The following is a 230250-nucleotide window of genomic DNA, read 5'->3' as shown; positions in this document are numbered from 1 at the left end:
CGAGCCATTCGGTCCCTAGTCTGCAGCGGTGCATTGGATTCTTCTGTCCTAAGTGCAGGACTCTGCACTTGTCCTTGTTGAACATCAGATTTCTTTTGGCCCAATCCTCCAATTTGTCTAAGTCCCTCTGTATCCTATCCCTACCCTCCAGCGTATCTATCACTCCTCCCAGTTTAGTGTTGTCTGCAAACTTGCTGAGGGTGCAATCCACACCATCCTCCAGATCATTTATGAAGATATTGAACAAAACCGGCCCCAGGACCGACCCTTGGGGCACTCCGCTTGATACCGGCTGCCACCTAGACATGGAGCCATTGATCACTACCCGTTGAGCCCGACAATCTAGCCAACTTTCTACCCACCTTACGGTGCATTCATCCAGCCCATACTTCTTTAACTTGCTGACAAGAATACTGTGGGAGACAGTGCCAAAAGCTTTGCTAAAGTCAAGGAACAACACGTCCACTGCTTTCCCTTCATCCACAGAACCAGTTATCTCGTCATAGAAGGCAATTAGATTAGTCAGGCTTGACTTGCCCTTGGTGAATCCATGCTGACTGTTCCTGATCACTTTCCTCTCATCTAAGTGCTTCAGAATTGATTCCTTGAGGTCCTGTTCCATGATTTTTCCGGGGACTGAAAATATCCAATAACAGATCTTACATAAACCATACACTGGAAATCACCTCTGTCCCTACACTATATTATCAGACCCATCTCCATTTTTAGTCATCCTTGGGGAATTTCTCTTTTTGACGACTTACTAACCAAAAAGACTTTTCCTTGGTATTGTACTTTTCCACGGCTGGATTATCCAGGAGAAGTATTGCAGTTTGAACAAATAATTCTTCTCTTCTACTTTAGAGTAGACAGAAGGTTGAGATTTGTGCCATCACCCATACAAAGGAAAACACTTCCTAGATACCAATGTATAGCCTTTAGATCTTAAATATACTTAATTACTGGGTGATATTTAGCATGCTCCAAAACTTAATTTATTCAGAGAAGACCTCTGGACTTTTTCCCCCTCAAATCACCAAGTATACTCAGGATTCTAATTTCTCTGTCCCACCAAAACATGCTTCTCTTCATTCGGTAAGTAAACTGGGGTAGGTCTAGCCTGCAGCTTTAGCTGTAGGCCAAAATAAAACTGACGTTTTAATTCTGGTTTTCCTCCCAGATCGTATAAATGTGGAAATACCTCACAAACTCATAAATACGTTGGGTTACTATGTGAACTGGGGAAGTATCGGAAAAAGATACATCAGCCCAACAACGGCACTGTTTCATTTAAGGCTAATCTTAGTTCCTCTCTGCAAAAGATACAGAAATGTTAATTTTCTGCAGATCTCTATGCTCAGGCATTTTGTATATTTGTCCAGTGTATATTTGTGCAGTTTATATTTTTTTAATTTTGCAAGAAAATGTAATGATGGTTAGCCTTCATGTTAATCCAGCCTCACTTCCTAACTGTCCATACACTCACACCAAGTTATGTCCCCTGCTCCCCTTTTATTTTTTTGTTTCCACATACTTAACCCATATTTGTAAACTTAATATTTGTTCAACAATATGTTGTATTGCCACGTTATGTGATCTTGATAGGGCATGAGGCACAGGCTGGAGGAATTAGCACTGGAATGGGAGACAGGAATGGAGTTCCAGACACAGGTCTGCCACTGACTTGCTGTGTGACGTTAGGGAAGTCACTTCATCTATCTCAGTTTTCCTATCTGTACAATGGGGATAACTTGCCAACCACCTGCAAGTGTTGTGAGGTTTAGTTTGTAGAGCACTTTGAAAATGTAAAGTGCTAAGTATTATTAATATATCATACTTGCAGATGGTTACGGTTAAAACTGCAGTATAAACCTTAAATCTTGTTTTCCTGGCATTCATAACTGTAATATCCCAGCCTTAAATTTAGGAAATTTAAAGCAAGAAAAATCTATTTAAAGTCTGAGGAACGTGGGAATTAGAGATCAAAGGGAGGGGAAAGCTGATTTTTACATGAGAGACTCAATTTCTTTGACTGACATTTTTCTCAAAAAAGGTCATCTTGCCATTGGGGCATTGTCTCTGCTTTTCCAAGATTTGTGCAACTTGTACCTTTAAGCAAAAATGTTCTTGACCATACATTCAGCCTTTACATCATCGTTGTTGCTGCTTTTTTTTTTACATGTGCCTGTAAATCTGTAAAGGAGAATACAAAGGTTTCATAAACATAAAATATGGGTAAGTGCGTTACCACAAGAACAAATTAGATGAGTGGAAAAATCAGGATTGTTCCACTTCATGTTTTTGGAAGGTAAAATGAAAGTCTGAGGATTACTGTCATCTGATATCTTCCCTTTTATGAAGAATCCTTTCCAGATGAAGTCTGAACCTAGAACCTTTAATTCCCCAAGTGGTAGCTCTACTTATTGAAGTAAAGCAGAGTAGTTAATATCACTGACATCTGCTGCTAGGCTGCTAGCTACGATGAAAGAAATAGTTAAATCATACCCTCCAATCCTGAAATGGAGTTACCCTGCACTCAATTTGATTCTAGATTACATTTCTGCATCTATTCGGTTTTGGGTTTACTACTAAGTGTAACCAGTGGTTAGTTGAGAATTCATGTGGCTGGCCAAAAATATTGAGCACTGTTCAAGTATAGTTAAGTGTTCAGGTTCTACAATGGATATTATAAATGTGCTTTATACCTGAGGTTTTATCCCTCGTCTGACCATGGGATAGCCTTGAAATGCATTTAAAATCTTTCAAAACATACAGTAGGAAACCTTTTCACCATTATTCATATTAGTCTAAAATTGTGGTAGAAGATATTTCTTCTCTTTCAGTTTGAAATATTTGTATTAACCTGATAACTGATGGAATGTTGGGTATCGAAATTCACGTGGCTTATTTGAACTATATTGACAATGGATGGACATATGCACAATATGTAATTTTTTAATACGGATATTGCCAAATGTGTTTTTTTTAAATTAACAATCAGATTTTTTCTCTGTAAGGACTATTGGTAAAACAGAGTTTGAAGTCTAAACATCTTTTTGAAAATAGAGATTGACAGTTTCTTTCATCAGTTAACCATATTTTACCAAATTTAGCTAATTCTTTTTTCACTGGAAGCTTCAGTGAGGAAATATCTTCTGTCTCTAAAATTAACACGGAATGAAAAACGTTCTTCTTGGCCTTAACTACTATAACATGTCTGGGAATAGGACTTTAGTAGATTGCTAACAGAGAAATTGGGGTGAGATTTAGATACTAAGGATCAGATTCTTATTTCAGTTACATTGGTATAAATTTGGAGAAATTCCATTGAACCCAGCAAGTTGTCCTGGGTTTACACGAGTGTAATTGAATTCAGAATCTGCCCCATGACCTTATTTTTGGCTACTGGACTACACACTGTTAAAATATTCTGTTACTTGGAAGACAATACAAAGGAAAAGGCTTTTTTTTTAAATGTATGTTGTGATTGTTCCAAAATTTGTCTTAAAATAGTTAACATAGTTCTCCTATGATGAAAAGAAAAACAGGAAGTTGGAGTATAGCAAACGCCTTTTTCAAAGTAGACTGAATTGTAGTAAAAGCACTGTTCTAGCACATTCAACAGATAAAATCGATAGCCAACTCCCCTAAGCAGACTCATAAGTTGTGTAAGTTGCCTCTGTCTTGTGTTTTGGCAGCCCAAATTGAAATACACTAAACTTAACAGAAATGCGACTTCACTTGGCATAAAGTTGGAGAAGTTAAAATGGACATGATTTCAGGGAGGGACCATGGAAAGGTACGTTACAGCTACTGATCAACAGAATTAAAATGCAGAACCATCATTTAATAAGCCTATCAATCAATTGCTCAGCAAATTTACATTGCTACAGCCCAGTGTCTCCCAGAACTCTAGCTGTCTGGTCCGCTGTCCTCTGGCTGCAGCTCAGGAAGGTGGATCAGTGTTTGGGCACCACACCGTCTGGCCCTGTTGTTAGGGGGCTTATTCCTTCACCCACTTACTTCCCTGGTCCTTCTCGCATGAACAGAGAGCAACAATACCCGAAGTCCAAAGGTGCAAACAATTTGATGTTTATTGGGGTGAACTTCCAGCAAGCATGATTCCAGTTTCCTTCCTTAGTATCCTCCTTCCCCGCTCTGACATCACAGAGCCTTACACCTGTGTCCCTGTTCCCATTCGTGCCCTTAGCAAAACATTATTCCAATTTCCTTACCCCCATTCCCTGTTCCCATTTTCCCCCTTTAGCAAAACATGATTGCAATTTCCTTACCCCTGTTCCCATTTCCCTCACCCCCTCCCCCTCCCACTTCCTGATTGACTGCAGACTATATAGTAAAACCTGAGTTCTGCTTTGCTATACCTTAACCAATCATTTTCCTGAAATTTAACTAACCAATCCTAACATATTGTAACATGATTATTTAACCAATTATATCCCACCACCTTAATTAGTTTACACCCAGCAAAATTAATTATACAGCAGACAGGAACAATCACAGAACCAGACAGAGATTATACAGACAAACAATAGCAAAGTGGGAACTATAATGACAAAACAATACTGAAGTGAGGATTTCACATCCCAGCTATTGATAAGTGAGTTCTTGCCAGACAGGATGCTATCAAACTAAGTTTCCTTTTACATTTTCTAGGCACTTCCCTTTCTCTGGAGGTGATAGGCACTATCAGGACAGGATTGTATTCCTAACAGCCCAATAGCACCTTATTTCAGTGTGACTAGTTTGGAATGTGAGGATGTGACTGTTCACTTCCTAGCTTATGGCTGCCTCTGCTGCTTAGCCAAAGGCCTTAGCCTAAGCACAGGGCCACAAACTGTCACAGTAAGACAAGGACCTTACACTGGCAGACAGTGATTTTGATTCTTTCTTTTATACCTCTATAACTAGTCAAGTGATCAGAATACACCTAAATTCTTACAGTACAGGCCTTTGCAGACAGGCCTGAATATCTATATCCTAACACCTGTCCTCTCTGCTCCGGCTTGCTGCCAGATTCCTTGCCTCCACAGCAGCACACAATGGTATTTTCTTTTGCTCCTGCTCTCATTCCTATTTTAACTTTTCTGCCCGTTTTCTGGGCAGTGGAGAGCATTGGCATTCCTTCTCATCCCAGGCTTGGTTAACCCCTCAGGGGTTTAATCTTCTCTCCACTGCAGTGTCTGCCTGCTGCCTCCTCTGCCCCATACAGGCATAGGCAGTGAGTTATAAGGGCCCGTGTGTCCCGTGCTCCACCAATATTTAGGAACGTGGGCCTGGCTCCACCAGTGTTTAGGCTTACCACACTTTGGGGGGGGCCTCGCTTCAGAGGGATGCAGGGTCCAGGGTGGTCTGGGGGGTTTACGGGGGGGCCTGGCAGCAGCAGCAGTAAGCAACCCAGACCCAGCCCACCCCTGCTCTGCCCATTCCACCCTTCCCCCAAGTCCCCACCCCTTTCCAGCTTCCGCCCCCTCCCCCGAGCGACATGGGGAGCCAGTGCGGCAGGCTGGGGCCGGGTTGCTGGCTGCTGCCAGCACCAAGCCCTCTGCTAACCCCCCAGCCTGCCCTGTACCCCATGTCCCCCTGAAGCGCAGGGCCTCCCAAAGCACGGGGCCTGGGTTGCCCCAGTCCGTCCAAAGGATAGGACAGCTCTGATTGGACGCATTCTGGCCACCACCAAAAATTATACAAACCAGGCGTCCATGCTTACAGGTATGGCAGAGCTAACAAGAAAGCATCAGGTCAAATCCAAGTGGTGCTCTATGTGTGAGGCAGCATTCCCAGACTTAGCAGATGGCAAGTCGTGCCCAGCCTACACCCAACCTTCCATCCCTAACTAGGTCCCGGTGCTTTGAGCTGGACAGGCAGGTGGGGTGCCTCATCCGGTGAGAAAGCTGTATCCCCAACGAATGAAAAATGGACCAGGAACCCCAGTGCTGAGCAGGGAGAGGTTGCAAAAGCAGGGAGAACCTTGACCACTCAATTCAGGGATCAGTCCCAGGGGGACTGTTCAGTGCTGAACAAAGAAGGGAAGCTTGCAGGGTCACAAGTCTGACCCCCTCACCCAGTCCTAAAATGGGTTCTGAGTGTCCTGGGGAAAGAAGCAGGGCATCTAATCAGCCTCTCTATCCCAGGGCAATCAGCAGGGCTCTAACAGTGACACTCTGTACCTCGGGGGAACACCCTGCACCCCCATGTTCATCCTTATAATATGACTGTGTGGTGATCCAATGCAAAGTTTGTCATGTCGGGTGTCTTCGCAGAAAAACCTGAGAGTCTTTGGATTAACTTTAGAAGTGTGAACAACAAGGGTGACGTCGTGGTGGTAGTCTTGTCATAAATATAAAGGGAAGGGTAAACCCCTTTGAAATCCCTCCTGGCCAAGGGAAAGCTCCTCTCACCTGTAAAGGGTTAAGAAGCTAAAGGTAACCTCGCTGTCACCTGACCAAAATGACCAATGAGGAGACAAGATACTTTCAAAAGCTGGGAGGAGGGAGAGAAACAAAGGGTCTGTGTGTCTGTCTATATTCTGTATTTGCCGGGGATAGACCAGGAATGGAGTCTTAGAACTTTTAGTAAGTAATCTAGCTAGGTACGTGTTAGATTATGATTTCTTTAAATGGCTGAGAAAAGAACTGTGCTGAATAGAATAACTATTTCTGTCTGTGTATCTTTTTTGTAACTTAAGGTTTTGCCTAGAGGGGTTCTCTATGTTTTGAATCTAATTACCCTGTAAGGTATCTACCATCCTGATTTTACAGGGGGGATTTCTTTATTTCTATTTACTTCTATTTTTATTAAAAGTCTTCTTGTAAGAAAACTGAATGCTTTTTCATTGTTCTCAGATCCAAGGGTTTGGGTCTGTGGTCACCTATGCAAATTGGTGAGGCTTTTTATCCAACATTTCCCAGGAAAGGGGGGGTGCAAGTGTTGGGAGGATTGTTCATTGTTCTTAAGATCCAAGGGTCTGGGTCTGTAGTCACCTAGGCAAATTGGTGAAGCTTTTTACCAAACCTTGTCCAGGAAGTGGGGTGCAAGGTTTTGGGAAGTATTTTGGGGGGAAAGACGCGTCCAAACAGCTCTTCCCCAGTAACCAGTATTAATTTGGTGGTGATAGCGGCCAATCCAAGGACAAAGGGTGGAATATTTTGTACCTTGGGGAAGTTTTGACCTAAGCTGGTAAAGATAAGCTTAGGAGGTTTTTCATGCAGGTCCCCACATCTGTACCCTAGAGTTCAGCGTGGGGGAGGAACCTTGACAAGTCTACTATAGACCACCGGACCAGGGGGATGAGGTGGACGAGGCTTTCTTCCGGCAACTCACAGAAGTTACAAGATCGCACGCCCTGGTTCTCATGGGAGACTTCAATCACCCTGATATCTGCTGGGAGAGCAATACACTGGTGCATAGACAATCCAGGAAGTTTTTGGAAAATGTAGGGGACAATTTCCTGGTGCAAGTGCTGGAGAAACCAACTAGGGACAGAGCTCTTCTTGACCTGCTGCTCACAAACCGGGAAGAATTAGTAGGGGAAGCAAAAGTGGATGGGAACCTGGGAGACAGTGACCATGAGATGGTCGAGTTCAGGATCCTGACACAAGGAAGAAAGGAAAGCAGCAGAATACGGACCCTGGACTTCAGAAAAGCATACTTTGACTCCCTCAGGAAACTGATGGACAAGATCCCCTGGGAGAATAACATGAGGGGGAAAGGAGTCCAGGAGAACTGGCTGTATTTTAAAGAATCCTTATTGAGGTTACAGGGACAAACCATCCCGAAAGAATAGTAAATATGGCAGGCGACCAGCTTGGCTTAACAGTGAAATCCTTGCTGATCTTAAATACAAAGAAGAAGCTTACAAGAAGTGGAAGATTGGACAAATGACCAGGGATGAGTATAAAAATATTGCTCGGGCATGCAGGAGTGAAATCAGGAAGGCCAAATCACACCTGGAGTTGCAGCTAGCAAGAGATGTTAAGAGTAATAAGAGGGGTTTCTTCAGGTATGTTAGCAACAAGAAAGTCAAGGAAAGTGTGGGCCCCTTACTGAATGAGGGAGGCAACCTAGTGACAGAGGATGTGGAAAAAGCTAATGTACTCAATGTTTTTTTTGCCTCTGTCTTCACAAACAAGGTCAGCTCCCAGACTGCTGCACTGGGCAGCATAGCATGGGGAGGAGGTGACCAGCCCTCTGTGGAGAAAGAAGTGGTTCGGGACTATTTAGAAAAGCTGGACGAGCACAAGTCCATGGGGCCGGATGCGTTGCATCCGAGAGTGCTAAAGGAGTTGGCGAATGTGATTGCAGAGCCATTGGCCACTATCTTTGAAAACTCATGGCGATCGGGAGAAGTCCCAGACGACTGGGAAAAGGCTAATGTAGTGCCCATCTTTAAAAAAGGGAAGAAGGAGGATCCTGGGAACTACAGGCCAGTCAGCCTCACCTCAGTCCCTGGAAAAATCATGGAGCAGGTCCTGAAGGAATCAATCCTGAAGCACTTAGATGAGAGGAACGTGATCAGGAACAGTCAGCATGGATTCACCAAGGGCAAGTCATGCCTGACTAATCTAATTGCCTTCTATGATAAGATAACTGGCTCTGTGGATGAAGGGAAAGCAGTGGACGTGTTGTTCCTTGACTTTAGCAAAGCTTTTGACACTGTCTCCCAGAGTATTTGTGCCAGCAAGTTAAAGAAGTATGGGCTGGATGAATGGACTATAATGTGGATAGAAAGCTGGCCAGATTGTCAAGCTCAACAGGTAGTGATCAATGGCTCCATGTCTAGTTGGCAACCGGTATCGAGTGGAGTGCCCCAAGGGTCAGTCCTCGGGCTGGTTTTGTTCAATATCTTCATAAATGATCCGGAGGATGGTGTGGATTGCACCCTCAGCAAGTTTGCAGATGACACTAAACTGGGAGGAGTGGTAGATACACTGGAGGGTAGGGATAGGATACAGAGGGACCTAGACAAATTGGAGGATTGGGCCAAAAGAAATCTGATGAGGTTCAACAAGGACAAGTACAGAGTCCTGCACTTAGGACAGAAGAATCCAATGCACCGCTGCAGACTAGGGACCGAATGGCTAGGTAGCAGTTCCGCAGAAAAGGACCTAGGGGTTACAGTGGACGAGAAGCTGGATATGAGTCAACAGTGTGCCCTTGTTGCCAAGAAGGCCAATGGCATTTTGGGCTGCATAGGTAGGGGCATTGCCAGCAGATCGAGGGACGTGATCGTTCCCCTCTATTCGACACTGGTGAGGCCTCATCTGGAGTACTGTGTCCAGTTTTGGGCCCCACACTACAAGAAGGATGTGGAAAAATTGGACAGAGTCCAGCAGAGGGCAACAAAAATGATTAGGGGACTGAAACACATGAGTTATGAGGAGAGGCTGAGGGAACTGGGATTGTTTAGTCTATGGAAGAGAAGAATGAGGGGGGATTTGATAGCTGCTTTCAACTACCTGAAAGGGGGTTCCAAAGAGGATGGCTCTAGACTGTTCTCAGTGGTAGCAGATGACAGAACAAGGAGTAATGGTCTCAAGTTGCAGTGGAGGAGATTTAGGTTGGATATTAAGAAAAACTTTTTCACTAGGAGGGTGGTGAAAACACTGGAATGCGTTACCTAGGGAGGTGGTGGAATCTCCTTCCTTAGAAGTTTTTAAGATCAGGCTTGACAAAGCCCTGGCTGGGATGATTTAATTGGGGATCGGTCCTGCTTTGAGCAGGGGGTTGGGCTAGATGACCTCCTGAGGTCCCTTCCCACCCTGATATTCTATGATTAGGCTCATGATGCACTGAGCATCGTTGTTATAGTAATGCTATAGGTTGTAATTTCATGTATATAGTTATGAGGCTGAAAATGTGTCCTCATGGCTTAAAACAAGCCCAGACAAAACTCTCCAGGAGCAGAACATGTATGGGACAAACCCAACCCAGCCTCACAGGAACAAAGGATACTGGCCTAGATAGCGACAAAGGATCTGTTGGACTCTTAAGTGAGTCACCCCCCTTCCCTTGATTAATTTGGGACTACGATGAGGTAATGCTCACCTGACTCTGAAGCGGGGGGGGGGGGCAAAGCCCAGGGAGAAGAAAGAACATGATAAAAGGGAGAGATGTTTGCCATGCTCTCTCTCTTCCACCTCCATCTACAAACACCACCACCAAGAGACTGAATCGCTGATCAAAGGGGAGAGCCTGGCTGAAGGACAACCAGCCAGCCTGTGGTGAGAAGCATCTAAGTCTGTAAGGGCACTGAAAGTGTTAAGATCAGCTTAGAATGCGTTTTGCTTTTATTTCATTTGACCAAATCTGACTTGTTGTGCTTTAACTTATAATCACTTAAAACAGGGGTTCTCAAACTGGGGTTCGGGAGCTCTCAGACTCCACTCCAAACCCCGTTTTGCCTCATGTATTTATAATGGTGTTAAATATATTTAAAAGTGTTTTTAATTTATAAGGGGGGGTCACACTCAGAAGCTTGCTACGTAAAAGGGGACATCAGTACAAAAGTTTGAGAATCACTGACTTAAAATCTATCTTTTGTAGTTAATACATTTGTTTGTCTGTTCTACCTGAAGCAGTGTGTTTGGTTTGAAGTGTGTCAGAGACTCCCTTTGGGACAGGAAGCCTGGTACATATCAATGTCTTTGTTAAATTGATGAACTGATATAAGCTTGCAGCATCCAGCGGGCATAACTGGACACTGCAAGACAGAGGTTCCTAGGGTTGTGTCTGGGACTGGAGATATTGGCTAGTGTCAGTTGGTTGCACAGTCCAAGCAGTGGCTGCCCAAAAGTGCTCACTCACATAGCTTGGAGCAGCTTACATGCTAGAGGCTGTGCGTGAAGAGCCCGGGAGTGGGAGTTGTCACAGCAGGGCAGGGTAAGGCTGGCTTCCAGAGTCGAGGATTGGAGTGACCTACCAGATCACCGGTCCAGATAATACAAAGGGAATGTCACACCTACCCATCTCCCAGGGGGAATAGGACCCAGTGAGGAAGATTCTGAGGCAGAACTCTTGAGATGGCTCCAGGCCCTAAGGAAGGCTAGCCACAAAAAGTCTCACCAAAGACAGAGCACAGCTTCTATGCCCCCAAAGCGTGCAAAAAAGTTTTATATATAAAAAGGCTAAAAAAAGGAAAGAAAAGGCACAAAAAAATCTAGGAGAGATGACTCCTCTTCCTTCTTCTCCTCTCTCTCTTCTACTAAGGAAGGTGAGCTGTCTGGCTCCGAAACCTGAGCAGGTTCCTGAGAGTAAGCCCCAGAGTAAATTTCTCTCCACAAAATCCTCCCAAGGCTGCAATACCCTTCACTCCTTCTTGGAGGAAGTAATCAGGGATGAATGGAACAAGCCTGATAAGGACAAGTATATTAACAAGAGTGACCTCAAGATCTATAACATTCAAGAACCAAAGGGTTCTTGATGCAACTGTAGCATCCTTTGCCAGTGATATGGTTATTCCCTTAGAAGGGGAGTTCTATAAATATTTTTGTTCTGCATTTGGGGATAAATCAGATGATATAGTCTCTTTCCACTCCACTATTATTTTGGGAGAATGTTAAATGGAAGATACTGAAATGAGACATTTTAAAATCAGCAGGTCCAGATAACTTGCATCCAAGTTGTTTTTGAAGAGCTGGCTGAGGAGTTTACTGGATCATTGTTAATTTTCAATAAGTCTTGAAGCACTGGGTAAGTTCCCAAAGACTGGAAGAAAACTAATGTTGTGCCAATTTTTAGAAAGGGTAAATGGGGTGACCCAGCTAACTATAAGCCTGTAAACCTGTTATTAATCCTGGGTGAAATAATAAAACAGCTGATACTGGACTAACAAAGAATTAAAGAAGGCAAATGTCATTAATGTAAATCAACATGGATTTATGGAAAATGGATCCTGTCAAACTAGGTTGATATATTTTTTGATTAAATTACAAGTTTGATTGATAAAGGTAAATAGTGTTGATGTAATATACTTAGATTTCTGTAACACTTTTGACCTATTACTGTACAACATGTTAATTATAAAATTATGTAAGCAGAATCTGAATGAACTCTCCCCTGACAGCTATTTGGGGAATGGGAGAGACTTCAGTAGCAAACTATATTTACATGAATACACTTACTCTGCATATATATCTAGCAAATAGGAGCTGTGTAACTCCAAGTGATCAACTTTGGCTTGAGTTGGGTTACAAATCACTTTAGTACTGAATTCAGGGGTAGTGAAATGTTATCAGTGTTGTTGTCTTTATTGTCTAAGTAAAGGAGAGCAACTGTGCTTAACTTGTCCCAAATAAGGGGGTCACCCTCAATTGAACGGACCTCATTAAGCCAGGGGCTCAAATGCCAAGTGTCCCGGCCAGGAGGTATGAACTCTCCCTAAGGGTCTCTGGTCTGGTTTGACCTGTTCTTCCCCACTATTCAAAGATAGAGATAAATAGGCTTCATTAGGAGCCTTTTGCTGTTTTAAGTGCTGAAATCACTTGTGGTGGGACAGTGTTTCTGCCCAGCCTGGTGAGAGCTAAAAAGTCACTAAGAGCTGACAATCACTAAGGGACTGACCTACAGAGGTCACAGCAGAGAGGCAGGTGGTAGCAGAAGGTAACTGGCGGGAGCAGCTGGCGAAAGTGGCGAGCAGTAGGCCAGAAGGAGGAGCAGGCGTCGAGCAGGAAGTCAGCAGGAGCGTGGCCAAGTGGTGAGGTACAGAAAAGCAGCAAAATGAGTGAAAGTGAAACTATCATGAAGTTGGAAGTGTGCAGATTTCAGACAGAAGAGAAGGAGAAACAACATAAGACTTTTGGAGTTAAAACTATTACAGATAAAAGAAAGGGAAGCAGAAGAGGCCAGGCAAGCAGCTGCATACCATAGACTTCTGAAACTGAAACAAATAGAGGCTAACAAAGAAACTGAGATCCAGAAACTAGCCATGGAACAAGCCAAGGAAATGGAGTAGAAAGAAAGAGAGAAGAAGTACCAACTGGACTTGTTAGAGAAGCAGAACCAGAACCCCCATGCTCCAGTGAGTCCCTCTTCTCCAAAAATCCACAAATAGGAATGGTTATGTCCTGCATACAGTGAGACAGGGAATACTGCTGAATACTTTATCACCTTTGAGAGGCTGTGTGTGCTCCATAAAATCCCTGGGGACCAGAAGATGCCCACTTTGGTTGCAAAGTTGACTGGTACAGCTCTGGATGTATTCAATAAGATGCCAATTGGAGATGCTGCAGATTATGATAAATTCAAGGAAATGGTTTTAAAACAGTTTCAGATTACTCCTGAAACATATAGAGTAAAATTTAGAAGCTTTAAAAGAGGTGCCGGGATGAGTAATGTGGCATATGTAAACCAGACGAAAGATTTAATGGGAAAGTGGGTAAAGGGAAAAGGTGTTACAAGCTTTGAGGGAATGTGTAACCTTGTTGCTCAAGAACGTTTCCTGAGTATATGTAAAGATGATGTAAAACAGTGCTTATGGGACAAAAAGGTGAAAACTGTGGAGGAAATGGCCACTCTAGCTGATGAATTTGAGCAAACTCAAGCATCTATTGTAAACAAATCACAGACAGAGGTTTAAACCTGGTGAAAAGCAGGATCCCTATTTTATCCCTGGGAAAAAGGAGGGTGGATGGGATGCTGGGCACTCACCTCCCCAGAACCATTCCTCTATTCCCCATCCCAAATCCTCTGTAAAAAAAAAAAAGAGGACCCCAGAAGGTGCTATCACTGTAATTCCACTGAGCACCTGAGGAATGAATGACCTGAACTGGGAGTGAACAGGCAGCAAGCAACTCATGGGAATGCTGCTACCCTGAGCACAGAGGCATCTCAGGTAATTGCAACTTATCATACATAGTTTGTAAAAGGAGCCTCTGCCCAGCCAGGCATGAAGCACATAAAGGCTGTCAAAATTAATGGCAGAGAACACTTTGGGTAGGAATACACAGAGGCAGAAATTTCTATGGTTAGAAGAAGTGTTGTACAGGAAAGTGACATACTGCCGGGACAGATAGCAGAGTTTTTATTAATAGGAGGTTACAAAATCCTTGTGCCTTTGGATAAAGTGCACATAGAAACTGAGGGTTTGGAAGCTGTCTTATTTGCAGCAGCAGTAGATAATAACCCGATAGCTTTATTTCTGGAAAATGACATTTTTCCTTGTAGCTCGGGCTGTCAAGGGGTCTGCCTGCAGGAAGGAGGAATATCATGCTGAAACCCCAGAGAAGGGTAAAGTCTCAGAAACTGCTGAGGGAATGGGAGAGAGTATCTTTAATTCCTCTGCAGCAGTGGGAAACTGTATGCTTCTAGGTGTGGGTGTGGCTGAGACCAGCTCCCATCCTGTAGCTAAAGGCAGCATTTCCCCAGGAAGGGAGTGGGGGGTGTAAGGTGAGAAAACTGTCCAGATTGCTGGCTACCAACAGGTTGCAGATGAGTAAGGGACAGACCTCACAGCCTCACTCTAGGGTGCAAAGGGAGATGTGTCCTAGAGGGAAGCCCAGAGAAGGGTGATGGAATCGTAGAGACCATTGAGGTGGGTAAGGATTTATAGAATCATAGAAGAATAGAGTTGGAAGAGACCTCAGGAGGTCATCTAGTCCAATCCCCTGCTCAAAGCAATATCAACCCCAACTAAATCATCTTAGCCAGGGCTTTGTCAAGCCGGGCTTTAAAAACCTCTAAGGATGGAGATTCCACCAGCTCCCTAGGTAACCCATTCCAGGGCTTCATCACCTTCCTAGTGAAATAGTTGTTCCTAATATCCAACCTAAAACTCCCCCACTCCAACCTGAGACCATTGTTCCTTGTTCTGTCATCTGCCACCACTGAGATCAGCCTAGATCCATTCTCTTTGGAAACACCCTTCAGGTAAAAGTTGAAGGCTGCTATTAAATCCCCCCTCATTCTTCTCTTCTGCAGACTAAGTAAGCCCAGTTCCCTCAGCCTCTCCTCATAAGTCATGTGCCCCAGCCCCCTGATCATTTTCACTGGACTCTCTCTAATATGTCCACATCCTTTCTGCAGGGGGGGGGGGCCCAAAACTGGACACAATACTCCAGATGTGGCCTCACCAGTGCTGATTAGAAGGGAATAATCACTTCCCTCGATCTGCTGGCAATGCTCCTACTAATGCAGCCCAATATGCCGTTAGCCTTCTTGGCAACAAGGGCACACTGTTGACTAATATCCAGCTTCTCATCCACTGTAATCTCCAGGTCCTTTTCTGCAGAACTGCTGCTTAGCCAGTCGGTCCCCAGCCTGTAGCAGTGCATGGGATTCTTCTGTCTTAAGTGCGGGACTCTGCACTTGTCCTTGTTGAACCTCATCAGATTTCTTTTGGCCCAATCCTCCAATTTGTCTAAGTCACTCTGGACCCTATCCCTACCCTCCAGTGTATCAACCTCTCCCCACTGCTTAGTGTCATCTGTGAACTTGCTGGGGGTGCAATCCATCCCTGCATCCAGATCATTTAATGAAGATGTTGAACAAAACCAGCCCCAGGACTGACCCTTAGGGCACTCCGCTTGATACCAGCTGCCAACTAGACATCGAGCCCTTGATCACTACCCCTTGAACATGACGATATAGCCAGTTTTCTATCCACATTATAGTCCATTCATCCAATCCATACTTTTTAAACTTGTTGTGAAGAATACTGTGGGAGAACATATCAAAAGCTTTGCTAAAGTAAAGATATATCACATCTGCTGCTTTCCCCATATTCACAGTGTGATGTTGCACTCCATAATGTTTTATGAAAATATGCTTTGACTGTGAATATAAAGTAACTGGAATATGCTTTATGCAAAAGATCTCTTGTAAGGTATCATTAATCATTAATCATCAAAGGTCATAATCTACTAAATTGTTCATCCTATTTGTTTACATGTATTATTTCTAGGTCTTGAGTTAGGAGAATAAGATATAAACTTCTATTACTGATGTAAACACATTAAGTGGAAGCCATTAAGGGTGCTTCAGAATCAATGAACTGTGAATGGGTTTGTTTACCTGCAAGCCTTCCTGTGTACGTGTCGACTACCTCCTAGGTAATGAAGAAGGAGATCTTATAGTGACATGTGATCATGTCACCTGAACTGGAATCCATCTTAAACCTGGTGCTTTTCCATTTAGAAGAAAGGGTGGGGACCAGAAAGACAAAAGATTCCTGCCTTGTGCCAAAACTATAAAAGGGTATGGAACAAAACAAAGAGGGTCCCAGTCATGAGACAGCCCCAGCTTTTCACCTAAGATGCCTGCTGGAACTAACAAGGACTGTACCAGGGGAAAGGATTGGGCCCAGACTAGGAAGGAGTCTAGTCTGTGAAAGAAGCTTATTGGAACATCTCTGAGGGTGAGATTTACCTGTAAACAGTTTCTTAATGTATTAGGCTTAAACTTGTGTGTTTTGTTTTATTTTGCTTGGTAACTTATTTTGTTCTGTCAGTTATTACTTGAAACCACTTAAATCCTACTTTTTATACTTAATAAAATCACTTTTGTTTATTATTAACCCAGAGTAAGTGATTAATACCTCGGGGAGCAAACAGCTGTGCATATCTCTCTATCAGTATTATAGAGGGTGGAAAATTTATGAGTTTACCTTGTATAAGCTTTATACAGAGTAAAACAGATTTATTGGGGGTTTGGATCCCATTGGGAACTGAGTGTCTCGGTGCTGGAGTCAGGTAACCTGCAGAGCAGTTGTTTGTTAAATTTCTGCAGTTTTGGGGGCTTGGACCAGACCTGGGTCTGTGTTGCAGCAGGCTAGCATGTCTGGCTCAACAAGGCAGGGTTCTGGAGGCCCAAGCTGGCAGGGAAAATGGGCTCAGAGGTAATTCCAGCACGTCAGGTGACAGTTCCAAGGGGGTCTCTGTGACCAAACCCATCACAGTGGCGTTGTCGAGCAGAATCTGTGCACAGCTGATTGCTTTGAGACACTGGTAGTGATTTTAAGTGAGTTTTAAGTGTGGTGGCTAGAGAATAGACAAAGTGGTTACTGGTTTGTTATTTTCTGTTTGCTTATTTTGCATAAGGGAAATAGAGGCAGGAAAATCAGCAAAATGAGTGAAAGTGACGCTCAAAAGAAGCTAGAACTGCACAGGTTGCAGATTATTGAGAAGGAAAATGAACATAAAAGACAGATGATATTAAGACAAATGGAGATTAATGCGCAATTTGCCAGGGAAAAAGCCACGGAAGCCCAGAGTTTAGCTCAACAAGCTGCTCAAGAGGGGAAGGAAAGAGAGAGGCAGCTAGCCTGGGAGTTAAAAGACAAAGAAATTGAGGCCCAGACTGCGACCCAGAAGCATGAACAATATCTTAGTGGTGGTAGACTTTGCCACTTGGTATCCTGAGGCAATTGCGCTGTCTAACATAGAAATTAAAACAGTGGCAAGAGCCCTGCTCACCATCTTCAGCAGAGTGGGCTTCCCTAAGGAGATTTTGTCTGATTGGGGGGCAAATTTTATGTCGCAGTTGTTCAATGAGCTATAGAAGGCGTGTGGAGTGAAACAGCTTAAGATGGCCCCTTACCACCTTCACACCAATGGACTGGTTGAAAGATTCAAAGGAACCCTAAAATCTATGCTGGGGATATATGCCAAGAAAAGGGCCAAGAGTTGGGACGAGGTTGCCCTTGGTGAATCCATGCTGACTGTTCCTAATCACCTTCCTCTCCTACAAGCGCTTCAAAATGGATTCCTTGAAGACCTGCTCCATGATTTTTCCAGGGACTGAGGTAAGGCTGACTGGTCTGTAGTTCCCAAGATTCTCCTTCTTCCCTTTTAAAAAGATGGGCACTATATTTTCCTTTTTTCAATCATTCGGAATCTCCCCCGATCGCCACGAGTTTTCAAAGATAATGGCCAGTGGCTCTGCAATTATATCAGCCAATTCCCTCAGCACCCTCGGATGCATTAGATCCAGACCCGTGGACTTGTGCACTTCCAGCTTTTCTAAATAGTCTTTAATCTGTTCTTTCACTATTGAGGGCTGCTCACCTCCTCCCTATACTGTGCTGCAGCAATCTGGGAATTGACCTTGTCTGTGAAGACCTGAGGCAAAAAAAAGCATTGAGTACTTCAGCTTTTTCCACATCACCTGTCACTAAATTGCCTCCCCCATTCAGTAAGGGTCCCACACTTTCCCTGATCTCCTTCTTGTTGCTAACAAACCTGTAGAAATCCTTCTTGTTACCCTTCACATCCCTTGCTCGCTGCAACTTCAATATGCTGCATATGAGTTTCCTTCTCTTATCTAAAGTATAGTATGTCATAATATTTAATCATCTGTAGCTGAGACATTATACAAAAAGGAAAATGCAGACTGTGGGTAGCTTACTACATTGTTAGATATTATCCTGTTATACTATTGATTATAACTTCAAAAATATAGCTTGTAACCAAAACATGAAAACAACTGGCTGAATGTTTTTTCTTTCAAACCTTCTCCTTCAGACTCAAACCAAAACGCTTGCAGACAGGCTAGGGTAAAAGAAGTCTGCTGTTGCAAATACACCAGCCCATCGATGCTGGAATTAGAGGTGCTCGGGGTGCAGCAGAACCTCCTGATTTGAAGTAGTTTCCATCTTATCCATGGTTTACAGTTTTGTTCAATATAATAGCTCTCAACACCCCCCACGGTATGCATTGTTCCAGCAGCTCTGCACCAGCCAATGTCAATCGATGAAAAGCAGGGGAGGGGTTGCTGCAAGGTTTGTATTTGATGAGCTAGCAGTTGTGCGGCGCGTCTGTTTAGATGGCTGTTTAACGTTCAGCTGAGGGGAAGGACGCTGGGGCGTGGTCAGCGCTACGCTCCGTGCCTGCTCCCGCGGACATGAGCCGCTCGTACTAGTCCTCGGCGGGCCCCGATTTCTCAGCACAGCCCCCTGAGGGAGCGCATCCAGCTTCGGGTTGCGGTGGGCAGCAGCCTCGGCCGGGCTGCTCTGACGGGACCCAACGCGCGCCAAAGCCAAAGGAGGGGTTCGGACGGAGCCTCTCCCCCGTTGCTCATTCCCCGCCTCGCGCGCCCGCAGCTGCGCACTCCAGGCCACTCAGCTCTCGCTCTGGACGCGGCCGGCAATTGGGCGGACGCCGCTGAAGCCGGCCCGTAGGGCAGCCGCTGTGCGGGGCAGAAGCGCGGTGAGTGTGGGGCGGGCAGCCTCTGCTCGTTCCGTGGTGACGGGCCGCGGTGGGGACATGGGCCGAGGGGGGCCGGCTCGCTCTGTGCTCCCAGGGCCCGGACAGCCCGCCCCAGGGGCCCCGCGACCGTTACCGCTCCGGGACCACAGGACGTCTCCGCGCGCTGCGCCCGCGTCTCTGAGGCACGTCGCGAGGCGTTTGAGCTGGGTGAGGGGCCCGGGGTGAGGGGTCCTCCGTGCAGGGAGGGACGGGACCTTGCGTCCCCTCATATTCAGCACCCCCATCAGCACGGAGGTAACAGTGCCAGCATGCGACAGATCCTTTCCCCCAGTACTTTTGAGGTTGAGGCAACAGGGCCTGGCATATAACATACCCCTTTCTCTACTTCAACATGGAGGTAGGTGTGATCTGCACCAATGCGAAGGTATCTTGACCCAGTTTGTGTCATGCCCTTATCCTTGATGTAGTATGTGGGGTGCTACCTTGAACAGTGCATCCTCTTCTGCCTTTAGTATGAGAGTATTGTGGTAATGGGACTTAGCACATAATTCACCATTTGTTGGAATTATTAATAATTAGAATTATGAATATTAATATTGGAGACCATCAAACATTAATTTAAGCATACATTCCTTTAAATCCAAAGGCCAAATGGTATTTTATACAATAGCTTTAAAATCCTAAAGGCTGAGCAGTTACCATATCCAGTACCACAGTAGTTCACAAACTGTGGGGCATGCCCCCTTTGGGGTGGGGCGTGCACGGCAGGGCCTGGGCCAGACCCCATGGAGGGCGGGGAGGGAGCACTAACCAGCCCAGCTCTGCCCTTAGCCCAGCCCCAGCTCCACTTCACCCCGGCTCTGTGACCAGCCCAGCTCTGGCCCCAGCGACACCTCTTCCCTGCCTCCAGCCCATTTTTGCCTTCATTCCCTCTCTGCCCCTAGGCCAGCTCTATGTTTAACCCCAGCTCATTCCCCATCTCCAGTTCTGCCCCCAGCTCTGCCTTCAGCCCAAGCTTCTTTGCTGAGTCAACTATGCGGGCAGGGGGCATGGACAGATTCCATTAATCGTAAGGGGGAGCATGACAGGAAAAGTTTGGCCATCACTGCAATACAGTAACAAAATATTCATAAGCATGTGATTAATATATTACAAATAGGCTGAACCTAGCCAAACTGTTTCATCCTGGTATGCTCAAGCATGATCAGATAGAGTCTGGCAAAGAACTCTAAATTCATTCTTTTTTGTACCCATCAACAAATAAATGAAGACATTCCCAATTAATAACAAGCTAAATACCAATTTGGGCAGTTAGCCTTTATTTCTGGTCTTAATCCAGATAAAATTTACCATCTCCTTTTTCACCAAGGTCTTTCCTCTTAACTCCTCCCATCCTTCTTGCAGACCAACAGTTTTTCTGTTGCGTATGTCCCAATTGTGAGGTAACACTGATATGTGGGGTGGGAAAGTCCATGTTGGCTGCTTCAAGACAGAGTCTTTGTCTTATTTAAAACCATCTGCAGTCACCCCTATTGGTCATAGGTCGTCTTTTAGAAACTTCCCTTTGTCGTTAGTTACTCTTTGAACCAGGCATCCTCCCTACTTCATTCCTTCTGGGCTTATAGCTCATTATTCTGAATGCCTTCCTTTAAAATACTTATATTTCCTAACCAAACTTAAACTAACTCTAATTCTTTACTTTCATATATATTCTACACCACCTTGATTTAAGTCATGTGCATGCCCTTCAGTGCATAGATTTTTAAAGCAAGAAAGGACCATGCTGATCATCTAGTATGACCTATGTAACAGAGGCCAAAGAACCTTACACAATAATTTTTGTATCAACGTAGCGGTGCAGAGACCCTGAGTATTATGGTGTGATGTGCTGTCTTGAACGGAGGAGGCCCTTGCTTGATGTGTTCTGGTATATAGTGTGTTATCTTGAACTGTATTTTTCTCTCCTGCCTTCAGTATATCAGCACACAATAGGTCCCAGTGTGCGACATCTCAAAGCATACAAACACACGTTCAATATGACAGAATAAAGAGACAGGGTCCCAGCATCCAGTATATTGTTTGAAACTATATCCAGTACTGATTCAGCTAGCTGTCAACTGTAGTAAACACTTATCCTCTTATGTTAAACTATCAACAAAGACTTGCGCTCTGTTGGTGTGAGTTACATATTTCCCTTGTCTGAAGATGCTCATCCAAGGCTTCTGAGTTCTGTTGGAGTTCAAGCCCCATATTGATGTGCCACTGTTTTAATGGATCATTCTCAGATTTTTGAATCATTTGAATTCTCCATTTGAATCATTCTCAGAGTTTGATTTTGGGGCCTTTAGTGCTCAAACCATAATTCTGTACTGCTTGAGCTAGAAGAATAACTCCATTAGCTGTAGCTATTAGAGGGGGATAAAGATACAACTAATTATTGATTGGAGATCTGGCCCCACACAGACATATATTGTCTTGATGTGAGAAGCCTATAGAAAGATAGGCTTCTGCATGTAATACTTCATCTGAGCAGCTCCCTTGGTAATACAGATCAAAGCATTATATAGTGGGATATGTTGTTTCAGAGGGTCATGTCACTGTATTAAAGGTGGGGCTACATTGTGGAATGTGGTATGCCTCACTCTGGATACTTTGCTAGATGAATAATTAGGGACCTACCAAATTCATGGCTGTGAAAAATGTCACAGACCATGAAATTTGATTTCCCCCATGAAATCTGACTGGGGTGGGGGTGCCCTAGCCAGGGATTCCTACCATGAGCTGGGTACCATCTGCTAGTCCCGGCTCAGGCTGGGGAGGGACGGGACTTGCTCTTCCCTTGCAGGGGCTTCTCCCAGAGCTCTGTCAGACCCACTTCTTGGAACCTCCCTCAGCTGCAGGAAGCTGCACTGCTGCTGGCCAGGACACTCCCAACCTAAGTGGGAGGCTGCAGGTCCTGACCCAGGCGGGAGGCTGTTGGGAAAGCCTGCAGGTATGGTAAACACCCTCCCCCCCGCCCAGACCCTGCGACCCTCACTTCTGTGCTGCTGCTGGCGCTGGCTTTAGAGCTTGGTGGCTGGCCAGCAGTCACTGCTCTCTGGCTGCCCGGCTCTGAAGGCAGTACCCCTGTGACCAGCAACACAGAAGTAAGGGTGGCAATTCCCTGATCCCCTTTTGGTCAGGACCCCGATGGTTACAAGACTGTGAAATTTCATGTGTAAACATCTAAAACTGTGAAATTGACTATTTAAAAAATCCTATGACTGGGAAATTGACCAAAATGGACCTTGAATTTGGTAGGGTCCTGTTAATAATTAACTGTGCTAGAGGTGCATTTGTACCGAGAAGCAGACATCTATGATTGAGTTGTTTGGATTCACTCCTATGATGTTTAGTTTTATACAGTGCTGTTGCTTATCTTGATATTGTTTACCTATCTATGTGCCTTTCTTCACAGCTTCCACCTTTACTTACATGTGCTGCGTTCGTTTCTTTACATTACTTAGGTTACTTCAGTTCAATGTGTATTATGTGGAACCATAAAATGTCATAGAGTTTAAGCAATCCTATTGTACTATCATGGTAATTTTGGTTCAGATGAGTTCTGTGCTGAAACGTACTAACGTTGCTTGGTATTTAAACATAGGGCTAGAACAGCCAAGGTTTAGCTAAGCATATTTAGCCTACATTGATTATATACTTTGTCAACCAAAAACCATGTTGCATGTTAATACTATAAAATGGGCCCAAAAGTTAAAATGTATTTCACAAATGCAAATAATCCACAATTCAAGTTTATTTTGATAATAAAAATGCTTGGGAATTATGTTTGTGTTTTATGTAGTATGTGGAAATTAGAAATTGTGTTCTGAATTTATATCTTTCAAAAACTAAAATGAAAACCAACATTTTTTTTCAATCTTTTACAGGTATGTTTGCAGACAACCCTCTAGTCTTTTTTAAACTGTTGTGATTACTGGGAGTGTGAATAAGCATGGAGATTAAGTTAGACGTTTTAATCTCTACATGTATCAAACATAGGAAACCTTGGCCTCAAATCTCCTGGCTGGGACAGGTGAGAGTCTGTAGATTTTTATTTAAACCTAACTGTACATTAAACATAGTTTTGATTGTGGCAGTTATTTAGCAACTCAGTTTACAGAAAACTCAGGGAATGGTTTAGAAGTGCCATACTGGTTATTAAGTTAGGAAGCACCAAGACAAATCACTGGATTTATTGCTGCCATTTTGACTTCATTCCAAAGTTTCAGTATTGCTCACAATACCTGATGGAGAACATCTTTTGATAGCTGTATGCTTCACAAGAGTTAACAATTTTTTTAATTCCTATTAGTGATGTTTGGTTATATGCACTGAAAAATATACAGTGTTTGAGATTTTATTCCTCCCATGGGACAAACATAGCAGAACTCAACTATTCTGACCTATGTTCAGTATCTGACGTTTTTGTAATAATGTGCTATGGGGGATAGCAAGGGCCTGGAGCCAGGAGTGGAAGCTGCTTATTTTACTTTAAAGATTTCTTTAGTTATACATTTATAAGAGTATATACGTGCACAGATATGGGAATGTATACTTAACCTGCTATAGTGACAGACACTATTGCCTTTTAGCCAGCTAGCACCTGCACAACAAATACGCAGTATATTAATGACTTTTTTTGATGGGCACAAGTTTACTGTATCCTTTTCTTTTACAACAACTTAAGAAATTATGTAAAAAACTAAGTTAAAGCAGTATAAATATTGCATGGTTAAGCATTTAGTAGCCAGGAAATGCTGTACGCAAAATTAAATATATAGCATTAGCTCTCCTTTCTTGCATATATACATTACAATACAGTTTTTACACATATGTTCAAATGTTATCTAACATAGTAGAATTTTTCTTTCTTTCATTTGAAGTGAGCTGTAGCTCACGAAAGCTTATGCTCAGATAAATTGGTTAGTCTCTAAGGTGCCACAAGTACTCCTTTTCTTTTTGCAAATACAGACTAACACAGCTGCTACTCTGAAATTTGAGAGATAGTATGTAATCATTTAGGGCCTAATTCTTCTTCGATTGAGCGATATAGCAAAACTCCCATTGAATTCAGAAACATAGGATCAGATCTTTAGGGCCTAATCCTGCATTTTCTAGGCACATAGTCTTATTTGGGTAAGTGGGAATAAGGATTGTGGGATCAGGCTAATTAAAAATGATGGGCCAAATTCAACCCTGGCATGAGTGAGTGCTGAATTTGGCCCTGTATTGTAATGGATATGTGCAAAAAGGCAGAGTTAAAGTTTCAGTTTCAGCACTACATGATTTTTGAATGCTTAACTGTGAATTTCAGTTTAGCCTTTTGTATTTACTTAATAGTTTCCCCCCCCCCCACCTTTTCTGGTCTTAACACTGTTATCTATATCTGCATCAATTTTCAGGCAAAAATAGAAAATAAGTATTTTTGAAAACTGAAATATTCCTTTTTCCTTTTAATAGGAAAAAGAAGCTATTTATCTTTTAGGTGATAAATGTATAAGTGAAATTAACCTGTTATCAGGAAAGACAAAGAAGAAAATTCCTCGACTTCAATCACTGTTGAAAAATGTTGTCGTCTTAGCAACATCAAGAAATGGTTAAGTATTTTCTCAAGTTCCAATTCAAATTTTTGTTTTCATTTAAGATTGCAACAATTTGGAAACATACAATACTGTAAAAAGCTCTGATACTGTAGCTGTCTCCACACAAGCACAGGATCTGCTAGTTCAGAGACACTTGAAGGATTGGGGACAAAATGGGGGAAGATAATTTTAAATACTTTATAGTAAAACAATTTAATAAGTCTTTCCCCTATGAAAACAGGTGCTTGGTTGGCAGGAATACTTACAACAGGAGAACTATTTCTTTGGAATAAAGACCAGGACTATCTGAAAATTGTACCAGCAGTTGAAGAAACTAGTAAGGTGGTTACAGCAGCACAAGGTAGGACTCTCCAGTTTGTCTTTTTTATTACAATTGAAAGTAGAAAACAAATGTTGACAAGAAAGATCTTCCTCTTAATGATTAAATTTTATTTAATAAATAATGACTAACTTTTATTTGGCAGAAGAGAGTTGTAAATCTAATTAGTATTTTGGGTATGCCAAGCTAACCCTTAGCAAACCTTAATTTTTTATTAACAGAAATGTTAATTACATTTTGGATTTCCAAACTCTTAAGATTCTGTCTTAAACAGAATAATTTTTTTTTTTTGATGGTTGGATGGTGGGGATGAAGGTAAGATAGATGTGCATATAGATCCTTTAATGTTTTAAAGTGCTTTGTTCCTGCTGTTAAAATTAAACAACACTTTGGTTTGAGAGAGCTGTCTAGTCACCTGTGTTAACCACTGGTCACATGCTCCAGAAGGGGAGACTGGCTGAATAATGAAGGTTGATACACAGCCCAAGGCCTGATTTAAGAGTGGATGAATTGTGGGATTCCACCCTAGGAGAGGTGAAGACATGAGCCTTAACATCTGGGGTTGTGCATTCAGTGAGACCAGAAGAGGGGACAGAGTTGCCTCTAGCCCTGTAACCATGACAAATGTAATAAGTGTTTCCAGGGGACTGCATCCTGAAGGGTGAACTTGAAGAAAAATGCCCATTTTGAGGAATTGTGGGTGAACTCAGAGGCAACCATGGGGGTAATGGTAAAGGTCAAGGTAAGGTAGTAAGGGAGACATCTGTGCTTCCACTGAACCCACCACTTGATCTCCTGTCACCATGAAATGCCCCTTTGGAATCTTCCCCATTCATCCCCATCCTATGGATGGCCACGAGGAAGGGGTTCCACTTCCCAGCAGTAATGTTGTGCCAATATGCCTAAGGGATCTGCCAGTGCAATATCTCTCTTCTGCTGACAACAGGATCTTTGACAGATGGCATATCTTAGTCTGAGATGGGGCTGCTATCTCTCTTTTTCTGCCTGCATCAGGAGCAGCTTTCTGGCTGTCCCTGCCTCTTCACAACAGGGATCAGACAAGACTCAATGTTGCTGAAGTTGGCTTAGTTACACAGATACTTCTGTTCCTGAGCCAACAGCTCTCTAACAAAATGCAACATCTTTTCCAAAGATATCTAGATCTCAAAGTTCTTCTCTTCACCTCTCTGTAGCAGCCACTCCCATGTCTCGCAGCCAGTTCTCTCCTTTAAAGGCAAAAGAGAGAGGGAAATATTCTTTCTTCAATTAAAACTAAAGATTTCTTGGTGTCATTAGGGTTCATTTTTGTATAACATTTACGAATAAAGTTGTTGACTTTGATTTTGATAGTTTCCTCAGTATTTGGAAAGCTCCTACCACATTTTGGGTGCTATCATTCAGGCAAGATGATCAAGCAGAAAATTGACAGAATGCATTGTTGTTTTTTAAAAGTTAAACACATTAAATTCTCTGTACACAGTTCAACCTCCTCTTCCCCACATCCCAGTTTTTAGCTTCAATTCTCGTATCCTTACATCTCTCTCCCAGCATTCAGGCCTGTCTTTCCATATAAAGGAGCAGTTCATTCATGAGATAAGTGAAATAGGGAAGTAGAGGACTTAGTCCTCATAAAAGTGGGTCTTCAGGAGGAATTTAAATAGTGAGAAACCAGTTCAGGTAGGGCATTCCATGCATTGGGGGTGGCATGTAAAATTAAAAAGGTTGTAGCGGAGTTTTTAAACTAAGGGTTGGTGGAAAGCTGACAGGTGTGGAGGAACACATGGTTATGAAAGACACATCCCTTAGGGAAAGATTTCTTAAAGGGGCTACTCTATCATCTTCTATCCTCTCCTCTTTACTATAAAGTTACAAGTAAGAGCTGAAGAGAAACAGTCAAAGGAAAAACAGTACCATTCAATTACCTTCACATGAAGGTAGACAACTAAATATTGACAAATTTTATAAGTGCTTGTGTACAAATCCAAGAAGTCTAAATATAAAGATGGGTGAACTTGAATGCCTGGTATTAAATGAGGATATTGATATAATTGGCATCTTAAAAATTTGATGGAAGGATGGTAATTAATGGGACATAGTAATATCAGAATACAAAATATATAGGAATGACAGAGTAGGTCACACTGGCTGGGGCATGGCATAATATGTGAAAGAAAGCATAGAGTCAAAAATAGTGAAAAAAACTTAAATGACTTAAACAGTATCACAAAATCTCTATGGACAGAAATTCCATGCTTGAATAATAAGAGTATAGCAGTAGGAACATACAACCAGTCACCTTATCAGGATGGTGATGGCTATTGTGAAATGGTAAGGAGATTAGAGAGGCTACAAAAACAGAAAACCCAGTAATGAGGGATTTCAACTATCCCTGTATTGACTGGGAATATGTCACCTCAGGATGGGATGCAGAGAGAAAATTTCTAAACACCGTTAATGATAGCTTCTTGGAGCAGCTAGTCTCGCGTAAGGGGAGGGATAGTTCTTGATTTAGTTCTAAGTGGCACACAGGATCTGGTCCAACAGGTAAATATAACTGATCCACTTGGTAATAGTGACCATAGCACAATTAAATTTTAACATTTTTGTAGGGGGATAAATGCCAAAGAAGCCTACCACAATAGCATTTAACTTCAAAAGGGGAACTACACAAAAATGAGGAAGCTAGTTAAATGGAAATTAAAAGGAACAGTCATAAGGGTGACATGCCTGCAAGCTGCACAGAAACTTTTTAAAATCACCATAATAGAAGCTCAAATTCAATGTATATTCCTAATTTAAAAAAAATAAATAAATGCCACCATGGCTAAACAGAGTAAAAGAGGTGCTTAGAGGCAAAAAGGCATCCTTTAAAAATTAGAAGTCAAATCCTACCAAGGACAAAAGTTTGCATAAACTCTGGCAAATCAAGTGTAAAAGTATAATTAGGCAGGCCAAAAGAGAATTTGAAGATCAACTAGCAAAAGACACACAAACTAACATCCTTTTTTTTTTTTTTTTTTTTTTTTTTTTAAGTACATCAGAAGCAAGCAGCCTGCAAAACAATCAACTAGGCCAGTGGGCAATTGAGGTGCAAAAGGATCACTGAAGGAAGACAGGGCTGTTGTAGAGAAGCTAAATGAATTATTTTTCTGTCTTCACTGCAGATGATGAAGGTTCCAGCTGTTCTTTTTAGGTTCCAGACTGAGGTGTTGGTAGAGGAGGTTTTGGAAGAAACAGATAAATTAAACAGTAATAAGTCACCAGGACCAGGTGATGTTCACCCAAGAGTTCTGAAGGAACTCAAATATGAAATTGCCAGACTAACAACTGTGCTTAACTTATTACTTAAATCAACCTCTGTACCAAATGACTGGTGAATAGCTAATGTAACTCTGATTTTTCAAAAAGACTCCTAAGGCGATCCTGCTAATTCGCAGACTGGTAAGCCTAACTTCAGTACCAGGCAAATTGGTTGAAACTGTAGTAAAGAACAGAATTATCAGATGCATAGATGAACCTGATTCGTTGGGAAAGAGTCAACCTGGCTTTTATAAAGGGAAATCATGCCTCACCAATCTGTTAGAATTCTTTGAGGGGATCAACAAACATGGACAAAGGTGATATAGTGTATTTGGACTTTCAGAAAGCCTTTGATAAGGTTCCTCACCAAAGGTTCTTAGGCAAAGTAAGGCATCATGAGATAAGAAGGAAAGTTTTTTTTCGTGGACTAGTAACTGGTTAAAAGATAAGAAACAACGTATAAGAATATATGGCCAGTTTTCACAGTGGAGAGTGGTAAATAATGAGGTAATCCCGCAAGGATCTGTATCGGGAGCAGTGCTGTTCAACATATTAATAAAAAGTCTGGAAAAAGGGGTGAACAGTAAGGTGGCAAAGCAGATGATACAAAATTACTCAAGATAATGAAGTCCAAAGCTGCATGCAAAGAGTTAAAAGGGATCTCACTAAACTGGATGACTGGGCAACAAAATGGCAGATGAAATTCAGTGTCGATAAATGCAAAGTACTGCACATTGGAAAACACAATACAGTGCTAGATAGCAATTGGTCTGACTCACTATAGCCATTATTCTGTTCTTATGGCATGAAGGTTAATGCAGAGATGGTCATAGAGGAAGCAGATAAATGGGACATCAGGTCTGCCATCAGTGGCAGAATGGAGGGACCCACAGTTATGAAGATGGAAATTTAGAGTCTTTAGAACCGTCACTATAAGGTTGACATTGTGATGGTGGAGAAGAGGGTAGCCAGTGGACGGGTTTACATGGTCACTTGAGGCAAAGTAGACTTAAAAGCTGTGTGTTGCATGGATTTTGGAAGGGGTGATAAGTGAAGGGAGAAGGGTGAAGACGAGATTACACTAATCAAGATGAAGACTCTCAAATGTAGCCCAATCACGATAAAGCAATTCCAAAAGAAATTTTAAAACAGGTTTTTCTCTTGCCCCATGTTTACACAGGACATTACTGTATGGATTGATGCTACTGTGAAGCTTTTTGTGTCTGCAGTTTACACTGAGATGTAATGTATGCTGCCTCCTTTGTCTTTGGAGGCTTACTTCAACAACAAAGATTGTTTCAATTATACCACCACTCTTACTTATGCCTCACATACACTAGAGTTACACTTGGTACATATTGTCACAGTTTTAGGTTCTTTGAGGGCACCAACCTAGGGTTTTTGGCTCCTAGCCATCACCTCTCTTGTGTGAAGTGGACCATGGAGGGAGAGAGACCCATGCCCTGTTACGTTTAACACTGCTTGCTGTTCGTGTGTGTCTTCCTTGTATGAAACTCACTAAATGTTCTTTAAAATATTTTTTTAAAAACTGGTTTGATTTCAGTTAGTACTCATACCTTTTTTTAGTAAAATCTCTTCATGCACATCTGTGGACAGTGGAAAAACCGTCACTTTTCTGACACGTTATTTTTCCAGAGTGCTCCATGAGATTGTACCTGTATGTCTCAGGAGATGGGAACAAGGTGCTACTCATTACTCCTACTGCGTGTGTCTTTCTGTGGGAGAGCACAGAATGTGAAAATATATCCTCTCCTAAAAATACTTCACTGGCTGGGCGTTGGTCACAAATTGTTCCTGAGGAATCAGTTATATTGCCCTCCTCTGAAGATAAAGAAACTGGAATGAGCGCTGATTTCATCAAAAATGAGGTAAAAAAAGTATAAAATAGCACTGCATGCTGTGTGCTTTTTGAAAATCTAAAAACAATTAGAATACTTACATGTATTAATATGAAATAGTAACTTTCCTATGTGTGCTTTACAAAGCAAACTGAGTTAGATACTGATTGTGGAAAGTCTTAGCAAACATGGCAATGATTTTGAAAGGTTTCAGAGTAACAGCCGTGTTAGTCTGTATTCGCAAAAAGAAAAGGAGGACTTGTGGCACCTTAGAGACTAACCAATTTATTAGAGCATAAGCTTTCGTGAGCTACAGCTCACTTATAGCTGTTCACAGCCATGAACTTTAGAGTCTGCTTTACGTAGGGCATTTTGGAGTGGACCCTGAGATTCTCTTCTGGCCTTTCAAAAAAGGTGCTGAGGGATATTTTAATTCTTCGTCCCTGTGAGTATTCCACTGTGGGTGTGCACGCTCTCCATGCTCCTAAACTGGAAGATTTTTCACTAGCGGCATTCGTTGGTCCATGCCTGTGCCGCCTCGTTGTGCCAAACCAAGGGCATAAAGGTAGACACAGACTGTCTACCTTTCCAATTCCTTTCTACATTTCATGACCTGAGAGAGAACCCTGAAGTGTTGGCAGCTTCACTATAATTACTGCTTCAAATCAGGTTTTTCTGTAAATAGTTCTACCTTCTGGATAGTTTTAGTAGTTAGTTAACATTTTGGAATCCCAGAGTTTCCCCTTCCATTCTCCCATGCTTAGTATGTCTAAGATCCCCAGTTCAAGTCTTCCATGGTCTGCCCCCTGTCTTCCTGATGAGTGATTCCCCACGACTTATTTGTGTATTGGCTTGGAGAATCCCACATTCCCTCCATATGCAATATTTGTAATTCTTTTCCACCCTGAACCCAGCAATACTGAAAATTCCAGTTCTAAAGACACCTGATGGAGCAGTCGTTGAGAGCGCAGTCCAAACCTGGGTCATCTGCTTCCCGTGTATGCTGGCCAGATGTACTTAGTAGCACCCCTCCTCCTGGATCTTCCATAACTCTGAACCATCAGAAACCAGGCCCAAATACTTTAACCTGCAATGGGAGGAGGGTAAGGACAAATACCCTCATAAGAAGTGGGAGAAATCCCCTCCTGAGGCCTCTATGAAGAGGACTGCATCCCCTCTTCTTTCCAAATCTAATAAGACTCTGTGTCCCATTGTGGATGTGTCAGGAATTCATGGGGTGCATGGATCCCAACCACCAGCACTGAGGTCCAAGAGTGCCCCAAAACCGATAGAGAGAGAGAGGAGCGATTGCCTGCTGCACCAAAGATACCGCGCCACAGCAGGAGGAAGGAGGTTTTGGTGGTACCAACATTCACCACCCAACCTAAACTGGCACTGTCTGCTTCATCAAGGGGTAGAAGCCCTTCATGTCCCCCACTGTTAGATCCTGGTATATTATCTTTTACTACAGCCTGGATCTGTACTCTGACCTGGAGTCGCGGATAATCCTGGAACTGGTAGTCTCTAGGGGAGATATCCACATCATCAGTGCACCATATGCCATTACTGTATTGCAAGGGATACCGTACCAATGGCTCAGCTGGCAGAATTGAATATTTTTACTTATCTGGTGAGCTAGAAGTTGAGACAGCAACTCCTTTGCCTCTCCAAGGCATGCAGTTAGCCCCAGCAGGGATTCCAGAGTCTCCTGGGCACTCTTGCACTCCAGCAGGGCACACTACTGTGCTCAGGACCAATGAGGAAAGCTATGCTGGAGCCAGCCAGGATGGCCTGGCATACCCTAGCTATTTGTGACCCCATTCTTCCCCCCCCCCCCCAAAAAAGAGGAAAAAGTAAGGGGGCAGAATATTTGTGTTCACACCATGCCCCAGATTCTTTGATGGTTCAGACCATCACTGAATGTAACAGACTGCACCAGCCTAGGTCTGTTCCCTCTGAAAAATACACCAAATGATTAGATGAAATAAAGCGTTCTTCCTCTCCCAGTCTTCAGTTTTGCATTGTAAATATCATATATTGATTTCTAAGTATGACTCTAACTACTGCACATTGTCTGCATTCATCAAAAAACTTCCACAGGAACTCAAATAACAATTTCAGGCCATCATTGACAAAGGTAAATTGACAGCTAGGTCATCCCTTCAAGCTTCAATTAACACTTGTGACACTACTTCACATGCCAGGTCAACTGCGGTTGTCATGAGGCGGGCTTCATAGCATTGCTCCTCTGGGTATCCCAAGGAGGTTCAAGATACTGTGGAGGACCTCCCCTCTGAGGGCACCAATTTTCATGGAAGAAAAATTGATGAGTCTGTACCCCTTAAGGACTCATGTGCAATCTCTGCATTCCTTGGATATTTATACTCCAGCCTATTGGAGGAAGTACTCCAAACCATCTCCTTATAAGCAGCATTCTGCTCCTGAGCCTTTTTACTATCAGAATGTCAGCCTTTTTACTGTCATATGAGCCTCTCAGGAGGAACTAGAGCAGTGGTGAGCAAATGTTTTGGCTCGAGGGCCACATCTGGGTATGTAAATTGTATGGCGGGCCATGAATGCTCATAAAATTGGGGTTTGGGGTGTGGGGTGAGGTGTGAGGGCTCCGGCTGGGGTGCAGGGTCTGGGGTGGGGCTGTGTATGAGGGGTTGGGGGTGCAGGAGGGTGCTCCAGGCTTGGAGGGTGGGACCGAGAGGTTTCGAGGGTGGAAGGGGGATCAGGGCAGGGGGTTGGGGGTTGGGGTGCAAATTCTGGGCGGTACTTACCTCAGTTAGCTCCTGGAAGCAGCAGCATATCTCCCCCACACTTACCACACTCCAGCTCCTATGTGTAGGCATGGCCAAGCGGCTCTGCGCACTGCACCGTCCACAGGCACCGTCTCTGCAGCTCCAATTGGCCTTCATTCCCAGCCAGTGGGAGCTGTGGGGGCATCGCTTGGGGCAGGGGAAGGGTGTGGAGCCCCCTGGCTGCCCCTACCTGTAGGAGCCCGAGAGGGGACGTGCCTCTGCTTCCGGGAGCCGCGTGGAGCCCTGGCATGAACAGAACAGGGCAAGCTGCTGACCCTGCTTCATGGCTGGAGCCGGGCAAGCCCTGGACCTTGCTCCCCAGCTGGAGCTCGAGGGCCAGATTAAAACATCTGAAGGGCCGGATGTGGTCCCCACGCTGTAGTTTGCCCACCCCTGTACTAGAGGGTGCAGCACAGCAGACAAACTGCCTCATCGTTGTCCTCTTCCCAATCCCAGCCTCCTGCCAGGAGACCATTTTGATGGGACTCCCCTGGAGTTGCCAAGGCTACACAGCAGAATTTCCTTTCATTCTTCCCACAAAACCCCCTTCCCTGTCCCTCTTCAGGGATCCAACTCATGAGAGGATCCTCAGACAGGAGGTAGACTCCCTAAAGTGGAAACTAGGTCAAATTATGAAGGATGAATATAAACAAACATAAGCATGTAGGGACAAAATTAGAAAGGCGAAGGCCCTTAAAAAGATCACACTATCTAGAGACCTAAAGGGTAATAAGAAGCCTGTGTTGCATGATCTGCTAATGGTTTAAGAAACGGACTCAGTGACTTGGCTCCTTAGTCTGCAGCAATACCTACTCGAACAGGTCATGTGGTCGGCTTTGGAACTGAGGCCATCATCAGGTCGGAGATTGCCCTCAGGTTCTGAGAGTGCTGCCACTTCATGCTGTGGAGCAGGCGCTCCTCTCTCGAAACAGAGGAGCCATTCCCCATCAACTTTACCAAGGAAAAGGTCACATGAGCCCAGTTGACACCACTCCAGGTTTTGGGGTGATTCTTCTGCCTCTCCCAGGAAATACATGGATTGGCATTGAACTGGTGCTGGTACAGCCGCAGACTTCCCCTCTGCCCCATGGGTGCTCGACCCCGCCGCCCCGACCCCGCGTCTTTACTGCCTCCTCTCCCGAGTGGGCCGTGTCCACACTCCTCCCCCTCCCTCCTGGAAAGTCCTAAGCACGACCAAACACCTGTTAGGTGGCCGGGGGTGGTGGTGTGTGTGTGTTTGGGAAGGGGAGGAGTGGGGATGCAGCAGGCTCAGGGGAGGGGGGGGGGGAGCTTGGCCGCCGGTGGGTGCGGAACACCCGCTAATTTTTCCCTGTGGGTGCTGCAGCCCCGCAGGTAACATTTCCCTGGTAACATAAGAATGACCACACTGGGTCAGATCAAAGGTCCATCTAGCCAAGTATCCTGTCTTCCAACAGGGGCCAATGCCAGGGGCCCCAGAGGGAATGAAAAGAACAAGTGATCCATCTCCTGTTGCCCATTCCCAGCTTCTGGCAAACGGAGACTAGGGACCCCATCCCCGCCCATCCTAGCTAATAGCTATTGATGGGTCAATCCCCATGAACTTATCTCATTCTTTTTTGAACCCCGTTATAGTCTTGGCCTTCACTACATCCTCTGGCAAGGAGTTCCACAGGTTGACTGTGTGTTGTGTGAAAAAATACTACTTTTTGTTTGTTTTAAATGTGTTGCCTATTAATTTAATTCTTGTGTTATGAGAAGGAGTAAATAACACTTCCTTATTTACTTTCTCCTTACCAGTCATGATTTTATAGACCTGTATCATATCCCTCCTCAGTCATCTCTTTTCCAAGCTGAAAAGTCCCAGTCTTATTAATTTCTCCTCATATGGCAGCCATTCCATACCCCTAATTATTTTTGTTGCCCTTTTCTGAACCTTTTCCAATTCCAATATGTTTTTTGAGGTGGGGCTAGTACTTACTGAGTCTTTGTCTCGCTGTTCTTTTTTGACTTTCTTAATTATATTTTTACACTTCATTTGCCAGAGTTTATGCTCCTTTCTGTTTTCCTCACTAGGATTTAACTTCCACTTTTTAAAGGATGTCTTTTTGTCTATCACTGCTTCTTTTAGTTTGTTTAGCCACGGTGGCACACTTTTTTGGTTCTCTTGCCTTTTTTAATTTGGGGTATACGTTTAAGTTGAGCCTCTATTATGGTGTCTTTGAAAAGTTTCAATGCAGCTTGCAGGGATTTCACTTTTGGCACTATATCTTCTTAAATTGCTCATTTTTGTGTAGTCCCCCTTTCTGAAATTAAATGCTACAGTGTTGGGCTGCTGTCGTGTTTTCCCCACCACAGGGATGTTAAATTTCATTATGGTCACTGTTATTGCCTAGCGGTACAGCTATATTCACCTCTTGGACCAGATCCTGTGCTTCACTTAGGAGTAAATCAAGAATTGCCTCTCCACTTGTGGGTTCCAGGACTAGCTGCTCCAAGAAGCTGTCATTGAAGGTGTCAAACTTTATTTCTGCATCCCATCCTGAGGTGACATGTACCCAGTCAAGATGGGGATAGTTGAAATCCCCCATTATTATTGTTTTTTATTTTTATAGCCTCTAATCTCCCTAAGCATTTCACAGTCAGTGTCACCATCCTTTCTGTATAGGCTCCCCCTTTCCCAAAAGTTTCCCCAATTTCTAATAAATCTAAACCCCTCCTCCCTATACTGTCATCTACTCTACACATTGAGACCCTGCAGTTCTGCCTTTCTAACTGGCCCTGCGCGTGTAACTGGAAGCATTTCAGAGAACACTACCATCTCTTACTTAACAGCCTAAATATGGTCTCTAGAATCTTTCTCCTATCCTTCCCTTCATCATTGGTACCTACATGTACCATGACCACCTGCTCTTTCCCAGCACAATACATAAGTCTACCTAGATGTCTCGAGAGATCTGCAACCTTCTCACCAGGCAGGCAAGTCACCAGGCAGTTCTCCTGGTCATCGCAAACCCAGCCATCTATGTTTCTAATGATCGAATCCCCCATAACTGTTACCTGTCTCTTCCTAATAACTGGTACGCAGTAGGGAGTTTAGAAACCCTACACTGTTGATGCCAGCTCTGGCCTCCAGGAGTCCGGTACTGACGGGGGAGACGCTGGTACTGATTGCTTCCATGTTGGTGGCATACCAGGCAGCTACAGACCTCCTCTGCCTTTCGGTCCCAACCTCTCCTTAGTTTCCAGGATTTTGCCAGGGCTGCGTCAGCTATAACCCCTTTGATTGAACAAACTGCTGAATGCTGGGATCTATCTGGACCACACCCCAATTTTTCAGTTCCAGAGGTTGTGGAAGTAGGTTTGGTACACGGGACCTCAGTACTGGGAACCTCCTTGGCACTGATGGAATTGGCACTGCAAATGCTTCTGTGGCAGCTTTCACCGTCCTCAACATTGGTACCATTGGACACTGGTACTGCTGTTCGCTTCAGGACTGATACCGCTTCTGGGACCAATACTGTTTCCAACGGCAGTGCCTCGTTCTGGTGATGGATGAGTCAGACCTCCTATTTGCTCCCTCTACTCTCATTCTGCTCTTATCTCTGGGATCTTGAGGTTCCTCTGCCTCACTTGGTATGTAAGTGGAACTCTTACAAGAGAACACCCACAAATTGATGGACATTTTACAGCTGTCTTCTCCTGGGAATGTTGCCCTCCCTATCAATGCACTCCTTGAACCGGCTAAGACCCTCTGGAGCACGCTGGCTTCAATAGTGCCTGTGGCTAAGTGCCTGGAAAAGTGCTGTTTTGTTCTTGTGCAGGGATTTGAGGGGTTTTACTCCCATCCTTCTCCAGATTCCTTAGCTGTAACTGTGGTGAACAGCAGTCCACTCCTGAGGATAGGGACTCTAAATGATTGGACCTTATGGGCAAGAAGACTTGCATCTCCTTACAGATGCAAATAGCTAGCTAGCAAACCTTGCCTCCAAGTATGATTTTGTTAACTGGACAGCGATGTAAGTTTGCAGAACAGCTGTCCAAGGCCTTGTGGAGAAATTTTGGCATTTGTCACTGAGGGCTGCTTGGCGGCTAAGATGTCCTTGCAGTCCACACTTGATGTCGTGGACAACTTGGCCAGGGTGATAGCCTCTGCAGTCACCATGAAGAGGGCTTCCTGGCTGTAGAATTTGAGCATTGCCCCCGATGTCCAGCAAGCCATTGAAGATTTGCCTTTCCAGGGCAAAAGCTCTTCTTGAACACAGCTGACAAGATGCTGCACTCCTTCAGGAACTCCAGGGCTCCTTGGGGGCGCCACTACAGAGTCCAAAAGCAGCAGTATCTTCTGTAGTGTATGTTGGGCCAGACTTTCCCTCCTCCAAGGCAATGGGACTATCCCAGAAAGAGAGGTAAGTCCCACCAGAGAAAGTAGCCGTGGTTGGGTTTTGGCCAGTCCACACCCTCTTCCCTGATGCCTTCCAAGTGCCCATTTTGACTCCTGGGTCCAGAGCACTGTTCCAGTTGCCGCTCCTCATCTCCCCCCTTTGGGGACAAGCTAGCCTGCTTTCACAATGCTTGGGACTCTGTCATTACTGACAGTTGGGTCCTAAGCATGGTCAGATCCTCTCCATCCCTCCTCAGGGACTTCTCTCAGGAGTTGCTGCTCCTCAAACAAGTCCACTCTGCTGGCTTTGAGAGTGGTGGAGAGGGTTCCACCGAAACACCAGGGTCACAGCTTCTACCTCTGTTACTTCCTGATGCCCAAATCCAAGGGAGGGAAAAGACTCATCTGTCGTGCTGTTTAGACTACCTCAGGGCAACCTGTCAAAAGTAGGGCAAACACGCCAAACTGAGGGTGTGTTCTGTAATTAGATTTCACCAAGCCAGTAACAAATGTGAACTCCTGGATCATTGTAACAGTCTTACCATGGAGTCACAGACAATCCCCTTAGACCAGTGGTCCCCAAACTTTGTACCTCACGCCCTTCTTTACCCCGTCTGTCCCTCCCATGGAGCCAGGAGCAGAGTAGCAGCTCCGGGGAGGGTGGGGCGGGGACGCAGGTAAGAGGGTCGAGGCTGGGGCTACAGCTGGGGGTGGGAGCGGACCCTCGGCCAGGGGCCGAGGCCTGCAACCGCAGTTGGGCATAGAGTCCCGGCTGTGGGATGGGCAGCTGGGGTGTGGGGCGGGAAGCCTCTTAGACCAGCATCTGAGCCTGAAGCCAAGACCCCACCTAGACAAACCTTGCCACCGCACTCTGCTCCACCTCTTTCGAGCGAGAAGGCTAAGGAAGGGCAAATAGTCTCTCCTCCACAATCTCCTTCCCACCGAGAGCCGCTCAAAACAGGACCCCCTCAGGGGGCATATTATACTGATCCCAGAAATCCTGGGGCCCAGCGATGCCCTTGCCACCCCATTGTGTATACTGGAATCCGTGGGCAACATACTCACCCCCCCCCCCCCCAACAAGGACTGCCTACCATATCTAAACTGAGCACACAGGAATCGCCTTTACCCCTCAGTACAGCACCCTCGGTACCAGCAGGGGAAGGGGATGAAGAGGAAGAAGAATCCTCAGACCAGGAAGGGACACCACCTACGCACCTGTCATTATCCTCCCCAGATGATGCTGTCATGCCTCCTCCCCCCAGTATGGGGAATGATTTTAAACAATTTCAGGACCTATTTAAAAGGGTGGTGAGTTTTCTAGACATCTCTCTGGAAGAGGTCCTGGTGGCACAGCACAAACTTGTGGACATTCTGAACATATCCTCCTCTTCCAAAATCGCTCTTCGCATGAACGATGTGATAATGTAACCTGTCAAGTCCATTTGGCAGACCCCTGCAACTGTTCCACCAATATGTAAGAGGTCTGACAAAAAATATTATGTGCCAGTTAAGGACACAGAGTTGCTCTTCTCCTATCCAGCACCCAATTCTCTGGTAGTCGATTCAGTCCATGAATGGGGCAGACAACAGCAACTTAAGAATACAGTTGTTATGATAAGGACTGGAAGAGGCTCCACCTTTTCCGCTGCAAGGCTTAATCCACAGCTACACTGCACCTGTGGATAGCCAACTATGAAGCCTTGCTGATTAAATATGATTATAACTACACAATATTTTGAATTAGTTGACTTTTTATTTCTGATGAGAAAAAAGAACAATTTACAGTACTTGTATCAGAGGGTCAACTAATATCTAGAACAGCCCTCCAAGTCGCCCTGGACTCTGTGGATACAACAGGAAGATGAGTGGTGATGAGAAGGGTTTCATGGCTCCATCTTTCTGGCTTCTCTGGGGAAGAGCAATCCACAGTTGAAGATTTACAATTCAAGGGGTCCAAACTCTTCTCTGCAAAGATTGAAGATTCTCTCCATATGCTCAAACACTCAAGGGTGATGCTGCGATTCCTGGGTATTTATATACTGTGACGGGGCAAGGCCAGATGGCTATAGACAAGTAGTGGGAGATAGCTATATTAGCTCCAGGCTAAACAAATCCCTGGTACCAGGATAAGTTAAATGGCAGCTGCTCCAGGTCAATTAAAACACCTGGGGCCAATTTAGAACTTTCCAGAAAGCAAGGAGAATGCTAGGTTGATTGGGACACCTGAAGCCAATCAGGGGCTGGCTGAAACTAGTTAAAAGCCTCCCAGTTAGTCAGGTGGGTGCCGATGTCAGGAGCTGTGAGAAGAAGTTGTGTTGTTGGAGAGACTGAGCTGTACACACCGTATCAGGCACAAGGAAGGAGCCCTGAGGTAAGGGTGAAGTGGAGCATGAGGAAGTGGGGGCTGCTGTGGGGAAGTAGCCCAGGGAATTGTACGTGTCCTGTTTCTAAAAGGTTAGCTATCATAGCTGATACTACTAGGGTCCCTAGGCTGGAGCCCAGAGTAGAGGGCGGGCCCGGGCTCCCCCTTTTGCCCCCACCCCCAGATTAATCGCGGAGACTGGGAGACAACAGAGACTGTGCAAGGAAGGATGGCTTCTCCTCCCCTCCCTCGCTGGCTTATGATGAAAATGGCTCAGTAGACTGTGACCCTTGTCTCTAGAGAGAGAAGGGTTATGTGGAGGGTTACAGTTATCCTCTGAGGCTGGCGAAATCTGCCAGATAACGCGGGACTCATGGAGACAAGGACAGAGCTCTGTCACAATACCGAAGTTCAAGAAGTGACAGAGGAGTTACTATGTCCCGCAATGCTACCGCCACACACTGTATTCACAACAACAACGGCAGTATGAACCACAGTGTTGAAAACAGAGACCAGTGAGGAGACAATAGCCTACTCCTGGTGCTGCTGCATCACAATCATTGATGTCATAGAAGATTACCGTTGGAAGAGACCCCAGGAGATCATCTAGTCCAACCCCATGCTCAAAGCAGGACCCAACTGCAACTAAAGCATACTAGCTAGGGCTTGGTCAAGCCAGGCCTTAAAAACCTTTTAAGGATGGAGATTCCACCCCCTCCCTGGGTAAGCCATTGTAGTGCTTCACTTCCCTCCTAGTGAAATAGTTGTTCCTAATATCTCTCCTAGACCTCCCCCACTGCAACTTGAGACCATTGCTCCTTGTTCCGTCATCTGCCACCACCGAGAACAGCCTAGCTCCATTCTCTTTGGAACCACCCTTCAGGTAGTTACAGGCTGCTATCAAATCCCCCCTCACTCTTCTCTTCTGCAGACTAAATAAGCCCAGTTGCCTCAGCCTCTTCTTGTAAGTCATGTGCCTCAGCCCCCTAATCATTTTCGTTGCTCTCTGCTGGACTCTCTCCAATTTGTCCACATCCTTTCTGTAGTGGGGGACTCAAAATTGGATGCAGTACTCCAGATGTGGTCTCACCAGTGCTGAATAAAGGGGAATAATCACTTCCCTCATTCTGCTGGCAATGCTCCTACTAATGCAGCCCAATATGCCATTAGCCTTCTTGGCAACAAGGGCACACTGTTGACTAATATCCAGCTTCTCGTCCACTGTAATCCCCATCTTCAAAAATGCCGCTTAGCTAGTCGGTTCCCAGCCTGTGGCAGTGCATGGGATTCTTCCGTCCTAAGTGCAGGACTCTGCACTTGTCCTTGTTGAACCTCATTAGATTTCTTTTGGCCAATCCTCCAATTTGTCTAGATCATTCTGGACCCTATCTCTAGCCTCCAGCGTATCTACCTCTCCCCACAGCTTAGTGTCATCCGTGAACTTGCCGCGGATGAAATCCATCCCACCATCCAGATGATTAATGAAGATGTTGAACAAAACCAGCCCCAGGACTGACCCCTGGGGCACTCTGCTTGGTACTAGCTGCCAACTAGACATTGAGCTGTTGATCACTACCCCTTGAGCTTGACGATATAGCCAGCTTTCTATTCACCTTCATCCATTCATCCAACCCATACTTTTTTAACTTGCTAGCAAGAATACTGTGGGAGACGGTATCAAAAGCTTTGCTAAAGTCAAGGTATATCACGTCCACTGCTTTCCCCATATCTATAGAGAAAGCCATCTCATCATAGAAGGCAATTAAATTGGTCAGGAACGACTTGCCTTTGGCGAATCCATGTTGACTGTTCCTGATCACATTCCTCTCTTCCAAGTGCTTCAAAATGGATTATTTGAGCACCTGCTCCATGATTTTTTCAGGGACTGAGGTGAGGCTGACTGGTCTGTAGTTACTTGGATTCTCCTCCTTCCCTTTTTTAAAGATGGGCACTATATTGGCCTTTTTCCAGTCGTCCGGGATCTTCCCCCCGAGTGCCACGAGTTTTCAAAGATAATGGCCAATGGCTGTGCAATCACATCAGGCAACTCCCTCAGCACCCTTGGATGCATTGCATTGGACTTGCGCATGTCCAGCTTTTCTAAATAGTCCTTAACCTGTTTTCATCACTGAAGGCTGCTCACCTCCTCCCCATACTGTGCTGCCCAGTGCAGCAGTCTGGGAGCTGCCCTTGTCTGTGAGGAATAAGGCAAAAAAAGCACTGAGTACTTCAGCTTTTTCCACATCATCTGTCACTAGGTTGCCTCTCCCATTGAGTAAGGGTCCCACACTTCCCCTGACCACCACCTTTCTCCTAACATACCTGTAGAAACCCTTTTTGTTACCCTTCATATTACTTGCTAACTGCAGCTCCAATTGTGGTTTGGCTTTCCTGGTTACACCTCTGCATGCTCAAGCAATATTTTTAAACTGTATTTTTATAGTCTTCTGTCCAAGTTTCCACTTCTTCTAAGCTTCCTTTTTGTGTTTAAGGTCACCAAAGATTTCTCTGTGAAGCCAAGCTGGTTGCCTGTCATATTTGCTATTCTTTCTGCACATCAGGATGAGATACCTCCAGAGTACTCAGAGATCCTTACTATCTTGGACTACCTTCTTTCCTTAAAGAAGTCAGGTCTGTGTCTCAGCTCACTGCCTGTGCAATTGTCAGCAATCAACACCTGCCTGTATTCTAGCCAAGGCCTCACATTGCCAGGGAAGACAGAAAATTCCGTTCTCTGGGTGTCTGTTGAGCCTTAGCTTTCTGCCTGCAAAGGACAAAGCCCTTCAAGCAATCTCCAAGTTCCTTCATTTCTATTTCTGGGTGGATAAAGGGAAAGCACTCTCCTCACAGACATTCTAAATGGATCTCAAGTTGCATCCTGCTTTGCTATGAGCTCCTCAAAATATGAGGGCTCATTCAACCAGAGCCCAGGCTGCCTCATGGCTTCTCTTCAGGGTGTTGTCCTGGAGATGGGTAGAGTGGCTACATGAGGCTCTGTGCATATCTTTACTAGACATTACGATATGGTACAAGCTTCTTCAGCAGATGCATCTTTCAATACAGCAGTCCTGCATGGTTCCTTGCATCCTTCTTGTCAATGAATATTGCTTGCAAGTTACCCACAGTGGAATAGCCATAGGGATCACCACTCAAAAAAGAAAAGAAAAGGAGTACTTGTGGCACCTTAGAGACTAACCAATTTATTTGAGCATGAGCTTTCGTGAGAGTGAGCTGTAGCTCACGAAAGCTCATGCTCAAATAAATTGGTTAGTCTCTAAGGTGCCACAAGTACTCCTTTTCTTTTTGCGAATACAGACTAACACGGCTGTTCCTCTGAAACCTGTCAAAAAAGAAAGGAAAGCTATTTATCTCACAGTGACTGAAATTCTTTGAAATATGTGGTCTCTCCTACACCACTTCTTTGGATCCTTTTCTAAGTTATTTGTGGTAGAAAAGGAACCGGGAAACAGGTCGGTCCCTATCTCCCTTTATGCCTTGAGTTAAGAGCACAAGGAGACACAGGGTGCAGGTGTAGACCAGTGGACAGTGCTAGTGAAAAATCTTTTGGTCTCAGGGAGACACAACGTGTAGGCACCTGTCTGACAGTGGGGGTTACATGTTGCCTCACTCACTTAGTGTAGGTCTACGCTTACATTGGCATGTAGAGTACAGACACCACTGGTATTTATGCACATGCTAGCTGGGCATGCGAAGATGAGAGGGTACTGCTTAGGCAAGTAGAGTATAGACAAGCTAAAATCTTAAAGTATCCTTGTGTGGCTCTCTACGTGCCAAAGCAGTACCTCCCACGCCCACGCTGCTGTTTTTAGCAGTGTAGCGTCCCTCTGCAAGCGTCTTTCCCTGTTGCAATGAAAGGCTCTCGGGTGCGTGGTGGGGGGGGCTGGCAGGGGAGAGGCAGCAGGGAAAGGATCTGTCGGCTCCCTGTTGCTGGAGTCTTTCTGCACTGCCTCCCCCTTGCCGGAGCCTTTCACCGCCACATGTTGCGGCACACCTCACTGTGGGCGCAACCTACCTTTCACTCCCTCTGTAGCTACATGTCGCTGCAAGTGTAGACAAAGCCTTAGTAAATTCTGTTAGATGCCTATCTTTATCTTTAGGCACCTAAATATCTTTATAAATCTGACCCCTCGTTTGTGAGACTAATTGCTGGCTGCTTAAAAACACAATGCTAAAGGGTGCTGCAGTATGTCAACATTTTCTAGAGGCTGGATGAAGTGTTAATTATGTGTTTGGATTTCAAAGTTTGTCTCTAGGCCATGGGTTCAAAGCAGGCCTACATCAGCAATGACTGAACATTCTGTGTTTAGTAGCTATGTGAAATTACTAGTTGTCTGACACAAGTAGAAGACAGTTTTCCACATCACAGGCACCAAACTGGTACTAAATATTAGTTAGGCAAAAATAGATACTTAGCAGTAGACTGTTGAAAAATAGCAAAATGATTTTAAAAATAGTTCTGAAGTTGTTTCCATTTCACAAGGTTCTAAAGGGACCCATTTTTTTGCAAACACATTTTTTTGCAATTTGTCTCAATTTTTTAAATTACTGAAGTTTTTTTTCTTTTCTTTCTGTGAAAACTGGGTTTGTGGTAAATGAGACACTTTAAAATAAATAAATTCAATCCAGGGGAAAAAACCTCTCAAAAATGGAAAATGTTGATGTCCTCAATTTCTCATGATGACACTTGCAGCACTGTTTATTTAATCTAATTTTCATTAATCAACACTAGTGTAACTATATCAGTGGTACAGAATGTGCTTACATATGAAAGATTAAACAATTGGAGGTAAAACAGGTCATGGCAATCCAGCGCTAAGCATTCCCACAACTTGCAGAAGGCACATAGTCCGCAAAACTGACAGATACAAATCTCCCTTTTTTATTTTTTTAATCAACTGGAAAAAAAGGTCTGCAAGCCATAGACTCTCTAGCATATAATCCTAAAATTTAGAGGTAGTTGTTTTGCTGTGTTTAGTGTGACGTTACACTCCATATTCTTCATACAAATATTGTTATGATGTGAATATGGCATAACTAAGATGTTTTTATGCAAGACGAGTCATGTGAGATCCTTGGGAAGGTTATGGTTTACTGAATATCCATAGGGACCACATATATCAAAGAACTCCAGTTTCTATAAAGTAAGTAACCTTCCTTTCGACTAGAGACCAAGAAGAGAGACCTTACTTTAAAGTATTATCAAAATGATAAGACATTGCTGCAACATACTGTTAATATTTTGCTGTCTCAACTTTTGTTATGAGAACCCAGTTTTGGGCCTCAGTCCTGCAATCTCATCTGCACTGGTGATTTCTTGTACCTGCTGATAACTCCAGTTATTTCAATATGGCTCTGTGCAGGCATGGGGAACTGATTCGGCAGATCTGATTGTAGGATCAGAAACCTGGAAGGCCTTTCCTTCTGGAATCCAGCCATGTATTTATTTATTCTTGATTGAACTGGAAGGGGTGATTACTTCTGTGTGTCTCAAAAAGCTCTGAAGATCTCCCCACTACCCTTCTTCCTGTTTTTAAAAGCGTCAGTTTAAGGCTCTGCATTATACATCCTTCTGGCTAAGGGAGACTAGATGGGATTCCAGTATCTGTGGAAAAACTGTGTTCTAATTGTCCTCTCTCAGTTCATGCATCATATATGTATTTTTCCAACCAATTCTTTTTTTGTCTCTACAAATGTAATCTGTAGGATTTATTGTCAAATTAATAATAATTCAAACCAGTCACCTGCACTGTCCTGCTAAAGTGCTTACATACGTGTTGTTATATTGTACTACATGCATAGAATTTTGCCATTTTTTGTTTTAATTTGTTTACTATTTTTCTAGTAAGACAGCAGAATAGGTGTAGGTGTGGTGGACTTGCTCCTATGTAAGGATATGTACGTAAGGATTCATGGAATTTTATCATGTTACCTGCAGCCACCATTTTTAGTTCACTTTTCTGAGAAAGAGCCCCCCGCAATTCCTTTTTAATAAGTATGGAAAGTTTTGGTAGCAAATGAAGATTTGAGTATAGGCAACTCTCAAATACGCTTTTTTAACAGCTAAAACCCATAGCTTTTTAAAGTTTCGGAAGTCTACTGTGGAAAATTACATCTCAAAGTAGTAAACCTACGAGGGGGAAGTATGGGACCCTCTAGAGGCCTGTAGTGCTTTCTAATTTAATTGTACAAACAAAAAATGAGTAATTTGAACTATAACCTCAACTGAATACTAATTCAGTGTGACAAGGTAAATTGCCTAGTAAGATTGATTTATGTAATCTATTACCTACTCAGGCTAGTCTCATATTCAGTTCTTAGGCAACCAAAATGTTGTATCTCGTAAGATACTGGGATAGTTTAAGCGAGGTTACAGCGTGGTTGGCAAATTGCTTTTATTGGTTTGTCCTAAGTTCTAAATCCAAGTGAAAAATATTTGTATTACATTTAATTTTAATTGTAGTAATAGGATTGCACTGATCAAGTAAGTTTGAGAGAAAAAAAAACATTTCTTTTGCAGATACTAGGTGACTGCTGCTTGTGCTCTTTTGTGTTTTGTTCTGGGGAATGCTTGATGCTGACATTTTTGGCACTGCGGTGGCATGAAAACAGTTTCAAATTCATTAGGTGAGTTCAAAGTTATTTGAAATTTTGCCAGTTTTACAAGGAATATTTGATTTATTTTTGATCAAGCATTTTGAAGTCAAGTTTTCAGAGTAATGAATGGACAACCTTGGACACTTTTATGTCAAACTAGTTTATGAATACCAATACTTAAGGTGAATGAACAAATCAGGTATTTGCAAGCACGCATGGCTAGCCTGCATTGCTTATATATACACATAAGCTAGTCATGCACAGAGATATAAACAACAAATGTACCTCCCTAACTTGCAATACAGAGCCCGTAATGTTTAATTTAAAAAAACAAGCAATTTTATTTCAGAGCAAATTATAACTATATACGTTGATCTGTTTTTACTGTTGATTTTTGGCAAGAAGCTGCTCAGAGGCAATGTCAGCTAATTTGCATAAAGCATAGGAGTTCTGAGCTGAGGTTTTCTGCTCCAATCTTATCTTTTGTGAAAGAGCAACAGCATACTCTTAACGAGAGATTGAGTTGGGGGGGAATTTCTATTTAGAGCCTAATGATTTGGATGTGTGCCATAAACTTTTACTCGTGCATCTCCTGACCTGGAAATGAATGCTGTTAACATGCCTCTGTGCAGAAAAAAGTCAAGGAAAGTGTGGGCCCCTTACTGAATTAGGGAGGCAACCTAGTGACAGAGGATGTGGAAAAAGCTAATGTACTCAATGCTTTTTTTGCCTCTGCCTTCACGATCAAGGTCAGCTCCCAGACTACCGCACTGGGCAGCACAGCATGGGGAGGAGGTGACCAGCCCTCTGTGGAGAAAGAAGTGGTTCGGGACTATTTAGAAAAGCTGGACGAGCACAAGTCCCTGGGGCCGGATGCGCTGCATCAGAGAGTGCTAAAGGAGTTGGCGGATGTGATTGCAGAGCTGTTGGCCATTATCTTTGAAAACTCATGGTGATTGGGGGAGGTCCCGGACGACTGGAAAAAGGCTAAGTAGTGCCCATCTTTAAAAAAGAGAAGGAGGAGGATCCGGGGAACTACAGGCTAGTCAGCCTCACCTCAGTCCCTGGAAAAATCATGGAGCAGGTCCTTAAGGAATCAGTTCTGAAGCACTTAGACGAGAGGAAAGTGATCAGGAACAATCAGCATGGATTCACCAAGAGCAAGTCATGCCTGACTAATCTAATTGCCTTCTGTGACAAGATAACTGGCTCTGTGGATGAGGGGAAAGCAGTGGACATGTTAGTCCTTGACTTCAGCAAAGCTTTTGATAAGGTCTCCTACAGTATTCTTGCCAACAAGTTAAAGAAGTATGGACTGGATGAATGGACTATAAGGTGGATAGAAAGCTGGCTAGATCGTTGGGCTCAACGGGTAGTGATCAATGGCTCCATGTCTAGTTGGCAGCCGGTATGAAGTGGAGTGCCCCAAGGGTCGGTCCTGGGGCCTTTTTTGTTCAATATCTTCATTAATGATCTGGAGGATGTTGTGGATTGCACCCTCAGCAAGTCTGCAGATGACACTAAACTGGGAGGAGAGGTAGATACGCTGGAGGGTAGGGATCGGATACAGAGGGACCTAGACAAATTGGAAGATTGGGCCAAAAGAAATCTGATGAGGTTCAACCAGGACAAGTGCGGAGTCCTGCACTTAGGACAGAAGAATCTCATGCACCGCTACAGACGAGGGACCGAATGGCTAGGCAGCAGTTCTACAGAGAAGGACCTAGGGGTTACAATGGACGAGAAGCTGGATATGAGTCAACAGTGTGCCCTTGTTGCCAAGAAGGCCAATGGCATTTTGGGCTGTATAAGTAGGAGGATTGCCAGCAGATCGAGGGACGTGATCGTTCCCCTCTATTCGACATTGGTGAGGCCTCATCTGGAGTACTGTGTCCAGTTTTGGGCCCCACCCTACAAGAAGGATGTGAAAAAATTGGAAAGCGTCCGGCGGAGGGCAACAAGAATGATTAGGGGACTGGAACACATGACTTATGAGGAGAGGCTGAGGGAACTGGGATTGTTTAGTCTGCGGAAGAGAAGAATGAGGGGGGATTTGATAGGTGCTTTCAATTACCTGAAAGGGGGTTCCAAAGAGGATGGATCTAGACTGTTTTCAGTGGTAGCAGATGACAGAACAAGGAGGAATGGTCTCAAGCTGCAGTGGGGGAGATTTAGTTGGAGAGTAGGAAAAACTTTTTCACTAGGAGGGTGGTGAAGCACCGGAATGTGTTATCTAGGGAGGTGGTGGAATCTCCTTTCTTAGAAGTTTTTAAGGTCAGGCTTGACAAAATCCTGGCTGGGATGATTTAGTTGGGGATTGGTTCTGCTTTGAGCAAGGGGTTGGACTAGATGACCTCCTGAGGTCCCTTCCAATCCTGATATTCTGTGATTCTACGATCAGAAAAGTTTGAGATATTAGACATATTAGATCTTCCAGTCCATTCCCAGCCAAAATTATATTGTTTCCTACAGTATATTGTTCAGTGTTTGGCTAGTGTTTTGTGCAAATCTCAAGAGATGAAGTTTCTATCACTTTTTTTGGGAGATTAGCCTAGAATATAGTGTAACTCACTGTCAGGAAGTATTCCTGACAGTTTTCCTATATTTTCCCGGTCTTAGTTTCTTCCTATTAGTCTGTGATACACCCCCATACACACCTTCGGTAACTCGTCCTCCTCTCTTGCTTCCTTCAAATATTTATAAATTGTGTTTTTACTGTACCCCTGTTTGTCATTTCTAGGCCTGGTCTACACACAGGTTGTATATTAGAATAACTGTGGTGGTTGCTGGAACGGAGACTTTTTACTGATATATTTCAGAGTGACAGCCGTGTTAGTCTGTATTCGCAAAAAGAAAAGGAGTACTTGTGGCACCTTAGAGACTAACCAATTTATTTGAGCATAAGCTTTCGTGAGCTACAGCTCACTTCATCAGATGCATACTGTGGAAAATACAGAAGAGGTTTTTATACACATAAATCATGAAAAAATGGGTGTTTTATCACTACAAAAGGTTTTCTCTCCCACCACCCCACTCTCCTGCTAGTACCCGCATGGCCCCACAGTACGCTGACGTTTTTATGGCTGACTTAGGGGACGAGAGCTGAGGAAACGTTGTTCTAACGCCCCTACTCGCGCTATATTGATGACATCTTTATCATCTGGACCCATGGAAAAGAAGCTCTTGAGGAATTCCACCATGATTTCAACAATTTCCATCCCACCATCAACCTTAGCCTGGTCCAGTCCAAGGTAACTTATTTCCCCTTGTCTTCCTAACCAAACCCCCCCCCCCCAACACACACACACACACACACACAAACCCACTCTCCTGTTGGTAATAGCTTATCTAAAGTGATCACTCTCCTTACAATGTGTATGATAATCAAGGTGGGCCATTTCCAGCACAAATCCAGGGTTTAACAAGAACGTCGGGAGGGGGGTAGGAAAAAACAAGGCAAAATAGGCTTGAATAGAGACTGGGAGTGGCTAAGTCATTATGCAAGGTAACCTAAGTTAACTGTATCCAATTTTCAAATAAATTCCAATTCAGCAGTCTCTCACTGGAGTCTGGATTTGAAGTTTTTTTTTGTTGTAATATCGCAACTTTCATGTCTGTGATTGCGTGACCAAAGAGATTGAAGTGTTCTCCGACTGGTTTATGAATGTTATAATTCTTGACATCTGATTTGTGTCCATTTATTCTTTTACGTAGAGACTGTCCAGTTTGACCAATGTACATGGCAGAGGGGCATTGCTGGCACATGATGGCATATATCACGTTGGTGGATGTGCAGGTGAACGAGCCTCTGATAGCGTGGCTGATGTTATTAGGCCCTATGATGGTGTCCCCTGAATAGATATGTGGGCACAGTTGGCAACGGGCTTTGTTGCAAGGATAGGTCCCTGGGTTAGGGGTTCTGTTGTGTGGTATGCGGTTGCTGGTGAGTATTCGCTTCAGGTTGTGGGGCTGTCTGCAGGCAAGGACTGGCCTGTCTCCCAAGATTTGTGAGAGTGTTGGGTCATCCTTCAGTATAGGGTGTAGATCCTTGATAATGCGTTGGAGGGGTTTTAGTTGGGGGCTGAAGGTGACGGCTAGTGGCGTTCTGTTATTTTCTTTGTTAGGTCTGTCCTGTAGTAGGTGACTTCTGGGAACTCTTCTGGCTCTATCGATCTGTTTCTTCACTTCTGCAGGTGGGTATTGTAGTTGTAAGAATGCTTGATAGAGATCTTGTAGGTGTTTGTCTCTGTCTGAGGGGTTGGAGCAAATGTGGTTGTATCGCAGAGCTTGGCTGTAGACAGTGGATCGTGTGGTGTGGTCAGGGTGAAAGCTGGAGACATGTAGGTAGGAATAGCGGTCAGTAGGTTTTCGGTATAGGGTGGTGTTTGTGACCATCGTTTATTAGCACTGTAGTGTCCAGGAAGTGGCTCTCTTGTGTGGACTGGACCAGGCTGAGGTTGATGGTGGGATGGAAATTGTTGAAATCATGGTGGAATTCCTCAAGAGCTTCTTTTCCATGGGTCCAGATGATGAAGATGTCATCAATATAGCGCAAGTAGAGTAGGGGCGTTAGGGGACGAGAGCTGAGGAAGCATTGTTCTAAGTCAGCCATAAAAACGTCAGCGTACTGTGGGGCCATGCGGGTACTAGCAGGAGAGTGGGGTGGGGGGAGAGAAAACCTTTTGTACTGATAAAGCACCCATTTTTTTCATGATTTGTGTGTATAAAAACCTCTTCTCTATTTTCCACAGTATGCATCCGATGAAGTGAGCTGTAGCTCACAAAAGCTTATGCTCAAATAAATTGGTTAGTCTCTAAGGTGCCACAAGTACTCCTTTTCTTTTTACTGATATAGTTATACTGGTACAGTCCTTTGTGAATGCAGTAGAACTGGTATAAAGATGCTGTATATTGGTATAGCTTATTCCTCTTCCCATGTGGGAAGCACATTAATAGGGGTATAACTGCATCCACACTATGAGGGTTGTACTCTCATGTTAACTATGGGAATTAAAGTGGTACAACTTTTATGTGTAGACAAAGCTTTGCCTATTTAGCCCTTCTTCAGAAATCAATCCCTCCCATCACCTAATCATGAGTATTGCTTTTCTCTGACCTTGCTTCCATTTGTTAATACTATTTCTTCAAGTGATTGTTCATGTTGATTCCAATCAGGTGTGCGCGTGCCACATGAATGGTCGTTGGAAACTTTTTCCCTGAGTAGCTCCTGCTGGGTTGGCTAGGGAGCTCCCTGGAGTGCTGCCCTGATAGCGCTCAATATATAACCCTGCCAACCCGACCCCCTTTCAGTTCCTTCTTACCATCTGTGGCGGCACTGGAACTGCATTTCACTTGTTTGCAAGTGTTCCCTTAGCTGTTCCTTAGTCCTACCCAGTTCTTGTTTTGTAGTTAGTTTATTATTATTTGTAGTTCTTCCCTCATCCCATGTTGGGCTTCGGGGCATGTCTCAACCGCAAGAATTTAAATCTTGCAGTATATGCAAGAAGCCTATGTCCAATAGCGGCCCCACGACTTGTGCCTGTGGTGTCTATGGGAGGCACAACAGTGTGAGCCCTGCAAGATTTGTCGGGCTTTCAAGCCCAGTGCTAGGAAGAAATGTGACTTCCGTTTGAAGCAGCTATTAATGGAAGCCACACTCCATCCAGCAGCACCTGACCGCCAAGTCCCAGGCCCGAGGTCGGTGCGGAGCACCCCCGGCGTTGGTCCATGAATCGGTACCAAGGAAGGACTCTGGTGCTAGATACTCTCGGTACTGGAGATCCCTGGCACTGCAGTGTGGAGCGGCCCCCTGGCACTGGTCAACATCACCGGTGCCCCACAAACACCATAAGAAGGTAGACAGAGGATGCTCTCCTCAGAGAGCAAGACCATCCGAGAAGACTTTGCTCCTCAGAGGAAGGACTCTACTTCCAAGTAGTAAGAGCTCGTGCCGTCGACTCCGGCACCCCAGTTGGCACCGTTGAGCCCAGCACTCAGTGACTCTCTCTGGCGGGGCAGTGGTTGGTGGAGGAATTGGAACCCCCCCCCGCCACCCCAAACACTTTTGAGGCTGCAAAGGAACTTATAGAAAGTACTGTGCCTCAGCCCCTTACTGTTAGAGAGAAGTATCCAGCACTGTCCAGACAGGTGCCATCTAGAGGCAAGCCCACGATGATGCTCTCCATCGCCAGACCGGCACTGTTCCCGGTCTCCATCGCCGCAACACCCCCCAGCACCGGCCCCAGTACAAGATCGCCCAGTGTAGGGAGCGTGATGATCTGTGTCTCCAGCACTGAGGGGTCGGTACTGATCACGGTCACCCTCTCTCGACTGGCACCGAGACACGGCACAGGAACACAGGAGCTGTTCTCGATCATGGGACAGCCGGCACTGATCCTCTACATGATCATTGCAGCAATGATCCCTGACTTCCTCTTCCTGGCACCTTCCGCCAGCTCAGGAATCATCGACACCGCCCTGGTCGTCGTCCTCGGACTCTGAGGCAGACTTCTACTACCTGCGGCGCAGTAGGCACAGGTTGGATAAACGTCAGACACGCACAGTCGACCTGGCAGCCACAGGGGCCACCTGCTGTGCAGTGGCCCTTCTGAACCCCCAGGGCTTAGTATCAGTCCCTGGCTATCTCTTCCAGGGTTTCTAGGTCTGTAGCATCGGGGCATCCTCCTGCACGGTCACTGGCAGACAGACCTGCCCTTTGTGCTACAGAGGTGACCCGATCCAGACCTCCCCATCGTACTACAGAGTGGGCAGCAGAACCGGCTCCAGACCCACCCATAGCCCGGTCACATCTGACTGTGCTGAACCACTGGACGCCAATGCTACCCAGAGCAACCTGAGCACATAGTGGGTCTTGAGGACCCTGTACCCCCACTGGCTTTCTTGTAATCTTCGCCTGATGAGGCAGTGGCAGGAGCGTCCGCTTCAGGTTCTCCGCCCATTGACTACAGGGTGCACCAGGATCTGCTTCGCCGCATTGCCCATAACGTGGGCCTACAGGCAGAGGAAGTAATCAAGTCTAAGGACTTGATGGTGGACATTCTCACCCTGGAAGTTCCTTCCAGAATGGTGGTGCTAGTCATTAAAACTATTTACAACTATTATAATACCCTGTGGCAGACTCCAGCCTCCATTCTGCCCACCGCCAAGGGTATGGAGAGAGAATACTTTGTTCTTTCCAAGGGATATGAATTCTTGCTCCCCGGTAGTCTCGGCCATAAATGAGAAGGAGTGCCAGGGGCAGCAGGCGCTGGCTCCCAAGGCTGAAGAGACCAAATGTATGGACCTCTCTGACAGGAAAGTTTATGCCGTTGGGGGCTACACCTGAGGATGGCTAACCAACAAGCTATCCTCAGCAGGTATAATTTTAACTCATGGGACTCTATGTCCAAAAAGGAGGAGTTGCTCCCCACTGAGTCGAAGGCTGAGTTCTCAGCCACTGCTTTCCCCTCCTTGACCAGAGCCGAGACATCACTGCAGGTTTCCCTTGACTTGGCTGACTCTGCGGCACATACCATCTCCTCTGGTGTGGTCATGAGAAGAACCGCATGATTCCAAGCTTCCGGGCTTCCCCCGGAAGTTCAGCAGACCCTACAGGACCTTCCCTTTGGCGGTGCAGGGGCTGTTTTCAGACCAGACGGACTCGAGGCTTCACAGTCTAAAAGACTTGAGGGCAATTATGAAATCTCTGGGGATGAACACTCCTGCTACCCAGAGAAAACCCTTCAAGTCTCAACCCCAACAGCAGCAGAGGCAATACCAGCCCCTCCTGAGGCAGGATTCATACCGCTGTAGGGGCAGGAATAATAGGCGTAGACCTTCCAACCCTTCCTCAGCCAAGGGCAGGGCCCGACCAAGCCATCGTCAGGGTCCAAGAAAGGATTTTCAAGGGACGTCTGAGGATGGCGTACCAGTCACTATCCCAGATCCTTCCTCCCGCTTCTGAACCATCTACCCCTCTTCTACTGTGTGTGGTCCCATATAACATTGGACCACTGGGTTCTTCGCATGGTAGAAGTGGGATATTCTCTCCAATTCTGCTGCTCCTCCCCGCTGTCCCACCCCCCTTCCCCATCTCTTCTCTCAACCTTTCCAGGCTACTATACCCCTTTCAAGAGTCTGATTTGTCTTGTCTACCCCCAGGTTTCACCTAACTTAAAAACTACTTGCTTAGAAAATCAGAATACAAAAGTAGCACAGCACACTATTACTGAAAATTGCTTATTTTCTCATTTTTACAATATTACTATAAAATGACTGGAATATAAATATTGTACTTACATTTCAATGTATAGTATATAGAGCAGTATAAACAAGTCATTGTATGTATGGAATTTTAGTTTTGTACTGACTTTGCTGGTGCTTTTTACGTTGCCTGTTGTAAAACTAAGAAAATATCTAGATGAGTTGATGTATGCCCTGGAAGACCTCTGTGTACCCCCAGATGTACAAGTTCCCCTGGTTGAGAACCACTGATCTAGACAACCCCTGGCAGGTGTTTGTCTAACCTGCTATTAAAAATCTCCAATGATAGAGATTCCACAATACCCGAGGCAATTTATTACAGTGCTTAACCACCCTGACAGTCAGGAAGTTTTTCCTACTGTCCAACCTAAACCACCCCTGCTGCAATTTAAGCCTATTGTTTCTTGTCCTATCCTCAGAGGTTAAGGAGACCCCCCCCCCCGCTCCCCAGACTAAACAAACCCAATTTCCTCATAGGTCACGTTAGTTTTCGTTGATCTTCGCTGGACTTTCTCCAGTTTGTCCCCCAAATCCTTTTCCACAGTACTCTTTCATAAGCAGTCATTGTCCATTTTGTAGATGTACAACTGACTGTTCCTTCCTAAATGGAGTACTTTGCGTTTGTCCTTATTGAATTTCAACCTGTTTACCTCAGACTATTTCTCCAGTTTGTCCAGATCATTTTGAATTTTAATCCTATCTCCAAAGCACTTGTAACCCCTCCCAGCTTGGTATCGTCCATAAACGTTATAAGTGTACTTTCTATGCCATTGTGTAAATAACTGATGAAGATATTGAACAGAACCGTACCCAGAACTGATCCCTTTTGGGACCCTACTCGATATGCCCTTCCAGCTTGAGTACAAACCACTGATAATGGCTCTCTGGAAACAGTTTTCCAACCAGTTGTGCACCCACCTTCTAGTAGTTTCATTTGGTTGTATTTCCCTAGTTTGTTTATGCACCATTATTTATCATTTAATATAATTTTTTTTAACAGTTCTTTACCTTATCATATTCACTGGGCACAGCAAGCATGTTCTCTGCCCACTCTGGTTCCAGTGTGTGAGTCCGTAAAGTCGAGAGGAGCTTTGCTTACTGCATTTTCAAGGGATGGACTTTTACTGGCAGTAGCCGTTAATCAAAATGATCCAAAGGTATGACTGGTAGAAAGTAGAGCACTAAAGCTAATCTTGCAAATAGAATACAGTTTGGCAAAAGTGACCTTTATTAAATTGTTTTAGAATTGCCTCTCAGATAGGCTTTCTATTTAATCATAACCGTATTTATAGCTAGGAAGTTCTTCAGAAAAGCATGGCTCTCAGGAAGATGGATCATCTGTTTGATTCTCAAAACACCAAAACTTTATATAGAAATTCTCTCCGACTACCACACTATATCTGACCTCCCATTTCTAGGCAAAGTTATTGAGAAAGCAGTGACAACTAAGCTGAAGCAACATGTTGCATCTGCCATTATCCTGAATGCTTAACAGTCAGGCTACAGCCTGAAGCACAGAATGAACACAGCCCTGGCATGAACTGTTCTTTGAGTAATGGTCCCTATTGTATTCCACTGTGGGAGGTTATGCATGTGCACCATGTGCCCGCAGCTGGTGAATTTGAAAAGTGTCTGTTGGTCTGTGCGTGTGACCTGGCTCACCTCATGCCTCCATCTGACAGGATAAAGGGCGGGGCAGACCACCTCTGCATTTCCTTCTCACCACTACATACTCCTTTTCGTAACGACCAGCGTCCGTAGCTTCAGCTTTGTCCTGCAAAATAAGAATTAGTTTTGTAAATAGTTTTAACAGTTATACAGTTTTTATAGTCTACAGTTTAGTGTTTTATAGATGTATTATAGATTTATTCTCTTGGACATATTGCTCAGTAGCTTTTCCATCATAGACCCTATGAACCACCTCACAAGAGACAGAAGGTTCAAATGACGTGCTTCCCCATAGCAACAGGCTATGTATCTCCATCTCAGCCCCTACCTTGATGTTGTTTTTAATGGGCGCTTGAGAGCTGCGCGTCACTAAGCCAAACACTTCCTGACCCCTACACACTGTTTGGGGGTTGTTTAGCACTCTTTTCAACACCTGAAGTGCAATAACAATGGACAAGTGGGTGGTGAACATCATCCAATCTGGCTAAATCATAGAGTTTGCATCCCTATCTCCCCCCAAAAACCCTCTCCACCCCTGTTCAGGAACCACTTTCACAAGAGTATTCTCAAACAAGATGAACTCCCTATTGTAGTGAGGATTGATAGAATTCTTCCCTATGCAATACAAAGGGAGTGGGTTTTTCCTCTCCTTACTTCCTGTTACTCAAAAAGAAGGGCAGTTGGAGACCTATCCTCAACCTCTGCCATCTCAACCGCTTCATTCACAAATTCAGATTTCTCATGGTCACGTTGGAATATGTATCGTCCCCAGAGTCTTGATCAAGATCTTCTCAGTAGTAATAGTAGCTCACATCAGAAGTCGTGGTCTCATTGTCTTCCACTGTCTCGCTGACTTTCTCCTTGTCACCAGGAAGCCTATGCATCAACTTTTATGATGCTGCACCTCTTCTCTTCACTGGGAGTCAGAGTAAACGCTGAAAACTCCAGTTCCATGTGGCAAACTCCAGTTGCATGTGGCAAACTACCAAGCCCTGTTGGTGAAGTATGACTCTAACCATATTCTGAATTCACTCATTTTGTTGAACATCTGCCACAGGACCAGAGGGAACAATTTCATGCTCTCATTTTGGAGAGGAAATTGCTAGCTAAAACCTCCCTCCAAGGTACCCTAGATTCTACGGACATGGCTTCTAGATCCCTAGCCAAAGCCTTCACAGATCTTTGGACTGTTAGAGGAGATCTAGACCCCAGAAAAGGGAACCCCACCCCCTTCTACAGCTACTTTATCTACACCTCCCTGGAAGAAACTGTTTTTATGTCCTGGACAAGGACCTCAACCTACCTACCTTCCCAGATCATGTGCTGAACAATTCCATCCAACCCCCTTTTGGACATCAGGTATCCCACTTCCTCACTGTCTTGGAATAGATTACCTCAGACAGATGGATTTTGGAGGTGATCAATGTGGGGTATTCCATCTTCTTTCACTGACTGAGATCTCTTGAAACAAGAGGTCCGGTCTCTTGTACTCTTGGGGGCAATGAAGTCATTTCCCCCAGAGTTTGTCAGAAGGGAATTCTGTTCCAACTATTTCCATGTTTCCAAAAGGGATGGAGGTTGGAGACTGATCCTCAACCTAAGAAACCTGAATCCTTTTCCAGGACTACAGGATGGTGACACTAGCCACTATAATTCCATCCTGAGATTGGTTCGTCATCCTCGACCTCAAGGATGCCTAATTTCATATAGCTATCCACGCTTTCAGAAACACAGCCTGCAAACAATTGCAAGGACCTGCCTACAACTTGTGGTCCACATGACAGACTCCACATTCATCACACTTTAGGCGAGGCTGCACCTTAGGTGCTTTCAGATATGGCTAAGGTCTGTGTTCACTCCAAACAGATACAGTTTTTCCAAACATGTCACAGTACCTCAGAAAGTTCTAAACTCTCTCAGGTGGTGGTGTTGGAAGGTCTGTGTTGGAACCCCATTCTCACATTCCCCACTCTGAGATCCTTATAACAGATGTTTCTCTTCTGGGATGGGGAACTCGCCTCACAACCCAGAGCAAGTGGTCTGCACAAGAGGTCACAGTCCACATCACATCCACATTCTGGAGCTGAGAGCAGTTCATTATGCTTGTCAACGCTTCCTTCACCCCTCAGTCACTTTAATGCTGGACAACAGAGCAGCAATATATTCTATCAACCAACAGGGCAGAGCAAGATCCCTATCCTTATGCATATAGTTAGTAAGGATATGGTACTGATGCATCACCCGTCAGACAGACTGCTGAGATTTCTATCTCCCAGGCCTCCAGAATACAGTTGCAGACTCCCTAAGCACATGTTTTCTTTAGGACCATAAACAGTAGCTCAACAATTCAATCTTCCACAGCATTTGTCAAATCTGTGGTCTCATAAAAGCAGACCTCTGCCAGTCCAAACATTAAATGTCACCTTTTCTGTTCCAATGGAAGATACGGTGTCAACTCATTGTGAGATGTTCTGATAATACCATGGCCTATTGTTTGCTTATCTGTCTCTACCTCAAGACCTTATTCAAACTTCATCAGGAAAGAGTGAAGGTTATTCTCCTAGTGCTATCCTGGCCAAGACAAGTGTGTACTTGAATCTCCTCTACCTGTCTGTGTCAACACCTCCCTGACTTCCTCTCAGGAATCATCTCTTATTACGGAACTCTGGGACCCTGATCCATCCCAACCCTTCCTCCTTGAACCTGAGATCGCGGTTCTGAAATGGTTCTCATGCATGGCACTAACCTGTTTGGGTAAGGTCCAATCAGTTCTCTTATCTATCAGGAAACTTAGTACTTGCAAAACTTATCTTCAAAAGTGGAAATGTTTCCACTACTACTGTTCTGTTCACTCTTCCCAAGCCTCAGAGGTTCTGCTTTCCAAAATCTTGGATTATTTGTTGGATTCAAAGTTGCAAGGCCTTTCAGTTGAACTCAGAGTACATTTGACCATTATCACAACCTTCCATTCACCCCTCAGTGATTTCTCAGTCTTTGTCCATCCAACAACAGTTAGATTCCTCAAGGACTCACACATCTTGTTTCTGCCTGTATGGAAGCCAGCCCATAGTGGGACCTAAATTTGGTTCTCAGTGCCCTCAGGAAACCTCCCTTTGAACCAATGGCCACCTGTTCTCTCTTTCACTTCTCACCCAAGACTTTGTTCCTCATAGTCATCACTTCAGTTAGACAAAGGGAGAGCTCAGTGCTTTTATGGCTGACCTGCTATGTACTACCGTCTATAAGTAAAGGTTGTACTGCATCCTCATCCTCGCTTTCTCCAAAAGGTTTCTTTGGAACACCACGTTAATCAAAAGATTCGCCTGACAGTGTTCTACCCAAAACCTCATCTCTTTAGAGAGACCAGCCTGCATACACTAGACATCGGAAGGGCCCTCACCTATGTTGAAAGGAAAAGCCTGGAAAATCTGCTACCTTCTCGTTGAGTTACTGGTTGGGAGTCTTGTGCGGTGGAGCATCCAGAGTCCTACTTGAAGAAGGAGTAGAGATTACTTACCTTACAGTAACTTGAGTTCTTTGAGATGTTTTGTTTCTGTGGGTGCTTCTACCCTCCTTCCCTTTGGCTGTGGAGGCTCTGCTCCATGGTTGAGAAGGAACTGAGTGGTGGTAGGCCGTGGCTCCCTATATGTTGTTCTTTGGAGGCATGAGGTGCTGTTCTGCGTAGCCATGAGCCCGTGGCCACCTCTTTGCATTCTCCATTTGAGAGCACACACATGTGCATACGTCCTACAGTGGAGCACCGAAAGGGACAAACCATTTCGAAGAACTGAATTATTCTAAGATAAGGAACCACTCCTTCCATTCCAAATTCTTCAGGGGAGTGTGCTGTATTGGTCACAGACTCTTCTGTCCCTGTTCCCTTTCAAGCCTCATCCATTATGCCTCTATCCCTTCCAGCCTGTTCCTGTTTCAGTCCTGTCTTTTCCCTCCTCCTTGGCTCCTTGTTTCAGTCCCAGCCTCCCAGCATCCATTCTGCGTGGGACTGTTGTTCCCTGTCTATTCAAGTCAGTCGTCTTCCTTTTTCGTGCCACATGGGAGCCAGTTTTGGTGTGTGAAACCAGAGAGGACTGCAGCACCTGGGAGCAGCAATTAGAGGGAAGTCCAGCTCAGCCCCTATAACTGTGGGATGGAACATGCTCAATTCAGATGGAATCTTTGGAGAACTTTGCTGCCAAACTCTAACAAGTCAATGCTGAGAATATAATGAGATTTTGAAAGGTTTCCAATTTGGCCAAATTTAAGTACTTTTGCATGGGAATAGCAAAAGGCGCATCCCTGACACACAGGCAAGCTGATGCCAAATTTCAAATCCTTGCTACAAAAGTTGGAGGTTCTAGAGCTTTTGAATGTGAGAATTTTTTTATTGTGGGCAAAAGATTCTCAGATATTTTTCCTGGATGTGGTTGTATTGTTTTATCTGAAACTTTCCAGAAAAATTCAGTCTGCGGCAGACACCAGATAATTTCAACCCAAGTGATTAAAGTTTGCCAGACTTTCAAGCAACTGAAAACAAGGTCTTGTAATGGAAAATTTGGGCAGCCTAAGTATAGGCTGCACTGCCAGCTCTGCCTATGATTAACCTCTCTGTTTAACGAATATTGATATTATATGCCTAAATAAAGACATTACAAATCACAAGTTGATTTAATTTAAGTTACAAAGGTAAAAACGTACTTGTGTATTAATAAGCATGACTTATTATTTCTGCATATAGTAATGCAGACAAGATTTCAGTATGTAGTAATGTTTTCAGTACAACAAATCTAAGGCATAACTTGGTATTAAAAGTCTTATGGTCAATTATTTAATTTTTTTTGTGCTTTATTTTTTTCTTCCCAGGCAACTCAGATTTTGTTTATAAATACACTGAATTTTGTTACTGTTTCTGGTAGCCTTAAAGGTTGTAGTAGCAAGAATCATGTGGTTCCATCCAAGTTTGTCAGGTCAGTATCTGAAGAGTAGAATTTAAGTTATTCTAAGAAGTAAAATCATTGTTACCTTGATTTGATAGGAAAGTAGACTTGTAAAGCTATTAATTTTTTCTATCTTTGTTAGGTCATACTGGGTAGGTGACATGAGCTGGACTCCCGACAGCCTTTTTCTGGCTTGCATGTTAAAACGTGGCTCCTTGATCTTACTGACTTGTATGGGTGAATTGCTGACCTTGGTTACTTCTGGTTGCTCTATAGAATTTGGACCAGCAGAGTTTATTCCCTTTCATCCACTAATAACATACAGGTGAGACAACCTGAAAGTTCAGATTTTTTTCTTTATCATTTGATCATATCTTCCTTTCTTACATGTTTTCTACTATTTAAAATAAATTTCATCTTTCAAATTAAGTCTTTTGGTTTCTCTCTTTTTCTCAATATCTGTTTCTCATTCATAGTTCTCTTCTAATTCTTATAATGGCTTTTGTCCTGATGAAAAATTGGCATTGTGGCAATGTAAGTATAAATTATTTGTGGCTTTTAGGGCTGGTTAAGTTTTTAGATATTTCAGAGATTAACATTACCTAAAACCTGCATGTTGTTTTGTGATGGAAGAAATTCACTTTTTGTAAATGTTAACTTGGATTAATTTTTAATGCAAGGATAACTTTGGTGGCTCAAGAATTAATTTACTGGAATTTTCTAATTGTGAGAGTTCCAAGATGGAACACGAAATTATAGCAATTGTATGTGAAAGTAGGGTGTCTAAACAAAGCAGCTAGTTATATTTAAATAGCCTTTTGCAAGCCCAGAACCTTATTTTTCACATGCAATTTCTCACTCACATAAGAAGTACAGTTGTGCATGCATTTTTGTTCAGTAGTGTGTATCGCTATTGAAAATTGCTTCTTGAAAATGAACAAAAGGCACTTCTAATATGTTATAACAAGAAATCACACGTACAATAGAAAATTTTATTTAACCTTAATTATAAGTTGCAGGTAGTTACAAAATGTCAATACATACAAGAATCTTTAAAATACTTTTTCTGTGAATCTGATTCATTTAATTAAAGATCGTGACTGTTAGCACTGATGGATTATCGCCAGGTATCGTCTCAGACTACTCTGCCAGTGCATTTAAATCCTTTTCTACATTAATCTATGTATAGTGTTTCAAAATGCCTGCCATCATCATACGTAAGACAGATCAACTGTGTTGTTCCAGTTTTTGTCGTTATTTAAGCAGTGTGTCTGTTGTGGCAGGATGTGAAGCATTTTTAGTGATTCGTTTGAAACCAACAAACTCCTTTTCTCTTGTGACCTTAACTTTGAACCCACAGATCTCCAGAGATGAAAAGATAGCACATTAATTCACCACATTACCGAGCTCCCTAATGCTAAGTCCTCTAGTATCTTACTACTGGCTTTAAAAACCTCTATACTAACCATTAAGTTTCAGGCATTCTTGTAACTTTGTACATAGAGACGGAGAAAAAAAATTGCTGGCCAATAACTTAAAAGAATTTGAAGTTACATGCTTGCAAATGGTATTGCAGTGCACACTTTCGTTGGCTGATTTAAAAATCAGAATTTTATTTTTTATATAGGGGAGGCAGAGTGGCCTACTGAGTAGAGTACACCTGGGTTCTATTCCAGACTCTGCTACTAGACTACTGAATGACCTTGCGCAAGTCACTTCGTATCTCTGCCTCAGTTTTTCCATCTGTAGTATGGGAATAGTGATATTGATCTCCTTTGTTGAAGCACTTTAAGATCAGCTGATGAAGACCTATATAGGAGCTAGGTGGTATTATGATATGTGAAAGACTATTTGTAATCGTAATACAACTGTTTGTTCACACATTCAGCTATTTAAATTTTAGAGAACTTCTTAACATTTTAACTGTCAAGAAATGGAAATAACCAAATGTTTCACTGATAATTTGGAAATGCCATGGATCCAATCTTACAATGCATGTGCAAATACAGGGCCCATGGACTTCAATGGGAATCTTTTCTGTGTAAGGACTACAGGACTAGGTTCTGTGCGTTGTATTTAAAAATTGTTGTAGAATGGCCAAGGAGTTTATTTTTAAAATAGACACAAAATACTAGTGTTCTTTATTACTTAACATACATGATTTTTATTAGTAGTCATTTAGAGCCCCATCCTGCAAAGATTTATCATGGACTTAACTTCTGATTAGTCTCCATGGGTCTACTGATAATGCATAAAGTTAAGTATTTGCGTAAATCTTTGCAGAATTGGGGCCATATAGAGGACCATAAATTGATATGTTACTATATGATAGGTCTACATAACAAAATTCAAGATGTCAATATTTTGCTGTAGTAATTAGCAAGTAGTTAATTAAGGTTAAAAAAAGGCCCGTTAGTATTTGCACATTTTTCTGTTAAGCTTAACTTCTGTATTATGTCACGTTATATTATAACTTCCAACTTGGTGTTAAATTGCTTACACTATTACTTTGCCATCTTGCATTTGTGCACTTTTTGCTTAAATTTTCCCCTTGGAGAAAAATTGCATAAATTGCAAAAATTATTTTTTAAAACAAAATATGTATGTTTGATATTTTTATTTAATAGTTTTGCATATATTTGCTTTATTTTTTCTGATATATTTTTATTTTATTTGCTAGACCGCAACAGTCTGTGCAAGATTCTAGTCATTCTCTTGGTTCATCTGCCTCTGAAAGTGATCTTATGAGACAGAGATTTTCTGTAACATCACACTCAAGATTACCCTACCTCATTGTCTCTGATGGGTATATGGTTACAGTACTTAGGTTTTCTGATAATCTTTTACCGTCTGGAGTTATGAGGTCACTTCTACTTGATTCAGCCCAAAGGCTTGAAAAGATACATCAGAGTCTGATGACACCTAAGGTACTGTTGGGTTGAGTGGTGGTGGTGGTTTTTTTGTTTGTTTGTGTGTGTGTGTGTGTGGGTTTTTTTACATTAGAGGTTTTTTTTTTAATGATGAAATTTTAGTCAAAAGGAGCAAATAGTAAACACTATAATCTCAGAGTATTACAAAATGCTTTCAAAGGCAACTGTGGAGTCATGTGCCTGTTTAGTCTTCGAAAGAACAATCATGATATATTCCTTTTAGTGCTCTGTGGAGGAAGGTTTTGAGGCAGACTTAGAATGGCAGTGATTTGAAAATCAGGCTCTGAATTTAAGTGAAACTGGATTTTCTTATATGCCCATGGAGAACAAAAAATGGTAGTACAGCGACTTGTTATACCTCAACCCTGTTCTGCATAGGCCACCTCTAGTGAGTAAGAAGGTAATTTTGCTTCCTTGTCATTTTAAGTCTTTGGTTTCTGTCGAGACAGTCCACGAAGTTTCTGGTTGTACTGTGGACATCATCACTCCATTGAACTCCAAAGCAACTGGATTGAAACCAGCAACTCATTTCACATAGATCAACAGCTATTGGAGGGTAACAGTTTTCAGTCACTAGCAACTGGGGCGAAGTTTGAACAAAAAACTTAGAGCTGACAGACCTTTCAGCTCTATTTCCAACCCCCCACAGAGACTCATTCAATGTTAAGCGTAAAATGGGATTTCCATATATCCCAATGGAAGCTGAAACCAGTTTGCATCACCATCACTTTGCAGGTGCCAGCAAGTATACTTAGTTTATGGAGATGATCTGTTTACTGGGATAAATTGGAACAGTGGGAGAGGATGTGAGAATTTAGGGGTGAAATTCTCTTAAGAGCCTAAGAAGGGATGGAATTGTAAGTATCAGTAAAATTATCTATGGGATCAACTGAGAGATCAAGAGGAGAAGGATTCTTTGAACGGGGATTAAAGGCACCATGTATGTTAGCAAACGAAGAAGACCGTTTTGGAAGAACAAAATCAAATAGGATGAGAGAATGATTGCTGATAGATTTGGGGTGGGAAGAGAAGATGAGTTTGATATGAATTATGTTGAATATGTGGCGATATAGGTCCATTGCAGTTTGATAAATTGAGAGTATCCAGCAGGGAGATGAAGTTATAGGCAAGCTAATTGAAAGGCAGTCAGCCTGGATGTAAAATTTCCCAGTGCTAATGAACAAGAACATATCTGTCAGGGTATAGATATGTCCAGATTTATTAACACACTGCACCCAAAACCATAGAGGCATAGAAAGCGAAGTATTACGTTACTGTGACCTTGTAATTGATCATGATTTTTTTTTTTTAGTATTTCAGTTTACATTTGTTGAATAGGAAAACATATTAAAAGAAGTGAATCAGAAGTAGAGCCCTTATTTGAGATCTTAAAAACTTAATGCAGGGTAACACAATGAATCTGAAGATCATCTTTGACTACTTATTCTCCATTTTCCCACTTACGCAAGCTGTACAGAAATCCTGCCAGTTATTCTTCAAAATATCTATCTGTTCCAGGGTTCTGATCTCTTCCTTCTATCCCTACAGCTAAAACATTTGTTCAGGCTATCTGATGATCTTCCCTCTTGATTATTGTAACATCTTCCTCCCCTCGGAATACTGATACCTCCAGTATTTAGAAAATACAATTACCAGATTGGTTTCTTTGCTTGTTATTCTAACCATGTTATCCATCTCTTTAAATTCCTCCACTGGCAGCTTCTCCTATATTACATGAAATTCAAGCTCTTTTCCCTATTCCATCCAGGTGCCTACATAACCTTGTCCTTCCCAACATACTAGTCCTTGTCTCTTTTTTTCATTGCCCCCATCTTATCTGAACTGCCAGGGATGGCAGCCTTAACACACTACTTCTCCCACAGGTGTTTGTCTATGTGGAGAATGTGGGAGATTTCTGTATTATTTCTATGAATATTACATGTGTCTCAATTTATCTATCTGATATTAGTCTGTATGACTGCATGGATTTAATCAAAACGGGAAATGAAACAATGACAGAGATGAGATCCCTCCAGAGGGAATGCCAAGGGTCTTCAACAGAACTGTGGGGGAGCTCTTCAGTGGGAAATCTTCACCTGCCTGACCCAAGGCGGATGGCCAGGTTTATTTTCCCAGGCTTGAGCCTAGGATCAAAGAGACTCTAATCCATTAAAGACCCCTGCCTAGAGAGGAAGCGATGGACAGGGGAGCAGTGGCTGAAGGTTAGTCTCTGACAGAGAGAGACTGAGAGAATGCTGCAGTGGTTGATTGTCTGTCTCAGCCCAGGAGTAGGAATGTCCAAAGATGTAAAATTTCACAACTTACTCTGAAACCTGTCATTCTTTCCTTGTAACAGCCATGTTAGTCTGTATTCGCAAAAAGAAAAGGAGTACTTGGGGCACCTTAGAGACTAACCAATTTATTTGAGCATAAGCTTTTGTGAGCTACAGCTCACTTCATCGGATGCATACTGTGGAAAGTGTAGAAGATCTTTTTATACTTGGTATGTGGTTGCTGGTGTTGTGTTGCATACCACACAACAGAACCATTAACCCAAGAACCTATCCTTGCAACAAAGCCCATTGCCAACTGTGCCCACATATCTATTCAGGGGACACCATCACAGGGCCTAATAACATCAGCCACACTATCAGAGGCGCATTCACCTGCACATCCACCAATGTGATATATGCCATCATGTGCCAGCAATGCCCCTCTGCCATGTACATTGGTCAAACTGGACAGTCTCTATGTAAAAGAATAAATGGACACAATTCAGATGTCGAGAATTATAACGTTCATAAACCAGTCAGAGAACACTTCAATCTCTCTGGTCACGCGATTACAGACATGAAAGTTGCGATATTACAACAAAAAAAACTTGAAATCCAGACTCCAGCGAGAGACTGCTGAATTGGAATTCATTTGCAAATTGGATACAATTAACTTAGGTTACCTTGCATAATGACTTAGCCACTCCCAGTCTCTATTCAAGCCTATTTCCCCTTGTTTTTTCCTACCTCCCCCCCCCCCCAGACGTTCTTGTTAAACCCTGGATTTGTGCTGGAAATGGCCCACCTTGATTATCATACATCTTGTAAGGAGAGTGATCACTTTAGATAAGCTATTACCAGCAGGAGAGTGGGGTGGGGGGAGGTATTTTTTCATGCTTTGTGTGTATAAAAAGATCTTCTGCACTTTCCACGGTATGCATCCGATGAAGTGAGCTGTAGCTCATAAAAGCTTATGCTCAAATAAATTGGTTAGTCTCTAAGGTGCCACAAGTACTCCTTTTCTTTTTAAGGAAAGAATGAAGTTTGGTTAATAGTTATGTTTAAACCTTCTTGGTTATTGTAACCCATTTCTCTGAATACTGTGTTCTTGTTGGCTAATAAATAATACTTCATTTTGAAGAGGCTGAGCTGTGTCATTGCATATATTTTCTTGTTAGAGCTCCTGACAGAAGACTTGTACAAGAAGCCAAGCAAAATAGGCCCTTCTGAAGCCTAGTATGCAGTCTGAGTGACAGAATTGCAGGACTCTTTTGAGGGAAGTGGAGCCCCAATCCTATTACTAGGAATGATGCACTCACAAGGAACTGTGAAGGGGTACAAGGCATAGCACACACTGTGATCTGTGGTGATCCACTTCTCCCACAAGCATTTCTGCACCTTCTTCCCCACTGCCTTGTATACAAAGAATATCCATACTATGTCTGTCAGTCTGTTATTTCCATGCATTTAAATCCCTCCTGAAGACCCGCTTCTGCCATGATATGTAGGGGAAAAAAACAATTGACTGGTGGTGTTGCCCCTTTCCCATAGCCCTTTGTGTATTTGCCTGTTTGGCTCTCATATTGTAAGTTCTTTAGGTCAGGAATAATTTTTTATGTTTGGAAAGTATCTAGCATGTTGTGGGTGTTACCAGAGACAGACAAATATGTAATAATATTAAGGTAGTTTCTCTTACTTTTTGTCTCCTACAGTTGAAAGGGAAAAGGCTGCAGTTGCGATCATTGTCTTCTTTAAAAGCTAGCCTACTGAAACAGCATCGAAACCAAAATTCTACCCTTTCTACCATTCCAAAATTCCTGCAAGAAGAAGAAACAGCAGAACTGAGTGAGAAAGCAGCAGATTTACAGGTATTTAACAGCACTTTTGTATTTACTGTATAATTAATGCATCTGATCTAATTTCTGAATATGGAAAAAAAATCTAATTAACCTGAGCTCTTTTTTAAGTCATATTCTGAATATTCTACTCTTACTAAATTTGCTTAAATGATTTTACATTAAACAAATTCTTAGGAAGAATTTTAATTTTATTTTGGCTTATAGGGTCTAGAAAATGCACTGATTTTCTTATCAGTCATTTTAGCAGGATGTTAATGGTTTTCAAACATCTTCTTAAAACAAATGATTTTTTTCAGAAATTAATTTACTTTTCCAAAAATGCATGCTAATCAAATGCATATTGTTTAGTCCCTTTCTGTTGCTGTTCAAAATCTAGTTCAATTGGGAATTGCACCTTGAACTGTAACAAAGAAATCTATTCTGAGTGTTAAGCTTTGACATGTATTGCTACTTGTGTACTTCATAGATCTTAACATCTCTTTAGGAAAAATGGCTGTATGTCAAACTCACCATGCAGCCTTTTAAATCTGCTGGGTACTTTTTTTGAGGATCTCTTCTGTAGAAGCAAATTCCTCTTTACCCGCATTCTGAGCCACCATATCTTGTGCTTTGCAGAATGGTTCTTGGACCATTGGGTCAGAGAGATTATATAGCTCCATCCTTATTATTTGGGGCAGCAAATGGAGTGGGGAGTAGAGTCCACAGGCAGAGACACAGACACACACTCTGTGCTAATTGCTTTTTGAATGTTAGGTTATTTAGAATGCATAGAGGTTTCGTATATAAGGCCTGTTAATCTTCACTGTGCCCCTTCATTAGCCTTGCTTTCAAGAAAATAGACACAAATCAGATTACATGTGTGTTTTTTCCCTTTAATTTAGGATTATGAAGAGGAATCTGATGATGACAAGCAGTTTCAAAATAACTCTTCTACTTTCTGCAGCCAGGGACCAAATTCATTTTTCAGTAGAGCTGATCAAGGCCGGTTGGAATTTGCATCAATGTTCGACACTGTTCATGCGAAAGATGATACTGATGCAAAAGATGATTTATCTATGGAACTAAATTCAATTCAGAAAAACCTTCTTGCAGCCTGGGGGATAGGGATTTCAAAAAATGTGCAAGAAAAAGATATGCTGTTGAATTACACAGTAGGCTGCATTACCCACCTTTTCAGCATTCTCCAGTTCAGTAAAAGCTCTTTACTAAACCATGATGCATTTTTAAACCAGTCTGAAAAATATAATCTGTGGATGCATTGCATCTTAAAACATTTTCAGCAGTGTTTAACTGTCCTGTACTGGGATGTGAGAGACAGACAGACAGTTGGGCATTTGGTAAAGCTGACATCACAGACTGTAAAACTGATGCTTATTCAGCTCCAAGATCAGTTGTTCTCAGAATACCTTTTGGGGTGCTTCTGTTTGCTGAAGATGGTTGCACATAGTCTAAATGGGAAATTCACACCTTGTTATGAGATAATGTCTGCATCCTCCGATGTTAACACTACTATAGAGCTTGACTCCCTGATTGTGCCTATTTTTCAAGTTCTTGATGGGAGCAGTGCTCAGAAATTTCGCTCACTGAATTCTCTGCTTAAGATACCTCCTCAGACAGTAAAACTCAATGAAAAGCCAGAAAACAGGTATGATTGTTAATGTGCATTAAAACTTTTTAAAAATGGGATTTAATTAGTTTCTCATTGTTCTATTAGAGAAGAATTACAGCAGCATTTTATCTCATCACCACTCTATACTCTGAAAAGATTGTGGTAATTTATTCAAGCAGGCATAGTAATTCCATGCTATTAGAGTGAAATACAGTGTCATATATTTGTTTATTTGACAAAGGTACTGTTATGTTTGTACTAAGTTCAATAAAACAAATAACAGTGTAGGAGCAACACCTGGGTGCATGAGTTAGTATGATTCTTCTGAACACTAAAAGCTGTAAATTATTAATCAACATTCTGCACAATAAGTTTAGTAAACAAAAGGAAAACAATACATAAAATATGGTTCTTAAGAATATCCAAGAAAATATATGAACATGTTAATGAAAAAATTATAATTGGGAAATATAGAGCTGAAAATCAAATTATGGTGGAAACATTCAAGAAAATATTACTTTAGCTGTAATATAATATACAAAATAACAAGTAAGTTTGAGGAATAAGACAGAATTATCCCTCTGTTTCAACTAACCTGTATTTTTTGTTAGTGATAGTGTACTACTTTTTGATCTACAGGTTGATGATATTGTGGCGGTTATTATATAAACAAGTGCTTTGGTATCGGACTCAACTAAACAGAAAAATATCTAAGGATGGCAAACCATTAACTGAAATGAAGATTGCACATGAAGAATCCATTGTTGCACAACTTCTAGGTCATATACAGGCAGTCCTGCAGTCTTCAGGAGAGACCTTGGAACAAACCCAGAAGCTCAATTCTGTGATTGGTTAGTACATTGGAAGGAACTGTAATCAGATGACAATTGTATGGACTGAATTTTAGATTAGGTACAACTTATTTGTAATTAATAACTGACTTGATCTGTAATTTATTTGCTGAGATAATTATAGTTGGAATTCATCAAACTTCTGAGGACTCACAACTGAAGAATCGTAATATTTTATGGCTAACAATATTTCTACGTATAGTTTAGTGGCTTAATCCAAAACCTGCTGAACTCAATGGAAAAACTCCACTGACTTCAGTTTGCTGAATCAATTTGAAATACTTAGGCATCCTGGTACCACAAATCTGAATCCTGACAAGGTTGAGACAGTTTTGTCTCTTCTGAAGTAGATAAAGGGAGTTCCGGGCACTTCACTGTATGTTTGTTTTTCAGCTGAGATCTTACAAACAGAGATTCTATTCAAAGTTCCATGCCACTTTCCTCTGGCGTAGGAGTTTGCTGATAATGGTGTCTTTGGCAAAAAGGTTCCATCCTCCCATTGTTATGCTGGTTGTTCACCTGGCTTTCACCCATTACCTCACAACATTTCATTTATGTGTAGATAAGGCGCTATAGTTCTCATGTAGGCAAAATCCAGTTTACTTCAGTGGGAGATTTGCCTTTTGGAATGAAAGGGAATATTATATAAAATTTGAGCTGCTATTATTTATTACTAAAACAACAAAGCAGGTGATGTGAAAGTTGGAAAAAGTAACGGGAAATGCTTATCACCATGAATAAGATATTATATGTTTTTGAACCATAAAGTTTTTAATTACATATACCACAGGGGCGGCCAACCTGAGCCTGAGAAGGAGCCAGAATTTACCAATGTATATTGCAAAAGAACCACACTAACATGTCAGCAGCCCCCCATCAGCTCCCTCCACTCCAACCTGCAGCGTCTCCTGCCCGCCGACAGCCCTACCAATCAGTGCCTCCCGCTCCCTCCCCACACCTCCCTCCCACCCAATGCGATTAGCTGTTACGCGGTGCACAGGAGGCTGTGGTGGGGAGGGGGAAGAGCGAGGGCATGGCAGGCTCGGGGGAAAGGGTGGAGTGGGAGCAGGGCCTGGGGCAGAGCAGGGGGTTGAGAACTCCCCAGCACATTTGAAAGTTAGCATCTATAGTTCCAGCCCCGGAGTCAGTGCCTATGCAAGGACCCGTATATTAACCTATGAAGAGCTGCATGCAGCTCTGGAGTCACAGGTTGGCCTCCCCTGACTTAGCATTTCTGAATTTACTGTTAGTATGCTAAAAAGTTAGTTTATGAAAGCTTTGTGGAAAGAGGTTGTAACCAATTTTAATTCCACTTTAATAGTGATTTAGCAGTCAAAAATGTTTAACCCAAAAAAGTCTGTAATTCAGAATTATTATTTTCACCCCCCTTCTCCCAAATAGTCACTTGTCTGGAATAAGAGTGGTTTTCCAGCCACTGAGAAATTTGCACATGTAGTAGCTGCTGTGGAATTGTGCTACCATTTATGACAGCTTCTCTGATATACTGTTTAAAAATCATATATTTAATAACAGGCAAAGATTTGAACTGAAATAGAAACAGATATATATTTGTGTGTTTGTATGTGTGAAAAGATGTGAATACTTCACATACTTTGTTGACTATATTGTATTTTTTTTAAAGGTGAGGAACAGTTTCTTCTAGGCTCATATGAAGAATCTGTGAATCTGTGGAAGAGGGCTCTTCAAGAAACCAAAGCAAAAGGCAAGGGAAAAATGGTGTCGTGTTCATCTTTTCAGTTTTCAGATGTTTGCACAATATTCTGACAAGGCTGTTCATACTTCTCTGCTGTAGTTAACACGCTGCTAGCACTTTTGTAAAAGATACCTATTTTCCAGAGTTATCCTGAAATCAAAATTTGCTCAGGAATAAAAATTGAGTCCAAAAGACTTTTAAGTACTTTTGAAAAACCAAAGGACAATTACTACAGAAGTTGTAAAGTTAAAGGGGGAATTTGTTTTAAATAAAAAATTCTGCTGAAAATCCATTTGGTGAGCGAGTAGACTATCTGGAATGGACTTCCTGGTTCATTGAGTCCCGTTCCCAGAATTGCAGACAACCCCATTGGATAATACTGTTCATAAGGTTATCAAGCTCTATCTTAAAACTAGCTAGGTTGACCCCACTATTCCTATTGGAAGGCTGTTCCAGAACCTCAAACCTCTGATGGTTGGAAACCTCCTTCTGATTTCCAGCCTAAACTTATGTATGGCCCATTTATATCCATTTGTTCTTGTAGCAGCACTGTCCTCTAGATTAAATAGCTCTTCTCTTCCCCTGCTGTTTACCCCTGTTGTATTTATAGAGCGTAGAAAGGAGTAAAGAAGTGCTCCAGAATCTTTACATGGCTATCTTTTGAGGACAGCCACTCGTATCTTAGGAGAGGAATAGTTCTCAGGTATGCCGAGTGGACAGCGGTTATATAGGAGGTTTTATGATTTTTTAAAATTAATTTTCCTAAAGAAACAATAAAAATGCAAAAAGGTAAATTACTTGCAGCTTGTATTTGTCACCAAATACTGCACATTTCACAGGATATCCAATAAAATTATGCAGTTACACAACTTTACACTTGTCAAAGCTTCAAGACCAGCTAATACAAAGTCAGACAGTATTACAGAGATGTAACTTGTTAGAGTAGGGGTAAATATAAAAATAAAAATAATAATAGCAAAAAACCATATACAAATATGCAAAAATGGAAAGGAGAGGGCAGGGCTGGAAGAGGGAAGGAAAAAGCAGAGGGGTCAGGTGGAATGGAAGTCTGACATGATTTGAGCTATGATAGAATCATATAAAGGTAGAACTGGAAGGGATCTCAATAGGTCAACTAGTCCAGTCCTCTGCACTGAGGCAGCACTAAGTATTATCTAAACCATCCCTAATAGGTATTTGTCTAACCTGTTCTTAAAAACCTCCAATGATGGAGATGCCTCAATTTCCTTAGCTAATTTGTTCCAGTGCTTAATTACCTTTATAGTTAGGAATTTTTTTCTTGATGTTTAATCTAAATCTCCCTTGCTGCAATTTAACCTCATTACTTCATGTCCTGTCCTTGGTGGATAAGGAGAACAATTTGTCACTCCTCTTCTTGATACAAACCTTTTACACTCTTTAAGACTGTTATGTCCCCCTTCCGTCTTATCTTCTCCAGGCCAAACAAACCAATTTTTTTCATTCTTTCTTTGTAGGTCATGTTTTCTAGATCTTTAATCATTTTTGTTGCTCCCCTCTGGGCTTTCTCCAATTTGCCCACATATTTCCCAAAGTGTGGTGCCCAGAACTGGGCACACTACTCTAACTGATGCTTTGTCAGTGCTGAGTAGAATGGAAGAATTACTTGTCAAGTCTTGTTTACAACACTCCTGCTAATATACCCCAGAATGATGTTCACTTTTTTTGGCAACAGTATTACATTTTACTTCAAGGAGGAGAATTAACTCCCATGCAAATTTCTGACTGATAATGCACTGGTTTGCAATAGGATCTCATCTTCTAGAATGTCTGCCCTCCAGTTCTGCTCCCTCTATAACTTATGGATCCTTAGGTGTATCATGTTTACACAGAGGCAATTTCAGGTGAGGGGCATCTGCTATGTTGAGCCTTTCTGCATCTTTTTTTATGCTCATTTGTTTTTCTGCATACTGGATTACAGCTGCAACTCCCTCTCTGGGAGGGTGTGTGTGTGTGTGTGACTGACTCTTTGAACCTATATTTATCTTCCTTTGCTTTTGAATATACAATTCTGCATTTGTTTCCTTTTATAATGTAGGAGAAAAGAGGACACAGTTTCTTCAAACTAGGTATTATCTTGCTATATTATATTGCCACCTGTATCACTATAACTTAAGTGAGGCTCAGGGGCTGAGCGATCATCTTGTGAGAGAGATACTAAGACGATCTCGGCTGTCTGTAAGGCAGAGAGAAGATTTTTCTGGTATGTTTATCACGTTTTTAAAAAAAATCTGATCCGTTTACTAATGTATGTTTATATTCTTTAGATAACCTGGTGTCTAACTTGTATGCCCCTGTAAGAACTTGACTCCATGATTCCCTTCAAAAAATTCTAAGAGCTCCCTGCAGACAGAATACATCTTTTTTTCTTCAGGGATGGAAAATGGGTTTTCTGTGTAATTCTGACAGAAGCTGAGAGTTTCTTAATTATTTCCATTCTTCAGCCTCTAATTCCTTAATGCCCCACTTCTGAATCAGTATTTCTGTCTCTTAAAAATATTTGACTGCAGAACGTCTGTCTAATCTGTAATAATTAGAGTGAGTGTTTGGAAGACAGCTTTAATTGTATAATTTTATAGTTTGTGTGTGAGATGATTAAGTTCCTTTTTTTTTTAGAGCCTGATCCAAAGTCACAGAAGTTTGTGGGAAGACTTCTTTTGACTTTAATGGACTGTGTGTGTATGTGTATGTATGTATAGTGTGTGTGTGTAAGATCAGAGTTGGTCACAATCCTAAATCCAAACACACAGACTTTGGAAACATTTTGTATTCTTATATGGATAAAAATTTTGTGACTAAGCCCCTTGCTTTATAAAGGGCTGAATCAGAGTCCTAGATCTGAATAACCAAAACTTTGGGAAAGTTCAGAGTCAGTCCCGGATCTAAACTTAGTGGTTTGGGCCCATCTATAGTTGTAAGAAATCTTCAAAGGGAATTGTTACTAACTAGTCATTAGTAGTAAGAGGCTTCTATGTTTTCTGTTTTAAAAGGCTCAGGAATACTGTCAGGGGAAATGAGTAGGGCCACAGTTTGTTTATTCAATACAAACAGTTGTGTTGGCTATAATTAAACAGTTCTAGCGCTACATTTTTATAGCAATTTTTTTGTTATTGTCAAAAACATTTTAATTAGATCTCTCTCTCTTAGATGCTGAACATTCTCAATATGAACTGTGGATGATAAGGAATGTTCATCCTGAAGCTGCAGTGGCAGTAATACGGTCCATGGCACGATTCATGGCTGCCTACTTCACTAATCAGCTGCTTTATATACTTCCCCCACATAAAGTTGATATTCTACCTCCACTTCACATCAACCAAGGTATTCTGTTAAACAAAAAATATTTTAACTGGCTCTGATTCAGTGTTATGATTTATGTTTTTATTTATGTGTTAATGTTGCCTAACTTTAAAAGGGTAAGTATTTTTAGATATGTGATTTTTATTTTTTATAATTACTAGTATTCAGGATAAAATTATACTTTGTTTTAAGATATTTTTGCAAATATTTTTTCTGCCAGCAAAACAAATATTTTGTAGCTGTGGTAATTGCTGAGAATATTTTCATGTTTAAATATTTAAGCTTTCATGTCATAGTTAAAAACTATAGTACAGAGTATTCTCAGTTTATTCTATAATCCATATACTTACTTGGATTGTTTTGCAAATTGCTGTGCCTCATGGGTATCCAGAGTAGTTAGTGATCCAAATTTGAGGTTGTTTGAACAAGGGATTCCCAAGATACAGCCCTCCCTAAAAACTATAATAATGTGACATCAAAATTTTACAGTTCTTGCAATGCCTTTTTTTACACACATCTGGGGCTCAAACTCTGGTTCTGCCCCTCCTCAATTTGATATCCCCCAATCAGGATAAATCTCAGCTATTGTCTGATACACACTACCCTTTTGGGGAAAGAAGCAGTATATTAAAGTTTATTCAGGATATAAATTGAATCTACAGTGTGGCTTGAGAAAATAATTTGTGCATGTGCAAAAGGACTGGGGCTCTGTTGCAAGCTGTGGTGTTCCAAGCAGCCTGACATTAGACTAACTGGCTGACTCAAGCTGACATGCTGTGGCCATTAAATCCAAGCAGCACCTTCTAGGGTGAGTTTTAGTCCTGCCCTTGGCAGCTTTCTGGGAATGTGTGTTTGCACTTTAGGTACTCTCTGCCTGCATTCTGCAAGGGTTTTTTTGGGAAGTTTTGCCCTGAGAGCAGAGTTTCTGGTTTAAGACCTGATATTTCAAAGTGCTCTAACATCCACATGCATTCTCTGTTTTCACTTTGGAAGTATTGTCAAGGAAAATAGTTTTAATTAACTAAAGGGAAGATGTAGTAAGCAACATTAGGGTAATGTAATCATACCATGTGCTCCTGATGTTATGAGCTTGTAATTTTAAAAATACTCTAACAGTCATGTGCATAGTGATATTATTTAAAGTATTGGTTTGCCATGACATTTGCAGGGGTATGCTTCTTGGTGCTACTTTTGGGGTTAGTTCCTCAGACGCATCCCTCACAATAAGGAGCTGATTTTTATATTCACATTGCTGTAAAGCTCACATGCCTTGTCTCGAAAATAGGTACTCCACAACAGAGGATGGGGTAGACTTTGGGAGAGTGGAGAGAAGAGCACCCCCACAGGGTGAATGGATCACTTCACACCTGTCAGGTTGAGTCAGTCTGTATTCAACTCCATATGGTGTTCTGAACACCTTGACTGGAAACACCCAATTAAGATTAATGGGCAACTTTCTACTTCTGCAATCTTCCCCTGATGCTGTGGGTTGTGCGGAGCCCCTTTCTCTTATGCTACAAATCTCCATGGCAAGACTAGACTTGTGGCTTGCACAATCCACTTAACTCAGCACAGAAATAAGCAGTGCATGATACCTTTTGGGTGCAGATATACCTCTCTTCATCTCACAGAGTGAGCTATGGCAACCTACGGCAAGTAATCCCTGCACCAGTCAATACAGCTGTCTCTCACACAGTGAAGAGCAGTTGGAATCTATGGAAATGAATGAGAGAATACAATTCGATGGGACACTTTGCACCAAATAAAATAACTTATTAACATAGTCATTCCTTATGCCTGCTCATTATAGGGCACCCCTTGCTGAAATGTACTTTCCGTATATCCCCAATGGCTCTTGTTTATTGTAGGGAGTAGAGTAAAAGTTGCAGGGGTAGGGGTGGTGTGTATCTTAAGTTATTTTCTTGTTTTTAGAGGCTTAAGTATACGTGCATTCCACATTCTGGAAGGGTATAAGACACGGTTAGTCAACCTGAACTCTCTGTTACAATGACTTGGGGCACTGAATTTAGCTCAGCAAAGAGAAGGTTAAGAGGCAACTTGTTCTGTCCGTCTGTAAGTGCTAGACAGGGAGAGGATAGTTGATAATAGAGGAAAGCCTATGGGGCAGATCCTCAGCTTGTGAAAATTGTCATAGTTCTGAGTTTAATGGAGCTATGACAACTTTCCCCAGCTGAGGATCTTCCCCATATTATTCTTTTAAAAATCATATACCATGTTATAAAGGTAATAAAAGATCAGTTACACAACAAGGTGGTGTGATCAAATGCCACACTATAAACTAAAAACTCTGAATTTATTTTAACTAACCTGCAGGGTATGTAATTAACATTATTAAAAACATATTTTTCTTTCATAGACCGGTTCCCTCGAGTTGTTCCACTACAGCACTCTGTGGTCGCCAGTGCTGTTAGAGACCAGAAACTTTCTTCTGTATGGACTGCTGAATATGCTCTTGATTTGCTCTTTGTTGGTGGACTGATTCCAGAGGCTGTGTGGCTAGCACACAAACTTGGAGACTGGAAAATGTCCGTTTCAATAGGTGTGGCCTATAATCTGTACTGTCAAAGTGGTGGTGACTTCTTAAGGTGAGTTATGCTTTTTCAAATAAGGGAACTCAGAATTATCATCATGCATTATTATATAGTATCATGTATTATCAAGTATTTTACTTAGCAGAGAAGGTAGTGTCCTTCCCCTAAGACACTTCCAGGTTAATAGATACAAGATTTAAATAGATGTGCATTTTAGCCAGTGTGCCTCAGTTTAATAATTTTATCTATGGAAGGTTTTGGGTTTTTTTTCAGAAAAAGGAAAGATGTTTCCACAGAATTTCCTTAGTTTCTCCACAGATTTTTTGTTTTGTTTTGTTTTTACTTTGTCATTAATTAATAGTTTCTTGATATGCTTTCAGGTCAGAGAAAACGGAATTCCATCTGCCTTTGAACTTGACTCCAACACAAATTTTTCAGGAAAAATTACAGTCTTTCTTGGGACAGCCAGTCAGTTTTGAAACATCAAATGAAGGAAGTACTAAATATAAACAGTTTACAGGTACATTTAAAATATAGTTTCATCCTATTTACTATCAACTTTATTCCAGTTGATTCCACAAATCCTAGGTGTTCACTTTAAAAATAAATGTCTTTAGCATTATGAAGATACAGTTATTATCACCACATACGCAGATAGCTACTGTAAGTGCCTAGAATCCTATAGAGAGACGGGGTGTATGAGGTAGTATCTTTTATTGGACCAATATCTGTTGGTGAGAGAGACAAGCTTTCGAGCTTACACAGAGTTCTTTTTCAGGTCTCTGTAAGCTCTCAAAAGTTTCTCTCACCAACAGATGCTGGTCCAATAAAAGATACTGCCTCACCCATTTGTGTCTCTAATATCCTGGGACCAACAAGGCTACAACAACACTGCATAGTATCCTGTTGCTCTTTTGGCTTTTCCCATGCCCAAGATGGCCCATATCTTCCTTCTTGTTTGGGGAGGAAGATCTAGACATATCAGATAGTCACTTCAGTTTGGTTTGACTATAAAATACTTTATTGGCAAATGTACATATTTAGAGCATAATAAAAATAAGACACATTGAAATAAATGTGAATGTATGAACAGTATAGAAAACATCATTGCAATGGCACTAGAGTTACAGAACACGCAAGTATTACTTTGGCCTATAGCAAGACAAAAAATGTCATCTTTTTGCACTACGCCAAAGTTGGCTCCCATAGCCAGATCAGACTGCCCTTGGTTCAACGTCCCAGAAAATCTCGTAGTAAAATTATCCGTATCCCTTATTCTGCTCTGCTCTTTGAAGTCCATATTTCAAGGCGTTGTTTGCATTTGTGATTTATGGTATTCTTTGTCTTAGCCATTATCACGCTGTTTGGAGTGATTCACGACCGTGAGTGCCAACCTTAGGGCAGACTGTTGAAAAGTAGGGCGGACATCTCAAACTGGTGCTATGTTCTGTCATTAGATTTCATCAGCCCAGTTACAAATGTGAACTCCTGAAGTACTAGAATAGTCTTAACATGAAGTCACAGACTGTCCCCTTGGACACTCCAGTCTTTCTTGCCACCCCAGGCAAGCTTAATGATAAATGGTCATTTACAGCAAAATGACACAATATTCAGATTGCTCCCAGTCCCAAGAGACCAGTCACTTACCCCATGTCAGTTTGTACCCCAGATCTCACAACAAAGACAACACTTGTAGCCAGTTCTGTAGTAAATTAAGTATTAATTAGGAAAAAGAAATGAGAGTTTGAATAAAGGTTACATCAGGCAACATATACACACACGAGTTATAGTCTATGTTCAAAAAGGTGACAGAGCTGTAGTAAATTGTCAGCACTGAATGTCTTTTAAGGCTAACCTAGGTTGACCCTGGGGATCTCTGGTTTTGGTTCCTAGCTCCAGCCCTGTGAGAGTCCAAACAGCAAAGAGATGAAAAGTTTTCATGTCACTTATAGTCATAAATATAAAGGGAAGGGTAAACCCCTTTAAAATCCCTCCTGGCCAGAGGAAAAATCCTCTCACCTGTAAAGGGTTAAAAAGCTAAAGGTAACCTCGCTGGCACCTGACCAAAATGACCAATGAGGAGACAAGATACTTTCAAAAGCTGGGAGGAGGGAGAGAAACAAAGGGTCTGTGTCTGTCTATATGCTGCTTTTGCCGGGGATAGACGAGGAATGGAGTCTTAGAACTTTTAGTAAGTAATCTAGCTAGGTATGTGTTAGATTATAATTTCTTTAAATGGCTGAGAAAAGATTTGTGCTGAATAGAATGACTATTTCTGTCTGTGTGTCTTTTTTGTAACTTAAGGTTTTGCCTACAGGGATTCTCTATGTTTTGAATCTAATTACCCTGTAAGGTATCTACCATCCTGATTTTACAGGAGTGATTCCTTTATTTCTATTTACTTCTACTTCTATTAAAAGTCTTCTTGTAAGAAAACTGAATGCTTTTTCATTGTTCTCAGATCCAAGGGTTTGGGTCTGTGGTCACCTATGCAAATTAGTGAGGATTTTTACCAAACCTTTCCCAGGAAGTGGGGTGCAAGGGTTGGGAGGATTTTGGGGGGAAAGATGTGTCCAAACTACATTTCCCAGTAAACCCAGTTAGTTTGATGGTGGCAGTGGATATTCCAAGGACAAAGGATAAAATTAATTTGTACCTTGGGGACGTTTTAACCTAAGCTGGTAAAAGTAAGCTTAAGAGGTTTTCATGCAGGTCCCCACATCTGTACCCTAGAGTTCAGAGTGGGGGAGGAACCTTGATACCTATCTATATTTTCCTCTTCCAGAATTCAAGTTGATATAGGACAAGCTTCCTCGCACCTTTATGGGTGTGAAAGGGCTATTAACCTATTTTTTAAATCTTGTTGCTTCACAATGGCTCACTTAGTTTTGATAGTCCTCCTTGGTGGGCAGGGGGTACCACTCTTCCTGACAATTCAGAAGTTCAGAGCAGGCATTTTTATAATTGTAAAGCGAAATTTACATGTTACCTTACAATATGGGATACGGACATTGCAAGTTAAGATTAATGCATGCAGTAAGTGACAAGCATCCGATGAAGTGAGCTGTAGCTCATGCAAGCTTATGGTCTAATAAATTTGTTAGTCTCTAAGGTGCCACAAGTACTCCTTTTCTTTTTGCGGATAGACTAACACGGCTGCTACTCTGAAACCAAGCATCTTATAGAGTCTAAACACATCCTTACAAGTCTAACATCTATCTTAAACACTACTAGCATACAGATGAGCTGGTCTGATTTCCAGCTATGAATTTGTCAGTGTTCAGCTGATGCCTCCAGCTGTGGCAAGACCTGGCACCTGGTCTGCCAGCATCTCGGCACTAAAACACTGATCCACCTCCATGAGCTGCAGAGAAAGGAGAGCAGTCCAGACATCCAGATTTGTGGGAGACGTTGAATAGCAAAAAACAACCAGAGTTAATTATTAAGCATTAGAAGCAATTTTTTTAACACTACATTTATTCACTTTTTCAAATCTTATATTAAAGAAAGTAAATAGAGTTATTCATAAATTCTGGAAAAATGAATGTAAAATACAGTAATGCTACTTATTAATTTCAGAAGAAAGCATTGCATGAATTGATGCATTTACCATATCGGTTTAAATTCTTGGTATTTTTTAGATCCCATTGAAGAGGAAAATGCAAATGTTCTTTTTGGTTCAGTGCAAGAAATACTGAAAGCAGCTGTTATGGCAGATGCAGACATTCTCTCAGACACATTTCAGCTTTTGATAGACTCTGCCAAGGACCTCAGCAGAAAATTGTGTGGTTTAGTGCCTGATGGGCTATATCTTCCTGCACCACCATTATACTGTCCTCAACCAGCTTCTCTCAGTGAAGTAAGCGTATTTAGTAGAAGTTGCATGAATGTTAGTTTGAACCTTCTAATTCAGTTTTTCTTCCAAAAAAATCTTCAGCCAATTACTTGTGTGGCACCCTAACAGCAAGAAACCTCTTTGAAAAGCTCCTTTCAGTTTTTCCTTCTACTTAGTGAAATCTCTGCTCTTAAGACTAAGAGAAATGTTCTGAAGAGTAGATATTTCATGTGTAGCTCAATTTCTTAATTCTTTATGTCCTCCCAAACTATTTGGCTTATTGTCTTGTACTTAAACTTTGTATTTCTCAGAAAGACTTCAATGACTCTCCTTTAAAAATTGAGAGAGATTATCGTCAGAAGGTGTCTGGGGTCCTTCAGCGAATTATGCTGCTCTTCCGGGCTGCTCGTTGTTCCTGCCCTGTGGCACAGTGGTATATTGTACAACTGAAATGGGCAAGAAAAGTAATGCAAAAGGTAAATAATAAACTTGTTTACTTTTAACTCCATTATCTGTAGTAAATATTAGAGGGTGACTCTTTTGAGGGAGATACCCATATCACTTTAATTCCTTCCTAGTCTGATAAAAGTCTCAGTCTCAGCTGCTGTCTATATTCTTCTCATAGTTTATTGCAGAGGAAACTGGAGCCTAAACAAGTGGGGGGTCCAATGTTTTGGCCTCACAAATAACTAGTGCTATTACTGGAGGTGGGAAAGAAGTGACCATTCAGTTCCAGACCACTCGGGGCTTTAGAAATAATTATTAACACCTTATGGATTCATATAGTTTCCAGGGCCAGAAAGGACCTTTATGATAATCTAATCTGATTTCCAGAATAACAGGCCGTAGAAGTTCCCCACAATAATTGACTGGCAACTGGCTGCAAATTTTCAGCCATCTAGAGCACAAAGTACACATGTAATAAGACTTTTAATCTCAACTATTTAGATTTCATTGACTTAAAATTAAGCCTTATAATATAATGATAAAGATTTTGAAACAGAGCAACTCAGGTTTTTCTTAGCTGTTTTATACAGTAGTTATACTAAAGTTCTATCACCCTGGTAATTCACTCTATCATATTAAATAGAGCATTGTAGTTGTCATAGCTTGTACATGTATTAGATGAAAATTAAAAAAAAATAAATTTAAAAATTCCTTAAAAAAAATTAACCTGGGTTTCAGGTCCATTGCATTACAGGAAATAGAAAGCAGGCCTTTGGAAATATAGTTGATTGTGGCAATATTCTGTCAGTAAGTTAAAGGGGCCATTCAATTCTGATACGAAAAACTTCAGGTGATTTCATTAGGATTTTCACCTACAGATGAACTGAATAATAAAATTTTTAACTAGTAAGCGCTTACAAAGGTAATTTGCTAATTTCTAAATTGTCACAAATAAAATTGCTCTCAGTTTATAACATTTTTGCTTTCTTTTCCTGCCTATAGATTCGAATGAAAGGCACTCTTCCTTCATTAAGTTCATTTCCTAAAACTTTGCTTCATTATTCCAAATTTAGTACAATATTCTTTAGACCTGCATCTTCTGGGGACCATTGCTTTGATGATATTTCTTGTAAAACAATAGGTATGTGTATAATAAAATTGAATAAGTAACTTATGGTTGGAAAATAGAACAAGGGATGAGAAGTTGCATGTGAAAGGGCACTATCTAGGTAGGCTTTATTTATTTACTTTTGCATTTGGTTGAAAGTATATCAAGATACAGTGTCTTCTGCAGTGCTGTCTGTTATAAATCTTTCAAAATTTGTGCAGTTTTTGATAACTCAGAAGGATATTTATATTTTTGTATAATTTTAAAATATTAGTATATTAAAATATAGGTTGTAATTATATATTTACAATTTTTTAGAAAATGAGTTAATCATGCTTGTTTTTTAAAGACTACAAATGAATTAGTAATGTCGGTCCATTTATTTTAATTTTTTTAACTAAAATTCTAGAGACTGATATGTATACTGGGCTATACTGCTTTGCAGCTCTTATTCCAATTTCTGTGTGTAGTTGTGATTATTTTGAGGGGGGCGGGAGAGATGGCCTTTTTCTCATATTATTCAGAGAATGTACTAACTTGAAGATTAAAAAATTTCATAATGTCAAATTACTAGAACAGATCTTATGTTAGAGACTTCTTTAAGTGTATAAAAATGTGAGAAAACTTTGTCAAGGGCGATCTGTGCTGCTGAAAACCAAACTGTAGTGTAGTATAAAGAAATCCATAGACAATAAATTGGGGCAAATTAATGTGAAAATAATCAGAATTGGTGGTGATGACATTAATTCCTTCGAAGCAAGCTGATCTATGTTAGAGCTCTCCCAATTCTTTAACGCTTACAATCTCTCTCCTCAAAGATTCCAACTGATTAAGAAATTTTACTATGTGAATACAAAGATGCCAAGATCTCTGTTTTCCTTGATCTACGTTTTGCTACGAGACAAGTGAAATGAGAATCTGACCCTATAAAGAAGAATCTATATTAACTTGTGAATAATTGTTGACAAATTCTGCAAGCTCTGCTTGAACTAGCATGCTAAAAATAGCAGTGTGGCTGCAGCGGCTCAGGGTAGCCATCTGAGTACACACCTAGGACCTCAGACAGGGTTATACTCGGGTGACTAACCCATGCTGCTACCTATGCCACTGCAACTACACTGCTATTTTAGAGCACTGGCTTGAGAAGAGCTAGCACATGTACATCTACCTGAGCTGGGAATCACATCTCCCATCTGCTGTGTAGACATAATCCTAAGAGACTGAGACTAGTAAAACCAAGAGAGTTAGCAAGAAGAAAGTGGTCCTAGTGTGAAAAGGCAGCAATCTCATCCTGCCTCTTTAAAAGGTAGTTCAAGGCCCAGAATGGGTCCCACTGACACCCTCAGAAGCACCAGTCATCGTGCTTGCACAATACCATTCCCTTGGTACTGAAGTTCTAATTACCAGTACTGATAGCCTCAGTTAGTCCTCCCACAGTACCATCATTTCTGGTACTGAAAACTTCTATGGTTCTGAGCAATCTTATGATTTCAACTCAGCCCAAATCATCGCTGTGGTGAAATTATCCTCCGTCATACTGATAGCAGATAATGTTATAGTACTCAGCATTTCATTGGTGCTGGTCAGGGCAGAGACTGTGACTCTTCCTGAAACTCCAGTTAACATAGCTCCACATCTAGAAGAGGAATACTCATGCTCTTCTTCCGCCTTGGAGCATTACCTAGCTGCTCTCCAAGGTCCCGATCTCATGATCCTTTATGTTTCAGATAATGATTCTAGTACTCATAATTTTCTTCGATCCAAAGAACTGCTGTAACTGTCTAAATCTAAATAACATGGTGGGGCGAGGCTGGCACCGGTTTTAGACTTGAAGCTGCTAAATGCCTTCATCTACCACTTCAAGTTCAGGATGATAAAGCACTGGCCTCTCTAGGCCTCTCCTTGGCTTCCCATGACTAATTTACGGCTCTCAAACTCTAAGTTTTTTATTTTCACATAACAATCCATCCATCTCACAGGACATACCTGAGATTTCTTCCAGTACTGAGAGGACTGACAGTTTAGAATTGTCAAAACGTAATAGACTATACCCCATCTGCCCAAGAGAGAGGAGAAATGCAGGCCCTTCAGGCTGATCCACTGCATGCTGTATTTCATAAGGACAAGGTGCTCCTTAGGCCTTGCCCTAAATTCTTGCCAAAAATAATCTTGGACTTCCATCTAAATCAAGTAATCTTCCTTTTTCCTAAACCCAACTCCAACTAAGGGAAAGCCAGGCTGCACACCTTGGATATGCTTAGGGTATCATTCTATCTATAGAGGACTAAAATGTTCAGGAATTTCCCAAGATTATTTGGAACTTTTGCAGATATGATGATGAGTCAGGCAGTATCAACCGAGAAGTTAGATAACTTGATTTGCAATTGCATCAGAATATGCTACGAATTAGCAATGTAGATCCACTCGTAAAGATTAGAGCCAGCACCATCAGTACCCAGCCAGCTACTGTGGTTTCTTTAAGAAACGTGTAAGTTTCTGAGATCCGTAGGGCAACTATGTGGGGTTCAGCACATAAGTTTACACAACATTACTCCCTTGTAGAGGCATCAAGGTCTGATTTGGCAGACCTGTCCTAAAGTCACTGTTGAAATAAACACCAACCACCCACCCCTTATGCTCCAGGTCACCAGAAGTGGATTACATATGGACAATCACTCAAACTAATTTACTCTGCAGGAACTGTGGTTCTTTGAAATGCATTGTTTGTATGTATTCTGCAACCCATCCTCCTTCCCTGCTACTGCAGAGTCCTATAACTCCTGCATTTTGTATTGGTAAAGGAACCGAGGGACACTTGGGCCTGTTCTTCCCTTTATGCCCTCATTTGTGGGTGTGTGAGGACACTTAGGGCATAGGCACGTACCCAGCAGATGCTGCTAGCCAAAAAAAATCTGAGCTTAAGCACATGGGGCACATTCATGCTAGCAGTAAATCTCCTGTGTCAACTTCCCAACATAGAGGACTTACTGAGGAAAAAGTGGGGCATTAAGAGGGAGTGGAGAGGGCTGGGAAGGGGAGCAGAGTGACCATATACAACTAATGTGTTCCATTAGTGACTGACTATAACCAGCAGTTTTAAATTAGAGCATCCACTAGGCTGCCTTAACCTGAATCAGGGTCAGGGCTGTGATTGTAATAGCTTGAGGATCAGGGAAATGTACATGTAATTGCACCCTGATGGTCCTCCTCATGCTCACCTGTCCTGAATCTGTTTTAGTATAGAAGAAAATCTGGCCGAAAGTTCTATTCCAAGATGTTGAACATATGTTTTTATAGATCTAACTGAGATATTAAAACTCATTGCTATAAAGGGTACAAAAATTGCCTACAAAAATCTGACTACTGGTCATTCTTGAAAAATCAAGAATTAAAACCTTTCCTCTAAGTTACTGTTACCTGTAGTTGAACATTTTAATTAACAAGTTGTTCCTTTTTTTCACCTTTAAGTAACAAGTTATATTGTGTTATTTCTCTTGTAGGTTGCTTCAGAGAATTATGTGCATTGTGTTGGATGCTTCATGTTCGTGAAAGGTTGTCTGACAGTTGCAGATGCTACCAAACTGCAAGAGAAAGTGTGGGTAGTCAAAAGGTAATAGAGGCATTACAGTAAAGGTTTACTGCAAGAGGATACAGTTCTTTGAGAAATGGTCCCTGTGTGTATTCCACCTTTGGTGCACATGTTCTCCATGTGCCAGAGACCAGAAGCAGTGTCCATTGGTCTATGCCTGCAACCCTTTTCCTCATCACGATCTGAACCGGGAGCACAGGGGGTGGTGCAGACCAACTGCCTCTCCACTAACCATGGTCTGAGATGGAGCCTCTTCAGTATCCGCAGCATTATCTAGATTCTTCTAGATCTGACTGTAATTTTATGTAACTAGTTTTTATAGAATAGTTTTAGGCCATTTTTATACTTGTGTAGTTTTTAGTAGTTAGGAGCTGGGTGTGGGGGGGGTCTTCTCCTACCCCCACCATTGGTCCAGAGTTCATAAGAAAGGGGAGTTGCTCACCTGTATCCCATACCAGCCAGGGAATAACAAGGCCCCCACATATTGACAGCATTTTTCATGGAATTTGAAGCCGCCACCTCCTCTGAGTCAGATGTTAGTGGGAAAGTGTCACCACGCGCATCAAGACAAGGGGTCAGCCCAGACAGAACATCCAGAGTCTCTTGGGTATTGTCCAAATCCGCTAAAAGAGATTATGCATCTTTGGATCAAGAGTAGCTTACTACTCCGTGAAGACTGCCTTAATTTCCATTAGGGCCTTACTGGGGGTCCAGGGGACCCATACAGACAATATCCTGAATCTACACAGTCAATCCAGACAAGCCTACCCTTGCAAAGAGGATTTTGAACTTCCTTAAGAACTAATGGAGGAATCGGAAGAACTGGATCAGGCAGAACCACCAGCTCCAATGGTCCATCATTATCCCCAGATGAAGTGATCGCACCAGCCTCATCTTTACTTCCTGATGACTATGGGCAGTTTCAAGACCTGCACAGGAGGAGCGCTGACGCACTCTCTGAAGGAGGTAAAGGACACCTCATAAACCTCTGGACATTCTCCAGAGCATTGGTCCCAGTAAGGTGGCACTTCCCATTAATGAAGCTATCTTAGAACTGGCCGAGACCGTCTGGCAGACTCCAGTCACTTATGCCCCCATTCCGAAAAGAATGGAGAAGAAATACTTCATGCCAACTAAAGGAGCAGAATGTTTGTTTTATTTACGCATCCTGCTCTTAATTCATTAGTAGTTCAGACTGTCACTGAAAGAAGGAGACAGCCTAGATCCGCTACCTCCAATAAGAAAACTAAATGTTTAGATCTCTTCAGGAGAGAAAAAATGTGACAGCTAACCATTCTGCATTACAAACTATCAAGTATTATTGTCAAAATATGATTTTATTAATTCTACTAAGTTAGCAGAATTCACACTCAAACTCCCACAAGAGGATAGGCTCCAATTCAAAGCACTCATTGAGGAGGGTAAATTGCTAGCCAGATTGTCCCTCCAGGCCTTAGTCAATGCAGTGGATCCAGCCTCCCACTTGGTGATGACTTCTATGATTGTATGTTTGGCGTTCTGGCTCCAGTCCTCTGGATTTCCCAGAGAAGTGTAATCCATGGCGAAAGATTTGCACTTTGAAGGAAACAATTCTTTTAGTGAAAAGACAGGAGTCATTACGTTCCTTAAAGGACTCAAGGGCAGCTCTCTGCTCACTGGGCATCTACACTCCAGTGCCAATGATGAAACAGCACAGATCTCAGCCCCACAAGCAATGATCAGCTCCTCAATCCTTTTATCATTAGAGGGGTTATGAGCCACCCAGCAAGCAGCAGAGCGTGCAGCGTAGCAAGCATAACATCCCCCACAACCCCTGCCCCATCATCCTTCCAACCCCAGCATCCCACAAGAAAACATGTTTGATAGGAGCTTAGAGAACTGCGAATCAGTCCCTCTACCATATCCATCTGGTACCCAATTTGGTGGCCGCCTAGCCTACTTTTCACAAGCCTGACATCTTAACAGATAAATGGGTTCTGGAAATTAGCACTAGTGGTTACACCATTATTTTCTCTGCCCCTTCAAGAGCCGCCTCTCCCCACCCCCCCCGCTGTCCCTCTTCAGGGTCCCCTCTCACAAAAGAATGCTCTATCAGGAGGTAGATTCATTGTTGCATCTGCGGGCAATAGAACCCATACCTCCTCAACAGAAGGGAAAATGACTTTACTTGAAAAGCTTCCTCACTCTCCCCAAAAAGAAGGATGAAGACCCACTCTGGATCTCAGATGGATGAACATCTTCATCCTAAACTTAATGTTCAGGATGATTACCCTGACCTCCATAATTCCCTCATTTTTGAACAAAGGCAATTGGTACACATCTCTCCATTTGAAGGACACTTATTTGCATGTAGCTGTGCATCCTGCACACAGAAGAGTCTTCTTTGAGTGCTTGCTCATGTCCATTCCATATTAGGTGCATGTCCTCGCCACATGAACTGATGCCAGAAGTTTTTCCCTGAGAAGTATCCATAGGGGACTGGCTCTGGTGCCCCCTGGAGTAGCACCCATATGGCATGGTATAAGGGGCACTGCCAGCTCCTCACACCCTCAGTTCCTTCTTGCCACCAGTGACTGTGGTGGAATGTCTGCTGCTTCGGCAAACGTTGTTTTGTTTTCTGTTCTTGTGAACTTTGAAAACCTGAAATATAGTTGCATATAGTTAGTAGTTTCTTAATTATGAAATCATCCCCAGCCTTAGTAGTTTTCAACTTTTACTTAATCCCAAACAGGACTCATTTGGGGGGATGGGGCATCCCCCCGTCCCCAGGCTCTAACCTCTGCGATGGCTGCAAATGGCTTATGCCTGTCAGCGATCCACATACCAGATGCTTAAGCTGCTTAGGCGAAGGGCACGTAAGTGCCATATCTGCAAGTTCTTTAAACCTAGGATGAAGAAGGAGCGCAATATCCATCTGAAAGTGCTGCTGATGGAGTTGGCACTCACTCCAGTACCATAGCAGCGGTCCGACTTGGCACCGAGCACCGTGCCCTCTGCGCAAGCCGGCACCAGTCCCTCTCCACAGTTCCGGGGAAGAAGTTGAAAAAGACCAGGAGAGGAATGGAGAGGGCTGGGGATGAGCCACAACTTGTGCCAGGCAGCTCAACACCCTCTTTGGGAGGTCGGGCCCCAGCTCAAGTCGAGTGGTGCAGCCCATCCCAGGCTTTGCCTGCGACCCCAGATAGTGGTGCAGGCCCTAGCCAGCTTCAGGTGCCATCGATGCCCGAAGCTCTTTGAGCAGCTCAAGCAATCTTGATACTCCCGGTGCTGCCCACGCTGGCTCTCATGGTACCCCGGTCTCTGGGAAAACCCATGTTGGGACCTATGCATGTGTCCCCATCGAGAGGGACGTCCCACCACTGTTCGCCCGCCCAAAGCCATCACGCCTCAGGACTCGAGAGGCAAGCTCGGCGGAGCCCTCTTCGGTCTCCGCACCAGGGGCACCGATTGTGGGACTCGAGGCGTACCTTGATGGTAGATTGGCGCAGACCCTCTAAGGTATGCACCACCCTGCATGAACTCCGGGACTGGCTCCGACCGTCTTCAAGAGCCCGGGATCGGTCCTGGGACTGATCAGACACCAGAGACTGCTGATCATTGGGTCATCATCGCTTGTCTCCAAGAAAGAGGTCGTCCTGCTCAGGACAATCCTCCTGGCAACCAGCCTGTAGTAGCTCCCAGTCCCGTTCGATGTCCTGGAATTGGTTGAGTAGTGTGAGGTGTGGATTGCTGGGTATCCGATGCAGATCGCTGGGTAGCCACTGAATGCTGTCAGTCTCCAAGAGCCCAACCAAGACAGTTTTGCTCAGAAAGGTCGGCCTCAGGATGCAGTGACCAGCACCAGTTGGACAAGAGCCACTGTTCAGCCCGATGCTGGTTGCCCGGGACCGACTGACTGTTCCGCTGGTAGCTCCTGCTTGGAGTGAGGTTCCCTGACTGCAGGACAGGTCCCAGTATCAGCAGTAGCGACTACATTATCGGCACCGAAACCTGTCCCATGGCCCTAAGCGCAGTGGCTTGCACCATGGTATCTGGGGAACCCTTGGGGATTCACCTGCCCTTCTCAGGCTGCCTGATCAGTGTTGGGAGCCTTGAAGAAGCCAGTGGCCTTGGTATCCCATCCCTCTCCCATACTCGAGGCTTGGGAGGGTAAGACCCCGCGGGTCCAGGAGGACCCGGGGAGGAAGCTGCTAGACCACCAGTGGACATGGAGGTTCCCATGGCACCGGCATCGTCCTCATTGTCACTGGATGAGGCTATTGTGGGGGCCCCCTCACCCAATTCCTTAGGATGATGCCAAAGCGCACCAGGAACTTTTGAAGAGGGTTGATTCTAACCTGGGGCTTCAGGCAGAGCAATCGGAGGAGCCTTTGACTCTGTTTGACGTCCTCTGTTCCTCGACTCCTGCCCAGGTGGGTCTACCCCTTCATGAAGGGGTATCCAAGATCACTAAGGCCCTGTGGCAGACCCCCTTTTCCCTGGCCCCATCTCTAAAAGGGCCAAACATGAGTACTTTGTGCCAACCAAAGGGCATGAGTACTTATACTCACTCAGCCCCCAATTCCCTTGTGGTTGAGGTGGTTAACCACAAGGAGAGGCAAGGTCAACTTGGGGTCACCCCCAAAAATAAGGATTTGAGGAGGCTGGATCTCTTTGGATGTAAGGTTTATTAGTCTTCCAGCCTTCAGCTGCGTGGCCAACCACCAAGCCCTCCTTGGCCAATATGACTTTAGTATGTGGCAAGCCATGGCCAAGTTTGAAGGGTTGCTCCCCGGGGCTTCCAAGAAGTTGTTACGAGCGATCCTTGATAAGGGTACGACTACAGCCAGGATGGCCCTCCAGGTAATGTCAGATGCTGCTGCTCGCACCATGGCTTCCGCTATTTCCATGCGTTACCCGGGGTTCTTTCAACCCAAAGCTCTTGGTAACTTTTACTCTGTGCGAGGTGGTGTCAGGAAATAAATTGGGGAGACATGGCCATCCGACCAATAGATGGCTGGCACAAACAGGACAACGCAAGAGTGCTTTCACTTAAAGCTAAACTTTACTTAGTCTCAAGCACTAACACATGTTCGCAAAAGGTTAGTAAAACACCCCCAACCCTTGATAATTACCAAAGCTCAGTGTGGCTCTCGAGTAGCACAGCGGCAGGCTTCCGGTGGCCAAATCTTACATCTGCCGGTGGCGACTGCAAGATCTATCCAGAGGGAGAGTCCAAAAAGAGTCCAACTACCTCAAACTTTTCCCCCTTATTTATACATTAGTAATAGAATGACATGTCCCTTAAAAAGAAAAGGAGTACTTGTGGCACCTTAGAGACTAACCAATTCATTTGAGCATAAGCTTTCATGAGCTACAGCTCACTTCATCGGATGCATACTGTGGAAAGTGTAGAAGATCTTTTTATATACACACAAAGCATGAAAAAATACCTCTTTCCACCCCACTCTGTTGCTGTTAATAGCTTATCTAAAGTGACCACTCTCCTAACAAGGTGTATGATAATCAAGGTGGGCCATTTCCAGCACAAATCCAGGGTTTAACAAGAACGTCGGGGGGGGGGGGGGGGGGGAGGAAAAAACAAGGCGAAATAGGCTTGAATAGAGACTGGGAGTGGCTAAGTCATTATGCAAGGTAACCTAAGTTAACTGTATCCAATTTTCAAATGAATTCCAATTCAACAGTTTCTCGCTGGAGTCTGGATTTGAAGTTTTTTTGTTGTAATATAGCAACTTTCATGTCTGTAAACCCGTGACCAGAGAGATTGAACTAAAACCCCTCCAACGCATTATCAAGGATCTACAACCTATCCTGAAGGATGACCCAACACTCTCACAAATCTTGGGAGACAGGCCAGTCCTTGCCTACAGACAGCCCCCCAACCTGAAGCAAATATTCACCAGCAACCACATACCACACAACAGAACCACTAATCCAGGAACCTATCCTTGCAACAAAGCCCGTTGCCAACTGTGCCCACATATCTATTCAGGGGACACCATCACAGGGCCTAATAACATCAGCCACACTATCAGAGGCTCGTTCACCTGCACATCCACCAACGTGATATATGCCATCATGTGCCAGCAATGCCCCTCTGCCATGTACATTGGTCAAACTGGACAGTCTCTACGTAAAAGAATAAATGGACACAAGTCAGATGTCAAGAATTATAACATTCATAAACCAGTCGGAGAACACTTCAATCTCTCTGGTCACGCGATTACAGACATGAAAGTTGCTATATTACAACAAAAAAACTTCAAATCCAGACTCCAGCGAGAAACTGTTGAATTGGAATTCATTTGAAAATTGGATACAGTTAACTTAGGTTACCTTGACTAATTTATAGCCTGCTGACTTGGCTGCTTTTAGCAATAAGCCATAGTGGTTTCAGGCACTTTCCTGGTTTGCCAAAATCTCCCCGTACACATGTGGCAAGTCTCTGGGCTGCTCCTCTCTGGGTTGTCCACGGAGGCCAACCGTCATTGCAGGTCCTGCCCTTCGACGGCAGGGCCCTATTTGTGGAGCAGACAGCAAGTTGCATGGCCTCAAGGACTCCCGCTCCACCCTGAAAACCTTGGGTCTCTACGTCCTAGCCTTGGTGCATAAGTGGTTCAAACCGCAGCAGCCTCAAGGCCAGGGGAGCCAGCCTCGGCAGGACCAGCCCCATACACGAGCCAAGGGTTACAAGCGCCACCCACCTCCACCCTCTGCCCAGTCGGGCTCGACCCGTAATAAACAGGGGGCCAAACAGTCATTTTGAGGGTGTGCCCGAGAGTGATCTATCAGACTATTCCCCAGATCCATCTTTCCCAGTATTCTCTGACTGCCTTTCCTTCCAACATGAACTGCTATAACTTCGGATTGCTGAGTCCTCAACACAGTGGAACGGGGTTACACCCTCCAGTTTCTTTCTACCCCCCCTTCATAGAATCCTAGAATATCAGGTTTGGAAGGGACTTCAGGAGGTCATCTAGTCCAAACCTCTGCTCGAAGCAGGACCAATCCCCCACTAAATCATCCCAGCCAAGGCTTTGTCAAGCCTGACCTTAAAAACCTCTAAAACCTTAAAAACTTCCCACCTGCCTTCCCTTCCCTCTTCAGGAACCCCCTCACGAGATTCTCCTTGCGCAGGAGGTAAAGGGGTTACTACAGCTGGGTGCGGTGGAAGAAGTTCCTCTGGAGTACAGGGACAAGTGGTTCTATTCCTGGTACTTTTTAAACCCAAAACCAAGGGCAGTCTACGGCCCATCCTGGACCTGCGAGACCTCAACAAGTACCTACAGAAGCTAAAGTTCCACATGGTCTCTGGCTTCTGTTATCCCCTCCCTGGATCCAGGAGACTGGTATGCTGCCTTCAACTCGAAGGACGTGTACTTCCACATAGCGATATTTCAAGGGCATAGACGCTTCCTCCGGTTTACGGTGGGACTCCACCACTGCCAGTTTATGGTCCTCCCGTTCGGCCTGGCAACAGCACCGAGGGTGTTTACCAAGTGCATGTCAGTGGCAGCAGCTTACCTCAGGCGCTAGCATATCCAGATCTACCTGTACCTCGAGGACTGGCTCATCAAGGGCGGCTCCTGGTCTCAAGTCTGAAGGGATGTTGCGGTGCTTCAAGCCATGTGCTGCTCTCTGGGCCTACCGGTGAATGACAAAAAGTTGACATTGGTGTCAGTGCAGGGGATAGAGTTCATCGGAGCAGTCCTTGACTCTACCTGCTACAGAGTGTTCTTGCTGCTGGAAAGGTTCCACATGATGGTGAACCTCATTGCAGATGTCTCCGCGTTCCGTCTGTCTATGCCTTCTGGGCCACGTGGCAGCATGCACTTATGTGGTCTGCCAGGCTCTGGATGCAGCCCCTGCAACAATGGCTGGCGACAGTTTATTCCCAGTCCAGAGACCCCCTGGAAAAGATCGTTACCATTCATCAGGTGATACGTACCTCGCTGAGATGATGGACCTACTGCAGGACAGTCCCGGAAGGAATTCCATTTGACAGCCCTCCTCACTCCATCTAGTTGGTGTTGGACACTTTGGACCTCAGCGGGGGGGCACATCTCAGCAACCTCCAGACATAGGGGATGTGGTCCCCGGAGGAGGAGCGGTTAGACATAAACGTCAAAGAGCTTGGAGCAGTCCGGCTGGCATGTAGAGTCTTGCTCCACCAGTCGGGCAAGGTGATACGAGTCATGACGGACAATACAGCCTCGATGTTCTACATCAGTAGGCAAGGGGGCGCATGCTCGTCGGCTCTCTGTAAGGAAGTCCTCCATCTTGGGACTTCTGCATCAGCTACGAAATATACCTGGAAGATTGTCACCTTCCCGGCATCAGGAATACGCTGGCAGACCAGCTCAGCAGGGACTTCTCCTCTCACCATAAGTGGTCGCTTCATGCAGAGGTAGCCTGCATGATCTTCCAAAGATAGGGAACTCCCTAAGTGGACCTGGTCGCTGCAAGACAGAACAGGAAATGCCACCAGTTTTTTTTCTCTAACAGGGTCTGAGCAAAGACTCCCTCTCCAATCCCGTCCTCCTGTTGTGGTCAGGGAGCCTGATGTACGCATTCCCTCTGATTCCACTCATTGGCAGGGCGCTGGCAAAGATCAAGAGGGACCAGGCACAGGTTATGATCACTCTGGCGTGGCCTCGCCAGCATTGATTTGGCACGCTCGTGAGCCTGTCAGCGGCCCCTCTCTGGACTCTGCCCAACCAACCAGACCGGCTATTGCAGGACCATGGTTGGCTCTTACACCCTAATCTTGGGTCCCTCCACCTCTCGGCATGGATGCTGCGTGGCTGAACCTGGAGGAGTGGATCTGTTTGGAAGGAGTTCAAAGGTTCTCCTGGAAAGTAGGAAGCCCTCAACTAGACTGACTTACCTGGCCAAGTAGACAAGGTTTTCCCGCTGGGCATCCAAATGGGGCATCTGTCTCTTGCGTTTCTCCTTACAGGAGCTGGACTGCCTGCTCCATTTGAGGAACCAGTGCCGGGCACACACTCTTCCATTACAGTGCATCTTGCTGCCATCTCTGCTTTTCACTCGCTGATCCATGGACAGACGGTGTTTTCCCATTACATAACGGTCAGATTCTTGAGAGGGCTGGAGAGACTCTTCCCACAAGAGAACAAGAAATGAACAAATGACTGTTCCGGGGGACTCAAGGTCAGGGCTCCAGAGGGGCCGCATTTCTAGTTCTATGATTGGGGCAAATGACATATGCCTTCCCACGCATTCTGCTTTTAGCTGAGGTTCTGAGGAAAATCAAGCAAGAGGGAGGGAATGTTGGTGATCCTGATTGCTCCTGGATGGTGCAGACAGTTGTGGTTTCCAAGCGTTTTATAAATATCACCATGCCTGGGCATCCATATCCTGCTCTTCCTGGACCTGTTGACCACAGGACAGAGACAAGATCAGATATCCCAATCTGGCATCTCTCCACATCGCAGTCTATTTTGGTGGATGACCAACCTAGAAAAGACATTCTGGGAAGCAGCACAATCCATTCTTAACAATAATTGAGTCACAGAGTATAAGGCCAGAAGGGAGTACCAGATCTAGTCTGACCTCTTGTATATCACAGGCCACCAACACCACCTGGGATCCACACATGAAAAACTCAACCCAGTAGGAAGAATTCCATAAAGAAGTGCCACACAGTAAAATGAAAAAGGTTTTCTGTCTGATTCCAACAGCGTCAGATGTCATCAGGATATTGGCATCCCTGTCATTTTGGACTTTTTCCTTAAAGATTTCACAACTATCTTTTTGTTCCCTATGGGTGGATTTAGCAGTTATCAGTGCCTGTAACCAACCACTTGATCTTCACCCATTCTGTGTACAGTACATTTTCTAGAAGGTGTCTGTGATGCCGGCAGACCAGGTGCCAGCTCATGCCAAGGCCTCAGGCCTGACTGAACACTTACAAATGCATAGCTGGAAACCAGTCTTGCTTAGCTGTGTGCATTATTGAAATAGATATTAGATGTTAAGTTGATAAGAATGTGTTTAGTCTGTATGAAATGCTTGTAGGATGCTGCATGCATTGGCCTTATAACCTCTAAAGCCTAATGTATAAAGTTATTGAGTATTTGCATTGTATACTTCTGTAATTGCATAACTCACCAAACAGGAAAATAAGCATTAATTAAGATAAAGTGCTTGTCCTGAATACAAGATAGCCTGTTGAAGGCAAATAAAGAATTGTATAGCATCAAAGGACAGAGGCCCTGTTGAATGCATTTCTAACTCCCTCCGGGAAGGAGAGACCTACTCCTGAGCTTATCCCATCAGTTTGGACTCTGGGGTGGAGGGAATAAAAATACCTGACAAGGAGAAACTTTGCTCTTTGGCTGTTTGGACTCTCACAGGGCTGGAACTACAAAACAGAAGCAGAGATCACTAGGGTCAACCTGGGTTAGCCCTAAAAGATATTCAGTGCTGATGATTTATTACAGCTCTGTCACCTTTTGGAACCGTAGGCTGTAACTCATTTGTGTATATGTTGCCTTCTTTAACCTGTAAATAACTCTGTCTTTTCCCCTAGTTAATAAATCCTTAGTTGGTTTACTGTAGGATTTGGGTATAAGCATTGTCTTTGGTGTGAGATCTGGATTACATATTGACTTGGTATAAGTCTCTTGGGACTGGGAACAATCTGAATATTTTGTGATCTTTGGTGCAAGTAAGTGTTTATCACTTAGTCCAGTTTGCCTCGGTGGCAAGATAGATTGGAATGTCCAAGAGGGCTGTCTGTGACTCCACGGTAACATTGTTATAGTGCTTCAGGAGTTCACATTTGTTACTGGGTTGATGAGATCTAATTATAGAACATACAACCAGTTTGGGATATGTGCCCTGCTTTTTGACAGTCTGTCCTGAGGTTGGCACTCATGGCTGAGTCATTTGGGGTAGCGTGACAGTAATAGTAGAACCTTTCCTCTGATGATGAAGTCTACCCCAACATGGGACCTCAGTCAAGTCCTATCAGCATACATAGACACTTAACTTTGTTTCTTAGGCAATCTTCATTAGAGGTGGACTTTCTGGTTACCATCCCATCAGCTAGAGGAGTAGATAGCTGGGGGCCTCCATGGCCAATTCATTTTACACTATCTTCCACAAAAGCAAAGTTTTCCTGAGATTACATTCAAAATTCACCCCTAAAGTAGTCTCAGAATTCCACCTAAAAAAGGCCATTCACTTACCTGTCTTCTTCCCAAAGCCATATGCCACCACTGAGATAGGCAGCTGCACACTCTAGTTGTTTGTCGAGCCTACAAAGGACTAAAGCTTTTATGAAATTATCTAAATTTGTATCCTTTATGGAACATAAGTGAGGGAAAGTGATTTCTTCTGAGCGACTTTCCAAATTTTGGGCTGCATCTTGCTCTGTTATGAATTAATGGTGACTCCTACCAGACAAAATGTTGGGGGCCAATTGACGAGAGCCCAGTCTGCATTGGTCGCCTTGCTATGAGATGTTCCTCTCCTGGAAATCCGTAAAGTGGGGCTCTGTTCAGACTTTCACCAGACATTATGCTCTGATGCAAGCTTCTTCAGCTGATGTATAGTTTGGCAGAGCAGTCCTTCAGTCAGTGATACAGCCAGGGTTCTTGCGTCAACCTTTTCAATGAATCCTGCTTGTGAGTCACTCACAGTGGAATACTCATAGGAACCATCATTCGAAGAAAGAAAGGTTACTTACCTTACAGTAACTGGAGTTCTTTGAGATGTGTGGTCCCGAACTATGACCTTCTACCCACCCTCTCTTCTTCCCCTATGCGGTGGAGTCTTATCCTAGGGCTGTTCATGGTAGAAAAGTAACTGGAGAAGCAATCGGTTCATAACGTCCCTTATGCCCTTTCTTTGGAGTATGAGGAGGAGAGGGGCACAGACCAACAGACCTTGCTACTAAAAATCTTTCAATGTCAGGTGCATGAAGCGCACGTGCATCCACCGTGGGCTACAGACAAGGACCACTCATCTGAAAAAACTCCAGTTACTCTAAGATATGTAACCTTTCTCCTATAAAATGATCTCTGGAGATTTGTTATACACTTTTTATGACCTCTTGAAAGAACTCCATTTCACTCAGTAGTACAAAATGTTACTCTAGGATACTGTAATCTCATGAGACATCTTGCTGTAATTATACTAGTAATATATGTTACCAAGAAAAAATGCTGTCCATGTCTATTATGCTGTACATCTTTAAAAATGTTAGTAATGTTATTTTTCCTGGGACCTTAGTTTATTTTTAATTTGAATTAGAGACATACATCACAAGAAATATAGCATTTTCTGCATTTTTGTAGCAATTACAATAATACATTCCATGCTTTTTTATTACCTATATTTAATGAACTCATTAAACATGTATATCACAGATGGGTTGAAAAATATCCAAAATTCCTTGTTTTACCAGTCCATGAAGCTAATCTGGTACATGAAATTAATATAGGATAGGTCTTAATGCTCAAAGAAACTAGGATGGGGTGGGCAAACTTTTTGGCCTGAGGGCCACATTGGGGTATGGAAATTGCATTGCAGGCCATAAATTCTCACGAAATTGGGGGTGGGGGTGAGTGCTCCGGCTGGGGGTGCAGGCTCTGGGGTGGGGCCAGAAATGAGGTTGTGGGGTGCCGGGGGGATGAGGGCTCTGGGGCGGGGCTGGGGATAAGGGGTTTGGAGGGCGGGAGGGGAATCAGGGCTGTGGCAGGGGATTGGGGTGGGGTGGGGGGGCTCTGGGTGGCTCTTACTGCAAGCAGCTCCCAGAAGCATGGCCAGGGGGCTCTGCCCACTGCCCCATCCTCAGGTGCCTCCCCTGCAGCTCCCGTTGGCCAGGAACTACAGCCAGTGGGAGCTCGGGGGTGACACCTGTGGACGGGGCAGTGCGCAGAGCTGTCTGGCCACGCCTCTGTGTACTACGTAGGAGCCAGAGGGAGGGTCATGCGGGCTGCTCTCTGGGAGTTGCGTGGAGCGGGGCAAGCCCCAACCCCGCTCCCTCACTGGAGCTGAGGACCAGATTAAATCATGAAAATTGCCAATAAGTATATAGTCTAGCTGGAATTTTTCATGTATATCAATTAATATATATCTGACCATTTATTTTTTAGGACTGCAAGAAGGCTGAATATGATGCCTCTATAGTTGAGCATTGTCTCAATGCAGTGGAATGGGCTTGTCGAATGCTCCCTTTTGCTAGGTTTATGAATGTTGAAGAACTTGTTCAAGATATAATTCTGAGCCTTGTTGGAGAATTACCACCAATCAGAAAGGTAAATGAAGCTAAAACCACAAAAGATATTGAGAATGACAAAGTTTTAGCTTTCTTGCAAATGTTATTTTTAGAGCTATGAATAATACAAGTTTTGCTGGGAGTTTTGCTATAACTTTTTTCCATCAAAATTAACCCTGAAACTGATATATTTTGTACAGGTGGCAGAAATTTTGGTGAAAGCATTTCCTAATTCTGAAGATGTAAGAGTTCCATTAAGGGATAAATATCATGCTCTTCAGCAGCGACTTAGACACTGTACTGTCAGAGGTAATGTACATTCTTCCTCAGGGAATATAAAACAGGCTTAGTGACTTCATTGCTTTTTGGGTTTTCTTATGAACAATAATACTGCTAACATTTCTTTAGATGAGACATTGAATTATTGGCTTTTGTCTAGGTAGAAGCTATGGATATCATGGTGCTTTTGAAATGAGAACTGTAGTGTTCTTGCCAACAAATCAAGTTCAAGGCTGGAATTTTCAAAAGAGCTCAGTGTTGGTTTGACTTTTCTTCCACTGAAGTCAATGGTAAAACTCCTATCAACTTCAGTGGGAGCAGTGTTAGCCAAACACTGAACTCTTTTGAAAATTCTACCAAGGTTTGAGCTATCATTGAGTTAATGGCTGCTCATTTTGTGTACGTGATCGTTGGGCTATCAGTATTCATCTCCTTATTTTATATTTATAAACACTTTCAGATATCATGAATTGAAAGGTGCTGCATAAGAACAGTAGAAAGAAAGTACTATTCCATTATTCTGTAATGTTTAAAACAAAAAAAAAAACTTTTTTGGTATGATGGCAGAATAATTAAATCAATTTTTACAGTACTGCATATAAACACTAACACTTTCAAATTTTTTTGTTGGTGGTTTTTAAGAATTATCCTTACAAATAATGGCAAAAGATATTACTCCAGATGAAGGACTACAAGCTTGCCTTATTTCATATTTAGAACTCAAGTTCAATATCCATCCTTTAAAAGCACCTAATTTAAACTTAGTGTTTTTCTTTGAGTGATGGTCCGTACGTGTATTCCACACATAGGTACACATGTGAAGCATGCACCTTAGTTCAGAGATTTTTAGTAAGCAGTGTTCATTGCTCTGCACATATGCAGTTTTATTCCTCATGCTCTGAAATTAGAGTACAAGTATAAGTAGTGCAGGCCGATGCCTCTCCAGTTCCTTCTTGGTGCCTCATGGCCTAAGTTGGACTCTTTTGTCCACAACTTCTATCATTGCTTCAATCTTTAAATATATAAATTTTAAATAGTTATTAATATTTTAGCATTTCACTCTTAGATTTATAGCCTTTAGAACTTAGTTAGTTCTCTTCCCGTCTTGGGGAAGCTCTAACCAAGGACAGGGTCTGTGCTCAGAGTCTTGGGTATTAAGAATTGCGTTTTATGCCCCTACTCCTTTTGACTGAGCAACGAACACCAACGTTGCCTTTACTGCCTTGGTGAAGCTTATGTCTCTGTGCTGTGCGTGGGTAGTATAAATAGCACTGTGCAGTCTGACTGCCCTCAGTTCCTTCTCTGCTGCAGAGCCCAAATGTTACACTCCGAAGCAGAGGGGGGTAGTTGAGCACATCTCAAAGAACCTCAGTTACTGCATAAGGTTAGTAACCCTCTCTTCTTCTTTGAGTGATGTCCCTATAGGTGCTTCATTGTAGGTGATTATAAAGCACTGCCCCTAGCTGGAGGGTTGGGGCTTCAGAGCGGCTGTTATCGCCGAGGATAGGATCATATGTCCAAGGATGGTGTCCGTCGAAGAATCCTGCAAGATGGCATAATGTTGGGCTAATTTATCAGAGGACGCGCACGTGGCAGCCCTGCATACATCTATTATGGGAACATTATTGAGGAATGCAATGGAGGTTGAGAGCGCACATGTGGAGTGTGTCCTGATAGAGGCAGGTGGTTGCTTATTGTGAAGTTCGTAAGACGTGTCACACCTGCTGCTCTGAAGTCTCATTTTGGTGTGGGAGAATTTATCCCCACAACCAGTGCGGTGTTGGGAAGCTGGGAAGCACTCTTATGAGTATGAGACTCAGTCTTTCTCAAAGTCCACATCAAAGAAGTTGGACTCACTTGTAAGCAAGCCTTCCAGCTTGGCTTATGAGGACTTGGTATGTTCTAAGCCCCAGAGGCATGAGAAGAAAGCCCATAAGCATTGGGCTCTGTTGGTACCAGACCATGTTCCATTGGTACCGTCATCCCTAGCTCCTCCCAAACCCTGGGAACCATCAGCACCAAGAAAGTCTGATCATCACTGACTTCAGATACTATCGTCCTCACCAGCTCCAATGACGCAGACAGGCTGAACTCCTCTCACACTAGGGAGATATGAACCTATTAGAACCCGACAGGACATTTTTGCTCTTCTGGCTGTGGGATCCCTTCCTCGATTGGGCCCCTCTCTTTCCAGGGAGATATCACCTCTGAGAGAATTGATTGCTGGAAGGAGCTTATCACCCCTCTCATATACAAAATACACATCCAGTCCAATTGTAGTGCCCTACATATCCTTCGCTGCCCAAAAGACCCACACAAGTTTGAAACCAGCCTCCACCTCATCTAACTTAGAGCTGCTGATACCCCTTGACATCGGGGCCTCTGCAACCACCTGTCAGCCTCTGCTATGGAATATATTGGGGGACTTGGGACCCCTGCAGTAACAATCCAATCTGCCAGGAAGTCACCCCTTGCCTCCCCTCTATGGGGATGCTTAGATCTGCTCCCAGAGCTGACAGAGGAAAAGGAATATTATGCTCCAGATCCGGCAGCTCTATCAGAACCAGCAAGACTGCTATTGTCATAACTGGATCAAGTGGTGACTTCTAAATCCCCTTCTCCTGCCAGTGACTTCAGGCAGTTCTGGAACCTTCTCCACAGAGTTGCTGCAGAGCTTCAGATCCCCTTGAGAAGATCCAAGACTCCCAGCACAAACTTCTAGACATCCTGCATGCTTTTGGACCCAACAGAACAGCTCTCCCCATTAATGAAGGCATACTGGAACCAAGTAGAACAGTTTGGCACACCCCTGTCTCTACCCGCAAAAGGCCGGAGAAGCATTATTATGTGCCAGCCAAGGATGTGGAATTTTTGTTTTCTTATCCCAATCCCAATTCACCCGTGGTCCATGCTGCTTCTGAAAGAGCTAGAGAGCAACATCTCTGGTCTGCTCCTGCTGGCAAAGAGGACAAACACCTAGATGTGCTGGGAAGAAAGGTCTTATCATCCAGCCTCCAGCTCAGGATAGGCAATTACCAGGTGCTACTGGCTAAATAAGATTTCCTGACCTATGCCAAGTTTGTGTCATTTACTGACAGCCTTCCGCAATGGGACAGAAGGTTTTTTTTTTCAAGTTCTGATTGGCGAGGGCAAACTGATAGTGAGGATTGCCCTCCAATCTGCAGCTGATGCCGCTGATGCCTTCTCTAGAGCTATGGATACTGACATCATCATGCGCAAGGAGTCATGGCTCCATGCATCAAGGTTCCATAGGGAGATCCAGAATACTATCGAGGACCTTCCCCCACCTTCAATGAATTGCACTTTTCAATCAGAAGACTGAGTCCCTCCATATCCTGAAGGATACCAGGGCTACCCTACATTTGCTGAGGATATCCATGCCTGCCCCTAAGAGGAAGTTTCATTGCCCATGGGCCAAATCTAAATATACAGCTCAGTAGTTCTTCCATCAGAGGCCTTATGAACCACCATGTAAGAGACAGGGGGTTCAAAAGTCCTGATTCCTTATGCCGTCTGCAACAGTCTCGGCATCTCAATCCCCAAGAGCTTATTTTTCATGGGAGTTTGAGAGCTAAGAAGCACTAAGCCCAACACCTCCCGACTCCCACACACTATTTGGGGGTCATCTAGCAGTCTTTTTCAACACCTGGAGTGCGATAACAATGGTCAAGTGGTTGCTGAACATAATCTACTCTGGCTAGATGATAGACTGCATCCCTACCTCCTCCAAAACCCTCCTCCTCACCACTCTCATGAGACCATTCTTATGAGAGTATTCTCACGTGAGGTGAACTCCTTACTGCAGCAAGGATAGAACATGTCCCTCTGTACTACCAAGAAAGAGGGTTTTACTCAACTTGCTTTCTTATGCCCAAAAAGAAAGGTGGTTGGAGACCAATCCTCAACCTCTGCCATCTCAACTGCTTCATTCACAAACTCAGATTTTGAATGGTCACATTGGCAGTGATAATTCCATCTTTAGAAATGGGCATGTGGTTCACAGCTCTCAATATGAAGGACACCTACTTTCATAGACATTCATCCCGCCCACAATGCTTTCTCAGATTCATGGTAGGCTCTGGCCATTTTCAGTGCAGAGTACTCCCCTTCATAATAGTGACTGCCTCCAGAATCTTTATCAAGATATTCTCAGTAGAAGCAGCCCACATCAGACGTTGTGGTCTTATTGTCTTCCCCTACCTCTAGGGTGCGAAATCCCACCAGGAAGCTTGTGTGTCAACTTCCAGGATGCTACACCTCGTCTGTTCAGTGACAGTCAGCATAAACATAGAAAAATCTGTTCTCACCTCCACGTTATCTCTGGATTTCATTGGGGCCACCTTAATGCTATCACTGGAAGAGTTTACCTGCCCAAGGACAGGTTCCAGACCATAAACAAAATTATAGCTCATGTCACAAGCAACCCTTGAGTGCCAGTCAAGACATATCTGTCTCCCCTAGGCAGGGGTGAAAGTAATTTAAGGGACTTACTAATACACAGGGCTGGGGTTCTGAGCAAGAGGGAGGGGTGTCTGTGTGTGTGTGTGTGTGTGTGTGTGCGCGCGCGCTAAACCAGAAGGGGCAGGGCCTTTAAATCTCCGGGCCCTTTATATCACTGCCAGAGCTGTGTGGTAGTGGCGTCGGGAGCCTTGGGCCCTTTAAATCACTGCCAGAGCCTCATGGTAGAGGTAGCTGTGGCCAGAAGCCCTGAGGCTCTGGCGGCCATTTAAAGGACCAGAGGCTCTGGCCGCTGCCGGGAGCCCAGGGCCCTCTGAAATTGGCAGCCTGGAGAAACTCCCCCTGCCGGTGTGGTTGGCTCTGAACCGGCTCTTGCCAGTACGCTGTACCAGACTGGACTGGCTTACTTTTACCTCAGCTCCTAAGTCATATGGTCTTGTGCACCTATGTCATCCCATTTTCAGGACTCCATTTTTGTTGCCTTCAAGCTTGGCTGCAATTGGTATATTCCCCAAGCTGTCATTCCATAAACCTCCTGGTGACAATTCTAGCCAAGTTACTAACTTCCCTACTGTGCTGTACAAATCCTTGTCAGGTATATCCCTTTCTCATTCCCTCTCTGGACAGTACCATCATTATGGATGCATCCCTATTAGGTTGGGGAGCCCACATGAACTGCCACACAGCACAAGGTGCCTGGACATCTTGGAGGCCAAGATGCGCATCAATATCCTGGAGTTGCAAGCAGTATGGTAGGTACGTGAGTACTTTCTCCCGTTCATCTGCGCTCACCATGTCCTTATAATGTCTGACAATGTTATGACTGTTATAGATCAACAAACAAGAGGAAGTGAGAATCTGCCTCTGTGTGTGTGCAGAAGCAGTCAGCCTGTGGAACTGGTATATCAGCAATCAGATCACTGTATTGGCACCTACTTCCCAGGGAAGCAAATCACATTAGCAGATTCCCTCGGCAGACAGTTCAGTCAACCACAAGTGGGAGCTACACGGCTCCGTACTGCACAATATGTGAAAGTTCCTCACATTAGTCTTTTGGAAAGACCATTATCAATTCATAGTCCTCCCATTTGGACTAGCTACAGCACTAGGGTCTTTACAAAAATCCTTTAAGTGGCAGTGGTTTAGATTAGAAGAAATGGCTTCCTATCTTTCCATGTCTCGACGACTGGCTCCTGATGGGCAGATCCAGCAGGGAAGTCCAGTAGCAACCCTGTTCCTACTCCACCTACTGTCTTCCCTGGAAATCTGCGTCAACCATAAAACGTCCACTTTCAGTCCCACAAAGACTATGATTGTGTAGGGGGGACCCTGGATTCAACTACTGCAAGAGCCTGTCTCCCAATGGAGAGATTCTTTGCTATGAACTAATTGATAAAACAGATCACCCTCCGACCTTGGACTACAGTCGGGATCTATCTGTCCGTTCTAGGGCATGTGGCCTTATGCACCTATATAACACCATTCGCCAGGATCCATCTCCACTGCATAAACCTGGTTTCAGTCTGTCTACTCACCATATAAAGATAACATCAGTGCCAGAGTAACATTTCCGGCCAAGATTACAGTTTGTCTCCTGGTGAGCAAACCCGGAGAAGGTTCAGGTTGGAGTTCCTTTCCTAACACCCAAAGTGTCTATCATTACAGATGCTTCCCTCTTAAGTTGGGGAGCCCATATGGACAATCACACTGCACAAGGCACTTGGATCCATTGGGAGGCCAGGAAGTATATCAACTTTGTGGAATTAAGGACAGTGTGTTGGGCCTGCAATCTGTTCCTTTCTCTCATCTGTTCCAACATGTCCAGGTAATGACAGACAATATAATGACTGTCGTTTACATGAACAAAAGGAGGGAGCAAGATCTTTTCCCCTGTGTGTTAAGACAGTCAATCTGTGGAATTGGTGTATCAGAAACCACATAATCTTTTTGCTGGCATACCTGCCAGTGTGTAGAACTCCCTAGCAGAGCGTCTTAGCAGACATTTTTCCACACACACCATGAATGGGAGATTCACAGTTCTGTCTTGAACAACATCTTCACCCAGTGGGGAATGCCATCATGGGACCTCTTCACCTCACAAGTGAATAAGAAACTACCTCTGTACTGCTCCAGAGCAGTTCTGGGACAAGGCTCAAGGGGTGATGCCCTTTTGCTAGCCTGGATGGACCACCTCAGATATGGCAACCCTCCCATTCTATTAACAGAACAAGTCCTGTGAAATATTTGAGACAACAAGGTTTGGATCATCCTCATTGCACCCAACTGGCCAAAATGGTTTTGGTTCTCAGACTTCAACATCTGACCATTTCTGGATCTACTGATGTAACACAACAGTATAACCAGGTACTCCAAATGGGGACCACTACAATTCAATGCCTGGTATTTGGAAGGGCATTGGCCATAGGGTGCTCATGCTCAGCAGTGATCCAATTTGTCCTAACCTAAAGCGGGAAGAATTCTACTAGGAGATGCTTTTTGGCTAAATGGAAGCCTTTCTCCCCTTGGTCACAACAGCACCAGTTATTTCTATAGTCTGCTGAAATTCCTATTATTTTAGATTAATTACTTACCCTTAAGATGTTAGATTTCTCTGAGTTCCCTACACGTCTAGTTCACAGCAATCAATGCTTTTTATTCTCCAGATGAGGGCCATCACGTCTTTCCTCCAATGATAGTGGATAGTTATCCAGTGACAGGTAGATTCCTGAAGGGATATATTAGAACTTTCCAACCAGTGGTATATCCAATACCACACTGAAATCTCAATCTTGACCTTTCAGTTCTCACCAGACCGCCCTTCAAACCATTAGCTACCTGTTCTATGTCCCATCTGTGGATGAAGGTTGCCTTCTGAGTTGCCATCACATCAGCCAGAAGGGTAAGCGAACTGAGAGCTTCCATGGCAGATCCATCATATACCATTTTTCATAAAGCGTCTCTCTGTGCCTCCAAATGGAATTTATCACTAAAGTAATTTTGGAGTTTCACATGAATCACTTACCAGTTTTCCCCCTAAAATCACATGCTTCTGATGAGGAGAGAAGACATCACTCCCTAAATGTCTGGGTGGCACTGCCATTCTATCTAGAGAATGAAAGCAACTAGAAAGACTCCTAGACTATTTATCACCCTGAAGAGCGATCAGTGGGTCAACCACTGTCCACGCAGTGACTCTCCAAGTGGATGTCAGGCTGCATCATCCTTTATTACCAACTAGTACACATCCCACCCCCAGAGGGAGTGGGAGCCCGTTACATCGGAGCACAAGTGATCTCTCTGACATCTCTGTGAGACTATCTTTAATAGATATATGCAGGGTGGCTAGCGTGAATTCCGTCCACACCTTTACATATTGCAGACTACTACTGCAAAAACAGCTGTGGGGACGGCAGTATTAGAGATATCCATAGCACCCATCTCCTCATGTCCCCTCCTGATTGACTTCTGCTCACTAATCTCCCATGTGTGGAATATATATAGGGACCCTCACTCGAAGAAGAAATGAAGGTTACTCATCTGTAACTGGAGGTTATTTGAGATGTGAGGTCATTATCTGCATTCCACTCCCCATAAGTAGAGGGTATAATAGGCATGGGGAAGTTAAATCTCTCCTGATGCAGCCGCTGCCGCCCCACTGCTGGACGCTTGGGTTGTGGTGGCCTCGGCTGTGCTTTGCGTCTTCCTGTCCCTATTCTGCCCCTTTCCTGATGCCCCGCTGCTGCCTGGTGAGTCCCTCTTTTTGTCCACTCCACCTCCACCTCCCCCGCCCAGGCCTCGTGTGTGGCAGGGTGTGTGGGTGGAGAAGAGGAGGGATGTGGGGAGTGATGGGAGCCTCGCGGGGGGCAGGGGGTGGAGGAGAGGAGGAACGTGGAGAGTGGCGGCATGGGGCACGGAGTGGTGGGTAAAATGTGGGCAGGGCTGCAGGCAGAAGAGGCAGGACAGGGAGCTAGTCTCTCCAGAAAAAGCTTCACCTGCTGCCCATGCCACTACCCACACTCTATTCCTATTGCTGTGGATCATGACTGCATTCATAAGAGAAGGAACTGAAGAGGCATTGATCCACATTGCCCCTTACACCATCAGTTCAGAGCATGAGGAGAACAACAGCGCATGCACAGACCAATGGATGCTGCTTACTAAATATTTCCGAACTCTCATGCATGGTGCTCATGCATACCCACTATGGCCGAAACATTAAATAAATATGATTATTTGAGACTTGGTCTCTATAGTTGAGACTACTCAACTTTTTGTTTTTGGTGTGGATCCAGTGTACAAGGAACTGGACTGAGATCTGTTAATTTTGTATAAGTTAACAGGTGATAATATCTTTTGGTGTCTATTCTAGTCCCCTGAGTCTTCCAGAGCCATATTCCATCCCTAAAATTTGATGATTCAGTGATTTTTAGGGCAGCATACTAAATAAATTTATTACAAAGCTGTAAAAGGTTCCTTTGATGGCACTTAACTATTGCTTTACATTTTTAAATGTACAGCCATTAACTAATGTCCCTAAGAGATGGTAGGTAAAATATTATTATTAATTTTATTTCTGTTTTACAGAAATTCAGAAATGTTAAGTGACTTTCTCATTTAAAGCTGCACAGTGAGTCAACATCAGAATTGGGACTAGAATTGGTTCCTTGTGGGATGCTTAACCTCTAATTCACTGCATCATTGACCGCTAATATTCATTAGATTTTACAAAAATTGTAAATTCATTAGCTTTTCAAGAATGAATGGGAGTTCAAAGGCAATTACTCATTTTTGGTATGCATTGTATATTTTGTATGCATTTGTCATTTTGAATATTACCTGTTTTGCATAAACAGTTACCTGTTTGTGTCTGCCACTCATATTTTGCATGTACAATTTTGGGTTCTGTGTTGAAAACTTGTTCTTGAGAGTGTATTTTTCTCAAATATATGAAACGTAACCAGGGAAACAGTCTGATGGACTACTTCTATAGAGGAAATAAACTGATTGTCCACAGAGTGCTGTCATAGTGTAAGCAAACTTGACAATGGGGAAGAATAGAGATTTTTCTTCTAATCTCTTTAGGTTCTAGTAATCTTAATTGTGATTTGAACCAAAAGTAGATAGAAGTGTTTCTGGCAGACATGCAATTTTGAAAGTGATGGTGTTTCTTCAGTTAGAAAATAAATAGTAACTACATGAATCAAAACAGCCTACATTTCTTTATAGCTATATAAATTTACAAGTTGTAATTAAGTAAAAATTATTCTAAAGACCTACTGCATAAGTAGAGTCCCAAATACTAAATAACTTCATCTTTGTTCTGGATATAAGTTGGAATATACTTTATGATTGATTTATGTCCTGCTAATCTTAGAGAATGTGAAATGTATGGACTCCACACTCAAAATCCCATCTCTTTGTCCCCTCTCTCTTTTTTTCCCTTTGGTTAGGATCCAAAAGTGAAGAAATGATGTCTGTTGTTATCCAGGCCACCCACAAAGTGAGGCTGAAAGCACTGAAACGTGTAATAAGGAACATAGGTCCCATTGAAATGAGTATCTGGGAGCCATCGGAAGAGGAGACACCAGATGATGAGGCACATTGCTATGATAGATTCTCATTAGGGACCAGTCTAAGCAGAAGTACGCTCTCTGATTGTGGAAATCCTCAAGTATATAGTGATGCTGAAGCAGCAGATACACTCTCTGAAGCTTTGCTTACAGAAGAAACAAGAAATCAAGCACCTTCACCTCAGAGGTATTAAAAAAGTAACGAATTGAGTTCAGTCAAACAAAACATAAAGCTACTGTCAGATTGTTTTTCAGTACAGTTTCACCACACCTTTCACCTGCCTCCCAGCTACTTAATACTCAACTGAAACCATTTATTACCTTTTTTTCTTGTCTTTATTATTGCATTTGTTACAGTCAACAAATATAGACTGAAGGAAAGGGAAAACTTGCAGAGCCAGGCAGTCGGTGTGCTGGCAGGGAGTGATGGTGGGCCTGTGCAAGGAACTCTGGAATGGGAAAGAACTTTTTTAAAAAGTGAAGAGGATTTGTCTGACTACTACTTTTGAACCTGAACCTTTCTTGTCTCTTACACGTACACAATTGTTTTGTGTGATAATTAGATTAAGCTGTTAATCCATTTTATTTATGCATACATGCATACCGCTCCAGTCAGCAGCCAGTTTTATTGGTAGCAGGGAATCACAGATGAATATTGGTTTATTATCTTCTCTTGGTCATCCACCAGACCCACTGGCAGCTGTTCAAGGGCACTAGGCCCCAGTAGCTCCCACTGTCTTCCCAGCCCCCTGGCTTAAAACTCAACTGATAGCAGATTCCAGGTAGCCTACATATTGCCCTGTCCCCTGACATTCCTACAGACAGGAGCTGCTGTCTTCCTAATGTCAGTGAAAATCAACAATATTGGACTTCTTTTCAAGTATATGTCCCTATGGGTGCTCCACTGTAGTGTGTACGCATCCCCGTGTGCACTCAACCAAAAAGCAGCATTTGTGGGCCCATACTTGTGCAGAGCAGCTCCTTGTGCTCCCAAATGAGGGCATATAGGGAGGTCCTTGTTGTATCCCACAGCTGTACAGAGCAGCTCCTTGTGCTCCCAAACGAGGGCATATAGGGAGGCATGGACCCATTGCCACTCAGTTCCTGTGGCTCACGTCTGAGCATTTGTGTGTCTGCTCTTCTCAGCTTCCCACTCTTCTTATCTAGCTAATTTTATTAGTCCTTTTCTTTATGTAGTTTGGTTATTTTTATTTTATTTCTCTTTAGTTCCAGGACGGTTGTGCTTCAAAGAGGGTTCCTGCCGTCCCTCTGAATTTTGGTGCTTTAGCACTCTGAATTATGCCAAAGACCCTAGGCTTAAAGCCCTGCCAGACCTTCCACAGGTCTTTTCCCCATAGTTCTGAGTCATCAGTACTGCACACAAAGCAGCGTGCAGAAATGTCCTCCAGTAGACAGCACAGAGATGCGTACAGGGCTTCTACTCACTCTATGGTACCATTGCCGCCCTCTTTGAGTGATGGTCCTTGTTGTATTCCGCCTGAACCAGAGCTTTTCAAAGTAGTAGTGTCTATCGGTCCATCTATCTATTTGTGCTTCCTGCCCTCACTCGTTTTTGCTCAGCAGCAAGCACCAAAGCTGTCTGTACTGCTTGGGGGAAGTCCATGTTGCATCCAGGTGCAGTGTCTGCCTCTTCTTCCCTGCCCATACCTGGGAAGGCTGGGCCCTGTGCCTTAAGCAACCCTCCTGGAGGTCACCATGGGACCATGGTTGAATCCTAGCTGGGGAGCCTTTCTGTACATCAGCCTGAGCAGTCCAGGAGTGTGCCTCCTACTGTGAAGTTCCAGTCTGTTTCTGCCAGTACCAGGGCTCAGTACCCCTCACTGCACCTGGCTATGAACCACGGAAGCATGCGCATAAGCGTGGTAGTGAGTCTTCCTCCGGATCCAAGAAAGACATTGCACCATCCATGAGTTCTTGTCCACAAGAGCAAGAAGAAATCATTGTTAACTGGATCTGCCAGTCCCTGTTCCTGAACCACGCATCACTCCTCCATCAGCTCTACCGGCACAGCATGAATAGTTGATCCCAAGGCAGGCCCTCTTACCAGCTCCGGTTCAGTTCATGGACCAGTGCCAGACACCGAGGAGAATCGGATGTGCTCCTAGTCCTTATGAACTCTGTGCCCTGGAACAGACGAGGTCTCCCCATGTTCCGGTCCATTCACCTGCAAAGAGGGCTCCTTCTACATTGGATCTGCCATCCTCTGGTTGTGTTCCTACAGCACACTCCTTTCTGTTGGCGCTCCCATTCGTATAGGACTCCAGTTCCTCTGAGGATTTGGATACTATGCATGACTACCAGAGGTTTCTGACAGTAACGTGGCAGTACCCTTCTTTGCCTAAGCCCATGAGCCACTGGTACCTGGCTCCATGGACACCACCACAGCATCAGCAGGATCAACCAGGTTACCTATATTGGAGCCCAAGGGTTTCTGTACTCCCATCTTCCACCTGATTCCCTGGTTATCCTGGCCGCTATGGAGCGGGCCAAGCAACAGCACCCACGCTCCACCCCCCTGACAAGAAGGGCAAGAGGTTAGATCTTATGGGTAGAATGGTCTTTTCCTCAGCCAGCCTCTAGTTCCTTATTTCAAACTACCTAGCACTGATGGCCAAATATGATTTTCTGAACTGTGGGCAGATGGCAGATTTTGGAGATAAACTACCTCTTCAGGATCATGCCCACTTCCTGAATCTGGTTCTGAGTCATTGGTACTGCACACGAAGCAGCATGTGGAAAAATCCTCCAATAGACAGCATAGAGATTCATAGGATTGCCTTCCTTGAACTAGAGCTCTGAGGTCAGAGAAGTTCTTCATCAGACTTCTCTGGTACCATGCACATCTCCATTGGACTGACCTATGTTCCAGGCCCTGATACCGACCCAGACTTCTGGCTACTAGAGTCTTCGAACACTATCCAGATTTTTTTCTCCAGAGAACTTTTCATGCTGGAATAACTGGAGTCTCCCCTCCTACAGTAATAGTAATGCTAAGGTTGTTGGGAATTTACGTCCCTGCAACAAAGGGATGGTTTAGCAGATCCCAAATGGGACAGTACCACCCACAACAGACCTTTCCCAGACCTTCAGAACTTCCGAGGAAGAGCGGCAGACCTCAGAAAATGGAATTGCCTCCTTTTACAACTGCACCATTGGCATCTCCCTGTAAGAAACAGTTTTGACATCTTGGTCCAGGACCTAAAGCAACCTATTTCTCCAGATCCTTTGCTGCACGATTCTACCATCCCCACCCCCTTTGGAGACCATTGTCTCACTTCCTCCGAGCCTGGGAACACGTTACTTCAGACAAACGGAACTTGGAGGTGATCATCATCCACTTCCACTTTATCTCCACTTCCCTTCACCATCCCTCTTCAGGGATCCTTTTTATAAGGAGCTGTGGACCTCTTGCTTTAAATCTCTCCTGCTCTTGGGGGAGATTGAACTGGTTCCCCAAGAGTTCATTGGAAGGGGATTCTATTCCAACTATTTTCTAGTTCCCAAGAGGATGGAGATCGATCCTCAACCTCAGAAACTTGAACCCCTGTGTACTTTTGCTGCACTTCAGAATTTTTACACTAGCTACCATAATACCAGCCCTAAATCTAAGGGAGTGGTTCGTTGCCCTTGACCTCTGGGATGCCTACTACTATCATGTAGGTATCCATCCTTCTCACAGGCATTTCCTATGTTTTGTAATAAGCTCAAAACATTACCAATATCAAGTCCTATCCTTTGGGCTCTCCATAGCCCCAAGGGTCTTTACAAAGGTCTTCTCAGTGGTGGTGGCCCACCTGTATCAGTCAGGCATCACAGTAATTCCATATCTGGATGACTGGCTCCTCAGAGGTCACTTGGCTCTAGAGGTCCAATCAGCAACCTCCAGAGTGCTAGCCCTATTTCAGTCTCTGGTCCTTTGCGTCAACCTGAAGAAGTCTACATTAACCTTTGTCTAACTTCACTGGAGCCATTGTAGACTCCATAACTATCAGAGTCTACGTGCCCAGGGAAAAATTTTCCACTTTGTCCAATCTCATATCTACTCTACAGCATGGTCTGCAAACAACTGAAAGGACCTGTCTGGAACTCCTCAACCATAAGTCAGCCTCTATGTGCATTGCACTATGTGCGAGACTGCACCTCAGTACCTTCAGTGCCCCAGACAGACACAGTCTCTCCAAACAAATATTACCTCTGGAAGTTGTAGACTTGCTAATGTGGTGGACAGACCCATTGAAGGTCTGCGTGGGAAACCCATTCTCACATCCTGTACTATCAATAATCCTAACAATGGATGCCTCTTGGATTGGGGGGCAAGCAGTTCCCACAAGAGATTATGCTCCACATTAATGTCCTGGAGTTGAGAGCAGTCTATCAACACTTTCTTCATGACATGCAGGGCTGCTCTGTCAGGTAATGCTGGATAACAGGGCAGCAATGTTATATAAACTGCCAAGTGGGAGCAAGATCCCAGTCCTTATGTATACTATCACCAAAATTGTGGAACTGATTCATCTCCTACCAGATAAAAATCTTGGTGGTTTATCTACCAGGCCTCCAGAATACAGTTGTGGACTCCATGAGCAGAAACTTCTGTCAGGACCATGAATGGGAGCAAAATCATTCTTTAACATCATCTGTCAAAGCTTGTCTGACATCAGTGGACCTCTTTGCTACCCCGCCCTCCCCACCGCCCCCCAACAAATGTGAAGTTGTCACCATTTCTACTCCAAGGGACAATGTGGTCACAACTTCTTAGGAGATGCTCTGATAGCGCCACAACCCCATCTCTTGCTGTATGCTTAACCACCTCTACCTCTCATTCTCACGACCTCTCAGATTGAGACAGGAGAAAACACAGGTCATTCTCCTAGCACCATCATGGCTAAGACACGTTTTGTATTTGAACCTTCTTCACCTCTCAGTGGTGACACCGTCCTCTCTGCCTTCCTCTCAAGAAGGATATCCTTTCTCAGAACTTAGGCACCCTGAACCATCTCAACACCTCCGAACTTCAGGGCATGGCTTCCAGGTGCCTCTTGGGCATAGAGATAACCTGTTCAGATAGGGTCCAGTCAGCCCTCTTACGTAGCAGGAAAGTTACTACTTGCAAAACTTATCTGCAAAAGTGAAAACGCTGGAGTTCCTGGTGTTCTCTTCACTCCCTCAATACTCAGAAGTTCTGTTTACCAAAATGCTAGACTACCTGTTGTACTTAAAGACACAAGATCTGTCAATAAGCTAACTCAGAGTTCAACTGGCTGCTGTCACAGCCGTCCACTCACCCTTTGAAAGCTTCTCCATTTTTTCGCCCATTCTACTGTGGTCAGATTCCTTAAGGGGTTTACGCAATTTGTTTCCCCCACTATGGAATCCTGCTCCGCTGTGGAACTTTATTTTGGAGCTCAATGCCTTAAAGCAGTGGTCTCCAAAATGGGGTGCGCAAGACCATCCCTGGGGGTGTGCGGCAGGAGGAGCACTCCTGGACCTTTGATTCTTCGATGGCACACCGGAGGCAGCTCTTCTCTCCCCACTCTCTTTGATGGCACACTGGCGGCAGCTCTTCTTCTTCTCTTTTTGCCTCCCTAGAACTGGCCCCGGGGGGTGTGCGATCCAAAAAGTTTGGAGACCACTGCCTTAAAGAAACACCCTTTGAACCAACAGCTACCTGTTTTCTTCTCCACGTCTCCCTCAAGACATCATTCCTTATCGCTATCACTTTGGCTAGGCAAATGAGAGAACTAAGTGAACTCATGGCAGACCCATCATTCGTGACCTTCTCTAGAGACAAAGTCACACTATGTTCCCATCCTCGCTTCCTCCTTAAGGTGTCTTAAGAAGGAATACCATATTAACCAGGAAATTCATCTACCATTGTTCTACTGAAAGCTTCGTACTTCTAGAGAGGAGGCTAGCCTGCACACACTAGATGTCAGAAGAGCTCTTGCCTTCTTCATAGACAGAACCAAGATCTTTAGGACCTTTGCCAGATTGTATCCTGTACTGGAAGGATGATAGGTCACCCTATTTCCACACAAAGACTGTCCAAGTGGGTTTCGGGTTGTATTTTAACATGCTATGAGACGGAGGGAAAACAACCACCTCAGAGAGTGTCAGCACACTCCACTAGGGCTCAGTCTACATCTATAGCCCTACGTTGAGGTCCATGGGTTTCAGACCGTGGTCCAATGGGCTTTTAGGAGCCAGTATGTTCCAACCCACCACTCAAGTGACCTAAGTCACTATAATTTGAAGCTTAACTTCAGTTGAGTATTTCAGTCCTGGGATCTGATTTGGCAAAACTCCAAGGGTTCTTATTGGTTCTCTGTTTCTATTTAAACCAATCAGAGGAACAGGAAGTTGTCTGTGCAGCTGGGTTTTTCTCTGCTTAAGACTGCCTCTGCTGCACTACCTTCTGCCTGACTCTGACCTGGCCTGCTTCTTGACCCTGACTCCCAGTCTCTGCCCTCTGATCTCCTGGTTACCTTACTCTGCCTGACTTCTGACTCTTGGTTTCCCCCTTGGGCTCTCAGATTCCCTTCTCCTGTTATCCACACCTGGCCTGCCTCCTGATTCCCGACCCCCGCTCCAACCACTATGTCAGACTGCCCACAACCCGGTCACGACACTTTATTGAAAAATATGCCCATCTGCAGGACTGCAGCTTGTCCTCTGTTCACGTGTTCATCAAGCATTACACCATCTTACCTACTTCCAGTGTTTGCCAATGTGTTTGCGGCTCAAGGATTGGACCCTTCAGTTACCATACAAAAATAAAAACCTGTGGAAGAGATCATCTTCGACCCTGAGGGATCACTGCCGCTGGGTGATTCATCTGCTGTCCTCCTTCCCCTCTGTGTGGCGGTGGGTTCATGTGTCCCTGTATGCCCTCACAGAGGAGCATAAGGAGCTGCTTTGCGCAGTCATGGGCCTGTGAACACTGCTTTGTAGTCTCTGGTCAAGTGTGCATGAGCACAGGCATGTCCTACAGTGGAGTACCCATAGCTACAAAATATCTCAAAGAACTCAAGTTACTGTACAGGTATGTAACCTCTGCTTTTTGGACTCCCACATCAGTTTCTGTCACTATTCATGATCCCTGTCATCTAACTGTTCATCATCCATCAGTCCCTCATCCCCGCTGTATCCTCCCTCCATAAATACTTAATCCTCTATTATGTCCTTTGTTATTCCTGTGACCTTATCCCCTCTGCACAATGTCTTATTTCCCCTTATACTCCCATTCTCTCACCCTAAAAATGTAATAATTATTCTGTATAATTTACCAAAGTAACCATACATTCTTAAAGTTACTCCGATCCTCCTACCCTACCATTTATTTTTTCATGTTTTCTGTTCTTAGATTGTAAATTATTATTAGCAATAAAAGTTACTGTGATACTTCTAAGTTAATATTGGTTTGTGAATTATGACTACTACATTTTGTCTATTTTGCCACCTTTACATTGCATTAATGTGAATTTTTGCAATTAATTTCCTATTTTTATTTAACAAAAGAGAGAAGAAATTAAGAGAACTGTTGCATTAACATACTTTATTGAATTTAATTTTTTTTTTTAAAGAAAGTATTAGAGTTAGCCTTCTGATTTTTTTCTGTTTTCATGTTTTGCTGTATTGTAGGGAGACACGGCCTCACACAGAAGAACAAACTGGTAGTAAGAAAACTGCATATAAGATAAAATATCTTAACTGGAAAGCAAAACATAAAGAACAAAGTAAAGTTTTGCCAAATCAACATACTTTGCCTGTGGTAGGTGCATGGGAATTTGAACGTGATGATGATGAATATGTTAAGTTCTTAGATCTCTTTTTGAGTTACATGCTTGAAAGAGACTTTAACTGCAGTGATCCTGGGATTCCTTTTCTGACCAGCTTTTCTGAACTCCTTAGAGAACATGAACTACACTCTCTCCTTTTTGATGTGCATACAACACTGAAACGTCGACAGGGCAGAACTAGTAGCCAGAATGTGTTTAGAGCTGGTTGCTGCTATGCTGTTACTCTTGCATCTTGTGATTCCAAACCAGCTTCCTTGTGTAATGAAAAGAAAAAATATTTGGAAAACCAAATGTCTGTTTCAGTTCTACAACCAGCAGACTCCTTGCTGTGTGACTCAGTGAATGGAGTAAAAAAATACATGGGAAAGAAAGGTTTATTTGGTCTAAACCACCTGTCAGTTTACAGAGCACAAGAAAACAAGCAAGAAATAACTATTACACCCATAACCCAGACCTTGTCTGACCATGCTTGCTCTAGTCTACAAACTTCAGTGACCTGTAAATATACGTACAAAACAATTCATGTGAATGATGTTATACCAAGAGAGGAACTTTGTCTAGAACTGAAGAATAAATTTAGCAATATTGCAAGACTGCTTGAATGGATGATCAGATGGTCTGATAGGAGATTGCTATATGACACCAACAAAATAGAGTCATTTCAAGAGAGCCGCCCAATGATGCATGTGAAAACATCAGCAGCTGCTATACTTACATCATTATGGCTTCTAGGACGACCCTATTGTGATGAATCACAAGCTAGGATCACTAGTTTTAAGGTAAGGGGATTGAATAAGTATTTAATAGAGAGAGCTAGGATTGTAATTAATTAAACTTAAAATATTATGCATTTGTGTATTTTAATTCCTTTTTACATGCATGAATTTAAAAGTAGATATTTTAAAATGCAGTATATAATTTAACTTTTTCCCATGCCTTTTAAAAAAATATTCATCTAATATAGACACTAATCCTGCAAGTTGTTCCATACACATGGACCCCAGGCATCTGTGCAGAACCCTATTTAAATAAGTGGAGCTCCAAGTAGCAGCAGTGGTTTGCAGGATCATGGGCTTAATTTTGACTGGGTATTTATTTATTTGGTTGGTTTTTTTGGCTGTTGAAAAATAATTCTCTACAGACATAGGAAAAAAGGACATTAAAATATTCAAATGTTGCACACCATTCTGTCACCTAAACACAGGTTTTTTGTTTTGGTTTGGTTTTTTTGCTTAAGAGTATTTTAAACATGCTCAAAATATTAAGGATGTTAATTCATGTTCAGTGTCACATAAGTAGTCAGCACCTTGCAAAAATGGGTGCACAATGAGCAGAGCTGTGAATATCGTAAAACAAATAGGAAAAAAGTGTGAGTAATTTCCATTACTTGGGAAGATTGACAGCAATTTTAGATAACTGAAATCCATGTTAAAGATTTCATATGTGTGTTTCTGTAATTTCCTAAATTACAGCAGGAATGCCTGTAACTTGTACATATTACCTTCTAAAACCATAACAAGACAGAGGGGACCAGAATCCTAGGGGATAGCGAATTGACTCATAGGAAAGCACTAAATACCATATGTTCGACACCTTGTTGAGGAACACATTTTAGATAAATGTTGACAACCAGGTTATATTTTATCTCAGTGAAAAGATTTGCCATGTCAAAGTGACTAGTAATAGCAAAAAACAGCATCGCATAGTCTTTAAAGCAACAGAATTACTGAACACAATGTAAATGCTTGAGACTTTTACCTTCTAGCTGCATTCCAGGTAAAGATTAGAATACTGAGTATCAACCTCTCTATAAGGAGTTGCTAGGAAGAGATAAACATTCCAAGAGTGCTGGAGTTCTTTCTGTGAGGTATTTTTATGGGTGAGAGGACTTGCGTTGTAGATATAGCTCTATCGTCTGTTGTGAGATCTATGTAATTTATCTAGATACTATTGTATTTGAGTAGACGCTTGAAAATTTTGGCTTTAAGTGTCCAGTTTTGGTCGTGTTTGAAGAAATGTATAAGGTTGAAAAGAGTACAGCAGAGAGCAACAAGAGAAAAGGCTCATATGAGGAGAGACTTGAAATTAGGCTTATTTAGCTTTGAAAGAGAGGATTAAGATTTGACATATTTAAACTGGCTAAGTGCTATTATAAAGTTAATTTTGCATTTCTGCATGATGTTACTGGATAGGTGAGAACCAGACATTCTAGGTTTAAAATAAAAGGAAATATATATAAGAATAATTTGATGTAATTGTAAATGGTAAATAGGTACAGTGAACTCTTGTTCCCAAACTCTTTCACAGTGAGTCAAGTGTGAACATTTTTAAGCAAAGTTGAATGTCTGTGGAATTTAACAAATAACAAGATTAAGGGTGAATTAGTTGTTTTTGAAGTTAGGAGTAACTAGGGTGACCAGATGTCCCATTTTTAAAGGGACTTTTTCTTATAAAGGCGCCTATTACCCCTCACCCCCTCTCCCATTTTTTCACAGTTGCTATCTGGTAACCCTGGGAATAACTGAATCACATTTTGGATTTATGAGGATTTTTTTTCTTTTTGTTGAGCTTTCTTTCCCCTTCTAGATAAAGTAGATTGTTTTGTTTGTGTAGTCTCTTCTCCTCTGACACAAATGGTGTATAATGCACAGATGACTAAGGTATCACCAGAATGTTCCAGACACCAGAGATGTTTCTGAATGCTTCTGGTTATACACAATATTGAAACTGTTTTTTCTACCTCTGACATTATTTCTAGTAATAACTAACCATTTGAATTTAGCACTGATTTTATTTCTGATGCACAAAACCAAATGTATTTTTCTGCCCATTCAGTTGTATGTAGTATGAAACAATTTTTAATTATTACATACTATTAATGATAGTGACTATATAATAACTATAGTGACCATATATTGACTATTTAATGGTCCCATACTGTTTTGCACAGAATTCTTTGCCTCATTCAGTGCACAGGTTGGATGTGAAAGGATGCAAAACTCAGATTGCACAGGCAACCATAAATCGGGCTTTTTTTTAACTGTGTGAAATCCGTAATACCTTCAGCCTGTAAAATTTACATCTGGAGAAAAGGATGTGTAGTTAAGCAGAAATGCAATACATACATCTGAAGTAGGAGAGAGATTCTTACAATTCAGGTGTTGTTTTTAACTAGAAAGACTTCTGAATGTGTGTTTTGGGTTTTGTTTTATTAGAGTCCAGATTATCAATACCTAATGAACTCTGCATCCCTACCAGAAACTAGATCCAAGATACAGAAAGAAAGCAGTATGGATACAGGCTGTTCTCCATCAACAGAAACGCTACACGCTGTCCAGGATGTAAATGCTTACGATGAAGTTTGTGAAAATGTTTTAGGGTAATATTTTAACTAGAACACTCAAGTTGATGTAATTGCTCAGCTAAGCGGGAAACATTGGCATGCTACATACAAATCGTATCTTCTTGATTTACAGCCAAATTCTGCTTTTTTTCTGCAAATTCTGCTCATATATATTCATAATTGTTTAAGGCAATTGGAGTTGTAGGCAGGTTGCAAGGGAGTGTAGTGGGAGATGCTCTTATGGAGCAAAATTTCATCCTTATTTGTTAATTATAGTCTTTACTCAGCAGAGATTTCTATGCAGATATAAATAAATAATTCCACTGAAATATAACTGAACTTGTTCTTTTTTATAATGTTCTAATATGTATCAGTTTTGTAACCAGATCCTTTCACATTCCATTGTGCAGTTTACACATTACTATTTGTTTTTGCTGTCTATATCTATTATTTGTGTTGATGTACTTCTGTCTGGACATATTCCATTTGACAGGCTGTACCATATAATTAATTTTGAGGAAGCTCAAAACTACCTCAAAATATATACAGAACAATGAATATTCCTCATTTTTTGTTTATAAAAAATCCAAACAAAAAATATTAGACTTGAACATTTGTTCTCATCAGAGATATGGGCAGGAATTTAAATTTGACCGCTTTTGGAGGGGCACATTAAAAACATCATATGAGGACACCCTCGCTATAACAAACCTCTGGGGATCAGAGCCATTTGGCTGTTATAGCCAAGGTTTTGTTATAGCAAAAGAGAGGGGGCCACAGCTTCTCTGGGCCCAGGGCTGTTGGGGGTGGGGACACACAGCTCCTCTGAGACTAGAGGAGTTCTGTGCCGTGGCCCCGGGTGCGGAAGGCGCTGTTAGCTCCCACCACCACTCTAGGCTCACAGGAGCTCTGTGACCTTGCTGATTATTGGGTGGGCCCATGCCCATGCTTGGGCTCCCCCCTACCTTGTGCATGTCCTTGGTTTGCATGACTGGAGCCAAGGTTGTGTCGTACTTTTGTTATAAACCTTGATTTTCAGAGATTTAGAACTTGACTGTGTAAATTTACACCAATCTGGAATTTGGCATTTATGATCATAGCAAAACTGCATACTTTTACTAAATTATAAAAAGAATAGTTCATGTAAAAATCTCACCAATGTATAGGAAATATCAGATAGTTTTAATGATTTGTGTGCACTTCAATACACAAACTCAAAGATAGAAAAAAATGGATGATACTTACTGGTCAAACTAACAAAAAAACCCAATTGTTATAGGTAAAATAAGCACAACTTATTAAATAATGAATGCATACAGCATATAGCCTCCCTATATACTTATGTCATACATAAATGCATTATTCACTTATTTTTTGTAATTTGATCTGTTATACTAATTTACAGAATATCTACAAAAACAAAACATTCTGAAAAGAATGAAATGAATGAGAGTTATTCTGTAACTCACAGTACTGAAGAAGGAGTAATAGGTTTTGATGAAGAAGAAGTGGGAGCATTCCTGAAGAAGGAAATAGATGCAACTTCAGAAACTGAAGGTTTGCTCCTTTAGCAAAAATATTCTTTTTTTTATACCATATCCCTTTATCTTAATAAAGTTGTCAGCCATGTAGTTTACTGATTGTATGTACTTTATTTTCTTTATGAATTACATCCCTTTATTTCATAGAGCTCTTTGAAGAACCATTTGGAGTTCCAAAAAGCCCCAGTATTTCTGTCAGCATTAAACCTGTACAACAACAAAAAGAGGAGGCAAGTTACTCTCTCAGATGAATGAAACAATTACTTTTAAATATTATATTCAAAATGCATTATTCCCTGTTATATATAATGGGGGGGGCCTTAAAGTACTCAGTGTTCACCAGACTGCTCCCCTTAAGTCAATGGTACAATGCCCATTGATTTTAACAATAGTAAAGTTAGGCCAACACTGCACTTTTGAAAATCTTACCCAATGCTTATAAAAAGAACTATGGGGGGGAGGGGTGGGGGGTGATTCTGGTTTAACATGCTGCTTGTACTGAATACTGTCTATTTTTACATTTAGCTCTTTGACTAACAGTAATCTAGTATTTCTCTTCATTATAATGCAAAGTAATGCACATTGGAAAACATAATCTCAACTACACATCTAAATTATGGGGTCTAAAGTAGCTGTTACCACTCAAGAAAGAGATCCTAGAGTCATCATGGATAGTTCTCTGAAAACATCTGCTCAAGTGCAGTGACAATCAAAAAAGCTGAGAAAGTTAGGAACCATTAGGAAAGGGATAAAAAATAAAGCAGAAATTATCATAATGCCACTGTGTAAATCCATGTTATGCCCATACTTTAAATACTGCGTACAATTCTGATGGCCCCATCTCAGAAAAGATGAATTGGAAAAAGTACAGAGAAAAGCAACAAAAATTATTAGGGGTATGGAGCAGCTTCCTTATGAGAAGAGATTAAAAAAAATTGGGAGTATTCATTTTAGAAGAGACAACTAAAGGGGACTATGGTAGAGGCCTATAAAAGCATGACTGATGTGGAGAAAGTAAATAAGGAAATGTTATTTACCCCTCCATATAACACGAGAACCAGGCGTCACCCAATGAAATTAATAGGCAGCAGGTTTAAAACAAAAATAATGAACTACTACTTCTCTCAATGCACAGTCACCTCAAACTCATTTCCAGGAGATGTGAAAGCCAAAGGTGCAACTGGATTCAAAAACTAATTGGATAAATTCATGGAGGATAGGTCTATCAATGGCTATTAGTCAGGATGGCTAGGGGCACATGCTCTGAGTGTCCCTAAGCCTCTGACTGCCAGAAACCAGGACTGGACAACAGAGGATGAATTACTCAATAATTGCCCTGTTGTTTTCATTTCCTCTGAAGCATCTGGCACCAGTCACTGTTGGAAGACAGATTACTGGTTTAGACAGACTATTGGTCTGACCCAGTATGACCATTCTTATGTTCTTATAATACATGATGTTGTCTTTTAAGTAGCCAGAGCGATTATGTAATGACTTCAAATCAGTTTTATTCAGTTTACAAGTACACAGATATGTTTCTTACTTCCACTTTGAAAATTTAACGTGGGATCTGTAAATAAGCTCTATTTTTTTTCTGGCTCATGTATCACCTAAATTCGCTGTAAGCTGCATGGCTGCACAGCAGCCTATTTTGCGCCACGCAGGTGTTTAGGGAACCCGTCCCAACCTAGCCCAGTCCCCAACCTGCCGCGGCTGGGGTGGCGTGGCCTTCTGCTGGCCCCAACTCCGCTGCAGCCCGGCTCTGCTGTGGCAGCCAGGGTGTGGCCCAGCTGAGTGTGGCCCCAGTTGCGGTCCAGCCTGGTTGCAGATGCGGCCAGGGCGGTGGAGCACAGACCTAGGTGCGGCGCGGGCGCAGACCCAGACCCAGCCTTGGCTTGGGCACCCCTCAGGGACCAGGGAAGGGGCACCTATCCTGCAGCCCCAGCCCTGGAGCTGCCGTGGGGGGAGAGAGCTGAGGGGTGGAGGGGGGGTGAAGTCCTCTCTCCCTGCCATAGCCCCGGAGCACCCTCCTGCCCCCAGATCGCTCATACCCAGAGCCCACACCCCCAGCTGGAGCCCTCAAACCTCTGCACCCCAAATCTCTGCCCCAGCCCTGAGCCCGCTCCCACACTCCAAACCCCTCAGCCCCACCCCCACCACATTAATTTTGTTATGTGCACCAATATGAAACTGATGTGTCACATATCACCTCCATATTGGTGCATATAACAAAATTCATTCCGCGCATGGGTGGGAAAAATTAGAGGGAACACTGATCACCACCAGTATCAAAGATTCAGTACTAGGAAATTGGTCAAGAATTCTTTTGCTGATGTGTGAATCAGAATAGAATCTGGTTGACCTTCATGTAGCACTTTAGAACCAATGCAACGAACAGGATTAAAAATATGTACTATTGTCCTCAATTCTGCCATGTGGCTTACTAGGGTTGGACCCTTGTGCCTGGTGCAAAATCCTGGGCTTTGCTACTCCTGGAAATAATTATTCATAGGGTCAGTCCTTTTAACTTGTAATCATTTTGTTGGTTTATTTTTTGTTTTTTTGCTTGTTTGTAATTGTTTTGTTTCCATGCTACCAAGGGGAATAGTAATAGGTGGATGCCTGATTAGCAAGGTGATACTGCTGCACAGGCCTGATTCTATGGCAATCTAGTGAACTGAATTTTAGAAATGGTTGAAAACTCATGATAGGTATGATTAAATTTAGTTAAAGAAGTCATTAGGACACCACCTTGCATTTTCTATAGTTCTGTAGCTATGCAAAAACTAGGATGTTTGGATTATTACAAAAAATAATCTGAATTTGACCACATGGATGATTAATCAGAAACCGTCTAGGATTTTCATAATAATCTATTTAGGCAGAAGTATGCTGAAGCAAATATATACATATTCATATGCATCTTTTTAAATTGCAGCATATCTCCACTCTAGATATAGAATTTCCATGGGAAGAACCCATGATGGAAAAGTTAGAAGAAAAAAAAGCCAAACAAAATGGGTAAGAGAAATTGATATCATTAGCATTTCAAAAGAATTAGTTTATTACTACCTTGTTAAATTTATAAAGAGAGAGTATTATTCTTAATTAAAAAAAGATTTGTTCTTGGTCATAACAACATACTTATAGTTTGAAGCTAAATTCCAGCCTCCCTTCCATTTCTGGTGCGTGCTAGTGTATTATTGCAGGGTTGGCCATGAGAAGCTTGGTATCTACAACTGAGTGTTTATCTTAAGAACAAAGCAAATGTGTTCTTCAGTAATTGAAGAATACAATCAAGTCGCTTCAATACATTATTTCAGGATTTTTACAGAGAACCCCCATTTCCTTATATTAATTAAAAACATTTTTAAAGTTGTTGAAGCATTTGTCTTTTCAATGAAAAACCATATAAAGAATTACAGGAACTCTGCATAGACCATCTCTTGAGTGTCTCTCGTGGTCTTATGTTTGAATTGATAACTTATGTGGCTTACTTGTGTGATTCAATTGTGAGTTTCTCAAAGAAAGATATTTGTATTTTTCTGCATGTTTTTTTTTTTAAATGTCACGTTCGCTGTCTGGAATCTGGATCCCCAACTGCTGGTCTGATATTTTTCTTGATGATTGGAGGAGAGCAGCTCAACTCCTTTCAAACTGGCAAACTTGTACCAGTCACTCCCTCCAATCTGTTTCCCTGTTTGAGACTACTTCCTTTATCATTAATTATTTAAAATCTTCACCTGGATTTCAAGAAATCCAGACAATGTCTTACCAGTTACGATGGCATGTGAACTGAATCAAACTAGCTAGGGACATAAAGAGTAACAAGCACATTCTACAAACACATTAGAAGCCAGAGGAAGGCCAAGAACAGAGTAGGCCCATTACGCAATGATGGGAGAAAGAAAATAAGAGAAAATGTGGAAATGGCAGAGGTGCTGAATGACTTCTTTGTTTCGATTTTCACCAAGAAGGTTGGTGGCGATTGGACACCTAACATAGTGAATGCTAGCGAAAATGAGGTAGGATCAGAGTCTAAAATAGGGAAAAAGAAGTAAAAAATTACTTAGACAAAGTTAGATGTCTTCAAATCACCAGGGCCTGATAAAATGCATCCTAGAATACTCAAGGAGCTGACTGAGGAGATACCCAAGCCATTAGCAATTATCTTTGAAAAGTCATGGAAGACTGAAGACGTTCCAGAAGACTGGAAAAGGGAAAATATAGTTCCCATCTATAAAAAGAGAAATAAGGACAACCTGGGAAATGACAGACCAGTCAGCTTAACTTCTGTACCCAGAAAGATAATGGAGCAAATAATTAAGCAATCAATTTGCAAACACTGAGAAGATAATGAGGTGATAAGTAACCGTCAGCGTGGATTTGTCAAGAACAAATTGTGTCAAACCAACCTGATAGCTTTCTTTGACAGGGTAACAAGCTTTGTCGATGGGGGGAAGCAGTAGATGTGGTATATCTTGACTTTAGTAACGCTTTTGATACTGTCTCGCATGACCTTCTCATAAACAAACTAGGGAAATACAACCTAGATGGAGATACTATAAGGTGGGTGCATAACTGGTTGGAAAATTGTTCCCAGAGAGTAATCATCAGTGGTTCACAGGCATGCTGGAAGGGCATAACGCGTGGGGTCCCGCAGAGATTGGTTCTGGGTCTGGTTCTGGTTCTGTTCAATACCTTCATTAATAATAGAATCATAGAAGATTAGGTTGGAAGAGACCTCAGGAGGTCATCTAGTCCAACCCCCTGCTCAAAGCTGGACCACTCCAACTAAATCATCCCAGACAGGACTTTGTCAAGCCGGGCCTTAAAAACCTTTTAAGGGTGGAGATTCCACCCCCTCCCTGGGTAAGCCATTGTAGTGCTTCACCACTCTCCTAGTGAAATAGTTGTTCCTAATATCCACCCTAGACCTCCCCCACTGCAACTTGAGACCTTTCCTCTTTGTTCTATCATCTGTCACCTCTGAGAACAGCCAAGCTCCATCCTCTTTGGAACCCCCCTTCAGGTAATTGAAGGCTGCTATCAAATCTCCTCTCACTCTTCTCTTCTGCAGACTAAATAAGCCCAGTTCCCTCAGCCTCTCCTCGTAAATCATGTGCCCCAACTGCCTGATCATTTTTGTTGCCCTCCACTGGACTCTCTCCAATTAGTCTACATCTTTTCTGTAGTGGGGACCCAAAACTGGATGCACCAGTGCCGAATAAAGGGGAATAATCACTTCCCTTGATCTGCTGGCAATGCTGCTACTAATGCAGCCCAGTATGCCTTTAGCCTTCTTGGCAACAAGGGTAGACTGCTGACTCATATCCAGCTTCTCATCCACTGTAATCCCCAGGTCCTTTTCTACAGAACTGCTGCTTAGCCAGTCAGCCCCCAGCTTGTGGCAGTGCATGGGATTCTTCCATCCTAAGTGCAGAACTCTGGACTTGTCCTTGTTGAACCTCATCAGATTTCTTTAGGCCCAATCCTCCAATTTGTCTAGGTCACTCTGGACCCTATCCTTACCCTCCAGCGTATCTACCTCTCCCCCCAGTTCAGTGTCATCTGCGAACTTGCGGAGGGTGCAATTCGTCCCATCCTCCAGATCATTAATGAAGATGTTAAACAAAACCGGACCCAGGTCTGACCCCTGGGGTACTCTGCTTGATACCGGCTGCCAACTAGACATTGAGCCGTTGATCACTACCCATTGAGCCCAACAATCTAGCCAGCTTTCTATCCACCTTATAGTCCATTCATCCAATCCATACTTTTTTAACTTGCTGTGATGAATATTGTGGGAGACCGTATCAAAAGCTTTGCTAAAGTCAAGATATATCATGTCCACCGCTTTCCCCATATCCACAGAGCTAGTTATCTCATCATAGAAGGCAATCAGGTTGGTCAGGCATGAATTGCCCTTGGTGAATCCATGTTGACTGTTCCTGATCACCTTGCTGTCTTCCAAGTGTTTCAAAATGGTTTCTTTGAGGACCTGCTCCATGATTTTTCCAGGGACTGAGGTGAGACTGACGGGTCTGTAGTTCTCTGGGTTCTCCTTCTTCCCTTTTTTAAAGATGGGCACTATATTTGCCTTTTTCCAATCACTCGGGACCTTCCCCCGAGCGCCATAAGTTTTCAAAGATAATGGCCAATGGCTCTGCTATCACATCAGCCAACTCCCTCAGCACCCTTGGATGCATTAGATCTGGACCCATGGACTTGTGCATGTCCAGCTTTTCTAAATAGTCTTTAACCTGTTCTTTCACCACTGAGGGCTGCTCACCTCCTCCCCATACTGTGCTGCCCAGGACAGCAGTGTGGGAGCTGCCCTTGTCTGTGAAGACTGAGGCAAAAAAATCATTGAGTACTTCAGCTTTTTCCACATCATCTGTCACTAGGTTGCCTCCCCCATTCATTAAGGGTCCCACATTTTCCCTGACCTTTTTCTTGTTGCTAACAAACCTATAGAAGCCCTTCTTGTTACCCTTCACATCCCTTGCTAGCTGCAACTCCAGTTGTGTTTTGGCCTTCCTGATTACACCCCGCATGCTCGAACCATATTTTTGTACTCCTTCCTAGTCATCTGTCCAAGTTTCCACTTCTTGTAAGCTTCCTTTTTGTGTTTAAGCTCACCGAAGATTTCACTGTTAAGCCAAGCTGGTTGCCTGCTATATTTGTTGATCTTTCTCCACATCGGGATGGCTTGTTCCTGCACCCTCAATAAGGCTTCTTTAAAATACAGCCAGCTTTCCTGGACTCCTTTTCCCCTCATATTAGCCTCCCAGAGGATCCTGCCCATCAGTTCCCTGAGAGAGTCAAAATCTGCTTTTCTGAAGTCCAGGGTCTGTATTTTGCTACTCTCCTTTCTTCGTTTTGTGAGGATCCTGAACTCAACCATTTCGTGGTCACTGCTGCCTTGGTTGCGACCCACTTGCTACTTCCCCTACCAATTCTTCCCTGTTTGTAAGCAGGAGGTCAAGAGGAGACTGGCCCCTGGTTGGTTCCTCCAGTAGTTGCACCAGGAAGTTGTCCCCAACACTCTCCAAAAACTTCCTGGATTGTCTGTGCACTACTGTATTGCTCTTCCAGCAGATGTCAGGGTGATTGAAGTCCCCCATTAGAACCAGGGCCTGTGCTCTGGAAACTTCAGTTAATTGTCTGAAGAAATCCTCGTTTACCTCATCCTCCTGGTCCGGTGGTCTATAGCACACGTCCACCTTGACATCACCCTTGTTGCTCTCCCTTATAAACATAACCCAAAGACTCTCAACAGGCTTTTCTCCAGTTTCATACTGGAGCTCTGAGCAATCATACCACTCTCTTACATCAATGATTTAGATAATGGCATAGAGAGTATACTTATAAAGTTTGTGGATGATACCAAGCTGGGAGGGGTTGCAAGTGCTTTGGAGGATAGGATTAAAAATAAAAATGATCTGGACAAACTGAAGAAATGGTCTGAAGTAAATAGGATGAAATTTAAAGACAAATGCAAAGTTCTCCACTTAGGAAGGAATAATCAATTGCACACATATAAAGTGGGAATGGACTGCCTAGAAAGGAGTACTGCAGAAAGGGATCTGGGGGTCATAGTGGATCACAAGCTAATTATGTGTCAACAGAGTCACACTCTTGCAAAAGAAGGCAAACATCATTCTGGGATCTATTAGCAGGAGTATTGTAAGCAAGACATGAGAAGTAATTCTTCCACTCTACTCCGCACTGATTAGCCTCAGCTGGAGTATTGTGTTCAGTTCTGGTTGCCACATTTCAGGAAAGATGTGGACAAATTGGAGACAGTCCAGAGTAGAGCAACAAAAATGATTAAAGGTGTAGAAAACATGACCTATGAGGGAAGATTGAAAAAATTGGGTTTGTTTAGTTTTGAGAAGAGAAGACTGAGAGGGGACTTAAGTTTTCAAGTACATAAAAGATTGTTTCAAGGAGGAGAGAGAGAAATTACTGTTCTTAACTTCTGAGGATAGGACAAGAAGTTATGGGCTTAAATTGCAGCAAGGGCAGTTTAGGTTGGACAGTAGGAAGAACTTCCTAACTGTCAGAGTGGCTAAGCACTGGAATAAATTTCCTAGGGAGGTTGTGGAATCTCCATCATTGGAGATTTTTAAGAGCAGTTTGGACAAACATCTGTCAGGGATGGTCTAGATCAGTGGTTCTTCCCTGGGGGTGCGAGACATGCCAGGTTTTTTTAGAAGGTAAATCATCGGAAACACAAATTAAGCACAGGGACGTAAGTACAACTTCTTTGTTTCATCAAACCTATGTATTTATTAACATTATAGACTTTTTTAATGATTACCATAATATACAAACAAAAATATATCTCGGTTTAAAGAACTGACCTACTTCAACAATTTTTGATAAGAACATATTTTGAGAACCAAAGGGGTGCCAGCTGCAGTAAAGGTTAAGAACCACTGGTCAAGATAATACTTAGTCCTGCCTTGAGTGCAGGGGACTGGACTAGATGACCTCTTGAGTTCCCTTCCAGTTCTATGATTCTATGTAATTATATTGTAATAATACTAGATTATATATATATATAGATAGATAGATAAAACGTCCTCAATATGTGTACAGTTTGTTGTAGTCTTTAAAATCTACATAGCTTTATAAAGTCTTCATTAGTATTTCATTACCATTTTAAGGCAGTATAATTTTTCCTTTTTGTAAAATAGGGCATATAAAAACTATCCTCAGGAGTTGCTGCGTGACATTAACTTTTCCTTTTAGAAATGCACATTTCAATCATGTTCACAGTGTCCCTTAAATGTGGGATTTTAAGGATTTTCACATTTAAGGATTTTCCTTTGTTTTGCCAAGTCAAATCAGTCCTCAGCCTTTCTGTTGCCTAGTATTTTGTGTGAATAATCAAAATCTATTCAACCATGTTGTTTGTCAGTTACTGATTGCTATGGAGACCAAGCATAAACAATCAACAATTGTGTACTCAGCTGCAGTGTTATACAGTGATAGAAGGTACTCAATTCAGTATGTCTTGGATTAAATTTACATGCATATTAGGTAAACAAGCTTGTATTTTACATACAAAATCTTTCAAAAATGTTCCATATAACTAAAAAAACAATATGCAACATATTAAAGGTTGAAACATTTATAATAAACTTATATTTTTGTCTTTCTTTACAGTATGGCTGAGGCTGTTTCCAGCACCATTCCTCATTCATTCTGTTTAGAAATGAATGCAGATGCTCCTACGTAAGAGAAACTGTAATGCATTATGTAGTAAATTATGGATTATTCCTATTAAATCTGCAGTCTTAATATTCTGTTCAGTGTTTCTTTGCAGTAAATGTATAATGTTTGCGTTTACTGTACATTGTGGTATAAGACCTACAGCCACACCACTTTGTGCTGCGATCCTGTGAGATCACAGAATCTAAGCAGGTCTGGCCAGAAATCTACTACCCATTAGAGAGGGGAAAAAATGGTTCTAATTTTAAAAAATGTGTCTTTTTTACTTTTTTCCTCCAGAAAATTGATTTTGTTTTAAAAAAAAAAAAAAAAATTCAAATTTCCAGAGGGGATGAATGCACACTGAAAACCTAAAACAAAGTGTCTCTTATTTTTGCTAATGGGTATCATTTTTCATTTTAACGTACCAGTTGTAAAGTTTTGATACATTTACTTCACTCTGATTCTCATCATCAGGTTCAGTGTTCAGAATCCATATCTTTTGGAAAGTGTCTAAAAATTACTATTTTTATTCCCAATACTTCAAGTAACATAGAGATTTGTGCATGTGATGATCAACCTTCTTTCACTGGTGTATCAAGTGTTCCCTATAATCGTCCGGTGTGTTCAAAGAAGCAAGAGGTCCAGGATGGAGAGCAGATATCAGAGCCATTGAACGTTTCAGAAGCTGTCAGACAGATGCTCCAAGATGAAATGTTTAAATTAGTTCAGGTAAGAATCTCTCATTATTAAAAATAATGAAACACAGATTAAACTGTTCAATTTTAAAAAAACAAGCAATATGAAAAATGATTGCTTTCAAGGTTATTCTATGATGCTTTTATGCAAATTTCTGGGTTAAAGGTAACTGAAGGTAGAAACCAATTATTTTAGGCATAATTCATGACCTTTTGACTTCTTAATCAGAAGGTTTGTGAATTTGAGGAGCAGTACAGTTTGAACAATTATATTTTTAGGAGGACTAACTGTTAACATTCTCTTAATGTCCTTTATTCATATAAATTAGGGGACATTATGAACAAACAGTAACTGTATAGTTAAAATGTTAATGAGTTAATGCTGGTACATTTGAAACTATTCCATCCTGGTATTATTCAGGTTTAGATTTCTTTGCTTTGAAATAAAGAATGCAAAGGACTATACGTTGTTGTAGGATAACATTATTATTTCACATAGCGTATTGTATCACGAAAGAAATATCGATTTAGTGTACTTGTTGTTGAGACATTGGGATGTTGTTTCTGTTGCTATCTATTTTAATAGGATTATCTATAAATTTTAGGATAATCTATAGGTCTGTAAAAAGTTTTAACTAAGGATTTTGGCCAAGACCCATTTAAGCAACTTTTATAATGTTAGCTTTATTTTTGTTTACATTCTAGCTGCAGCAAGTCAACTTTCTGAACTTAATGCAAATGGTGGGATCATCCTTTGCCAGCTTGCCAAATATGCAGCATCTTCTGCAGCAGTCTCAGGCTATTCAGTTGGGAGGAAGCCAGGCTTCACACACTGTAAGAGGCAGTGGTGCTGACACATCCCTGCCTGTACAGTCTGCAGACATTTCTCCTGAGACTCAGCTGCCCACTAAAGAAAATGCTGGAAAGTCTAATAAGAAGAGCAGCTCTCCTTCTCAGGAAAGAAATATCCTAAATGATCAAAGCAGCAAAGAAAGTATACATGTAGGTAAAACCAAGCATTACTTTTTAAGAAAAAGCATATCAGATGTTATTCCATTTGAAAAATTAGAGAACTTTCTTGTAGTAATTGCATTAGACAGAATTACCAAGTAATAGAGACTACATTTAGTAACGATTTATTGTGATCTTATACATAATTTAAAGTACTATTGTGTGTTCTTTTTTCATTTAGAATCATCCTGATGTGAATATTTCTTTAAGCCTATCAGAGAGCCAGTCCAATGGAACAGAATTTATTCCAGCATCTCAGGACTTGCTTCCTTCAGCTCCAGCCACAGCACTTCATCTGTTATCTCATTCCCTAGATATCCAGAAGACACCCAAACTTATCCCAGTTGCAAAAACCTTAAATTATGAAAATGGCTTTCCTTTGCTTAAACTTGAATCTGATCATTTAAAACCACTCAATTTATATCCATTAAAAGTTTCACAAGCTTTCATCGGGTCACTCCCCCAACCAAGGGTAGTTTGGGATCCATCTAATTCTTTACAGAACCCTCCGCTGTCATGTATGCTAGGAGACAAGACTATTTCAATGACACACTTGAATTTGAATAAATACGATCCTGAAATGATGAGGCAAGTATATGAGGAAAAGAAGAGGTGGGCAGAAGCTGAAAGCAAGAGGCCTCCTAAACTACTTAATCTGGATCAATATGAAGGAGAGCAAAATTTTGCACCTCTGCAGCACCTTCCTACAAATGTGAGTGCAGAGAAGCCACGGAGTGCTCAGCATGCTTCCTTCTATGGAACTTACCAGCATTCAGCTGGAATTCCTTTACTGCACCTGCAGCTTGACCCAGTACCTAGATTTCCACCAATTATAAGACCACCAGTCCCTGGTTCTTTAATACCCGTTAGACCTATAACTGAGGAGACCAACTGCAGAGACACATTACAGCACACAGGAATACCGATTCTTCACACTAATTTACCTCCAAAAAACAAGGTAATGGATTTTAGGAATATATTTTTCTATGTTGCAATTAAATAAGCATATTTCCTGTTGCATAGCTTCAGTCCTCATTAATGGGATAATGCCCTCACCTGTGTAATTTGGAGGAGGTCCAGCATTGTTGCTTGAGGCACCAGCACTAAGCCATGCCTTCAGGTCAGGCCACCAGATTTTCTGTCTCCAGCAGAGGAACAAGTTGGTGGTTTGGTTTCTCCCCATCATTTTGTTTTATAACTTTAATTTTTATTCATTTTCATATGGTAAAGACTTATAATCTTTCCTCCTCCTCCCCGCAAACCCCCCCGTCCCCGTCCCCGGATCAGGTTATTTGATAGCATGTTTGTTTCAACCACTTGGACCCGCCACTGCAGTGCCTCCTCTCCAGGATTTCTCTGCCCCCACTCTGGGATGGTGGAGCTGTTCTGCAAACAGTGAGCTAAAGTGTTGCCTGTGTGAGGCAGTATTTACAGGCTCTACAGAGGGTGAATTACAGCCAGCTCTCACAGTGAAGGGACAGAGTGTTGGACCGGCATGTTGAATCCCTTCTTCCCCAAAGAGCCTTAACTCCATTACAGAAAAGCTCAGGAGCATCTGAACATTTCAGGGAGAAAGTATAAGGATGAGAAGGATCCTATCCAGTCAGCTTGGGGTAAGACACACAACAGACTCAGGTTGGAGGGGGAAGATTTTCTGACTACTCTCTGGATACTGAAGGGGGTCCTCAGCTCCATAGGGGAAAAAAAGTAGGGCTTCTAAAGACCTCTGCTTCCTCTCACTGTAAATTTGGAGGTTGTCATGATGCTCAGGAGTGAGTTATGCAAACCCCAGAGACTTGGTCCCAAAAATGCAAAAGCAAGCATCATATTTGCAAGGCAGCAGTTCATAACACCTCCATATAAGGGAGCGTTTGCTAGAGCCATTCTCCTATGCAGAGGCTCTCACAGTGCTCTGTAACACTGTGCTCTGCCCCTTGCCCTATGATGTGTCACTCCAGGCATGTAGAGAACCTGTCTATTCTGTGAAGCACTTCCTCAGGCTACAGTTAATGGGAATTGGGTCTATCTGGCATACAGCCCAAGGACCCTGACTCTAAGGAAAGGGGCTCAGATTTCAAGCACCAACAGAATGTGATTTGTGCCTTCTACATGTCAGCAATAAATCCTTGCCCTGTCAAAGAAAAGGGCTCAGGATTATGAAAGAGTCTCTCTCCACTCCACTCTTGCTCCACAGACTGGCTCTATATTAAAGCATAAGGAGCACTTCAGGCAGTCTGTGACCAGATCAGAGTCACATGAGGATTCCACTCCCCATGAATGGTACCAAGCTGGGAGAGGAAGTGCTTGGAGAACAGTATTAGAATTGAAAATGATCTTGACAAACTAGAGAAATTGTCAGAAATAAATAGGACAAAATTCAATAAGGACAAATGCAAAGTACTTAGGAAGGAATACTCAATTGCACAAATACAAAAATGGGGAAATGTCTGCCTAGGAAGGAGTATTGCAGAAAAGGATCTCAGGGTTATAGTGGATCACAAAACTAAATATGAGTCAACAATGTAATAGTTTTGCAAAAAAAAATCTAATTCCAGAATGTGTTACCAGAGTGTTGTAAGCAAGACACGAGAAGTAATCACTCTACTCAGCACTGATAAAGCCTCAGTTAGAGTACTGTGTCCAGTTCTGGGCACCACACTTTGGGAAAGATGTGAACAAATTGGAGAAAATCCAGAGTGCAACAAAAATTATTCAAGATCTAGAAAACACGACCTATGAGGAAGTATTGATTACAGCACACTATGGAATGTTAGTGTGTGGTAGCAGGGTCCACATAGCCTGTTAGTCCAAAGCAGGCTAGAGCACTGCAGATTTACACCCTAGTTTACTGCACAGTTACTCTTGTTGTTGACATATCCTTATAAAAAAGCCAGTCGGTGCCCTATCCAGAGAAACAGATCTATTTATACATGGACAAATGCAGGAAAGAATTCATATCCACCAGTTCAAAATCAATAATATTTTTCGAACTTAATGCGGAGACTTGCTCACCCAGGGGTCAAAACAAGCATGGCTTTGGTTACCGTTTTATTATGGTAAAGATTTGCCAAGAGCCAAAAATTCATTGCATCAGTAATTTCCTGGCAATGATCATCTATAGGTCTCTATCTCCAGTGGTTTGCTGGTGCCTTGTTTGGATTGCTGGTGCCATGACCGGCTTAATTTCCTGGATAGGTTTATTAAAATGCACCTGCAGAAATGTCTTCTGAGGATACAGAATCATGAACCCAATACAATGCAAAATGATTTGTTATTCTCAGGTTATATCTGAATGTGCCTTTGTTGGCAGTTATGTACAAACAACATGCAGAAAGCTGACCCAATTTTCACTCCAGATCCTTGTATACACACTATGAATGCAAGCCTCACAGGGTGGTAGAGTTTGCGGACAATACAAAATTACTCAAGACAGTTAGGTCCAAAGCTGACTGCAACAAGTTACAAAGGGATCTCACAAGACTGTGTGACTGGGCAACAAAATGTCAGATGAAATTCAGTGTTGATAACTGCAAAGTAATGCACATTGGAAAACATAATCCCAACTATATATATATAAAATGATGAGTGGTAACAGATAATTTGGAACCCAAGAAGGAGATTTTGGAGTCACCGTGAATAGTTCTCTAAAAATCTGGTTAGTCTGCAGCGGCAGCCAAAATGCTAGCATTGTTAGGAACCATTAGGAAAGGGATAGACAATAAGACAGAAAATATTGCTTCTATATAAATCCATGGTACACCCACATCTTGAATACTACATGTAGTTCCGGTGGCCCCATCTCAGAAAAGATGTATTATAATTGGAAAAAGTACACAGAAAGGCAAACTAATGTGTTGGGATATGGATCAGTTTGCGTAGGATGAGAGATTAAGAAGACTGGGATTGTTCATCTAAGAAAAAAAAACAGTTAAGAGGGGATATGATGGAGGCAACCTAGTGACAGAGGATGTGGAAAAAGCTAATGTACTCAATGCTTTTTTTGCCTCTGTCTTCACAAACAAGGTCAGCTCCCAGACTACTGCACTGGGCAGCACAGCATGGGGAGGAGGTGACCAGCCCTCTGTGGAGAAAGAAGTGGTTCGGGACTATTTAGAAAAGCTGGACGAGCACAAGTCCATGGGGCCGGATGCGCTGCATCAGAGAGTGCTAAAGGAGTTGGCGGATGTGATTGCAGAGCTATTGGCCATTATCTTTGAAAACTCATGGTGATCAGGGGAGGTCCTGGACGACTGGAAAAAGGCTAATGTAATGCCCATCTTTAAAAAAGGGAAGGAGGAGGATCCAGGGAACTATAGGCTAGTCAGCCTCACCTCAGTCCCTGGAAAAATCATGGAGCAGGTTCTCAAGCAATCAGTTCTGAAGCACTTAGACGAGAGGAAAGTGATCAGGAACAATCAGCATGGATTCACCAAGTGCAAGTCATGCCTGACTAATCTAATTGCCTTCTGTGACAAGATAACTGGCTCTGTGGATGAGGGGAAAGCAGTGGACGTGTTAGTCCTTGACTTCAGCAAAGCTTTTGATAAGGTCTCCTACAGTATTCTTGCCAGCAAGTTAAAGAAGTATGGACTGGATGAATGGACTATAAGGTGGATAGAAAGCTGGCTAGATCGTTGGGCTCAACGGGTAGTGATCAATGGCTCCATGTCTAGTTGGCAGCTGGTATCAAGTGGAGTGCTCCAAGGGTCAGTCCTCGGGCCGGTTTTGTTCAGTATCTTCATTAATGATCTGGAGGATGGTGTGGATTACACCCTCAGTAAGTTTGCAGATGACACTAAACTGGGAGGAGAGGTAGATACGCTGGAGGGTAGGGATAGGATACAGAGGGCCCTAGACAAATTAGAGGATTGGTCCAAAAGAAATCTGATGAGGTTCAACAAGGACAAGTGTGGAGTCCTGCACTTAGGACGGAAGAATCCCATGCATTGCTATAGACGAGGGACCAAATGGCTAGGCAGCAGTTCTGCAGAAAAGGACCTAGGGGTTACAGTGGACGAGAAGCTGGATATGAGTCAGCAGTGTGCCCTTGTTGCCAAGAAGGCCAATGCTATTTTGGGATGTATAAGTAGGGGCATTGCCAGCAGATAGAGGGACGTAATCGTTCCCCTCTATTCAACATTGGCGAGGCCTCATTTGGAGTACTGTGTCCGGTTTTGGGCACCACACTACAAGAAGGATATGGAAAAATTGGAAAACATCCAGCGGAGGGCAACAAAAATTATTAGGGGGCTGGAGCACATGACTTATGAGGAGAGGGTTAGGGAACTGGGATTGTTTAGTCTGTGGAAGAGAAGAATGGGTGGGGATTTGATAGCTGCTTTCAACTACCTGAAAGGGGGTTCCAAAGAGGATGGATCTAGACTGTTTTCAGTGGTAGCAGATGACAGAACGAGGAGTATTGGTCTCATGTTGCAGTGGGGGAGGTTTAGGTTGGATATTAGGAAAAACTTTTTCACTAGGCGGGTGGTGAAGCACCGGAATGCGTTACCTAGGGAGGTGGTGGAATCTCCTTCCTTAGAAGTTTTTAAGGTCAGGCTTGACACAGCCCTGGCTGGGATGATTTAGTTGGGGATTGGTCCTGCTTTGAACAGGTGGATGGACTAGGTGACCTCCAGAGGTCCCTTCCAACCCTGATATTCTATGATTCTATGATAGAGTTCTATAAAATCATGAATGGTGTGGAGGAAGTGAATAAGGAAGTGTTGTTTACCCCTTGTAATGACATTGGCACCTACCTCTCACAAGCACCCCCCTCTCTGGCTGATAGTGCCTGCAATCATTCATTTTTGAATGGGGTAGCACCCACCTCTCATGGGTGCTCCCTTTCTGGTCGAGTGTGAATCTGCTTTTTTTCAATTTTTACAACAGAGTAGGACCCACCTCTTGTGAGGCCCCTTCTCCCCCGATAGTTCTTTCAGTGGGTCTTCAGTGACTCAGACCTCTGGCTGAGTCACACACACTGTCCCCCCTTCCGGGGTATACAGTTTCTACTTCTCTCTCATGGCCTTGGGATGGGGCCATAGCACCAAGGCTTCCTTCCTGGAGAGACTATCTTCTTTAACAGCCCAACGGGCCCATCTTGGTACCCTCAGTTGGTGTCCTTTTGCCAGCACTCACCTTGGCTCAGCCTTCAGTTAGACCAGCAGGGCCCATCACGGTACTCTCGCCTGATCTGGCTAGGTCCAGGGCTCAGCCTCCCTGCATTGACCTGTCCATAATCCTACTGCTCTTCCAGCCAGTCAGGCATCTCATTCTTCCTCTTCAAGTTCCAGATAGTAACTGACTACATTTCCTCTGCTGGTCCCTTTATATATGGCCTTTCTAGCGCTGATTGGTTGCTCCCATGCAGCTCCTCTAGGTTGCCTGGAGGACTTTCTCCTCTTCTCTTTTCTGGGGTGGGGTGAGGCAGTGCTGCGAGGCCTCCAGACCTAGTCCACCCTGTCACACCCCTTCAGACTAGAACCAGGGGTCACCCAATGAAATTAATAGGCAGCACTTTTAAAACAATATAAGGAAGTACTTCTTCACACAGTGCACAGTCTATCAGTGGAACACGTTGCCAAAGGATGCTGTGATAGCCAAAAGTATAACTGGGTTAAAAAAAAAGAATTGAACTTTCCCTTTTCTTCTTTTCTATAAATGATGGACCTAACATCCATGAATTTATTCAAGTCCTCCTCCGGCTTTGCTAGATTGCCCAGGAACCCACATTGCACATGCAGAAAAGACAAGATCTCTTGAAGCAGGATGCCTTCATCTGGACTTGGAAAACTCTCAGTTAACGTAGGCACTGGAAGAAAAGTGTAGTTCAGTATGGATTCTCTAATAGCGTCTGACACATTTTGGTATCTGGCAAACAGAGCTGTAAACGGGAGTTTTAGGAGGAGTTGGAGAAAGGAGTTTGGTGTTCTGGATTTCTTTTGGTTTGTGTTTTGGGTTATTTTCTTTTTTTTGTTTTGTTTCTTTTTCCTTGACAGGAGGTTAGGCGGGAAGGAAATGACAGCTACAGAGGCACCAGTGATAGTGATCCAAGCAATGGAAGAGACCATGAAGATGATCAGATATGGAAGCTGTGGGATATACATGATCCTAGAGTGGGTTCCTGAAAAAGAGCTTCATTTGTATGAAGTGGTGCCTGATAGAACTGATGGAAGAGAAGATCCGAGGCTTGGAGCTGCAGGTGGAAGCTATAGTTGAGTTTCAAAGGGGGTTGAAGCAGATGATGGATCAAAGGCAAGAGGAGGCTGAAGGGAAAATTCAAGACTTATGGATGCAAGCTGGACTGAAGAACTGATAGGGGAGACTGCTAGGTGAGGGAAATGATCAGTGGAGGCATGCAACTACAAGAACCAGTCAGAGAAGAAGACTGGCTAATGAAGGAGAAATAGAGCCCAGGAACAGGTTTGCTGGGTTGGAAAATGAGGAAGGGGCACATCAGGCTGTAACTGAAGGAGGGAGGGCAAGGAAAAAGAGAAGAGCGGTTAGTCCTGTAAGAAGAGGGGAAGAGTCAATGGAGATAGCCAGAGTTCACAACCCCAGGAAGATGCAGGATGACTTGCAGAAGATTGCAAGGGAGAATAAAAGACAAGAGAACTTGCAGCCAAAAAGAACATGAAACACCATCACCAGGAAAAGGCAGGTGTATGTGATTGCGGACTCCCTACTAAGAACAACAGACAGGGCTGTCACCAGTGCAGAACAGAAGGGTTTGCTGTCTGTCAGATGCTCAGAAATGGAATGTGAACCTGAAGCTGAAGAGGATCCTAATGGGAGCAGGAAACAATCCATTGATTGCCCTTCATGTGGGAACAAATGACACAGCTAGATTCTCAGTGGAACATATCGGGAGACTATGCCAGCCTGGGAAAGATGCTTAAGGAAATGGAGGCTCAGGTAATCTTCAGTGGGATTCTGCCTGTCCCTAGAGGAGGAGAACAAAGGTGAGAAAAGATTATGATGATCAAAGATGGCTCAGTCAGTCGTGCTATAAGGAAGGCTTTGGGATGTTTGACCACTGGGAGGCGTTCATGGACAGAGGATAGTTCTCATGGGATGGACTCCACCTCAGTAGGGAGGGAAATAGACCTCTGGGATGGAGATTGGCACAGTTCATTAAAAGAGCTTTAAACTAAGAACTCGAAAGATGGTTGGGAGATGTTCTTAAAATCAGGCATCGAGATTATAACATTGAGAGGGAAGAAAATCAAGAAAGGATACAGCAGTAGAGATGGGAACAGCAATGGGTAGCAGAATGGACATTAAGAGGAAGGATTGTGCTGATACCAGTCAGATAGGTGATACTGGCAGTGGAATGCCTGTACTCCGTTTGGCAAGGAATGCGGATGAAGCTGAGCAGGAACTATTAAGATGTTTGCACACTAGTGCAAGGAGCCTGGGTAACAGAATGGAGGAACTAGAAGTACTAATGCAGAAAGTGAAACCAGATATTATAGGGATAACAGAAACATAGTGGAATAGTAGTCATGACTGGAGTGCAGGTATTGAGGGGTATGTGCTGTTCAGGAAAGACAGAAATAAAGGCAAAGGTAGCAGAGCAGCATTGTATATTAATGATGAGGTAGACTATAAAGAAATTAGAAGTGATAGAATGGATAAGAAAGAGTCTGGGCCAAAATCACTTTGAGGAAGAAAGCTACTAGAGGTTCCCCTATAGTGGTTGGGGTGAGCTACAGAACACCAGGATCTGATTTGGATTTGGATAGAGACCTCTTTAATGTTTTTAATTAAATAAATTCTACTGGGAATTCTGTGTTTATGGGAGACTTTAACTTCCCAGATAGAGATTGGAGGACACATGCTAATAATAATAGTAAGGCCCAGATTTTCCTGGATCTGATAGCTGACTGATTTCTTCATCAAATAGTTGCTTTCCTTGATTTCAAAAGAGCTAATTTCAAAAAATTAAGGCAGTGATTTTCAACCTGTGGCCCACAGGCCACTTGCAGCCCAATCAGCACATGTGACATCCTCAGGGCCATCCAGGTATTATATATATATTGTGTGGATGCAGCCCACATAACACACAGAGAGCTTTGTGTGGCCCACAATGGTAAATAGGTTAAGAACCACTGAATTAAGGGAATTAATTAGGGAAGTGGACTGGACTGAAGAACTCAAGGATCTGAATGTGGAGGAAACTTGGAATTACTTTAAGTCAGAGTTGCATAAGCTATCTGAACCCTGCATCCCCACCAAGGGAGGGGGTGGTGAATTTGTAGGGAAGGGTTGCAGACCAACCTGGATCAGCAAGCATCTCAAACAGGTGATTAAGTAAAAAGGAGTACTTGTGGCACCTTAGAGACTAACAAATTTATTAGAGCATAAGCTTTTGTGGGCTACAGCCCACTTCATCGGATGCACAGAATGGAACATATAGTAACAAGAGTATTATTCTTTTTTATACATACATACATACATAGAAGGTGGAAGTTGCCATACAAACTGTAAGAGGCTAATTAGTTAAGATGAGGTATTATGAGCAGGAGAGAAAAACTTTTGTAGTGATGATCAAGATGGCCCATTTAGACAGTTGACAAGAAGGTGTGAGGATTAAGTGAAAGCAGAAAGCCTACAAGGAATAGAAGGATCAGCAAGGAAGACTACCTCTTGAAGATCAGAAAGTGTAGGAATAAAGTGCAAACTGCCAAAAGCCAAACAGAGTTGGACTTCGCAAAGGGAATTAAAAACAATTAATAGGTTTTATAGCCATATAAATAAGAAAACAAGGAAAGAAGAAGTGGGATTGATAAGGATGGAGGATGGGGAGTGGAGATTAAAGATTATCTAGGCATGGCCTAACACCTAAATTAAATACTTTGCCTCATTTTTTAGTAAGGCTAATGAAAAGCTTAGGGGCAGTGGCAGGGTGGCTAGTGGCAATGAGGATATGGAAGTAGAAATTACCACATCTGAGGCAAAAATCAAACTCAAACAGCTTAATGGGACTAAATCAGGGGACCAGGAGAATCTCCATCCAAGAATATTTAAGGAACTGGCACATGAAATTGCAAGTCCAATAGCTAGGATTTTTAATGAATCTGTAAACTCAGGGATCATACTCTATGATTGGAGAATTGCTAATATAGTTCCTATTTTTAAGAAAGATTAAAAAAGGTATCCAGGAAACTACAGGCTTGTTAGTTTGTTCTCAAGTTTATGCAAGGTCTTGGAACAAATTTTGAAAGAAAAAGTAATTAAGGACGTAGAGGTGAACGGTAATTGGAATAAAATGCAATAAGATTTTACAAAAGATAGATCATGCCAGACCAACCTGATTTCCTTCTTTTGAGAAGATAAATGATTTTGTAGACAAAGGAAATGCAGTAGATTTCATCTATCTGGATTTCAGTAAGGCATTTGATACAGTTCCACATGGGACATTATTAGTTATATTGGAGAAGATAGGGATTAATATGATGATTGAAAGTCAATAAGGAACTTGTTAAAGGGGAGAAAACAGCATACTGAAAGGTGAACTGTCAGGCTGGAGGGAGGTTACTAGTGGAGTTCCTCAGGAAGAGTCTTGGGACCAATCTTATTACTGACCTTGGCACAAAAAGTGAGAGAGCTAATAAAATTTGCAGATAACACAAACTTGGGAGGTATTGCCAATACAGAAGAGGACTGGAATATCCTACAAGAAGATCTGGATGATCTTGTAAACTGGAGTAATAGAAATGGGATGAAATTTAACAGTTCAAAGTGCAAGGTCATGCATGTAGGGACTAACAACAAAAATTTTTTCTATAAGTTTTGGACTTCTCAATTGGAAGCGACAGGAGCAGAAAGATGTGGGTGTATTGGTTGATCTCAGGATGACTATGAGCTGTCTATGTGATGGAGCCATGAAAAAGTCTAATGCAATCCTAGGATGCATCAGCTGAGGTATTTCCAGTGGACACAGGGAAGTGTTAGTACCATTATACAAGGCACTGGTGAAATCTCATCTGGAATACTGTGTGCAGTTCTGGGCTCCAATGTTCAAGAAAGATGAACTCAAATTGGAACAGGTGCAGAGAGGGATTACTAGGATGATCCAAGGAATGGAAAACCTACCTTATGAGAGGAGACTCAAAGAGGTTGGCTTGTTTAGCCTAACCAGAAGAAGGCAGAGGGGAGATATGATTGCTCTCTATAAATACATCAGAGGGATAAATACGTCAGAGAGAGAGAGAGGAGGTAAGTTAAGTGCAAAAGTGGACACAAGAACAAATGGATATAAATTAGCCATCAAAACTTTAGGCTTGAAGGTTTCTAACCATCAGAGGAGTGAAGTTCTGGAACAGCCTTCCAATGGGAGCAGAAAACCGAACTGGCTTCAAGACTGAGCTTGATAAATTTACGGAGGGGATGGTCTAATGGGACTGCCTACACTAGCACATGGTCCATTGGCAACTGCCAGTAGCAAAAATTCCCAGTAGCTGGAGATGGGACACTAGATGGAGGGCTCTGGGTTACTACAGAGAATTCTTCCCAGGTATCTGCCTGGTGGGTCTTGCCCACATGTTCATGGTCTAACTGATCGCCATATTTGGGGTCGGGAAGGATTTTTCCCTCGGGTCAGATTGGCAGAGACCCTGGGGATTTTTCCCCTTCCTCATGTGCAGGTTTAAACTGGTGTTAATGGTGAATTCTCTGTAAATTGAAGTCTTTAAACTATGTTTTGAGGACCTCAGTAACTCAGGCAGAGGTTATGGGTCCACTACAGGAGTGGGAGGTTGAGATTCTGTGGCCTGCAATGTGCAGGAGGTCAGACTAGATGATCATGATGGTCGCTTCTGACATTAAAGTCTATGAATCTCTTTCACTCATTGATCTGATCAATTTATGTTTCCGGTGCAAGAGGAAACAGAAAGCTCTTTGGGGCAGGGACTGCCCCTTAGTATGGTGCCCAGTGCAATGAGTCCCTGACCTCTGGATGCTATTGTGATACAGATATAGTCACAAAGGTCTGATGATCTCAGCTACATTAGAGGTTCACCAGAATGGTTGATTGGAGTTCTAAAATCAAACATCATAGAAACATATGTACCTTCCCTAATGGCGTCATATAGGTAGACACATCAGTTTCTCCCTTTGAATATGCTCAATTGCCAACATTAATCAGATTACACAAGACTATGGCTGGCCTTTCTAGTTACTATTTGGAATTGGAAATATATCTCCTATATAGACAAGAATCACACAACTATTGTCATGAGGAAAAGGTTATTCTTATAGCTCCAGGAAACCTTTATGTTCAAGGTAAGTTCCTCTTTCCACAATTCCTGGGAAATAGTTCTGTTACTTTGTGCTAATCCCTAGCACTCCTTTGGAAGATTGTGGCAGAAATGGGCATTCCTACCAGTCTAAAGATCTGTCTCAAGCATATTGAATACATATACTAATTTATATTCTTTTCATCTCATTCTATCCAAAACGTCAAGGCCTTAGGTCTTCAAAGTTGCTGCAGGCAAGATGTTAAATCCTGCACCAGTTATCATGCTAGGATTTGGGAAACAATTCACAGAAGTCCCTAGGGTACTGGAGAAAAGTGTATGAGCCCCATCTATGGAAGATTTACAAAATAAGTTTCCATTTCTCTGCAGTCATCCATTGATAGGAGAGTTATACTGGGTTGGTTTCCACACAATTCCTTGCTTTATATGGGAAGAACTTCCATTCCTGCCTATTATTCTACTATAAAAATAATTAAAACTCTGCTTATCTTTCCCCCTACCTCTATGATTCACTTCTTGCTATTTCCCATTAGAGATGAATGTGGAGAGAAGCTGTGCAACAGAAAGAGATTTCTTTCATGATAATTTTCTTTTTATTAGCAGCTTCTTTCCTTGTTCAACACATCCTGGTAATCTGGTAAATGATTGGAATACAAATGGAAATTTTCCTCTCAAGGGAGACTTAAATATATAACTGTGTTAAGGATAATTACCACATGATATCAAGTGATCTTAATGCTAATAGTCGGTTGCTGGAGTGTTTCTATAGCTTTGGAAGAATCCTGGTAGCCTGAGCTGATGGACAAGGGGCTTAGTCGTGCAGCCTCCAGCAATAATGGACTGCCTCAGAAATTTCAAAGCCAGGGTGGGGGCATTAATTTCTTAGTGTTGAATTGGACAGAAGCTGCTAACAAGGAAAATTATCGGGTAAGACATTTCTCATTCCTTGGTAAATTCCTTATTATTAAAGGAAAATGACATTTAACTTTAGAATATAAAATGTTGTAAATTTCCCCTTTGTTAAGGCAAATGTATATCAAAAGATAAATAATTCCTGGGAGCTGGAGGTCCTCCGACATATATATGTCTCCCATTTCCTAACTTCATCCACAGGAACATGCTATAGGAATTTTAATATGTTGGAGAATAACAGATGGGAAAAGATTTTGCAAGAAAAAATGGATTTTTCTTAAAATTTGGACAAATAAAGTAACGAAGTGGTTTTGTTGAGCTCTAGTAATAAACCAACAACATTTCTATATCCTCTTCTGTTTTGTATTGCACCTTTTTGTTTATGGTATAACCACCTGTTTCTATGTCTCTTATGTTGCCTCTGGGTGATAATTTATAAATGTGTTCAGTAATTGGGTCTGATTCTACTACTAGATAGTTGCCTTTTGCATTGACTGCATTACACAGGTACAACTCCTAACTGAGGTCAGAGTTGGACCTACTCTGTTCAATAGAGTCTGTACAATTTTTGGTTTCCTCTTCTATAAATGTCTCATTCTGCTTCTCTTTCAAACAGTTCCAACCACCAAAACTCATCCCAATTCAAAATCTCATTGCATTTGAGCAAAGCCGCCAGCGTACCAGTGCACCGCACGAGTTCAGTGGACAAGACCATTCTGGTCAGATTGAGTTGTTAAAAGCTAACATTGAACCATTTGACGCAAGACACACGTGGAATAATACAAAAAGGCAAGGACAGATTTTCAAAATTGGTCTTCATTTGGAGAGGCTTACTAGTAACCTGAGCCTTCTCTGATTGATTACAATGAGAGTTTTTGTACCAGCTTCATTGAAAACAGGATTGAATGCTTAATAATTTGAGGAAATGGATATTGAGATTCAGAGCCTTGCACTTCTAAATCTCTGGTATGAATTGTTGTTACCATGTATCATGTTCATTCCCTACTCTGGGAAAGGATTTCATAGTCACAGTTTAGTTCTTAGTGGTCCGCTGTCCACATCACAAAATAGTCACATTGCTAGTGCATGTATTCCTTAAGAGAGCATGTTGTCTGATCTCTGGAGGAGTTTAATTTAGGTCAGGGTTCTAGGCTCATTGACAGGATGATAATTTCCTTGTAAAGTCATTGATCCTGATTGTGAACCCAGTGGAGTGAATGGCAAAACTCCCACTGATCTGAATGAGTACATGATTGAGTTATTTACTTAGCTAATTCTGTGGTACTGGCTGTATATTTCATGACTTTTAAAGTTTGTGTTACTATTAAATATTTTATGAACACCTTAAATAGCGTAGATACTTACGTTTTTAATTAGTTTAAATGGAACAGCAGTTAACTCTCTTTACTCAAACACCTAATATATTTCTTAAGAAGAAGGTTATTGTGTTCTTTCTTGCTTATTAGAAAGAATGATTGATGTTTCTATTATCAGAGAAGTTAAATTGTGATTTCTCACTGATATGTTGACAGGCAAAAGAGACGTGCTGAAAAACAGATAAAAGAGAAGGAGGACAAGAAAAAAGCAAGTGTGACATTCCGCCCAGATGACTCCATTATTGGTACTGATGATGTAGAGAAAGTTTTTGAAACTGAGATACAGGTATAAGAAAATAATTATTTTCTTCCTTTTTTTTTATTGATTTTTAAAATGATACCAGAGAAGCAACAAGCAAACACAATATAAACCAAACTCTGCTAAATACCTCCTCCCACTCTTTCTAGCACAGAGGTGGGCAAACTATGACCCGCGGGCCACATCCGGCCCGTGGGACTGTCCTGCCCGGCCCCTGAGCTCCTGGCCGGGGAGGCTAGCCACTCCCCCGCTGTCCCTCCTCCGCCTCAGCCATGTCGCTGTGTGAGCAGTGTAGCTTGCGCCCATCCATCTCCCAGGCTTTCCAATAAGCCTGTCCTGCGGCTCTGAGTGGCATGGTAAGGGGGAGGGGGGGTTGGATAAGGGGCAGGAGGTCCCGGGGGGCAGTCAGGGGACAGGGAGCAGGGTCGGGGGTGACAGGGAGCGGTTGGATGGGGGAGGGTTCTTGGGGGGCAGTTACAGACAGGGTCCCGGGGTGCACTCAGGGGACATGGAGCAGTGGGGATTGGATAGGGTGTGCACTCCTGTGGGGAGCAGTTAGGAATGGGGGGTTCCGGGAGGGGGTGCTCAGGGGACAAGGAGCAGGGCGGGTTGGATGGGTCAGGAGTTCTGAGGGGGGCAGTCAGGGGGCGGGAAGCGAGAGGGGGTTGATGGGGGTGGGAGCCAGGCTGTTTGGGGAGGCACAGCCTTCCCTCCCTGGCCCTCCATACTGTTTCGCAACCCCAATGTGGCCCTCGGGCCAAAAAGTTTGCCCACCCCTCTGCAGTGATCTCATGTACCTTTTTTACTTGCACACTTGCATTTTCCTTTAAGCCAGAGATAAAGCCCTCTTTTACCAAAAGAAATTCTTCAGGGTATTTTCATTACTCCTGTCAGGTGCCCACATGAAATAATTTCTGCAATGTTGACATACCAGTCCTATAAAATTGGGACATGAGCTATTCCTCTTTCTGAGGATGAGGGTTTTTTTGCACAATCAAGGGGAGTTGCAATCCATAAAAAAATTCTTTGTTGGCTTGTACTGATGAAAATCCCCATAGTGATTATAATTCTTATTTAACTGGTTATTTATTCCATAGCATTCCTATCACATTTATAATCATTTGTCCAGAAATTCACTAATGTTTTCTAGGTCATTTTTATTTAAAACTGTACAAACTGTAGATCTTGCTTAAGTGTGGTGGTACCATTTGCTATTTTATTATGCGTATTTTTAAGGCACGCAGCACTGTACTGCTGTGTGTGTTTCCTTTATATAATTTAGAAATAGAGCAGTTCCTCACAAAGAATGGGGGATAGCAAGGCTCTTCTCCACAATTTATTTAAAAAGCAGTCTAGTTCATATTGCTTAGAGTAGGGGGTCTCAAACTTTTTCTCTTGGAGGCCCCCATCAACAGGCTATAAAAACTCCAGTGCCCAGCAGGGGTGCAGCCTTCAGGGCAGGGGCCTTGAGCATAGGCGTAGTTTGACTTCTGTTTTGCGGGGGCAGGGTCGAGAAGGGCTCGAGCCACCTCCACATGGTGGGGTCCAGGGATGGAGAGCCACCTCCACCCCCGACTCACCTCAGCTGGCCACCCAGCCTGTCTGGGTTTGGGTGTGGAGAGGTGCAACCAAAAATTGTAACTTAAAAAGTTTGAAAACAGCTTAGGTGGAGGGAGGGGGTAGCTCAAGGTACGGAGAAGGGGTAGCTGGGGCTGTGTGCACACGGGGTGGCTGTGGGTGCAGGGAGAGGGGTGGCTAGGGGCTTCGTGGGGGCAGGGGGGTAGCTAGGGCTGTGTGCGGGCGGGGGGTGGGGAAGCTCAGGATGCCGGGAGAGGGTAGCTGTGTCTGTGTGTGGGTAGGGAGGTAGCTCAGGGTGTAGGGAGAGGGGTATTAGAGGCTGTGTGCTAGGAGGGCTCCCCTGCAGTCCCTGTTCCCGGAGGAGTCTGTCAGCCACAGAGCTGGGTCTCCCCATGCAGACGGCTCTTACCAGCTGCCTCTGCATAAGCAAAAAGGGCTGGGAGCTGAGGAGCAGCTTCAACCTGGGGCACCAGCAGGAGAGGAGGAAACGTTGTGGCTGCCTGCTCCATGGCACCAGCTAGATCAGCAGCTGCCCCGCATGGCCTGGTGTGATGGCAAAAACAGCAGACGGCACATTTTCCCACCAATAGCAGTTACCTTCTGAGCCAGCTCAGTTTGGGTGAGCATGCTCAGTACAACCTAGATAGGAAATTCTTCTGTCAGGGAGCTGTTTTTGCTACTACACAGGCTCTGGCTTCCGATCTCTGACCTGGCCGGGGGTGGGGAAAGGAAATTAGGTGGGAGGTGTGGAGCTGTCCCCGGGACTGCTGTGCTCTTGTGCTGCAGTTTTGGCGGGGAGGAATGCCCTCCATGTCCCCAACTCAGCCCATGGGCTTCTGCCCCACAGGGAGCACCAGGGCTCAGGGATTCAGTCCTGCACCTTCTGGCTTCAGCCCCGCGGGGGGGCACTAGGGATTGGGGGTTCAGCCCTGCGCCTCCCAGGAGTCCTGGTTTCAGCCTCGCGGGGCTCACTGGTGGGGATTGGGGCTTCAGCCTCCTGAGGGACACTGATGGGGATCAGGGCTTCAGCCCTGTGGGGGGCCACAGACCCCCAGTTGAGAACCACTCAACTGGCTTAGAGCACTCCATAGCACAAGTAGGGGAAAGCCAGAGCAAAGAGAATTCTTGTATAGCACTCTGTGGGTGGTCTGGCCTAGCAGTCACGACTGGGCTGGTGTCTACATGTCAGGGACGGTAGTCTGTAAGCCCGGTTCAATAAGCAAGAGTCGGCTGAAGTTGGGCCAGGGTCAGAGACCACAGGTAGTACCTGGCTAGAATAAGGAGGCAGGAATCAGGGTCAAAGTCAGGCCAGAGCTGGAGACCAGAGATCAGTGATAGTACCAAGCTAGAATCAAGAAACAGGAATCAGGATCAGAGTCAGGCTGGAGTTGGAGACTGGAGATCAGAAGTAGCACCCGGCTGGAGTCAGGAAGCAAGAGTCAGGGTTAAAGTCAGGCTGGGATGAGAGATCAGGAGATGAGGTGAGGTCCAGAGTCGCAGCAGGCCCAAAGCCTGTGTGGTTGCCCAGACAATTTTTTGGGGCACCCTCCACAGTTTATTAGGATGGTTGGCCCATCAGAGGGCTTCAGTGTACTGTTACGATGGGTCCTTTAGGTGGTACTTCCTGTGGCGCCTGTTCTCCACAGTGCTTCCTGGGTGTGCTCTGCATATCCTCCTGGTTATCCTCTGGGAACATTGGCTGTCCCAGGCTCAGCAGACCTGGGTTCTAGTCCCTGCATCCTTACCGTGGGGTGGGAAGACTTTGGCTCGGGTGAATATTAGTAAATAGCAAATTCTTCAGGAATGCTCTGCTCTTGGAGCTTACAAGTCCTGCCCTGGGGCCAATTGCTTCAGTGTCCGTACCCAAATGCAACTGCCACTCAGGGTGCAGACAGAGAGAGAGGTGGTGTATAGCTCACATGTAAGGCTTAATAGATAAAAGACCAGGAGCATAAATTGTACCTAGATTTGAATTAGTAATCCGTGTAGATTTTGGAGCACTAATAAGATGTTCTCATTATCTGTTTTGCCTAGAAGCTAAACCACCTGGTATTACTGTTGTTTTAACTGATCACTACATTCATTAATTTAACCATTGTGACAGGATCGTTACGGTTAAAAGAAATTAGGAAGATGGATTAGGACCAGATTCTGCAAACTTTACTTTCACTGAGTGGCACTTATGCACATTGTCGTATTGAAATCAATGGGAGTATTTATGTGAATAAGTGCTATGTAGAGTGAATTAGAGTTGTAGAAAATGGCCCTTGGAGAGTAGTGCTTTGCTTCCTAGACCAAGGTCCAAGTATAATAATAATAATAATAAGTGATCAGGCATTGTGCAGACATTAACAAAAAAGATAGTCCCTTTTTGCAAACTTAAGTATAAGATAAGAGACAACAGATGAGTAGAAACAGACAGAAGGGGCAGTACAAGGAAACAATTAAGCAGTACTGATCAGCATGGTAGGTAGTGGTCTCAGCATACCAGCAGCCTAATCTTGTCAAGTTTGGTCTCTGGATTTTTAATCCTCAGGCCAAGCAGAGGCTGGAAATGCCATTTATGTAAGAATCTGCCTCCATGTAGGAAGGTCAGTTTATTTACCACTTTGACAGAACCCTCAATATTTGGTTGTAAGGATACATTGCAGCTTTGGAGAACTGTTGCATGTATGTGAGGAATGTGTAGCGATTGTGTAGCCCTGTCCTTTTGTTTTCAAATGCCTCCTAATGGCATTTAAAATTGATGACCGGCTGGTAGGCCTATATGTATGTAAAGATCTGTAAAGAACTATATTAAACTCGGATTAGTTAAAATGAAAAAAAAAATTGCCCAAAGTGACCTATGTTGTTATGAGGAGCAGCCTAAATATTTCTTTCAAAAATCCCTAAAAGTTTTAAAATATAAATTTAGTTGAGGGAGTTGCATGGCTGCCTACTGCCACTTCAGTACAGGAATAATACCAGAATTAAAGAAGAAGAGTGGGGAAAGTGTGTTTTCTAATGAGTTTTAAAATTATTGCTCAAAGGAAGCATAACTTTATTTAAAAGTTGACAGCATCAGGAAATCCTGTAACACTGGTTTGATCACATTTTTCTCATATTAGGATCAGCAAGCAGAATCCAGCCATTATCTTGGAGATGATTTTGTCATTTCACTTGGTATGTACCTTCGTGTTTTAAAAAAAAATCATGTCTAAAGTCATGAACTCTATCTTTTTTTTCAAAATGTTGTCAGATGTCACAGAAAGAACCAACTGGTTAAATTCTGAGTTCCTAGGTTGATATGTTTAACTCTTTGCCTTGCTGAGCATAATGAAGACATGACAACATCAAGATGCAACATCTCAAATCATGCAGTGTAGAGTAGCGAACACCATCATGGCTTGCAAGATCTCCCCAATAAAATCATGACAATCTCTATTAATGCATGATGAGTTGAAACCATAAGTCTAGTCCTCTTTCATGGCACTGGAGTTTTGAAGGGTACTCCCAAAACAACCAAACAAACAACGCCTCACAGATTTAGGGTCTGTGGGCTGGATTCTGACCTCGGTTACACATAAATGTGCACTCAGAATAGCTCCACTGAAGTGAATGGAGTTACTCCAGGTTTACATGAGAGTAAATGAGTTCACTGTATTGTTTATAATTGTATAAATTGTCCCTGTATTGTTTCTGTCCTAGAATATTGCAAAAGAGAGAGAAAAAGAAAAGAATGGAAAATTAGGTGTTCATTGCAGTGATCACGCTACCTGTACTTGTTGGGGAAAAAACAGTTAGAAAATATATTTTTCAAGGTTTATAACAAATTTCTGTAGTTTAAATAAAATAGATATTACTCCACTTTTATTTAAATGAAAATTTTGATTACGTGGAATATACGGTGCCTCTGGGAGCAAATTGCCCAGGTTATTCTGAAAATGATCTCTTCTCTAACCTGTCAAAAGTGCACATGGGGGAAAATGTGGCTGATATCCTTCCTTCCAACTAACTAATTCAATATCAGACTTAGTATTGCTAGGAGCAAAAAGAGAGGAAAATCTATTCCCTGACCTTGGGTATTGGAGAAATAGGTGATTGCCTTGTCGAAATACAAGCCAAAAATAAGAAAAATAAAACATACATACATATATATATATATACACACACACACACATTTTTTCTTTAAAACATGAGACAAGTACAAAATTTTATTATATAAAAAGATATCTCATTTAAAATTTACTAGGCCAAATTCAGGCTTGGTTTAAGTAGGTACAACCACATAGATTTCAGTGGAGTTGGATCCTTTTACATTAGGTCTTAAATCGGGCACCACCAATATTTTTATAAAGCGTGCTTACTGAAATAATAGTTGACTTTTTTCTAATTTAAAAACTGTAGAACAGATAAATACAATTACAGCAGTTATTTAGTTTGTTTCATTCTGAAATGGCTAGTTTATGGTATATTTTTCTTTAAAAATAATTCTTGCTCTAAGAGAGGACAATGATTATGTGTTTCCCCTTTTTAGACACAGTGGGAGAGGCTGTTACTACTTCAGCAGGTCTACACTGCATGGCTTCCACAAGGAAAAAACCCGCAGAAACTCAAGATGCAAGCACAAATACAGATCCAGGTAAAATGCCACCTATAATCTGTTTGTGCTATTTGTTTTACACTCTTGCAATCAGTTGTTTTCCAGATCTGCTTTTGTGTATTGCAGTATTTGCTCATTTTTATAATCAAAAAAGCTTAAAAATATTGACTACCTTGTTATATTTTTTGGTATTTTAATCTTTTCTTATTTTAAATAAATAATAAAACAATAGAAATTCCTGTTCCTACAGATATTCAAATAAAAATGCAAAATCTCTTCTTAACATAAAGCGATTGTCAGTTTTTTCCTGAGGACCAGATCCCAAAGTCTTTTCTCTGGAAATACTCCTGTTGATTTCATTTGGCATTTTGTCCACATTATGGCTTAGATTTAGCAGTTTAGAACTAAGATTTAGATCTTAGGCATTAGAATCTGGTTACTTCCTTTTTCTTATATAGTTTCTGTTAATGGATAGTAAGCAAATGTTTTCTGTATGGGTTTCTGCTCTCCCAACATTTTTCCTGTTCTAGTAATCCATTTTGATTTTATTTTTTCATACCATTCAAGTTCTCAAGTCCTATCAGGATATAGAAACTGGCTCTGAAGACATAGCTTCTGAACTTAGTAAAAACCAACCTATCACCTCTGTTCCTTCAACAGGTGTGCCTTCTGCCTTTCTTTGTCATTCTGTGGATTGCATGGGTTTTCTGTATACACTTTTGCATTATATGATGTTTTCAGTACCTAGTGGAGAATATCATGAAGAAGACATTAATTTTAGTCCAATTGTTCTTAAAATCTAACTAAATAACAGTGATTCGTGATATGAAAATGTTGATTGTGACTGCATTTCATGACTCTATAGTCCACATTTTTGTTCTCCTGTATTAGCAGATACTTTTGTGGTTTTATGCATATCTGTCATTTCCCAGTCGCTCCATATCTGAGCAGGCTGCCTTACTCAGTTTTTCCACTTACTGGCAGGAACAATTTTTCCCCTGATCTGGCCGTGATTTTTCAAGCAAGATTTTTCTGCAGAATAGAATCTGGTTTGTTCTTTATGATAAAAATACTTCTCTTTTGTGCAAATTGGCTCTGCAGGAGAATTTTTTTTTTATTTGGTTTTTGCCAAATATAAGACCTTGAAAATGAGATTTGTAATGGAAATATCCTTTTAGCCACAAAGCTGTGCTACATCTTCCATTAGAATTTACAGACAACAAAAGGATTATTGCTATAATTTTATTAATCTAGCCTAGACCCCTAGAAATTAGAGGTGGAAGAGATCCATTAAATTACCTAGGTACTTCCCCCTTCCAGCGCATGATTGTTCCCCACACGTGCTTAATTTTGACAGTGCTACTTTTCTCGCGAAACCATTCCACCATCTGATAATTTAATGCATTACGAAGATGCGTGCTACAGTTTTTGCTAACAATGTGTTCTTATGAGTTTTAGAGCAAGTATCAGGTTTGGGCTTTTTAACTATTTAATTGAAGAACTGTTTCTGGAAACTAATAGAAGTTCACAGTTTCTTTGATATTACTGATTTTTAAATTTTTGTTGATTATCACCAAAATGAAAAATAATGTTGTAATAATCCGTTTTATTGTGAATAATTATTAAACAACAATATAGCATAGCATGTCACTTTATTCTGGTCAAAGGATAACAGAAGCTTTCCTTGATTGAGTTAGTGGAATCTGTTTCCAAATTGTTTTTATAATATGCCAGGGATATTTACTGTATGTTGTATTCCTAACCATTATTTCCTTTCTCATAGAACATCTGGTTTCAAGAGTTCCTCAGATGTTGCCACCAGACATGTACTTAAACTTCAGGTTCCACACAGAAGTAGGGGAGAGACTTTTACCATCCTCTGGGTCTGATACTGCACCTGATTTGGTTAGTACTCAGAAATATTTTCTGATAATACAGTTATAACATGCTGTATGTAACCAGTTGTGTTAGTTTGGGTTCGTCTCATCAGCATGAGTTGATTGCATGAAACTTTATAGAAAAATGACTGTTATCTAGTCTTTGAAATAAACAATTATCTATTTCAATTCAAAAACCAAAGACAATGGATTAGAAAAGAGGACAGTTAGCCATAGTACTACCCAAAATACATATTGTATAATTCCTTTAAATTTTTTCTGCTGTGGTTCAGATTGGACACACATATATCAATGTGATTGACATTGAAGACAATGATCTCTTGAAGGATTTGCCTACTATAGCTGAGTCTACAGAAGAGATGGTTACCACACAGCAGGAGAACTTTGAAGTTCCATCTTCTGCAAAGCTGCATCACATGGCAGCTTCTGTTACCAATGCAATTCCACCTAATGAATTTCAGAGAAAAGGTAACAATCACTTATTTACTCTTCTATTTTTATTTTTTTAGTTGAAAATAATTGCTCACAAAAATCCTTCATTATAGCACTTATAACATTATAGCATTGTTGCACTTCCACACAAGAGACCTTCTGTCTTTCCCCCACCTTAGAGGCCATCCCTCCTAAGAAATTCTGCAGAATTCCTTTGTGCTTTCTCTTTCTCTTCGAGGTCATGTCTCTTCCTGAGAGATTCTGTGATTCTTCACCATTCTCCATAATGCCATCCTCCTGCAGCAGAGCCACACTGCCATGATATTCAATACTGTAGAGGGGAAGGTGGCGTCTATCAGAAGGTTCATGCAGTTACAACCTGCATTATGTTTTTGCAGAATTACCACCGCTTGCCAGGGAGATGGGGACACTGTGCATCTCCCAGCCCTCCCTTCTAACACAGATCACCAGATTTTCTGCAGGTCCTGGGATGCAGGAAGTGGTGACTGATCCCATTCTCCAAGTAGGATGGGGGAGATTTATTCACAGAAAGACCATTTACCGTATGACTCCTATAGGGATGGACCCTGCATTCTTCCAATCCACACCAAAAACATCAACATAACTGATACACATATACCCGTTATTGAAGTATTTACAGTTCACTGTATTGTGTGTGTTCTTTTTTATTATTATTTTGAGATGACCATCAAAATGATCTGTTCCCAGTGCAAGAAAGGGATATAAAATCACTTGCTGGTAGACACAATCTAACCTGGAACCTATTGCATGAGGATGTCAGGATCATTCACTCTACAGGACTATCACCCAAAATAATTAGCAAAGAACACTTTTGTAAAAAGCTGCAGGAAATGGATATACAATTGCAGGCACTACAAAACATAGCAGACAATATGGAGAAGGATTTCAGCAATACTAAATTGGTATGTTCAGACAACTCTGTATTTTTTTTCCTTCTTTCAATTAAAATTAGAATTTACATTTTGGAATGATTTTTTTTGTATACTTTAAGAAAGAGAGAATAATGGACCATCCATTCACCCTTAGTGCTGGATCTCTTGGTTTCCATTGTTACTGTCAGAGGGCCAAATCTTCAGTTGATATAAATTGTCAGAGCTCTGTTCAGCTAAGGAGCTGGCCCAGCATGTTTAGGTAACCTAGAATTCTGTGGATTTTAAATGCCAATTGCTACAGGCTGGGAAGGAGACCTCTTTTTGGCAAGTTTTAGAAAATTCTTGGCAATTATAACTGCAGTTTTAGTTACAGATTAACTGAGTGACTGGATTTCTGGAAACCATTAACTATGACATTTACTTAGTGTGTGTTTATTTTTATAAAGAAAAATGTTTTATCAAGGGTAATTAGATGCCCATTTTTATAAATCTAAATATATAAATAAAATAAATACCATTTGATTATATAGTATATTTGGATTGCAGTGTATAAATTCTAGGAAATGCAATTTCCTATATGCCATGACAAAACATGAGAACTGAGAAACCAGCAACAGAGTTTTGCCTCTCTATGGTACATCTAGTTTAATTTTCTTATGAATTTTCCATCTAAAATGTGCCAAAGTTTAATCATCCTAAAAATGTGGAAAATAATATACTCTTGTAAAATGTTGCTTTGAGAACATCTGATGAATACTACTAAGTATTATTTATTATTTCGTCAATTTAAAAGTATAATTGCAATTTACTACCGAACGGAAGTAACTTTATTAACCTGAGCCAATGAATTGTCCTTTCAGGTGGCCAGATCCCCAACTGGAGTTTAATCAGCATAACTTTACTTACTTCAACAGAGTTATGCTGATTTACATCAACTGAGAATCTGACCCAGCATGTAGTCTGGAATCACGTCAAGTGATGTTTCACAGCCATCTACTTTGTACATTATCATGCAAGCTGTTAGCACATCCAAAAAGATAATGAGGCAGTAAAGCATAAAATAGCTGGGGTAGCAGAAGAAGTTGAAAGCATTTAAAAAATATTTTTCAGGGACAGTGACAAACGATGGATCAAATTTTAGCTTTATCAATTTTGATTTGGTTTGCACAGGTAAATTTCATGCCTTTTGGAAACTCGTGTGTTGCTAGAATTTTGAAATATCTGACCTAGACCATTTACATGGAGAGTTAGTGTGTAGCAAGTCAGAGTGTGAAACTGTAGTGCACCTTGCTACTTATTTTAAATTAACCATATGAGAATAGTTCAGCAGCATAAAAATATGTATAAAAACTACCATATTATAAGGGTGCACTCCTGAAAACACGAAAGCTTGTCTATGCAGAGTGTTAGTTGAGCAGCAAGCCAGGTTATGAATCTGCTGCACACTAGCTTGTAGTGCATTAGCTGGTCGTTTGGACTTGGCTATCACACCCTGAAAAAAAAATTCTGTAGTATACTTTTATGTCCTGCTGTTTGAAACGGGTGTATGTCAAAGTGCACTGCTGAACATCTAGTGTATGATAGCAGGGTGCACTATAGTTCTTCAATTCTATTCTAGGTGTGGCACGCCCATGTGAACAGTTTGTTGGAGACTTTTGCCTTAGCTGTATCTGTAGGGTCGGCTGCGGCACCTCCTTTTTTTCTCCATCTGAGAGGCCTTCCGCAAGACCTCTCCGAACTGCCGGTCTTCTACCTGGACCTCCTCCGGACTTGGAAGCTTTTCTCGGAGGCCCTGCTACACAACCTCAATCTCCGTGTGCAGGTGGCGGAGTCTCCCGCGGTGTGTCGGAGGTTGGTCCTGGCAGAAACCACCAGAGTCGGAGACCTCCTGGACTATGACGGGGGATTGGGTGGAGCCCCGCGTGCTTGGACGACGCATGGAGCTTTCCACCCTTCCGACCCCTAGGTGCGTACTCCGGAAGGTGAAGGCCGCCTTGTCACCTGATTCTCTCGCTTTCCAGCGGCAAGCCCTGTGAGAGGGCGCTCCCCGCCCACCTCTCACCCCTGGCCCTCCGAACATTTTTCTCGGGCCCCTGCTCCGCGAGCCGCCCCGGCCTCCCCGCTCCTACACTCCGAGCTGGCTGCACACCCTGCAGCTGGTCCGGTTTCGAACCGCGCCCAGAAACCATCTATACATGGTCGTGCTCCATACGTTACATTTCCTCACCCTTTTGTCCCGCCCCGACACCAAATGGCAGGACTATCTTCCACCTAAAGAGAGTGAGGAGCCCCAGTGGGCCAGCCTTTATTCCACCTTGGTCCCATGGCCTGCCGGGGACATTAGTTGGCGGCTCCTTCATGGAGCCGTGAGCACAGGCGTGCACCTGGCGCGGTTCACCCCTACACCTGAGGCCTGCCCCTTTAGCGGCATGAGGGAGAACCTGGCGCACGCCTATCTTGAGTGCGCCAGGTTGCAGCCCCTATTCCGGCTCCTCCAGAACCTCTTGTTGAGGTCACGAGACCTCCTCGTCAACCTTCTCCTGGCTCTGGCCAAAGTGTCCATCTACAATACCAGGAGGAGGATGTTGGACGAGGGGGTGCTCTGCGACTGCGGGGCCTATTTCCGTTCCTCCCTAGTTTCACGCATCCGGGCAGAGTTCCACTGGGCAGCGTCCGCTGGCTCCCTCAACAGCTTTGAGGAGCAGTGGGCACTGTCTCGGGTTCTCTGCTCGGTGTCCTCATCCGGTATCCTTATTTTGAACCTTTGACCGTCACTCCCATCCATGTTTGTCATTAGTTGTCCCCTGTAATCAGTTGGTCCCTGGGTCCAGTGGTCCCTCCCGCTAGGCTGGGGGAGAGGCCTTTAGCAATGGGTGGGCACCCACTTTCCCGGGATTTTCCAATATGAACCCCTTGAGTGCTGCGCTCATGCATCAGTGTATCGGGCGCCGCTGACCCTACCCACTCTCTGTTCCTTCTTACTGCCTGTGACGGTTGGAGCGCCTTGTCTTGCATCGCAAGAGTATTAGCGGCTCTTTCACCCCATTGTTGTGTCTCCTTTGTAGTTAGTTGTTAGGTACTTAGTCTGGCTATTAAGTTAAGTGTTAGCTAATAGTTTCAGTAGTTAGAGTCCTGGCTGGGACTTTGCTGTGGAACAGGGCAGGCTTTAAGCCATGTTCATCGTGTACCCAGCCGATGCCCATTAGTGACCCCCACGATAGCTGTTTAAATGTCTGGGGGAATCCCACAGAAAAGGCAAGTGCAGGATCTTCAAAAACTTTCGCCCTTGAACTCAAAAGGAGCAGGATATCCACTTGAAGGCCCTCCTCATGGAGACTCTGCTTCGTCCTGCCTTGGAGCGCTCCCGATCGGACTCCACACCTACTATTTCGGCATCGGTGCACAGTGCACCGCCGGCACTGGAACCTGCCTGGCACCATTCCCCCTCGCTGGCGCTCAAGAAGCGTCTGAAGCCCAAGGGCCTGTCAGCACTGTAGGACAAGGGGGCTTTGGGCAAAGGACCTGTGTTAGGCCACGTGCCCACCCCAGAGCTACGCTAGGGTACTGCTGTGGTCGGACCCCCTAGTCCAGCTAGGGATCCGACTCCTGGGAGCTGCAGGGGATCCCGGCTGCTCGTAGGGCCACCTGTGCCTGAGGTGCCCCCGCCAGCCAAGGAACAAGTAGGCCATCCAGCACTGCAGATGCCAAGCCAGGTGATGAACTCAGTTAAGGCCCGGACCTCCCTCTAAAGCAACGGAGCGTCCCTGGACCACAGGTGTCAATCCCTGTCATCGTGGCCTAGGAACCTGGCACTGCAGCCTCAGTCTCTGGTTAGAAGACCCAGGTCCCTAACACCAAGGTTGCCACCTACAAGGCATGGGACACCCGAGTCATGATGCCAATCCCCTTACCCATGGTACTGCCAGGCCTCCCACCAGACATTGCCATGGCGCAGATCCCCATTGCCTAGGCCGTCCCCCTGGCATTGATCCCCCATGGTGCGGGATCGTTCCTAGTTGTGGCTCTGGTCTCCGACTCACTGGTACTGCTCTTTGGGCAGGCACTATTCCTTGCCCTTTCCTTACTGGTTGCTGAAGAGGGTCAGCCGACAGACTCAGGTATCTATGGCTCTGCTCTGGTCACCGGAAGGGCAGTGATCCGAGTCGGAGGGAGAGTTCAACCCATCACCTAGGAGACAGGCACAGCTCTGGCAGCAGCAGCAGGGGCAGTGGCCTGCAGTGGCAGTACTGGAGTCCATGGAGTGTACCTGTCATGCCGGTCCTGTACTTCCACCATTCCTCTCAGGCCTCATCAGACAAACTGCCTCTGGACCAGCCAGCACGGGTATCAGAGCATGGTGCTGAGTCTGTTGCGGGAGTGTCGCAATGGGCCCCAATGCCCAAGGAGCCGTCCCCAGGCAGGCAAGAGGAAGCTGCCCCACCCCCTGCGCTATAGTCTTCTTCGTTGTCTCAGGGCGAGGCGGTGGCGAGTCCCTCACAAGCAAGCAGCCCCCCCTGATGACTTCAAAGAGCACAGGGCCCTGCTCAAAAGGGTAGCTGCTAACCTGAACTTGGAGGTCGAGGAGCTAGCAGAGGAATCGAATGACCTCTTCAATGTCATACCCTCCTCCACCCTAGCCCGGGTTGTAATGCCCATTCTCCCAGGGGTCGTGAAAATTGCCTCTTCCATTCAGTCTACCTCCAAAAAAGCAAAAAATAAATATTATAGCCCGGCAAAGGGATTTGAATATCTGTATACCCACCCTCCAGCAGGGTCCCTGGTAGTATCTGCTGTCAACAAAAGGCCAGTGGCATACCCAAAAATAAAGATGCCAAGAGTTGGACTTGTTTGGTAGGAAAATTTATTCGACAGCCAGTCTGCAATTTTGGGCGTCTAACCATCAGGCCCTGCTAGGCAGGCCCCAACCCAGCCCTGACCCGGATCTGTCACGGTTGAAGGAGAGGCGCCCCTCCCCCACAGCCCAGGTGCTGCTGCATGGAGAGAGAACTGGGGGGGGTTCTCTCTCCCCATCACAGCCCCGGGCAGCATGTACCCCAAACCCCTCATCCCCAGCCCCACGCCAGAGCCCGCCCCCCAGCCGGAGCCCTCACCCACCACACATCCCAACCCTCTGCCCCAGCCCTGAGTCCCCTTCCACACTCCGAACCCCTTGGCCCCACCCCCACCACATGAATTTTGTTATGTGCACTAATATTGAGGTGATGTGTCCCTGTCCTCTGCACCTGGGGCTGTGCTAGCCGCTTCCTGGAGCAGCGTGGGGCTGGGGCAGGCAGGGATCCTCACTCTGCTGCTGGAGATCGCAATCGACTGGTTGGTGAGCACTGCTCTAGACTGTGAACTCTGAGCCCACCTGCAAGGATACTGCTTGTGAGTCACCTAGAATGGAATCAACATGAGCAAGCACTCAAAGAAGAAAAAAGGCTACCTACGTTGTGTAGCTATTATTCTTCGAGATGTGTTGCTCATGTCCATTCCATAATCGCCCTCCTGCCCTCCGTCGGAATTGCCGGCAAGAAGGAACTGAGAAGACGTAGGATCGGTGGCGCTTGATATACCGACGCATGACTGCAGCAGTCAGAGGGTCACTGCAGCCAACCCTATGGATACTGCTAAGAGAAAAGTCCCCAACGACTGTGCACGTGGGCGCGCATGCACCTACCTAGAATAGAATGGACATGAGCAACATATCTCAAAGAACAACAATTACAGAAGGTGGGTAACCATTTTTTTCACACCCTGACTTGCTACGCACTAACTCTCCATGTAGACAAGCCCTTAGGCATATGAGTAGCATGAGCTTAATGGGACTACTCATGTGAATAGTATTGTAAACGTTAGCAGGGTATGTTTTTTAAAGATTTAGCTGTTTACGTGAACCAATTGAACAAGACTCAGTTAGGGCTCCTTTGGCTCCTGTCTTAACCAAATTATTTATTTATTTAGTTGAAAATGTTTTGAATAATAATATATTTATTAAAATGTTAAACAGCTATTTCTGTTTAAAACAATCCTTTCATGAATATTTGATATATAATTGTTTCAGTTAAACAAAACATTAATCAAAAATACTTTTATCAAGTATGTGAGTTCTTTTCTTAGACAGTAAAAACAATAGAAGATTTAGGAATGGCTGCCAGTCCAAACTTGGGTGCAGCTTCCTTGTTCTCTGAAGGTGTTGGAGTTATTGATGAAGGTATGTGTCCTGCTAAATGAGGAGTGTTGGGCCCTGTGCTGAATCATGGAATTTTGCAAATTTATTACCACTTAAAGTAATGTTACCTCAATTACAAAATTGGGAAAAGATCAGGTTACCAATCAAGAAGAGGTAACATGACAGGTAGAAAATTAGAGTACTGATATAAAGGGAATTTACTCAACCACATTGGACTAGAAATTATTGATATACTTTTAATTGTTTCTACAACTAAGATGCAGGACCTGATCTTGGGTTTTAGAAATAATGGTTTTTATTGCAGTTATTTTGTAAAATCAAATGCCGTGCTTGCATTGGCTTCCACACTAATTTTGTAAAACATGATAATTTGCCCTCTGAATGTTTTCCTCATGTTGTAATAAAATTACATTATTCATGCCGTTTTGGTGGCTAAAAGGATATAATATTACCCTTTAGCCTGATTTAATAAAAGGTCACATCAATTAAATTGGTTTCTTAGTGGTGAGGTATTGATTATGTAATTGATTATTTTTGTCTAGAAAATGGATTGAAAATACGTATATGGGTAGCTCTGCTGCTCTGTATTGATTAATTGAGGCTAAGAGGGATCATCATATAATTTCATATCAAATATACAGCCAGATCATGGCTACATTCTGTATTGATACACAAAATTGATGGATGAGCCACAATTTAGTCCTCCACATGGGCAGGCTACCATGTACCTGGCAATTCCAGGAGCCACAACTACTCCTGGAGCTCAGACTGGGGCAGTATGGCTCCATACTTGAACTGGTTAACTTTCAGCAGCACAGTGATCTGAATACATTGGGTTTGGGGTTTTTTTGGTTAGAAGGGTATATTAATCAATCCATAACACAAATTCATAAATATATTACTATTTCACTGCATTTTCTGTTTTTGTTTGGATTTTTTTACTTTGTTTTACTTACTGTGTCTATTAATTCTTCCATTGCATCAGCACATTATGTGAGCTCTGTGGACTTTGAAGATCTTATGGATGAAGAAGAGGAGGGTTCAAGACCTGAACATTCTGTAACCAGTTATACAGCCTTGCAAGCTCACTCTCTTTCCCCTGCAAATTCATCTGCTAACCTTCTGGGTCGTATAAAGTCATCATCCGGTATCATTCTTTAATTTACCTTTTTTCCCCTTTACTTGTTTAAAAGCAAGTTGACGCATTTCTTTGTGTTGCTGAAATCTTTCTTTGTCTGGCTAGGCTGGAAGGAGGAGAGGAGACACTGGATGTGGTTTAGTTAGGCTGCAAATTTTATTCCTAAATGTCTGGGAGTACCCAGCAGATAAAAATGTACAGTGCAGGTAATTCCATAATCATTTACATATACCCAAGGAGACTGCTAGGACCTTCCCCTCCCCACCTCGACTGAGGGTCAATGGAGCTAAAGGGGGGAGGGGTTGATTCCCTGCCATACCCAGTCATAGGAGTCCCGACCCCACAGCAGCGTGCCCTCCCACAGTTTCTCCTCTTTCAGTGAATACCTCCTTTAAATCTTTTCCCAATCCATTTTATCTGATCACTGTATCTGTTCCCTATGGAGTACCTGCACTTACATAATGAGTTGTGACTTCATAGCCTAATCCCCTCCTTTCATTCTTCCCTTCTCCCCCAAAACTCCAGTCCACTGTGGGAAATGCAAAAAATCCCCACCAATCTGGCAGTGAGGAAAAACTGCTTCCCAGACCCCCAAAAGGAGCAACTAGCATAATGCCCAAAGTGGATCATAATGAAAACCTGGTATTTCAACTACTTACGTTGCTAAAAAGGTGGGTGGTGCTCTGCCTGACAGGCAAAAAGAGGCCTTTCACTGCCCAGATATGAGCATAAATAGTTCCCCGCTCTTCCAGTCACCTCAGGGAGGGGGTGTCACGGACTCATAGGTTGTGCCCACGCTTGGCCCCGTGCGATCTGTGGGGGAAACCCCCTTCAGTGAGACAGCCCTTCTCGGGGGTCCACTCTCTTTCGGGGGTTCAGCCCCTCCACCTCCTGGAGCTGCACCTCTCCCTCGCCATGGGTCCCCTCAGGAAGTCCAATCACTGTGGACCCCCAGGGCCTCCACTTCCAAAGGGAATAATGCCACCCTGTTCTCTAGACCAGAGCGACTCTCAGCCAGCATAAAACAGGAGGGTTTATTGAGCATTTGAACACAGCATAGGAAACTCTCAGGGCCCTCAGGCCTGGCCTCCCTCAGCATAGCACATCCAAGTCTCCCCTGCATCCAGGTGGGCCCTGCCTGCTCTCCCTCTCCAGCTCAGAGCCCCCCTGCTTCCCAGCTGGGCATCTGATATCACCGGCCCCATGCCCCGCCTCTGTCCATTGTCTTCTCTCCAGGTAAACAGGGTTGCCTGGGCCTCCTCTCCCCTCATCTGTCCTCTGGCTCTGGCCCCCTCTGGCTGGAACCAGCTGGTTAGGTCACCGGTGTCCTCTCTTCACAACCCATTGTCCTCCCACTAGCCAGAACCCGCTGCGACTCCTGAGCTGGGCCTCCAGGTCACCAGTCGCTGGGGTATCCATTCTCCAGGCCATTGGCTGGGGTCCCAAGTTCCCTCGCTGGTCCTCTGTAACAACAAACTTCCTCTCCCAGTAACACCCAGGGAAACTGAGTTCCACCCCCTCTGCATGCAAACCATTGGAAAACGAGGAAAAAACAAGAAAATCCCCACTTCGTCACAGGGGTTAATAGGTCAGCATCCCCATGCTGACCTGGGATGGAGCTGCCTCCATGTTGCAGGTAACTCTCTGGCTTTCTAACCACCCTTAAAGGAGCAATACACCTTCTCTGCCAAGCCCAACAAAGGTCCCCACGGCTTAGTGTGCAGTGAGATTATTAGCATTATGTGAAGTATCATGCCACTTTTCTCGGTTGCTTGATTTATGCATTCAGGAGTGTAGAAGCACTGTTTTTGTAACCCATGCACACACATTTAATGTACAGATGTACATTTAATGCTTGATGACAGTCCAGAGGGGTATTATATCCTGTGTTATGTCCAAAGATACCTCCATTAGAATGTTGTTGAAGAAAAGTAAATAATTTTGGGTCTGATTCTCTCCTTTTTATCTGCCCAGTGACTTGAGATGAGAATTTAACTCCAGTCAACCACATGACAATGAAATGTGTTGCTATATGTCACTAATACCAGTTCCCCATGCTGTATCCTAGCCTGAATGCTCATTTTATTTCATCTAGCCTCATTTCAATGTGCAAAGTAAATAGCTGTACTGACATTACAGTTCTCTTTGGCGGTATGTGCAATGACAATTCTCTTGCCTTTCTCTTCTTTCACATTCTTAGCTATTATATGTACTTTTGGTGAGTGACTAGGAATCTAGCTCTCAAGCTGTAGCAGCCTAGCTAATGATTCTAAAACAGTGATCCCCAAACTGTGGGGCATGCCCCCCTGGAGGCGTGCGATGGGGCCCTGGCCAGCCCCCATGGAGGGCAGGGAGGGAGAGCCACCCAGCACTGCTCTGCTCCCAGCTCTACTCTGGCCCTGGCCGCAGCTCCACTTTGTCCAAAGCCCCGGCTGCAGCTGTGCTTCTGGCCACTCCTCCACTCCCAGGTCCAACCCCAGCCACAGGTTGGGCTCAGTTCCTGGCCCCAGTCCTGCTTCCCCTCCCTGCTCCACTCCTGCCCCCAGCTCCTCTCACTCTCCTGGCTCCAGGTCCAGCCCAGCTCTGTCCTCATTCTCTCTCTCTCTCCCCCGCCAGGCCTTGAGCCCCAGTTCTGCCCCAAGCTCTGCCTTCAGCCCAAGGTCCTCTGCTGAGCCAATTGTTCAGTAATGGTGGGAGGCATGAACAGATTCCATTACTGATAAAGCAGGGCACAACAGGAAAAGTGTGGGCACCACTGTTTTAAAAGCTCAATTCCCAAGTGAGATCTGCTTATAAGCAGTGAACATCAAATGATATAAAAAGCCAGACTGATCATATAATTGTTACTGAATTGTATTTAAACAGAGAGCTGTAACTTCCAAGCTAAGGGCCAAGATTGATATTTGTTACATTGAATGTCTCTGACCACTAAGTAATAATAGTGATGCTAAATGATTAGGGCACTACCAAATTCATGGTCCATTTTGGTCAATTTCATGGTCATAGGATTTTTAAAATAGTAAATTTCATTATTTCAGCTATTTAAATCTGAAATGTCACTGTGTTGTAATTGTAGGGGTCTTGACCCAAAAGGCAGTTGTGCAGGGGTCGCAAGGTTATCGTAAGGGGGTCGTGGTACTGCTATTCTTACTTCTGCACTGCTGCTGGTAGATGCGCTGCCTTCAGAGCTGGGCAGCTGGAGAGCAGAAGCTGCTGGCCAGGAGCCCAGCTGTGAAGGCAGCGCTGCTGCCAGCAGCAGTGCAGAAGTAAGGATATCATGGTATAGTATTGTCACCTTTAGGTCTGCACTGCTGCCTGCAGAACTGGGCCCTCAGGCAGCAGCTGCCACTGTCGGGCTGCCCAGTTCTGAAGGCAGCAGCACCAAAGTAAGGGTGGGATGGTACGGTATTGCCATCCTTACTTCTGCATTACTGCTGGTGGGGCACTGGCTTCAGAGCTGGGCGCCTGGCCAGCAGCAGCTGCTCTCTGGCTGTTCAGCTGTGAAGGCAGTGCAGAAGTAAGGGTGGCAATACCACGACCCCCCTGAAATAACCTTGTGACACCCCCCCTTGCAACTCCCTTTTGGGTCAGGACCCCCAATTTGATAAACGCTGGTCTACCCCCCCCCCCCGTGAAATCTGTAGAATATAGGGTAAAAGCACAAAGAAGACCAAATTTCACAGGGGAAGACCACATTTCACAGTCCGTGACACATTTTTTCATGGCTGTGAATTTGCTAGTGGCCCATAGATAATGTATTCCCAAATCCTGTCATGAGCACAAGGTAGTTAAGACTATACAATAGTACACATATTCATTGTAATATGAACATATCCAGTTTGGAAAAGTCTATATTTCATCTAACAAATCTGTATGTCGTTACATTTGCACAGAAATTAGATGTTAATGCATGTATTTACGTTTTAATTGATTAAAGCTATTTCTATTTCAGACATTCATATAAATGAAGATTTAGGTGATAAGTAAGTATTTTGAAATAATCACAGATTTTGTTAAATTACATTGCCAACATTGTATTTCTAAAAAGCCTACTGGAAAATGGAGTATCAAACTGGAAATCTTATCTATATAGAAATCTAGGCATATATGTAATGCTTTTCTAGTCAGGCAGTTGTATACATGTAACGTGGATCAGAATAACCTTAACATTCACTAACAGGATATGAATAAACATGTTTTATATAAGACACCCTGCAGTCCGCTGAAAATTATGTTTCTTTTGCACATTTTGAGCATTTAAGTAAGACATTATGAGTGTTTATGCATGTTTTTTTATGTTACTTTTATCGGCTAATTTTTTCTTTTGGATCAGCACACACAACTTCCATTGAAATACTCATATTAAAAGTCAGAATTAACACAATGAAACCATTACAAAGTTATTGAATAAAAATGCAACCCGGCAGGCTGTAGTTGTGTATTGAAGAGGTATTTATCTGTTGACTAAAAATGGATTGATGTGTGTCACACCTAGAATATTGTTCTGTGTAACTCTAACTATACACATGTAGAAATATGGGCAACTCGGTAGACAAGAGTATGAGTAACTTGCTCTTGAATAAGGAGAATATTCTTGCCCACCTGAGCTCAAAAGTGAAGATTTTAAGATATTTTAATTTTAGTTTTTCTTGGAAATATATTCCTGTTTTAGTAACGACATTGTTTTTTCCTTAATTTGAGTTTTATAGACAATCCCCTGCAAATTACTGGACTGAGTGGTATCACTGATGTTATTGATGATCTTGTAACAGAGGGTGGCATTTCCACTACAGAACCGAGCATTACAAAAACACAGGCTAGAAAAATCTCCAGGTAATAATATAGCAGTCATCTTTATTTCTGCTTTGTATGGAGTAATGGCCGCTACCATATTAATTAATGTAAATTAAATTGTTTAAATTCACTATTGTTTACAACTCTAATAAAACAAGCAGCTTGTTGGTTAAAACTATCTTGATTAAATAAATGCTTTATAAAATGTCATTGTCTCTTAAATTTAAGCCTACAAAACACCTCCACACATGCTTAACTTTAAGCATGAGTGCACTTCCATTGACTTCAGTGGCAATAATATTCAAACAGTGAATACAATCTACTTAGCCTCCACAAAATATGTGTTTAACAGGGGAGATATAAATTTCCATAAGGAACAAATTATTTTGCTGAAAAATTTCATAAGTGTCCACTAACTCTTTAAGAGATTTTCAGAATGGCCAGAAGGGACCATTATGATCTGTTTCTGACCCTTTGTGTAACACAGGCCATAGAACTTCACCTAGTCATTTTTTCAATAATTCAGTAATCAAGTCCAATCATTTGTGGTTAAACTAGAGCAAATCTTTTAGAAAGAAATCAAGTCTTGATTTGAAGGTATCAGTTTTATTTGGTTCAGTTTGGAAGTGCTCAACTTGAGGCCTTATTTTTACAGGCACTGAATACCAATAGCTTCTGTTGACTGGTCCTAAATGTCAGGTCCTAAATGTCTTAAAAGGGGAGACCTGAAAAAACGAGGCACACAAATTAGAGGCCACATTTGAAAAAAAATTTTAGGACTTGTCTGTAGGGGGACATCCAGGAAAATTAATCTGAATTAACCAGAGGTGTGCATTTGAAGTGGATTAGTTACACTAGGGGTAGTCAATAGGCAGACTGTGGGCCAAATTCAAACAGCCAGATGCTTTGCAATGGACCACAAAGGTAAAACGGGCTGAAGCCGAGCCAGGACTGGAGCCATGCCCACTCCCCACTGCAGGACCCACTCGGGGGAATGAGGCTGAGGTGGGGGATGACTTCTTCAAGTGCTTGTTCATGTCAATTCCAATCAGGTGTGTGCGTGCATGGCAGCCAAAGATTTTTTCCATAGCAGAATCCTTCAGGTCAGCCTGGGTGCCCCCTGGAGTCACGCCTTCACAGGGCTCAATACAGAGCCCTGCCAACCCACCACCCCCTCAGTTCCTTCTTACTGCCAGTGACTGTTAGCTGGAACATTCCATCGCTCTTGCCTGGGTAAACGCCGTTCACAGTGTTCCTTGTATATAGTTCTTCATACTGTTAGTTACCATTAGTTATTAGTACTTGTAGTGTAGTTATTTTTAGTGGTTAGGTTTTCTTTGGGGATTCCCCCCACCCGCAATGCTCCCAGTCCCATGGTATGCCTTGGTCCCCAGGCTTTAAGACTTGTGAGGCCTGTGGCAAGCGCATGCCTAAAAGTGACCCGCACTCCTAATGCCTAAGGTGCTTAGGGGAGAGTCACCAGAAAGACAAGTGAAAGATCTGTCGTGGGTTTCGCCCTAGGACTTTGAAAGACGAAGACCAACGTCTTAAAGTCCTTTTTTTATGGAGGCCATGCTCTGGCCCCGGTCAGACCCCAGATTGGGGGATCCTGCGCCTAGCACCACCTCTTTCTTAGCGCGGAGCGCTCTGGCACCATCTACAGGGGAACTGGTGCTGAAAAAGGACTTGCAAGACTCTTGGCACTGTCACAGCTCCTCCCACGTATAGGCTGTGGGTAGGCACCGGTCACAATTGCTGTTGCTACAAAAGAAAAGGAGGCCGGAAAGGGGCCACTCTCCCTCAGCCAAGACCAAGGAACCAGCCACTGTGAGATCCCAGTCGGGCCACACCACCTCGGCCCCTTCGCCTGCCAGGGTCACATCGACTCCTGCCCCAGTGGTGATGCAGTCTAGTCCAGACCCTGTCCACTCATGGGGCCCACGGAGTCCACAGCTGCAGCTCCCATAGACTCCGGAGGCATTCTGGGTGGCCCAGGACTTGTTGCGCCTTACAGCGCCATTTTCCCCTCCCAGGAGAAATGAATCACTGGCACCATCCTGTCCAGGGCGTTCACCATCCCCAGAGCACCCCACAGCACCAACAGCCCAGGTGTGGGAGCCATGCAGGTCCCCTAGCCCATGCTGTGAACTGTCGGTGCCTCGCAGTACAGCATCTCCGTGGTCCTCCTTCTCGGAGAACTCTAAGTCAGAGTCTGACTCTGTTCACTCTGACAGGAGTAGGAGATCGAGGTCATGGCGGGATCATCATGCTTACCCAGCACCATGGCTGGCGCAATGGCAACACCTGACACAGTGGCCCTTCTGGACACGCTAGGCCTTCCACCAAAGCCAAGGGCAAAGCCAGGGGTCCCATTCCAGAGTGGCATCGGTAGCTTCGGCTAACTTTATACCACCTCCGGCTCCAGCAGTATCAGGAGTGGCTCCACGCTTTTCGATGCCAGGTTACCACCACTCATGGCACTGACATCGGCTCCCACGGTACCACCGCCTATTACAATGATGCCGTTGGCATCAGCACTGTCACCAGTACCATTGGCACCGGCGGTCCTGACACCGGCACTGACTCTTCTGGCACCAACAGTCTTCTATAGTCACGGAACTGAAGGTCATGGCAACTGTTGGGTTCGACATCAACATCCCTGGAACCCAAGGCACCATGAGACCTCCCTGGGCACAGAGGGAAGGGAGTAGCCACTCTTTCCGGGGCTTTCTTCCTCTTCCTCTCCAGAAGAAGCGGTGCCGGGCACTTCTGTAGCCCCGGCTCTGGAGGACAAGAAGTATCTGCAGTAATTGCTGCAGCAGGTTGCCCAGGGCCTAGGCATCCAGGCTGAGGAGGTTGTGGAGGATGCTGATCCCATGGTGGATATTCTTGCCCCATCTGGGCCTGCACACATTGCCCTGCCCCTCGTAAAAACCATTTCTGACACCACAAAGACTTTGTGGCAGACTCCAACCTCATTGCCCCGCCCCCCCCCCCCGGGCTAAGCAAAATGAAAGACAGACGCTATTTTGTGCCATCGACAGGATACGAGCACTTGTATACCCATCCTCCACCAGATTCCCTGGTGGTGGATGCTGCCAACAAGCATGAATGCCAGGGCTACCAGGGACCCTCCCCGAAGAACTGGGAGGCAAAAAGACTTGACCTCTTCAGGAGAAAGGTCTACTCGACCGGCAGCTTGCAGCTCCGCATTTCGAACCAGCAGGCCATTGTAAGCATATGATACTCTAATACTTGCGGAGCAATGGCTAAGTTTGTGGAGCTTCTGCCACAGTAATTCCCATGCCAAGTTTTTGGCTCTGGTGAAAGAGGGCAAGCTTATTTCCCAAGCCTTGCTGCAGGCTGCTCTGGACAGGGCGGTTGTGGCTACTCGGGTTATGGCCACAGGGGTTGCCATTGACAAGGAGCTCCTGGCTACAGGTCTCTGGTTTGCCATATGAAGTCCAGCAGACTATCCAAGACCTCTCCTTGGAGGGCTCAGCTTTCTTTTAGTAGAAAACAAAAAAAAGTCTGCATAACCTAAAAGACTCGAGCCACTATCAAGTTGCTGGGCCTCCACACTCCTTCCATGCAGCGGAAGCACTTCAGGCCGCAACCTCCTCCTTGGTTTTACGAACTGCAGAACCGACAGGACAGTTCCCGGAGGAGGAATAGGAGCAGCAGAAAGAGACCACACCCGTCCTGAGGCCAGGACCCTGGTCAATCTAAGCTGTCATCAGGTCAGAAGCAGGCCTTTTGAAGGCAGGCTTGAGGACAGCACACCAGTACACAGGCTGGATCCAATCTGACTTACCTTCTTGTCCTGACTATCCCCTTTCTACCCTGCTTGATCCTGTATCACATTGGACTGATGGGTGCTCTGAACAGTAGAAAGGGGATACTCACTTCAATTCTCGGCCCTCCCGCCCTTCCACCCCCTTTCCCTGTCCCTCTTCAGGGACCCTTCTCACAAGCAACTCCTTATACAGGAGGTGCACTTGCTGATATCATTGGGAGCAGTGGAGGAGGTTCCTCAGGAGCTGAAGGTCAATGGCTTCTATTCCTGGTGTTTCCTAGTACCAAAAGCGGGCTAAAGTCCATCCTAGACCTGCGAGAGCTCAACAGGTTCATGAAGAAACTCAAGTTCCGCATGGTCTCTTTGGCCTCCATCATCCCTTCCCTGGATCCAAGGGACTGGTATGCTGCCTTTGACTTGAAGGATGCATACTTTCATATAGCAATTACACTGTCCCACAGAAGGTACCTCAGGTTTGTGGTGAACAACTACCACTATCCGTTCGGCCTGTCAGTGGTTCCTCAAGTGTTTACCAAGTGCATGGCAGTCATAGTCGCGTTCCTGCGCAGGGACAGGTACAGGTGTTCCCGTACCTTGATGACTGGCTGATCAAGGGCTGCTCCAGGGCCCAAGTGGAGGCACAATTCGACTTCATAAAAATGATGTTCGACAATCTGGGCCTTCTCCTGAACGTGGTGAAATCTACGCTGTCCCTGGTTCAGTGGATAGAATTTATAGGGTTGGTACTGGATTCAACACAGACCAGGGCATACCTCCCAGAAGCAAGGTTCTGGGCCCTGGGCGATATCATTCGAAGTCTCAGGCAGCTCTCCACCACCACATAAAGAAATTGCCTGAAACTCCTGGGACACATGGCCACTTGTACCTATGTGGTGCAACACACCTGGCTCAGACTCCGGCTGCTCCAATCATGGCTAGCCTCAGTGTATTGGCCAGTTCGGGACAGTTTGGACAGGGTCGTGACTTGGCCTTGCCCTGTCCTCGACTCCCTCCTGTTGTGGCTCGACCCGCAAGTAGTGTGTGCGGGGCCCCCTTCAACAGTCCTCATCCGTCCCCCTTCCTAGTGGGGGCCTTGGGCTGGGGAGCACATCTGGGAGACCGTAGGACATAAGGCCTCTGGTCTCAGGCGGAACTCTCTCTCCACGTTGTCAGAGAGCTGAGCGTGGTCCGCCTAGCATGCCAGACTTTCCGAGCCCACTAGACCAGGAGATGTGTATCAATTATGACAGACACCACCACGACGATGTTTTATATCCACAAACAAGGGTGCGTGCTCCTTTCCCCTGTGCCAGGAAGCCGTCAGGCTTTGTGACTTTTGTGTAGAGCATTCAATACATCTTCAAGCATTGTACCTCCCTGGAGTACAGAACGAGTTGGCGGACTATCTCAGCAAGTCATTCCACAGCCATGAGTGGTCCCTATGCCTGGATGTCACAAACTTCATCTTCCAATGGTGGGGTTTTCCCCTGATAGACCTGTTCACCACACGACACAACAGGAAAAGCCAGCAGTTTTGCTCGTTCCTGAATCACAGCCCAGGTTCCGTCGCGGACGTGTTCCTTTTCCCTTGGGTAGGCCATCACCTATACACGTTCCCGCCTATCCCTCTTGTTCACAAGGTGCAGAGGGAAGAAGCTTCAGTGATATTGACAGCTCCAGCCTGGCCCTGCCAACACTGGTATGCATCTCTACTGGAGATGTCTGTGGAAGCCCCAGTCATCTTGCCTCTCTTCCTGGACTTAATAACTCAGGATCATGGCCATCTCCAGCACCTGAACCTCGAGTCATTGCACCTCATAGCATGGAAGCTCCATGGCTGAATCCGATGGAGGTCTCCTGTTCGGACCTGGTTAGGCAAGTTCTCCTTGGCAGTAGGAAACCCTTCACTAGGGCTACGTATCTGGCCAAATGGAAGAGATTTTCAATCTGGTTGCAGCAACACTCTCCGCTTCCGACGCTCACCTCTATACCACTTATACTGGACTACCTTCTCCCTCTTAAGCAGCAGGGGCTGTCCGTGTCATCAATAAAGGTTCACTTGGCTGCCATCTCTGCTTTCCATCCAGGTGCGGAGGGCCGGTCAGTCTTTGCCAACCCTATGGTCAGCTGTTTCTTGAAAGGTCTCGACAGGCTATACTCACACGTCTGACAACCAGTCCTGACCTGGGACCTTAATCTGGTTATTTCCAAACTGATTGGGACACCCTTTAAACAGCTGGCGACTTGCTCTCTGCTCTACGTCTCATACAAGGTGGTGTTTCTGGTAGTGATAACCTCAGCCAAGAGGGTGTCTGAGCTCAAGGCCTTAACATCAGAGCCCCCATACAGGGTGTTCCATAAGGATAAGGTTCAGCTCACGCCACACCCAGCTTTCCTCCCAAAGGTGGTCTCCCAATTTCAAATCAACCAGGACATCTCCCTCCCAGTGTTCTATCCTAAGCCTCACTCAGGTGGCAGGGAACAGAGGCCTCACCCATTGGACATTCTCAGAGCTCTAGCCTTTTACATCGAGAGAATGAAACTGTTCCGGAAGTCAATCCAACTGTTTGTGGCTGTGGCAGACAGGAGGAAAGGGCTTCCAGTCTCCTCTCAACAAATTTCATTATGGATCACGTCCTGCATCCGAGAATGCTACAACCTAGCAGAGGTGCCTGCCCTTCTCTCACAGCGCACTCCATCAGGGTGCAGGCTTCTTCAGCAGTGTTCCTGGCGCAGGTTCCGACCCTGGAAATATGCAGAGCAGCAATGTGGTTCTCAATACATACCTTTTACATCACATTATGCGATCACCCAGCAGGCCCGAGACATCATGGCCTTCGATAGAGCGGTGCTCCAGTCAGTGAATATCTGAACTCTGACCCCACCTCTGGAACTTGGGCCTGGGAGCCACCTGATTGGAATTGACATAAACAAGTACTCGAAGAAAGAATGGTTACTCTAATGATTCTATGATACTCACCTTCTCGTAACTGCTGTTCTTCATAGAATCATAGAATATCAGGCTTGGAAGGGACCTCAGGAGGTCATCTAGTCCAACCCCCTGCTCAAAGCAGGACCAATCCCCAATTAAATCATCCCAGACAGGGCTTTGTCAAGCCTGACCTTAAAAACCTCAGAGGAAGGAGATTCTACCACCTCCCTAGGTAACGCATTCCAGTGTTTCACCACCCTCCTAGTGAAAAAGTTTTTCCTAATATCCAACCTAAGCCTCCCCCACTGCAACTTGAGACCATTACTCCTTGTTTTGTCATCTGCTACCACTGAAAACAGTCTAGATCCATCCTCTTTGGAACCCCCTTTCAGGTAGTTGAAAGCAGCAATCAAATCCCCCCTCATTCTTCTCTTCTGCAAACTAAAAAATCCCAGTTCCCTCAGCCTCTCCTCATAAGTCATGTGTTCCAGTCCCCTAATCATTTTTGTTGGCCTCTGCTGGACTTTTTCCAATTTTTCCACATCCTTCTTGTAGTGTGGGGCCCAAAACTGGATACAGTACTCCAGCTGAGGCCTCACCAATGTCGAATAGAGGGGAACGATCATGTCCCTCGATCTGCTGGCAATGTCCCTACTTATACATCCCAAAATGCCATTGGCCTTCTTGGCAACAACGGCACACTGTTGACTCAAAGATGTGTTGTGTTCTTTGAGATGTGCTGTTCATGTCCATTACATTACCCACCCTCCTACCCCTCTGTAGCCAGCAAGAAGGAACTGAGGGAGTGGTGGGTCGACAGGGCTCTATACTGAGCACCATGAAGGTGCGACTCCAGGGCGCGCCCAAGCTGACCTGATGGATGCTGCTAGGGGAAAAATCTTCCAGCTGCTGTGCATGCGCGCACATGCCCCTAATTGGAATGGACATGAACAATACATCTCGAAGAACAGTTACAAGAAGGCGAGTAATCGTTCTTTCAGGAACCGCTTGGAGGTGAGCAGCTGGGCTGCGCTGCGGGGCGCAGGGTATCCCCAGGCAGCTGATTTGGCAGGGGAGGGAGGGGATGCTGAGGGAGAGACAGATAGCCTGAAGTGTCACTCTGCTACACCCCAGCCTCTCCCATCAGAAAGTGATGGGGTGTGACTTGCACACTGTGCAGCCCCATCAGAGGGCAGTTCTGTTGGGGCACTAATTCAAACTCTTTTCTGGTTTCCCTGGAGATGGTGGTGCTGGCTGGGCTATGTAGCCCGTAATTCATGGGCCCTGGGCCCTGCCAGGCAACCCAGTAGGGTTTCCAACCCTCCAGGATTCTCCTGGAGTCTCCAGGAATTAAAGATTAATTTTTAATTAAAGATTATTCTATGTGATGAAACCTCTCCAGGAATATGTCCAACCAAAATTGGCAACCCTCCAACCTGGCTGGTAAATGCCCAGCTGAGTCTCTTAGCATCTGCTTGTCCTGGGGCACCTATCACTGCACACCTCCCACCACCCTCTGGCTATATTAAACAGCATTGTATGTGTTTGTTGAACAGGGACACTTGCGGTGTGAAACATGTTTCTCTGGCATCTGGACCTTTACTGTACATTGACCAAGAAATTTGGACTTTGACAGAGTCAATTGTTAATTGACTATTAATTGGCTTCGCTGAGTTAAACCACAGTGAGCCCCTGTGTGTACATCCCCATTCAGAAATAAAGTGACTTTAACTCAGTTAATATTAATTCACTTCCAGAGTGAATTAACCTAAATCAAATTAAGGCCACTTCAATTCTGAATAACAGTTTTCACACAGGGATTTAATGCTATTTCATTAATCCACTTCAAATTGACACCTTTAGTTAATTTGGATTAATTTTCCTGGATGTCCTCATGTAGACAAGCCCTTAGTTTCTCTTAGTCAGTTTTTCTGTTTATAAAAGGGAGATAATACTTATCTACCTACTTACCTTAAAGAGGTACTGCAAGGATTATTTATTTAGTCTATTTCTAAAGCACTTGGAAGGCAAACTGCTATATAAATCCTAAGTAATGTTACTAATATTTATTATTGGCCATTACACTATCATTAAAAGATTCAAAAAGGTATTCACATATTAAAGAGAGTCTTAGTTAAAGTTTATGATGAGCATCTTAAATTAACATTTCCAATTGTTCTACAAAGGGTCCCATTAAGATTATATTGTTAAATATGAAAAAACCTTTTCCTCTATTTAAAACAATCTTTTCAATCTTAGTCAAATGTTCTCGTTTAGGTGACCCTACGTAGTGGCATGGGAAAAGATAGATGATGGTATCTATCTAATCTAGTTCTCTAGGTTCTTATACCATTACTATATATTTAAAGAATACTTTTCTCTTTTTATCTTTTCCCACCTTTGTACCAAGAACAATTTTTTATTTAAAGCTTTGATTACAGAGCATTATTTGTATGTAGCCTAAATACACAATCAAAAAGAAAAGATACCTTTAGAAAACCCCGTGAAAAATATTTGCATGCCAGGATTTCTAGTAAGTTACACTTTATATAATAAATTACTATTCCAGTTGATCATTATTTAGGCTTTTTGTGTCTGAATTTTAGTATATCATTATATATCTGTGTTTTCATGTAACCCTCATCACTATAATTTAAAGGACACATACTGAATTGTTTCACGCTTATACCTGTTCTCAGAATCCATGACACTGCAGCTGGACATTCTCCAAAAACAGAGAGAGAGAGAAAAGAGATACAAGCATGGATGAAAAGAAAAAGGAAAGAAAGACTGACAGAATATCTTAAAAAACTGGATGAACAAAGAGAATATAATCCATTTAATTTGAGAAATAATATGGTAAGATTACTGGGTGTCTGGAATAGTCACTGTTGCATTAATATAGGTTAGTGTGGCAAAAAAAATAGGAATTTCTTTTAATGGATTGGTATATACCAGGGGTGGCCAACCCGTGGCTCCAGAGCCACATGCGGCTGTTCAGAAGTTCACGTGCGGCTCCTTGCATAGGCACCGACTCCGGGGCCGGAGCTACAGCCGCCAACTTTCCAGTTTGCCGGGGGATGCTCACTGCTCAACCCCTGGCTCTGCCACAGGCCCTGCCGCCACACTACCCTTTCCCGCCCCCTCCCCTCAGTCTGCAGTGCCCTCCCTCCTCCCCAGAACCTCCTGCATGCCATGAAACAGCTGACTGGGAGGTGCGGAGAGGAAGTGGGAGGTGCTGATTGGCAGGGCTGCTGGTGGGTGGGAGGTGCTGGGAGCGGGGTCGGGGGGGTGATGGGGAGCTGCCGACATATTACTGTGGCTCTTTGTCAATGAACATTGGTAAATTCTGGCTCCTGCTTAGGCTCAGGTTGGCCACCCCTGGTATAAACTAAGGCTGAGTTGGGTAGTGCAAGTTTGGAGAAATGGTTAATAATCGGTGAGTATTTGGAAAACTAATTGGATAACTGTGTGTTTACAAAATTTCCTACATTTAGGTTGTTGGGGACTGTTGAATTTTGAGAAAGATGATGACTTGAGAAAGATGATGAATACCACCCTAGTTGTGTCAAGGGTGGTAGGTAGTTAGTTGAAACTAGTAAGCGATAGGATGTTTCTAACTGTTCCTCTCACTCTTCCTTGTTGGAGGTGACTAAGGTCAGAGGCAAATGTGCTATTCTCATGATATGTCACCCCCTGTCTACAATGGAAGAGGCTGTGATATCTTTAGATGAAAAGTTTCTTTCAGCTTTCATTAGGAGATACCTGTCTTTCAAGAGCAGTAAAAGTTTGTTGTTAGGAAGGCCTGAACCTTTATTAATTCTGTCCTCAAAGGGAAGCAAGACTGATTTAAAAATCTGAGCTCTTATGTGTGAGGCCAGTCAGATCTTGACATCCTTTAAATGGTGCTGATATGGCAGTAATGGAAACTGTCCTTGACAGTGATGCATTCAGACATGCATGGCTACATTCAGTTTTACACAGAGGTTCAGTAGAAACTTGATGACTGGCATGTGTTAAAAGGAACTTTTCCCATCAAAAGATGAAGGGGTGTGTCACAGAGACTCAGACAATTCACTGTTCAGTTTGAAATCATAAGTGCTCAGTTCATTCAGAATCCGGGTTCTTGGCTTCCCTACTGGCAGAAACCAAAAGATTCCAAGTCCCCAACCACAAGCAGTATAAAACCTAGAAGATTTAGAAGGAGATTCCACCACCTCCCTAGGTAACCCATTCCAGTGCTTCCCCACCCTCCTAATGACAATTTTTTTCCTAATATCCAACCTAATGTCCTCCCTCACTGCAACTTGAGTCCACCTTGTTCTGTCATCTGGTACCACTGAGAACAGTCTAGATCTATCCTCTTTGGAACCCCCTTTCAGGTAGTTGAAAGCAGCTATCAAATCTCCCCTCATTCTTCTCTTTTGCAGACTAAATAATCCCAGTTCCTTCAGGCTCTCCTCATAAATCATGTGCTCCAGCCCCCTAATCATTTTTGTTGGCCTCCACTGGACTTTTTCCAGTTTTTCCACATCCTTCTTGTAGTGTGGGGCCCAAAACTGGATACAGTACTCCAGCTGAGGCCTCACCAATGTCGAATAGAGAGGAACGATCACGTCCCTCGATCTGCTGGCAATGCCCCTATTTATACAGCCCAAAATGCAGTGAGCCTTCTTGGCAACAAGGGCACACTGTTGACTCCTATCCAGCTTCTTGTCCACCATAACCCCTAGGTCCTTTTCTGCAGAACTGCCGCCTAGCCGCTCGGTCCCTAGTCTGTAACGGTGCATGGGATTCTTCCGTTCTAAGTACAGGACTCTGCACTTGTCCTTGTTAAACCTCATCAGATTCCTTTTGGACCAATCCTCTAATTTGTCTAGGTCCCTCTGTCTCCTGTCCCTACCCTCCAGCATATCTACTCCTCCTCCCAGTTTAATGTCATCTGCAAACTTGCTGAAGGTGCAATCCACGCCATTCTCCAGATCATTAATGAAGATATTGGAGAAAAACGGCCCTGGGGCTGACCTTTGGGGCACTCCGCTTGATACCGGCTGTCAACTAGACATGGAGCCATTGATCACTACCCACTGAGCCCGATGATCTAGCCAGCTTTCTACCCACCTTATAGTCCATTCATCCAGCCCATACTTCTTTAACTAGAATGAACAATGCAAGCTCATATTAATTAGTTCACCACTTCGTCAAAGGATAGTGGACATGCACCAGCCCTTGTAATCTGAGCAGATTCCCCAAGCATTTTGAACAAACTTACTTTAATGTTTTATCCTTATGAGTAAGTTTATTAACTACAGAAAGATAAATTTTAAGCGATTGTAAGTGGTAGGCATAAAGGTCAGAGATAGTTACCTAAGAAAATAAAAAGTAATGCATTCTAAATCCTAAGCTTTCAGACTAAGCAAGATTTGAATCAAGCAGGTTTTCTCACCCCACTGGATGTTGAAGGTAGGTTACAGTTGTTAATACACAGGCGGAATTTCCTTCTCAGCTTGGGACCAGTGTTTCTTCAATCAAAGTCTTCCCAGCGTTCTTTTTGCCTGCAATGTAGGTAGGAGAAGAGAGAGGTGGTCTCATGATGCTACTGTCAGGTTTAAGTTCCAAGGAAGAATTGGGTCGCGAACTTATGGGTAGAGCCTTTCCAACTCTCTGAAGAACTTATCTCATGGGCGAAGACTGATCTGCCTTGGATCGGAGGGTGGAATGCTGAGATGGCTGCCAAGTGGACCTTGAGTGGTGATGATGATAGACTTTGGTGCTTCAGACCAAGGAAATAGTATAAGATTGACTGCAGAGAAGCTTGAGTCAGGCAGAGGCTCCACTCGGCTGCCCAGCAAGAGAAATGTTTCCACTTAGCCAGGTAGGTAGCTCTGGTAGAGGGTTTCCTGCTACCTAGCAAGACCGGTTGGATTTGTTCCAAGGAGGCCCTCTTGTCCAGATGCAGCCATGCTGTCAGGTGCAGGGAGGCAAGCTTTGGATGAAGAAGCTGTCCGCAATCTTGTGAGATTAGGTCCAACCTGAGTGGGCGCATCCACGGGGCTGCCACTGCAAGATCTAGAAGCATGCAGAACCAATGTTGATGTGGCCATGCTGGAGCAATTACAGTAACTCGTCCCTTGTCTTCTTTGATCTTCATGAGGACCTTGTGAATCAGGAGAATCAGAGGGGAAGGTGTCCAGCAGGTTGTTGTTCCGTGATAGCAGGAAGGCATCAGACAGGGAGCCCTTGCCTTGACCGAGCCTCAAACAAAACCAATGGCATTTCCTGCTCTCTGCAGTGGTGAACAGGTCCACCTGGGGAGTCACCCACCTCTGGAAGATGAGGCCGGCAACCTCCAGGTGGAGAGACCACTTGTGGTGAGAGGAAAAGGACCTGCTGAGGTGATATGCTAACCCATTCCAGACCTCAAGGAGATACGATGCTTCCAGGTGAATGGACTGCTTCACGCCAAACTCCCAGAGTCTGAGGACTTCCTGGAAAATGATCCCGGAGCAAGCTCCTCCTTGCTTGTTGACATAGAAAACTGCCACTGTGTTGTTCGTCAAGACCTGCACTGACTTGTCTGAGAGTTGCGGAAGGAACACCTTGGAGGCCAAGTGTATCGCCCTGAGTTCTTTTAAATTTATATGCCTTGATAGATCTCTGCGCCCAGAGACCTTGGATCTTGATGTTGCCAATGTGGGCACCCCGCCCCTGATCTGATGCAAAGTCATCATGAGCTGTGGGGTTGCAAAGGGTACCCCGGTCAGCAGTAAGTCTGAATCTAACCACCACATCAGGAATGCCAGAACTGGTGATGGAATGGTTAGAATCAAGTCTAAACGGTGTCTGCTTAGGGAGTAGTCCGACGTGAGCCACATTTGAAGTGGCCTGAGGTATAGTCAAGCGTACTGCATGACATAGGTGCATGCCACCAGAGTGACCTAGAAGCTGTACACACACATGGTTAGCTGAGATGATTAGGTCCTCCATAGCTGTGAACCTGGACTCTGGATGGAAGGTCCGGGCCTGAGATGCATTGAATTCTGCCTATAAATGCTATTTTCTGCACCCGGATGAACATTGACCTTTGTTCCTTTTATTTAGAGTTCCTTAGCCAGACAGATGGCTTGAATGACGTTGATACTATGCTGAACCTGAGCCTGTGATCAGTCTCTTATCAACCAATCGTCTACATATGGCTAAATCTGTATACCTCAATATAGCCTGATATAGGCTGCAACTACTGCCATGCACTTTGTGAAGACTCAACAGGCCAAAGGGAAGCGCTGTAAATTGGTCATGGCTCTGACCCATCACGAATCTGAGGAATCTCCTGTGTCCTCGGAAAATGAAAGATGTGGAAATACATGTCCTTCAAATCGAGGGCGGTGTACCAGTTCCTTGGAGTCAGGGAGGGGTTGATGTAGATCCAGGGAGACCATTTGGAACCTCAGCTTCTTGAGATATTTGTTGAGGAATTGCAGGTCTAGGATGGGCCAGAGGCCCTCTTTTGCCTTGGGAATCAAAGGAAACCCCTCTTCCCTCTCAGTTCTGGAGGAACTATTTCCACAGCCCCTGCCCGCAGGAGGGTTTGCACCTGTTGGACGAGAAGTTGCTTGTGAGAAGGGTCCCTGAAAAGGGACGGGGAGCGGGGGTGAGGTGGAGTGATAGAAATTGAAGGGTGTGCCCCTTTGCTATGCTACTTAATACCCAACGGTCCGATGTGATTGATGACCATGCAGGGAGGTAGGGCGAAAACCGGTCTGAAAATAAAGGGGACAATGGATCCGGAATAATGACTGGTAAGTGATCCTCAAGCATGCCTTCAGAAGGCCTGCCTGTTCCCACTTGTGAACTGGCTAGTGTCCTGCTGGGATGTGGAGGAAGATGGTTGGCCCTGATGGTATATGTAAACTTTTCCTTTCCTCCTGTAGGGCTCATGTCTGGGGGGCCCCTGAGAACCTGGGCAGCAGCAGTGATATGATGTGTTTCCTCAAGGTTGATGGTATATAAAGGCCTAAGGATCGCAGCGTAGCCCTAGAGTCCTTGAGATCATGCAGTTTGGAGTCTGTTTGCTCAGAAAACAGTGCAGCTCCCTGAAAAGGGAGCTCTTGTACCAACTGCTGAATCTCATGAGAGAACCCCAAAGATTGCAACCAAGAGCTGCGTCTCATCGCCACTGCTGACACCATTGTCCTGGCTACGGAGTCTGTCACATCTAAGGCGGCCTGGAGAGAAGTCCTGATCCCCACCTTCCCTTTGTCTATGATGACCAGAAACTCTTGCCTTGACTCCTGTCAAGGTTCCTTCCCCACTCTCAACTCCCAGGATACAGATGTGGGGACCTGCATGAAAGATCCCCTAAGCTTATTCTTACCAGCTTAGGTTAAAAACTTCCCCAAGGTACAAACTTTGCCTTGTCCTTGAACAGTATGCTGCCATCACCAAGCATTTTAAACAAAGAACAAGGAAACAGCCCACTTGGAGACGTCTTCTCCCAAAATATCCCCCCCACCCCCTTTCCTGGGGAAGGGCTTGATGATAATCCTTACCAATTGGTACAAGTGAACATAGACCCAAAACCTTGGATCTTAAGAACAATGAAAGATCAATCAGGTTCTTAAAAGAAGAATTTTATTTAAAGAAAAGGTAAAAGAATCTCCTCTGTAAAATCAGGATGGTAAATACTTTACAGGGTAATCAGATTCAAAACAGAATCCCTCTAGGCAAAACCTTATAAGTTACAACAAGACACAAAAACAGGAATATACATTCCCTCCAGCACAGCGTATTTTACAAGCCATTAAACAAAAGAAAATCGAACACATTTTCTAGCTAGATTACTTACTAACTTAACAGGAGTTGTAAGGCTGCATTCCTGATCTGTTCCCGACAAAAGCATCACACAGACGGACCAAACCCTTTGTCCCGTCTTGGCCATTTTGGGTCAGGTGCCAGCGGGGTTATCGTAGCTTCTTAACCCTTTATAGGCAAAAGGGTTTTGCCTCTGGCCAGGAGGGATTTTATAGCACTGTATACAGAAAGGTGGTTACCCTTCCCTTTATATTTATGACAACGCCTGAGGCAGGGAGTCCTTAAATTTTGTCACTGAGTCCCAGATATTAAATTCATATCTCCCCAGCAGCTTAGCATCGAGCTGCTTAACATCTTTATTTTTGGGTGTGGCACTCGTCTCGCCCTGTCTGTCCCACTCCTTAGCCGCGGAAACTGCCAAGGACCTCAGGGGAGGGTGAGAATACATGTACTTGAATCCCTTGGTGTGAACATAGTACTTTTTCTCTGCCCTTTTGGATATTGCGGGCAGACATGATGGGGTCTGGCAGAGTGCCTTCACCAGCTTTACCACCCCATCATGAACTGGCAAGGCCACTTTGGAGGGGCCCACTGCATTCAAAATATCAAATAGGCTATTCATTGGCTCCTTCAATTCCTCTGCCTCCAGTCCCAGGTTGGCAGCAACTCTTTTAAGTAGTTCCTGGTGAGCACCAAAGTCACCTGGAGGCAGTGGGATCATGGGGCCCATAATCACCTCATCTGGGGATGACGAGAATGCCACCACTACTGGAGGGACTGGCTCTTCCACCTCTCTGGGCGTGGTCTCTACCGGGGGTACTGCCGAGGATTCAGAGCCTTGGTCAGAGCCTGAGTCAGCTTCTAGAACCTGCTTAGGTAGGGCTTCAGCTTATCTTTGGGAGATTGCAGAAGACAGTGGCTGAGAGAATGGTCCGGGTAATGCTGGGAACCACGCCGGGTTCCAATATTGCCATTGAAGTGCCCACTGCCCTGGAGGCCAAACTCCCATAGATAGTCCTGCACTGAAATCCAGTGCATAGGCAGAATGACATTGCCTCTTTTGTGGGGGAGTTGACTCACCTCCAGAGCTCGAAGAAGATGACTCCATGTCCAAAGGCCGAGGAAGGGCCGTTGTCTCTTTCTTCTGCCAGCCGTGGTGAGCCCGGGGAGCAGTCCCGAGGTGCTGGGGAACGATGTCAAGGGTACAGTGACTGGCATCCTTTCACTGGAGACCGACTCTGGGATACTGGCAACCGGTGCTGGGCAGATGGAGACTGGTGTCTCAACATTAGAGACTAACATGGAATAGACATGAGCAAATACTCAAAGAAGAAGAATAATTTACATTTAATACTGTTCACAATGTTTGTGGATATATTTGGAATATTAAATAATTTTTAAAACAAAAGCTAATAGCTATTAATAGGCAGTGGGTTTAAAACAAACAAAAGGAAGTACTTCTTCACACAACACATGTTCTGAAGGCCAAAAATATAACTAGGTTCAAAAAAGAATTAGATAAGTTCATCGATGGCTATTAGCCAAAATAGTCAGAGATGCAACACCATGCACCAGGTGTCTGTAAACTTTCAACTGTTAGAAGATGGGACTGGACAACAGGGGATGGATCACTCCAAATTGCCCCGTTCAGTTCATTCCCTCTGAAGCTTCTTCTGGCATTGGCCACTGTTGTGCTAGAATGGACCATTGGTCTCGCCCAGTTTGGTGGTTCTTAAGTTCATAGGTAGTAAAGCCACCAAAGTTTTTCCTACACTCTAAACTCTGCCTCTGTTACTGTATACATTCATGGAATGAAAGTTTGGTTTGTAATATCTGCACTACAGTGTAATTTCAGCATAACCTTTGCATTTCTATTCTTTAGCAGACTGACATATAAACACAATTTCCCCCCTCAAATCTTGTTTCAGAGACTATTTCTCAGTCTGTCAAGTGATGTAAAATGTGGTGATGTCACCTGGGATTTTTCAGGGCTTGGAAAGAAATTGCAGTATCTCAGTTGTCACCTCCTCTCCCCTCCCCCCAAATAAATAAATACAAACTGTTGCCTTGTCAGCAACCAAAAATCTGGTGGCTTCTTGCTAGCAGCATTTGTCTGTTCTTAATAAGTGAAGAGCTCTCTTCAACTTAATCAACAAGAAATCTGTAGCTAAAGCTCTACAGGGGTTGAGACCTTGCCCAACAGCAAACACATCCTCTGCTCTTGTGCTGATCAGCCAGCTCCACAGAGCTGTCAGTAACTCCTGTATTGTTAACCTCCCCTGTCTTTGAGCTATGATTGACTCAGCTCTTAGGTTGCAACTATGTAAGCCATGGGAAAACTGCCTACCCATAATGGTGACTTTCTGTTCACATTCAGAAACTCCTAATGATCATGTCTAGTAACTACCACGCTCTTCTTCTGATTGTTTCTTGGCAGTTCTGAGTTGCTCTGATCTGTGTGCCAAAACAGATAATTCAGACAAATCCATGTTCCCTCCCTGCTGCTTTCTTGCCCTTTCCCATGTGCCAGATCTCATGATTTTGTTGTATCACAATATTTGGTGCTTTTCGTAAAGCTTCTGCTCCTGGAGTTATGTGATGATGAGAGAATACCTATTTTAATTTAGAAAAAAGTTTCTGGACCTCAAAAGATTGGAAACATGTTCTCTAGCAGCTCAAGAACCAAAGGGCACCCCCCAAAATTATTTTGTAAAAAAAAACCCCTCACGATTGTTAAGTCAATCTCTTGATATTTTGACTCAGGAGCTTTGATGCTTGGGGTTGGCAATTACAACCTTTCTTTGAAAATAAAATATGTTGCAGTTTAAAGCATGTGGTTTACACAGTCAGGAATGGTGACTTGGCAGAGTTTGTGCCGTATGAACAAGCAGTTGGGCTCCCGGGGGTTGGGTATGTTTCCTGAGTTTGGGAGAACTGAACGCATAATATTAGCCTGAACTCCTGCTGAGCCAGTACAGTTCCACTTTGCTCCTTACTCTGGGTAATGCCTCAAAGACACAGTCTAACCTCAAAAAGAGTAGCTATAATAAATAAGATCTGATAAGATTTTTAGGAGGTGAACTAAATGTATAGCAAGTTAAATGCTTGTTTTCATTTTCTTTTATAGCAGTTTGGTCTCTCTGCAAAGGAAATCAAATTGAGCCAGAAAAAGAAAGATGAAAAAGATAAGTAAGATACTACGAGTGTCATTCTGGGACTACTTATGTACTTTTAAATTTAACCATTCTGCCAGTCTCGGTGCCTAGCTAATTATGTCTGTCTTAACTCTGGAGTTTCAGATATTAATAACTTTTGATGTAAAAAGCATCAACAGTTTGTGTCATAATTCTCATTAAATTGTATTTGGGAGAAAGTTGAATATTTAACTTTTTCTGGTCTATATCTTTGTATTCTATTAACTATTTTTAATGTAATGTTCTGATTCGTTCTATTGAGGCTGTTAATTGCACCAATTATCTTAATTTGTGCAACTGAGTTCAGTGATAGCAGAAAGTATTTCAGTAACCATCATAAAAGGATGTTATGAAAGTGGACTGAGGAATCCATAAAACAGCTCTAGTTAAAATAAATAACTTTCACTGAATGATGTAATGAAGTAATGTGTAACTTTTGCCTTACTCTTCTCTCCAAAGAGCCCTGTTCTCTGAACATCATAATCTTAGAGTCTCACAAGCGCTTTCCCTAATGAACGAGATGTTATCTGAGACAGTGCAGCTTCCTGCAAGTGAATTGAGACCATTGTCCAAAACAATGAGATCCCCTCGAGATTTCAGAAAGCAGCACCCCACATCTGCTAGAGGGTAACATATTTACAATTCAAACATACTTTGGTGTACAGGCCTCCCAAATGCACATCAGATTTGCTAGTTGAGATGTTTCAGAGTAACAGCCATGTTAGTCTGTATTCACAAAAAGAAAAGGAGTACTTGTGGCACCTTAGAGACTAACCAATTTATTCTGTGTGACATGGATTAAGTTTGAATGAGTTAAATGTAATGGCAGTGGGCAAAATGGCTGGGTCTCTCTAGCTGATGTTTAACCTGGTGTTTGGAAGTCTCCAGCTGGCACACAGCTAGCATAGCTAGCTCCTACACCATCCTCTGGCAAGCACCAGAGAACAGAGCATTGAATGCTGCTGTTTTGGCATGGCTTGTGGATTACCCCTTGGGGATCATAGCCAGATAACCAGCTCCTTCAAATCCACCCCCACTTACCTGCATCCAGGATATACTGAGCACAGCCGAGAGAATCTGGTGGCTCATGAGTCCATGAGCCCTGTAACATCTGGTAACAATCACCAATTTTTTTTAAAAGTCCTAGACTAGTGAAAACCGAACAATTTACCTGAACCTACTTGTAGTTGCATGTGTAACACTTCTGCCATGTGGAACTGGCAGCAACAAGGTCTAGGGGTTCCTTTTCAGCAATACAACACCCTCTCGGTGCCTCTAAGAGGCAATAGTTCCCCTCTTGCAAGCATAGAGTCTGAGTGTAGAAAAGAAAATTTTAATAAAAAAGGGGGAAAGAAACCCGGCAGGATTTATAAGCAAGCAGGATTCATAAGCAAAACGCCCTCCCCCAAGAAGGTGGGGCAGTGTATTTTGCCTCAGGTTCTTAAGTCCAACAATTAAATGTTCCTTTAATGTGCCCGTTACTTCTCCCTCCACTGCACCCCACTCAAAGTTGTTGTCCTTGGTCAGTGAATATCCAGAGTTCAGAGGTGCATTCACATGAGTTCACCTCCCATCTGGGGGTGGAGGGAAGAAGGCATTTTGCTTGCTCCCTGGCTGCTCAGCTGGCCACTCTGCTAGCTGCACTGGCCGCCTGACTGGCCGCTCGTTGCTCTGCCGCTCCTACTAGGATTTCTTGAGGTCCTACCACTTAACACAGCTTTATGTTCTCAGTGTGGGAGCCTCATTGCCAGTGCAGGCTAGGCAATTGCTTTCACCAGAGATTCTGTCTCATCACAGGTCAAATGTTTAGGCCTGGTTATTAGTGTTTTCAGCTCTATTGATACACAACAAAATAATCAGCTGTCATTACACAGTGGAGAGAGAGGCTAGTCAAACGGTGGCTAGGATTCTTAGATGGCACCCACGCCACCAGGTACAAACACCTGTCCCCACCCTCTCTCAACTAAACTGGGCTTTGGCCCTTCTGTCCCCTGCGTAACGAGTGTAGTTCAGTTGAGGGTGAGTCCCTCAATCAGGGTATGCCAAGCACAGTTCTGCTATCCTTGATTCACACAACAAGGATAACAACACTTTATTACCACTGCCCTCAATAACAAAGTGCCTTGTGATCCAACACCAGCCAAAAGTGATCTTTTGGGCAAAGCAACCCCATGATGCTGCACACATAGGCAGAATGGGCATGTCTATGCAAACAAGGTTGGTTCCTGAAGTCTTCTTCCCCAGCTCATCTGTAGGTGTCAGAGGAGAGCTCATGCAGACCCTGCTTACATATGTACTGGTTTTCAGCAGAGCCTCCTGAATTTATACCCCTTCTCCTTTTCTAGAAAGAAATACTTCTACAGAAGTGACTCACATCACCGAGATAGTTAACTCTTCTTTGTTTTGTACTTTGCTGCTTATTGCCTTGTAGAAAATAATGGTATTTCATTTAATGTTACAAATTATTAAATATCCTCCCCTAGATATTATTGTTTCAAACATAGTTTGTTTTTATTGCAATACATTTGTACTAGTATAATTGTATGTTGCTAGCAGTGGTAAATATGTGTTTTGTTTTTTTTTAATTCTTGCTTTAGAAGTCGTCCTGGTAGTCGCAGTCTATCAGCAAGTCAAGCTGAAAGGAGCAGAACTGCTGCCAAACCAGACTTTGGTAAAGCAAGATCCCATTCCACTCCACCTCAGGGTTTAGCTCAGTCTGCAGGTAAGAATTGAAATTCTGCTCTCTCCCCCCTCACGCACCTCCCCCCCACTCATTTGTACATGGAGGCTAACAAGCTTATGGTGTAATGCAGGCTCCAGACCCAAGATCTGGATTGTTCTTTGAAGATGAGAATGTCGCTCTTATGATGACTTTAGCCTCTCAGATAGGATGTCAGTTATTTGACTGCTTCACCATTCCTTTCTGTATTCATGAAGGTCTTCATGTGAAATTTGTCCAGAGTCCATAATAAAAGGTAGTGTGGAACCCAGGAAGCAGGCACTTACTTGACTCTCTCTCTCTCTCTCTCTTCCTTTTTGAAAACCCACATATATTACACACAATACTAAAACTGGTTGCAGTAAGACTGGTTTGTATATGTTTTTTTAGGAACTGCCACTGTGGTATTACAGAAGAATATATCCAAAGGGAGGATTAGAAATGCAAGACATTATCCTGTTAACTCTAGGCAAGGTAAGCTATATAGAACAAAGAAATGGTGCTTTAAACTAAAAGATTAATATAGTGCTGTGTTTTACAAGACCTAAAAAACTCTGAGGTAAGTAACTATTTAAACAGTAAGACAAAATTATTGCATTTCTGAATTATTACTGCACATTTCAGGTGGTATTTTTGTATGGCACAGTACTCAAGACTAGAACTGGTTGAAAAATTGGGGGGGGAAGGTATCCCCCTTTTTTTTTACTGAAAATATTTGAATTTTTAAATGTTTTGACGTGTTCTACCAGTGATTGAACGCCCTTTAACAACCTGAAAAGTGCAGTAAGTGCCTTGAAATGCATTGTTTAGCTCATCATTTCTATGAAATGGAATTTATGAATTGCAGTAGGAAAATAGTAAAGCTCATACATTTATGAAGCAGTGTACGGGAGGCAGCACAGGAGAGAAGTAGCAATTAACTGGGTTCAGTTCCCAGCTTTACTACAAATTAGTATTGTGACCTTGAGCAAGTCCCTTCATCTCTCTGTAAGGCTGTTTCCCCTCAATTAGGGCATCTAGGTAGTACTGCAGTACAAACAATAAATATATCTATGATAGGAGAGTGGAAGCAGTCATATGGTACTACTCAAAAAATTAGGAAGACCTAATTCGGCCAGACAAGGTTTGGAAAAGGAATTTAGGATATATTGAGGCCTAAGTCTCCTTTCCATTACTCATGTTTATGCTAGTCTCACTGGTGTTTAAGTAGTGTAATGGAGTAGAGACCCTACTTGAACTAGCCTCATGTGGTGTGACTCTGTTTGATTGTCCTGTCTATTTGCTATTTCTGTATGAAGTTACTATTTTTCTAAAATGGTTGTTTATGAACTTTTGGGTTATGTGACCTCCAGCTGGAGTCTCCTTTTGTGTAATTAGGTCTACTTATCATATCTTAGAAGTAGTTAAGGCTTTTACTAAGGGTTCTAAGAACATTTGGAAAGTGTCCTCATAATCTCACAGCCTGCCCACAAGCTAGGCAGGTGAATGAGCAGGAAACCAAGTAGATTTCCCTCTGAGTTTCATCAGAATCAACACATTCCCATGAAACATTTCAGTTTTGATAGGAAAACGTTACATTGAGAAATTTCAGACCAGTTGTCGTAGCAAGATCCAATTCCAATTGTCAGTTCCTCAGGAGAATATAAGAAGCTTGCTGATTCCTGCCTAAAAAGTTTAAGTGCCACTCATTGTATTGGAGTCCAGTGGCACCTTAAAGACTAACGGATTTATTTGGGCATAAGCTTTCGTGGGTAAAAAACCACTTCAGTTGCATCTGATGAAGTGGTTTTTTACCCACAAAAGCTTATGCCCAAATAAATCCATTCGTCTTTAAGGTGCCACCGGACGACTTCTTGTTTTTGTGGAAACAGACTAACACGACTACGCCCTGATACTTGACTCGTTGTATTGCATATATTGTATTATCTGTAGCTTTTTATACTGTGAATTTTTATACTGTGTCACCATAAAGTGTGAGTGCCTTCCAGTCATGCATTAAGCAATGTTACTGTGCATGTCACACATTGTCCAATCACTCATCCTCAAAGGACAAGCATAAGCAGTGGAGTGTCTTATTTTGGTAGGTTTTTCAGGTTTTTTAAATATACATGATGATAGGCATTTATAAGGAGGCACGTTAAAGAAATTTCCCTTGCACTTGTGAGGGAAGGTGGTGAGGTTTGTGATGGCCCTTAGTTCTTGGGGGAGCTCATTCCACAGTCTTAGACCAGCCTCTGATAAAGTTCTGTCTCCCACACATTCAAGTTTTTCCTTATTATAGAGTTCCATTGTGCCAGAGGAGTGAAGTTGTTGACCATGGTGTTAATCCTGGAGCTTTAGTGGTCTTTTAGATATATCCTGGACCCAGACCATGGAGTTCCTTTAAGATAAGGACTGAGACCTTGAACTTGATTCAGAGTTCTGTTAGGAGCCAGTTTAGAGAGCGGAGAACAAGTTTGATTGTTGTGTGCTGAGGAAATGTGCTGCAGCATTGTGTACTAGTTGGAGTTTCCCAAGTGCTGAAGGCTTCATGCTCATGTATATCGTGTTTCTGTAGTCCAGCCAAGAAATGACAGAGGCATGAATTACTGAGGCCAGGGCATCTTCAGAAAATCACTTCATGTTGGGAGTCTAGACTGTCCTCCAATGTCCTTGATTCCAAGGCCGAGGAAAGTATGACATCTGCTTCAAGAAACTGAACTGCAGCAACATCACTTATGCATGAGTCCAGAGAGAATGTCAGAGAATCTAGGGGACTATAAGGCACCATATGCTACTGAGCTGGTGTAACTAGAAGAATCAAAGGCAGCATTTTTTATTACTGTATTATTGTATACCTCCAAAATCCAGGGTCTTGGGAATATTTTCATAGAAGATAAATTCAAAGGAGAGTCTCTAGTGGGACTATATTTTTTTTTAAATGGGGGATTTAGTGAGTTTTGGAATATATTCTATAAAACAAACTTCTAGCCTTGTCTCTGACTGACATAATTTCCATCTTTTTGTTTAACAAAAATCTTAAAATTGTGCATTGTTAGTCATTGTAGGCTGCTGAATACAAGAGGAGAAAACAAATTTAGCATTTGACCTTTTGATCAGTATTGCTAAAAGTAGTTGATATAGTTTAAACATTAAAGTGCCCTTCTGAGCTACATAAGAAATTTGATTCTTGTTCTTTTTGGCCTACTGGTTACACAAAACAACCTACATTTGAAACTCGACATTTTAATTTACAAAACTGTATTCATTTCTTCCATGAAGTGGTTCTGTGGGGTTATGAGGCCTCCAGTTTGTGGGGGGAATGGTCATTGGAGTTCACCAGATCTATTTATCAGTCTTGAGCCAAAAAAATTACCTAAGCAAGTGCACTGCAGTGGTAGGCTGCTGTCTTCTTTCACCACAATATTCTCTCTTAGGCACATTCCACCCAGTTTAACAGTGTCCTAATTAATATAGTAATGAATTTGCTCCCATAACAGTTGTTTCTATGATCTTGAGAAATCTGTGAGGCTTAAATCTTAAAATTAAGAACATTTACAAAAAAGGCTTTTCACAAAAAGCTATTTATCCTTTTGTGGAGATCCAAGCTCTAAAACCATGGAATATCCCTGGTCTCCATTCCCAGTCAAGGACATATGCTGGAGTTGCTCTTATTTTGAAATAGGTTCTGAAGAGATTAGGCCATTCTAAATGTATTTAGCCATGACTTTCACCCATTCTTTGTTCAAACATCCCCTTTTTAATAGTATTTGTAATATTCATCTGAGGATTTGGAGATTTGTCATGTTGTGGCCAGTTAGTAGCAGGGTAAGTAGCTCATTTTCCCTAGCTTAGGCTTTGATTTTTTGAATAGGATTATGTTACAGCATCCATTCCCTGATCCTGAATTTCGTTTCTGCATGCTAGTTTTCTGGAAGACAAACACTCTGTGCTCTGACTACATAAGGATAGCAAGAAATATCTGCTGATCTGTGATTGGACAGATGAGATCATGAAGTTTCTGATATACTCTGAGTAGGGGAGTGCTGCTAATATTTTAGGGACAGTGAGGGTACTGGGTATTTAGCTAGAAGTATTTCAACAGAACAGCTATAAAGGATACTGATTTTTATTTTATCACAAATTCATAAACAATGGCATGATTTCTTTGTGTTCCCCTATTCAGCCTCTGATTATCAAACACTCAGCACAAGGAATCTGAGAAGACCTACACCCTGTGCAGCTGTAATTCAGAGAGAAGAGACCGGTCTTGATTATGAGTCTGAACGAGATTCAATAAGTCCTTGGAGTGTCCCTGATGATATCCAAAGACTCCTTCATGACAATTATGATTCCCTACTTGAGGTAAGCAGTCAGCGCCTATCTTGTGTCCAAAGGACAGGTATTTCATATGCCCTTAATTACCTCTTTTGCATTTGAAATAGATTTCACATCCAAAGTGAGAGAGTGCAGGAGGTGGAGGTAGTAGCTGAGGATTCTTGTTATAAATATTACAGCAGCAGTTTAGCGGAGCCTCATGTTCCCATTATAAAGCTGTTGCTACTGCCATGTCTTTACTGGTGTAGCATGGACTGGGAAAACAAACTACCTTATAACCTTGCAAGTGCATACTGATTTCTTGTATGCTGGGGGCTCACTTCAGTTGCTACCAAGTAGCCAACTGGGACACAATTGTGTAATAGCCTTGTTGCTTAGGCAAAAGAGAAATTAGCTTCCCTTTGGCACAAGCATGTCTTGTTCTCAAGATATGTTATAGAAAAGTCTAAGTAGATGATTGTTTAAATCAGGACAAAAGTTTACGACACGAGCACTTCAGCTATCTGTATAGGGATTTCTAGAGGCCTTATACGTACGTTGGCTCACTGTTCACCCTCTTTTTCCCTCATAGGTCTCTGTGCCTCATGAAGAGGATTGTTCTCCTCTTAGCATTAATGACAGTGTATCTGAAAGCACAGGAAGTATCCTGAGCAAACTGGACTGGAACGCTGTTGAGGCTATGGTAGCGAATGTGGAAGAAAAGTGAAGAGATGTCGTCTTGACCTCTGTGCGGCCCTACCATTCCATTGTATTTTAAACAGAACCCTTCATTGAAACCCTTCAGAACCCTTCAATTTGCAGTTATGCTTAAAACTCAATAGTGGATTATGACTCTTGTACCATGGAAAGTGTTTGGATCTCTTTGAAATAGGTTCCTTAGTTTCCTGGTTAAAGACCATATACTTTGGTGTTAATGTGCATTGTCTCTTCAGCTTCTCTTATGCTCAGGACAGACTCTTGTAATCTCGTAAGAAAAATATCAGTTAGTTTAATGTAATTCCAAGTTAGGTTGATAGATGCTTTACAGACTTTGTTATAGAAATACTATTGACTTGTAATTGTAAACAGGGAATCAAGATGTCATGCAGTACCATGTTGAGACCCACCAGTTTTTAATCTTCCATTGAGCAATGCTGTAACTGAGTGGGTAAGGGAACTTGTGTGCCAATATTGACTTTATTTCTCAAAATAAGTGTACAGACAATTTAAAGAGTTTTAATGATCAGATTTTCTCCTTCAACTACTTTAATATCAACTCAGTAAAAAGTTTCATTTTATACTTCAGAGCAATGCAGTTAGTGTTAACTATTAAGTATATTAACAAGTGTGATATTTTGATTTGGTTTTGTCTGTTTAGTCATATTCCTCCCAATACATCAAAAAACAGTAGAGAGTTTGCTTTTGCATTTTTATATTAGTGCCTTCTATTTTAAGTCATAGGTGGTGACCCTAAGCTAAAGTTCTTCCTTTCTTCTTCAGAGATTTTAAGGACCAGTCTGACTTCTGTTTCTTACTTAGCAGCATGAACTACAGCATAGCTTTGAGAAAGATACCTGAGTCCTTAAATCGTAACTTTTTTAGATAAGTGTTTAGCATGCAGAGACCATGAATATTTATTCATTAGATTTGGTGAAAAGATGGCAGTGGGAAAGACCAGCAAATGTGGATAGTTTTCACTTTTAGCATCAGCTGCCTTTAGTAAAATATTAATTCAGGCATTTTATACAGCTACTTTTTACATCCATCTATATTTTCCAGAGCACAATTATTTCCTAGAACTGATCAATTTTAAGCAGTGAAACTGGTTGACAGTACCTTCCTAATGAAACATTTTAGTTTTCAAGCTCTCTTTGTCCTCTAGCAGACACACCTTTATTGCTGTGCAGGTCAAAACCTATTCCTGTCCTTTTCATACTGCTAACAAACAAGTGAGTAGCCTAGGAACATCAGTTGATCACCTCTTAATTTTAATCTGACACAAAAGTGTCAGCGAATGCCCTCAATAAAATAATAATGGCAACTCATGTAGCAAGTCTTAACTTTATTTGGTATATGCATAGGCCAAAAGCAGTAGGGTAATTACAGATAGACATTTTTAGGGTCAGCAATGTGGGAGGTAAGTGATGTATTTGATGAGCCAGAAATTAAGAGTAAGCATTCACCTGCTTATTGAGAGGAAAAATTGTTGTTCATTACCACCTACACAATGGAGCCCATTTGGTCAATTACCAGGGTAGAATTGTAAATAATAATGCAGAAGTGTTCAATAAATGTTTGGTTTTTTCCCCCCCATATGATAACTGAAAATAAAAAGGGACAGAGCTCAGGTCATTCTGATTGCTCCTACTTGGCCAGTACAGACCTAACACCCTTACCTGTCACAGCTCGCAATGTGTACACCACTCCTTCTCTGGCCATTCTGCACTGCCTCTCACAGAACAGAGGATGTATACTACATCCCACCTTGGGGATTCTCTGCCTCAAGGCATGGCTCCTGCTTGGTTCGAACACATAGAAAGCCCCTGTTCAAGACAGGTACAAGAGGTTCTGTTATATAGTAGAAAGTCCTTGACATGACATACTTACTGCAGAAATGGTCCAGGTTTGGTGCACATCCCAACAAATCTCCCCAACATTTGCGAGTCTTCCACATATCATAGACTATGCATTGACCCTGAAAAGGTCATGTTTATCTCTCTTAGGGTCCATGTAGCAGCTGTAACAGCTTTCCATCAGCCTGTAGAGGGATACTCAGTGCTGTCACACCCAACCACCAAGAGGTTCCCCAAGGGTATAGTAAACCTCTTGCCTCCCTAAATCTGGTACTGAAAGGATGACTAGGCCTGCCTTCTAACCCATGGCCACCTGTTTGCTGCTGTACCTATCAATGAAAACAGCCTTCCTGATAATTATTTTCACCAGAAGAATAGGAGAGATAGTGGCTCTGATAGCACATCCTGTGGTGATGGGGGTGCCTCCTGGAACTGGGGTACCACTGCGCCCCCTGACTCACCAGTCTGGGCTCTTGCTCACGCTATATTGCTGTAACAAGCTGCAAAGCCCTCCAGCCTGTACTTTCACCAGCATTCACACAGGTAGGGACACATCCAACTGCAGGCTCTCTAACCACCAGCTTCCCAGCCAAGGACCCCAGAGCAGTGTTGTCCCGCCCTGGTCAAATCGGGCCAGTATATGCGTTTAATACCCACTCCACTTCTCCCTCAATGTGAAGAGAGCAATGCACACTTTTGTTGACCCAGCATTTTCCCCAAGCACACCAGTCAAAGGTTACTGATTTAGATTAAAACGAGTTTGCTATCACTTCAAATCTATCTTTTGTAGTTAATAAACAGATCAAAGCAGATTACCTAAACAAAAAAATGCAAACTCAGCAGAATATACTAAATAGATGGGATATGAATAGCAGATTCTCACCCTAACCGATGGTGCAGGCAGACTTGTAGATTTTTAAGGCACAAGCTACACTTGCTTTGCATCTTGGAATCCCCAGATGTTTCATGCACAGGCCAGAAATCCCTTTAGCCTGGGTCTAGCACTTCTCCCAGTTCAGTCTTTGTTCCTCAGGTGTTTCCAGGAGTGAAGAACCACAGATGATGTCACTCCCTACCTTGCTTTTGCCGATGGCAGAAACCCTTTGTTCCAAAGCTTGGTTCCCAGACCAGTCTGTGGAAAAATACTGACATCCCAAGATGAAGTCCAGCATCATGGGGCCTGGTCACATGTCCTTGTAGAGTCATAGCAGCCATCACTCACAGGCTGGCGCCTTCGCAGGAAGGCTCACCAAGTAGGAGATAAGCTTCTCCTAAGGCCTGTTGTTTTACCTAATGATTCATTGTCCTGAATAGGCCCAACCAGCTATCTAGACTGAAAGCATCTTGTCTAGTGGGTGTTACCCAGGTGTAACTACATGTGAAATACAGATACATTGTCTATATTCATAACTTCAGATACAAAAATTATACATGCATACAAATAGGATAATCCTATTCAGCAAATCATAACTTTTCCAATGACACCACACATCGAATATTAGGGATGGAAGAGACCTTAGGAGGTCATCTAGTCCAATCCCCTGCTCAAAGCAGGACCAATCCCCAACTAAATCATCCCAGACAGGGCTTTGTCAAGCCTGACCTTAATACATGACTTGTACAAAATGCATTATAATTATTCTATAAACCTATCATCATAATATCCCTGTGAAGAATATGGGGTGCAGTGTCACACACACACACACTCCCCCCACAAGATATTTTTTTCCAGACAAGGTTACACTCAGCCCCCATCCAAAACTCATCCCTAAGGTAACCTTCCCCTTTCAAATGAATCAGTTGATTCACCTTCCAATCTTCTACCCCAAGTGTCACCAAGGGAGGCTATATTACATATCCTAAAATGTCAGGCGAATCCTGGCCTTCTACCTGGACAGAATAAAGGCCTTCAGGAAGTCCCCTAGGCTTTTCCTTTCCATTGCAGAAAGATCCAAGGGCTTAGCAATAGCAGCCCAAAGGCTCTCCAAGTGGGTCTTGAATTGCATCAGACAGTGTTATTAATTTAGTCGCATGACCCCTCCAGACTCTATTCATACATGCTTCACAAAGTCGCTCTCCTCATCCGTTGCCTTCTTCAAGCATGTCCCTATTTCAGAGATCTGTAGAGCGGCGACATGGGCATCGGTTGACACCTTCGCGGAACACTATGTGATCACTGGAGACTCCGCTCTGATGTCATCTTCAGCTCCACAGTGCTGTCATCTGTAACTGACCAGACTCCAAAGTCCCAGCCATCCAGAAGGGGTACTGCTTGGGAGTCATCTACAGTGGAGCACCCACAGAGACACTACTTGAAGACATTACTCCCCTTGTGCTGTAATGGTGGTTCTTTAAGATGCATGTCCATATGGGTGCACCACAACTCACCCTCCTCGCCTTTATTTCGGAGTTCTTATCTATGACTCTGCGGTAGAGAAAGAACTGAAGGGGGTTAACCCAAATGTGCAGGCTAGCCTCATGATGCAGCACTAGGAGAAACCTTGGATATGTGGGCCTAATGGACACTGCTACCAAAGTTCTCCCATCAGCAGCACAGGGACGCAAGCACACCTACTGCAGAGCATCCATAGGAGGACACATCTCAAAGAGCCACCATTACTGTACAAGGTTCTTTTTGGCCCAGCCCTATTTAAAAATTTTATCAGTGACATAGAAGAAAACAAAATTAACACTGATAAAATTTGCAGATGACAAAAAATTGGGGGGAGTACTAAATAACAAAGAGTACAGGCCATTACTAGAGAGCTATGTGGAGTGCTTGGGTGTGAGCAAACAACATGTATTTTACTACAGCTAAATGTAAAAGTACAGATCTAGGAACAAAGATGTAGATCAGGATGGAGGACTTTATTCTAGGTAGCAGTGACACTGGAAAGAATTTGGGTGTCATGCTGGATAATCAGATGCACATGAGCCCCCAGTGTGATGCTGTGATCAGCTGGGCTAATGCCATCCTTGGATGAATAAATGAGAATCTTGAGTAAAGAGATTATATTACCTCTATATTTGGCACTGGTGTGACTGCTAATGGATTATTGTGTCCAGTTCTCTTCCTGACAATTCAAGAATGATGTTGATAAATTGGAGAGGGTTCAGAGAAGAGCCACAAGAATGATTAAAGAATTAGAAAATATGCCTTATAGTGATAGACTCAGAAAGTGAATCTAGTTAGCTTTAAGAGAATATTAAGGGATGACTTGATTACAGTCCATAAGTACATACATGGGGAACAAATATTTAAAAATAGGTTCTTTAGTGTAGCAGACAAAGATAAGGTCCAAGGATTGCAAGTTGAAGCTAGTAAAAAGCAGTAGAATACAGACTGGAAATTAAATAAGGTGTACATTTTTAATAGTGAAGGTAAGTGACCATTGGAACAATTTACCAAGCATCATTGTGCATTATACATCACAGACTATTTTTAAATCGAGATTAGAAAAACATCTTTTTTTATGCACCTACCTAAGGGGGAAAAAAACTAAAGTTCTAAAGACACAGCAGCTCCCATCAGACCACTTACTTTGGTGCCTACATATGGACTTGGGAGCCTAACTTTAGGCACCAGTTTTGAAAATCATGGCTTAAATATATATAACTCAAGTGGAAGTATCGTCATTATTTACATATAATGCAACAGGTGTGTGTGGTACAAAACAGAGGAAAAAGGGTCCCAGCCATTGGAGGGCTTTGTGTGCATTCTATGAGTTTTAGGAATTGGACAGCACATGCAAACATTAACTACTTAATAGTCACAATGGCCAATGATGCAGCTAAGATTATCATTTCAGGGATGTGGGCACTAAGGCCAACATTTTCAAACTCTAGTATGTTAAATTAGTCACCTAAATCCATAATTAAGCCCCTAAATAAATGCCATGATTTCAGAGGTACCACTGAATTCAATGGCATGCAGGTTTGAAAATGTTGGTCTGTGTGACTTGACAAAGGCCCCAGAGAGAAATGGGATCACTCCCTTGATCTCACCTACAGCATACTGAAAAGGAAATGGCTTCGCCTGAGACAGCAGCTGGTAGGAAACTTGTGACTTAGCATCATTAATGATAGTTTGGTCAAAACTGCACCCTACTGATCTAATCTTGGATCTTGCAAAAACTCAGACGACCTCTATCCAACAGAATAGCAGTCCATGTGGAGTCTCTATCACCAAGCAAAGGGTCAAGTGGCAGGAACTCCCAACCACGGAACTCAATCTGCTATTCAGCATGTGAGAACAGAAGCAAAAGCCTGAACCAACCTCCATCCACATTGCTAGGACAGCACAGAGCAAGATTACTGTAATTACTATAACCAGGCTAAATGGTCCCGGGGCCTCAAGAAAGGAAGTTCTCTAGTGCTTCCCCTAATCCTAGGGAGAGCAGATGAGGCAGAGGAAAGGCAATCTTAACCTTTAATGGGCAGGGGAAAAAAAGGGCCCTAAGGAGTGTGCGCGCTCAGGAGAAGGAATGCAACTACCAAACCTAAGCAATTCAAATATCATAAATCAGATCCAAGAAATCATGATTAGTTTAAAACAGGGGTCTCAAACAACGTGACCCACAGAGTTATTTCCTGCGGCCCACCAACCTCCCCTCACCCCCCACCCCCCAGAGCATGCCATGTCCCTGCTCCTCCGCCTACCTCCCAGCACTTTGTTTGGTAGAACTTAGGACTTTCCAGGAGGGAGGAGCAGGGATGTGGCACTCTCAGGGGAGGAGGTGGAGAAGAGGCAGGGCTGGGGTGGGGATTTGGGGAAGGGGTTGGAATAGGGGCAGGAAGGGGGTGGAGTTGGGGGCGGGGCCTTGTGGACTAGGCAAGCAGTCCGAGGTATGAAGTTCAGCATGTAAGATTCTTTCCTATCAGTAGTTGGGAAGAATGTTTGTTAAAAGTGGCAACGTATTTTGTATGAGTAGTTACTTTAAAAAGTTCCTGCCATTATAGCTATGTTGATAGACTGTTAGTGTAGATCACCATCAGTGTTATTGACCACATAAGGAACAGTTACTGGTGTTTATATTTTATTAAAACTCTTCTTCGCATTAGTGTTAAAAAAGTTAATACATTGACTTTTTAATAGCATACTCTATTACACTTCATTTTTTTCATTTTTGACTATACTTTTGTATTGTTGTATGAAAAGGTTTCAGTGATGCAGCCCTCAGGCCAATGTACTAGTCCTCATGGGCCCTCGTGGTGATTTGAGTTTGAGATCCCTGGTTTAATACCATATTAAACTCCATCCCTCCCCCCAGAAAAACAACTTTTTATCTTGCTATGTGATTTTTCAGCATTTAATGGAAGCTGCCCACCTGTGTGCTTGTGGTTTTCAATTTGAAATGCCCTTGTAAATGCACACACAAACACAGGCCTCCTCTATGGGGCCTTCACTTACCATCTGTTAGCCCCTGAGACAGGAGAGCTGCTATTCTATTATTGATATCCTTAACTCCAAGTGGTCACAAATCATGAAACTTTTTTTAAAAACTGATACATTTTGGTACTCTGATTTGCATTCTTTTTTGAGCCTACAGGGTCACATTTTCAAACTTTTTTCCCACAATCACAAGGACTAGAAGCTTTATTTTAAAATTAAAGCTGAGATGCTCACATAATCACAGGGCTCCAAGAGCTGGAAATTTAAGAAAAGCACAAAATATTGCAAGTCTCACAATGAAAATCGCTTAAGTTAGCAATACTAATTCCTACCACTGCCCCTACTAATCCTCCCTGCTCCCTTCTCTCTCCCATTCACATTCTCCTGTTAGCTGATCTCCAACCTGCCCTCCATCTTTGGTTTTCCTTTCCCTTCAGTCTCTGAGCTGTCACACATTCTCCTTCTCTGTCCCCTGAATCCCCCTGAACTCCACATTATTTTTTACCTTCCTCAGACTCCCTCTGTATCCCTCACATGCTCCTATGCCCCTATAGTCAGCTTCCTTCACTCAAGTCTCCTTTCTCCCACATATTCCCCTCCATCACCTGACAGCACAGGGGGACATCTTCACTGAGTCTAACTTAGCTTCAGTGCCTTGAATGCACTGTGAGGCCACAGAAATTTGTGCTAAGGGCAACCTCACTACAACCGTCTCTTTTTTAAGTTTGGAAATCATGGTCATGTTATCTACATAGGACCTGTGCCTACAATGCTATTAAAAGTAATGGGGGATGGCAAGTGTATTGAAAAAAGGCAGATTTCATGAGTTTTCTCCCCCAAAAAAGAAAGGACAGAACAGGTCATGCTGGTGGGGGAGTGGCACTGTATGTGAAAGAAAGCGTAGAATCAAATGAAGTAAAAATCTTAAATGAACCAAACTGTACAATGGAATCTCTATGGATAGTAATTCCATGCTCTAATAATAAGAATATAGCAGTAGGGATATATTACTGACTACCTGACCGGGATGGTGATAGTGACTGAAATGCTCAGGGAGATTAGAGAGGCTATAAAAATAAAAACTCAGTAATAATGTGGTATTTCAACTATCCCCATATTGACTGGGTGCATGTCACCTCAGGACGTGATGAAGAAATGAAGCTTCTTGACACCTTAAATGATTGCTTTTTGGAGCAGCTAGTCCTGAAATCCACGAAAGGCAATTTTGGATTAGTCCTAAGTGCAGCACAGGATCTGGTCCAAGAAGTGAACATAGCTGGACTGCTTGGTAATAGTGACCATAATAATGTACTCAAGGTCCCTCACCAAAGACTGTTAAACAAAGTAAGCTGTCATGGAATAAGAGGGAAGGTCCTCTCATGGATTGGTAACTGGTTAAAAGATAGGAAACAAAGGGTAGGAATAAATCATCAGTTTTCAGAATGGAGAGAGGTAAATAGTGGTGTCCCCCAGGGCTCTGTACTGGAACCAGTCCTATTCAACATATCCATAAATGATCTGGAAAAAGGGGTAAACAGTGAGGTGGCAAAATTTGCAGATGATACAAAACTACTCAAGATAGTTAAGTCCCAAGCAGACTGTGAAGAGCTAGAAAAGGATCTCACATAGCTGTGTGACTAGGCAACAAATGGCAGATGAAATTCAATTCTGATAAATGCAAATTAATGCACATTGGAAAACATAATCCCAACTATACATATAAAACGATGGGGGTCTAAATTAGCTGTTACCACTCAAGAAAGAAATCTTGGCATCATTGAGGATAAAAAAGTTCTCTGAAAACATCCACTCAATGTGCACCAGCAGTCAAAAAAGTGTACAGAAAAGACAGTTATCTTTTTCGTAACTGGTGTTCTTCAAAATGGGTTGCTCATGTCCAGTCCATTGTAGGTGTATGTGCTCGCCACATGCACCCATGCCGAAAGTTTTTCCCTCAGCAGTATCTATAGAGGACTGGCTCTGGTGCCTTCTGGAGTGGAGCATGTATGCCGTGTTATAGTAGGCACCGCCCACACCCCCCACCCTCAGTTCCTTCTTGCTGGAAACTCCAACAGAGGGGAAGGACGACAGGTCATGGAATGGACATGAGCAACACATCTTGAAGAACACCTGTTATGAAAATGGTTACTATCTTTTCTTCTTTGAGTGCTTACTCATGTCCTTTCCATTGTAGGTGACTCCAAAGCAGTACCACCGGAGGTGGGTAGGAGTTCATGGACATGTTAATTGCAACACAGCTCTGCTAAATCCAGCATCATCTCTGGCTTTCTGGGTAATGGTGTAATGCATCATGAATGTGTGCACTGAAGACTATGTGCCAGCCCTGCAGATGTCCTGGATGGGGAGTTGCACTAGGAAGGCCACCAAGGACGCTTGAGCTCCGGTTGAGTGGGCCTTCAATATAGGTGGCGGTTCAGCCCATGTTAACTCATAACAGAACCAGATACAGGAGGTGATCCAGTTTGAGAACCTCTTTGAGGATACCGGGAGGCCTTTCATCCTTTCCACTCTCGTGATGAAGAATTAGGTTGACCTGCAGAAGGGCTTGGTGCGCTCCAAGTAGAACACTAGGGTTCCCTGGGCATTAAAGGTGTGCAGCTGCTTCTCTTCCGCGATGGAGTGTGGTTTTGGACAGGAAACTGGGAGAAAGATATCCTGGTTAACATAGAAGTGGGACATCACCATAGGCAGGAATGCGGGGTGTGGTCACAGCTGGACCTTGTCCTTGTAGAAAACCATGTAAGGGGGCTCCAAGTAAGGGCTTTAAGTTTGGATTCCAGCCTTGCCAAGGTAATGGCTACAAGGAAAGCAACCTTCCTTGACAAATGTGGAATAGAACAAGAGACCAAGGGTTCAAAGGGAGCCCCGTGAGCCTCGAGAAGACAAAGTTGAGGTCCCACTGCAGAACCGGGTCCCGGATGGGTGGGAAGAGTCGCTCTAAGGCCTTTTAGGAACCAGATGGACATGTGTGAGGAAAACTATTTGTCCTGAACATGCTGGCGTGGAAGGCTGATATGGCTGCCAAGTGCACCTTGATGAAGGAAAGCGCGAGGACTTGATGCTTAACGTGCAACAGATAATCTAGGATAAACTGCAAAAATGACCTTGTTGGGGAGATGCCATGCTCCTCTGCCCAGCAGGAGAATCACTTCCACTTCACCAGGTAAGTGGCTCTGGTGGAGGGCTTTCTGCTTTCCAATAGGACTTGCTGTACCTGACTGGAACAGGCCCTCCCCTCCAGGTTGAGCCACGTAGCAACCAAACTGTTAGGTGAAGGATGGAAGGTTCAGGTGCAGGAGCCGCCTGTGGTCTTGCGAGAGGAGATCTGGACAGTTGGGCAGTGGCCATGGGGGAGCTACGGCGAGATCCATAAGCATGCCGAATCAATGCTGGTGAAGCCACGCCAGAGCGATCATGATGACCCGTGCTTTGTCTATTTTGACTTTTGGCAGGACCTTGCTGACCAGTGGAATCGGCGGGAATGTGTACATCACATCCCCTTCCCACAATACGAGGAAGGCTTCAGAGAGGGAGTCCCTGCCTCAGCCATGGAGGAAGCAGAATTGCTGGCACTTCCTGTTCTGTCTGGTGGCAAACAGGTCCACTCGTGGAGTTCTCCACCTTTAGAAGAGCACCTGGATGACCTCCAGATAAAGGGACCACTCGTGAGGAAAGAAGAAGGACCTGCTGAGGTGATCCACCAGTGCATTCCAGATGACGGAAAGGTGAGACGCCTTGAGGTGGATGTCATGCTGTGCGCAAAAGTCCCACAAATGGAATGCTTCCTGACAGAGAGCTGATGATCGGGCTCCCCCTTGCCTGTTGATGTAGATCGTAGAGGCCGTATTGTCCGTCAGTACCTGTACCACTCAATCTGAAAGATGTGGCAGAAAGACCCTGCATGCTAGGTCGACTCCCCTGAGTTCCCTGATGTTTATGTACAATGTCAGTTCCTCTGGGGACCATGTTCCCTGAGTCCGCAGCATGCTGAGGTACCCCATATCAGAGATACTGAGGGTCGAGGGCTCTGGAACAGAACTCCTTCCACAACCAAACTTGAGTTGGTCCACCACTGCAGGGACACCAGTACATTCAGTGGGATCGTGATGACCTCGTCCAGATGATCTCTGGACGGGGCGTAGACTGTTGACAGCCTCCATTGGAGGGGTTGAAGCCTGAGCCTTGCATGGTGGATGATGTAAGTACACGCCACCATGTGGCCTAGCAGCCTGAGGCAGACCCGGGCTGTAGTGAGGGGATATGCGGAGACACTGGCAATCAGAGCTGCCATAGTCTCGAACCTGTCCTGCGGCAGAAATGCTCTGGTGCGAGTAAACTCTGTTCTCTGAATGACTTTTCCTCATATATTAGCAGGTCCAGGGCATGACTTGCAGTACTGAGACATTACACTGGACCTGAGACCTGGAGCAGCCCTTGATGAGTCAGTCATCAAGGTACGGCTAAATCTGGATACCCCGATGCCTGAGGTAAGCAGCCACCAACACCATGCATTTGATGAACACCATTGGGGTTGTGGCAAGGCTGAATGGGAGCACCACAAACTGATAGTGAGTGTGACCCACCGTGAACCACAGGAACCATCAGTGCCTTTGGAATGATACATGGAAGTAAGCGTGCTTCAGATTGAGGGTGACGTACCAGTCTCCCCGATCCAGGGAGGGAATGATGGAGGCCAGGGAGCGAAACGTCAACTTCTTGATGTATTTACTGAGGTGTCGCAGGTCCAGGATGGGTCTCAGACCCCCCTTTGGCTTTGGGGATTAGAAAGTACCTGGAGTAAAACCCCTTGCCCCTGTACTCTTCAGGGACTTCCTCCACAGCCACCACTTGCAGAAGGCCCTTTACCTCCTGTGTGAGCAGGTTCTCATGAGAAGGGTCCCTGAAGAGGGACAGGGAAGAGGTGTAGGAAGGGGGGACAGAAAGAAAAACTGGAGGGTATAACCCTGTGCCACGGTGTTGAGGACCCAATGGTCCAAAGTTATGGAGGCCCATGCAGGGAGGAAAGATGCTGGTTGGAAAAATGTGGGGAAAAAAGATCCGGGATACAGACTGGTAGGTCTCCCTTGGATGCACGCTCAAAGTGCCCGCTTGCCACCCTCCTGGTTATGGGTGGAGCTCAACTGAGCAGAGGATGCTAGCTGGTGATCTTGCCAGAGTCTATAGCCTTTGCCCTTCTTACAGGCAGGCTCTGATCTGGGCTGGATCCCAGATCCCTGGGGCTGTTGTGGCTTAAACCGCTTTCTAGCTGGGCCCAGGGTATAGAGGCCCAGGGACCTCAGTGTCACCCAGGAGTCCCTTAGCCCATGTAACTTCATGTCTGTCTGTTCAGCAAACAGAGTTTGGCCATTGAAAGGGAGATCCTGTATTGTTGGACCTCTGTTGACAGATCTGATGAATGCAGCCAGGACGCCCACCTCACTGAGATGGCTGAGGCCATGGTTCTGGCTATGCACACGCTAAATAAACAAATGGTTCTGGCTGCAGAGTCCGTCACGTCAAAGGCTGCCTGGAGGGCTGCTCTGGCTACCGCTTTGCTCTCTTTGAGGATCGCACAGAACTCTTTCTTGGGATCCTCGAGCAGTGAATCCTCGAACTTGGCCATGGACTGCCACATGTTGAAATCGTAGCGGCCAAGCATGGGCTTTGGTTGGCCTCTCGCAACTGGAGGCTCAATGATGAATACGTTTTCCTTCCAAATAAATCAAGCCTCTTTGAGTATTTGTTTTTGGGGGGTCGCTGCTTGTTGGCCCTGTCTCTCCCATTCATTAATGGCCGCAACCACCAGGGAACTTGGGGAGGGTGTGTGTAAAGGTATTCATTACCTTTAGTGGGCACATAGTACTTCTGTTCCACCCTTTTGGAGATAGGGGCCATGATGAAGGTGTCTGCCACAAGGATTTTGTGATCTTTGCCAGCCCCTTGTGCAAGGACAACGCAACCCTGGCTGGGGCCGCCAAGCTGAGGACATCAAATAGGGAGTCCGAGGTTTCCTTTAGCTCCTCGGCATGAAGCCCCAAGTTTGAGGCAACCCTTCTTAGCAGCTCCTGATGGGCCTTAGCATCATCCTGCAGGACTGGGTGAGGGGCCCTGTGGTCACCTCGTTGGGCGAGGAAGAGGAGGAAGCAGGAACTGGAGCATCTGCCACCTCCGATGACCGCTCAGCGGGCCCCTCGGTGGGGCCCGGGTGAATATGGGGTCTTTTCCACAATCACCTCCGTGTTGGGAGGCTGGCAGGAGACCACGGTCGAAGATTTATCTGAAGCCCCCGTGGCTGACCTGAGCCCTTACGACGGTTGCGGAAACCCCCAGGGATTCCAAAGGTGCCAGGGAGCAGGCCACTGGTTCTGGGGCCACGACGCAATGGGTGGTGCCATTGGTAGAGTGGGTATCCCTGACACGGGATCCTGGCCCGCTGGTAGGGATTCCTGTTCAGAACCCGAGTCTGAGGCAGAGGGATCACGACTGGGATTCCAAGATGGTGCCGACTGTCCATCCTGATCGCAATGGTGCTGATCCCAATGTTGTGACAGGGATCTGTCAGAGCATGACGACTCCCCACATCAAGATCCTGGAGACTGATGGTGCTTCTTGAGCGGTGTCAGTCCGTCAAGCGAGAGCAGGAGTGGGTCAGCCTGCTGAGATGGGGAACGTCAGCCCAGCCATGGTGACCCATACCGGTGCTCCTGTAGAGAGGCTCTCGGGACCATTGGCTTGGATCCCCGGAGTGGTGCTGAACACTAGGGGAGTGGCTAAGTCCCGGTGTCGGGACTGCAGGGACAGGCGCACCTGCATGGGCCTGTACAAAGTCACCGGTGATTGGCGTCTTGAGCCGGATGAGCGGTGCCCTGAATCCAGAGACCTATGGGGGCTTCCTTCAGCTGGCCTCTCTGTGTCTGAGTCTGAGGCCTGCTGGCTCCGTGCAAGCGAGCACTGGTGGGAGCTGCTGAAAGGATCCCAGGGCAGGTTTACCCCTGGAATGAGGCACCGCTGTGGGCGGCACCAGGTGGGATGTCCTGTGCTGTCCGCGGGGCCTCAGATGTTGATGACAGGTCCAGGTGCCAGGGGCCGACATTGCTGTCCAGGGTGGCAGGCACGTCTCGGGATGGACTAATCTGCTCGACCTGAGCTGAGGCCTGACTCCCGCTCAGAGGTAAGGAGCAACCCTTCTCGGTCTTTGCTCCCCTCCAGTCCTCTCCTTTCCTTTACAGAATGTAGAAGATCGTCCCCTCTGGGCCTTTCTTTGCTTTCTGTCTGGTGCCGGGGAGGGGGATGCCATGGTGCTGGGAGCAGAGTCTGACCTGGACGGCTCCGGCGCTAGTACCAATTCCATAAGGAGCGCGTGGAGACATATGTCCTGATCCTTTTTTTGTCCGAGGTTTGAAACCCTTACATATACCACACTTGTCGCTGATAAGGGTCTCGCCCAGGCACTTCTAACAGCGATAGGTATCCTTTTTTTTTTTTTTTTACAGTGGTCACAGGGTTTGAAGCCTGAGGAATCAGGGCATGCCCCATCCCCAGGCTGAGTCCCGTCTGGGGCTAACTAACAACACTAAGGGAAACTACTAATAACTTTAAACTATTTACAGGGAAAAGTTCATAAGAACCATTGAGAAGGAATAGGCTTGCCGAAGCAAGAGGACGTTCCAGCACTGTCACTGGCAGTAAGAAGGAACTGAGGGCGGGAAATCTGGCGGTGCCCATTAAACCGCAGCATATGCGTGCCAGTCCAGAGGGTGCCAGAGCCAGTCCCCTATGGATACTGCTGGGAGAAAAACTTCCATCACTCGTGCATGTAGCGAGAACATACACCTACAATGGAGTGGACATGGGCAAGCACTCAAAGAAGTATGTTGGGAATCATTAAGAAAGGAATAGATGATAAGACAGAAAATATCATATTGCCTGTATATAAATCCATGGTACACCCACATTTTGAATACTGCATGCAGATGTGGTCGCCCCATCTAAAAAAACCCTCAAAAAACAGTTACCTACCTTTTTGTAACTGTTGTTCTTCGAGATGTGTTGTTCATGTCCATTCCATTCTAGGCGTGCACATACCCACGTGCGTTTTTTTGGAGATTTTTGCCTTAGGGTCGGCTGTGGCGTCCTCTGGAGCGCCGTGCTCATGCGGCGGTATATCAGGTGCCACTGGCCCTACGCCCTCTCAGTTCCTTCTTGCTGACAGGGGCAGGAGGGCGGATAGTGGAATGGACATGAGCAACACATCTTGAAGAACAACAGTTATGAAAAGGTAGGTAACCATTTTTAATTCAAGTGCTTGTTCATGTTGATTCCATTCTGGGTGACTCTCAATCAGTATCCTCAGAGGTGGACTAGGAGTTCACAGTCTTGCAGCTTGCAGTACAGCTCTGCCAAAGGCCACATCATCTTGAGTTTGCTGGGTAAGTGCATAATGCAATGCGAATGTATGGACAGATGGTCTGGTAGTAGCTCCCAGATTTCTTGGATTGACACCTGTGCTAGGAAGTCTGCTGATGACGCCAGCACTCTAGTCGAGTAAGCCGTCGCGATAGCCAGCGGAGGCGCCTTTACCAACTTGCAACAGTAGTGGATGCAGGCCGTGATCCAAGATGAGATTCTCTGGGAAGATATTGGGCAATTGTTCATCCTGTCTGCGACAGCAACCAACAACTGTGAACGTGCGGAATGGCTCTGTTCTATCAATGTAGAAGGCCAGCGCCCATCTGAAACCCAAGGTATGTAGCCTGCATTCCTTGTCTGTGGTATCCGGCTTTGGACAGAAGACCGGTAAGTATATGTCTTGACTGGTGTGAAACTGGGAGACAAAGTTGGGCAGAAAAGCCGGATACAGATGCAGCTGGACCTTGTGCTTATAGAAGATTGTATAAGGCGGCTCCAATGTGAGCGACCTGATCTCAGACACCCTGCGGGCCGAACTTATAGCTACCAAGAACAAAACCTTCCAGGAGAGAAGCAGGAGGGAGCAGGAAGCCAAGAGTTTGAAGGGGGAACCCATGAACCTTGACAGTACAAGATTCAGGTCCCAAGGGGGAACCAGGTCCCGGGCATGCGGGTAGAAGTGCTCCAGATCTTTCATAACCATGCCATCATGGGATGGGCAAAAACTGTCCTGCCTTGAAACGGAGTGTGGAACGCCAAAATGGCCACTATATGTACCCTTACCAAAGAAAGCAAAAGGCCATAGAAATTAAGGTGCAGCAAATAGTCCAGGATGACCTGCAGCAGGGTCTCCTCGGCACAAAGGTGCTGATCTGAGGCCCAGCACATGAACTGCTTCCACTTCGCCATATAGGTAGCCCTGGTGGAGGGTTTCCTGCTGCCCAGCAGGATTTGTTGGACAGCAGCAGAGCACGTCCACCCGTCCATACTTAGCCACGTAGTAGCCAAGCTGTCAGGTGCAAAGTCACCAGGTTTGGATGCAGTAGATTGCCAGGGTTCTGGGACAGCAGATCCGGCCGAAGAGGCAGCTGCAGTGGGGCGGCTGCCGAAAGACTCAGCAGCATGTTGAACCAATGTTGATGAGGCCAGGCTGGGGCTATGAGAATAACAGTTGCTTTGTTTTGCTTCCCCTTTAGCAGGACCTTCTGGATCAACGTCACTGGTGGGAAGGTGTACATCAGCGTTCCCGACCACGGAGTCAGGCGTCTGACAGGGAGCCCTTGTCCCTGCCCTGCAGAGAACAGAATACGTGGCACTTCTTGTTCTGCTTGGACACAAACAGGGAAAAGTTCATAAGAACCACTGCAGAAGATTAGGCTGACCACCTTTGGATGGAGCAACCATTCATGGTGAGGCAAGAAGGTCCTACTGAGGTGATCTGCCAGGATGTTCTTGGTTCCAGGCAGGTGGGCGGCTACCAGATGAATGCATGCCATGCACAAAAGTCCCAGAGGCTGAGTGCCTCCCGACAAAGGGCAGAAGACCTGGCGCCTCTCTGCCTGTTGATGTAATACATCACAGTGGTATTGTCTGTCAGGACCTGCACCATCTTGCCTTTCAGGTGGGACAAGAAAGCCTGGCAGGCCAAGCGAACCGCTCTGAGCAACCTGACATTGATATGAAGGGCTAGATCATTTTGTAGCCAGTGGCCCTGGGTGTTGAGCTCACCCAGGTGGGCTCCCCAGCCCAGATCCAATATGTCCGAGACCAAGGTGAGCAATGGAGATGGGGTCATGAAGGGAACTCCTTGCAGCACTGACTTGGGAGCTAGCCACGAGTCCAGGGACAAGAGAATGTGGCTCAGCACCATGACCACTCGGTCCAAGGCATACCTGCTGGGAATATAGACCGAGGCCAGCCACGCTTGTGGAGGCCTCAGATGAAGTCGGGCATGGCTGACCACGTATGTGCATGCGGCCATGTGGCACATCAGTTGCAGGCACATGTGGGCCGTGGTGAACGCATGGCTCTTTATATGAGAGATCAGGTCCAACATGGCCTGAAAACACGCTTCCAGAAGGAAGGCCCTGGCCTGCATGGAGTAGAGAACCACTCTGAAAACTCTATGCATTGGATTGGCATGAACATGGACTTTTCTGTGTTTATTAATAGGCCCAGATTGCTGAAGGTGGAATGCACCAGATCAAGGCTCCTTTGCACCTGCTCTGGAGACCTGCCCTTGATGAGATAGTCATTGAGATATGGGAAGATCTGGACTCCTTGACATCTCAGGTAAGCTGCTACCCGTCCCATGCATTTCATGCACACCCTGGGGGCCGAGGACAGGCCAAAGGGTAGTGCCATGAACTGGAAGTGGTGCCCGACCACTATGAAACGCAGGAAATGCCTGTGTCCCAGGAATATGGAGACATGAAAGTAAGATTCCTTTAAGTCCAGAGCAGCATACCAGTCCCCTGGATCCTGGGAAGGGACAAAGGAGGCCAGGGAGACCATGCAGAACTTTAACTTCTTGAGAGACTTGTTGAGGCCACACAGGATGGATCTGAGGCTGCCTTTGGCCTTCAGGATTAGGAAGTAGCGGGAGCAGAGTCATCTTCCTTCCCTGCACCGAGAAACCTCCTCCACAGCTCCCAAGCCCAGGAGCTTCTTCACCTCCTGAACAAGGAGTTGCTCGAGAAGGACCCCTGAAGAGCAACCGGGGAGTGGTAGGGAGGGGCGGCCAAAAATTGCAGGGTATAGCCCTGAACTCCTATGTTCAGAACTTAGCGGTCTGATGTAACCCATGACCAGGCTGAGCAGTAGGTTGAGGAAAAGGCGGGCAGGATCTGGGTGGCTGACTGGGGCGCTGCTTTCAGGTGCACCCTGAAAATGACCACTTTTGGCTCCCTACATGTTTGGTGGGCCAAGGCTGGGCGGGTGAGCAGGAGGAAGAAGGGTGCCGACGACTAAAACTAGCATCTCTTTCTCCTTGTAGAGCCCTGACGGGGTTGCCTTGGGCTTGGCAGCAGTCGGAAGGGCCCTCTGGCGGATTGCCATGTGTGCATGTCCAACGAGTGAAGGGTAACCCTAGTGTCCTTCAACCCATGCAGCCTGGCGTCCGTTTGTGTGGAGAAAAGACCAGCTCCATCAAAAGGGAAGTCCTGAATCGAGGTCTGCATTTCCTGGAAGAGGCCTGCCATTTGGAGCCAGGAGCTGCATCGCATGACCACTGCCAAGGCGACCACCCTAGCTGCTGAGTCCGCCACATCCCATGCCATCTGCAGGGAGTATCTGGCTGCCACAGTACCCTTCTCTACCAGGGTGCCCAACTCTTGGGCTAACCCCTGAGGGAGGGATTCCTGGAACTTTTTGGGACCATCCCAGAAATTGAAACTGTATCTGCTGAACAGGACCTGATGCTTTGCCACCCGGAATTGCCGGCTGGCAGTTGAATATTTTTTTCTCCCAAATAAATTGAGCCTCTTGGCCTCTTTTTTTCTGGGAGTCAAGGAGGTGTGACCCTCTTTGTCCTCACTGGCCACAGACACAACCAGCGAGCCTGGGGGTGGGTGGGTATAAGGGTATCTGAAACCTTTGGCTGGAACAAAATACTTTTTCTCGGTCCATATTGATGTGGGAGGAATGGAGGAGGGGGTCTGCCACAGGGCCTTGGCTATCTTGAGAACCTCTTCATGCACGGGCAGGGAGACCTGGGTGGGCATAGAGGCAGAGAGGATATTGGAGAGGGTGTCCTCCTGCTCTGCCATCTCCTCATCTCAAGCCCCAACTTTTCAGCCATGTGCTGGAGAAGGGCTTGATGCTTCCTGAAATCATCTGAGGGGCTAAGCTCTTGAAGGTCCCATGACTGCCTCATCCGGGGATGATAAGGAAGACTGGACCACTGGGGGGAGGTCCCAGGGTCTGGACCCCAACGTTTAAATGGGCTTCTGGTACCTGGCCCGGCAGTGCCACTGACCGATGCTCTGATGCGGCCACCAAGGAATGCAACAAAAGGGGCATCATCATGACCAGTATGCCCTACATACTCCAATAATGCCACTACGTTGGCCACTGGCCATTGCAGTGCTGCAGATGAAGGAGTGGGTTCCGGTACCCAATTTCACCGATGGGACCTGGGCAATGGGCTGAACTGGCCCTTCATACTGGAGGAATCACCTTTTGGTGACCAGGGAGGGGCTGTTGAAGCTTGCATTTGCTTACTGGTCGTGGCTACTGGCAACCGTTGACCAGTGATGGTACTGGGGAGAGCGGTACCTGTGCTGGGGAGATCGGTTCCGAAACAGGGAATGTTCCCACTGTGCTGGCAATTGGGATTGATGCCTGGAGGATGACCGGCACCGGGAATAGTAGAGGGAGTAGTGCTGAGGGGATCTGGACATTAGCCTGGGTGACTGATGACGTGACTCAGACCTGCCCCAGGATCCTTGACGCAGCAGAGAAGATCATCGTATTCTATTGGGTGAGTTGTGGTGTTTCCCTGCCCCCTGAGAGGTCTTAGCAGCTGGCTTGCCCTCTTAGGGAGCCTTATCCGGGTCCTGCGACACCGAAGTCATCATTGGAACAGGTGGAAACTTGTGCTCTCACTGTTCCTGGGGAGCCTGGGATGACGACAGTGCAGGAAGGGGTGTGGATTCCATACCACTCCTGGGAGTTGGTTACGGACTTTTAAGGGGGCCGGGAGCCCCAACTGGGGAGGCACGATCGCGTGGCTCCAGGGTAGCCTAGCAGCCAGGTCCGGGTCCCTTAATAGATGATCCCTGGGCCTTCTTGCTCAGTGCCGGAGAGTGCTTCTTGACCTTTTTCTTTGGCACCAGTGATGGTGAATTGTGCTGGGAGGAGCTGGGTGCCAGTCATGCACTGCACACAGAAGTCAAGAAGCTTGGTGCAACCTGCCTGTGAAGCTCAGAAGCCGGGCAGAGGGTGAAGTCCATCAGGAGAGCTTTGTGGCGGATATCCTGCTCCTTTTGGGTGTGGGGCCAAAAGTTTTTGCAGATCCGGCACTGATCCTTTATGTGTGACTCTCCCAAGCACTTAAGGCAGCTGCTGTGGGGGTCATTTACAGGCAAAGGCCTGTTGCAGTCGGAGCAGGATTTAAACCTGGGAGAACTTACAGGTAGGGAGGACCTCTAGTTAGTAGAGGACTTCTAGTTAGGGTCCCAGAGGACTACTAAAGCCCCGGAGGACTTAAACCTCTGGGACCCTAACTAACTAACTTACACTAAACTACTTAATAACTACTATATGCAAACTATGTACAAAGGCCTTAAGGCACAAAGTTCAAAAAGAAAACACTACCTATTGTTAAGCAAGAAAGGCGCTCCAACTGACCACCATGGGCAGTAAGAAGGAACTGAGAGGGAGTAAGACTGGCAGTGCCCGATATACCGCCGCATGAGCGCGGCACTCCAGAGGGCACCACAGCTGACCCTGCGGGTACTGCTAAGGCAAAAATCTCCGATGATCGTGCTCACGGGCTTGTGCACACCTAGAATGGAATCGACATGAGCAAGATATATTGGAATTGGAAAAGGTTCAGAAAAGGGCAACAAAAATTAGGGGCATGGAAAGTCTTCCATATGAGTGATTAATGAGACTGGGACTTTTCAGCTTGGAAAAGAGACAACTAAGGGGGGATGGGACAGAGGTCTATAAAATCATGATTGGTGTGGAGAAAGTAAATAAGGAAGTGTTATTTACTCCTCCTCATTACACAAGAACTAAGGTCACCAAATAAAATGAACAGGCAGCAGGCTTAAAAAAAATGAAAGGAAGTATTTTTTCAGACAACGCACAGTCATTCTGTGGAACTTCTTGCCAGAGGATGTTGTGAAAGCCAAGACTATAACAGGGTTCAAAAAATAACTAGAAAACTTCATGGAGGATAGGTCCAGCAATGGCTATTAGCCAGGACAGGAAGGGATGGTGTCCCTAGCCTGTTTGCCAAAAGCTGGGAATGGGCGATGGGATGGATCATTTGATGATTACCTGTTCTGTTCATTCCCCCTGGGACACCTAGCATTGGCCACTGTCGGAAGACAGGATACTAGGCAAGATGGACCTTTGGTCTGACCCAGTGTGGCCGTTCTTATGTTATGCTCAATTATCCAGAAATCACAAGAAGCTGCAAAAAAGTTACTAAGTATCATGAGACTCATAATACCATGAAAGTTAGTTACCTCCCACCTTCAGAGTTGCCAAGGGCAAATACAGTAGAAGGAAAGCAAACAAGACCAAGTGTATCAATGACAGAGGAAATGGGCAGAAGCTCCAGTAATTCATATAATATTCTCTCTCCACAGATGAAGGACAAACCGACAAATCAATCTAAGGAGGCTCCTGCCACAAGGGCTCACTACTGCTAGTTCACTTGGGAACCAGGAAAGCAACTTCCCCAGTCTTAAACATGCAAACCAAACACATTAACATTAAACACCATTATCTAGATCAGCAATAACTGGGCTCATATATGTGTTGCCTCTAAGGCTATCAAGCGATTAAAAAAATTAATAGCGATTAATTGCTCAATAGAATATTATTTATATACATATTTTGTATGTTTTCCACATTTTCAAATATATTTATTTCAATTACAACACAGAAAAAAGTGTACAATGCTCACTTTATATTTATTTTTATTATAAATATTTGCACTGTAAAAATAAAAAAATTATTTTAATTCACTTAATACAAGTACTGTATTGCAATCTCTTTATCATGAAAGTTGAACTTACAAATGTAGAATTATGTACAAAATATAACTGCATTCAAAATTAAACAATGTAAAACTTCAGAGCCTACAAGTCCACTCAGTCCTACTTCTTCTTCAGCCAATCGCTCAAACAAGTTTGTTTATATTTGCAGGAGATAATGCTACCCACTTCTTGTTTACAGTGTCACCTGAAAGTGAGAACAGGAGTTGTTCTCCTGTTGTTGCAAGATATTTACGTGCCAGATGTGCTAAAGATTCATATGTCCCTTCATGCTTCAAGCACCATTCCAGATGACATGTCCATGCTGATGATGGGTTCTGCTCGATAGCTATCCAAAGCAGTGCAGACAAATGCATGTTCATTTTCATCATCGTGAGTCAGATGCCACCAGCAGAAGGTTGATTTTCTTTTTTGGTGGTTCGGGTTCTGTAGTTTCCACATTGGAGTGTTGCTCTTTTAAGACTTCTGAAAGCATGCTCCACACCCCATCCTGACCCGATTTTGGAAGGCACTTCAGATTTTTAAATCTTGGGTTGAGTACTGTAACTATCTTTAGAAATCTTACGTTGGTACCTTCTTTGCATTTTGTCAAATCTGCATTGAAAGTGTTCTTAAAACAAACAACATGCTGGCTCATCATCCGAGACTGCTATAATATGAAATATATGGCAGAATGCAGGTAAAACAGGAGGTGGGAGACATACAATTCTTCCCTAAGGAGTTCAGTCACAAATTTAATTAACGTTTGTTTTTTTTAAATGAACTTCATCAGCGTGGAAGCATGTCCTCTGGAATAGTGGCCAAAGCACAAAGGAGCATGTGACTGTTTAGCAGATCGGGCATGTAAATATCTTGCAATGCGGGCTACAAAAGTGCCATGCAAATCTCTGTTCTCAGGTGACATTGTAAATAAGAAGTGGGCAGCATTATCTTCCATATATGTAAACAAACTGGTTTCTCTTAGCGATTGTCTGGACTTGTAGGCTCTAAAGTTTTACATTGTTTTGTTTTTGAATGCACTTATGTAACAAAAAAAATCTACATTTGTAATTTGCACTTTCATGATAAAGAGATTGCATTATGGTACTTGTATGAGATGAACTGAAAAATACTATTTCTTTTATCATTTTTACAGTGCAAATATTTGTAACAAAAATTATATAAAATGAATACTGTACACTTTGTATTCTGTGTTGTAATTGAAATCAATATATTTGAAAATGTAGAAAAACATCCAAAATTTTTAATACTTTTCAACTGGTATTCTATTGTTTAACAGCATGATTAAAACAGCAATTAATTTTTTTAATCGTGATTAATTTTTTTGAGTTAATCATGTGCGTTAACTGTGATTAAATGACAGCCCTAGTTGCCTCATCTATTGATTGTTCATTAATTATGTTGAACCCTGAAGAATTCCCAACTAATAGGGATCTTGTACTAAGATCAGGCCCAATATTATTGGAATTGTTGTTCAGTTGGGAAACCCAAGATCTATGGTTGCAACATTCACACTTGGGGAAAAAAAAAATCTGTATTTGTAATAGTTTAATTAACATACTTAGCAAAGTTACAAACACTCCAAACTCGCAAGGTAGAAAGAGATACTCATCAGACTCACCATCACCAGTGGTCACCATCCTAGCATCTCCCTGGGCACACAGACCGGGATAAAACTTTTATAATATGTTATGCTGATGTAACCATACCTAGTGCATATTCAGTAGGGGTTTCATCCCCTTTTCCTTATTTGCATTTGCTCACCCTACTAATCTTCAGTTTCCCTTCTCCTCTCAAGCTTATTAGCACATACATCAATTAGTTACCATGGTATTTTTGTAGTCAGATATCTACTGATGTCCCTCACTTTAAGATATGCCACGCTGGTAGAAACTAGCATGTTGTGATTGCATGTCAGCAATTTAGTCGTTACAGTATTCTATCTTGTGATATCTTATGATCTAGGGTTACTTCTGGTTAACTGCTTATGCTAAGGCTTTTTGAGCCTTAGGCCTTGTTTAGCTAAGCTTATTGTCTTGCAGGCCATGTAGGCTCATTACATTACTGCATTCACTTATACCTATGCCTTAACCTAGCAAATATTTATACCTACAGGCTACATATGGTTTCTGGAAATGTTTTCACAGTAACCCAGTTGTACAGGTGCAGAAATGTCCCTTTTCTGCAGCAAATAGCACCAATAGTCAATGTCCAATGAACTCTAAATGGAAGCAATGATGTGTCCAGTTAGGGAAAGGAATAACAGGTCTTGCAACAATATAGATGAAAGTTACCCATGAGACTAGTATACACTTTCAGCAGAGGATTAGAGAATCTTCCAGGTGACACTACAAATCTCTTCTTAAAGGCTACCTCCTTTCCTTCCAGAAGGCATCCAACTCAGATCCTTCCACAGACATATGCCTCAAGGCTCACTGAACAAATTCATCCTGAAATTCATCCAGTGCTTTAAGACCTGCTTTGCCATTTCATGCTTTTTTAAACAAAGAGGCACTCAGATGATCTGAGTGTTTTTGTCCTTTCCAGGTAGAAGTAAAAGCCCCAGCTATGCTAAGAGAGCGCAGGAGTCTCCCCTTCTCATATTCCAGGCTGGAGTTGATAGAGACCTCATGATTGATGTAATGTCTGGAATTTTTTCTGTGGAACAAAGTCAGTCAGTTCTAAGAACCACATGTCAGAATGAAAGATAACAAATGGGAATTAAAAAAAAAAGATGCATTTTCTTCCCATCTAGCTGAGGTTAGTTGCAAACAAAAATGTCACAACTGATCAAAAGAATTTAACAGGACAGAGCCCATAAAATCAAAAACATAGAGGCAGAGACTTTTAATCACCAGATTCCAACGTGGAGTGATTTCACAGAACTTGTGCTGCAATGGCTTGACTTTCTTAGGAAACACCTTACTAAAGGAAACAGTCAATAAGTTTTTAGAAGCAGGAGCTTGTCTCTCTAAAAAAGTATCAGGACAGATTTTTCTCTTTAGGCCACCTTGGAGAAAATAAGAATAAAAAATTTAAATACCCAAAGTGGGAAATGTCCTTATTAGCAATACCTCCAGACAATGTCATCCTGGTCAGTGACTACTTATCTCTGAAGCTTGAGAAGGCTTTAGACAACTCAGTCTGATAGACCATGGCTCTTCAAGTTCAACCTCTTATGAAGCTATGTCAGTGAGGACAGACTATTGAGATTGCCATGGCAACTCAGTCCCTGATGTAACAGCCAAGGAAGATGTGGCTACGATAATCAATTTTATAATCTCTCTGAACTTTTCTCAGTACTGTGGGAAGGAGAGAGAAAAAGGAGGCTTCTTGTGGAGCTGCCTCTTCCATCTGGTTCAAAGAACACTGCATGCATATATCCCCAGTGCTACTGGATTATTTCATCTGTTGTAGAATAGACATAGTTTTAAATTGTTGTTTGAGGTAAACAAGTATCATTGGGGCTTCCCATCTCTTGATAATCTGGAGAAATTCATGTGAATTGAGACATCATTCTCCAAGATGCAGATGGAATGGCTGAGTCAATTGATACTGATGAGTTTTCCAAGCCACGTGGATGGCTTTGAGAGAGGAACAATGATGCCTTAATGAGTAGGACTACTACTGTTGATCAGGAAGTAAGTTGCTAGCCTGTATAGTTATCCAAATGGATTAGGACTGGTTTCTGTAAAATCCGAGTCTTGAAACATAGAAGTGTCAGGTGAGCTTCTTTCCTTTACAGTCCGTTCATATGAAGATGTTTGTTTCTTTGAACTCTTTACACTGCACAGACTTCTAGTTTATTTTGGGCCCCATATGAGGAGACTAGCACCTGTAATTAAAATAGTGGCGCTCCTGATAAGATGAATAGGTAGGATCCACTATGCGAAAGATTTTCTGACACACTCCAGAATGAAGTTTCTTCTTCAGACCATGAAGTGTTTTGGTTCCATTGTGAGAGCAGAGGGGATAAGCAGGTATCTGTTGTGTCTAAATCAAAGCAAGAATCATTAATCCAGGGTCTGTAATACAAGGCCAAGATAAGATGCATTTCACCTTGACAAGTTTCTGGATCTATTCTTGAAGCAAATACACATGGGCCTTCTGAGTGTTTAAAGTGAGCTTACAAGTGGACTAAAATCCGTTTATGTTTAATATTGTTATTACAATAGTACTGAGAGGGTCCAATCAGGATCAGGGACCAATTGTGCAAAGGTCTATGTAAATATATATGAAGATATGGTTCCTATCTCAAAAGATTTATGATAAAAACCAATGATAAAGGAGGAAACACACTTTTAGAACTAGAACTTGGTCCTTTGTATTTTTATGATCCAACTGGCCAAAAAAAATGGCAGAATTTGAACCACTTATGAGTGAAGAGCTGCCAGAAATACAGAGTATGTGAGAAAATTCACAGGGCTGTGGTGAGAGTGCAAGGTACTGAAGAGTCTGTTTGCAATTTTCAGTTATTTATAATGAGATGCTTTAATAGGTAGTGAAACTGTGTGTCTTGCAGATCAATGGCTGCCATAAATCCACCTGTCCTGTTGTTCAGTGGTTATTGCAGACCAAAGAGATTCCATCTTTTATTTCTTGTCCTCCCAAATGCAGTTTAGCTATTTGAATACTAAATCCAGTTGAAAACTTGAGCACCAGGTAGAAGAGAGAAAAAAGGCTTTCCTTTACCTGAGTTGAAAGGGCAGGAAGAATAGCACAGATATCTTGGCAGCGCTGCATATGCTTGTGTATGGTATTTTTGGGGAAGTCGAAAGAATGAGGTGAAGAAAATTTACTGAGGACAATGGAAGTGAGACATTCCATATAGTAACTGATTGAAAAAGCAGAAAGAACATTTGTCTGATGTTATGCTTTCTCTGATTGAAGGGAATGCATGATGTTGCCTTCCTTAGGAATGAATGGAAGGGAAACTGCAAGAAATTAAAATTTGGATTTGTTGAGATTGAGCATCTTCTCTTGAATTTTTAGTCTTTTATGCTCAGTAATATATTCTGAAGAAGCTTTTTGCATTTTGATCAGAATCAGACTGAGCTTGGGAATCGATATGGTCTTTGCTGGAGGAAAGGGAAGTCAGAAACTTTAAAGTGCTTTATCTAGACTGTCACCAAAAAGTCCCATGAACATAGAAACAAAAACTTTTGCTTATTGTGAAACTCAGTGAACCCACAGGCAAAGCCAGAAAATTCTGCAAGCCACCACTCCACTGGCTAGAGATTTAGCAAGAATTTTGAAAATTCTCCAACATTGCCTCAGGAGTGGATAAAATTTCTTTTAAAATATTGTTCTTACAGGAGAATAAAACCTCCTCAGCCAAATATTATGAGTTGTGGGGACAAAAATGCATTTAGAACTGCCCCCAAATCCATAGTTCTCTCTCCAGTGCTACTTCAATTCTCCTGTCTGACGCCTACGATAAAAGAATCCTTTTCAAAGAGAACACCGAATCTCTTAGATCACCCTCCAATGTATGCATTTATTTTTAATTAGGAGTCTTCAGGTATCCTTTTTCTCCTTTTGGAGCCAATATAAAATTTAGCACCTCTGGGCAGAGAAGATTCCTCTTCAGGGTACTTCCAAACACCATTAATCCTTTTCCTCGAGAGTGGAAATTGCCAGTCAGGTGAAAATTCTCTCTGTAAGACAATACAATATTGTACCTTTAATCAAAGGAGCACTACTCAAGTGGCTCATGTATTCTGGATTAAGAATCCACATTCTTCAAGAGCCAGGTCCACTTGTAAAAAGGATGACCATTTTCTTCTTCCTCAGAATGCTTGACATTACTGGTATCCTTTTTGGCCTCTGACAAGAGGAAAAAATGTTCAGCCCCCTGAGCATGACAGCAGAGCCCTTTGGTAGGTGAATGAGAGCACTTTCTCCTCCTATGAGGCTTAGAGGGACTGACCTCTGCCATTAAGGGGGCAGCAGCAGACAATGGCTTCGATGGCTTTCATTTTCTAAAGGCCGGGCTGAGATAGTGCACCAATTCGCTATCCAAGAAGTTTAAAGGAAAGCAGGGACATTGACTGTCGAGAGAGGACAGGAGTGGCAATACTTTGAGAGACGTCCTCGATGGTAGCGGAGCAAGTATCCAAAGGTCCTCCCAGAAGTTAGAGAGCATGTATTTTTATGAGAAGAGACGGTACTCATACTGTCTGCAGCTGGCTGGATCTGATCCCTCACATCTCACGCACACTGTACTCTCTCTATATGGCAGGAGTTGGAAGTGGCCATCTTTTCCCTTCCCCATCTTTTTCAGATGTCTTCTGAAGATTGCTGCAGTTAGTTTCTCTTCTGCCTGAGTGAGGAGCTAACACTAGCAATCATCATTTTTTGGGGGGGAGAATACATTTTTGATTCGCCTCTCAACCAACCACCTTTGGACAGAATAGAGCCTATTAGTATGAATTATAGAAGAGATGTGCTGCAGGAAGAAAAAAAAAATCAAACAGTATCAAAAAGGAAAGAAAATACATATGGCAAACATATGGGAGAAAGGTAGGAAATTAGATATAGAATTGAAAGACTGAAGGAAAAAAGAAATGAAAAAAATGATGTTAGAAAAAATGGCCAAGATTTAAACAAGCAGATTGGAAGTTTTAAAAAGGCCAAAGTGACTTAGTAGCACAAATCCCATTGATTTTCATTCTCCTACGTCACTTACAATTTTTGAAAATCCTACCTTAGATGCCTGAAGTTTGGCTTTTAAGTCCATATTTAGGAACCTAACAACTAACTATATTTTCAAAATTCCTGAATCAATGACAGCTACTGGAGGCTCAGCAATTTTGAAAATCAAGTCACTCATTAGGCCCCTAAATGGATTTAGGCCCCTAACTTTTCACCCAATTTTGAAAATCATGGTCTGTATTTTTTTTTTTTTAAAAGGTATTGAAAACTGACTGAAGCAACAAAAGAAACTGAAAATGATGAAAAAGGTAAATGAAAACATACAGTAGAAGGAATAAATTGGAAAGAGGGAAGAAAAAAAGAAAGACAAGTAAAAGGTTATTTTGAAAAGCTATTTTATATTGTTTTATGTGAAAACCTTACTGTAGTCACATTTTACATATATCAAGGGAGATGTAAGTGGTAAATAAAGTTGTACTTACCTGTAATTGGTTTTCTTCATATAGATCTCCTCATTTCTACACTTCAGAACAAGTCTGTGCTTTGGCCAGAGCTCTTGCGGTGTTATTTGAACAATGGCCTCCTGAAGATGAAGGGCTGAGATCCACTTCCAAATACTGCTAAAGCAAACTAAAAGGAACAGAAGACAAGTGCACATTTATGGGGAATATACAGAAAGTAAGTAACAATTTCTGCATACTCTCTCCTCCAAAATATACCCATGTCTTCTGAAGGCTAAAGAGAATGTTTTCAGATATTGGGCCAAACTGATTTGAAAAAGCAGACTGTAAACCTCCTCTACCAGTCCAGGAATCATCCCTTGCTTTGGAATTAACCTTGTACAAACTGAATTCTAACCTACTATTTGTCCTAGCTCAGATAAGTGATGGGAACAAGCAGCATCAGCAGCTACCCTCAACTCCAACAAAATACATATGCTTCTTGAAGCCATATAACATAAAACTTTAATATCAACAATTCATTTAGACAGGCATTGTTTAGGATTAATCTAACCAATGTCTAAATGTCACAAAAGCATTGCAACTTGTAGAAATTCTTCCTCAAATCTAAGACCTATGGATCAATTACATCCAATGTGGCTAAAATAAAAACAATCCTGGAGAAATACACATAAGGAAAAACCCAGGAGATATAGAGTTGACTGGCTTCAGATGACTTTTTTTTTCCAAATAAGCTAATAAATGTCAAATATACTGGGTGTCCAGTACCTGTAGTGTATAAAACCATATGACTGAAATGAAAATAATTAAAAGTTAAGTTCAGTAGATATTTATGTAGAGACTAAACCAACCCTTGTGAAAGAAAAACATTTTTGAAGTAGCCAAATATGTGCACCTATCCAAAAATACTGGAAAGGAAACCTGTGTACACCATGAGTCAAGACACCATTTAAAGAATTAGGCCTTTTGAGCACATGGGTCTCCCATCCTCAACCAAAAGCGTTAAGATAGGGAAGTCTGTCTTCCTTGCAGCTGAGATACTAGCAGCATTCAAGCTGTTAGTTGGAGAGAAGCTAGGTACATGAAATGCTGCAGATAACTAAATGAAGGCTGAAAGCTGGGACTCCATTACAATTTTGCTCTGATTAGTTTATCTGGATTTCAAGTATGAGAGATATTGGGGGAAAAGGGGGACACCTTTCAAGGCAGCACAAAACTTTCAAATGAAGGATTTTTCTTCTTTCAGACAGTGTAGGTGATCTTTTTGTTGGTTGTTTGGTTCATAAATCAGTGAGTGTGTGCACACATTAGAAGAAAATAATTTAAGGTTCAGTTTCTTAGAAGGGTCCAAATTGAAATTTTTGAAACATTTTTTTAAAAATAAAATACAAAAATGCTATGAATTAATGGTTATATAATGACACTAATATTTAGTAAAGGAACCATGACAAAATGAAAACAGTGACTATTTACAATAAATTCACTTACCCACTACAACACAGTACTTTAAAGAATATAAACTGAATTTCACAGAAGATTAAGAAAACAGTTATATGAATTGTTTGTGGTCCTACAATGAGCAGAAGCAAACAGACATTTAAGGCTTTTGTCTTGAGCCCTTACTATTTCTAGCATATGACTGAGGTTGGTGCATAAACAAGAGCTCAGGGCTCTTTTTTTAACTCAACTCCTCTGAGGTATGTGGGGCTCAGGCATAAAAGCTGTCTCTGATGTAGGGACAGATCCATCCAGCAAAATGGAACATCAAAATCTGAATTTAAGCAGCACATCCTCATATTAGTGCTAGATGAATTATACCCAGATCTTTCCAAAACTGTGTTATACACACACACAGGCAATTTTAATGGTACAATATGCTTCATATTTTGGCTTAACATCCAGTACAATGCATGGATTCTGTATTAGTGTAGATATGCTAACTTTGACATCAGATTCTCGATTGTGGGTCAGATGCTTGATTTTTGAACAGCCCCACTCCCTCGAATAGTAACATGCTGAATAAATACCTACATCTGAAATGTATACATATTGGACTGGTCAATGAGAGCAATTGGGATCTTCAAAAATATAAAATGGCTTTGAAGAACTATAAAAATACTTCTCTCCTACCATGCAATTTATAATTTTGTCAGAACATAGGTGTTCTTGGAGAGCTGTAGTTAACAAAAAGACTGAAAAATGCATATTTCTGTAATTTCAGTGGTAGAGTGGAAGATTTAAAAACAGCTACCTCTTCCTTAAAATGTGAGTGTTTTGCCCTATCCAAATCTAATAACAAATGTGCAACAGGTCTAATTTGGTTTTTTAAAAGTTTGGTTGCGTCCCTTTCTATTCAAGCTACCATAACAAATTCTCACGTACAGAACATGTCACGACAAAAGGTTCCCCCCCATCCTGCTGGTAATAGCTCTCCTTTCCTGATCACTCTTGTTACAGTGTGTATGGTAACACCCATTGTTTCATGTTCTCTGTGTATATAAAATCTCCCCACTATATTTTCCACTGTATGCATCCGATGAAGTGAGCTGTAACTCACGAAAGCTTATGCTCTAATGAATTTGTTAGTCTCTAAGGTCTCAAGTACTCCTTTTCTTTTTACGGATACAGACTAACACGGCTGCTACTCTAAAAAGAGGAATGATGCTCTATTTTTCTTATCAAAAAGATCAAGAAATCCAGTAACTTGTATGCACATATGTAGAAATCTATAGACATAAAATGGAAAAATATGGCAAATCTAAATCAAAGCCAAGTAGTAAAACAACTTTGGTTCTGTATATGGGATCAACTACTGTATTACAGCACACTTTTTTTTAAAAACAACAAATATTTTGGTGGATACCATTGCTAGCAATGTGGTGCACGATTAGAAATCCTCACTTAACTAATGTTAAGAGGTTGTGTAAGAACTGATTGCAGCGGCAACCTCAATTATTGTGTTTTATATAATTGATGGTCATAAGCCTAATACCCACACTACACCATGCAGATGTTCTAGAAAAAGATTTTCCAAATCCAAAATCTCTATTTCCATTTCCTTTTTTTGGTCACATTAAGTACTTTAAACATTTGTGATAGAAAAGGCATCAGTAGATATACCATGGATCAACTTTTGCATGGAAGAAGGAAATTCAACTAACAATAATCTTATTGAAAATATTCAAGTAATTTATATGAATTTAATATAGCCAACACATTCAAATAAAGGGCAAATATGCCCTTTCACATATCACACATTTCACAAATAGCCCAGCGTTCTCTCATGTTAGATTTCTTGTTTCTGCTCTGTGTAAAAATT

General features: G+C 43.5%; 1 protein-coding gene across 19 annotated transcripts; it reads left to right on the top strand.

Moving 5' to 3' along the window:
* The first annotated feature begins 18803 nt into the window (after window positions 1-18803).
* On the top strand, window positions 18804-199003 carry CPLANE1 (ciliogenesis and planar polarity effector complex subunit 1). Of its 19 annotated transcripts, none has more exons than XM_073343779.2 (54): window positions 18806-19157; window positions 23087-23232; window positions 24660-24795; window positions 25023-25142; window positions 30078-30310; window positions 46351-46457; window positions 55690-55846; window positions 61218-61321; window positions 61434-61616; window positions 63972-64218; window positions 68207-68362; window positions 69235-69998; window positions 70602-70813; window positions 72456-72536; window positions 74605-74769; window positions 75714-75887; window positions 78244-78472; window positions 78799-78938; window positions 82060-82277; window positions 82565-82729; window positions 83703-83841; window positions 87309-87418; window positions 100522-100683; window positions 100844-100952; window positions 110852-111158; window positions 118634-119570; window positions 122007-122170; window positions 123540-123691; window positions 123823-123905; window positions 126614-126696; window positions 132853-132921; window positions 133500-133629; window positions 134301-134597; window positions 134788-135564; window positions 148395-148567; window positions 149311-149440; window positions 154099-154153; window positions 155508-155612; window positions 156141-156233; window positions 157357-157478; window positions 157744-157939; window positions 158606-158847; window positions 164938-165031; window positions 165996-166157; window positions 167638-167784; window positions 170101-170131; window positions 170850-170981; window positions 180370-180529; window positions 189609-189670; window positions 190135-190302; window positions 192273-192397; window positions 192785-192868; window positions 196560-196738; window positions 197283-199003. In XM_073343779.2, exons 2-54 carry the CDS (start codon window positions 23152-23154, stop codon window positions 197415-197417), a joined length of 9786 nt encoding a protein of 3261 aa, XP_073199880.2. In that variant the 5' UTR covers window positions 18806-19157; window positions 23087-23151; the 3' UTR covers window positions 197418-199003. The 19 variants fall into 19 exon arrangements, with proteins under 19 accessions (XP_073199890.2, XP_073199891.2, XP_073199892.2 ...); XM_073343777.2 differs by having other exon boundaries at window positions 133446-133629; window positions 157798-157939; XM_073343776.2 differs by having other exon boundaries at window positions 18807-19157; window positions 133446-133629; window positions 158633-158847.
* Window positions 199004-230250: the final 31247 nt, after the last annotated feature.

The sequence above is a fragment of the Lepidochelys kempii genome, chromosome 5 (assembly GCF_965140285.1).
Source record: "Lepidochelys kempii isolate rLepKem1 chromosome 5, rLepKem1.hap1, whole genome shotgun sequence".
NCBI classification, from domain to species: Eukaryota; Metazoa; Chordata; order Testudines; family Cheloniidae; genus Lepidochelys; species Lepidochelys kempii.
Note: the sequence above shows the minus strand (reverse complement) of the source record. Positions and strands in the feature narration are given on the sequence as shown.

What these genes read in the sequence shown, in the direction of transcription:
- CPLANE1 (XM_073343773.2), top strand. Translation starts at nt 23,152, where the DNA reads ATGGAGATTAAGTTAGACGTTTTAATCTCTACATGTATCAAACATAGG. An exon ending in TCAAGAAACCAAAGCAAAAG is followed by an intron (nt 72,537 to 74,604) that starts GCAAGGGAAAAA and finishes TTTATAATGTAG; the next exon opens with GAGAAAAGAGGACACAGTTT. An exon ending in AATGAAGATTTAGGTGATAA is followed by an intron (nt 170,132 to 170,849) that starts GTAAGTATTTTG and finishes CCTTAATTTGAG; the next exon opens with TTTTATAGACAATCCCCTGC.